The sequence below is a fragment of the Phoxinus phoxinus genome, assembly GCF_949152265.1.
Source record: "Phoxinus phoxinus genome assembly, chromosome: 17".
Classification (NCBI taxonomy): domain Eukaryota; kingdom Metazoa; phylum Chordata; class Actinopteri; order Cypriniformes; family Leuciscidae; genus Phoxinus; species Phoxinus phoxinus.
This window is the reverse complement of record NC_136892.1, coordinates 21,115,339-21,359,746: the sequence shown is the minus strand read 5'-3', so window position 1 is coordinate 21,359,746 and position 244,408 is coordinate 21,115,339. Positions and strand designations below refer to the sequence as shown.

The window sequence follows — 244,408 nt, the reverse complement described above, 5'->3', positions numbered from 1 at the left end:
TTAGTTAGAATTCTTATGAACAGTTTTTAGAAGAACTAGATGTTTTGTGAATAATTACTTAAGCTATTCAATTGCTTCAGAAGACTTAAAATAAAGTTTTCACCCCGCGCCAAGTAGAGTCCAACTGGGGAGGAACGACGGGGATCCTGGAGTGTTGGAAGGTAACAAGCAAGTGTCCCGGTTGGTGCCGGCAGGCTAGGAAGCCTCCAGGGGTGATACCAGCGATACAGGAACCAGAGAGGTACTGGTAGCTCAATGAGCCAGGGGGGCACCCCCTCCAAAATTTTCTTGAGAGGAGCTATCGGGTCGTGAACCAGAGCGGACTCTAGAGCAGGTTCTGGACTTTCAGTCTCTGGAACGGACTCAGGGATTTCCTTCATTGAAACCATTTCTGAGATTTCACTCACTGGAACGGACTCAGGGATTTCACTCACTGGAACGGACTCGGGGATTTCACTCACTGGAATGGAGTCGGGGATTTCACTCACTGGAACGGACTCGGGATTTCACTCACTGGAACGGACTCGGGGATTTCACTCACTGGAACGGACTCGGGGATTTCACTCACTGGAACGGACTCGGGGATTTCACTCACTGGAATGGACTCGGGGATTTCACTCACTGGAATGGACTCAGGGATTTCACTCACTGGAACGGACTCGGGGATTTCACGACTCTGGATGTTGGGACCTGAGAGGGGAAGATTTCTTCAGAGCCAGCCGGATGGAAATAATTGCAGGATCAGCCACCTTTGCTACCAGGTCGGCGCTGTTCAAAACCATCTTCCGGGCTTGAGGGGAGACTGGAGGGATGGGTGAGATCGTGAAGTTGAGATGTGGAGGGTTCGGTAGCAGGCTCGGGGTGAGCTGGAGTGGCAATATGCTCTCTGGATGGGACTGGATGAGCGTGTGTAGTGTCATCTTTAACTTAATCATGAAATCAGAACCATTTAGCCTGAGGATGTAGTTAATATAATTAACTAACGGTAGATAACGTTTAGCTGGAGCAAGAAACTGAAATAAATCATCATCCAGTCCCATCCGAAAGCGTAGAATTGCTCCAGCTCACCAGATGGGAATACTCCAAAAAGTCCTCATACCGCTCTAGAGGCTGACAGTTCTGGCAGATGGTGTAGGAGATGGTCCTCAGCCCTCTTTCTAGCAAGATCCATGCTTGAGTCTTTAGCCATATTCAGACAGGACTAGTTTTCCAGGGGGTTGTTAGAGAAATTCACGTTTCACAGACTTTGCGATTTTAATCCCATCTGAATCTGCCAACTCTGTGTTTTTCCTCACACAACCTCTGTAAAAATTCCAGAGCAAATTACCAACAGTTTTTTGCTCAATGGTCCTCTGAGAAATCTAATCCCATCCGAATGCGAATGTCTGTGATTGCTGATGTTGTATTATTACTGCTTCTCCTCGTGCATTTTTGACCTACCGTTTGTGCAGCAATCTTCAGCATACTTTAATATAGTTTCAATATGGATGCTATCAGATGAAAAAAATAAACATTATATTTGTCTATATTTCTTTGCTTACTTGTGTGGGTTTATTAAAAACAGCCACTTCTATGAACTCGTGAAATTTACTTAAATAGGGTTTTTATAATAAATGTAGGCCTATACGACATATAGGCCTACAGTTGAATGCTTGAATTGGATTAGTTGACACACATGCAATTATTTTCAGGGAAAATTTATATGAACAAATAATAGCCTAAATGAAAAGACATATACGTCATATTGCACAAGCCCAGCAGATGACCTTCTGAAACACCCACATATAGAAAACACACTCACCTCTGTAATAAACACGGTGTTAGAGATGTTAGTCCTGCCTGAAGCAGTACATGAAATGTCACAGACGTCGAGTGATAATTGTAACTCAAAACGTCCTTTAAAAAAACTAGTCCCGTCATTTGTTGGGTCCTGGTCACAGTGGGTGGCTGTAGTGAAGGTGCATGACAATGGAGTAAACTAAATAGTCTTTTAATTGTAAATGGAAACATGCAGGAGATAAACTTGAATACACAGAATAGAACAATCACTTCACCATAGACATAAAACAATCCAGGACAAGGAACAGACTGAAACTGAGGGCTCAATACAGAGGAGCTAACGAGTTAATTAACAAGGAACAGGTGAATGAGCTGAATCAATTAACCCTTAATCACTGTTAGGGGTCAGGCTGACCCCAATGGACTTTTCCTTCATTTTTTAAAAGTGTTACCTTCATCTCAGGGGCATGAAAGTCTGTGACTTTTCCTAAATAATCTATCTAAACATGCACAAAAAACCTGGGTTTGATTTGGTTGTTCTAAAGGTGTGTAAAAAATTTTTTACCGTTTAAGGTGTTTGGGGTCAAAATGACCCCGCATTGAAAATGAATGGGAAAATGAAAAAAAAGACTTTTTTTTTATTTTGTTTGTCAAAAAAATAAAAGTAAATCCATTATAAATCTGAAAATTTCTACAAATAAACCAAGGTCTGGTCCTAGAGCATAAATAAAAAGTAGAACGAACTTTCTATCTTATACACAGACACACACACAAACACACAAATGTATGGGACTGCAACAGAGAGCATTTTTACAGAGGTTGTCAGGAACATAAATGTCATTACACCGAACAGGTCACCTCATACTCACTAGTCCAATTTTACCGCCTTGTGTTCATGATCATGCTTTTTCAAATTATTCCTCAAACATTTGGGTAAAATGTTTAAGTCATGCAAGTGACCGTTCGTTTAGCTTTTTACTTCTGCCGATTGTATTTAGGCTTCAAAATTCATAAAAGTTGTGTTCATTTGTGATTAATGATTAATAAAATGTGTAAGACTCATAATATTTAGTTGGTCACAGAGCTTATTTTCTGCAATAATCCAAAAGCCAATGGAAAATTATATTGTTTGTTTTTTGTCAAAGGAGCCTGCAGGGCGATATTAACTTCCAGGTTGACCTATACACTGCAGCACTCTATTATACAGACTGCTGGAAATTCACCTTTTGTGTTCCACAGAAGAAATAACATCATAAAGGTTTGGAATGGCATGAAGGTAAAATGAAAGTGAAAAAAATTACTGAATTTAAATTTGTGGGTGAACCATGCTTTAAATGTTAAAACTTGGCTGTGTCCTATATCGCATACTCTCTTGATTAGGTACTTATTTTGAATAACTAATTACTTCATGACCACTAAAAAAGTATGTTCTGTATAGTATGAATGTGTGTAGTATGACTATAATCTCATTCGCTATACCTGTCATTATCAGATGACCTTCCAGCATCAGTTCAAATCCTCTCCCGTGGCCTCATGGGATAGTAAAGTGTCCATCGCATGCTCACTTCAGAATCTCTCTGGACATATACTGTAGGTCATCCAGGTACTTTTGCCCACTCTTTTATGGGTGCCGTGAATTCGGACATACTTCTTTCGTCACATACTGGTTTTTGCCTATATAGTAGGGAAGTATGCGATTTTGGAAGCAGCCCTTATCATTTTTAAAAAAGATACACTGCCATCTACAGGACGACATGAGAAGTTATTGTGCATCGCTGGCCAATGGACAGCATAATCGAGGGACAGCTGTAAGTCCATCTGCTTTTTGTCAGCGAGGTGTGGAGAGCTTGACCAGAACTCAAGATTGCTCTTGTAGCAGGTGCCTTGAGTAATTGACCATGCTTTGACCCAGTGAATAGAGATTTGGTCCATTTGGCAGACTCTAAATTGTGTGGTTTAAACGTGGTTCTTTATATTACTCTCAAGGTCTTTTGAACTGATCTTGACATGGTCTTAAAAGTGAATGATGTTTCATTCCTTCTAGTGTGTAAAAGTAGCCTATATGGGATTTGTCAGCATGACTTACACATTTGATATAAGGGCAGTAGACCTTCAAGAGGTGACTGCAGGAGCAAATCCCTTCCACAATAGCAAGTGATCAATACGGTAATGGAGGGTTAAATAAGAAAAGTCAGTGGATTAGGTTATTTGAAATTGCTGTTATTTTTAGTCAATGATGTGAAACAATTTTAACTGGAGTGTGTTTAAGGATGATTTTATATTGAAAAAAGATAAACGAGAAAAAGCAGACAATGCTTAATCGGGATCAAGTGATAATGCTGTCTTATAAATAAATAAATAAGCATTTAAAATACATGTAATATAGCTCTTCTTGTAGGTTAAATATTTTGAGCTCAGATGCACAGTTATAAATAGTTTTGAGGTCTACACTACAGTACTGCTGTTTTAAATTGTCATGGTAACAGCAAAATCTTATGTTGTGCTGAATGAACATAGTCAGAAATGCTGTTTGTCTCAGAGACAGACTAAATATCCTGTTCCTTCACAATTAATAACTTGAAAATACACTATTTCTCATATATTTTTTTAGTCGGAAACCTGAAAAAAAGGGGAGATCTAAAGCAATGGTTCTCAACCAGTGGTCTGGGCCATCCAAAGAGGGCCAACAGATGACTTAAATATTGAATTATTAAAATATTACAATAATTTAATGTAATTCAAATAGCTAAACACCAAAGTGTACACAATGCAGATACCATATTACTTATTTTAATTAAAAACATGCAGTTTTTGAACCTTCTGGTTACACCATGGTCATAATTATTTTAATTGATTGATACGTCTAGTATTACAAAAATTTTAAAACCAATTTTAGAGATTTAATATTTACCAGTGCTTTGATAACTGCTCAAATAACTGGTAAATAATACAAATAATTGAGGTAGGCTATATGTGGCTTGTTTAATATTATAAATAATAATAATAATCTATTACTTAAATGAAGATTTAAATCATCTTAATTTAAAAGATTTAAGTTTGAACTGCGAAGGGTCATAGCACTTACTATACTGTTGTCCTACTGCTAGTTTAATTGCTTCTATTGTTCTCATTTGTAAGTTGCTTTGGATAAAAGCGTCTGCTAAATGATTAATGTGAATGTAAAGATTTCCGTGATTCATTCGAAGTAAATTGCAAATCACAAGCAATTGTTAAGCATGCATACATTTAGTTGTTTTTTTAAGTCTCAGTAGATCTCTTTATGTTTGACTTGTCAAAGGACGGTAATCACTAGCAGGGTAGTCATTTATTCTGAAAATGGCTAAACACAGGGAACAAGGAGAATATGTTTTGTGTAGTGAACCATCAGAGTGCATTTTCAAACACATCCGTCACACTATCACTTAATTACCAGGATGTCAGCTGCAGAGTTGACTTTGTGTCGGAACAGATGGGGATGTATTTAGTTTGCTTCTCATAAAAGCCTTTATAGCCATCATATCCACACAGGAACTTTGTCACGCTGACACTTTGCAAGCATTCACAATTCACATCAAGCTATACTTATTTCATCCAAGGTGCTTTGGTGCTTTTGAGATGACTTGTTTGCTGAAAGCACAGGCTGGGACTGAATGTTCTCTTTGGTCTGAAGTTAACGTAGTCATTTTATAACTACAACTACAACTAATATCTGATTCACATTTTTTTGCTGGTGAACTGTTCAATGGAAGGTGAACAGAACTTGTGGAGCAACAAGGGAACAAGCACAATTTAATATTAGAAAACAACAACAACAGGACATCTGCTATGTCCTAACACTGACTGCTCGAATAAAGCAACATTTTATTTTTTTTAAAGAAAGAGTGTTGTGCTAATATTGCATTTAGTATTTAACGAACACGGGCATCATGTGGTGCGGTGTGAGATGGGTGTTGCTCATTATCTTAATTGGCTCAGATATCATGCTAACACAGCGTGCGGATGAACAACTCATCTGAGTGAGATTTCCTACATGCACAGTTGGCATGCATGAAGACGTACACATTTATTGCCCCTCTTTAGTTTAAATGTCAGTAGTCAGTTATCTTAAACTTACACCATTTATTTTTCTCAGTGTGTAAATGTTGTATGCTGAAATATATGAGATCACATGGTTGTTAGCCTTGAGGCATAGTGTTGAAGTTTAAATATGTGCTTCAGTAATTCTCATTTCCTTTCATTCGCAATTAAAGGAAATAGACTATTACCTGATATACAGTTTTTAATTATTTGTGGACTGGATTGTGAAAGTTGAAATCTTATGTTGGAAAAATGGAATCACGAATCGCTCATAAAGACGGCGATCATCTGTTTTAATCCTGCATGAATCAGTGTTTTGAACCAAATTATGTAAAGATTCACTTATTCACTTATTTTGTTCCTGAATAAATCAGGATTTTTGAACAAATAAATAATTGAGTGATTCAATTATAATTTAAAAAATTATTGACTTGGGATGTCTGTATTTCTATTCTGAAATAATATCAGCATTATAAATATTGTTTTTTCATTAGGCTATTTTTTGGTGCCCCCTCAGCTCTTGGTGCCCTACGCACAGTGCGTGATGCGCTGTGTGAAGGATACACTTAATATATACTTTAAAGGGGTCATCGGATGCCCATTTCCCACAAATTGGTATATTTCTTAGGGTCTTCATGTAAAGTTTGTAACTTACTTAAAAATTACTCAATGGTTGTGTAAAACAACACAGTTTTTACCTCCTCAAAAACAGCTGTGTTCACAGCGACCCGTTTCGGTGCATGTCTCTTTAAATGATAAATAAGCAACTGTTCACCCCACACCTCTCTTCCATGGGGGGTGTCGACACAAGACATAAAGTGCTGCCTTGGCAACCTGCCTTGGTGAACAGTATAAAAATATGCTAATACGGGACAGTTCGTCAGTGGTTGTGGGCGGAGCATGCGCAATATGACACCATATTGCTCAGAGAATACAAAAATGGAGTGAATTAATTTTTTTCATTGTATGGTGGTTGTGTCCACACACTGCAAAGACGCATTTATATGCAAACACCATATAAGATGACCCCTTTTAAACAGGCCGAATGAAGGACGCAAAATGAAGGCTGCCTTTAAAGGATCTAACGCGACTTACTTGACAAAGCTTTGTGACATGGCAGCCAAGATATGCAGTTACCCCCAAAAATTAAAATTATCCCATAATTTACTGACCCTTAAGCCATCGTGTATATGACTTTCTTCTTTCAGTTAAACACAATCTGAGTTATTAAAAAAAATATCCTGGCTCTTCCAAGCTTTATAATGGGAGTGAATAGTACCTTAGATTTAGAAGCCAAAAAAAGCGCATCCATCCATCATAAAAGTAATCCATACGGCCCCAGGGGGTTAATAAAGGCCTTCTGAAGCGAATCCGTGTGATGCAGACGCAGGAGCCGGCCAATAGGCTACTGAGCTGCCGCTTTGACATAGAACCAGGAAGCTCTGCACTGTGTTTACAATGTTAAGAGAAAGAAATGTTTAATAAAGTCGTTATTTTTGTACGTTTTTTCTGCTCACAAAAAGTATTCTCGTCGCTTGATAACATTAAGGTTGAACCACTGCACATGGACTATTTTATCAATGTCTTTACTACCTTTCTGGGCCTTGAAAGTGGTCATGACATTACAGTCTATAGCGGGGTCAGAAAGCTCTCGGATTTCAACTAAAATATCTTAAAGGGGTCATGACATGGTTTTTTTTATTTCATTATTATGTTCCCTTAGGTGCAAATATAGTATTACTATAGTTTTTTTTACAAAAAACTTTTAAAATGTAGTGATTTATGACCTTTTCCCACCCTGTTTCTCATCCTCTGATTCAAACAGTCTGTTTTGGGGGTGTTTCCCCTTTAAGAGTTCAGTGTTAACGCCCACTGTTATGATTGGCTGACGTCAGTGCCTATGCATCAATTATTAACGCCCCCAGCCAGAACATTTGCGGATTCGGCGCAACTGTTTAATAGCGGGTGATGCATGCAAAGCGATGGCTCTTGCAATAATAAAACCTTATTATGTTTGAGCCAGAATCAGAGGAAAATGAACGATCACCACAACAACGAAGACTGGATCAGCCCGTGTCCACATGGAAAGTGAAACTATTTTGAATTAATAAAAAAAAAATAACCCGAGACACTTGAAAACGGATTAGCTAACAGTTTAACATTATTTAACTAATTCCAATGAAATGATAGGGTGTACCACGGACAAAAATGCATGCACAGGCCATATTTGAAGATGCAGAATTGATAAAGGCAACATTTTTAATTTTCTTTCACATGTAGGCCTACTAGAAAGGCGACATATTTTCAAAATTCTCTTATACAAATGTGTTTATATTAGCCATGGTAAAAAGTAAGTTTGCGTCGTCGTTGTTGAGCCCAGAATATTCGGCACGGACTTATCTTTGAGCAACAGTTTTCTGGCAAAGCCAAGCATCATATTGGGATTTTTTCCTCAAAACAGTCATCCTTAAATGTATAGAACAAACGCTTAAACTAACACTGCCGTGACTGGGACGTCCGCAAAAAATAAAGTGCATCCATTTTTTCCCTGACGACTGGATCTTTCAGCGTATTTAAAAAGTAGTTTAAAGTTTTAAATACATTACTTACAGTTTGCGTCGTCGATGTTGAGCCCAGAATAGTAGGCACGGACTTATCTTTGAGCAACAGTTTTCTGGCAAAGCTCAAAACATTCATCCTTCAAATGTACAGAACAAACGCTTAAACTAACACTGCCGTGACTGAGACGTCTGCAAAAAATAAAGTGCATCCATTTTTCCCTGACGTCTGGATCTTTCGCAGCGTATTCAAAGATGTTGTTTGTCCACAGCCAGGAACAGCACATCTGCGGCATCGTAATTTCCCTGTACACAGACCCACTCGCTGTCCGTCGACTGAACACTTGTGAGGCGCGCGGCGCACGGGCGCGACAATGATACGAAATGAGCGTAGTTGCCTTGCGCTTAAAGCGTAGTTGTCTTCTGCTGGAGGCGGTCATTATGCAAACGCTGGTACGTCACTTCGTACCGTGACGTCACTTCTTACCATGGATCCAGAACGAGCTGTATTTAGAGCTTGATTAAATAAATGATTCGTTTATAATGGGGAGGACGTCTTAAGCTATGAAACTTGCAGGACGTTTTAATGGTACAAAGACCTCTTATATACCAAAAGATCAAGGCAAATTTGGTTTCTCATGTCATGACCCCTTTAATTTGTGTTTCCGAAGATGAACAAAGGTCTTACGGGTTTGGATTTACATTAAGGTGAGTAATTAATGACAGAAATTTCATTTTTGGGTGAACTAACCCTTTAAGTCTGATTTTAAGGCCTATATTTCGGAGAAGTTCATAAAAAGTAGAGTGAAAATACTTTCTTATTTTAAGTTTAAAAGAAGTATACTAATAGCACACTTGAATAAACGTATTTTTTATTTTTGTGAGGGTTGCCATCTTTGTGGGGACATTTCGTCCCCATAATAGGCCTATACCTGAACCACACACACATTGAAAGCCCACTCAGTGCCCAAGGATGGGCAAAGATAGTTATAAAATCACATGGCGCAAGTAGGAGAAAGCCATGTGCTGTGGTCACTATTTCCCATGGGCCACTAAGCACTCACTGACCCAACAACCCACATCTATCACGCATTATTGTAAAAAATAAAATAAAAAATAAAACTCACCAGCAAATGAACAGTCTCTCCAGCATCCTCACACATGCTTTGATCTCAGCTCTGTAGGTGCAGATACTAATTGTCCTGTTGGAGGAAGAGAGAAAAGGAAGGATATTTTAGTTCCATTATCTCTCTTTTCATTATGGATGTGTTGTGTGTCTCTAAAGGTTACATGGATTTTGGTCTCTTTTCTTCATTCTGACCTATTTCACACACATTTGTTTTTTTACTTCTTTGTCTTTTTGTCCAGAATGGATGATGTATTCTTCCATACAGATCAAAGGCAGTGCTTTATTCACCATCCTAACCCCTGCTGAACCTGCAGCTCACCTGCATGTAACTAACAGTAGGGAAGATGTTCCTTAACAAGACTTGCTCTAAAATTCTCTATAGACTCTCAATAGTAATTTTTATTGTTGTCTTTCATTTTTAACAAGCTTTCTTTTAACAAAACTTTTTATCTCCTCCAACCAGAATTATCATCACAAATTTTAACCCAATCCAAATAAATGCATGAAATATTTTTTTTAAAAACTGCTCTGCATTTGTCCTGGTACTTCATGTGATCATTTGATTTTATGTTGCTTTTATATGCATACCGCTGCTCACCCCCATCGATGCAGTTAGAGCATTATGCAGCAGTATCACTGAAGTCAAAATGTGTTCAGTAAGACAGAGGCAGTGTGCTCTGAATTTTAAGCATATAGGCGCATGTGAAGGTTCTTTTTTTTTTAAACATCATATTGTTTTTTTATTGTAATGTGACAAGCATTTTAAAGTAATCAGGTGCTATTTAAAATGTCTTCAGTGTTTTGTTGGCTGGTTCACATTATGCACCGACTCAACACTTGTAAACACTATTTTATTGTGTTTTGGTGGTTATTGGGGTATAGTGTCAAAACAGACTGAATTTTTCTCCAATGATAACAAAAATGAGGGATTTTCTTTTTTTTAACCCACTATCTTTAAAAGATAGTGAATTTACATTATTTATAAAAATATAATACATTTTCTACCATTCTTTTCTAAAACTTTCTTAATTAGAATAACTTATTAAAAGTAAATTCTCTATAAACACTTGAAATAAAGGACTGAAATAAATTGAAACAAAGAGCGGGACTGTGAATTGGCACAATCTTTGATCCCTGCGTAATGACTTGTTAACTGTCCAGACAAGATCTTGAAGAATATTAAACACTCTGTTACAGCATGAAACATCACAAATACCAAGCTCATTTGAACATTCCCCTTACTCAAAGTTATGCTCAGATATATTTGACTACAATGGAAGCTTATGACAAAAGATATTTATTTATTTAATATTATATTAATGTGATGTTAAAGTAACATTTCTTAACATTCTCATGTTAGTCAAAAAAAATATTCATGCAAGTTTAAATTATTTAAAAATGGTTTGGTAATAGTTTTATAAATAGTCTAGCCTAATATAGAAAAAATATAGAATAATAATCTATATATTTTTATTTATTTATTTACATATTACAGTATATCCATTACATTTTCATTTTATTCACACCAAATGTATCCATTTGAAGGCATCATGTGGATTTTGCTGTTCAGTAGTTGAAATGTTATAAAGTGACTCATTGTCTCCATATGCTAACAGTATGTAAATTCTTCCACTTTATTCTTTATAAAGTAAGTAGTATTACACATCAAATGGCAGGTGCACAACGTGAGTGAATGAATTCATGGAAGCCTAAATAATATTCTGTGGCATTTTCTCTTAAGCCACTAATGTAAGTTTCTTTCATATAATTGATGGAACTCGTGCAAAGTAAGATCTCCTGCGACTTTAAAATCAATGGAAGGAGCTGTGCATCTTTTGATGGAAAATACATATTTGAGAAAGGCTAGAGTTCATCATTTACATTTATAAAGCAGACTTGTTCCAGAATCTGAGTTGTTGAAATCCTGCTGCTGCTGGGAGGAAGTTTTATCATGAAGATATTTTCAGTTAAAAGCTCTCTGATATGCGAGCAAGATCTGGGAAGATAAAACGAAAATAAAGCCTCAAGGGCCCTCTGCTCAAATAAAGTTTCTTTTGGGTAAATTAAACAGCTCAATAAAAATGTTCCGATTGCTTATCCGGGAACGGTTAGAGTTTGTGAAAGTAGCCTACCCCTCCTCAACCCCCTCCTCACAGGTCTTCTGGAGCGTCTGCGATTTCACATTAATGTCAAGACAACCCAGACGGAATTTGTAAATGTCAGCTACACATTGTTTCCGAAATACAACACTGGCAGATGCCGATCTCCAGATGATTGCAAAGTATTCTTGTTTCAAGTGTGTTTATATTGTAATTTTAACTGTAAAAGACTGTAAATCTGCAACAGTAAGTTTCCATACTATATAGGCTATAAACTGTAATAGATCTAACCTTAAAATATTGTTAAATGTACCATTTTTGAAAGTAAAACATAAACTGACATTTCCAGAATTCCATGTGTGACACTTCACATTCGATAGTATTGATTTTTTTTTTTTTTAAAGATAGGGTTTTATGTTACACCTTATGTTGTTAAAAAAGGTTTATTGAATTATTTTAGTGCCGTGTGTTACCATGACGGTTTTGTATTTGTGTGCATGACATCATGCACATATAGCCCATAGTATAGGCCTACCTCAGCATGTGGAAAATCGTACTCGGTTACTAACGTAACCTCGGTTCTCTCTAGGAGAGGGAACGAGTACTGCGTCGAAAGACATTTCGACCAGAGAATGTCTAATAAGGGCTCTGTTTCGACGCAGTACGAGAGAACTCTACGTAAGAGAACTATGTGTGTCCACGTAACAGTTCCTACAGTATGTGTTTGGACTTTGTATTGTCTTTGTTTTCATCGTCTTCCTGCCTGTGTTCGTTAATTTGTCACTATGGTTACTCATTTAATTTGTTATTGTATTTTATTTATCTCTCTGCTTGTGTCAGTCTTCTGGTGTCTGTTCTCATTAACGTGTGATCTGAGTTTGGTAATGGTTTACATTCTTTTATTAAAGTCTATTTTGAATCCTTCCTCTTTGTCTTGTCGTCTGCCTACACCACGCTTCGCTTAGGTGCGAGACAGTGGACTTTTCTCTTTGCCACTATAGTGTTAATGGTGGATGTCAGCATGTTAAAACAGATTTTAGTAGCAACATGGCCTTGCTAATTCAGCTGGAAAGGGCTATTGAATTTGCCAGTGTAATATTTTTATTTTTTATTTTTATGATGTAAATGTCTACATTTTACTTAATTTTACAGAAATATTCTGGCAATACATCTTGGTTAGACATATGGCTTTTTTTCAAGCAATTTTAGAGTCCAAATTATTGTGTATAAAATAAAGTCAAAAATCACATTTGGTAGGCTACACACCCACTTTACAGTAAATATATTTTTTATTTTTTTTCAATCAGTAGGCCTACTTTCCTACACATTATTGACAATGATTGCCTTTGATTTTCACTTGGATTCAGAGCAAACATACATATAGATTTAAATGTCAAACTTAATAAACTGAAGATGGTGATGCAGTATTTGAATCTTTATGGATTACATTGAAAATGTCACTCCTTATTGTGGAAAAGAACACTTTGTGTTGTTTTTCTTTGTCCTTGCTGTATTACGTGACCAAGTGCTCTGTTCCAAAAAAACAATAAACCTTATTCACAGCAGTGCCATCTTTCATGTTTAATGGGAATGAAAGTGAGGCTGTGAGGGATAGACATGCATCTCTTCAATGGGTTATACTGTTATTTAATGTTTTTGGATTGTTCTACTGATGAAAGACTGCAAGATATCTTTCCGAGAAATTTCAGTAAAACAGAAAAACCCGACAATATGAGCTGTGGAAAATTATAAGTGATCTAGGAGCTTTGTAGCGACTAAGACAAATCAGACACAATTATTTGTTATAGCTAAAATAATATTTAAAACTCACTCTGGGATCTGTGGTCCCATCCGCCGACAAGGGCCAGAAGGGTCTTTGGTTACCATGACTACGATCAGATAAGTTGGTTTTTATTGCTGTTAAAAATGTGGTCAGAACCTCGACCATATGTCCTACAGACATTAAAACAGACTTTCCTGTATTCATTTATTGATGAACTGATCTATAAATGAGCATGCATCCCAGAACATTTTTGTGAATGATTTACTGTCTTATGTAATGTCTTTTAATACTACTATTTTGTTGATGCTGTGTATTTTACAATAGAATCAATGGTCACCTATACCATGTTTGGTCTTTATAAATTGGTACTTTGAAGATCGAAATAATGTGTACATGATATGTCGATCATATTAGTATTACAAGAATCTTTCTTAGTTTCTTCATCAGAAACCAATCCAGCTGCCCATGCAAATGAGCACGCTTAAAACAAGGATTCATACATCAATCACAGAGGAATTTTCCCTCTTGGAAATTCCACCCTTCTCATTGGTCAAGCACCCGGAGAGGTGGGTTTTTTTCGCAGACTTTATTAGAAACAAATTCACAGTGACCGCTCTCTCTTGTTTCTGGCCTTCACTGCTGCTTTCTTGATGTCTGTGGGAACCCCCACCGGGGCCCATGGGCCCCTGCAGGCTGTGACCACAGCCTTGAGGGCTTCACTCTCCCAACAGAGTCAGACTGTATTTTCTTCAATCCAACTCAGAGGAAAACGGCAACTTTTCCATTACTGAATGGGCAGCCATTTACTCCTCCGACTTCCTCACTCCTTGGTTGCATGCGTGGCCTATCCAGCCCAGGGCCGGCAGGTCACAATCTGCATGTGCTCAGCCATGTGCTCATGGAGAAAGAGCAAACCTTCAACCAGAACAGAGCCGAATTAACCATGCAAGTTCATCACCATTTCTTCAGTCAACACCGAAGAAATCGATTGAGACTCATGGAACCATCAAGAATCCTTCTTCAGAAATGTCATGATATGTTTGCTAATTTCAAATGCCATGCAAGTATATACATTTAATGAGGTACTCTGAAAATGATAAGCTGATGGATCTTTTCCATAGTTCCTTCCGATTCTATTCTGTTTCTTACCCTTTTACCCGTGTGTGTGTATGTCTTTAGATTAGTTATGTTTGTGATTTAGTTAATAAAACTTGTGTACAATACGTATTTGGTTCTGATTCTCTGCTTGCAAAGTTTACTTTACGATTCCGATTTTGACTATAGGCTCTCAGTACTGTACAGTAAGAAAAGCATTTCCCTTCCCCGGAAATGAATATTTCTTAGAATTAATAAACAATTAACGCTGAGTGTTCACAGGACGAACAGGTGGGTTTATTGTAATATTAATTTAATTAAGTTAATTATATTAACTGATCCAAATATTATTATTGATTATTAATATTTCAAAGAGTTAATTCATTGAAAACCTGGTAAGTCTATCCCTCACAGCCTCGCTTTCATACCTGTCATGGAATAAGAACAGAGGCAGCATTTGAAGGAATCATAATTGATGTGAAGGCTGTAAGATTTGTGTGACTTGCCTGTGGAGTTGCTGCCAGTAGAGGTTACCAAATTAGGAGGTGACATGATTATTTGGATGATATCTAGGCAGTTAGCAGCAAGGAAGCTCATAATGTTTTGGAACAGCTAATTTCAAAAGGAAACCTTAGTGTTGTAGCATCTGGACCAATCAGACAATAGTGCTGTAAACGATTAATCGCGATTAATTGAATCCAAAATAAAAGTTTGTGTTTGCATAATATATGCGTGTGTATTGTGTATAATTATTTTGTATATATAAATACACACACATGCATGTATACATTTAAGAAAAATGTGTTATTTATATATAAAATAGTTATATTTATTTTATATATAATATAAATCATATAAAAATATATATGCAGTATATAAATGCAAATATTTCTCAAATATATACATGCATGTGTGTGTATTTATATATACAAAATAATTATACACAATACACACACATATATTATGTAAACACAAACTTTTATTTTGGATTCAATTAATCGCAATTAATCGTTTACAGCCCTATCAGACACACACAAATTCTTCATTATATTTAATTAATAATCCAGCAAACTCACTCTCCCAACAAAGGTCTATGAAACTTCCCCTCAAAACGGCAACTAACATCCCAAATGAAGCTAACACTGGCAGAACCAGGTGTCCTGTTACAGACACATTAAGACTGATAAGACTTTTACGACCCAGAAGGAAGTTGCAGAAAGTATCCATATTTCCCCTCTCATGATTTTCTTTGATGGGGTTTGGCCCATTTATTCATTCTCTTTTTTGGATTGATGTTTCACACTTGCATACTATGGTTAACCAAAATCATGTGTAGCATGTTTAGTCTCAATAAACTCCAATCTTCGTCCCCATTTGTTAATTTACATGACATTTTGCTAACTTTGTGACGCATTAGTATTATAAGAATCTTGAAGATTCTTTTCTTAAACACGCAATCAAATGACATATTCAAAGGCCTGCTACAAAGGGTCGTAAAGAAATTCCCTCCAAAGGGAACAACTTCTTATTGGCTCATACACCTCAAGAGGGTGTGACGCTTCAAAAATCAATGATCACAAGATCACGCCTTTTAGTTTCACGCCTCACGCCTTTCGAGAACAGTCACTTCGTATTGCGTAGCTAAACGCAGTGGGGGAAACTCCTTTCCTCAGATTATTAAAGCTTTTATGTAAAACACATTGCAGCTGCACAGCGAGTACAGAGAGTGACTGGCTCACTCATTGGCTGTGCTGCAGCAACTGCACATCCAATGGCGAAGGCGCCTTGGCATGTGCCCCAATCAGCTAACAGCGTGCCAACACACGTTAGAGCCCACAAAATGGGAGTCGCAGAGCCTATAAAATGAGCCCAAATTCGCCATTATAGCAGATTTACTCAACTTCAGCGACAACTTACATCTCTGTGTCCTTGAAGCTATCACCGCAGAAACAAGCTTTATTCTGCTAGAATGAGCCTTCTCACAGCGGACTGAGCCTTTTCAACCTTGGAAGCGATTTCTCCTGTTGCCATTCTCCAGTGGCCATCCGGCGATCTACACATATCCTTTCTGTCTATACTGTTACGTTATACAGTCTGAAAGAGCTAAATGAGTGTTGTTGCAAATCCCTCGTTCAACATGCGCCACGTGCAGATCCCATCTGCGTTTCATGCCTGCGAGGGAAGGCCTGTTTCAGTGTTGCGGACGCAGCTAGCTCTCTCGAAAGATGGCAATGCCGCACCTCCCGCTCTTCCCTTTCCCGCGCTGCTTCTTCCGAGGAAGAAGAAGCGTCTCAGCCAGCGGCAGCCCGAGGGTATGGAAGTGAGCGAGCCCACGCCGGCCACGACCCCGCGTGCCTCGCTTTCTCCTGCTCGAACACCATCCCCGGTCCTGTTCTCGCAGGTGGACCAGTGGACGACAAACACGATGACAGCCTCTCCATCGCGGCTTCTGAGGAGGAGTGGTCGGGCTCCGTCCACCCCACCTTCGTCTCTTCGGTCTGTCCCTAGTGCCCCGTACATTTACGAAGTGCATGGACGTGCCGCTCTCTCCCCTGAGATTTCAGGGAGTGCGCGTGCTGAATTATCTCGATGACTGGCTTGTGCTGGCGCAGTCGAGGACCAAACTTTTAAAACACAGAGATTTGATCCTCGGCCAGGAATGCCTGGGGCTCAAAATCAATTTATCCAAGAGCAAACTAACCCCCAGTCAGAGTGTGATCTTTCTGGGCACAGTTCTCGACTCTACAACTATGAGAGCGTGGCTCACACCATACCGCGCACTCTCTGTACAACAGCTGACAGCCTTTTTCAAAGCAGGCGCATGCACACCCCTCAGGAAGAATCAGAAACTTCTCGGTCTCATGGCAGCCGCATCGCCAGTACTCCGTATGGGATTACTGCGTATGCGTCCGCTCCAGCACTGGCTCAAACGCCGCGTGCCAGCCCATGCATGGCGGCCAGGCAGCCTTCTCATTACGGTGAATCCCGACTGTCTACGGACCCTGATTCCCTGGCGGGCTCAAGACTGGTACCACGAGGGTGTGGCCTTGGGGGTGGCCTCCAGGAGGAAAGTGGTTTTCACAGATGCCTCCAACTTAGGTTAGGGAGAGCTGCACGAGGGCAAACCTGTCTCCGGCCTCTGGTCGAGCACGGAGAAGAGCTTACATATCAACTGTCTGGAAATGAAAGCAGTTTGTTTGGCCCTGAAAGCATTTCTGTCAAACCTCAAAGGGCACCACGTCTTAGTCCGCACGGACAACGTGTCGGTGGTGTCATATATAAATCGCCAGGGCGGTCTCAGGTCGGGCAACCTGTACTCTATGGCGAGAGACCTCCTTCTCTGGGCTCAAGCCATCCTGAGCTCTCTGAGAGCAGCACATATCCCGTGCATTCAGAATATGGGGTGCGGATATGCTTTCTCGAGACAACACTCCCCTAGGCGAGTGGTCTCTAAACCATCAGATGGTTCGTCTGATATGGAGTGTGTTCGGCGAGGCCGAAGTCAACCTTTTTGCCTTGAAAGACAACACTCACTGCGTAGTATTCTTTTCGAAGAGCTGGCCCATGCCTGGCCCAGTCGCCCCCTGTATGCGTTTCCTCCCGTTTCCATGATCCCTCAGGTCATTAAACTGGCTAGGGAGAGCGGATGCCCAGTCCTCCTGGTGGCCCCTCTCTGGAAAACCAGACCGTAGTTCCCAGAACTGGTTAAGATTGTGGACAAAGTCCCATGGCCTGTCCCACTAAGGAAAGATCTCCTCGTACAGGCAAACGGGACGATCTGGCACCCTCGTCCCGACTTATGGGCTCTATACGTGTGGCCCCTCAACGGGTACCCGGGGACCTATTTGGAGTGCTCCGCGTTCTATAGGCAGCTCTTTGTCTGCTTCGGTTGTCGATCCAAAGGGTCTCCAGTCACTAAGCAGAGGCTGTCCAGATGGATAGTGGATGCCATCTCACTGGCATACGCCTCTGTGGGTCAGCCTTGCCCCATAGGCACCAGGGCCCATTAGACTAGACTCATTTTATAGGCACTGTCACGCCCATTTGGCCCGCCAAATGGGGCTTCACCATTGAATGTGCAGTTGCTGCAGCACAGCCAATGAGTGAGCCAGTCACCCTCTGTGTGAGCCAGTCACCCTCTGTGTGAGCCAGTCACCCTCTGTGTGAGCCAGTCACCCTCTGTGCTGCTGCAATGCGTTTTACATAAAAGCTTCAATAATCTGAGGAAAGGAGTTTCCCCCACTGCGTATAGCTATGCATACTCGTTCCCTACTCTCAGGGAACCAAGGTTACAGGACAGTTTAATTGAAATGGGGGAGACATCCAAGTATCACACTTCGTCTCATTATTTGATACATTAAGTATCCTTACCCCTTTTAAAGAAGGGCGTGTTAGAACTAAACTGATGGTTTGCTCAAGGCTGTTGATCTGCTGAATTTAACAAATGCTATAACTTATTGCTTTCCTGTATTCTGCTTCAGTTCTCTTTCCCTGGTAAATTGTATGTATGTATGTACTGTATGTATGTATGTATGTATGTATGTATGTTAGAGCAGTTTAAGTGTTTAGTTAATAAAGTCTTGTTCATATCACATGGAAAGTTGTCCGTGTTTCATGCTCATATACTGGAGTCCCTAATCATGCAGATTTTGACTACTTGCTCTTAGTAGTAGCCTACTGTACAGTAAGAAATACATTTCCCATACCACGGAAATGTGCATTTCTTAGAATTAATAAACAATTGTCTCTGAGTGTTTACGGGACAAACAGGTTAATTGATTGTAATATTAATTATAACAAGGTATGATTAATTATTAATATTAATTTTAAGCAAATTTGCTACAGTGTCTACAATGATAGAGCAAGAATGAATGCCTTGTTGTACTGAATATAAAGCTTTATATCTTTGTGGTAATCTAACAGCTTCTAAGCTCAACTGCTCAAAGAAGATGGAAATTAAGAGAGCATTAGAGATGTCTAAATTTCATTATGAGAAATAAGATAAAAAGCCAAATGACATACAGCGAATTAATTAGATACTTTGTAAAGCAACCCAGCAAGCTATAGCTGTCATTTCATAACTATAGACCAGATATAGTCCAGCTATAACCCATATAGCCAAAATAACCTTGAATTTGGTTACATGTCATTTTTAACAAAAATGTATTTTGAGATGTATGATATTCCATCATGTAAGAAAATGTAACAATGATTACAAGGTATTGTTCTTGGGCTATGGTTTAGACGTCTACATTTTCACTGACAGCCCGAATTTCGCCTTTTAGCCTCTAGACATAAGGGCTGTGTTTGGACAGCTAGACATCTTTTAAACACAAAATTGCTTGCTGGGATCTCATTCCATGAAACATCAGAAATGTCAAACATAAACAGATGCGTTTTGTGTCAAGCAGAAGCCATTGAATTTACCAACTCAAATAAGACTTACATCCGTAAAATGACTGCTGGAGTCTCTTCTGTCCTCAAAGAGGGCACTTCTCGCTTTCATCAGTTCATTAGGCAGCGTCAAGTCATGTCAGTTCCCTTTCATCTGAAGAGCAATCAAATTTCTTTCATGAACCGGCAAGAAATTATAAGCAAAACTAGGCCTTCTCAGTGAGAAGAAGATTTTAATTGCCTTGACACTGTTGGGAGTCTGACAATGAATTCAAAATGACTCTGCAAAGTTACTATCATGTTGCTTTGGCGGCTGTGATTTGAAACTTTATGCATGAAGACGGGAGGTGTTAATTGTGACAATGCCTTCTTAATCATGATGATATCATAAAAGTGCAGAAACACTTCAGACAGGATGATCCAAATAACATCTCTAATTTGATATATGAATTGCACACAGACTAAATGCCAATATGCCATATCACTATGAAAGTGTCATGAAGACATTTGGACTGTTTAGCTGAGAGACAAAGCCAAGTGTTTTCATGTTTGTAGGTTTTATACAGGGCTTTTAATCACAGATACGAAGAAAAGAGAATAAGGCCTGTAAATCTATTTCATGGGATATGTTAGACCAACAACATTTTCCAAATGTTTTCCAACTAGCATTACAGAGTTGTCTGAACATGGCATTTCATGTATGCTGCCGATTGACTCTCTAATTGATAACTACTGTATAAGGAAAATAAAAGGAATGCAGTCCTAAACTAAGTCAAATGGATTTATGTATCTCAAGGTCTTCTAAATGAACATTGAGGAAAGTGCCACTGAGCTTGTTTTTCCTTGAGGCAAGGTCAATTGAGACTGACCTTGCTGCATGAGTGCATGTTTACCCACATAATACAGTAAAAACAGACATCTTAACAATTGTAATTCTTGAACTAAAGCTTATTATTCAATATGTGCTGTGTTCCTGATTTCCTACATACTTTACTTGATATTGTATGCATAAATGTAGCAGTGTTGAGACCATGAATTTGCAGTAGGCTATAGCCCAACGGCCCCAACCCAATATCACAATGGAAAGGTTTTTTTAAATGTGTATTGATTGGATTTTGGTTGGATTGGAGGGGGGGGGGGGGAGAGAGAGAGAGAGAGAGAGAGAGAGAGAGAGAGAGAGAGAGAGAGAGAGAGAGAGAGAGAGAGAGAGAGAGTAGAGAGAGAGAGAGAGAGAGAGAGAGAGAGAGAGATGAGAGAGAGAGAGTGAGAGAGAGAGTGAGAGAGAGAGAGAGAACTGTGAGAGAGAGAAGAGTTAAACTGTATTTTTAAGGTTTAAAACCTTATATTAGACCTTATGTACCTTAATATAATTGTATATTATTTATTTTATATATAATATGTTAATGCTTTGACAACATTGTGATACACAGTCCTGGTAATAAAGCTTCTTTGAAAAATGTATATTGAGAGACTTCAACTACAACGTCCATAATCCTATGCGCACGCACACGACACGTCATAAGCACGCGTCGAGCAGTTTGGTTCGAAGTGCAAATTTTAAACGGTAAGTTGTATGCATTTTATTTAAGAGTCATTTACTAGTGTTTTGTCTGATGTTTTTACGCAAAGGTGGTTAGGACAGAAAACAGTCACATAACGAAATTGTAGCGATATTGCCAGTTTAGCAGTTTGATAATAAGTTGGGAATAGACAACTGGAGTGAACTGTGACCTAACGTTAAATAACAACTGTCATTTGCACGGTGCTTTTTGATAGGATTTTTTCTCGCACATGGTAGGCTATATTGTGCATTAGGCTACATTGTAGCCTACATATATGTTTTAGAGTGTTTCAACCACTCCCAGACTGCATACTAATTTGAATATATTTCTTTCACGTGTAACATTATTATTATTATTTTTTATATATAAACAGGCTCCATTATGGCTCTGACAGGAGTGCGTGTAATTGAGCTGGCAGGACTAGCCCCTGCACCCTTTTGCGGGATGATACTTGCGGACTTCGGCGCAAGGGTGATCCGGGTAGATCGGACAAAGGTGTCAATGACTGTAGACACCCAAGCACGAGGCAAACAATCAGTGGCCTTGAATCTGAAGAGTCCCAAAGCTGTCGCTGTTCTGAAAAGACTGTGTGTCCAGTCAGACGTGGTTCTGGAGCCTTATCGTAAAGGTCAGTGTCTTAATTAAAAGAAGCAAACATGGTTCCACATTTCTTGACACTTTGACTTCCTTTTTGTTGTTGTTGCCAATTAATCCTTTTCTAGCTAGATGGCAGTGTGTATTTCTTCGTCTAATAATTTAGCAGTTTTTTGTTGTTGTTGTACATTTTGTAATGTTAATTATTATGACAGCTCTGATTAACTGTAATTTCAAAATCAACTTAATAATAAGGGTTAAACACATTTAAAAAATAAATTAATTCAGTAATTATGTTCTTAGGTTTTAATGCAAGCTAGCAGGGAATGTTTTTTCAGAATCATTTATTTTTGTTTGCAAATTAATTAACCATTCACTTTTGTCCATATTGTGCCTTTGTCTAAAATAATTTCAGCTGTTTTAATGAAAGCATTGTTGAAAAAATATGTTCTTGATTTAAATGTGTGATTGCCATTTCTTTCCTAGTTTTAAATCCAAACAAGAATAGTTTGCTTTCTAAATCCACATTTATTTACCTTCAAGGTTTTTTTCATTCTGCGCCTCATTATTAAATCTCTCTGGTATAATTAAGGAGTTATGGAGAAGATGGGATTAGGTCCTGAAGACTTGCTCAAAGATAATCCGCGCCTGATCTACGCTCGACTCACCGGGTATGGTCAGAGCGGATCCTACGCCAAGGCTGCTGGGCATGATATCAACTACCTGGCCTTGTCAGGTAAAAATGAGCCTAACAGGTGCACAGGAGTCTGGCTAATTAGCATTCCCAGAATGCCCTAGGCACAGTGGTTTTGAAGCTGAGGAGATTAGAGAGATGGAGCTTTGTGTAGTCCAAAATGTCTTTGGTGGAAACTTGTATAAGAAGAGTTTAACTTTTGTTTCCTCCACATTGAGGAATAGCTGCAAACCAGCACTTGTCTGGTTGCAGACTGAAGCCATGGAGCAGTTTGGGTAGAGCTGCTATATTATGGCAAAAATCATAATCACAATTGTTTTTGGTCACTATGTAATATTATTTAACACAATTAGGAGTGGGTGATATGATCAAAATCTTATGTCATTTTTTTATTACCAATTTCAATACCATAACAAAAACATATAATATGCTAATAAAGTCCTCAAACAATTATTGAAGACAAGTAAACCGTCAGTAATACAATAAAAACAAAGAAGAAAAGTATAAACAATAGAAGAAGAAAAAAGGTTTTTATTAGTCCATCTTGAATAGGGTTTGATGAAATGGGTTACAGCAACACATAGGTGTCAAAAGGGGCAACTGCCTTTCAAAAGAAATCTCTCCCTCTTAATGTTACATTGAAGTGCCCCAATTATGCTATTTTAAAGGTTCCTAATTTTGTTTTGGAGGTTTCCTACAATGGATTTACATGAATCAAAGGTAAAAAAACGCTTCAATCTTTTCTAATAACATGCATCACATCACCTAATTTATCAAAGAGTATAAAAATGGTTAATTTGAAGATTTAGTCTCTGTAAAACCCTCCCTTTTCCTGAGCCTACTCTGCTCTGATTGGTCAGATGACCCAGTCTGTTGATTTACAGTGTTCGAGGGCGGGTCAAAAAGTAGACTATGATCGCGGGCAGCCATTGAAGACCATAGGGTTTGGGTCATTGTCAAAAGAATGAAATTATGCTGTTAATCTTTATTTTTTATTTTTTATATGAATTCTCCCTTTCAATATTTTACTATTTACTTATAGCTCATAATTTTATAAAGTAATATTTTATACAATTAATATTAATAATATTATATAAAATGTTTATATTTTATATTATTTTATTTATGATTTTTACCTATTCACATCTTGTATTCTTTTAACATAAATTAGACATTAGAATTTAAAGTCGGCATGAAACAGAAGTAGTGATATTCTTTTCTTCCCTATTGTGATTTATACTTCTCGAACAAGATAAATGTAGATAGACTTAATTGTATATAGACTTGATTTTGTCTATCTGGAATTGATTGGATGCTTAGATTGTTGTTGTTGTTTGCTATTGCTGTGATCTCATGTGAGTGACAGGTTGTCCTTTTCTCATGCCAACCCCCCCTAGAGGGTAGTTATTTTGATTAAAAAATTATAGGCCTATTCATTTTAAAAATGTATGTGCACAGATCATCCTGGCAGCTGCATTTCAATGTTGCTTTCATGCAAAACAACAGTGCCAGATTTAGATGGTGTCTTGAACCATTGATGTATCAAACTAAATTCTTTTTTACATCAATGAGCATTGCCAGCCACACATGTAGGCTAATTATAAACGTATTGTGCATTTATATTGTGCTTTTTTTTAAATCAACACCAACTTCTGTACATTGCCATGGCAATGCTGTGTTCTTTTCATTCAGGTGCTGATAATGGCTTGTGAAGGTCGTGAATGGTGCAATTGACGGATGTGTAGCACAAAGACCAATTTACTGCACAATGCACAAGTTTGATTATTAATTATTATTATTAAATGTTGACAGGCCTTGTCTGTCTATGTGCTGTGACCTTATGCTAACAGGCAGTACAATACACATTTGTAAGCTAATTATCTGTAATTACAATGCTTTTCTTGGAAATGGCCTTCGGAAAGCGTATGCGTGTTAAATGCATGCTATCACTTAATGCCCGAAGAACAATAATGCCCAATGTTCTTTTATTTTTGTTCATTCTCATCAATTTTCTTAACAACGCTATACAGGCTTAAAGAATAAAACTAGTTTAAAAGCACAGAGGGCAGACACAAATGCTTGCTTGTGATGCAAGAGGCTTAATTGGTGACATTTTTAGCTGACCTTCAACTGTGATTTTAAAAATAACTTTTACAGTAATTATTTAGCCATTCTTCTATTCTCAGCATGTCTCTGTCCTTCTCTCTCTGTAATAGGGTTACTGTCCATGCTAGGTCGTAGCTCAGAGAAACCATACGCTCCATTGAATTTAGTGGCAGACTTTGCTGGAGGAGGTCTCATATGTGCATTTGGGATTGTGTTGGCTCTCCTGGAGAGGAGCCGGTCGGGACAAGGCCAGATCATTGATGCCAGCATGGTGAGATACTGCACCTCATCTTAAAATTGGTTTCTTCTGATTTTTTTTAATTAACTTCTCTTTAAAAAAAACAGTAGAACAATTTTCTGTTTCATACAGTCTCTTTTGAATGGGATTGTTTCCAGGACCGGCTAGCTAAGATGTGTGCTACTTATTTTAAAGTTAACTAACTATTGGAAAAAGAAGCACTTGTGCTGGCTTGCTTTCATTTCAGCCGTGTATTGTTTTTTCCGTTACCTTTTCCTGTTTTTACCAATCACTACATGGAATGAGACAATTTCAAAACCTTGCTTATCTTAGCACGATCGACCCATTTTCTGACCAGCCTGTCAATAGTTTTCTGGAATTTCCAATTATTGCTTGGTTTTCTTTTCAAGGTGCTTATACTGGCACTATCTGTTTTCATTACTACAGCTATGTGTGAATACTGTTAGAGTGGTTATTTTCCAAGTAAGGATATCGTGGTCTTGCCCATTCTCAATTGGGTGCTTGAGAGCCTAAATGTTCCTCCAAATATGTGTACTGTAAATAAATATAATTTTCTAGCTACTTATTCACAGATATTATGCATTTGAATTTAGACCTGTGGTTGAAACCATTAACTATTTGGCTGCAGAAACCCTTGCAAACCACTAAAGTATGAACTTTAAAGCTCAACCATGAGAAATGACATGGACAAGCTGAGGAAAATGTTTCCTTGTGCATATTTTTTACAAAAAGAATATTAATTGACAGTACAGAGGAAATGTAAAGCTGTCAGGGTTTAATAATCAACCACAATGATGGTTTGTTATATATAGTTACCATAAAACTTTAATAATGATTGATTTAGCCTGTATTGTGTTCTTAAGCCAGGGACACACTTAACGACTTTAAGGCCGGTTATGAATGGTATTTTATACTTATGACTGATCAGAGTCAGAGACCTTTGCGTAAAGTCAGTGTTTAAAATCTGCTCCAGTCGTTGGAAACAGTCTGTAAGTGTGTTCAGTTCAGTCTTAGAATGTTTCAGCTAGTCTTTAATTAAGTGTGTCCCCGACATTAGAGTGATTCCATATGAGAGAGTCTCATTGGCTTGTAAAATTCTAAATCCGCTGTATATCCACTGGGGATCAGAAAGAGAATCATGATGTAGCTTTGAATGCTAAAAAAAACATTTATTGGGTCAATATAAAGTTATGTGGTTACTAGTTAATGTCATGTATCAGTTTAGCAGACACAACGAATGTGTTTGGCAGTAATTACAAATTGTGCTCTTATGACCCACAATATTAGCAATATATAAAACAGTATTGTAATATTTATTACATTCCATTTTACTTTTACATTTTATTAGCAGACATTTTTATCCAAAGTGAGTTATTGCATTCAAGGTATACAATTTTATCGAACCCATGAACTTGGTGTTGCTACCGCCAAGCTCTACTGTTTGATCAAAAGGGCTGTAATATTACAATATTTTATTAATAGTTACTCTTATTATTATTATTATTATAAAGGTGTGTTCTCATATTATCACCTGTCTTGTTTTTTAATGTTGAATAGACTAGTACAAATAAAGTCTAATTCTCACTTGTTTTGTTGTACTGAATCTGTGCGTTAAACCTGTTGGTGTTTGTTGGAGCAGTTGGACCAAAAATATTTTAAGGTTTGCTGGCACATTGTTCATTGAAGTGCCCCGTTTTGTTCACGCTGCACTAGATTTTCTCTGCTGGAAGATAATGACGATTAGCAACTGCTACTCTGCTTGTTAATTAAATATGACATTTCACTTAGCCCCAAGTACATTTTTATGCATTAGAAGACCCCAACTAGACAATGGAGCTCTGATTCGACTGAGGTTATGTCATTTGCTCTGACAGTCTGATCTCTGCCACTTTAAGCCCTTAAGGAAATAAACAGTGCAACTATAAAGCTTAATATGTGACAATCCGATATTAAAGAACATTTGGCATTAGACATTCAGACCTGGAGCAAAGCTGCAGTGCTAGTGAAGAGGTTCTCATGGTAGTGTGTGCGGCGTATGTCAATGTGGGAGCTGTGGTAATGATGATTAGATGTTTGCCTGTTAGGCAGTAAAGATATCTCATGCTCCTGTGAGAGTCACCTTGACACTCTTTGATAAGACCTGCCGTTTGATACTGACAGCAGCTTTTGGCGACGTCAGTGTTATTAACCTGTAAGGCAAGCAAATAGTGTTTCTTAGAGACTTGCCTGCCAGTTTGGACGTATTATACCCTGCAAAGTGCAAACATGATGCTTTCAACGTGTTTTTTTTTTACTTATTGGGAAAATTTAGGAGGCAGCCTGTGTGTTTCATTAGCATTACAGACAGTACTGTACACTGTCGGTTAAAATCCCAAATAGTGTTTGACCACTATAATATTTTCATTGACATCCAGTTAACTCATTGTTTTACAAAACCGGAGCTAAATATTCCACATTAATATTTCTCTGAACTATATGAAAAGAAGTGTGAAGAAATGGCTTTTTGAGTCATAACATAACACATTCAGTATTAGGCCATGCGGCAGTGATCATCTGGGAGTGTGACTTCTTGGTGGTCAGGCCAATCATGTGCTCAAATAGAAACCCAGATTGTCAACATCTCTTTGAAGGCTGGGTTCAATGGGAAATATGAAATATATCCATATTGAAGTCAATCTTGCAAGGTCACAGTCTTTGAAATGCATGTATATTTATTTTATGCATCAATTGGGAGGATTTGACCTATAAAAACGTTCCTTTTCATCTGTAAAAATGTTTTTTTAGAAGACTTGCTTCACACCCTTTAACTTCAGCCTGTATGCCAACTTTGTCGATCAAAAGTAATTTATTTTAAGATCTGAGTGCTATTAAAGGGGTCATATCATACATATTTAACTTATTATTATTTGTGTCAGACAGCCATATTCTAGTTTTTCATGGCCATTTTCACCCTTTCTCTTGAAGTAAACAGCCTGGTTTTTGTAGTGCTGCCCCTTTGAGAAAGGTCCCCATTGCATGTGAAATTATTAACAGCATGATTTGCTTTCTCTGCCATGTTTACCTGCCCCTTCCTTTAATAACAGGCTTTGTGAATACTGTACTACATTGTGACTGCTTCACAAAATCAGTGCTGAAATGTGCCACACAAACTCTTTAAATCAGAATGAGAAGCTCAGGAATTATTATTATTTTTTAATAAAAAATTGTTGAAAATCGTGTTTGATTAATTCTGTATAGTGTCACAAAAAAAAAAAAATGTAAATGCTACTTTTGGATTGAGAAGGAAATTTTATTTTTATTGGACATCAAGCTTTATTATGCATAATAGTTCAAATACCATTTTATTACTAATGATAACCCTTTAGAGTCCTGCTGTGCCATAATGTGGAACTCAAACTACTGGTAGGCTGTTTCACTGTGACGTGCTTGTATTACCAAGCTGTTTAAATATTCCCCTGTCGAATCATATTTCCATCTTGCTCAATGCATTCATGCATGTTAATATGTGATTGTCTGCACAGGTTTTTGCATATGAATTTATAACTTAATTACGTGACCTTATGAATATGAATAACTCTTGCATCTCAGCATTCTGTAGCCCTTTGTAAGGTTTCCTCCTCAAGGACCTCTTTGCTTTATGCCAAACATTCTGTTCAATATGAAATAATTATGGGAAATATTATTATAAAAACACCTCTCTGGGTTTATATGCAGGTGGAAGGTGCAGCATATGTCGGCTCCTTCATGTGGAAGTCCCGTAGCCTCGGCCTGTGGAATCGTCCCCGTGGGGAAAACATGCTGGATAGTGGCGCTCCGTTCTATGACACGTACCGTACTTCTGACGGAAAGTACGTGGCAGTGGGGGCGATTGAGCCTCAGTTCTATGAACAGCTTATTCTGGGTTAGTGTCTTATATTTCCTCTCAGTATGGTCTTATACTGTCATTTTCTGGATATTGATGTTCTCATGCTCCGAAATGTGATGTGAATGCATGCTGTGTAATTCAGAATAGATTATGTAATTTTAGTAGTTTTGTTCATTGAAAAAAACAAAAAAAACTAAGTATTAACCCATGTAAGCCTGCTGGCAGCTAAACTTGTTAAAAAAAATCTAGCACTCTTTTTTTTCATTTTTTTTTTTTCATTTGGAAATGTCTTTTGGGTCACCATAGATGCCTTAATAGCGACTGGCATATTTGTAGACAACCTTAGGAAGAGCTTTTGACATCTTACTGAAAAATTGTGCCATGTGGTGTTTATTTCATGCTGCCTGACATGCACCTGGCAACTTCATTGGCTGGAGCACAAAACACACTTAATATTTGCAAAATAACTGCACATTATGTTCATAGTAAAAATGATGTGCAAATAGATCTAAGACATTTTTCCCAGGCTTCAGTTTAGCATTTTATTTATTTTTATTACTACTTATTCTACTTTTAATTATTTTTAATTTGATAAATTATTATTATTTTAGATTTTATTTCATATTCTTTTCAATTTTATTGATTCTCTTTTCATTTCATATTTACCTTGTTTTTTTTATCTATTTTATTTAATATTTTTTTATCTTGTTTTTGCATTTTATTTTATTTTCAATTAGAATTATTCTGTTATGTTTGCATTTTATGGTATTATTATTGTTTATATTATCTTTCTACACCTCTATTGCGTTTTATGCCATTTTTAATTTGTATATATTCTTTTATTTTCTTATTTCTGTTCTTCTTTTTTGCACTTTATCATTTTCTTTTTTTTTTTTACATATAGTATACATCTAGCTGCTTTCAATTCACCTGAAATAAATCTGTAACCTGAAGGATGTCTGAGTACAATTGACATGTTTAACCACAAGATTCCCAGGGTCACATTGGTCTGGCTACATGGTTGTCAATTTTGCCCAGGCATACAAAGATTAGGGAGAAGCCACAGGATGCTTTATTAGTATGTGCACAGGGATTCACCCCACATCCTGATGACCCAAGTGCAAATGCAGCGCACTCAATCTTGCTTTGAAACCACAATGACTCTATTGCTATTCATGTTGACCCTCAAAAGAAGAACATTTTATAAGTCACCAACTGTGGCCAGTGTTGTGTTTAATGGATTCTGGATTCATAGTCCTTCATGATGTCTTTGGTCCTTGTCCTCTAAACTCCTTTATTGATTTCTTTCCTCTTTTTTTTTTTTAAATCTCCTTATTTCTCTTTCACTACAGGTTTGGGCTTGGACGATGCTGACCTGCCCTCACAAATGAGTGTATCTGATTGGCCGCAGCTCAGGCAGACGTTCACCCAGGTATTTGCCACAAAAACGCAGGCCGAGTGGGGTCGGATCTTCGATGGGACAGATGCCTGTGTCACCCTTGTGCTGTCACTGGATGAGGTACTCTCTCATCCCCACAACCAGGCAAGGGGATCATTCTTCAAGGACTCCCAGGGGGAAATTAGCCCCCGACCTGCACCCGTTCTGTCCCGCTCCCCTGCGGAGGCCTGCCGCACCCGTGACCCCTTTATCGGAGAGCACACTCGCACTGTGCTGATGGAGTACGGGTTTGAGCAAGCGCAAATAGAACAGCTCCTGTCTGACGGTATCATAGAGTGTAACGAAGCTAAAGCACGCCTATAAACTGAAGAGTCTGACTGGAGAATCATTCAACTTTGTGGCCAATGATGCGGCGCGGGAATCCGAGCACTTGAACTCCATTTCTGTCTTATTGAGTGAGTGTGAGAGGGCTTTTCAGAACAAAATGACCCTCTTCCTTGTGAATCACTGGGTGCTTCAGTCGAAGTGGACTAAATGATTCTGGGCTTTTAAGTTTATATGTCCAACACATCCAACTCTCATTTGTAATTGCTGCAGGGGAAGTCTAGTGGGATTTAATTAAAGTCTATTGCAAATATTCTGTAATAACCTCAACATCCCTCTTTTTGTTAGCAGCCACATCCCTAATATGTCTTTTAAAAAGCATATTCAATATTGACTTATTTTTTAAGACTGTTTTGAATTATTAACTCAAGAATTGGTGAGGGCATTTTAGTAGTAGTTGATTAAAATGTTCCTCTTTTGGTTGTGAATTGAAAACCTTGACTAATAACTAATAAGTGCCTTTAGCAAGAATAGCTGAGTGTGTCATAGACTACTTAACTGACTGAAATATTTGCCTTTGAATCTTCCTTTATCAAAATGTTAGGCAGAGCTGATGACCTAAGATAATTGTATTGAGATAAAACCAATGAATGACTTGGTTTAAGATGAATATTATCTATTGTCATTATTACATTACTACTGTTACGTTACATGTATACACATTTGGGATCGGTAAAATATTTAAAATGTTTTCGAAAGAAATCTTTTTGTTCACTAAGGCTGCAAGATTGTAAAAACAGTAATATTGTGAAATATTATTACATTTTAAAATGACTGTATTCTATTTTAGTACATTTTACAATTTAATTTGTCTGTGATGGCAAAGCTGAATTTTCAACATCATTATTCCAGTCTTCAGTGTCGCATGATCCTTCAGAAATTATTCTAATATGATAATGTGGTGCTCCAGAAACATTTCTGATTGTTATCAATGCTGAAAACAATTGTGCTGCTTAATGTTTTTGTGGTAACATTGATTAAAAAAAAATTCAAGTTCAAAACAACAGGATTTATTTAAAAATGGCAGTCTTTTGTACAATTATAAAAGTCTTTACTCTCACTTTTGATCCATTTAATGCATTCTTGCTGAATTAAAGAAAAAAAAAATCTTGCTGACCCCAAACTTTTGAATGGTGGTGTATTTTCAAAATCAGAACAGAAATCTTACAGATTAAGGAATGTTTTCTTGTGCTTGAAGATTGTGATGAAATCATAATCAATGTGTAAAACAATTAATAAAACTTTAAAACAGTCTGGCTTCAAACAAAGCATATTCTCTTGATCATCAAAAGATGCATCATCTTTTCTCGAGGCAAATCCTATTAGTAAACCAGAGGAATGAGTTACATAAAAATATTTCCTAACTACTCATTCACATCGAGATATGTGTGGAATGTGGCGTTTTTATGCATGCGGCACCATCTGACCGGTTGCTTGTGATCCACAGCTCGACCTCTGTAGATTAAGTCCAAGAGAGAGTGGATGATGTTCCGTGAGAAGCTCACATGATTGTTGAACAGACTCTCAATGTCTCATGACAGATTTGAGTCAGCAACAGAGGTTAGTCGTGTGAATGGAGAGGGATCATTGCGTAGGGTTGTAAGCTTTGGCTCGTTGACTATAAATACGTTACCTTCTTTTTCCAACCCCGTTGAAGCCGTTGGCAGAGGAATCACATGGTATGTCACTTGATTTACCTAATGGGCAATCCCAGCATCCAAGACCACAAATATCCTTGTTAAAACTACATTTTTCATAACCTTTATATTTCCACAAACACTCTAATGTTCCCTTTATCTGATTGCCATTTGCTATTACGTTAACTGTGTTTTGTTTGTTCTGTCTTGCACTTAACTTCTAACCTCTTGTAACCCAGGAGGAAGAGAAGAACGTATACAGCTCATAATCTTTGTCACGTGCTTACAACCAACTCCACCAGCAGCCTTTGGCAACAAAGACTGGAAAAAAAAAAGCAAGGCTTATTTCCTTCATCCCAACAAGACCACCACCTTCTTTTCTTCTCAGCTCAGCTCACAATGTGAATGCGACTAGTCTTGAGGTTTATCGCTCAGCTATGCAGTAGGAATTAAGATTTTCAACACCGAGAACCATGACTCTCCTAACCGAGGACCAGCCTTGCAGGTTCTCTGCACCGGACAGCCCGGTCACATCAATGGAGCACTACCCGGTGGACTCAGGAAAGAAAGAGGACTATTTGGACAGTATGGAACCGGCTGTGTTTGGAGCGGTGGAGCCTCCCAAGCGCTCAAGAGGAAGGCTTATCATGCATGGCATGGTCATGTTCGGAAGGGAATTCTGCTACGCTGTTGAGGCGGCGTTTGTCACGCCGGTGTTGCTGAGCGTTGGACTTCCCAAACACCTGTACAGCCTGGTGTGGTTCATCAGCCCTATTTTGGGTTTTATCCTACAGCCTGTCATTGGCTCGGCAAGCGACTTCTGTAGGTCCCCATGGGGCCGAAGGCGACCGTACATACTCTTACTGGGGATTATGATGTTAGTGGGCCTGACTTTATTTCTAAATGGAGATGCTGTTACATCAGGTAGGTGTTGCTAAAGTAAACGTGATGGATCTGTCTCTAGATGATCAAATCCGGAGCTACTTGTGTCTAGGCTAGTAGTTATATTTTGCTGTAATATTAGACAAAGTTGATGTAATTTTAAAAACCGTAAGCAAAGTTTATCTGTTTTCGCTTGACCGTTGACTATGTTGTTAGGTTGGAATGTAAAAAGATGAGAATGAACAGAAGAGAAGCAGATATAGGAACTGCAAATGTTTTAAAATGCTTTTTTTTTTAAAGTGACTCGATTTTTCTAGACAGGAATTAGACAGGAAAATAACAGCTGGATATTGCTTTGAAAATGTTGTACAGCGTTAGAGGTGTCTGTTTTTGCTTATTCCCGTTCACAATGTTTCCTATTAAATAATACAGATCTAGATTTCTAATTATTTGTAGTAACGTGCACTTTTTTATTTTACCAAGCACACACATTTAAAATTAAGAAAATAGCTGTTTTCATTAATGCAATGAGGTGTCCTTTAGCTATATGGAAAATTGAAACCGATTCACACTTTTATTTATTTAGTTTATACACTGCAAAATACTAAAAGAATAGGAACATAACTGGTAAAAAAAAAAAAATCTTTTTTTATTGATTTCTTAATCGTCATCATTTTTTAATAATGCATTGGCTCATTTTTGCCTTCTGATTGATGTCCTGACCTTAAGTTTTAAAATCTATATAAGAAGTCATATTTAATTTATTACCATTGAATGCATAAGGAGCTTTTGATGAAACTAAGCTTGATGTTGTTTCTCTCCTCCAGCTATACTAGAGGATAGAAATGTTAAAAGGACATGGGCCATCGTTGTGGTTATGTTTGGAGTGGTGATGTTTGACTTTGCTGCGGACTTCATTGACGGACCCATTAAAGCCTATTTGTTTGATGTGTGTTCTCATCGGGATAAGGAGCGAGGTCTTCATTATCATGCCTTACTCACAGGTAAAGAGTATCAATAAATGCTTTGCTTGGCCTTGCTTTGTACGATAAAAGATCTCTCATTAAACTTTATTGGTGGGTGCATTGAATTAGCATACGTTTTAGAAAGACAAAGACTTGCTTTAACAGCAAAAAATCTAGCTTCTAACGCAAGAAAAATACATCTGTCTCATTAAGAGCAGGTTGTCAAGTTACATTGACATTTCCATAAAGAACACCGCAATATACCTTACTCTTCAGTTGATGCAGAGATGTTCTGAAGCATTGTGAATCATGACATTATGCCAGTTTGAAGTACATATAGCACTTTTTTTTATTAAGTGAGTGCTGTTGTGAAGGACTACTGCGTATATTTGTAGGTTGACTTTCATTTGTGACTTTCCTTGGTTTCATGGTTATTTTCATTATAGATTGCAGTTATATAATGGCATCTAGATGTCATCACTGCAATGGCATTCATATATTTTTAAGATTTTACATAGATGCATACTGCGCATCCTAGTACTTTTTATGGTTTCATGCCATTTTGATCTTGATGAGAAATTAAGACTGGTAAATTACAGATCGTTCTATAATATGAAGCTGACTGACAGCATTTTTCACAGAAGCATTTTTGAAAGCAGATCCTTGTGTGAAATTGGCTGGCACTATGGCAACAGTCTGTTTCCTCTTTCAACATCTTTACTTGGTCGTTTGCGTGCGTTGGCGCCATATTACTGGTGTAACTTTCTTTATGGCAGCAGTAAAGCTTTAACAAAACATAAGAAATGCTGCATGTGTCTTTCTAAACTCCCAGTAAAATCTGTGTTGTTGGTCGAAATCTTAATATCTTTGGAGGAATTTGTTTCTGCATGTTTCATCACTGTCACACATGAACTTGCACGATCTGAAAAGGAAGAAAAGCCGTCTTAGATAACAGTACAAATCTCTTCAGGAAAAAAAGGAAAGCAACATATTAGTCAGGCTACTAGACACGTGTGCTTTCAGTCTTGTGTGGAGAGCATTTACAAGACAAAATATATCTGTCTTTACACTCACTGATTTTTAGGAATTGTGGAATGTAGTGTACACTAAATAATGAATCAAACAAAGTTATTTAATAACCAAGTTGTCTATATAATCGATTGTATGTGTTCTTATACACTAAAATCATCACAGAAAAATAGGTTGTAAGAACGTCATGGGGTCTGTTATCCAGTTATAGTAAAGCCTGGTTGTGTTCGTCAGGCACCAAGGGGTCTGTGTGCACTCAGGGTATCCTAATCCAAACAGGCCCAGTCATGTGCTGAGATCATGGGTTGGAGCTGAGAGCTTCAGAGCCACATGACTGGGTCGTTTCTGTGGCTCAGGGGTGTAATTGCGCATAACCCTGGGTGTTTTTTTCTTTATTTGTGATCTGCTATAACTGATTTTTGAGACAAAATGGCACACAATATGTTCTGCAATGTAACATGACTTTGATTACAAATTGGAACTTTGCTCTTTTAAATGCAATACTTAATTTGCTTTTCTCTGTATTTTACCAAAATGATGTAATTTCATTATCGCTAAAACCACCTGCCCTCAGACTATAATTCAATATTTCATGTTAATTAAAAAAAAAAATCATGTAAAAATCATGTTTTAATATCTATGTATATTTTTGTTATATAGTAGTGTAAATATGTACTATTCTGTTATGTAAAATATGTAAAAATGCTGTCCTTTTGAACTTTCTATTCATCAGAGAATCCTGAAAAAAATAAGCTTTTTTCTTTCCTCAAAAATATCAAGCAGCACAATAATTTTTAACATTGATAATAGAAATGTTTCTTGAGCACCAAATCAGCATATTAGAATGATTTATGAAGGATCATGTGACAGAAGATTGGAGTAATGATGCTGAGAATTAAAGGGATAGTTCACCCAAAAATGAAAATTATGTCAGTAATTACTCACCCTCATGTTGTTCCAACCCCGTAAGACTTTCGTTCATCTTCGAAACACAAATTAAGATATTTTTGATTAAATCTGAGAGCTGTCAGCTGTCGTAGTGTAACAGCGCAGCACTTCTGTGTTGTTGGTCAGAACGTAGGCTCACTATTGGCCAGCATCACACACATGACCAGTGTAGGCCAATAGTGAGCCTACGTTCTGACGTACAACACAGAAGTGGGGCGCTGTTCCACTACGTGAACTCACTCAGAGGCCGACAGAGAAGAAAATGACTAGTTGAATAAAGTCGTTATTTTTGCGCACAAAAAGTATTCTTGGCGCTTGATAAACTTATGGTTGAGCCACTGTAGTCACTTGGACTATTTTAAACATTGTCTTTACTAACTTCATGGGCCGGCAAGTTTCGATCCCATAGAAGCCTATGGAGGAGTGAGACCGCTCTCAGATTTAATCAAAAATATATTAATTTATGTTCCGAAGATGAATTTATGGGGTTAGAACAACATGAGGGTGAGTAATTACTGACAGAATTTTCATTTTTGGGTGAACTAACCCTTTAAGCTTTGCCATCACATGCATTACATTTTTAAATCTATATTAAATAGAAAACATATTGCACAATATTATTGTTTTTACTGCATTTCTGTATTTTTTATATATATTATCAAATAAATGCAGCCTTGGTGAGCATAAGAGACCCCCAAGACTTGAGTAGCCAGTGTAACTTTTGGTAGTGTATCTTTTAAAAGAAAATGACTGCTACGTCCTGGCAGAAGGAAGAGGTTAATTTTGAAAAGTATACATACTTGAAACGATTTACAGCCTATTGTATTTTTATATATATGTAAATATGTGTATTTTTTTTGTCAGTATCATCAGATATTTATAAAACATTACTAAATAAGGGCATTTCAAAGTCAGTCTTTATCAAAATGGTTTTCCTTGCATGTTTCACCAGCTAAACAACGTCTCGTAGGTTCAGATTCTTTTTTTAAAATGACACAGCCATGTTATGTCAACCCTGTCACCCCATAGGTGCTACTAGCAGCACCACCAGAAAAACACAATGGGTCTTGGTTTTAACACCTGAGATATGCAAATGGTTATTTTAGTAACATGGTCAGAATTGCTGTTGATTGAAAAAATGCTGTCAAAGCTTTTAGTTGCTCAGAAAATCGAGTGTGACATTTTTATTTTTATTTTTATTTTTTTATTTTTTTTCCTTCAAAGCAATCTGCTGTGCTTCCTTTCAGGTCTAGGTGGAGCCTTTGGATACCTGATTGGAGCCATGGACTGGGGTCACTCTGCTCTTGGATTTGCACTGGGTTCAGAGTACCAAGTTATCTATTTTTTCTCATCTCTAACCTGGGGCATTTTTCTCACCATGCACCTTTTCAGCATCCCAGAGAAACCATTGATTAAAGATCACGGTTCGGACTCTTGTCCAACCGCTTCCCTGCTCCTGGAAGGCCCGCATCATAATGGCTATGGCGCAGTATCCAAAGAACTGCCACCTCTGCCTGAAATGAGGCAGCGCTCGTTCTCTGCCCTGAGTGAAGCCAATGCAGTCACGCCCAGTGCCAAGCAGCCTAATAGTGAGGTTGGTCATTTGTGCTACTTTTAAATCCTTTTCATGTGGCTTTTACTCTTGGATCAGTCTGCACCCAATTTCCCTTCACATTTTAATGACCCGTTTCAGACCCCGGAGCAACAGCCTTTGTGAGCTGTAATTAGGTTGGGTATTGTTCATGTCCTCACAGAAACAGTTCCTCGTTTAGTTGATAATAAAAATCAGCACATGCTTTTTTTTTTAGTTTATTAAAAATACAACAAGTAATGGCGTATTAAGAGGTCTTTGTGGTGATGTGTTGTACTCATTATGGCCATATGTGTGACTTGATTGTGAAGTTCAAAGATTCCCAGTGGAAAAAAAATGTACACCCTTTTCAAAGTTCTCACTATATTTTATTAGTTCATTAAGTGTTAAACCAGTCTCACGTTTACCATTTAAAATAGTTACATAATATAGCAGGGATTTTAGACATCTGAGTCTCATTATACGGCGAGGTTCAAAATCCTGAGACCACTATAATGCTAATGCAAGTAAAAGATGATGCTTCTTTTTTGCATTTGTATTAGTAAAAAAAAAAACTATTCAGTCTAACAATTACAGCAAAATGTTGAACATTGATTAATCATCTAAAATAGTGCATACTCTTAAATATTTCTTGTTAATTTTATGTAATAACTCATCTCTTTTAAAATATATTTATATATCTGTAAACTTTATTTATGGATGGTAAACCACATATTTTTAGTTTGGTCTCAGGCTTTTGGACCACATATTTCGGATGATCATTAGGGTGTCTCAAATCCTGTTTCAGATCATCATTAGAATGCTCCTTCTGAATCATAAAAATTGGGCATGCTCTTTGTAAAACCTCTGCATGTGAAACTTAACCTAGACTGAAATTTGTCTTGCCAGTGAGTCACACCAAGTGATGCATTAATGCAGCTTATTTTTAGATCTGTAAAATGCTTCCCCAGATTTCTACTATGCACTTTACCACCCAAATGTATGCTTTACTAATGGTATATGTCTGTATAATCAGAATATAGGGTCAAAAATATTGACACTGTGTTGTAGTTTTATACCCATAACAGCAAAGCTCTTTGACCCCAGAGGGTTAATGTTCATATCAAATTGTTAATGGCACTAAAGTGAAAGGAATTGCACATCTCACTAATCCTGTCAGTCTAGACTCCAACTCCGTCAAAATCTCCCAATCATTAACCTGCTACAAACCTCACATATCTGCCATCTGTCCCTGAGAAAGAGTTATATTCCACCAAGCACTGCTCTTGGTCAAAATGTTAGAACATATCGTTTTTGTTAATGTACGGAAGTGATGGGAAGCTTGTTTCACTGGCTGACAGATATAACACTGATAAATGTCTCGAATGAAACACAGAGAGGTATAAGTACCTCAGGGAAATTGTATTGAAATTATGGAAGACATCAGTTGCATTTCATGCATGAGTGTGCAAAATGTTATTTTGGCTCTAGAGATAATAAAAGCCATGAAGGTTTTTGTATATGTATATGTGTGTGTGTATTCATAATAATAATTATAATTGTATATGCGTATGAATAGCGATGCGTTGCTGATTTTAGCCCTTCAGTCTTCATATTCATTACAAGACCAAATCAACAACTCTGTTCATAAGAGAAATCATTTAGTTGTTTCTCCCCATTGGCCAACCAATATATTTTTTCCATCAGCAATTGAGTTTTGGCATCAAAAGGAATTTAAGATTTTTGTATCTCTTGACTAGAGCAACCCTCTGTGTTTATGGAAATCTGTATTACATTCTTAATAACAATTTCTTGAGTAAGTCACACCGATATAAGGGTTTATTCAGCCTATTTTGTCAAAAAATTGGTTAGATTATCTTTCGAAGTGTTAATTAAATTATTTTAGTATTAAAGTACATTCTCATCCCAGTATAAAGTGCAGAGATGACTATAAGATCTTCGTACTGCATAAAGTTGATATGTTTCTTAAATGTTGTCTGGTAAGTGTTGTTGGCTTTGAGCTTTTGAACCTTTCAGAAGACATTATTGACCTGTGTGCATAACTGTGTTTCAGGGACAGAAGAGGTTGAGTCTGAAATCTCTGCTGTCAGCTATGATCAGCATGCCCAGCCATTACCGCTGTCTATGTGTGACTCATCTGTTGGGATGGACAGCCTTCCTGTGCAACATGCTTTTCTTCACTGACTTTATGGGGCAGGTGAGGGAATTAGGCTTTTTTTTCTTTTGATGGAATTTGACTTACCCAGTCGTGCTTAGTTTTGCACATCCCTATCTTTAAAGAGAGGGATCAGTACGGCCGTAAAATACATTATGCTGACACTCCTAATGTTAACGCACTGCAGTCTAGCCTTTAAATGAAACCCCTGGCCTACTGAATGCAGTCAAGCATAAAACTGCTAGACACATAGGCAGAGTTTCACTTTTGTGCTTAGCGGGGCACCTACCGGCAGACGTGGGGTTAACATGTGCACACATTCACTCTTATTAGTATGTCTAATACAGGGGTGGGGAACGTTGGTCCTGGAGAGCCACTGTCCTGTTTAGTTCCAACTCTAATCAAACACACCTGAACCAGCTGATCAATGTCTTTAGGATCACTAAGGCTACAATCTGGTGAGTTTTTTTTCAGGGTTGGAGCTAAACTCTCCAGGACCGACATTCCCCACCCCTGGTCTAATATGTCAAGAAAGCAAACGTTTCTTGTCTCGTCACATTTATTTATGAATCACATGCATATTTTCAATTCAAAACAGCAAAATTTCATATAAAGTTGAGTAGTTTGCATCACTAGGTTGCATCACTATTACTGTCGGTCGCTTGATGTTTCTATCATAAAACAGTTGTCTAATACTTGCATCCACTTACATCTTTTCACAAACTCTCGTTGCATTGTGACAGTAAGGCCCGCCTTCTTTGATTTGATTGGCCAACTCGATCATTTTGACAAGCGCTGATAGATTACTGAGGTAGAGCAGCCTACAAATTTTACTTTTAAAACTTTTTGTCATCCTAATAACAAACAGCTTTAATTATTGTGTAGCTCATTCTACACTAAAATAACATCATACAAATAAAATGAGAAAATGTTAATTGTATTATTATTATTATTTTTTTAAATGTTATTCATAGCTCAGACAAAATCATTGGCTCTGGTCAAACTACCACCACTTCACACATTTGTGGATGTAAAGTTATTTTGGTTTTGTTTTAAAATCACTGATATTCTTGAATTTTTTGTTTGATTTTGTTTGTTTTCACAATTTGAAGAGTAGCTACATTACAGTTCAAAGGTTTGGGGTTGGTAAGATTTTGTAATGTTTTTAAAAGAAGTCTCTTATGCTCACCAAAGCAGCATTTATTTGAGTAAAAATGGTAATACTGTGAAATATTATTACAACTTAATAACTGGTTATGTAATGTATTCATAACATGTGATGGACAAAGCTCTATATTCAGCATCATAGCTATATATTCAGCATCAAATCTTTTGTAGCTGAGTGTGCTGAGGGATAACCAAAAATGTGTTGGAATGTGTGTCCGGATGAATTAATTCACTAAAATGATTAAGTTTATGAAAGAAATGTGAGAGAAATGCTGGAAATAATCCGACAGTAATATATTTTATTAATAGATATTGGTTCTTTTTAATTGTTTTGGTGATATGACTATATTAAATGCTACTAAAATTAAGTAGCTAAGTAGGTTGTCAAAGCAAAAAACAAACAAAAAAAGCTTAATATCTCCTGAGCATTATCATCAAATCTCTAACCAAGTATATATAGCCATCATTTCAGAAGTGAGGGGAACAGAAATGTCAAGTCTAATACCATTTTTTTTCTGACCTTTGTCTAACTGACAGGTTTTATTTTTTCTTATCTCTTACTTTAAACTAGCTAAGAAATCAAATACACTGCTGAACAATATCCAATAACTTTTTTTCTATAATATTACATTTTTTCCCTATATTGTCCTAATGACAATTTTATGATTGGTTTGTATGATTGATTTTATGTAAAACGTTACATTTTTATTATAGAATAAGGCTATAGTTTCTGTACCGTAATAAAGATTGTCTGTTTATTGTCTTCAAGTTCCATCAGTCAAAATGTGTCTGCGAGGACTATCTCCGGCTTTAAGTTTAAATAAAAAACATTACGTGAGTGTTTAACGCTCCATAATGTTCACATCGCCTTTTGGATAAGAATAAAACTTCAGGTCATACATTTAAAATTTAAACCTAGTTTTATTCGCATTGGGCCCATGTAAACACACTTGCCCGAAAAAGTATTCTACGCCCCTCTACGTCTCTATCATTCATCTTTTTTTATTTTCCAAGCCATTAGATTTCAATTTAGCACTCCTGGAAGAGTAGCACCCCACACTGAAAAATAATCAATGATGCTTTGAATTGTGGTTAAAAGGTAGCAGTGTCTTTTTCTTCTTTTCCCTCGCACAGCTAGCTTTATCAGTGTTGAATTGAGATAAATGAGTAAATCTCCTTGTAGGCGGCTGAAGTGTAAAGAAAGTTGTACTGCTGACCTCAACAAAGTGGAAAACATTCAGGGCAATGACAGCTGACGCAGTGAATAGACATTCTTAACAGGATGTGTACTAATATGATTAGATGTGATGGCGGTAACAAAAAGCTTGATAAAACGAAGAAAATGCCTCCATCTTTGAGGCATCTCCAACTAACCCACACAGATCACAGCAGAGCAGAGAATGTTTCAAAAAAATATGTTATTGAGTCCCTTTTATTTGCCATGTCATGTCTAAATGAAAAAAGCCTTGTGATGTGCTGGTTCACTTAAGTAGCGTAATGGAAAAAGAGTCACCTGTGGAGAGGTTCTCTAGCTCTGGATTTAAGTGTTTTTACCCCATTTGACCAATGGCTGATGGATCGCCTAAGATGTGATGATGTCTAACATCTAACATCCCTGGGATCTGTGTATCCATCTTTAGATTGTATATAAGGGGAACCCATATGCTGAACACAATTCCACCTCCTATGCGACGTATGAGAGAGGGGTTGAAGTGGGCTGCTGGGGCCTGTGCATCAACGCCGTCTCCTCTGCACTCTATTCATGTGAGTAATATTAAACCATAACTCAACTGTTCATTCTTCTTGACTTTATTAGAGCTGCAGTCTCTTAATGCATCCAGACAAAAGAAGACTGTTCAATTACAGTCACATAATACATGGCCCTACCAAGTCAGTCTGGGGTTGAAATTGTGATTCTCTCAGAAAAAGTGTATTGTACAGTCCCTTTCAACATCCTGTCATTCTAATTAGTGCTGGAAGTCGTATGTTATTGAAAAGGCCATTTCAGAGGGCTTCATCAGTCGAGACATTTTGTCAGTGATATGAATGAGTCTGATCAGTTAATCTGTCTTTGCTATTCATCCGATTCACCATTTGTTCTATATTAAAGGCCTCCTTAAATGATTTCCATATGTGTCCACCCAGATGTGCAGAGGCTGCTCCTGCCATATATTGGCCTGAAGGGACTGTACTTCCTTGGCTACTTTGTGTTTGGTTTGGGAACCGGTTTAATCGGCCTATTTCCAAACATTGTAGCCACGCTGACACTGTGTAGTGTGTTTGGAGTCATGTCCAGCACTCTCTACACCATCCCATTCAACCTCATCTCAGAGTACCACAAGGCGGAAGAGGTCAGTTTCAGAGTCTTGCATCAGGTCAAAAACAAACAAATCAGCAGTTTTATAAATTCATGAACAAGAAATATAAACTCTTGGGCAAAACAAAATGGGCCCAAGCCAAAAATGGGAAAATATTTGGTGGTCTTTTAACAGGCTTAACCATTTTAATCACAAATCACGGGTCAGGAAGTTAGCAAGAATTGCACAAATGCTGTAGATAAAGTAACTTGGCACCAAATAGTGCAACTTGCAGGGAGAAGAGTCTGTGTTCCACTTAATGTTAATGGCTTCAAACAGTTTGAGTTTAACGGGAGACCAAATATTCACTATAGGGCTCTAACATTCTGGCTTCCCGTTCGCCACCTCAAGAGTCGTACAGCTGCCTTATAAAAATCAGTATCTTTAACGCTTTGAACAACTTAGAACGTCAGTAGAGAAAGGCATATTCTCCATCATAACATTATAATATACATCATATACATAATTCACCCGTTAATTGTTAAATTTACCCGATCTTTCATAACAGCAGAAAAATATTTCTGAAGGATCAAATGTGACACAGAGGAATGGCTGCTGAAAAGCTTTGCCATTACAGGGATAAAGTACTGTACATTTTAAAATATATTTAAATAGACAATAGTCATTTTACAGCGCAATACATTTGTGGTTGTGTCTTTTAAATAAAAAGTCAATTAGTTTTTTGTAATTTCATCTAATGCAAAGTCATTATCACAAAATAAACCTGATTGTAATCAGGACACTTATGTGAAGAGGGTGGGTCATTTATCATCCTCGAGTGGTTTATTTTGTGATTAAAAACCATCTTACTGGACATTAATCTCCTTATTACATAGCTACAAACAAGTAAATGCATACAACTGTATTGATTTAATTTAATTTTGAATAAATGTGTATCAATATCAATTATTTTATGATATTAAACGTACAGCCTTGCCCTAGACAACAGTACATATCTACAAATGCTGCGATTTGACCAATAAGAATCAATACATTGTTCAATAAGTGTTGATGTATAAGGCAGAATTTATCTGTCACTAGCACACACCAAACTGTGTTTTGTATCTAAAAAATATGAGCTGTTGACCAAGAACATTTCTAAATTCAAGATCAAGTTCTTAGTTTAAAACATTGATTTTTCACTTTCCAAATCAAATATGGATTTGTTTAGCCTCTCTCTAAAATCCCCGGGATGTCTGAAGCATTAATGAAGTCACAAGGAAACAGAAAATTGAATTACAAATCGAAATCCCTTCCTGGAACTCAGACTGAATTATCGAGAAATTGATTAAACCCGGTTAAAATGCAACTTTGATTTAGTTTCTTGGCTATTACTTGCACTTGAAATGGTCTCATTGTTATGCGTTTGTTCACAGAGCTCGAAATTGTGCCTATGAACATGCTTTCTTAGAACCGTCAAATAGCAAACACAATGCTCTCTGCAAGGCTTTCTGATCTGTAGATCCACAGTGTTCTGCTCATTACGAATGACTTCAGATCTTCAGATGATCTTCATCCTTTTTGGAATGCTGTGTAGTCATTTTTTGATCTTTAATGTCCGTGTGTAATATTTAGTTAACGATAGCCCTTCTCTCATGCAAAGCCTCTCTCTTGTCATAGGAGCGAAGGAAATTGAGCAGTGATGAACCAGCTCCCGAGAGCCGTGGGACTGGCATGGACTGCGCAGCTCTTACCTGCATGGTGCAGCTCGCTCAGGTCATAGTGGGAGCTGGACTGGGAGCCCTGGTCAATGTAGCAGGCAGTGTGATTGTGGTGGTGATCTCTGCTTCAACGGTATCCCTAATTGGCTGCCTCTTTATTGCGCTCTTTATGTGATGTATAAGCCTCAAATAAACAACCTTTCTCTATTTCATGGTCCGTCTCCTCTGTTCACTGAGCACGAGGAGGAAAAAGAAAAGAAAAAAGTACATTTTGTACTGAGACAGATTCAAGTCAAGTCTTACTCTTTGCACTCCAATTTACACGCCACACTCTCTAATAACAGCCTTCATCAGTGAAGTTGAAAGAAAGATTAGATGTACTTGAATAAGAGTTGACAAAATTGCAAGATGTTGGTGTTTTATGCAATTTAATTATTAGTTTAAGGTCAAATGTTTTCACTTTAAAAAAACAATGAGCATTATCATGTCCATTGTCAAATCCCAATAAATATTCACTTTTTATGCAAAACAATAACTGGATTAAGAAATGCTAACATTTTAGATGATCAATTGTTGACTATTTCGGTGATGATAAATGTATTGCTAGCAGAGAGTTGTACCTCAGATGTAAACTGTTTCGGCTTGTAATTATTTTATGTATGCTGTTTTTATATAAATCTAATTACAAACATTATGGACGTCATTTTTTTTTTAAATCTGATGACAAAGTTGGACAAATCAATAAAATCAAATGCAAATAACACTCAGTTATGATAACACAGCATTCACTGTATCTTTACTCTGCTAAAAACATCAACCAGCGTCAGATAGTTAGCTGGTCTCAGCACAGTCTTCTAACCTGGTCAGGCTAGTATATTGGCTGGTTATGGATGTTTGTTCAGAGGATTTTTTTTTTCTTACCAGCAAACTCAACACATTACTGGTGGATTTAAGGTGTTTATTAGCAGGGTAAAGGTTTGCTTGTTGTCCAAAAGTACATAGTGTGCCATACTGTTAGGTAAATATAAATCGGATATTGTTGACACATTCATGGTAAAAAACAATGCTAATTCATATTTCTTTGTAAACCAACAGATACATTATTGAAGTATATGGATCCACATAGTGTGCTCTGTAGATAAACTAAAGTAGCTATAATAATTCTTTATACAACACTTTTTCTCTTGTTTTCACAGTTCCAGAATAAATCTAAGCAGTGCTGAGAGGAAGTTGAACAGCCCTAGGAAAGGGTTTCTCTTCTCTCAATAGTGAGAGGGGAGTGTGAAATAAAACTCGGATTGGAAGTAGAGCCTGGATCATTTTGAATGGGGGAGGCTCCCCTCCACTTTTAAAAGGTGTTCCAGAACAGTCTGCGCGTTGGTTTCTTTGAGAACGATTTTAGTTAGTTGGCAGAGAAAAAAACCGTACAAGCTAATTCATTAAGTTATTTGCCATTTTGTTTTAATAATGAAAACATAATTTCTCCTTATGTGCTGTTAGGCAGAATGTCGTTTCTGCCGTTATAGATGACCGTTCCCGGAGGATAGAAAATAAGCGCGGGCTCCGCGGGACTGCGAGGAACCACCGCGGGACCGTGTTCATCCTGCTCGGGCTTTGTGGAGGCGGTAAACGGTCTCATGTTCGTCACAGAAGGCGATGCAATTTGCCAAAACAGTTTTTTCAACGCCTTTCTGAATTCCCTTCTCATCAAACAGTACAGAATAGGATTGAGACAGCTGTTTGAATGTGCCAAACAGACTGTGACTGGAAATATATACACCTGTGTGGTGTAATACTCGTAACTGAAGTGCACTACATTGAGTTTTATTAAGATACCCCACGTGGTTAACGCCTGATTCGGCAGCCAGCACAGGAAAAAAGACAAAACGACAATAGTCACAGATTTGGTCACTTTGGATCGCCTCTTAGCGCTGGAAGTGTTCACATTTTTGTTAGTTATGAAGCGCAAGAGGAGCAGGTAACAGATCGTGATTATTCCGAGCGGAATGAGGAACCCCAGAAGTACTTTTTGCGCGTGGTATAAACCTAGCCAAAATTGCGCGTCTCCGCTCCTGTCGGGAAATTTCACCAGACACAGTTCCTCGTTGGATACAGTGGCGGTCGTTGAAAATATCGCGTTTGGCAGAGCGGCACCGACCGCTGCTATCCAGATGATGATAGTCATCCATTGCGCGGAGAAACGCAACCGGCGCCTCCTACTTTTTAACGCCGAAGCCACGGAGCAGTATCTCGCGACGCTCATAGCCGTGAGGAAAAACACGCTGGCGTACATGTTCGTAGCCGTGACATAAGACACTATCTTACACATAGCCTTCCCAAACAGCCAAGTGAAATCCATGGCGTTCTCCACAGCCCAAAAGGGAAGCGTCAAAACAAACTGAAAGTCAGTGACCGCCAAACTGGTCACGAAGAGGTTGATGCAAGACTTCTTCCATGCTTGTTTTGATTTCATGAGATAGAGGACAAGGATGTTTCCGATTAAACCCAGTGCGCACACAACCGAGTAAATGACAGAGATCATTATTCTAAGGACCGCAGATCCATCTCCCATATAGTCGGGTTTATCCAAATCGGCGAGATCCTGAAAGTCACTCCACGAAAGATTAGTCCTGTTGACCATGAAGCTCGCATTGTATTCACTTAACTGGAGACTTCCAGACGCGTACTCTGTGCGCTCGTCTTGCATCTCCGGAGTCTTCTGCATTGCTGTTGTTCAGTGTACTTTTCCCATTCTGTTCGAGTTACTCATCCCTGAATCTTCCAACTTCTCCTCTCTTCACTGTCTTATAGTTTTCCGTACACAACGTCTTTGCGCACACATTGCAACGGTGATATTTAAGATGGGGATATAAAATCGATGTTAATTAAATCGATCTTAGAGGGGGCATTTATCCGCATTTTAGTGATGTTTATCGGACAATTATGTTGTCTGTTCGTAGCTTCACGCGCACTGACAGCTCGCTGCGTTTTTATAGAGCCAAGTGTCAATGGATTGGATGGCGTGCGCTTTTACGCAGCACAGACAGTGGTGTTCCCTGTGATGCGGTGCTCTGAATGGTTCAATAGTGTGGAAATGTATATATTCTGCAATATAAGTTTGCACTTTGCAGTATGTATCTTAAATTTAATTTACCATTTGAATTAGTTAATAATTGATCCACTATACGTTTTTTTTTTTAAGTATTATTTAGCACATAGGGGAGACGGGGCTAGTTGTCACATGGCGAAATTGTCTTTTGAGTACAAAAAAATCAGTTACACAAATGCTTGCTTCTCTAGCAGTGGTTTTGTGTGCTGGTTCAAATTGCTATTATCAGTGCCAGTTGCATAAACGTAACCATTTTTTAGACTGTTTTAGTCTGATCAACTGGCAATAGTCAAGGGGTAATCAGTCTTACTTTTCTGATTCAAATTATACCAATTTACTTTATTTATGTAAGTGACAAAAAGTTATAAACCAGTATGAAATATATTAGATGGCTAAGTCTAAGCAGTGTATACAGCCACTGTTTTTGAATTTTTCGATACCATTTTAGTAAAACACCGGTGATGGCGCAATGGATAAGACACATGCCTTTGGTGTGAGAGACCCAGGTTCGAATCCACTGTGAGACACCAATGTGTCCCTGAGCAAGACACTTACACCTAGTTGCTCCAGAGGCATGCGACCTCTGACATATATAGCAATTGTAGGTCGCTTTGAATAAAAGCGTCAGCTAAATGAATAAATGTAAAACCAATTAATATACATTTTTAAACCGAACTGGATACGTTCAGGAAAGTGTAATGATTGTATGACAAAATTAGGACAAAAGTATTTTTTCATAATTGTCATAATAATTTCATAATACATATTTTAATTTTTTATTTTTTTGTGTCATTTTTTAACATTGTAAATACAACTACTTTTTAAATAAATTTTTGTTTAATTTGTATTTATTTATGACTGTATCTAAATATCTGTTTACCAAAACAATGCTTTTTATATGTTTGATTATTTGTGAATTATGTTGTTTTACAAATGTTTTTTTTTTTTGCTTTTCAATTTCAATGCAGGTTCCCACTGTGACAACATGCCCCACTATGACAAAAAAGTGTGTTCAACAAACTTGCATTCCCCTGGTGAATATTGTGAAATTTTTATTATTATTTGTTTTAAACCAAAAATGAAATGTATACATAGCCCCTTTTTGTTTTTGAAATGATACATTTTAGTGTGATACATAGGTCAGTTGGCTTTTGATTGATAGGCTGATTGTTCTCACTCATTCTCACACTAGTGTAATTTATTTGATTAAACACAAGTTTTATATTCTTCATTAATGGCATATTGATCATATTTGCATTGACAGATGAGAGCCCAGGCTAGCCAAACTTTAAACTTTGACAGGTTTTCTGTGACAGTTCTAGTTTATTAGCACCTGGCTACTTTAAAAGTTTTATCATGTTGCCTTCTGCTATCAAATGCTCGAGGGATGTTTCAGGTCAGCTGCTGTATCAGGACAAATCTAATGAAGGGATCTCTGCCCCTCTCCGAATCCTCATTATCAGCTTGTGATTGTGCACGGAAACAGTGTAATGAAGCTCTGAGGTGCCTGTGGGATTTATGATTTGATCTGGGAATAAATGCAGTAAATGTGTTTGGTTTTGAAAAAGATGATTACTTTAAATCTAAATGTTACTTAACATTTTTTCTTTATAAAAACAATCTTCAAGTAAAAGAATCTGTTTGAAGCAGCATATATTCCAAGGCCAATAGATGGTTAATGCTGACCTGAGATGTTCCACTGCAGTTTGTAATCTCTCATTGCTTACCAGAGTCACTGTCTTTAGTCAGTTTGTGCTCTAGTTATAGGACTCCAACAGCTTTCTAACAGCAGCTCACCTAGCAAAACAGTTTCTTGGCAACCATGTTACGTCAACTATTGTCACAACTTCAAAGGTCACTTCGAATCAGTCTGTTCCTAGAACAGGCTCAATTTCTCACTTTGGTTGTCAGTGGCAGAGCTTGCCTTAGTTGCAAGAAAGAAGTGTTTCTCCAGAAATTGGATCAAATAAATTAAACTGGAACATGGCCCAATATTATTCATTATACATTTATTTATCATAATTATATAATATAATTTGTTATAAATTTTTGTCATTAGTATTTGGCGTATGGGACACGTATGGCACCAATTAAAGCTCCACTGTAGTAGGCAGGTGCTGTAGTTTAGCAGCAAGGATAACCGGTACTGCAGTTATACATTTTAAATATTGTACTAGAGGTTTGTAGGATCAGTCGTTGTCCTGCTTCTACCCTTCTACAAGGTCAGCTAAAACATTTCTTTACTACCAAATGCTTATTATTAGGGGGGTTATTGACTCGAGCAGTCCACAAACAGTGCACTTGACAGGAATTCTATTAATCTGAGTGCATATCTAGAATGTAGAGGCCAGCGATCAATCAATTAAGTCTCCACAGCAGATGTTTTTTTTTTTTTTTTTTGTGCTCATGTAAATAATTCATCAGACCTCCAGACAAGGGAACATGGACATCTGAGGGTGGAGCACAACATTCTTGCTCCCTCAGAGCATTGCCCTCTGTCCTTTTTAATTGTTACTGTACTCACGCGTGGTCCCAGTTCATGTTTTCAAAGTGGAACACAAGCCTATTTCTGTTGTGCTGTGGGTTCAAACCTAGGTCAGACATCTCAGGTGTGAGTCTTGGGAAGTTTCCTGACGTGACTATACAAGAAAGACCCAAACAAACATTTATTAATGAATATCCCGTCCTTCGGATGAGACGTTAAACCGAGGACCGTTAGACCAACAGTGATGGTCCTCTTAGTGCCCTAGGCAAGATAAGACATGACCAAACAAAATGATCTCAAAAGTTTCAAGTGATTTGACGATTTTAGACACTTTTTATGTACATATAAATTTTTAAAATGCACATGTTATGTTTTTGTCACATACAATTGTTCTGAATAATCCCCATTCCACCAACAACAAAAAAAGCCTTGCAGTTTTCAGTTCGAGTTAAATTTGATTTCATGCATTGTCTTAGGGAGTAGTTGGCTTTGTTGTTTGCTTCAGGCTGAGTGATGGATGAGTCACAAACTTGTAGATGTTCCAGTCTGTGCCACATCTACTTTATCATTTAGTCGATTGATTCACCATTCTGTCATTTTATTTCCCAAAGGAAACTTATTCCCAGTTGAAGCAAACAAGGTTTCTACTGGATCTAGCACTTGATCTCAGATTCTTTGCTTAACCAGATTAAATCCAGATTGTTTTTTTAAAGTCTGCACAGCAAAAATCTTCATGAAATCCATGTTGTTGTTTTTTTCCAATTTTGATTCAAAACCCATTTGGAAGTTGGTTTGAAATTTGATTCCAATCAGATTTTTTTCAAATGAGTCTCAGTCTGGACACTCTGCCTGCTCAAATTGCCTTTTGTGACACTCTCAATGCCACACACAATGATAACATCCAAACCTGTTACAAGAAATGCCGGAAGTATTCATACATACTGTACATACCAGTCTCCTCTATCTCTTTTTGGAGAGCAATATGATGCACTTCCATTTTCCCTGTATCCGTTTTGAAAGCTTTGTCACATACGTGGGTGATCGTTGTTGCCAAAGCAACCCATGCAGATACGTTGGTTATGTTTGGACACGCAAATCTTATTTGATCACTTGCAATTAATAGTGCGGACAGTCTGCCTGAAAATATCTGATTTGAGAATAAAATCAGATTTGCCAGGAGTCTGAACGTATAGCCTAACTCTTTGTTCAACAGGTGAGTAAATCAGATTCTACTTGGCATTTCTTTCTTTCATTGCTAGAACAAAAAAACAACTAATTTACTCTTCTTTCCCGTTCTGTTTTATTTCCGAGTAAACATTTCGCCACAAAGTTCTGGTTTGGACACATTGACAGAAATACTTATGTAATAAGTATAAAATGTCAAAAATAAAATGTCTCAGTGTTTTTTGTCCAGACATTCGAATCAACATTTTCTTTGTACGGATAAAAAACTGATAAAACATTCATTAAAATATTTTCTTTTGTGTTCCACAGAAGGAAGAAAGTCATGGAGGTTTGGAATGACATGAGGACGACAGAAGTTTCATTTTTGTCTCAGGAGCCATGAAATGAAAACCTTTTTTTGTCTCTACTAAGGTCAGATCACAGTCACTATAGTCTATTTTCTCAAGCATCCTTTTAAAAAATCACTTTATGTTCAGTAAATTCATATACAAACAAATAAATGCACAAGTTCTTTTTGAGAGATCTCATGGAATAGCCTCTTAAGTAAAGGCTGTCATGCCAAAGATATGAATTAGATAAAGCCTCTCGGATTTCACACATGAATAAATATGCTGAAGGTGCTTGAACTCTGTAATTATGCCTTCAAGCAAAAGAATTCCTTGATGAAAAGGACACCATGGTTTGCATCAAGGGCATTTATTTGAAACTGCCTGTTATCCAGACTGACACTGGAAAAAACAATAAGTAACATTTACTTAATTTTTCTTTGGCAAGTTTTTGAACGAATATTTTTAAAGTAAATTTCACATATGGAATTAAGTAAACTCTACTTAACTAAGTTAAGTGAAAATAAGTAATTTTAACTTAGCTAGTAAAAGGTTGAGTAAGATCCATTTAGTTGAAGCTTCCTTTGCAATACATTTCACTCAGACAATATAACATTGAATTAAACCACACTTTTAGAGAGCCATCTAAATAGTTATTACAATAGATATGGTGTGTGTAACCATATCTACATTTCAGAAGTTCTGGGTGTGGTGAACGCAAAGACCTCAATACTTGACAATACACAATGACGGTAACATTTGATAGATCGTTTTTGTGTTTCAATGTGTCATTTTGAGTAGAAAATTAACTCCAAATGTCTCAAAATGGCAAGTTACTAAACCTAACAACAAAAGCAATGATAAAACAGTGTAAATAGCTGGAAACCAGTGAAAAATCAACCTCATTAATTATTCAAGGCCCAGTGCATGATGGGAACACCCGTATCAGAAAAGTTGAAAATCACTTTAATCAGTGTACTCTGCCAAGACATGCATGCTAAAGGAGTGTGTCCATTCATACAGATCTGAACAAGGAATCATGCTAACAACAGATCTTCCATTCTGATCTCTTCATGACTTCACGAGAAAATCATTAAAAGAGTTTATGAATGGAGAACTCACACAGACGCATTTAAAAATAACACTATATCTACTCAATAAAATTGTGGCAACAGATTCCAAGCAATATTATTTATTAAATTCAACAACACGTGAGAATTGAGTTAGAATGTAATGAGCTCCTTACAAATCAACCATTCAAAATGCGTAACTGCAAACAGCAAAGACTGACGTTTGACAGCTTTGAAGCATAAAGCTCCAAGAGAGTTTTTAATACCTTAAACATAGCCTACTTTGGAGGCCCTGGAAATTCAGTGCATACAGGTCAAACCAAAGAGGACACAGGAACACCGTCTGTCCAATGGGCTGTCACTTGTAAAGCTTCTTTCTTTGGTGTTGAAGCTCCTGTCCTGCTCACAATTACTGCCATCACAAGCCGTTCAGTTCCTGTCTGTTCTTCATTGTCCTGCAACATTAAACAGCAGTGAGATTCCAAACCTAAGAAATATTGATCAAAAGAGAAAATCTGAAACTCAGTTTGTTTGAGCAGTGTTACAGATAAGGCCTCTAGGGGAAGTAACCAACAATTATTTGTATTTAAATTCACACATCTGGTATATTGAAATTAAGATTGCATAGGTTGAATTATTTGATGAGGTCTCCTGCATGCTCCACAAGGAATTATATTTGTTATATGAACAAAACACTGCTCTTCCTAAAATAAATAAAAGATGAATTGATGATATCCTCCTTGTAGAGTTCTCATATACCGTATATTTTTATTTTTTTTATTGAAAATCGTTTTACAATGCTTAGTTTACCATAAACTATTTAATATTTTTTTAATATCCACTTCAGTCATTAATTGGTGTAAAGCACGGTTTCCCATACTTTATGAGCAACACCCAAGTTCAAATGTACAGAGCCAACACGACATGTGGATATACAGTAGGACACAAATTAAGAATCCCTTCAAGAATAAGCCATTCATTCATCAGTCCCTCATCTTATGATGGCATCTGGGCAACACACTTTAGAAATCTGAAAGACACTCATTGATTGTTAGCTTTCTCAACACGAAACCACATGGGAATTCTAGGGAAATCAAGTTCAAGGAAAACACTTATCAGTCAAAGGTCTATAGCGGGTGTTAATCAAGATAAATAATGTTTCCATGAGATTAGAGTCCTATCATTTGGCTCTAATAACCTTTCATCAGTGATGAAAGTTTTTGCAGCTTTTGAAATCCATCCCATCCGATGATCCCTTTGTAATAACTGTTGCCAGCAGGAACATTATGACAGATGGGTAATGTGGCCTGAATAATGTTGACAGCCCCTGAGGATCTCCTGTTACTTTGGAGTTTTAATCATATGCACTAGGATAGGATGGGGGCAGTTGTTGCTTAATGGTTAGAGAGTCAGACTAGTAACTTGAAGGTCATGGGTTCGATCCTCAATACCGGCAAGAAATGACTGAGTTGGCCTTGAGCAAGGCACCAATCACAAATGGCTGCCCACTCCTCCGTGTGAGTGTCCACAGTTTGCAGTGAGTGTGTTCTCTACTCACTGCTCCTAATGTGTGTGCACTATCTTGAATGGGTTAATGCAGAGGACAAATTTCAAGTATGGGTTACCATGGCCTTCACAAACACTTTCACTTTTCACTTGATATCCCCAAACATAACGATAAACTCGATTTAAAATGTATTGATGTTTACATGTAATGTCACACATCAACTGAATTAACTGAAATTTACTCTCCTTTTTTTGTGTACAATAATTTTTTTATTTTCTAAAATAATTTGATTGCAGTCTAACAATCTGTAGTTTGATTTCAAACCTTTTTAGTGCATCCCGAATAAAAAGAAAATGGAAAAATGTAAACCTCAAATTCTTTTCCATGGTATTTCTTATGCATATTTTGCTCTTTATTGTGATCATCAGCAGATGTTCAAAAGGTGTTCATAAATGGTCGCACATCTGGGCAGCGTCGTCTAGAAGAATGAACCAGTGTGTGTTTGTTCCCAAGACAACAACATTTTTAAAAGATGAAAATATGCGCTTAGTTTCCCGTGCTAAAAAAAATCTTACATTTCCCAAAGTTCCACTTCAGGAGTTATGTATTGTTTTTTCTTCCTCCATATTAATGTAACTGTATTATAATCAAAATGATTGCATTATGATATTATAATGATGATGTGAACATCAATGATAGTTAACCACAGCACAGTTTGTTTCTGTTTCAGTCGTCTTGAAATTCTTCACAGCTCTGTATTTGTAAATGTCAAGTTAAAATATTCTCATTTGCAAGTAGCCTAACTCATTTTATAAAAAAAGTTTCATTTTCCCTCCGAAGATCTGTTATTTTCTCTCCTTGACATGAGGTTAGATAAAAACCTCAGGGTCTTCATTTGAATCTCCAGCTGTGATTCACACATCTATAAGGTTGGCGCATCAGGAGACTGCAGCCGTGTGTTTTACTTTGAAGCTTCTGCTTTGCTAAGGTGTGAAAAAACGTTAGTCATTTTAGCTTCATATCAATCTTTCAGTGAGGACTACATGTACCCTGATGAGACTTTTACTTTCAAAACTCATGTCTGAACTCATGTCACAAAGAGCCCCTCTCAGACTTATTTTAATAGGGGAGGAATACAAAAGAATGTAAAAATACTGTGCCTGTTTACTCGAGATGGTGCCATAGTTGGACTCTATACGTTCGATCTACAGCATTGATTAATGGAGAAAATGCGAGCTTGTGTTATAGTTTGTAAAATACAGCACCTTACTAAATAAGTTTTTAGGGATCCAAACAATTGCTGTTCATTGATTGTCCCATAGAGTTTTGTAAAGGCCTTTCTGTCAATGTAAATCGGGTATGGGTTCAAATTATTTTCAGTTTTTTATTTTTTATTTACAGTCGGTAGAGCTTTTTACACCTCGCTCTTATAGCTTTAAAGCACTTTTATTGTTTAAGTTCTGCTCTCCCAACAGCATATAACAGCATTTACAGAAACTGTTATGTCAGTAGATTATAAGGTAATTATTGTTTAATAAGTGAATTTTTCTGTTGGTTTTGGATTCTTCAAACAGAGATGAACTAAATGTCAACTTGTTAAACAGATGCATCACATTGCATGCAAACACTCCCACGTATACACACCTTTTGATTCTGCTCTGACCACAAAGGCACCAAAACGTGCATTGAAAAGCAGTTGTTTCCTCATTGCTCTTACACTTGACATTGTTAGATGTCTGAGGCAACACATTGACTTTTGGCTGAGAGAACGGTCGGCAAGATGGATCTTGGCAGATATTTGATTGTGTATCACTTCCTGGCGTTCACCTTTTTCAAAGTGGCAGGTAATGGATATTTATCACAGAGTTTGATTAGAAAGTTCACAAAACAAATTCATCGGTTGTTTTTTGTTACATCTGTAAATGCCTTTAAACTCTCTATTCCAGCTTGCTCTGAGGTGTCCATTATTGGAGGCAAAGATGTCAAAAAACTTCACCCGTGGATGGTGTCCATTCAGATGGAACAGATCCATGTGTGTGGAGGAATCCTCATTCAAGACCAATGGGTTTTAACTGCAGCACATTGCGAAAAGTAAGGCAACCACTTTGAGCATACAAATGAACTTGCTCTATATGAACTTGATCTATGTGAAGCATAATATAATCTTTCTTTTTTTCAAAATTTTATTATAAAATAATTGTCCAAATTAGAGATACAATTATAATTTAATGAATGTTTATTTATTTATATTTCTCGTTTAAAAATTGTAATTCATTTATTTAGTGATCTATTTGGTCACACTTTAAGTAGAAAAAGCACTTAGCCTAGGCCTACATAAAAAAATGTTTGGTACAATGTATATTGTGTTCCTGTTGTATTTTAAAACACGTTTGCTGCTATTGAGGTGGGTGTAGAGGCCAAAGTACAATTCATAGCAATGTGAATAAGAATGAATGTTAAACAGGTAAATAATTTCTTTTAGTAGTTCATGTAATGGTTACAAAATGTTTAATAATACTTAAAAGGTTAAAAGCATTCTAGAATTCATGTGCTTATAGGATTTGGTAAAATAGTATACTGCCTCTTTAAGAGTATGCATACTCCGGCTACATTATTTTGATTCTCAGAACGCGATTCTGATCTTGAGAGCTGTGGAAGCAAATGGTTTTCTTACCTGATAACTGCTAACTTCTAGCTACTTCTTTTTATTTTCATTAACAATTAGAATAAGTGTATTATTCAGCTCACATTCTCTTTTGTAAATCAGAAACCAAGGAATAAAAACCGGAGATTTTCATCTTTTATTTCAGCAACGTTTCTGAAGTGGATTTATTGAACTGTATTGCTGGGCTGGCAATGAACACTGCAAATGGGACTAGCTGCTTGGAATAATGTTAGATAGTTATTAGTGTAAGCCATTACACATATCAAGATTTCAAACCTCTACAGTGGGATACAGGATTAGGGACATGTTTTGTGGTATGGTTAGGTTTAATGGGTTAAGAAGTAAGGGAAGGATCAACAGTGTAATTGTAGACGTATTAGGCCTACAGAAATTACAGCTATGATTAATTGCAGGTGTAACCTTCAGCTAGGGGTACTTGTTAGAGTGTTAGTAGACAGGGTTAGAGTTTGCATACAAACTCTTAAAGGGATAGTTCACCCAAAAATGAAAATTATTTACCCATGATTTACTCACCCTCAAGCCATCCAAGGTGTACATGTCTTTCTTCTTTCAGACGAACCCAATCGGAGTTATATTAACAAATATATTTGCTCTAAAAATATATATATTAGGGACATTTGACCAATCAGGTATTTTTAAAATCTAAGTATGAACACAATAAGTGCATCATATCAAATGATTCATATAAATGTTAGTATAGAAGGTAAAGACACTTAATAGAATGTGGGGCCATTTATTTAAAGGGATAGTTCACCCAAAAATAAAAAATTATGTCAGTAATTACTCACCCTCATGTTGTTCCAACCCCGTAAGACTTTCGTTCATCTTCGGAATTCCGCAGATACGCAAACTGTTAATCCCTCAGTTTCTTAGCTTAAGGTGCTCACTGTAAAGTATCTGCACCTATGCACATCTAAGTCAGTTTTCTATTTCAGAAAACCCATTTCATCTGTGACAGTCCTCATAGGATCTTTGTCTCTGAGTAAAGGCTCTCAGCGTGTGGGCATCCTCAGTTATGCAAAACCTGCAACATTCAATGCAAGGACTAAACAAGATGACATCATGCTGATTAAAGTAAGGATGAATTGAAAGTGGTTGTTGTTTAGAAACTGTGGCCGTATGATGTTTTTCACAGCGTGCATTTGAGCATTGATTTTTCTTCTGCAGCTAAACCAAAAAGTGAAAGCAAAACCCAAAAAAATCCCTAAAAAGGAAAAAGATGTTCCATCTGGAACAAAATGTGTTGTGACAGGTTGGGGGACTACTCATTTGAAACCCAACGAAGCTTCTGATAAACTGCAAATGTTAGAGGTGACAGTTGTGGACAGAAATCTGTGCAACCGCTTCTACGAGAGCAATCCTGTGATCACCAAAGACATGCTGTGTGCAGGAAACAAGCAGGAAAAGAGAGGCGCCTGTTGGGTATGTCATATTGTTGTCTTTGATTTATGGCTGTTGCAAGCTCTTTGAAAACCTGTCTGAAGGAAAAATAACCTTTTTTTCTTTTTCAGGGAGATTCCGGTGGACCTCTGGAATGTAAGAAAAACGTGGTTGGATTGGTATCGGGGTCGAAGGAATGCGCTGATCCCAAGAAACCAACTGTGTACACATTTCTCTCCAAAAGACACATCTCCTGGATCAATAGCATCCTGAAAAAGCAACTCAACAGCACAGCTTTTTGAGAGCCTAAAGATTTCCAGCATATATATGTTGTGTGTTCAAATGACTGTAACTTTAAAATGTTATGCTTTTGGAATTAGGGTTAATATATATTCACAAAGCAATATCAAACTTTTTTCACATATGTAATTTTTTAAATAAAGAAACAAGTAAAACAGAGCTAAATTAAAATCCTGTAAACATATCTGATATTGCATTAATACATGAAGATTCCCCACTGTGCTCTGTTATTGTTGGACACAAACATGGTTAAACAAACATTGGAAGATCTTTTGTCTGGTGAAATAGGAAATGCATCATGTTCATTTTTGTGATTTGTTTGCCAACCTAAGCTAAAATACATTTTATCCTCAATTTAATGATTACATTTTCTAAACTCCACTAGTTAATGACTGCGGATTTGTTCAATTATAATGTATTCTGTCTTGCTTTTCTTCCGTTACATTGAACACATTTCACATCAACACCAAAGTGCATCAAGTAAACTCCCATTGCTTTATGATATAATTGTATTCAAAACACATATTAACATTTAAAACAATCATAGACATTTTGAGAAGAAAAAAATCGCATGGATGACATTCAATGGCTCATTTTTATAAAATTTACATAACTAGGAACAAAACTCTTATACTATAGCTGGCCTTTTTGCGTCTATACCTGCGGCCAGAAGGAAGGGGAATGAAATACTGATAAATTGGATGGTCTGGAATGGATTATTCAAAATGTTATGTGCCTTTCAGAGCTTATATGAAATGACAGTCTGATAAATTAGGGGTAGGAAAACCAAAAGTGGTGTTAGCATATGAAAGAAACATATTGCACCATATTTAACAACTGGTTCAACAATACTTTGATACAGAAGAAGAAGAAAACTACAGACAGATGTTACGTAAGATGTTAGTAAGTTTATGGATAACTGTGTCTCAGCACTTGTAAATAGTGTACTGATTGAAGTTGAGATATTTATCCAATGTAATGACAAATACTGGAAGGATGGATCAGTGTTTTGGAGGATTCTTTGAAATATTAAGGTGGAGAAAGGTATCATCGCACCATACTAAAATATGCTATGGAGCGTTGATAGTCCAAAAAAATGAAAAGAAGAATAATTCGCAATTTGCAATGTTGTCATTGTGACCTTCCAGCATCAGTTGTGTCACTTCACATTCACAAATCCTCTCCCGTGGCCTCATGGGATAGTAAAGTAACCATCGTGCACACTTCAGAATCTCGCCGGAAGTAGTTGGCCATCCGGGCACATTCTGCCTACTATTTTATGAGTACTGTGAATTCTGACTTCTTTTTTCACATAGCCTACTGTTTTTCAGTCTACTAAGGAAATATTAGATTTTGGATACAGCCAAGGTTTGAAAGTGCATCTGAAAATTTCAGATGAGAAGAGCCCCTCTCAGACTTATTTTAATAGGGGAGGAATACAAAAGAATGTAAAAATACTGTGCCTGTTTACTCGAGATGGTGCCATAGTTGGACTCTATACGTTCGATCTACAGCATTGATTAATGGAGAAAATGCGAGCTTGTGTTATAGTTTGTAAAATACAATACCTAAGTTTTTAGGGATCCAAACAGTTGCTGTTCATTGATTGTCCCATAGAGTTTTCTAAAGGCCTTTCTATCAATGTAAATCGGGTATGGGTTCAAATTATTTTAAGTGTTTTTTATTTTATTTACAGTCGGTAGAGCTTTTTACACCTCACTCTTATAGCTTTAAAGCACTTTTATTGTTTAAGTTCTGCTCTCCCAACAGCATATAACAGCATTTACAGAAACTGTTATGTCAGTAGATTATAAGGTAATTATTGTGTAATAAGTGCATTTTTCTGTTGGTTTTGGATTCTTCAAACAGAGATGAACTAAATGTCAACTTGTTAAACAGATTTTTTTTGCAAAAACAGATGCATCACATTGCATGCAAACACTCCCACGTATACACACCTTTTGATTCTGCTCTGACCACAAAGGCACCAAAACGTGCATTGAAAAGCAGTTGTTTCCTCATTGCTCTTACACTAGACATTGTTGGATGTCTGAGGCAACACGTTGACTTTTGGCTGAGAGAACGGTCGGCAAGATGGATGTTTGCAGATATTTGATTGTGTATCACTTCCTGGCGTTCACCTTTTTCAAAGTGGCAGGTAATGGTTATTTATCTGTCACAGAGTTTGTTTAGAAAGTATACAAAACAAATTCATCGGTTGTTTTTTGTTACATCTGTAAATGCCTTTAAACTCTCTATTCCAGCTTGCTCTGAGGTGTCCATTGTTGGAGGCAAAGATGTCAAAAAACTTCACCCGTGGATGGTGTCCATTCAGATGGACCAGATCCATGTGTGTGGAGGAATCCTCATTCAAGACCAATGGGTTTTAACTTCAGCACATTGCGAAGAGTAAGGCAACCACTTTGAGCATACAAATGAACTTGCTAAATATATGTGAAGCATAATATAATCTTTCTTTTTTTCCTCATTTTTATAATAAGAAATAATTGTCCAAATTCGAGATACAATTATTATTTAATTAATTAATTTATATTTATCGTTTAATTTTTTTTATTTATTTAGTGATCTATTTGGTCATACTTTAAGTAGAAAAAGCACTTACATAAAAAAAAAAATGTTTGGTACAATGTACTTATTGTGTTCCATTTAAACATTTGCTGCTGTTGAGGTTGGAATCGGATACAGGATTAGGGACAGGTTTTGTGGTATGTTTAATGGGTTAAGAAGTAACGGAAGGATCAACAGTGTAATTGTAGAAACAGAAATTAAAAACATGTAATTATATATAACCTAAAGTGTAGTAGGCTGGTATGGGTTAAAGGGATTCACCCAAAAATGAAAATTAACCCATGATTTACTCACCCTCAAGCCATCCAAGGTGTACATGACTTTCTTCTTTCAGACGAACACAATCGCAGTTATATTAAAAACATATCTTTGGTCTTAAAAAATAAATATTAGGGACATTTGACCAGTCAGGTATTTTTTTAAATCTAAGTACAATGTAAAAGCAGGAATGAACACAATAAGTGCATCGTATCAAATTCATATAAATGTTAGTATAGAAGGTAAAGACACTTAATATAAAGTGGGACCATTTATTTAATGCATATATATAGTATAACATTTTTTGCTAATTCACTTGACCAGGACACCTCAGTTTTTGATGCTAATCCCTCAGTTTCTTAGTTTAAGGTGCTCACTAAATGTATCTGCACCTATGCACATCTAACTCATTTTCTATTTCAGAAAACCCATTTCATCTGTGACAGTCCTCATAGGATCTCTGTCTCTGAGTAAAGGCTCTCAGCGTGTGGGCATCCTCAGTTATGCAAAACCTGCAACATTCAATGCAAGGACTAGACAAGATGACATCATGCTGATTAAAGTAAGGATGAATTGAAAGTGGTTGTTGTTAAGAAACTGTGGCCATGATATTTTTCACAGCGTGCATTTGAGCATTGATTTTTCTTCTGCAGCTAAACAAAAAAGTGAAAGCAAAACCCAAAAAAATCCCTAAAAAGGAAAAAGATGTTCCATCTGGAACAAAATGTGTTGTGACAGGTTGGGGAATTACTCATTTGAAAACCAACGAACCTTCTGATAAACTGCAAATGTTGGAGGTGACAGTTGTGGACAGAAATCTGTGCAACCGCTTCTACGAGAGCGATCTTGTGATCACCAAAGACATGCTGTGTGCAGGAAACAAGCAGGAAAAGAGAGGCACCTGTTGGGTATGTCATATTGTTGTCTTTGACTTATGGCTGTTGCAGGCTCTTTGAAAACCTGTCTGAAGGAAAAATAACCTTTTTTTTCTTTTTCAGGGAGATTCCGGTGGACCTCTGGAATGTAAGAAAAACGTGGTTGGATTGGTATCGGGGTCGAGAGGATGCGGTAATCCCAAGAAACCAACTGTGTACACATTTCTCTCCAAAAGACACATCTCCTGGATCAATAGCATCCTGAAAAAGCAACTCAACAGCACAGCTTTTTGAGAACCTAAAGATTTCCAGCATATATATATATATGTTGTGTGTTCAAATGACTGTAACTTTAAAATGTTATGCTTTGGACACAAACATGGTTAAACAAACATTGGAAGATTATCTTTTGTCTGGTGAAATATGAAATGCATCATACTCATTTTTGTGATTTGTTTGCCAACCTAAGCTAAAATAAATTTTATCCTCAATTTAATGATTACATTTTCTAAACTCCACTAGTTAATGACTGCGGATTTGTTCAATTATAATGTATTCTGTCTTGCTTTTCTTCCGTTACATTGAACACATTTCACATTAACACCAAAGTGCATCAAGTAAACTCCCATTGCTTTACGATATAATTGTATTCAAAACACATATTAACATTTAAAACAATCATAGACATTTTGAGGGAAAAGAAATTGCATGGATGACATTCAATGGCTCATTTTTATGAAATGTAACTAGGAACAAAACTCTTATACTATAGCTGGCCTTTTTGCATCCATACCTGCGGCCAGAAGGAAGGGGAATGAAATACTGATAAATTGGATGGTCTGGAATGGATTATTCTAAATTGTATGTGCCTTTCAGAGCTTATATGAAATGACAGTCTGATAAATTAGGGGTAGGAAAACCAAAAGTGCTGTTAGCATATGAAAGAAACATATTGCACCATATTTAACAACTGGTTCAACAATACTTTGATACAGAAGAAGAAGAAAACTACAGACAGATGTTACATAAGATGTTAGTAAGTTTATGGATAACTGTGTCTCAGCACTTGTAAATACCTTGAGTGTGCTGATTGAAGTTGATATATTTATCCAAGTAATGATAATACTGGAAGGATAGATCAGTGTTTTGGAGGAGCTAAAAAAACAGTTCCTTAGTCTTTGAAATATTAAGGTGGAGAAAGGTATCATCGCACCATACTAAAATAGCTATGCTATGGAGCGTTGATAGTCCAAAAAAAAAAGAAAGAAAGAAAAATCATTCGCAATTTGCAATGTTGTCATTGTGACCTTCCAGCATCAGTTGTGTCACTTCACATTCACAAATCCTCTCCCGTGGCCTCACGGGATAGTAAAGTGTCCATCGTATGCACACTTCAGAATCTCGCCGGAAGTAGTTGGCCATCCGGGCACATTCTGCCTACTATTTTATGAGTACTATGAATTCTGACATACTTCTTTTTTGGTTTTTGGTTTCGTTTTTCAGCCTAGTAAGGAAATATTAGATTTTGGATACAGCCAAGGTTTGAAAGTGCATCTGAAAATTTGCGCAACAGTTAGTAGATAGCCTATTTAAATTTAGATATTAAATATTTAAATGCAATGTTGTGTCTGGTTGTAGCTAAACCCCAAAATCAGTAAAAATATAGATTCAGTGGCTAATATGAAATTCTTATGTCATACCATTAAACATAATGTAAAATAGTGTAATTATGCAGCAGCCTATATTTCTTGGGTTGCTAAAATAGTTTTGCTGTGGATGCTGTATTGTGAGGACTTTAATCAGCATAAGTGGAGAAACAAGTCACCCGTCAATATATTCAGAATATTTTGTGTGCTTATGTGTCTGTGCTCACTGCCAGGTTTCAAGGGTCTTTCGTTGAAACCGTATGATGAAAGACCCTCTTCAAATCTGCTCTTATAGCAGAAGGACGAGCGGAGAGAGGATGCCAGAAGGTTTGAGTGAAATTGAGTGGTAGTTATAACAGAACAGTACTACCCCCTCCTGGACAGAGAACTTCAATTATCAAGCATGTACTTAAACTCGTTTTAGAGAAGATTCACTCTGAGAGATGAGTTTAGCTGCAGTGATCCTTGCCTGACACCTAGGATTTCTTTACACTTTTAATTCAGTACAGGAACCATCCGTCAAGCGTAATCCAAGCCCGAGTGTGTAATCACGGATGACCTTGTCTTTCAATGTTGTTTTGTCTTCACATCTTTCATAGCATTTATAATTCATTTTTAATTCTAAACTGTGATCAATGTAGGAGTGATGCATTTCTAGCACTTGAGTTTTTGGCATGCATATAAAAATACTGATTTGCATATGTATGCAATATATTATTCATGATGGGGGAAAGCAGCGAGAATCATAATTACTGACACATTTACTACAACTGACTGCGTGACCAGTGGACACGTTGTCAGCACCAATGGAAATCATGAGCCCATATAGTGGGACCCTTCATGAGATATTTTGAGCCGGAGAAATGTTATGATGAAAAGTTGAGCTTTATCCTATATTTGGTTTGTGACATATAGCTGTTCCCGTACATTGCCAGCTCAGTGGAATCTTCAGTTATTGAAGTGAGGTTAGGGGTGTCACCTCTAAGCCTACCTCCAATCCAAACCTTTATTTAGCCACTGAATGAGGAGATAAACCAGTATATTGGCCACAAGAATGAGTGAGGGGGAAACATGATAAACATCCCTCTGCATAATCTTGTTTCAATGAATATGCAGAAACACATGGCTTTAGTAAAGGTTCTAATTATTCTGTACTGTGTAGGCCATTTGGTATCATTCTGTGTAAGGCTGCACAAATGTTCTTGTCCTTGGTTGTAGGTGACAATGAAGATAAATAAGCAGGAAATGCTGCACCTTTCAATAAGTATGCCTTAAAACCCTATTTATTATAATTCCATTTGCACTACTGTACAGTACTGCCCTGCTAACCACAAACTGTATATTACTTCTGCAAATATACTTCTGCGAAGAGGTTAATATGTGTACTGTGGTTATTGCACTTTCTTTTTACCTAAGTCCTCATACTCTCCGTGTAGTATGTTGTTGTTTACTGCCTGTATTTGTGTCCCATGTATACTATGGCAAGCCGTTTTAACATTTAATCATTTAAGCCTACTAGTATCTATTTTCATGCTACTAGTACTTATTTTTTAGATATCTATTCCATTAAGTACTAGTACTTATTCATTAGATACTAGTGCTTATTCTTTAGGTACTAGTGCCTATACATTAGATACTAGTGCTTATTCTTTAAGTACTAGTACGTTTTTAAAGATACTAGTACTTATTCATTAGATACTAGTACTTATTCAATAGATACTAGTACTTATTCATTAGATACTAGTACTTATTCATTAGATACTAGTACTTATTCATTAGATACTAGTACTTATTCATTAGATACTAGTACTTATTCAATAGATACTAGTACTTATTCATTAGATACTAGTACTTATTTAAATAGTGACTAGTAACTATTTTTTTGTTACTAGTAAAAAAAAATTTTTTTTGCCATTGACTTCTATGGGATCTGTCATTTAGATATCAACTATTCAGTTCTGACTAGTATCTATTCCAATTGTGACTAGTACATATATATTAGATACTAGTACTTATTCATTAGGTACTAGTACTTATTTTTTTAGATACTAGTACCTTTTAATAGATACTAGTACCTATTAAATAGATACTAGTAGCTATTAAATAGATACTAGTACTTATTCATTAGATACTAGTACTTATTCTTTAGATACTAGTGCTTATTATTTAGATACTAGTATCTATTAATTAGATACTAGTACTTATTCATTAGATACTAGTACTTATTCAATAGATACTAGTACATATTTATTAGACACTAGTATCTTTTGTAATTGTTACTAGTAACTATTCTTATTTTACTAGTCACAACTGCTTTTTTACTAGTCTTATGTTATGACTAGTCAGAACGGCCACGGTAGAGTTCAATTAAAAATCTTACTAGTAAAATTTAAAATCTTACTAGTAACATTTGGAATAAATACTAGTATCTAATAAATAGGCACTAGTATCTATTAAATAAGTACTAGTATCTAATGAATAAGTACTAGTATCTAATGAATAAGTACTAGTATCTAAATAATAAGCACTAGTATCTAAATAATAAGCACTAGTATCTAAATAATAAGCACTAGTATCTAAAGAATAAGTACTAGTATCTAATGAATAAGTACTAGTATCTATTTAATAGGTACTAGTATCTATTTAATAGGTACTAGTATCTATTAAAATGTACTAGTATCTAAAAAATAAGTACTAGTACCTAATGAATAAGTACTAGTATCTAATATATATGTACTAGTCACAATTGGAATAGATACTAGTCAGAAGTGAATAGTTGATATCTAGATGACAGATCCCATAGAAGTCAATGGCAAAAAAAGTTTTTTTTTACTAGTAACAAAAAAATAGTTACTAGTCACTATTTAAATAAGTACTAGTATCTAATGAATACGTACTAGTATCTATTAAATAAGTACTAGTATCTAATGAATAAGTACTAGTATCTAATTAATAAGTACTAGTATCTAATGAATAAGTACTAGTATCTAATGAATAAGTACTAGTATCTATTGAATAAGTACTAGTATCTAATGAATAAGTACTAGTATCTATTTATTAGGTACTAGTATCTAATGAATAAGTACTAGTATCTATTGAATAAGTACTAGTACCTAAAGAATAAGCACTAGTATCTAAAGAATAAGCACTAGTATCTAATGAATAAGTACTAGTATCTAATGAATAAGTACTAGTACTTAATGGAATAGATACTAGTATCAAAAAAATAAGTACTAGTATTATGAAAATAGATACTAGTAGGCTTAAATGATTAAATGTTAAAACGGCTTGCCATATGTATTCTGTGTATATTGCAATATGTTTCGTTCATACTCTACCTGTGTCTATTGTGCATGTAGGTTATCCTATACTTGTTATCCATACTGCCATGTAGGCTAGTGGAGATTGCACCAAATAATTGTGAATAAAGTGATTTGATTCGATGTTATTGTAGGGCAGGTTGTCATGTCTTTTAAATATTATACAATTATAAAATGTATTATTACTTTGTGTGTTGGATGAAAAAATAGTTTGATCTTTTTGTATGTTATAACATATTTGTTCATCAATTTCTGTTTCAGTGTGTTTTTTATGTTTCGGTATATATACTGTTGAATAGTTAAACTAGGATTGCGTTCTGAGGTGGTTCTAATGTATCTAGCCTTCCTCTTGGTGTGTCGATCAGAACACAGGAATGGATCAGGACAGTTTGAGGCGATCAAAGGGGTTTATTGTGGTCTGTGTGAGGTATATGTGTGGTTCTACAATAAAACATAAATAAAGAAATAATCAGCATAACATGACTTGACTGTAATATCAAATAAATCACATTATACATCACATAGCATTGCACTATACAATGTTATAATATACATAACTCAACTTTCCATGGACCAATACAATGCAATTTGGCACTATCATTGTTTAAGTAAACATCATCGGCACGTTGAAACCGAAAGTAACCATATTGACAATGAATATCACACAGCACACTATACAGAACTCCCCAACTGAACTTGACAAAGAATTACGTATAATATTATAGTAACATAAATAAACAGGTACGGAACAGGCTGCAGATATCCTCAACTGCGATAATATATTGTAAACACAGCTCGTGAATGCGCCGAACGCGCGAGCTTAATTCTCCTCACACTGTTCATTCTGACTACCCACAGCGGACAAATCCCAAATTGCCTCGAAAATGAATACTAATTAACAAGGATTGTCTGCTGATCAAAACGGGTACTTACAATCAGTAATAGACGCACACTATAGCACACAGATAAGGGTTATTTTTCCCGGTCCCGTGCAAGTGTCTCTCGCTTCATTCTGCGTCGTCCGGGCGATGATTGACAGGTACACTAAGCCCCGCCTTTCCAACATTGCCGCCCCCAAATTTATTTGGAAATTTGCTCCGTTGGAAATGAATTCAGGTTTTCTGCTGGTTGTCTTCGCTGTCCGGATGCTCATCCTCTTCAGGGATTTCGGGAAGCACTATCAGACGAGCTATAGGCCGAGTATATGTTCTGTCTTTTATCTGTATCTCCACTGTTCTGACACGGCCATCGGGTCCTGGAAAGACTTTCAGAATTCTTCCAATTTGCCATAGGGACCGAGGTAGCTGGGGGTCAACTAACATGGCTACAGTGCCAGGCTCAATGTTAGGTGATGGTCTTTGCCACTTTCCTCTCGTCTGCATTGACGGTAGATAGTGCCTTATAAATGCAGACCAGAATCTGTCAGCTAATACCTGGGAGTGCCTCCATCTCCGCTTTGTGAGAAGTTCAGACTCCGCATACACCACCTGGGGTAAGGAACCATCTGGCCGCCCCATCAGTAGGCAATTTGGAGTAACTGCGTCCAGATCAGCCAGATCTGACGAAACATATCCCAAAGGCTTAGAATTTAGGATGGCTTCGATCTCAATCAAAACTGTCTGAAGCACTTCTTCGGACACCGTTTCTGAACCTAGAGTTGCCCGAAGGGCAGCCTTTACCGACCGGATCTCCCTCTCCCATACACCTCCAAAGTGTGGGGAGGCCGGAGGATTGAAGTGGAAACTGATCCTTTGTTTGGCCAGCAGCTGTTGTAGGTCTGGACTGAGTTGGCTGAAAGATTCCCGGAGTTCTGTCTCTCCACCTCGGAAGTTGGTGCCCTGGTCGGAGTACAGTTCCGCAGGCTGACCACGTCGACCAATGAACCTTCTCAGTGCCATTAGGAAGGCATCACTGTTCATTGAGGCAAGCACTTCTATATGCACAGCACGGGTGGTGAGACACTTGAATAGGAGGCCCCACCTCTTCTCTACCCGGCGTCCCAATTTCACCACGCATGGCCCAAAACAGTCCATTCCTGCTGAGTAAAATGCCGGCTTAAACAATCTGAGCCTTGGAGGAGGTAGATCAGCCATCTGCTGTGTTGCTGGCTTTGATCTCCACTTACAACAGTCGTGACATGCCCTTTGATGCTTCCTAATTGCCTCCCTGCCTCTCAGAATCCACACTCTCCTGCGGAGCTCAGCAAACACCCGCTCAGGTCCGGGGTGGTGGAGTCGAGTGTCATAGTCCTTAATCAGTAGCTGAGTGTTAGGATGATGAGAGTCGAGTACGATAGGGTGCACGGTAGCTGGGTCAAGGGCTTCCACTCTCCTCAGTCGTCCTCCGACTCTGATGAGTTGGTTTTCGGAGTCAAATTCCGGAGAGAGACATAGTAACCGACTGGTCAAAGCATTGTATGTGACAGGTCGGTGTTTGAACCCGAGATGGTCCAGCTCACAGTGCCAGCTCAGGCCCAAGGTTGACTCTCGTGGGTCGGCTTTGTCTTGAGAAAGCCACAACTCCAGCTTAGGGGACCTGGCTTCGGGAGGTAGGTGACTGACAACTTCCGCTGCATTACTGGCCCACTGCCGGATGTCGAAACCACCAGAGGCTAAGAGGGCACGTAACTTATCCACTAACAGTCGTGCTTCTTGAACAGAACTCAAACTTTGTAGACAATTGTCCACGTAAAAGCATCTGTCTACCGAGAATCTTACATCCTCGTCAGGCGTACTGTGCAGCGCCACGTGTCGCTGAAGAGCGAAGGATGCACAGCATGGGCTGCACGTAGTCCCAAAAGGAAGTATTTGCCACTCATAAGTATCTGGAGGGTCATCCCGACGTAGGTCACGCCATAAAAAACGTAGGAGTGGTCTGTCCTCAGGCAGTAGCAGGACCTGATGAAACATCCCGCGTATATCCCCACTTATGGCCACACTATGCTCCCTGAACCGCAGGAGAACACCCAGAAGAGATGGGCTCAAGACTGGACCCGGTAGTAAGGAGTTATTTAGGTTCATCCCCTCGTACTCGAAAGAACAGTTAAACACTAGGCGGTTCTTGCCATTGTGAGAGACCATATGGTGTGGGATATACCACTTCTCTCCCGTGCCTTCCTCTCTCTCATTCTCCAGTTTGATGGCAGCCCCAGTCAACTCCAGCTTCTTTATCTCAGACTTATACACCTCCGTCTTCTCTGGTGACCGAAGAAGGCGACGCTCCATACCTCTGAGACTAGGCATCACTGCTTCTTTAGGGGCACAGAAGAAGGGGAAATCCTTCCTGCGCAATAGAGGCGTTGCATAGCGGAGGATGCCGTTAACTTCAACCCGAGTCGTCTTAGTCTCCAAGAGACTGATAGCCTCTTGGTCCTCTTTGGACCGGGTGGCCTGCTTCTCACAGCGGTAAGGTAAGACATCAATCTGCCACAGCCTTTCAACATCCTTCTTCAGCTCTAGTTCAGCAGGGGTGAGGGATAAGAAGAAGCACTGTTGTGGTGACAGCTGATCCTTCAAGAATCTTGCCGGTCCCTGCAAGGTCCATCCAAGCCTTGTCTGAACAGCTGCAGGTCCTCCAGAGGGGCCCAGACGAACAGGTGATATGGGAGTAATGAGGTGCGTATTATCAGCTCCGATCAGTAATAGTGGGCGTACTCCATCAAAAGACTGCAGTGGAAGGTTCTTCAGGTGCTGATACTTCTCAAGGACACTCAGAGGGTAAGAATGGTCCGCTAAACCAAGGCACTCAGCAGTGAAGGCAGCTGAGATTCGAAATATTTTCTGTGGCTGAGTTACTGGAGAAATCTTGAAGGAGACCACGGCACCATTGACAGTTTGAACATCCTGGCGGATAGTACGCAGGGCTAAGCTCTCCATGGGACCGTGGATTCCGAGTTTGGTGGCTGCAGGGGATAGAAGAATCGTCCTCTCCGAACCATCATCCAGGACGGCATAAGTATCCAGGGTTTTGTCGTTGTGACGGAGCAGGACTCTAACAACTTTAAGGAGAACTTTCCTACATCCTGTAGGTTTATCCAGATACAGGGTTTCAGTCGCTGAATTAACCAGACAAGACCCTTCAGTCACTGGTTTGGAGTTCACCTCATGCAGGATTTGCAGGTGTCTGCCTTTACAGATACTGCATGGCTTTTTGAGGGTACACTTAGCCGCTGGGTGTGCACGCCCACAGCGCCAACAACGGTGATTTCTCTGGATCCAATCCGTGATCTGCTGTTTGTTGAAGGACTTGAAGGTATCACACTGACTGAGGTAATGGTCATTTTTGTCACAATACGGACAGAAAGCTTTGGGCTGTGCTTTAGTCATCCCTGAACTGGCTATTGGAATCGGAGCTGGTCCGATAGGTAATTTGACAGGGCTCTCGTCCGATCCATGAAGTACAGTAACTGAACGTCCGGCCGGGTGTGTGGCTCTTCCCCGATCCGTCTTCTGCTCTACTCTCTGCCGGCGATCTGAAGTTTGACTCTCACTGCTCTGACACCACGCTTCATACTGTAACCATTCAGAGAAGTCTAGGAGGTTATACACTGCACCAGGACGACGAAACATATGCCTTCTGAACTCCGACCTCATTTCAGGAGGTAGTTTGCTTAGCAGCCTCTCCACATGCGACCCACACCTCAATTCCGCCTGACCTTCATGGCCCAAAGTCTCCAGCATACCGACAAGGGATCTGATTTGCAAGGCAAACTTGTCAAAGGCTGCTGTATCACCTCGTCGTATATCAGGAGCGTCCATCACTTTAGCTATCCTTCTGAGGGCTAACTTGTAAGGTTGTCCGAACCTCTCAGTCAGAGCTGCCATGGTATCAGTATACGGGAATGGTGAGTTAAGATAGGAGTCAGCTACCAGGCGGGCTTCATCCAATCTCAAATGATCCATCAATATCTGATAGCGGAAGAGCTCAGTCGCATCATGAGGTAAAAGGTTCTCCAGAGCAAGCTTTAGTCTGGTGAACTCACTAGGATCTGCCGTGATGAAGTTTGGGATGGTCGGTGTAGGCCCACGGTAGGTCTTTTCTCTCTCCTCTGGATGCAAGGAGGGAGCTCTGGGCACAGATGTCAGACACCTAGGTCTCCTTTGCTTATAGCTTTCATAAGGTTGAGGCATGTAGGCAGCCCTAACAGGCTCAAACCTCTGCTCTGGATACAAACTTGGATCCTGGGTGTAGGTACTGTACTCATTGAGTGGCGGAGGTAATCTGCGAGAAGTCGGTGGGACAGATTCATCTGGATAGCTGGCAGGAGGGACGCCACAATAATTAGGGGGCTTTACTGACTGTGTGACTTCTTGTCTGGCAGACAATCCAGTTTGCATATGATCTCTCATTACTTGAAGCTCACTAAGCATCTTACCCAGGAAATCTACCATCACATGTTCCCTTAATGGCTCCTCAGCATTCCTCTCTGAGCGGTTAGACAGAACAGAACAATCTCTATAGTCCACGGTCTGCTTCGGGGTCGGAAATGAGCTGGTTTCCCCTCTAAGGGCAGACGAATATGAGTTCACTGGTGCAGCAACTGTGCTGGCCAACCGCATTGACTGCCGGTTGGTAGATGAGTGGGGAAGTGGTGTTGAAAGAGACTCAGAGCACAACTGGTGTTGCGAAGGCCTGCCTGCTGTGTTACAGACAGTTTGTGGAGATAATTGAACCTCAGTTTCTTCCCAAGGCCGATAATATGGTGAAAACTGAGGTTGATTAAAGGGCATGGGAGCTCTCACCTGATGTCTTTCATAGGGATGCTCTCTGTTATGAGCAGCCGGCGACCACTCGTCCACCACGTTCCAGGAATACTGACTCACAGGACTGGAGGCTCTGTCAGAGGGGGAGGGAGAAATACTGGCAGCATCTGATGGATGACCTCCCTGTGACTCCTCTGCAGCATAAGGCATCATTGGCTGTCTAATCGGTCTACGTTGTGCAGCGGTGAGATCGTAATCCTCGAGATAGGCAGGAGTGCGAACATGGCGTTGCGGTCTGCCACCATCTGCATTTACCCCTTCTGGTTGCATATTAGAGCTGATAGATCCACTTTATCCAAGAGCAATGGCCGATATCCGGCTCGAAGGACCAAATTTGTTGAATAGTTAAACTAGGATTGCGTTCTGAGGTGGTTCTAATGTATCTAGCCTTCCTCTTGGTGTGTCGATCAGAACACAGGAATGGATCAGGACAGTTTGAGGCGATCAAAGGGGTTTATTGTGGTCTGTGTGAGGTATATGTGTGGTTCTACAATAAAACATAAATAAAGAAATAATCAGCATAACATGACTTGACTGTAATATCAAATAAATCACATTATACATCACATAGCATTGCACTATACAATGTTATAATATACATAACTCAACTTTCCATGGACCAATACAATGCAATTTGGCACTATCATTGTTTAAGTAAACATCATCGGCACGTTGAAACCGAAAGTAACCATATTGACAATGAATATCACACAGCACACTATACAGAACTCCCCAACTGAACTTGACAAAGAATTACGTATAATATTATAGTAACATAAATAAACAGGTACGGAACAGGCTGCAGATATCCTCAACTGCGATAATATATTGTAAACACAGCTCGTGAATGCGCCGAACGCGCGAGCTTAATTCTCCTCACACTGTTCATTCTGACTACCCACAGCGGACAAATCCCAAATTGCCTCGAAAATGAATACTAATTAACAAGGATTGTCTGCTGATCAAAACGGGTACTTACAATCAGTAATAGACGCACACTATAGCACACAGATAAGGGTTATTTTTCCCGGTCCCGTGCAAGTGTCTCTCGCTTCATTCTGCGTCGTCCGGGCGATGATTGACAGGTACACTAAGCCCCGCCTTTCCAACATATACCTTTCCAAAAGGTTGGTAAGATGTTTTGTTTTTTTGAAATAAGTCTCTAATGCTCACCAATGATAATAAACACAGTAAAAAAAAAACAGTAATATTGTAAAACAAGCAATTTTACAATGTGGTGCTTAAGAAATATTTCTTATTAACAATGTTAAAAACAGTTGTGCTGCTTAGTATTTTTGTGGAAAACATGATATAGGCTATATATTTTTCAGTAGGCCTATTATTTGAAATTTGAATAGAAAGTTCAAAAAACTGAATTTATTTGAAACAGAAGCCTTTTGTCACGAACTGCTCCAAGACACGGTAGGTGGAGAATCCAAATGCAGCTTTTATTAAAGAGTAATCTAAGGAACAGGCAGGGTCAAACACAGGCAGGCAGTCCGTACAAACAAACACACAAAACAGGTAGGGGTCAGAGGCAAAAGAGTAATCCAGGGAACAGGGAAATAAATACAAAACCCAAGCAACATGAAAACCGGGAGAACGCTCAGAATTGCAGTTTGACACTAAACCAAGACTTCGCAGGGAATGAATAAGTGTACATGGTATAAATAGGCTGATACTAACAAGGTAATGAGATACAGGTGAATGCAATCAGTGATGAGTCCGGGCAGTGAGTTCTGGGAAATGTAGTTTGTGAGAATGACAATAGTCCGTGGTGGAGTGCCCTCTGGTGGCTCTCAAGGGCACTCCTGCTGCTAACGTTACACCTTTTTCAACATTATAAAAAAAAAAAATTGCTGAATAATTGCTGAATTTTTTTTGCCTACTTAAAAAAATAATTCTGACCCTAAACATTTGGACAATAGTGTTTATATTTTACTTGTATTTTATTGTATTTTTGTCCGAACGGAAAATAAGCTAAACTTGTATCCTGGGACTGTGTTGCTTGTAATATGATCTTTTCATATTCTCATAATGAATGTTTTTTTATGATATCATTTTTAGGTAACCTAAATAACCCGTTGTTTAAATGTATTGTTGTGTTTATTACTCTGTCGCTTGTGGCAATGGACCACCACCAAGGCACAGACCCACCACTAACCAAAGAGACAAGCGCGGGATTGGTGTTATTTTTTGTTGTGGTGCTGCATCACCACAGATATATTGCAGCAGCTCTGAGGAAATTAAAGGGCGGGCTTCTTGTCAGTCTATTAGTCCTACTGTCAACGCGTTTTATTCATTGAAAGCCAAAACTACATAATGAAGCATGAATGTGCTTGATGTTACAGCAGTGATTCTAAAACAAGCCCTTTATATGTCCCTAGAGGTTTATTTGGAAAGAAACAGCAAAAACTCCTGTCAGCAGCACAATTTTCTTCCCCAATATGAGTTGGCGGGCCACACAGTTCGGTTTGATGCCATGACATGTTATAAACTATTAGCCTATATGGCCATTATTTTGCATGGACTTGGTCTGATTTAGTTTACGGTACAATGGTTGCATTTAGGTACTAAAATCGTTGGACGTGTCCACCTCGCGGCGCCCTTCCCCAGCTCCTCTCCCCGGATAGGTCACTATATCGAATCAGCACGTTTGGCTTTCAGAGTTCAGACCCCGAGGACACTTTTATGGTCCCAATCTCAGAGGAAAGTAGGCTATTGCATATCTACGTTCACAAGTCACAACTAGCGTATTTATAGCCTATATACATCATCATAAAGATCTGCTCTCGAGCGATTACTGACGCTGGTTAAATCCGGAAAGAAATAAACTGGTCTCGTGAACCTTGGTAATTGCTCTGTTACAACAACGGTAAAATAATATTCTTATAAAAATGAGAGTAGCTAGTTTATAGCTTTAAAAATTAAGAATAGATATTTTCCCTATGCTCTTATTATTCGATTTGAATTCACTCATACGCGTTTGATGCGTAATGGTAGGCTACTATGACCTTTGATGACATTTTTTTCAGTAGTTATGGCTACTGAAGGAACACATTTGTTTTTAATTAAAAATTTTCAAATGCTGGCTGGTTTGATAATGACAAATTAAGATAGAACACGATGTAAAAAAACTTTAATTAGTTAAATTAATAAAAAAATCATCTTTAACTAATCTAGCCTAAATTTCCTGGCATTAAAAAAAAGTTTTACATTCATTACAGAGATAAATTTAAAAAGTCTGAGGACATATAGGGAACAGCTTTTTTATTTTATTAAACAGTCACACAGATATTTTGGTGAGCAATATGTCTAGCATGGCAAACATTTTGTGAGGGGAATAAAACATGTCTCGTGAAGTTACTGCCAGTATAGAGTCAAGCTCGGTAGTCACGAGGACACATCGGTGGTGACGTCACTCTATCTGCCCGGGGAACAATCAGAGGCAGCGCGAGCGCCACTTGAATGGATTGTTGTCGGTGAATAACTTTGCTCCTGGTTTCTCCCCTTTAGCCCACCGCTCGTATTTCCCACCTAATATTTACCAAGTCCAAATTGCACTAAATGGTATATGAAGCACTTAACACCACTCGGAAAAGTGTGTTAGCAACAAACCCCTGAGGTCTGTGTGTGCGGCTTAACTTTTGCAAAGTGGGTAAGTGCAGAAATCTAAACACTCTTTTCCCGTGTATTTTTTCCTTCCAATTGTATGCTATTCCAAGTGGAACTCTGCTGAACTTTAGAACGAAACATTTCAGACTTTACGCTGCCGAATAAAATGGTTGTAATTTCGCTTCAATGTTACATGTACATGCCAGTGTTGTTTACAATCATCATTCCTGTCAGCTATAGTTGCACACAATGTTGCCATTGTTCCTCAGTGAAGCGCGCGGTCTGTTTGCTTTTCTTATCTTGTTGGAGTCTTTCTGAACACTCCATCTAAACTTTTCACTTTCCCGTGGAGTATCCTCAGGAAGATCCAAGAATATCAGTGACCCCAGTTTATGTGTATTTATGGAGTTTATAGTGTGTCTGGACGGAAGTGTCTGGAAGGAACGACAAAATACTCTGACATTTTAAAAATTGCATGGTGAACATGCATTAGATTCAGTGCTACTGCCACTGGAGCCACTGTAACTTGATCCACCCTGTTTTGCCTCCAAAAGCTTGGTCCTAGTTTTGCCATTAATAACAGTGCTGCTGACCTGATCCTTAGTTTCCGCCGTATTGAGCAACACATTGCTTTGGAGTATGTGTGTATGACTAACTAAAGTCTGATTTTATTCAGGTGTCTTGGGATCTGTTCAAATCTGAATGGACTAATATGAAGAGCCTGAAGGCAAAGTTTAGGAAGAGTGATGTAAGTATGACCTAGTGTACTTTCAGCTGGTTTGGGAACGGAATGGTGTTGTGCTGGTCTTGAACGCTTGTATTGAGAATCATATTAGTCCCTCCATGAAATAAAACACCAAAATTTAACACAATGTTCTTACGCACGACATTCATGATTGTCTATATTTTCATTCATTTGGATTCTGAGGTAAAGTTTCATAGTCGGCTTCTGTGAATGTTCTAGACTGCATGATGAGTGAATGACTCAGAATCAGACATGTCTGCAGCTTTATTATGATGACTGAGTCATAACTGGGAGTATAATTTTAAGGCAGAGAACTTCTGCACTCCCGAAGAAAGAATGAAAAAACACTCCTCAGAGGAGCTTCCTGCCACCAGATGTGATTCAGCAATCATTTCTAAGCCTATAATAGAACAACATCAGTCTCAGGCTGAAGTATAGGAATGTGCACGAATGAAACGCTATTGCTTATAATTTCATGTTTTTGCTTGCCAAACCATTGCCACTTGGGCTGAGTCAGCGGATAGAGATTACTGTGAAATTCTATGTGATCATCAAACCACAGAACTAAGCTGAGTTTTAATATACTTTCTGCCAGCACATGGTCACAGTGGCATTTTGAACATTTGCAGGGAATGTTGTTAAGAGCAAGCCACATTCACAGCTCATTACATTGATTTTCTCCTTGTATGGAGGCTTAATCACGCTTTAATGTTTTTATCTTTTGTAATTGGTGGGTGTTTGCTTGCACAACAATGTGGTTGCCTAGAAACAATACTTCAACATAGTTTTATAGAGAAATCTACTCACTCAATTCATAGGTAGGTCTTTGTGCAAGATGCGGGAACCATAGTATGGCATTGTATAGTCCAGCCAGTTGGTTGTTACTCGCATATATAGAAAACTATTTTTATTAATGAAAAGTAAAAGGAAACTTCCTCTTTAAGTTTTTGTTTTTGATTCCTTTTAGTTGTATTTTGTCATCACTTCTGCTTGTATCAGTTGTAACCAGAACATTCACCAATCAAAAGTCTTGTTTCAGTGCTTTGCCATACAGGGTGTTTTCTGGAAAAAGAACTAATCAAGAAAGAACAAGAGAAACTAAATCTGCTCCTGGTTCTATTTTGGGTTTTGTGTGTCAGTCCAGAACTGTACAGGAATTTTCATGTAAGGCCAGGCTTTCATTCTTGTGCAAAACAGGAGATCAGAACTGCCAGGATAAATACTTTTACAAGAGTGTCTGATTGCCAAGTTCTTGTAATATGTGATGTTACTCTACCAGCACTTCATGTGTTTGTAGTCCAATTTGAATCATTCTGGTGTACCCATAACATATTGCATAACAAAGAGCGAGATATAGCGCTATTATTACATTTGTTGGTATTTGTGGCATGTTTGAGGGAATCATAAAAAGCGGTTTCTTGCTTCTTGCTCAGAGTTGCATGAAATTCCAGTCCTTATGTGTAAGGCACATGGCATTAAAAACAGCTTGTTGTAGACCAGGTTTATTGCATCTCAGTTGGATAGCGGCACTATTGACTTTAGTCATTCACTTGCAAGAATAGACCTTTTGTGCACACAAATCAATTGCAGGCACATATCTAAATTTGCTATGTTTACATGACGAGAGTTGTCTTTTATCTGCTCATGGGTTGACTCACTTTGAGTCTGCTTAAGTCATTGAGAATTTGGAAAACCTCCACCACTCCTGATTTGGGTTCTTTTCCCATGTGAGCATAGATGTAGGCTAAGTTGATGGTTTGCCGGCTGCTGACATTACTGTATAATCTCTTTATTTATTAGCTTGTCTCTAACAAGCTTTTTAATCAATTTACATTATTATGTAATTCAGTTCATATGGTTCCTGGTTTTCTTATTTAATCTCATTTAGTTGTTAACTTTATTTCAGTGATGCAAGGGAAAAATTGTATCACACATTGGTGGATAACATTTAAGCGCACATGGTGGGCTGAATGCACTTTTAATTGCTTAACAGACTTTTACAATAATTGCATTGTAATTTGCTATCTATTGATGTTATGTGGGCTTGGGCTTTTATCTAGATATATCTAGTTATCCAGAGTATTTTAGATTAAGTTGACACATGACTAAACAGGAAAGGGAACTATGAGGATCCTTATTTAGTGTCATTTTTGCTTTAGATCAGATGAACTTTCAAGTGTTTTTTTTAACCCAGTCTCATGAAAAGTCATGATAATTTGGAGGAGACTGCAAAAGCATTAGAAATCAGAAAGAAACAGTACAAAAAGAAATTGCCCAAACCTAAACCCAACTCCACTCCACCACAACCCAGCCATAATATGTTCTGTGGATCTTTAAATTAAATATTTGGAGAGAGCCAATAGTCACCAAAACTGGTTACCAACAATCTTCAAAACATCATATTTTGTAAAGAAAAAACTGTGCGACAAATAATAGGAGTTTTGGTTTATTTTTGTTCATTTTCAAAGTTCCGGCAGAAAGAGGCATCTTGTTTGTTTCTTTATTTATAGTTAAATCCCTTAATATAGGAAATAGGAAAATGCTATATCTACTAGGGCTGGGAGAAAAAAAAAATTCAGGTTTTTTTACGATTCTTAAAATCTATTTTTTAAAATTCCAGAATCGACATTAATTCAAATTCAATTGCTTTATTTTTGTCCTTGGTTTTAGATGAGGTTGATAGAAGTTAGCCACTTTCATTCCAACAGAGGATGAAATGTGTCGTTATCTATGAGTGTTTAGTGACGTGATATCACTAAACACTAAACAAGAGAAGTGAGACTGAAAGCACTGAAAATCCCTCGCGCTACTCATATGCTGAGAGAGAGATAAGACTATAGAGCTGCACGATTCATCTTTAAAAGACTGTGATCTCTATTCAAACACCCACACAATCTTTCAATTTGTTTGTCTATTAAACTTTGACAAAATCATAACGCAACATTCAAAGCTTTGTTGGCACTGCCGCTGACCCGGAGAGAGTATTATTATATCGTTATATCATTCGTATCATTATTTCTGTGATCCAATAGTTAAAATGATCATAGAAGTACTTGGATTAATATAAACAGTAAACACTGATGTCTACGATATCGATCAAAATCAGCTTTTGATAGAAACTTGGTGCTTAAAATAACGCATTTAACTGATTATATTATTTCGCCACTAGTGGCGACAAGAAACTGTTAAAATATTTTTTTGTTATTGAATCATTTATTCAAGAGAATGTAGTATTGTATGATGCTTCTGAAATAAAAGTCAGAAAGATGTGATGATTTGGTTTTGTAAATATGACTCTTATATATACAGTGAGTCTGTATAAGTGTATGATTGAACTTTTCCCGATGGTCTAGTGTTAATAGAATTGCAATATATTGCAATATCGAATCGCAATACTTGTAGAATCGCAATTCTTAAAAAAAATCGCAATACATATCGTAACGGCACCCAAGTATTGTGATAGTATCGAATCGGGTGTATCGTCCCAGCCCTAATATCTACTGTAAATGCACTCGCTTACTCAATCTCTCACAATACTCTATAAGCTTCAATGAACAATATCAATGAGAACGTGTTTAAATTGCTAAAAGCGGTTGCTAAGGGTGTTGTGTAGTAATACATATAACCTTTGGGTGAAGCGGTCATAGCCGTATTTTATCGTGAACAAAACACAGCTATTGACCAATCAGAATCAAGGACTGGAACTAAACGTTTTATAAAAAAAGTTATGGAATTTAAATATGTAGTACACAATCTGTTGGAGTTTTTTCCTCTTTTCCACCTCGCTTTTAAATTGCTTATGAAAGCCCTGTGGATGTGTGCATTTTATATCGAATTAACAGCAATTGCTTGAATGCTGGGTTCATTATTATTCTTAATGAAAACAACAACAAAACAGTACAATGACAAACTCGCTTGTATTAAACAGAACTTTTATTAACAAAACCAAGAAGACTGCTTTATTAACAAAACGAATAAGCATGGCATACACCATGCTATGCAGGGTACTATTAGCATAATAGTATAACGACGTTATGCTGGTTTAACTTCATAGAGTCCATCATTTTAGCAAACATTATGTTTGGCTCACATTAACGATCAGGTCAAAATGTTAATGTAAAGCTAAACGTGTTAAGAAATATAGTTGTGTTCATTTCTTTTTCTCTACCAAGCCTTTTCCCTTAAGAATGTCAGTTCACGACAAGACTCCCAGCAGACTGGATTTATCTAATCTGGAACATAGTCATGTCCACGGCTCTTAATTAGTGTCCTTACCCTTTTCCTCATTAACTACAACCTTCAACATGATGAAACCCTCAGTGAAATCTATCCTGGACTGTCTGAGGAGATAAGGACTCATTTTACTCTTCCCTTAAAACTTTAGTCAACAGAAAAAATGTGGATTAATGGCATCATAATGTTGCTAATGGTATTTTGGTTTCACCTCAGGTCAGTGCGTCCATTCTGGGAAGAATCCGATGCGTCCAGTGCCGAGGTTAAAGTGGTTGAGGAGGGAGGCAGGATTGTGATAAGGCTAGCTGTTCTTTTGTGGAATTACCTCATCAGTAAGATATGGCTGCCAGGGGATTTAGAAACGGGGTCTCTGCCATGTGAGGGTAAAACACACAACCCTTCATTACGTTGTATAACCTCAAATGGCAAAGACAAACGTCTCCTGTGCAATATTTATTTTGTGGGTTGAATCGGAGTCTACAGTATTTCACAGGCCCTGTAAAAGTATTCGCTTTGTGAACACGCATGTAGCATCCCTTCCCCCTTTCTTCTGTGTTTAACTGTATTTGCTTGGCTGTCGCAGACTGCCCAGACGCTAATTCCTGTCTATCCTCTAGGGCTGAACGATTTTGGAAAATAATCTAATTGCGATTATTTTGACCAATATTGCGATTGCGATTTAATATGCGATTATTTTTTTAAGCTCTTTATCTTTTATATTATTCAACAAACACAAGCAATAAATCATTGTAAAATATGGATGGGAATCTTTAGGCACCTCATGAGCCGATCAACTTTTTTTTATTTATTAATTAATCTCATTAATAAAACTTTTAATATTTATTTAATGACATATGTAATTATAAGTAGGCTACTTTTAAAAATAATTACACATTAAAAAACTAAATTAATACAATTACATGTTAAGAATTTTAAATAGGCTATATAAACGAATAGCTTCAAAACATAAAAGTTATCAATAACAAAGAGGGGAAAAAACATTACAAGCAATAAACAAAGAGTGCTTTCAGTATTTAAGAGTAGGCCTAGTCTGAATGTTTTCCATTCAAGAGCTGTGATTAAGTGATTTTTCTTTCTCAGTTTAGATACGATAAGCTGCTTCACACTTATGCACAGATCTCTTTTGAAATATATGATGTGGTTTGTCCTGTCTGTTTAATAACTTAAGACATAACTGACTGTTTACATTAATTTCGCGTCTTAAAGTAACACTAAGTAGCTTTTCAACCTTCATAATATATTTCCAAGACCCTTGTGATGGTACATCGACTTAAAATAAGTTAAATGACACGTCTGCCATAGCCTGACGTGGTCTGTATCGCTTTTACTGGCACTATGTAACTTCGGGTTTCGGGTCGGAACCCGTGCACAAAAAGAACTACAAAATTCGAGTGCTTTACGGCATACGTCACTCCCCCCACCACTTCCTCAAATTCGGACGCTTTTGTAAGCGTAAATCATGCATCATACTAACAATTTACCTTACACTAAAAGAGTAAGGGAAAAGTACATCACGCAAAACATAAGGTAACGGGTGGATCTGATGTATACTGGGGTGATTACAGACAGAACCCAGCTTATTTTTGGTTAAGAAACCCCTTAAATCAACAAAATAAACAAGCAATCATACATGTATAAACTTAAAATAATTGTACATTAACGAAAAGTTCACAATACTCAGGTTCAACAACGTGTATTGACAGATATATAAGGTTTATACACGTCGGGCAACACAGAGTTATTCAGCGCTGGAGGCGCGGCCGCGCTCCGATATAGGCTACATCAAACAAACATTGCAACTCAATTCCACGCACATTTAAACCCCAGAAACCCAATGTCCCAGCAGATCAAATACTCAGTCAATCAAACATAAATTGTCCGGACTGAACTAGATGTCCTCCGCGAAGAGAAGGGAAAAACAAAACAAAACAAAAAGATACCGGGCGAAGCGTGGCGAGACGCCGCAGTCAACACATTTCCTCCATGAACTCACGCAACCTCACCACAGTCTGTTTAGCCGCCGGGATGCTGTAGTAGTCCATAAAAACCCGCGTATAATCCACAAAAAGTCAGTTGAATTCCTCAGGCCACCTTTACACAGAGCCCGCTAAACAGCCAGGCTGCGGTAGGCTAAATTATTTACGACAGCGCTAATGGACAATTCAGCTTCCAACCAGTAGGGCGACCGCAGAGGAAATGTTACTTGGTGTTACTTTAACGCATTTTGGGATGCAAGTATAGGCTATATTTAACCACGTAGACAGAGTCGCTCACAGCCGCATGTGAGAGCGCTCTTCACAAAGCGGGCGTGAGTATTTGAAATTGAAAGCAGCTTCTGTCGATGGTTTTCATATTTTTATTTTTAATATATAAGCCAACTGCATTCCAAAAGACATATGATGCCTTTATAGAGCATTTGTAAGGAAAATACCGGCGGGCGGGACCGCGCACTACTAAATCAAGCGCGCGTATTTCACAGCGAAGTGCCATCTTCTAGTCAGTGCAATGAAGCCCGCGAATGTCCAACAATTCGCTTCAACTTTTCCGAACTGTAGGCTATGAAAGACTATTTTTCGGAAGGTTCGAATGTGTGTGTGTGTGTGTGTGTGACAGAGGAATTAGAAGCAAGCAGAATATTGTGTATAAAGCACACGCAGCGTCATCACGCATCTGTGTTTAAAGCTCAGACTCGATTCTGAAATTATCTGAATCCATACAGAATCGTTGAAGAGAATCTATAACACAATCACATAAATTAAACAAACTGTTCTTTCCTGTAGCCTAATGCCAGGCCTATGCGTAGCGTGCCAAGTTGATGCTTCATCTGCGGTGCAGACTGCTTTACTATCGCGTGTCAGAGAGCAGAGAGTAATCGCAGCTTCTGCGATTACAAAATCGCGTTTCATCATATCGCGATATTATCGCAAATGCAATTAATCGTTCAGCCCTACTATCCTCTGTCATAGACCGACACCTTTCATACACGCAGTCGTTGCTGCTTAATTCCAACCTTAAAGGGAGTGGATCACGGTCTAGGCTGACCGAGTAACCATCCCGTAGCCTTTCCAAAAGTAGTTTGCCTTATAAATAGCACCTTCTATTGACAGTGCCAGGTGTGTATTCATTTCATATGCCAGCCAAACATTAAAATGACTGCTAAAAACAACATCAGTAAAAGTTGGGTTTATTTTGACTGACTGTACATGTCTGGTCATTGTGTAGTCAAACAACTGACCCGCATACCATCTCTGTTTTCAGTTTATATTTCAATGACCAATCATATGTTTACAGCTCTCATCCTTTTGGTCCAGGACCAATCAGATAACCTCAGAAAAAGCCCCAGATGACCAATCAGAGTGAATCTGGCAGCAGTGCTGTAAAGCGGATGAGAATGGGCACAGCAGGTATCTGCACTAAGAAGAGCCGGGTTTCTGTATTAGCCCAGACCCAGCTGCCCGGCTCTCAGAGATTAACAAATCTAGCCCCAACACCCCCCCTTCCCTTTAACCTCAGCCCTTTTAGTTCACATCCCTTCTGGTCTACATATTACATCCTCTGGCCTAATACATTTATCCCAGACTCCAATTTTCATTTGCCTTGTTTTCCCTGCATGCAATTGTGGTTTGATAAAGTGCAGTCCTGATAGTATAAGATGGACCATCTGTATCTCCTCAGCGACTTAAGACATTCTGTGAGCTTCTGTAGGCATGAGTTATCTCAGTAACAGTTGTTGTGGGGAAGTAATGACAGGCTTTACAGGTTGAGAAATTAGCTGTCAGGATGAATCAAACATGCCTGGCTCCCTAAACTGGTGCATTGAGACTACTCAGGGCCTGAATTTCGTTTGGGAAAATGAGGGAGAAATCTCCCCCTAGGTCAGGCACATTTCTTTTTTAGACAATAAAAAAAAAAAAACTACATTTACCTAAATGTTTGCTCACTTATTGTATTTGTGTTTTTACAATTGGGTAATTCTTTTGTTTAAGAGTTTACACAACAAAATGAAGCTTAATTTCAATTTCTACAGTAGCACAAATAAATACATGAAAAAAAGAAGGCACGGCAATGCTGAATCACTCACGCGGTTTGTGAAATTGCGTCTCGCATAAAGTTTTAAAATGACTGATTTTATAATCTGTGGATAATTTACTCATACAACCTACATGCTAGAGTGAATGAATGTTTGCGGGAATTTCCCGCATTATAAACACAAAGTATTGTCATTCCCTGCTGGAATGATTAAAATGATCCGCAATCCCGCGCTGAAATTCGAGCCCTGTTACTAACTGGAAGCTCATCCCAGATAACAATTTGTTTGTGTTGATTGCTTACAGCAATGCCATTTATTTCAGATATGTGACCCTGGACCACAAAACCAGTCACATGGCTCAATTTTCTGAAATTGAGATTTATACATCATATGAAAGCTGAATAAATAAGCGTTCCATTGATGTATGATTTGTTAGGATATGATATGACAATATTTGGCCGAGATACAACTATTTGAAACTCTGGAATCTGAAGGTGCAAAAAAATCAAAACATTGAGAAAATCGTCTTTAAAGTTTTCCATTTATATTCGCGAGACTTTGCTGCATTCACTCACAAAAATAAACGTTTTATATATTTACGATAGGAAATTTACAACATTTCTAAATGTAGCTTGATCTTTACTTTATATCCTAATGATTTTTAGCATAAAAGAAAAATCGATAATTTTGACCCATACAATGTTTTGTTGGCTATTGCCACAAATATACCCATGCGACTTGTGACTGGTTATGGGATCCAAGGTCACATATGTTTTTTCTTTTATTGTATATTATCTTAATAAGAATAGAATGTGGGTGTCACCTGGTGTAGCTGGTGGAGAAGAAAAGTAGTGCTGGTATTGTAATGTCATTAATTATTTAAAAACATCAATGCAATATCAAATTTGTGCAATTAATCATGTCCACTGAACCATAAATTCGTAATGAAGAGTTATCATACAAAAGTACAACCTTCATGGACAGAATCCAGTGTCATTACTATAGGATGCCAGACTTGGTAGGGAACTAAAGTCAAGAAGATAAAATTATATTCAAAAACAATTATGCTAGAAACATTTACCATTTTAAAATTTACAAAACGCTACCTTCACCATGCAAAATTAATCAATCAAAATTGAATTCCAATTCACTCAAGTACATGCATAACTTTGTTTATTATGGTTGGAGCTAAACTCTGCAGGAAAGCTGTATGTCAATCCAGACTTTCTGAACTTTTCAGAGTCCTCATGCCCTCTAAACTTTCACTTCCATGTTCCAACCCCTTGTTTAATCTCTTTTCAGAGGCAAATTATCTAGAGTTCCTCCAAGAGATTTGGCACGGGACCCAATCCAAGTTCAAGGGATTAAAAAGCACATTCTTTTTGAGCGGATGAGTTTGGAGTTTGGTGGAATGTGAAAATGAGTGTTCAAAGTTAGGTACAGAAGGTCTATTTTAAGTCTTGTTTGCAGAATCTCAAACAAGTCATGTGGTTTCTGTGTTTTAAAATCCTCATATCTAGTATTCAGACTAATATAAACTACCCCACATTCGGCAATTGTTTAAGGAGTTGCAGATGTAGTTTAGTAGAAAAGGTGCATTGTTTTTCAGAAAAGGTTCATGTGGTTGGCGTTAGAAAGTACTGGAAGTCATAACATCGCAATTATTTCACAGAGCTATAGATACTTGCCCCCCATATTACTCAGGTCTGCTTTAGATTGCACCTAGACAACTCTGGTATTTATTTAGAGGTTAGTCCACAGATGGACCCCTTCTATAACAGTTTCTGGCAAAATACATGCAGTTATTACTGAAAACTCTGGACTTCCATAGTACATTCGCTTCTGAACTTTGTTAAACAAAAGGAGGCATTTGTACACAGTGTAGAAGTTTCCCACAAAAAGACTCTTTGCTCTTTATGGAAGAGGCACTCGGTTACTTGAGTAGAGTATGAATGGTTTTAGTGAGTGGGGGGTTGGGGAACGGTTCAAAAACCAGATTTTAAGAACATCTCAATATGTGTGAAAACAAGCTTTAGGGAATAACATAGTGGCCTTAACAGCTGTTGTTTATCTGCACAGACCATTTGCATGAATCTAAACCAAGGGTTTTCTCTCAGAGATCTCAGCAGTTCTATCTGGATGTCTTTTGTACAGACCATGCTAATGGTTAAGCCCTGAATGGATATCCAGAGCCTTCCGTTTCAACCCCTCAAGCTCTTCCTTATTCACTGGGGTTTTATCAATATGCCACATGGCTGAAAATCTAATAATGAGATTAAGAGGGAGATTATGTCTTTAGTGTACTTTCACCCTCCTGAACTGGCATCGCTGGTGCAGGCTGGCTGGCTGGACAAATATTAAAAGCGTCATATTTCTTTCACATCATCTTTCAGGTTTTAGAGCAAGCCGCTTTAATGGTATTTTTGGACTGCATAGGTAGTTTTGAGAAGAAACTTTTCCCCCACTATATGACCTCTGTAGAAAAAGGTTTTTTTTTTGTTAAAATGAAGTCAGTCATTGATTAATATCTCAATATTCTAATAATGTTTTTTTTTTGTTTTTTTGCAGCAATTGCAGAGCTTACAATATTAGAACTCTAGCCAATACAGATAAGCCAATAATATCATTTTATTGCCGATGTTAAAATTTTGTACTATTTTGTCTCTGTACTTTTAAATGCAGTCCATTTTAAAATGCCTTACAAATTTTTTATGTATAGACTCATTATGGGAAAATAGATTTTCTATCATTTCAAGATTCGACAGATTTCATTAAATTATTAGTGCTTTTAATGATTAACTTTTATGCTGTTCTTTTGAACTTCCTATTCTTTTGAACTTTCTATTCATCAATGTTTTCAAAACTGATAATAAGAAATGTTTGAGCAGGAATTCTGCATATTTCTGAAGGATCATGTGACACTAAAGAGAAAGCAGTTATTTTGAATTGTAACAATATTACTGTTGCATGCAGCCTTGGTGAGCATATGAGACTTCTTATCTTAACTTGGTACTGACCTCAAATGTTCGAACGGTAGTGTGTTGTGAGTCCTTAGACCTTTTTGGTATCTGGGTGTAAGCCTGGGCTAAGTGCAAACCTGCAACAAACCACTGCAAATAGGAAAATTGCGATATTTTATTACATTTATGTAGCTAAAGCTAAATATTTTAGCTTTTTATTAAGAATTTGTGGACATTGAAGCTTTTGGATCATGTGATTATCCACAATGTAACAATAATAATAATAAGTAATAGAGTGATTCTGAGGTTTAAACATTCTCACGCAGGAATGTGCTTTTCCGAGCATTCACCAAACTGCTCTGAGCTTATCATCTCAGGAATCCTAGAAAGAGAAGATGTCCAAATTTTAGCAGTGTGAGTGTAATCGGTCAGACTGAGAACACGCCTCGTGCCAGGCTTGAACAGAGACGAGTTTGATAAGAGGTCAGAGTCCAGCCTGTTCTCAAGGTGCTCTGCCGCCGCTTTCCAATTTGAGAAACCATTAGTTTGAAAGTCAATGTCTGGTTCACATGGACGTGGTTTGTAGTGTTTGATCCATTTGATTTGTGTACAGGGTCAGGCAGTAGTTCAAGTTTAAATTTATTTATATAGCACATTTAATAACACCAGGCCCGTTTTCTATTAATATTGTTACGCTTCTTTTGCATGCAAAGCAAAAATATTGTCTCTAAAGTTTGATTTAGCATGAGTGCCCAGTGTGCTGAAAAAAATATTCAGCATGACATGTCAAGTACAATGGTCACAACTTGGCCACATGCCTACATTGTTTTGCCTATGGGAATGAAAGTAAAATGATCTATTTTGTTTATTTTACTTTCGGGAGGTATATCAGTGTATGAGATTATACAATGTCCTATAGAAATATGCTCCTCTATGTTTATTGATTCTCAACGTCTAATTAATGAAATTGCCATCATGATCTGTCCTACTTAGTTTATAAACAGATAACACAAATTCAACATGCGAACCGTTTGATCTGAACCACTTGTCTTGCCTCTGGTTCTAAATATTGCACGACTTAAGAGGACCTTTATCAGATAAAAGTTGAATGCTTACACTGAACGATGGGTGGAGGTAATGTTTGTGCTATGTGTCCCCGTTTTCCACTGGTTATTTAGTCCAACAGGCCCTTTTGAGATAATGTTAAGTGTTTCCTGTTTTTGCAAAGGCCCACCATGACAAAAAGGAGATCTCCAGCCTGTTGCTGGATGTTTATTTTAGAAGTTTGTGTAGATGTTCACATCTTTTTATAGCTGGAAACACTTACCGTATGTTTGTTCTTTCATTCACACTTAACAGTGGATTAAAAGCCTATATCATATTGGTTCTGGCATCAGACTGGCAGTGGTGTTTGTTTTGTGCGGTCCTTTGCAATATTGGTATAATGCCAGTCATGTAACATCCCTTTTTTCTTTTTTGTGCTTGCTATTTTATTCTACGTTATATTCTGATACATGCTATGCATTCTGTTCAAGCATTGGATTATTATTTATTTTTAAATTGTGCACCATTCTATTTCTCTCTCTCTCCAGAAGCTATTTTGTTCTCAGATTAAGGATATTAATCCAAAACATACAAAATAAATCATGTAATCTCTCTACAGAATATCTCCGTAAGATTCTTACAGAAATATCATCGCCATATATAGCACACTGGTTGATACCAGTAATATTTAACATTGTCGTATGCTTCTTTTAGCTTATTTTTAACTTTATTTCAAAAAGCTTTACAACAAAAAGACACACACACACACACACACACACACACACACACACACACACACACACAGTTTGTTCTGGTTCTTGAATCTGATTTGCTGAGAGCCTTTTCCAGCCATGCAATGTTCTACCACGTCTCACCGTTTGTATCACTCCGCTTTCAGAATTTCTCACAGCGAGTATCATGGCAGACGAGCAAACCAACCATCATTTTAGTTGTTGTCACGGAGTGTAGTTTTCAGAGTTTTCTAGGTTAGAATGCAGTTATTTAGACCTCAAATATGCGACTTGTATATAAACATAGTGCCTTTTTGACAATTTGTTCAGACGTTTTCAGAGATGTGAGCTCCAGGCTGTCAGCGATCATGTAGGCTACCCTACCAAGAACAGCTTTATCTCAACCAGTCCTTTGGGAATTTGCCGCTGACTCTAATGTATGGTGTCATTCATATTCGGTATATCAAACGGTCAATCTTTGGTCTTATTAATCTTTTACTTGTTCCAGAGCAAATCGATTTGGCTAAGGGCAAAGTTCATTTTAATAACTTGTATTAAATATGTTTAATTTTTATGTGTTTAATAACAGACTTCTTATACTTTTCTAATGGCTAATATTGTTTATTTAAATATTATTGTTCAATAAATAGTATTTTATATAAATAACAATCGTGTTGAAATTGTTCATGCTTTTATGGTCACAGCTTGCATTGTGTGAGAGGAATTACGAGCCGAGCTGAGTGCATTACGAGCACCTCCCGCTAATTTTCAAACATTTACTAAAAAATTCAGGGAGTCGGCCTGATGTTGACCAGTTTACAGGCTGTCCCCTATTGAAAAATCATACACAACCACGTCATATAGGCCAGATCTATGAATATTTTTATAGCCCAGTGGCTGCAACCCTTAGAGTGCTCATTGTTGAAAGGAATGGCTGTGTTGGTCTCTGCTTTTCACCAAATCAGTTGCCCACTTGTCTTTTTCTTTTCTTTTTCTTTTCTTTCTGAAGCTATAGCAGCAACATTGGAAGCTCCAGTCTCCGTGTTCAGCATAAAAGCTCATGTGATTGCCGCCGACTCACATAGTGCTGTACAGTTGTGCCGTGTACCAGGTGCTTTGACACAATTATTTATCAGGTTAACTGACTCGTAACGTTTGCAATGGCACACGACCTCCCGAGTGTCCGAACTCGCGCAGTGTACGTCCGCCTTTAGTGATTGTGATTTCGACTTTAGTGAAAGTTACATTATTGAGCCATTAGAGTGCAGCAAAGACTGTTTTTACGAGTGAGTCAGTAGCAAAGACTTTCATAGCCTCTTGAGTCCCGGCCATTCATTTTTGGCAATATGCTCTATAGTTAAATCGTCAGCCTGTGAGATCGGCGATACAAGATATTATCGTGTGTGTGGGTCACGTCGCATAGAAATATTTCACCCAAAAGGTAAGCCTGTGGATATCACACAGGCAATTTGCAATCTTTGCGCAAGAGTTACGCCGGTGAAGAAGTCTCAAACCACAGTCAATGCACGTTTACATGCACACTAGTACGCTGAAAACGTAAAAAAAAATTTGCTTATTGAAATAACCCATTGTCCTGGTTTACATGCAAAACAATAACCCGGCTATGCAAGTAAACCGCGCTTACAAGACTTTATTAATAAATCAGGTTATTTCTCGGTAGTGAGGTTAACACACAGCCTAATCATTTGTGCACCTGACTCCCAGTATTCCATTTATGATGGTGATGTTAAAGCTGCAGTCCGTCGTTTTTCCTCTTTGTCGCCATCTCTGTTAGAAATCGCAGTTATTCGCGGAATTATTAACTGTGCGTGGGTAGTAAATCGGCATGAAACAGCGCGGATGAACACAATGTATTGAGGCTGCCGCGTCGCTGTGGATACTGTAACGTTACTGTCATCAGCAATCTCAGAGTACACTTTTTGAAAGTGTCAACATTAGAATTTTCATCGGAAAATGTCATCTGAACAAGTAACGTTAAGTAACATTCACTTTTGTTCTGACCAAATTCGGGGGGTGGGGGGAAGCATTGCAGTAGCTATATCATGCTGATTAAATTTAACGATTGCTTATATCACGTCAAAACGTGAAAAATATATTTTTTCTGTAGCCAGTCTGAAGTCCGAAGTCTTTGGGTTTTACAACTGGTGAATCTCCAGTTGTCACTGGTGATTGTCGCTTTAAACTTTCGGGATCCGCCATACCAAGTGCTAAGCTAAATCTCCACCTCCATCATCCACACACGCTAGCCGGGGACTCCTTCTCTCTGTGTACAGAAGTGACGTAATGACGCAAAGACATGCTCGAAATTCCCGCGGAAATCCACCAGTACCACTGGAATTAAAATCATTATTACAAGCCGTTTTGAATCGAGGTAAGGCAAGCAGATCGTTTTGAACACTGGCTGGTTACGTTTTTTTTCAAAAATGTCTTTTTTGATATTTTTAAACCCAAAAAAGTGCCGGACTGCAGCTTTAAATAAAACATTAAAAACCGATGAGTATTTCTGTCAGAGGGAAACTTACAGACATATAGTATCCGCTCATGCCATTGCAGATGCAGCATTTTGACTGTACTCCTGCACAAGAGGAGATTTTATAATTGAAATGGCTCTGCTCTGTCTGGACACTTTACAGTCATATAGCATATGCACACTCCAATAAGCCCAAAGAAAGCAGGTTAATGTGTTTACATTCCGGGAGGAATTGGGGTAAAGGGCAAAAATCTATCAGTTTATGCTTAAGCCGTTTATGACTTTACTTAATTTATATGTGAAAGTAAAAAATGACCGCGCTTTTGTAGTGGTGGGAGAAAAGCTCGATGCATCGATGCATCGCGATTCGTTATCTAACGATCCAGAATCGATTCTCAAAAATTCTGAATCGATTCTGTGTTCAATTCAAATGCGAGCGCTGTCAAGACTCACGTGACCAAACAAAAAAGACGTTGATGGACGACCGTTCATATGCTGGTGATTGTGGTGAATTAACTTCGTTTAAGATAAAATGGACAAACTACGACCTGCACCATCTCATTTAAAATCGGATGTGTGGCAACATTTTGGATTTTCTGAAGACTCCGAAGGTGTCGTTGATAAAAGCCATACTGTGTGCAAAGTCTGTAGCGCCAAATTCAAATATTTCGGCAACACGACTAACATGAAGAAACATATTACGCGGTTCCACTCAGAGCTGGAGAAACAGCATTCTCTTCCAATCACGAACACTCCCGGTTACATTCAAAGGACCCTGGATCAAGTAGCAAAGCTTCCACCGAATTCTGAAAAGGCAAAACGAATTACCCGATCAGTGGCGGGTTTTATTGCCAAAGATCTGCGCCCGTACTCCGTTGTGGAAAACGTCTCCGGTTACTTTCGTAACCTCGGTTCCCTGAAAGGCAAGGAACGAGACATTACGGATGTCGTATATGGGAACTCCTCTCCTCCTTCACTTCCGCTGAAATCTTATAGGCTAACGCCAGCAAAGCTGGCCAATTGACGCAAATATGCAAATACTGAAACACTGTTGCAGTTATAATGCAAGTGCAGCGTCAATTACATCAGAATCGAACAAACGCTAAAATCAATAGCGAACACGGCGGCGAGCGTAATGTCTCGTTCCTTGCCTTTCAGGGAACCGAGGTTACGAAAGTAACCGGAGACGTTCCCTATCAAGGCTACGGAACTTCGACATTACGGATGTCGTATATGGGAACTGTATAAAATCCCGCCGTGGCAGCATAGCGACCACTACAACAGAACAACAGAACCCAATACCAAGACCGCCCGCCCAGTAAGCGAGCATCTGATAGGCCGAGATTGACCAATAGTGAACCTCAAACCTCTGATTGGTCCAAAGAGACCAATCACAAGCTCACAAAATACTGCCAGAATTTGCATATCCCGAGCAGTTTTAACTAGGGGAAGTTTGCACTGTCGAGCAACAGGGCAACAACAACAGCAATAGAATCAACGCATAGCGGTGACAACTGCAAAACACACACAATAGCACATAGAACAACTCATGAGCAAGCGCAGAGCAGCTCACACATGCTATATAAAATCAACTCACCGAAAGCATCCGAGACGCTACAGAGGGTAAAAATCCAACTTATAAAACCTGGCAAACGTGTTCTGAGAAGACCAGCCAGCTGCAAGACATAAATCCTGAATAGACATACCCTTAGTCCAGGCTTTCACGTAAAGGGGGCATTCCTGCCCCAGGCGATCATAAGCCAAAAACAATAGCGTCCGCAATCCAGTGAGCAAGCCTCTGTGTAGAGACCCCCCGTCCTTTGTTGCACCCACCAAAGCACACAAACAGCTGGTCGGATTGTCGAAAAGCGGCCGAGCGAGAAATGTATTCCCGGAGCGCTCTGACTGGGCAAATAGCACTTTGAGCATCCGAACCCTAAGAGGTTGATGGCTCCGCGGACAGGGCAGGCAGAGAAACGATCTGCGCTCTGAACGGGGTATCGAGCGACTAGGAACGTAACCCGGCCTCGGTCTGAGAGTTACATTACAGTTTCCCGGTCCAAAGCGAATAAAATCTTCACTTACAGAGAAAGCTTGTAAATCCCAAACCCGCTTCGCCGAAGCGAGAGCGAGAAGCAGCGCCGTTAGTCGATAGCTCTTTAATGGTAATCGAGGCTAAGGGCTCGAAAGGCGGTCGTGACAAAGCCTCCAAGACCAAAGCTAAATCCCACGGCGGCACCGAAGGCGGCCGTGCAGGGCATAATCTCCTAGCTCCCTTGAGGAACCGTGTCACCGACGCATGTCTACCGATAGACTGTCCGTCAACATGGGGGTGAAAACGCGGCAATAGCGGCCACATATACCTTCAGAGTGGATGGTAGGCTCCCTTCGTCCATCCTGAACTGAAGGAATCGTAGAATATCCGACACAGAACAGTTCGCTGGGTCTATTCCGATATCCTGACACCATTCTGAGAACACACCCCACTTCAGAGCATACAGGCGCCTGGTGGACGGAGCTCGCGCCTCCGCGATGGTATTCAAAACTCGCGAGTGCAGCGCGTCCCGTCCGCTCAGCGACCTTGCAGCGGCCACACATGGAGGCTCCACAGCCCGGGGCTGGGATGCCAGATCGTTCCGCTCGCCTGGGACAGAAGGTCCTTCCTGAGCGGGATCTCCCATGGCTGTCCTGCTAGTAACTCTACCAAATCCGCGAACCAGGGCTGATTCGGCCAGTTCGGGGCTACCAGAGTCACCGCCGCCTTTTTCTCCCTGATTTTGCACAACACCATGGGCAAAATTTTCACCGGAGGAAAAGCATAGAGACAGACTCTCGGCCATCGCGCAGTCAGCGCGTCCACCTCTGACAATGCGCGTTCTCGCTCGTCGCAAAGAGGTCGACCTCCGCTCCGCCGAAACGATTCCATATCAGCTTAACCATCCCGGGGTGAAGCCTCCACTCCCCATGGGGAATCCCGCTTCTCGAGAGCATATCCGCCCCGCGATTGAGAACACCGGGGATGTGCGCCGCTCTCACCGAGAGGAAAAACCGGTCCGCCCACAGCAGAAGGGATTCCGCCTGCCTGAATAGGGCTCTGGAATGTACACCGCCTTGGCGATTTATGTACGAGACCACGGAAGTGTAGTCGGTCCGATAAGAGATCTGGGTTCCTCCACGGGGCCAGGGCGCGGGCGCATCCGCGGGTGGCCATAATGCGCTTGCGGCCATAATACCACGCACTCGGGGGGACGCGCGCAAACCTCAGGAATCATCTGTGACGCTTCACTATCTGGATAAGAAAGTAAGCGTCCTTTAAATCCACCGAAGCGAACCAATCCCCGGGGCGAATTTGCGCCAGGATTTGCTTCAGTGTAGTCATCCTGAAGGCGCGCTTGTGAAGCGCTCTGTTGACAGGTCTCAGATCCAGAATGGGGTGGCCCTTCTTCGGCACAAAGTAGCGGCTGTAGAACCCGCTCTCCTGCTCGCTCGGGGGAACTGGATCTATAGCCTTCTTTCGAGCAAGCTGCCCACTTCTTGCCTCAGCACATGAGCGGTTTGGGGCAAAGTTAATGACTGAATTACGCCGCGGAAGCGGGGTGGTCTGCATTTGAACTGAAGTGTGTACCCGCGCCGAATTATATTCAACACCCACGGCGAAATTCCCGGAATAGCCTCCCACGCTGCCTGAAAACGACTGAGCGTGGGCTGATCTAAACCTGCGGTCATCGCCGCTATGTGAGTGCTGGGAATAGTTATTGACCGTGACTCTGCGCTGCTCGAAGGCAGGGCGGGAACACAGTGTTTGGTGCAAGAGGAGAAAAAAAGCTCTGTTTGTGAAGTATTGATTTGCTTTATTTCTGAAACATTGACAACATTCACAACACAACTGCACGCGTCGCTCGCAGAACGCTGAGGGACCAAGTGCAATAGAGCGCGCCGCTCGGACGCGGGCCGACCTGGCGCTCTTCTCTTACCTGAGCGGTCAGGACGACTGATTGGGCCTCGCAGGGGACGCGGTGGGGTTTCTGCGCGGGCTCCTCTGCCTCTTGCTACCCTGCCACTGGCCGCTACGGCCTCTACGGGCATCCGGTCTCGGGCGGGGCGCTGTTTGTTGTCTGGCCGCAGCCTGGGGTTGGTGGCCCGAAGCTGAAGACGAACGAGAGCGAGGCTGCTGCGGCGGCGCCCTCCGAGGAATCACGTGGCTCATAGCCTTCGCCTTCTTCTGCGTCTCGGAGTAACGATCGGTGACCTTCTCCACGGCGTCTCCGAACAGGCCTGCAGGGGAGATCGGTGCATTCAGCAGCGTCTTCCTGTCGGCCTCCTGCACGTCCGACAGGGTGAGCCACAGGTGTCTGTGGAGGACCACCAGGAAACCCATCGAACGGCCAATCGCCTGAGCCGAGCGCTTCGTGGCCAGGAGCGCGAGGTCCGTGGCTGAACGGAGATCCCGGATGGCGTCAGCGTCAATAGAGGCGGCGTCATCCAGAGACTTCAGCTGTTTAGCCTGCAGCACTTGGAGAACGGCCATGGCATGCAGCGCAGATACCGCCTCCCCCGCAGCACCGTAGGCCTTGTTAGCCTGGTGGGCCGTAAATCTGCAGGCTCGGGACGGCAGGCTGCGGTCCGAGCCCAGGGCGGGAGCCGACGGGCAGAGGTGTGCGGCGACGGTCTCCTCGACGGGGGGGATGCGGAGGTAGCCGTGGTCCCCCGCCTCGTCCACGGGGGCAAACATGGCCTGGGTGGAAGTGAGGGTGCGCGCCGATTGCGGGGCCACCCACGGCTTCACCACGTGCTCATGCACGTCAGGGAAAAACGGTGTTCCTCTTTTCGAAGCGGCCTGACGGCGGCTCGATTGGAGGAACCACGTATCCAGTTTGCTCTTCGAAGGTTCATCGGGAGCTTTCCACGAGAGGTCCAGTTCCTCGACGGCCTTCGAGAGGATACGGAAGAGCTCGTCCTGCAGGTCCGTCGGGGTGTCTTGCTCCGCGGCCGCCAGCGGCGCGGCCTGCTCCGTACCCCAGTCGTTCTCGGAGGCTGACAGAGACATGGAGTCGTCTTCCTCGCTCGCCCCGAAGGACACGAAGTCAGCGACCTCGCGAGGAGGTTGAAAGGTGGGGTCGGGGAAGCTCACCGGGGGACGGACCTCGACTCTGCGGTTGGGGGGGCCTACCAGCGGCTCGGTGGCGGCGGCAGGCCCAATCCCCGCTGCTGCGCGAGCTTCCTCCCTCCTGGCTTTGAGGGCTCGAAGAGACATGTCCGCGCAGAGGTCGCAGGACCCTCCATCCTTGAGGGCGGACTCAGCATGGGCCAGCCCCATGCACGCGACGCAAAACAGGTGCGTGTCGGGGGGGGCGATGGGGCCCGAGCACAGGTTGCAAGTAGTTGCCATCGGATGCGGGAGACAGTGCAAGTATCTCCGGTGCAACTTCAACGACGGCGAATAATCCAAGAGTTGTAGTATCAGCTTTCTAGCACACGATTTGAGCGTGAAGAGAGAGATTCTGATGTAATTGACGCTGCACTTGCATTATAACTGCAACGGTGTTTCAGTATTTGCATATTTGCGTCAATTGGCCAGCTTTGCTGGCGTTAGCCTATAAGATTTCAGCGGAAGTGAAGGAGGAGAGGAGTTCCCATATACGACATCCGTAATGTCGAAGTTCCGTAGCCTTGATAGGGAACCAAGGATTTCGCACGATGTTACAGGTACTTGAGCCACGATACACTTTGCCCTCGCGTCGTTATTTTAGTGAGACGGCTGTCCCCGCACTCTACAGTGAGTGTAAAGATCACATCTTCGAATCCCTAAGTAATACGGACAGAGTGGCAATAACATGCGATGCATGGACATCAATTACAACAGAATCGTATGTCACTATTACGGCACACTACATTACAGATGAGTGGAAGCTTGCAGCTTGTGTTCTGCAAACGCGTGCTATGAGCGAAAGTCACACAGGGGCGAATATTGCTGAACTACTGCACAATGTTTCAGACGAATGGAAAATTCGGAACAAAGACTTGGTTTTGGTGAGTGACAATGCCTCTAACATGGCTGTTGCAGCACAGCTCGGCAAGTTTGCACATGTGAGATGTTATGCGCACACACTGAATTTGGCTTCCCAACGAGCGCTGAAGTTGCCGTCTGTGTCAAGGTTGTTAGGGAGAGTGAGGCGGATCGCGACTTTTTTCCACCGCAGCGCAATTGCAAACCATCAGTTGAAGGAGAAGCAAAAACAACTAAATCTTCCGTCTCACAAACTGAAATCAGACGTCATCACTAGATGGAACAGCGCATACGAGATGCTTGAAAGATTTCTTGAACAACAGCCGGCTGTCTGTGCTGCGTTACTATCACAGGAGGTGAGAAAAGGAGCGGCTGAAATCTTCACTCTTACGGAATCCGATATTTCATGCAGTGAGGATGTGATAACTGCTCTTAAGCCTATGAAAGATGCCACACTTCTGATGTCAGAGGAGAGCAGCCCCACTGCATGTTTAATTGCCCCATTGCATGCTAAACTGATCCAGGACATGAAAGAAAACACTGAGGAAAAATCAGTGATGATCAGGGAGATAAAGAGGGTCATATGTGAGGACCTCAGCAAAAGGTACACCACTGACCAGGAGACTAGCCTTCTTAACAAATGTGCTTCTCTCGACCCACGCTTTAAGGCACTGCCTTTTCTTTCCAAAGAAAAGAGAGAGGAAACGTACAAAACAGTGATCACTGAAGCTACATCATTACAAGAGGTAATTATTTTATCATCATTGACTAAATGTTTTAGCATGTGACATTAGAGTGCAATATTACGGTCTCAATATTATTAAGGCTTATTTGTGTGATGATTTCATGTCTTTAATTAAATTAATCTCTAATTTCTTTAAATATTTATCAGTGTGTAAATAATAATGTATACTGTGACTTACATTACCTCATTGAATTACTGGAAGAGTTATTTTTTATCTACACTCTGTTTATTTTCTTTTCTTTTAATTGCTTAAAAGCAGGAAGTGCATGACAATCTAGAAGACAGCACTGTGAAAGAAGCCAACATCTCAGTGAGCCCACAGCCTGAAGTCACAGAGTTGCAGGATGACTGTCCTACTACTTCAAAAGGAAGAGCTTCATCTCTGCTTCACAATCTGCTGGGGCAGACCTTCTCTGATGCTTCAGATACACCATATCATCAGTCACCCTCTGCCTTGGTTGAAGAGGAGATGGCCAGGTATTGCAGTACCCCACCACTCCCTCTAACAGAGGACCCCCTCAACTGGTGGCATGTCAACAAGGTGTCATTTCCTGTGCTCTCCAAAATGGCAAAGAGATATTTATGCATTCCAGCAACCAGTGTGTCTGCAGAGAGGGTCTTCTCCACTGCAGGTGATATTGTGACAGCACAGCGAAGCACACTTACTTCTGAACATGTGGACCAACTGCTGTTCCTACACAAAAACTTAGTATTATAGTATTATATAAGATAAACTATGGTAGGCCAGCCTAGATGTTGAATATTTAAGTTTGTATTTAATTTGTTCCCTGACATTTTTCTTCTGCATTAGCCTGTTTTAAAGATTTTTTTGTGTGGCTCTAGACATTTTTTGTTAAAATGTTTAAAATAAACTGACAAATTGTCACACTTTTGTTTTGTCACACAAATTGAGTGTGTTTGAGTGTGCAAATTGATTACACAGTGTGCGTATTGATCACACAAATTTGTTTTGTCACATAAATTGTCATACAAATTGAGAACTGTTTATTCTTAATGATTGTTCATTGCAATTGTATGGCTTACCATTCATTCAGAGTTTGTTAATCCTGAAAATAACTTTGTTAATAAAATAAAAGTATTGAAAAAGAAATATTCATAATCATTTTTAATTTGGAAATACAGTCAAACAGATATTCTAACTATATACAAAAAGCATAGTAACTCCAATTTTGGTTAAAATAAAAAGTTTAGAGTATTTTTTGCACAGCAGGATAATTAATTAAGAATCGTTTTGGGAATCGGATCGTTCCTCCCAAAATCGGAATCGGATCGAATCGTTAAGTGCCTAAAGATTCCCACCTCTACGCTTTTGGCATCTGATGCTGCATTAACAATGCATTCTCTCAGAGACGAGCGATGAATCTACCTCAACTCAACACAAAATAACGGTAGCCTATATTAGCTATCTTAATTTACTGGCTTAATATTTATTTTCTAGACCATACATTGAGAAGAATCAATATTTCTTGGTAAACAAGTTGTGATTAGATTATTGTGATTAGTCTCATTACATTTTTGTTAATGTTCTATGGAAAAAAATAATAATAATGCTGACGAACAACGATGCCATTTCTATTTTGGCTTAAACAACAACTGTATAAGAATGATGGGTCTCTTTCATAACCACTCTTGACAGTTTGTAAATAGATCACCTTGCAATTCAATTTTGATGTGGGATGTAATTTTGTAGTCAGTTTTTAAACATTTTCATTGAGGAGTGCTCAATCATCTATACGCGTGTGTTGGATTCGCAAGCTTGGGTATGTCATTATGAAATTAGAGAAGGCAAATTAATTGTAGGTCCTAATATTGATTTAATAATAATACTAGCCTTATAATAATAATAATAATGATAATTTAATACATTACAATGGGAAAACGAGCCAGTTATCCTGATATCTTCAAAGGCATCAGCCATCCGTGATGTGCCTGACTATTGTATACACTATACTCCATTTACATATTCTCCATATACTCAGAGGTCGACCATGATCGAGAGCCTCCTCTGTGCCATCATCCTTTCTGGGCCAAAAGCAACATGTAGGGTTTTTTAATCAGTGCAAAAATGATTAACCACAAAGAAGTGTTCCAGGAAATATCTTTTTTTTAAACAAAATTAAACAATAAATAATTAAACACACATTCCCAGGATGAGCCAATGCAATTAGGTTCAGGCAACACTTCAGCGTTTTACAGCATTGACTGTGTGCTTTGTCTTTCTCTTAAGGTTCATGCCTGTATTGGAAGCGTGTGTGATTACACGGGATGAATCTGTATTGAGCCGTAGAGACTGGAGCCCACTCCAGTACTTCCAGCAGTTCATTGATGACAAGGTCATTCAGAATATACCAATGTAAAATTGTTCCCAAGTCAGAACATTGAAGTCCAGTTGTCCACTAGAGTGGACATGTTATACAATTTGAATAATTTAGTTTTTATTATTATTATTAATATTTGCAATGTGTTTGTTACCACCCCAACACAGTTGTACGGGGTCAGTACTTTTTTCTTTTTTCTTTTTAATAAATTTTATTCAGCAAGGAAGGATGCTTTAAATTGATCATATGTGACAGACTTTTACATTCTGACAAAAAAAAAATCTATTTCAAATAAATGCTGTTCTTGTGAACTTTCTATTTGTCAAAGTTTCCACACAATTTTTAGGCTGGAGTAAAGGGGGTCGCACACCGGACGAGAAGCCCAGCGCCTTGTATTTAAAATTCGAACACATTATTCAAATTGCTCACTGTTCGGTTTGTGTCATGGTTTTAGGGTCATGGGTTTTCGATACGGTTCGGTATGTGCTATGTTAAGGGGAAAAAGAACTACGGCCAAATAAAAATAAGAACAATTAATCAAACTACAAGCAGTAGCACAAATAAATACAATACAGCAAAGATACAAAAAAAATAAAGGTTTTAATTTTTTTCAGGTAGGTCTTTACTGTAGTTTTCAGGTACAGAAATTGATCAAGGAATCAAATGTAAAATAACACTGCATTTAATCTTCACTATATAAATTAAATAAAGATGAATCCTTATTCAAGTTACAAACATTATTCAGTCAGGAGCAGTGAGGGATTTCTTTGTTTTTTATTAGGGATGCACCGATACCATTTTTTCAGAACCGATCCGATACCAACAATTCTGAGTATCGACCGATACCGATCCGATACCAGCGCAGTTTTTTTTTTTTAAATCAAGTAGAATTTCTATAACTGTGTTGAACTGACAATCACTCTTTTGTGTGTTAAACACAATCTACTTAACACAGACAATTTCATTATAAAGAAAAACAACAAATACAAAAATATATATAATCATTATCTATGACAAACATTGTATTATAAACTAGATTAGTTGATCATTCAGTTGATAAAATTTAGTCTAGAAAAATCACGAGTGCACAATAATTGGATAAAATCTGAACATTTAGTGAAAAAAAAACAATTAGTGGGGAACAAATAAGAGACAATACGTGTAGCACTAAATCTGGTAAAACACATTGCTCTTTGTATTGTTCTAAAATATTGTTTCAATTTGTTATTGAAACAATAACAAATGTATTGTTTCATTAACAATACATTTGTTAATGAAACATTGTATTGTTTCATTAACAAATGTATTGTTAATGAAAAACAAGATTTCAAAAATCAAAAAGAGCAATTATTTTATATTAAGCCTACTATAAAATGAAGACTTTAAAAAAAAATGTATAGTACAGCTGTTTAATGAGGCAGCAACATATGATGATGATAGGACAGAGCAAGAAAGGCTATTAATAATCTTTTATTGCGCAAAAGTATTATGAAATGAAATACTGTAATACAGTACGGCACATTACTGTGTATGTGAAGAACAATTATAGTGCCCTCCTGTGTTGTGATCTAACAGACACCCGGTAGGAAGTAACAGCAATACAGTCCAGCAAGATTGTCCGTTTAAGTGTAAGAATACTTGAAAGCGAAGTCAATTTAGTGTTCTCTCGCTGTCTGAGAAGACTTTCCACGCACACAGAAAACTTTTCACACAGCACGCACAAGTTCTCTTTCGGGTCTTCTTGCGCTTGAATATTTAAATTGGCAAAGCTTAAAACCACACACAGATTATAAACTTTTATGACAATGCAGCACTGGCCAGTTCAGGACAGTGACCCTTTCGTCAACTGTCCCGAGCGTCCCGGGCCATTGGGCAGTCCTTATTGTCGAGCCCTGCCCAGCACTTTCATTATTGTTTCGAGCCTGTTTGAATTCTCACTGAGTGCCTGTTTAAACGCAGAAGGCAGTGTGTGCTGTTCTGTGTGTTCGTTATCAGCTGCACTTGCCGCTATCAACACCTGGGTGACGGCGCAAATGACTGGTCATCAGAGCATGCGGCACTCGCATCGAACAAAGTTTACACAACGTTTTGTCCAACACATGAGTAACAATGATGTTAGCAACAGAATTACAAAATAACAGTTGATTAGCTACTCTCACGTGAAACGCATTCAAAGCACATTTCATCGACAAAAACATACATTAGCGGAACTGTCTGTTTTACACATTGTTTTTTCTTTTCTTCTACAAACCATATTATAGATGCAACGTCAGATTTTAGATTAACCGCGGTGCAAGTGTGTGCCGAACTGTGTGAGGAGAACGGTACGGTTCGGATAATTTTTTTGTTTGTTTGTTTATAACCAAGAACTGTTACACCCCTAGTGTATATAGATTACTTTTTTTTTTTTTGTTAATTCAGTTTGCAAAATGTCATGTGGTTCGAGTCCCCAAAAACTTTGACATTTAATTTTTTTATCTTGTAAAATAGGCCTATATTAAATAAATTGAAACTTTTCTTGAAAATGTATTTTTTTCAAAACCATTTGAGACCAATAGGAATACTAATAGTACATTAATAAGAACAACGCACACACATTTTAAAGTAGATGTTCCTCTTTTCTTTTTTTTTCTTTTTTTTTTGGGAAACACTTTTATATGTCATTGAGTAACCCAGTAATCTAAAACTCTGCATTGGTGTGGCAGTATAGATGCAATGTGTCATGTAAACAGTTTACTGGATTTTCAATTTCTGGTCTGGTTTTTCTGTAATTGTACTTCTTAAATAGAAAATAAAATAGAAAGAACATGTACCTCAGAATAAAATTATCCTGATTTTTCTCCAGCATCAGAGGGAATAGAGACATAATAATATATATTATTATTACTATTATTATTTGTAATGTAATATCAGTACCTCTTTGTTAATTATGATTGAGCACCCTGGGAAGGCCAGGAGGCTAATTCTTTACAAATGTCTAATTATTTTACAAAAGATTTTAAAGATATGACTTTAAATAGCATCAGCTGGTTGCAGATAGTAGGCCAAAGTCAAACAGCTCCCAAAATAGTGCTGGGTTTACTGTGGCTCGTGTAATATTACACTGCATTTTAAAAATAGTGACAGACTTAAGTAGTGACCTCTGTGTTTCCCCGGCTGACCTCTGCGATCTGCTTTCAGCTCACTGCCTAGATTACATTTAGAGCAATTGAATTTTGGTTTGGTTTAGAACTCTTTAACTCTTTAGTGTCTGTGGACTTCTAAGATTGATTTATTTTCTTGCATTGATTATTTCAAAGGGGTCTTCAAACAATTGCTCTGTTTTGCAATGTTCACCAATTGGGCATTGTTTCACTGTTATGCACAGTTACAAAGACACATTTTAACTAGATTTGTCTGCATTTGAATCGGAGTTGTGAATAAGCCCTTGTTAGGAAATCAGTTCCTGTGGTTTCTAAAAGGGTTCAGAAGAACTGGAGGGAAATAATGTGATTCATGCCACAGGCGGTTAATTTTCCTTGAGATGCCTCTAAATTGCAGTTGAAATTCAAGTGACTTTATTCATTGTTTCATATGATTGCTTTCCTTTTGCCTTGACTGATTATGATGGAAATGGCTCCTTTGTATAGATCTGGAATTGTCAGCATATATAATAGGGAGAAAAAAAAGAACAATTAGCACAACAATTCCACAATGCAATGATATAAAGAGTAAATGTCTGGAGCAGCCCATGCAAATGATTTCCAATGCATTTTTCTTGTTATATTTGATGCATTGCCAGCCCTCATTTGAATCAGATGACTTCATTCAGGCACAAAGACTGATCCTGTAGCTTGTGGTTTCATTGCATCATTATTTTTTTTCATGCTCGAAGTTTGAAGGAGGCGTTTCTTTTAGTCCCTCTAGTTATTTTAGTTTGTTTTTCTTTTACTCCGCTTTTAGTCACACTAAGAGCAGCTTCCTGGATTGATCCAAACCCTCTTTCTTCACTCAACCTCTCTTTGAGTATGTAAAAGCTCTCTCAACATGCTCTCTCATTTGTCCAAAGGCTAGTAACTCATGTTCTTTGAGTTTGAATTATAAGTATACATTTTTCAAAGGTCACGGGTGAAGACCAATGGGGAAAGATTGATTGATTGCCATGGTATTCTAAAGAGAGAAAAAAATATGTTGTAACAAGTCCCTTGTTACTGTCATAGTTCAAGTCTTTATCATATAGTCTACATACAGTGGAGCCCAAAAGTCTGCACCAGAAAAATGTTTGTCTTTAAAATGTCATCACAATTAATTAATTTTTTTCTCATTACAAATTATCAGGGCTGGGCTGACAATATAGATTTTTCAGTTTGAATGGATCTTTTAGAAGAACCGAACCAAAAATGATCTTTTAGTCTGTGATGTTTTCTGTTGATGTGTGATCCCAAGGAGAATTTAGTAACTATAGAAACGAGGACTGAACTTGAAGTTCAAAGGAAACATAGGAACATTAACAAAAACACAATGAAAAATAACATAACCCTTTATGGTTTACATTTGAGAAAGATTTTTTCCTTAAGAAAAATGCACATGTACTTTAACATATATATATATATATATATATATATATATCTCCAAATGAATTGATATTGGACTCAAATCAAGAGCGAGTGAATCCGAATCAATGCCCAGCCCTACAAATTATTTTATTAGCAATCAAACATGTCTCAATAATATTTTTTGTCTCCCGTTAATAGCAGACCTTGAGCTCAAGTTTGTTATTACATTTGATTTAGTGACCTAGACCTTAAAATTTATCAAATTCCTAAAACTTTATACACAGGTTTCTTGTATACAAACAATACCGGATGCGCGCGCATCCACGAGGCAAGACCGCTATATGTTATGCCGAGTTCTGTAAAAGAACATTGTAATTAACGTAGATTTCGCATTGTTTGTAAATTCTTGTTGACTTAATAATAAACTGCAATTTCAGAGTTGGATCTGTTTGCTTGTGTTTCATTTGCATATTAATATAACATTATGTAAAACGTTAGTTACTTGACTAGAATGAAATTGTCCAACTAAGTTTGCGAATCATAAAAACCTGACATACCCTATGCATTTAAGCTAGTTTACAGCACAACAGCTCCGCGTCATCTCTGCTTCTGCTGGATATAGCCGTAAAGACTGTTGCTTTCTGCCTCTTAGATGCGCGCGCATCTGTGTGATGACGTTGCACAGAAACCCGTGTATATAGATAATATAATGTGTGTAATAATAATATCTGTTTAGTTTCGTTTCCATGGACTTTTAGTTTGTTTCTCTTCAGTCACATGTTTCCCTTTCTTCTATTTTCCCACCACAATTTGTGACCAAGGACATTCGCTAACAATCACACTCGTTTGTATTCTGTTAATCATTATCCTCTGTATTTAAGTTTTTTTTAAGTTCTCATTCATTGTTCGGTTTTGTTAGTGTATGGTAGTGTACTGGTAAGTTGCTTTTGCTATATTAGAGTTTCCTATTTGCTTTGTTTAACAAACTGAACTTTGATTTATATCTACCTTCGTCATCCTTTGGACCTAAAACTTTACACACATATTGTCAAAAGATTCAATCGTCTTTGTCAAACTGATCTGGCAGTGCTTTATCTGTGAGCTGTTTTTAAATGTTTTCAAATTTCTTTAGGCGCATGAATGGAACAAGAACGATGAGCGTCTCCTCAGTGCAGTGGAGCATGGAGAGGCAGATAAAGTCACCACCCTCCTGTCGAAGAAAGGAGCCTGTCCCACCAAGCTTGACAGTGAGGGCAAATCTGCGTGAGTACTGGACACTGAGGTTGCTCTCATTCCTATTTAATTCAGACTGTTTTCTGCAATCCACTTGAAATGTGCATATACAATTGTTTGCATGAGGGTGTTTATACTCCATCTGAGGGAGAGATTTGAGTTGTGTTTTTTTTGCATCTGGGAGGCACATTTGAACCAACAATGACTGTAAAACCTCCTGTAAAAACTCATGTCAGAGATCAGTTTTTCTGACTTTTCCATTTAACTTTGTGTTGTTATGCTTTAGAAGTCATATAAAGAACACTTAAATATATGTTATACTAGTTCAAAGAAGTTTGAATGCTTTGTTCCGTCGTCTTGGCACAGATATTGTAAATAATTTTTTTTAAATTGAAGCCTGAACCTGAATAATTACATGCTTGTGTCTACATTTTCATGGGTGAAAATATACATGTTTTGAAATGATGTGGACAGATTTGTTGCATTTGTAGGAATAACAGGAAGTTTAATTCCACCATAAAGGATTTAAAAATCTTAACAAAATATTTTAACAACAGTCGTGGTCAAAAGTTTTGCCAGTGAAATAATTTTGGTGTTTCGCAAAAGTTTGTTGTTTCAGTTGTTGTGGTGTTGAGTCACATTGTCTCTAGATTATTTGTATTTGGCTCTGGCACAAAATGTACCAGCATTTCACTAATTATATCATCAGCACATGGCAAGGTGTGAACGAGTACTAGTCATTTATTCATTATTCTATCATTCTGTTTGGATTATAAGAGCAGACCGATTGCTATAAAAGGAGGGAAGAAGTGCTTCCAATCATTGTGTTCTTTCTTGTGTTAACAATGGTTTACTCCAAAGGAAAGTAGGGATGTTAACGATTAATCAACGATTTAGCAGGTTCATGTGCGTACGTGCTGCTCAACCGCGAAACATGTAAAATGAGCACGCCGGAGTTATGTTTGGGATAATTTTACACCTTCATCATGACTAAGTTTGCGTGTGCATTCGCAGCCTTTTCTTTTGTGCAAAAGTAAGTTGTAATATTGTATTTATTTTGTGTAGGATAATCTATTTCTGATTTATCTCGTATAGGATGCATTTTGTTTAGAATTAACGTGTGCGGGATTATCTTCAGCTTCAGCGTGCGCAGCTCAAGCTGCAATGCACAAATAATAATTATATGATTGGGACTGTCATATTACAAAGAGAACAATATTATAATAAAACATTGGGAATTATTTGGGTTTAGTTGCCGTGTTTCATCGCATTGTTCCAGGAAGAGCGTACACATTCTGACAAGCAGGCATCTGAGGCGGCGTTGGTGTCACGTTGTATTAGTCATTATATTTGATTTTTAAATAAGTTATTTAATTAAATTATCAATCACATCAGAACATTTTACAAGCCTACTAGCCCTTTATTTAGATTAAAAACAATTCTCATTCATTTGAGCAGCATTTGCACTCATGCTGTTGGCCATATGCCACTGCAACAGATGCATATTGCAGTATTAACTTAAGTATTATTAATTGCAGACAATTGACATCCCTAAAGGAAAGTAAATGTAAGAAAGACGTGCAGATTCGTCACTTTGCATCAAAATGGCCTCAAATGCAAGGAAATTGCTGCAAAGAATATTGTGCCTGAAAGGACAATTCAGAATCATCAAGAACTTCAAGAAGAGAGGTTTAACTGCAGTGAAGAAGGCTTCAGGACGTCCCAGAGTGTCCAGCAAGCGCCAGTAATGTCTTCTCCTGAGGTGTGCAGAGCTTGCTCAGTATTGCTCAACCAGCTGGTGTCAAGAAGGGCAACCAAAGTGGCCACTTCTCTCCAAGAAAAACATCAAACACCGACTGCAATTCTGCAGGAAGTACGTGGATTGGACCGCAAAAGACTGGTGCAGAGTTGTTAGACCACTTAGATTAGACTGTTTGGGATAACTGGAAAATTAATTGTCCAGAGAAAAAAAGGTGAAAGCTACCATGAGTCCTGTGTCATTCCAACAGTAAAGCATCCTGAGACCATCCATGCGTGGGGTTGCTATTCATCAAGGGAGCAAGCTCTCTCACAATTCTACCCCAAAACGTCCTGTGAAGAGCAACTTCTCCCAATGGTCCAGGAACAAGGCAAGAGCGCTTGGGGGTAAAACAAAGTTTGAAATATGTGTGCAGCGCTATACTGCAAGCGAACATCTTATGCCGCCCACACTGCTAAGAGCAGCTTTTAGATGAATATATAAACATGCTCTGTGCGCTTTCCTCTCAGTAACAAAATAAACACAACAAAATTGATAAAATCCCAAGCCTGTTTTTAACAAAGCATAAGGACTGCATCTGATCATAGCAACATGGATATGTTTGCGACTCAGTAAAGTCATGTCACATTTATTTATATAGCACTTTATTCAATAGATTCCTTAAAATCAAAGCAGCTTTACCATATTAAACTTGAACAGTGTCAGTGTCTCATTTCATCAGAAGTACAACTTAATTTTCTACTATAAAGCTGCTCCACCATTGTGTTCATGTTTTCACTCGTGGACGTCTGACCTCGACTGACTGAACAGGAGAAATCAACCGGAAAAGAATTCCATGTGAAAGAAGACGGAGCCTCCGCGCACACCTACCTATTAAGTAATCCCCACAGATCAATGGTACTACAAAGGTGTTGACTAGCCGTAGCAAACATTTCTGGAAAGTTCGCTTTGGCAAGCAGTTTCAAACTCCCAAAATGAACTCCAAACGAAGTTCGTTTTGGCCAGATTTTGTTCGAGATGACGTCACATCAGTTCTTTCGCCGATTACGCTGGAAGTATATTGGGACCTTTGGATCCATGATGGCCAGGTGGATCTTAATCTCATAGAGAACCTGTGGTCAATCATTAAAAGGCAAGTGGACTAGCAGAAGCTAACAAATTGTGGTCAACTCCAAGCACTAATAAGGCAAGAATGGATCGCCATCCGTCAGGATTTGGCTCAGAAGCTGGTATCCAGCATGCCAGAGCAAATTGCAGTGGTTATGAAAAAGGATCAATGCTGCACATATTACCACTTTGCGTATATTGAATGTTTTTGCCAATAAACACCTTTTTGGTTGGCCATGACTGCTAGGTGGTTGCTAGTGTTTTCTGGATGATTTCTTGCTGGTCTTAGATTTCCTAGAGTGTAATACTTTCTAACAGAATGTGTCATGAAAGGCATGAGAAGAATACTCTCTCTCATGTTGGATGCAGTCAAATGTAATTATAACACATACGCAACCTTAAAAACCTCAGCTATAAAGAAAGTATAGCAACATTCCTTTGAGCAGCACAGCAGAGATAGACAAGTGATGAATGATGAGATGGATGAATGAGCTCCAGTGAATGCAGAGAGATGAGCTTGCTCTCTTCACTCTGCATGTAATGAACTCAGACACTGCCGACCTGAATGAGTCTCTAGTGTCCTGCGTTAGGGCGGCTTGAGCCGAAGTGCTCTCATAGTCTCACAATAAATCCTTATCTTATTTGAGAAGTTCATTGTGTTCGAGTGCTTGCGCTCCAGAGGGTTCACGGGCAAGAGAGGCACATGTAGAACACAAAGCCTCGCTGTATTTCCAAACGGTCACAGTTGCCATGGAGATATAATTTCCTTATAACGAAGGAGTCGGACATGAGTCCAGTGCGATTTGGTAATCATATGCTCTGGTGACCATGTCATTTACCTTGAAAAGCACTGCAAGAGAGCACTTGATAATATTAATTACAAAACACGGGTGAAATGCTGCAGCAAATGTTACCTCTTCTTTCAGGGTTAAAAGAATCTCCCCTGTCTTGTGGAGAATGCAGAGTGACTGAACATTTAATTGACTTTAATTCAATCTAAGGACACCATGTGATTAGGCTTCATAATTCCCTATAATTTAAAACTTTCTTTAGCAAGTTCACTGAGCAATTGTTTAAGTTCACTCAAAAATACATATTTAGTCATAATTTACCCATCTTTTGTTTTTTCAAATCTGTAAGACTTTTAAAAAAAATGTGTCAATACAATAGAAGTCAATGTTAACCAAATTTGTACCAATATTTTTCAAAATATCATCTTTTGTGTTCCGGAGAAGAAAGTCATATAGCCTAGGCCCTAGGTGATGACTTACTTACTTCTGTGGAACACAAAACATGGTGACAGAATTGGCATTGTTAGTGTTAACCATCCCTTTAAATGTTGTGTTACAGACTTAAAAAAATACTATGATGTGTGTTGTTTTAATTCTACCAAAAACAGTGTACCGGTAGTCTTTTTGTGAACTGACCTTTAAATAGCATTAGAGTTATATTCATTGTGCTTAAATTGCCATATTTAAAGTTCTTGGTTTGTTCATTTAAAGGTCAGAACCATGTAGCTGTAACATTATCATCAAAGTAATTATCTGGGCATCTTGCATAGCTTTAGTTTTTAGCTTTATTACTGCCCAAAAGGGAGATCCCAGTGCATCTTGATTCTTATCCTCCAGAAGGGTTTAATCAATTTCATATAGATTAATTTGTGTTTTTGCTGAAGTTTGTCCTCTAAAGAGCCAATTCATTATGAGATGGTAGATATCAAACCAGTGGGGTTCAATGGAAGCTATTTATTAAGGGATAGAGAGCACTGAACTTTTTAATAACATGAACATTTTTAACTTTTCTCCATTATTCTTTGCCCTTAGGTCAGAGATTTCATGACTAATAAAGGATTTAAAGGAATAGTTCACCAAAACATTAGCAATCATTAGCTTGGTTTCCAACCATGTATTTTAATGTGAATTTTGGGATATAATAATACAAATTTAATTAAATTTGGGTCAATATTGGATGGAAACACCAAGATGCAAATAACATCTCCAAAATATGCATAAAAACATACACTTCCGTTAAAAAATTTGGGGTCCTTTTTTTTTTTTTTTTTTTAAGGGGTCATCGGATGCCCATTTTCCACAAATTGGTATGATTCTTCTTTAGGGTCTTCATGTAACGTTTGTAACATTCGTTGGTTCAAATTCCTCAATGGTGTGTAAAACAACACCCTTTTTACCTCCTCAAAAACTGCTGTGTTCACAGCGACCCCCGTTTCGGTGCATGTCTTTTTAAGTGATAATGATCAACTGCTCACCCCAACCTCTCTTTCATTGGGTGGTGTCGACACAAGACACACAAAGTGCTGCCTTGGCGGACAGTATACAAATGGCTGAGGGATAAATATGCTAATACGGGACAGTCAGTCAGTGGTCTAACCCTAACTGCAAAGACACATTTACTGTATATATGGAAACACCATATAAAAGTGAATTTTACATCCGATGACCACATAACCGATCAAAAGTGACACTAAAGACATTTACAATCTTACAAAATGTTCTATTTCTATTAAATATATATTATTTTTTTTCATCAAAGTTTTAAGATGTTTCCAGATCAGCATATTAGAATGATTTCTGAAGGATCATGTGACCTAAGACTGGATCAATAGACTGTTGAAGATTTAGCTTTGCCATCACAGGAATAAATTACTTTTTAAAATAAAAACAGCTATTTTAAATTGTTATATTTTTTATTTTTTAATTGTAATATTTCACAATATTATGGTTTAATATTTCGGTCATAATATATATATATATATATTTATCAAATAAATGCAGTCTTGGTGAGCATTAGGAACATCTTTCTGAAATGTGTGCTTGTGTGATTTGTGCTTGACTTGCTACACAGAATGAAAAGGATTGATCTAGTGTCACTCATTTGCACTAGAGTGCTTTACAATTGCCTTAGGACAAGCATATAAGTAGAGCATGCCATTGACCTACCTTTTAAATTAAAAAGCCCTCTATTTACTGCATATAGGTTACAGGCAAGTTATACATGACATAAAATCTGGCCAAGTGTGAGTGGCATGGCTAATCTGCAACTAAAATGACGTGTTAATGACACTTTTTCCTCCCCCCTTTCTTTCTCAGTCTGCATGTAGCAGCCACACAAGGTCAAGCTGAGTGCCTTGCTGTCATCCTGGCTCACGGGTCTGATGTTTCTCTGCAGGACGCTTCAGGTTGTTTACAACTAGATCAACATGTTTTCTTGCATTACTTATACGTTACGAAAGTAAAGTAACGCATAATTAATACAACTACGTAAATAACAAGCCTTGTTTCCTTCTCTTCACATCAGGGTTTACTGCTTTACACCTTGCTGCCAAAAACAACCATCCTGAGTGTGCCAAAAAGTTGCTTCAGGTAATATTTTCAATTGATTGTATATTACAGACTGAGAGTTTGATGTACACACAGAGATGGAGCGAATGCTAATGGGAATAACAGCCATGTCCGTTGCCATGCTATGTGTGCCAGCTAAACAAAGAGAGCAGATTTTGTACCTGCAGTTTCATAAACTAGCAAATCCCACGGCCTCCCTCGGTGAGCTTGGAGGGTGTTGCTTGTTTGGATTTGTGTGTGGGCAGGTTGGCATGTTCGAAGACCTCGGTCTGCTGAGACACCTTCTCTAGCGTCTCTTTTATCATCATGGGCGACTCATTCTCCACTCCATGTGATTCTACTAGAGCTGCACAGATCTGAAATATCCAGAGCCTGTCAGCTGTGTTCAATAATAGGTGCCAGAATTGGCTTTGCCAGTATGGATTAAGGGTGTACTAACACTAGGCAATCTGAACCATGCTGGAGCACGCTTGACCCCAAAGTCTGGTTCAGTTGACTAGTGTGATCGCTCCATACAATATCCAGGTGCGGTACAACCGTGCCTTGGCCCGCATGAAGATTTGGGCATGGGCGCGGTACGCATGTAGTGTAATCGTGTAAACCGCACCAGAGCACGGAACAGCTGCTACCTTTGTGTGTGCTACTGTCATCATTACGACAATACACATCTTTGATTACTACTAGAATAGTACACTTTTTAATTAATTCAAGTATATATTGGTTTATAAAGGGTCTGGTTTTCACCTTATTGATGAACATGAATTGTAGTTTGCGAGTAAAGCTGCAATTTCCTTCTTTAACTTCAGCTGTCTCCATAATAATCTTGTAAAAATGGATAAAAAAGTCCCTTTTCTAAATGTTCCGATATTGTTTCATTAAAGTTCATAATTATTCTATAAATGTTACAGCTGCACAAAATACCCAGTGTGGTTTGTGATTTATTTTCGAGAATAACATCCCCTCTCTGCTTTTTCACAAACGCACCAATAAAATGATTACGTAAAAAAAATACTGACACAAAATTTTAAATGGAAGTATATTTAAGCATTTTAAACAGTGGAGATGAAAAATACGTCTAATGCAATGACATCTTAAACACCTTAAAAGTCTACTCTAGATACATTTTGGGGCCACCATACTTCTCCACTGTTTAAAATGCTTAAATTATTATTTAGCAAATATGCATAAATAAAATAAATAAAGAGTAAGCACATTTATAATATACAATAATTTACAAAATAAAGCTAAAATAAAAGCTGTTCTTTTGAACTTCTTATTCATCATAAAATCCAAAAATATATACATTGATAATAATTAGAAATGTTTCTTAAGCATGGAATCAGCATATTATAATGATTTCTGAATGACCATGTGATACTGAAGACTGGAGGAATTATGTTGAAAATTCAGCTTGCAAAAATACATTTTACAAAATATTAAAATAGGATGTTCTTTTGAATTGTAATATTTCACAATATTTAATATATTTTTGATCAAATAAATGCAGTATTGTTGTGCATAAGACAGTGTACATATTTCTTTCAAAAGCATTTTATTATACTGACCCAAACTTTTCAGGGGTGTACATTTATTGTTTTGCAACCATTATCCTTCCAACCTTAAATTTGAAAAAATGCCTTGCAAATATATGCATTATATACTCATTAAATATATTAATACATTCCCCTTCACACAGCCAGGCTGGTGTTGAATTAATTGGCCCTTTCCCCTGAAGATCCTGTAAAACAGAAAATTAACTGCTACACAAATGAAAGTGCTTGACAGTAGTAATTTGGTTTCATCCAGAAGTCCTAAACCAAAACTCCTTTCCTGGCTTCCCAAACAAAACAAATGCTCTAATGTGCCTTGAGATTCTGATGAAATGTTCCCTGAAAATGAAAATGAAACTTTCTTGGCTAATTTTCTTGTTGATTAAATGTCTAGTAATTTCTAATGACAAAAAAAAGTAATCGGCCTCTACTAATTAAAATAAGCTTTTGGAGGTTTATCTAGGCATACAAGACAAGTTATTGAAGGATTTAAAAGGGACATATGGAATCTCGTTTACATAATAGTAGCAGAATGAACTTGAGGGTTAATAGCTTGCAGTCAGTAATCACATTTAATTGGACATCCACATTAGGCACATTTTTAGGTCTGATTGGTCTGCAGTCAGGTTTAATATATTACACCTCTCCTCGGATGATACCTGTCAAATAAATGCCTTGTGCCTGTTCGTCCATGAACACTGGCCTGACATGCTGCTAAATGTTTAATAGGAGCGCAAATCATTAACTTGCACCAAAAAAAGCGTAGCAGTTTTGATTGAAAGGTTGTAATTGGTGTTCTAGCAGTGCCTTATGGGAAGAACATGTCATGGTGGTTTTAGTTAATGCGTTTGAAGCAATAATCTTGCGTTTTATTCTACAGACTAAGTGTGTGGTGGACGCACCTGACAGCTCAGGGAAGATGGCTATTCATTACGCAGGTGAGGTGCAAAATGTCCTTGTTTTAAAGATTATTCTGTTTACCGTACTTTAATACTTCTCAACTCAAGAGCCCTTCAAGGCCACACAACAGGCTTTATCTTCAGTAAATCTTGTTTTCTTTTTGCTTATTAATAGTTTGTTCTGAGTGGTGTTTTGGTGCAAATCTTTTTCAACATTAACCCCACGGCACCGTTATTCCACTCCCAAGCACAGAATGACATGTTATTGTGGACCATTTGCTCCAAATTGCCAGGTAGCGAGGGCAAACCCAAAGAAAAGCATGTTTTTATTTGTGGATAGACTTTGTCCACAAAATTGCTCCCTAGCAAATAAATAAAAAAAATTGCTCCCTTGCCCATTTCAGTCTGTATAGAAGACAGTGAGGAAAAAACTGACAGTGTTTGCTGTTAATTGAGCCTTTTTGCCAGCTGTGAGGGTTTGGACCGGGGTGGGATCGGCCTCAAAGAGACAGGAGCTTGCAGCCACCTGGAGGTCAGAAGTCTGCTGGCAGGATGTTTTAAGCAAAACATGGTTTCATACGGACTACAAAGCAGAGAAACTACATTTATGCCAGTCCGCTGCTTGAGAATAATGGCCGTAATTGGTTGAGAAACAGGAGATGGTGTGATTTTTAAATGGGCCGCTAATATTTGTTAGGAAATAAGTGGTGTCACACACTATGAGCCGGGTTTAGGTCTCTGTGGGAAAGCTTGAAGTGTTCATAGTAATTACTCTTTAAAGAGTTTGTTGGCATGCTGTTAAACTCTTGTTTGTGTCTCTGTGGGGATAAAGAACTGCTTCTTATTATCTGCTCTCTCTTTCTCTCTCCCATAGCTGCCAGCGGAAACACTGTGATAGTTCAGCTTCTGTGCGAGCACAAGTGTCACGTCAATCTTGAGGACTCGGTATGTATGAGTCTAATAAGAAATATTTTAACTGCTGTGAAAATGGACTTTGTCTTTCTCTACATGTATCTCAGAGCTGCCTGTGGTCAACCTTAAGCATATGCATTGTCAAGGACAACTCCCCAAGGACTCTCTGTGAGGGTTCTCTGTGGGTTTGAATCCGTGTTCAGCTGCATTTATTTAAATCCCCATGGCACAATTGTGGTCACCGTTACTGGGAGATTGCTTGTCCAAAGTTGTTTTTTTTACTTTCCATTGTACTAGTTTTATTTTGTTCCTTCAAGAGTCTCACAATGCTTCTTTTAAAAAGCTTCTGTCTGGTTGATGACAGGAGCGCTGACTAGCAGTACAAAAATACTACAAATATCTCTGGCATGTTTTGGTATAAGAAACATTTAGATTACAATAAAACATTTATATTGAGGCAGTTTCAATCTATTACAAAAGATCAAAGTGTTTAATAATATTTTTTAAATTATTTATAAATTATGAATATTTAATATATTATAAGTTTCTATTTGTAAACTAAATTACCTCTGGCTCATATTAAATTAAAATTCAAAGTGTGTGAGTCTATGCACATAAAAAATTGTGGTTGGCTAGTGTTAGCATCTGCTATCATCATGTTAACGTTTATCTATCATCCTAGAGATAAATTTGATATAGTGTTAAATAATTTAAAAAAGGCTTAAACTTTAGACAACAGAAGAAAAATATATGCACATCCAAAACCAAAATGTTTTGTTTAAAATGTTTTTGTAAATGATGACTCTACTAATACTCAAGGTTTTTATCCATTGCCCATCACACTGACCTTATTTACTCCTCTGTGTCAGAAATTCATTAATATGCATCTGCATTATCTGGGCATCTTTAAGAAGTAAACTAATTATTCTTATTCAGCATTCATTGGATGGATTGAGCTGTCCCTGCAGTGTCTGTTCTAATTAATCCACAAAGATATAAATCCACAATTATTCACAGTTATCCTTTAATAGTAGTGTTATCTGTTAAGACCCACAGCGCTATTATCCCAGAGATTAGACTGACTGTGGTGAAGGATGAACGACCCTCAAGAGAAACATTTCATTCTAATAATGCATCAAATAGCGGTTTTCTGTCAGGGGAGACCGCTGGAAGAGAGGCAACGGCTAAACAACCTATATTAGGTAGGGCTGTCAAGCGATTACATTTTAAAAATCGAATTAATTAAATGATATGCCAATGAATTAATCGCTAATTAATCGCACATCAAATTTGACTGTGAAATTACCCCCAAAAGATTATTTAATGTCATTATTGTGTTAAATGAGGAAAGCATTAAATAGATATTCCAAAAAGTAGATTTTAGAAGTAAATATTTGATTTGATTCAACACAAAATGTATTACACACAAACTTTTAGGCTACAAGGGCTTTGATTTTTTTATTTTTTTTATCACTTTTTCATTTGTGAAACATTAAAGAATATATAAGTAAATAGTAATTGAATCATTCATTCGTTCAAACAGCTGATTATTTCAATTCAGGAATTAAGTCAATGTGACTCTGGACCACAAAACCAGTCACATGGGTAAAACAAAATTCCATGTTGAATAAATAAGCTTTCCATTGATGTATGGTTTGTTAGGATAGGACAATATTTTGCCGAGATGCAACTATTTGAAAATCTGGAATCTGAGAGTGCAAAAAAATCGAAACATTGAGAAAGTCGCCTTTAAAGTTGTCCATTTATTTTTGCAATTGTGCTGCATTTGTTTTATTTCTTTTCTGTAGGAAATTTACAAAATATCTTCATGGAGCACGATCTTTACTTAATATTCTAATGATTTTTGCCATAAAAGAAAAATCGATAATTTTGACCCATACAATTTGCTATTGCCACAAATATACCCGTGCGACTTGTGACTGGTTTTGTTATTCAGGGTCACAAATGGTTCTCTTTATGAATGGGGCATTGAATCATTGGTTCACCCGATTGATTCGCTCAATACGTTAATTCAATCAGAAAAGAAATGCTGACTTGAAGTGGCGCTGCGCAGACCGATTGGTGTATGACATCAAAGTTCCACAAGAGCGATTCAAAAGCTTACGGAGCCGCCTGCTCTCTAATCGCTCTCGCTCTACTGTGCTTCTCGGAGATGCACAACAGTTCTGCTGTGGCTAATGATTTATAATGAGCTGCCTTGTTATCAAGACAATAGATGCATAACTTGTTTGGAAGTATTTTTATCCATTTTTGCATGTAGCAGAACAGAATTCATAATTTTGCGTTTTGCATAAAAAGATCCCAAACCTCTTTTACGTATATCGAAAGCATGTCTTTTTCATAAACTTTGACTTAACCACTGTGCCTGTCTGCTAGATAAACAGCCTTTGTCTACCATGTGACATTATCACCTATTCTCTAATTCGCACATCTCAATTGTCATAATGTTAGCATGCAGCTCCAATGAAATGAACCGTTTTTTTTCTCTTTTCAAGCTGTATATTACTGAGAGACAGAGGGCCGGTGTGGGAGGCAACGAACCCTCAAGCTGTGGCTCTCTCATTTAAACAACCATGACTAAAGAGCTTCAGCAGTCAGAAATTAGAACGAGAGAGAGAGAGAGAGAGAGAGAGAGAGAGAGAGAGAGAGAGTGAGAGAGAGTCAAAAGTAGATGTGAATCAGAGGCTGCTTCTGCTTACGGTCACTGATTATCCACTGTCGTCATCCTCTAAGGCAAGCTTGGCACATTCATGCCCACTCAGCCCATTGCTTTGAACATGCGGAAATACCCGCTCTCTCATCTAAACTATTAAGCGTATCCCAACTAATGTCGCCTTAGCATTCTGGGCTCAAGCACAAATGATTGAGCTTTGATGCCCACTCAGAAAACACTGGGCCTAATTTTTCGAAAGCTAGGCTGTTAGTAATGAACGAGTCCAGTGATGTGTGCCTTTTTTCTTTTTTCCATTTAAACTCATCTTGGAGTTTGCCTTTGAGCTGGTAAATGGATGGAAATCCTTCATCCACCAACAGCTTAGCAAAAGCCACTCTGTCTAATTTAGAAAACTCACACCTGGTTCTTTCCCTCTTATTTTCCCTTGCAGCATATGGGATGCTCATATCCTCAGGAGCATACGGCATGCAGTTTGTGCACAGATTTTTTATTTACACTGCAAAAATAGGTTTACTTTTTAACAGGATAGTTCAACCAAAAATGACAGTTCTGTTATCATTTACTCTTGCTCATGTCATTGCGAACTCATATGACTTCATTTTTTGAGGACTCTTTTTCATGTGGTTTTTATGAACAGGAACTGATGCACAAAATCACCTCAAAACACATTGTGTGAAAAATTGCCTTGCTTGTTTTGTGTTTCACAGAGGAAAGTCTTACGGGTTTTATCTTCAGGTTTTTTTTTTTTAAATGTCCCTTTGAGGATACTGCCGAAGTGACAAACTGTTGTACCTCCAAAGGTAGCCTATAGTTTTTTGCGTATTTCCTTTTGTGATTTTGCTTGAAGAAATTAATATTGAGGACATTTACAGGCTTTCTTTCAGCAACACCTTATAAAATGGTGTTAGAAACGTTTTCTCAAAACCTGTTTTATGTTAAGACTGATGAATGTATATTCCTCGTTATGTAAACAAACCAATCAATTCTGCTACAATCATGCTAATGTTTCTATTACAGTGACCCGGGCATTGCAAAATTGGCTCAGTTGTGAATGCCCATGAGGTATATGTTGTAAACAGACTTTCACAGCAGCCTTGTGCTGTGTTTATCAGTGCTGAATGCAGTTATAAACTAATTAATTGGGATTGTTGTGGAGATAATTTAACTTAAAGGCCTTGTGAAATTATGTTTTGAACAATTATGTTTTCACCATAATTTGCCTAGAAAATGTCATTTAACTTAAGGTCACTCCCAGAATGTAAAAAAAAAAAAATGTCTTTATAGGATGTGTAATAGGTACACAAAATAGGCAATTATTTCATCACTCATATATCAGGCATAAAGATGTTCCTGTTAGTATAAACTGTAGTTATAACATTCCCTGACCTTCCAGATGTCTGAAATGTTAGCTTGTTAAATTTTAATCTTGTCTTGGCTCTTCGATGCATGCCAGGGAAGAAACCAGCCAGAGCATACAGTAGGATTGCATTTAATAATTTCATTTTCTCCGCTTGATGCCATATGTGCTCAAATCACCCCCTGCACTGCTGTGACTAAGCTTTTGCCAGTTAAGTTGAAAATTGTGAAACATCTAAAGAGGAATTTAAACCTTTTTTTATACCACAAACATGCACAAGCTTTAAGATCTTATGCATAAAGGTTGTGTCTGTACCATAAATTAGCATCAACACAGTCTCAGTTTCCTCACACTTCCCAGGGAAAAACCGCACCATGTTGTGAGCTCCCACCGAAAGTCTAGATCTGCACTTCTTGCTTCCTGAAGAAAAGGAAAAAAATAAAACTTTGATGCTTTTCTCTATAAATGATTCAAATGTATCATAACGTCAGCAGAATTGAAAACACTACTGTATAGTTCACAATGTTTTGCAGGCACAGGCTCTTTTTTGTTGTTTTTGTAGTAGTAGTTGTAACGGAGAAAGCCTAAATGCATTGAAGTGCTGTACAGAGTTGTGGTGTAATTTTCAGGTTGCAGCTCAAATTCAGCCTTGTCATCCTAAATGTGCTTTTGATGAGGTGTCGGGTTCTCTCGCTCTGGAATAATTGGCCGAACCCCCTGTGACCTCTGGGGTCGCTTGCAGGAGGCATTGAGCTCTGTGAGAAGATTGTTTGCCCAAGGATATTAGGAAAAGAAGGGGGGAAAGTTCACCTATGTAGATTTTAATGCATCAGGTTTTACTTCTGTTGATATTAGATGTCTGAAGCTCTATTACATTTGGATGATAATTCAGTGTCTTCACTGTCTCGCTGTTTGGTGCCAGTTCTGTCTAATGAACTGTCTATTCCTATAACGTAGCCTCTTAACATGCAGAGGATGGTATTTGAAGGAAAATGATGTTGTTTTAAAGCTCTTTTTTCCATTTAGGACGGCTTGACGCCCCTGCTTTTGTCAGCTAGACATGCACACACAGAGGTCTGCCGGAGCTTATTGGACTGGGGTGCTGATATCAATGCTAGAGACAAAAATGGCAGGTATGTTTCTGGTTATCAGTCATAATATTGAGAGTCTGCTAAAAAGAAAAGTTTTTCAATTTAAACGTTACACCCTGCTATCATAAAGTGTCAAGTGAGTGGAGTAAACTAAATTGAAATGCTAAAAGCACAACTGAACTGTGCATAACATAATCCATCTTTAGACGGAACACACTACCGTTCAAAAGTTTGGGATCAATATGATTTTTGTTTTGTTTTTTAAAAGTATTTTATGGTCACCAAGGCTGAATTTGTTTTTATGAAAAATATTCCTGTGATGGCAAAGCTGAATTTTCAGCAGCCATTGCTCTCCAGTCTTTCAGAATCTGTCTGAAATCATTCTAATAAGCTGCTTTGGTGCTCAAGAAACATTTCTTAAATTTTTTTCAGGATTCTTTGATTAATGGAATGTCCAAAAATGTTATGTGAAATCGAAATCTTTTGTCTTTGCTCTAAAAGTCTTTACTGTCACTTTTGATCAATTTAATGTGTACTTGCTAAATAAAAGTATTAATAAAAAAAAACAATATTATCCATTCAGAACCGCAGTGATGTTGGCCAGTGAGAGCAGCTGTCCGGCCGCTGTCGAGTTTCTGGTGCAGAGGGGAGCTGACCTGCACATGGTGGACTCGCTCGGCCACAACGTGCTCCATTACGCCAAACTGTCTGGCAGCAGCGAGGTCCGAACCGTTCTCAACAATGCCCTCCACAGACAGCAGTCAGAATCAGGTAATTTAAAAGTGAATATCAGTGTGATGTCAATTTAAACCAAGGGTGGGGAACGTTGGTCCTGGAGGGCAACTCTCTTACAGGGTTTAGTTCCAACCCTAATCAAACACACCTGAACAAGCTAATCAATGTCTTCAGGATCACTAAGGCTATAATCAGGTGAGTTTTTTTTCAGGGTTGGAGCTAAACTCTGCAGGACAGTGACCCTCCAGGACCAATGTTCCCCACCCCTGATTTAAAGGGATAGTTCACTTTGAAATTAATTTTTGATATGTTTTAGCTTACCTCAAGGGCATCCAAGATGTAGGTGTCTTTGTTTCCACAGTATTTTCAATTTTGATATTTTTAGGTCAAACCGTTCTTGTCTGACAGTCATATCATGCAGGTCTATGGGGTCCACCTCAAAGAGCATGCACAGAGAAGTCCAAATTAAACATGATTTAATGACTCATAAATGTAAGTACACATTGATGGCCTAAGACGAAACGAGCAGTTTGTGTGAGAAAACGAACAGTATTTATATCGTTTTTACCTCTTGTAACACAGCCACGTCCAAGTGATCTGAGGGCGCGGGCGCTTCCTTCTGTGTGAAGTGTACGCAGACTGGTGTACGCAGACTGGCATTAAAGACATTCGTTCCAATGAACTGCCGTAGCCAAGGCGACATCTAGTGTATAGATCTATGCACCAGTCTGCGCACACGTCACACACCAGGATGCGCTCGCGCCCTCAGATCACTTGTACGTGGCTGTGTTACAAGAGGTAAAAACTATATAAATACTGTTCGTTTTCTCACACAAACTGCTCATTTCGTGTCTTAGGCCATCAATATGTACTTACATTTACGAGTCATTAAATCATGTTTAATTTGGACTTCTCTGTGCATGCTCTTTGAGGTGGACCCCATAGACCTGCATGATATGACTGTCAGACAAGAACGGTTTGACCTAAAAATATAAAAATTTAAAATACTGTGGAAACAAAGACACCTACATCTTGGATGCCCTTGAGGTAAGCTAAAACATATCAAAAATTAATTTCAAAGTGAACTATCCCTTTAAACAATTTAGCTTTGAAGTTGTCATTTCAGATTATGATTAAAATACCAATGGTCATATCAGGTACATTCTTCTCAATGATGCTTAAAGTCATACATGAAATCAAAATGGACATTTTTGGGGGGGAATATTGCAGTATTTACTATAAATCCGTAGATAGATTTACTATAGATTTACTATAACTATTTACTATGGATCCGTGCACATAATTTTTTGTTTTAAATAATGTGCCCTCATAATCTTTAATCAAAATACCTTCTCCCTCTTGCAATGACACCTTTTCTCTTCGCTGGTGACATGTTTACTGGTGCTATCAACCCTACATTTTTTTCTTTCTTGTTTAAACAGCCCAATACACTCGTCACAATACATCATAATAGGGAATACAAGACTTTAATTCTAGTGCTGAATAATATTAATGAAATGCATGTATTTGACATCTATTCGTTTTGTGGAGCTGCGTATAATTCTGCATAGTTATTGCTATTACGATTACTAGCCTGTAGTTATGTGAATCATGGTCATTATAATGTAAAGTGTTCCTGTTCTATAATAACCAAAAGACCTTCCACTCAAAACTGAAGAACATTAACGGATTTCTTCACATGCTGGTGTTGCAAGAACTGTTGTTTGCTTAAGCAATTTTTCACAAGCTAGAGTGCTGCTGTTCTGAATATCACATCAGTGCAGCTGTGATTTGGCTGTAAGCACGAGGCAGCTGTTGTTGAATGTAAAATATGCACTGGGATACACTGAGGAAAGCTTGAGTGCCGAAATGTCTTTTTTTTTCCCCAATGGCATTTAATAAAAGAAACCAGTTGATAATATTTGTGCGAGTATCATCACCTTAAATGTTAAATTCTGTTTTCTTTTCTGTCCTCAATATACTCACAGCTTATAGGCTCAACATTGCCATCTAGTGACATTTTCTTCTTCTTTTTTAAACTCATTTCACACATCCAACGTTTTGCTAAATTACTCTGATCTGCTGGTGAAATAATGAAAAAAGGAAGGATTAAGACATAATAACTCGTGTTAGCACCAGGCAATGACATGCCATTTTCATTTCCCCCTCATAACCACACTCCATGTTTTCCCCTCCTGTATCTTTGCATGAGCAGATAAGAATTCGACGAGAACCCCTCAGGTAAGCAAGTTAATTTTCATTTCATTCATTTTCATCCCCTCAGACTTTGATGGTTTTCCTCATTTTTTGATTGGCAGAACCTGCAAAGTTTCTCCTTAGAAAATTTAAATTCACATTTTAACTGAATGCTTAGTTCACTTGGAACAGTAGTGTCACCCTCAAGCCAGGAGTTTTGATTGAATATTCCTTTATTTTTACATTTAACAAACATTCCCACAATGCACTTTTAGAAACCTGCACTGGCATTTGCCTCACCCTGTAGTGATAGTCTTCTTTTCCCAAACTAAGTGTGCAGTGTTTATTTCACTAACCACTTAAACACTTTACTTCGTCTTTCTCTCTCTCTCTCTTTTTGCCACTCTCCTTATCACGCACACAATCTCAGCATGGTCAAAAGTTAAATGAGGACAGAAGCTCCACTCCCAAAAAGAGAAAAGCACCTCCTCCTCCCATTAGCCCAATCCAGGTAAAGGCACACAGTGATGAATCTGTAATCGGTAATGATCTCTGCACTTTCTAAAAGCTTTAGACGCAATTCTTTATGTAATTACTTCTGAATATTCATCTGATAACAATTTTTCTGTATTCCATATTGGCTCTTACTATCTCTATGCTTAGCCTCACTTTTTTACGCTCTCCTTTGTCTTATTTTTCAGTCGGCTGGTATCATCTCACCATGTTATTTTACTCCAAGTGATACTCCTTTGTCCAGCAAAAGTGATTCATCCAAAAGATTCAATTACAAGGTAAAACATGGAAAGAGCTTTAAGGGGTATCAGTATTAATAAAAATATATTATGTATGTATAAATCAAGAAAATATTTATTATATTAATTGTAATCATTTATGCCTTATTATTTATTATAATATTGATAACAATAAAAATAAAAATATAGTCGCTTAGTCACTGCCTACCAAATTTTACCAAATAGCATTTGAACATGCCTATAATGCCCAAAATGCTGTCTAGGTAGACAACTTATTAGGTTTTGAAATATTGTCCGTGGTGAAAAAAAACAAACACCTGTGTTAGATAGCTCATCCATAGGCATGTTGCGGTTATATTTTGTTCATTATTTAATGACCTGATTAAATGGGAGTTCTTCACTTCCTGTTTGTTGAGGAGGAGGAGCTGAAAAGTACTGTACTGAAGGATGAGATTGAGAAATTGCATGAGGAAAAGAGCATGCTGCTCGAGACCATTGAAGATCTGAAGCAGATTGTGGAGCAGACTGAGCCCAAGGCGAGTACCGCACAGCCCTTTAATATTCCTTCATGTGGCAGCTGCTTTGATCTTCAGCCACTTTTGCTCTCTGGAACCCATTTTAACAGCTGCATTTTTACTGGCCCTGGCCAGGTAAAGGACCTTGCTTTAGGGGACACAAAAGCAGACTTCTCATCCACACCACCAGTGTTGGCCTCGAACTTGCGGATGAGTTTTGTTTAAGTTTGTGCACTCTGTTTGAATTTCGACTAGTGACGCAAACCCGTGGGTCTTTTTTACATGACCTTACTAGTCTTGAGTAAGCATTGAAAACCTCAAAATCCAGAGACACTGTGTTTTGTGTTCAGTAATGATGTTCTTCAAAACAGCCTCTTATGTTATGGAAATTTTGTGGTGGCCTGGATGACTTCTCTTAGTGTAGTAACAGATTGTAAGGAATCAGTTTGTCGGTCTCAAGCAAGATTTTGATGTCTAAAGCCCAATAAAAAGGATATTGTAAAATAATTGACATCTCTTGATGTCATGTTTTGATACAGATGGAGCAGTCTGGGAATGCAAATTTGTCGTTGATTGCAGCCCTGCAAGCAAAGATAGCCTCTCTCTCCCTGGAAAACCAGCAGCTTGCCCAAATAATAAAGGTAACTCACTGTAAAAAAAAATCACCTTAAAGCTGAAATGTGATTTTTTTTTTTTTTTTTTTTACTTTTTTTTTCCCTGTTACCTTCTTTTTGAGCAAGTATTGCCATGTCGTGCTAGTCATTGCCGTGTATTGCCATGTCAAACAGTCAGTGGCCTGAGTTTGGAGCAGTCTGTTTGGTGGTTGGAAATTGCACAAAGCACTTTTAAGTAATGAGTATTTGGAAATAAAGATGTGCATTGCAAGTCATTATCTTGATTTTCAAGAACATTTATCTTTTCTCACCGAACAGAAACGTCCAGCTCCTCAAGGAGAGGAAGGCCATGGAAATTCCCGTCCAAACAGCATCGAATCCAATGCCTCGTACCACTCCACCCGTGCTGATTTTGAGCTCTCCAGTGACGTGCACATCCACACCGGTGATGAAGAGGATCTTTCAGAGATGTCTGGTCTGGACATTAGCAGTTCCTCAATCAAAAATGACATGGAGGAGGATGTGAGGTTGAGTACAGATAAAGAAATCGGACTACTACAGGATGCACTGGAAAATCTGCAGGCTAAACTTCTTGAGTCCAGAATGGAAAACCACTCCCTTCAGACCAGACTCAACACTGACTTTGAAAAAATTGAAGTTGCGTCTAAAAGCATGGACGAAGATACTCAAAAATACCGAGAATCTTTGCAAGAGTTACAGATGAGGGGAGATTCTGTGAGTCCACAAGAGGACAATGTGGTGCAGAAGTTTCAGTATTTAAAAAGCTGCCTGGAGCAGGAGGTCAAAGAACTGAAGGGAAAGTTGGCCAGGTCACAGGAGGAGCAAAAGCAAGATGCTTGTTTGATAAGGGATCTCCAGGCTCAGCTCAAAAGTGTCAGCCTATCTGAAGTTGAGCGTCAAGAACTAAAGAACACCTACAACGCTTTGGTGGAGAACATCAACCAGGAGAAGACGCTGTTGATTGAGAAGTACAAAGAGTCTCAAGAGGAGATCAAGATGCTCCAGGAGGCCCTTCGTGGCACTGTGCCAGTGGAGGCTGCTGCCAAAGACTTCGAGGAGATGAAGGCAGAGCTCGGCGAGATCATCGATGGGCTGCAGCGGCGGCTTTTGGAGCTCTCAAAGTCGTACAGTGAGGCCAAAAGCGAGCTTAGTGCTGCCCGCAACCAGCTGCAGGCCAAAGAATCAGAGCCTAAGGACAAGGCAGGCGTGGTCTGTGTCACCAAGGAGGAGCATGAGCAGAGAATTCAAGAGCTGACGTTCAAGATGAAGGACATGCAGAACGTTGTGAAGGACACTGAGGCTAAGCATCAAGCGGCGCTAAAAGAAATAGCCCAGGTTAAACAAGATGCCGAAAACCAGGCTCAATCGTCTGTAGCCATTGCAGACCACACACAGGTCATGGCATCCTTGGGGAACGCTATCAAGAACCTAGAGTTGGAAGTTGAAGTCCTCAAAGAGCAGCTCGCCCAGAAGACCTTGCAGGTGGACGCTTTGCAGAACAGACTGACAGTTGAGAAGGATGTTACCCCAGATGATTCATTATCCCGGCTGGAATATGAGCAGATGAGGGAGACGCTGGAGGGTGAGATAAGTGACCTGAACCACCTACTGAAGGATGCTCTCAGGAAACAGGATGAGATGGCCCTGGAGGTGACCGCTGCTTGGCAGGAGGTGAGGGACGGCAGGAATGAGAGGGAGGCGGCGCAGGAGCTGGCGGTTTGCAGGGAGCAAGAGTGCAGTGCATTGAATACCAGGTACAAGGAGGCTCAGGATATCATTGTCCAGCTGAAGAAGCAGGTCGAGAACCATGTCATCTCAGAGAGAGAGAAGAATAAAAAGGTGCTGATTCTCTCACACACAGTTCTGTCTAAATTGATGCAGATGTGTCATATTAAAACCTAATGTGTCATGTTTGTTTATTATCAACAGATTGATGAGCTCTCAAAGGAAATCATGAAGTTGAAGGATGCCCTGAACAGCCTGTCACAGCTGTCGTACACCACTAGCACCCCTAAGAGACAACAGAGCCAGCAGGTGGACTCGCTCCAGCAGCAGATCAAACAACTGCAATATCAGCTTTCTGTATGTTACTAGTCTTGTTCTGCCATAAATTAGCAAGGAATCTAATGCTCTGTTTCATCATAGGAAAGATAGCAACTCAACGGTTCAAAAGTTTGGGGTCGGCAGTTTCTCATGCTCACCAACGCTGAATTATATGACCAAAAATACAGTAAAACTGTAATATTATAAAATATCATTACAATTTAAAACTGTTCTCTATTTTAATATATTTTAAATTTTTATTTATTCCTGTGATGGCAAATATTTTTTTTTTTTTAGCATGTCACGTGAGCCTTCAGAAATCATTCTAACATGTTGATTTGGTCCTCAAGAAACATTTATTATTATCAATGTTGAAAACAGTTGTGCTGCTTAATATTTTTGTGGGAGCTATAATACATTTTTTCAGGATTTTTTGATAAATAGAAAGTTCAAAAGAACAACATTTATGTGAAATAGAATCTTTTGTAACATTATAAATGTCTTTGTCACTGTTGATCAATTTAGATCTAAAAGTATAATTTTTTAAATTAATTTCTGGCCCCAAACATTTGAACGATAGTGTGTAATATAGCAGCAAAATGGTGTTTAGGGCTCAATATAGCTCTTCAAACATATAACACTTATTAGCTTTTTTGTGCTATAGGAGACCAAGAAACGGCATCATGAAATTGTCTCAGTCTACCGGATGCACCTTCTTTATGCTGTCCAGGTCCGTATTGTTTTCCGATCAGTTTTTTATTACAGTGTGTACACTTATATTGACATTCAAATGTTTCCTCTGTTAAAGATACTGCAATGTCAACCAATGTTACAAAAATATAACACTATTTTATTTATTTATTTAATAATATTGCACTTCCCATCCATATATACTGTATTATCTTATGAAATTATTTCAGTTTTTTTTCTCACAGTTCAGAATAGAACTTTTAATCTCTGATACCTTTCCTTTTAGGGCCAGATGGATGAAGATGTGCAAAAGGCTTTGAAACAGATACTTGTAATGTGCAAAATGCCAACCGAGGCCAAGTGAAGGAGCCAGTACTGCAGTTGTTCATGATTTGCCAAAAAACAATGATCAAAGGAAATTCATCTGAGAACTAAAGCCCAGGATCCATCAAATTAGAATGACGCATGTAGTCAAGCAGTGCAATTGAAATCGTCATTGGCTTTCCCCAGATATTTTGGAAACTTACAGCGAACTTGAGTGATTTACGAAGAGGAAGACAATTGATGTGCGCACAATGTCTTAGCTCATGCAGTGCCAGGCAGAAACACAATCTACAGTCAATGATTTTCTGAAATCTATTTTGAAAACAGTTTGTATTTTTGTATATTGTCAAATGAATTTGATCAGTATTTGGTCCTGTTGCAAGGTAATCAGATTTTTTTTGTCAGTTTGCGTTGAGGTAGAATGCAAAAACAAAGCACAATGTATGTTCTAGTATGTTTGCCTGCAAAGCAGTTCATCACAATGCACCTTTTACATTCGTATTTCTTTCTTTTTCAGTTGTAGGATGTGGACTTTCTCAAATTGCATCTACCTGTAGCATCTACGTGCTGTGAAAGTGAAGTGGCTCAGTGCTGTGGAATATTGTGACCTTTTTCAGTAGTTTTTCAGAATTCTCCACTTTTTCAGAGTATGTGCTTTACAAAATGTCTATCCGCCAAATGTCAGTCTTTATTTGATACCAGTATTTACCTGCCATTTCCAGGACACCTGATAGGCTGTGTCCATGTGCCTCTGCTCATCTTTAACGCCCATGGTAGTGTTTTGGAGACCATAACATTTGAAGCTGCACTATATTTCTTGTGCATTCTGCTTGGTTCAACCAGCCTCTGCACTAAAACATTTAAGTTTTACAGTTGAATTTGCCTGCACATCCTAAATATGTACTGTAGTCTGTAATAGTAATGAAGTCATCACACCTTAAACAATTACTGTAGTTAGTTGTAAACTAAAGGCTTCAGTGACTCAGTGAGGGGTGAGTTAGCCCTAGCACTTCAGTGTAGTTGTGGTTTTTACAACAAATAAGGTTTGGAAAAGATGAGATTGTAGTTTGTCAGTTTAAGGATAAACACACTTCCCCAATTTAGGAGTTACTTAAATATGGGTCGTATGAAGGATTTTTTGACACCTAAAGAGTAAACGCGCTTTGTTAGTGATAAGAAATATACAGTAGCACTTGGACACATGCTATTCACCTGTAGAGCATGGTTTAGATGTTATTTTGTCCATGCACTAAAGCCTTGCTCATTACCTGGTTTAGTATAATTGTGTAGCTTTTTGAATGTAATTTGAGGAAAGCATATAAACCTGTTTATAAGGAGTTATTGCTTTCATAGAAAATATAGCAGAGGTTTGTATGACGTGTATGAAGTGTCCATTACCTATAGAAATTGCCATCTTTGCTTTTTGTTTATCTGTTACCTTTCCCGAGAACCTTGAAGTTGCTTGCAGAGTGCAATTGCATTACTAAACGAGTTCATAATATACAAAAACACATTTGTCTTAGATCATATAGCCCCAGTTACATCAGAAAATATTTCACAAGTATCTGCTACTCTCAGTTTCTGAAGTGAAGAGTTTGCATGCAAAAAAAAAAAAAACCCTGCCCTGTTGAATACCCGTGATATTGTCAGTGAGCTCTTATCTGTCATATTTCATGATCAGTTCATTGTCAAGTTGAGTTTTTTTGTCTATTGTATTTGTATTTTTGCTTAGTAATTAACCTTATGAATTGGTTCTTTTTTTTTGTTGTCAAACAAAAAGCATAAAAGATTGTTCCAGACGTTATGCAAGACCTTTTTGTGCACCAAAATTCTTTCGAAATATTGATTCATAATTTGTATTCTACAAATGTGACTACAGCTTGAAATACAGATTCACAGCTGCAGGAAGAGCACAGACCTGGCTTTAATTTCATGGCAAATTGTGATTCTGCATTGAGTTTTTATTGTTATTGTTTGGTTTTATTGTATGGCTGGAACATTGCACCTTGATGCTCATGTGCTTCTTGTGCGTCATCAACAAACTTGCTGGGAATTCTAACTAGTTCTTTGACCATAGGAGTAACACTTTACAATAAGATTTAATATGTTAGCAGCTAATAACATTAACCTACATTAAGTCACAGTTACAGGACTTCTATAGCATTTATTAATCATATGAATCATTTGCTTTAACTAACAAAAATTGAGAAACTAAAAATATATTGCTCATTGTTAATGTTAGCTAATGTTGACAAAAGAGAGGTTATTGTAAAGTGTTCAAATTCGGTAAAGCTGAAGGAATGGCATTGCTGTCATATTTAGAAAGTTGTATAACAATTTGAAAACATTTCCTTGAGCTGCCAAAATAATACAAATCGAGGATTTTAATATTTTACATGCCTCTATTTTGCAAATGTTTCAAAGAGAAAACAAACACAACACCTACACTGGCCAACATGTGAGTTCCATTTCCTGTTGGTAATTTCATGAAAATACTGCTTTGGTGAAGAAGGTCACTGTCAATGTTTTTAGATGCCATTTTGGCAAGAAGAGCAACTGTCAGCGCCTGAAGGCCGAACCAGGGACAATAGACCATCTCCCTCTGAGCACACAATATCAGAATGTTCTTAGATGTCATGCCAACTGAATTCTGGGTAATGTCACCACGGTACCCTGTGGTATGACTCCTTTAAAAAGTTCCTTTATAGGCTTAGACAAGTGGACACCACATTAGAGCACAAGTGCCGGCCATGGTAGAAATACCGGTAGCTTTACTTGGACACAGATTAGTTTTAAGCTATAGCATTATTTTCCTGTCCCAAGAAATGGATTCAAGAGCATCCTGCATGTGCTTTAGGCCCTTAGTGTAGTACACCAAAAGTAATTGTTGTCTCAGCTAGATGGTGCTGTTGACCAATATTACTTAGAAAAGCACTTCAGGCTACATAAGGACAAACCTTTGAAGTAAAAAAAATGCAGCCATTCAAATCATATTCAGAGTTAGAAATAAAAGTTAAAAAAATTAGATCCATTTTATCCTGTTATGTCCATGCTGTATTTTTAAAATATGATATTATGTTAGGCTATGCATTTAAAAGCAAATATAACAGAAAAGCCCATGCAAAAGGAATTTGACCATTTACAAATGTTTAGTGTTTTTATAATCCTCGATCTATATCGATAAAGCCCTGGTGCCTGCGACCCCTCCAGTCGTGAGCACTAGCCTCGAGTATTGCTTTTATAAAACGGTTAACGTTACCACACACATATTAAAGCCAAAAAATATTTATCAATGCAACTTTAATGAAGAAAAATCACTAAAGGCATTCCTTACGCTGAAAAAAAAAGAGTCCTTAGCCGTGAACAGTGCTTATTTCGCCATTAGATGCAACACAAAATACAGTCTTTATGAGTGACTCAGTGTCAGTACAGAAGGCTTTTATATTGAAAGGACTGAAACTTGTGAACACGGCCGGAGAAGCAAAACACCACGTGCAAGGGCACGGGAAACCCCTTAGCCTATATCGCAGCGGACATTCAAACATTTTATTGCGAATAAGTTAGGACTATGACCTGAAGGAAAATGCTATAGGCTATGCAACTCACTTACTCGATCTCTCGCAAATAATCTATAAACTTCTATCAATGGCTTAATGAACATTGAACAATACCAATATGAGAAGAAACATTTGTTTACGTTGCTATGTTGTTAATGCATATTCACGATTTAAAGCACGATGACCTCGTCACCCAAGGTAGGCTACTAACATCGGCACAGATTTTAAGACTGTTTTGAAGTTTGTAGCTATATTCGTATGTTACTGATCGGACTTCGAGTTTTCGTAAAAAACAACGATGAAAGATCTCATACACATTGGCTGTAATACTAATGATGTCCTATAGAGGAGGCCAGAGGATAATACATATTTTACAGCTACTCTTTTACTCTGTTTCTATCAGTTTAAATGGCAATTAAATGCATTCTTCGATCGAGAGCGCTCCAAGTTACATTTGTAAACCATGGATACTCAAAATTGTTTCGAGGGAAAACCCATCACTTATCAACACTTTTCTCAAATCTTTTGTCAATCAGCATAGGTTCACTAAAGTTGTTCAGATAACATAATATTTTACGTTTCTGTTAAATAAACAAATCTCTTTCTTTGTGTCAACTAAAATTTTTAGTTTAAATGAACTCAAAATTCTAAGGCTTTAAGTTAAACCAACATATGTCATGACCATCTATCGATAAACACACACCTTGTCGCTTGTTCTCGGTTTCTGACACTGGCTCTGTGCAGCTGCGGACTTAAGAACATGCTGAATAACCTAAAATCGGACAGGAGGTGCTCTAGGACTGACTCACGGGGTAACCTCGGGTTCACTGCCCCATCAGTCCACACCCCAAAAACCCATTTGTTCGGAAGCTCTAGGAATGGAATCAATCCAGTCCGCACCCCACAGGTCCTTGAGTTTAATTACACATCAAACTCAATACTCCACCATAGACCCAAGTCATCAGCATGGTTTCATCTCTCAAGTTCCCCAATTAAGTAATTTATGTTTGTCTCTTATCCAATTCTCAGTGCCATTTGAGTTCAGTTTAGAATCAAAAGGAGGAATACAGTGCAATCAGTCTGACATACAGTGGATACAGTTATAAAACTAATTAAAAGAGTAATAAGATTATACATAAATAAACTTCTCATCTGGCAAAACACCGGTGTATCGTATTTTGCACAGCTGCTTGTTTTACTGCGAGATTTTCCCCAAAAATCTATTGGACATCTCCAATAGACCCGATTTTTCCCTAAAATTGGACAGGAGGAGCTCTAGGACTGACTCACGGGGTAACCTTGGGGTCACTGTCTCATCAGTCCGCACCACAAAAACCCATTTGTTCGGAAGCTCTAGGAATGGAATCGATCCAGTCCGCACCCCACAGAACCTTGAGTTTAATCAAGTCAAACTCAATACTCCAACACAGACCCAGGCCATCAGCATGGTTTCATCTCTCAATTCTCAGTGCACAAGTACAGTACGGTATGTGTTTTTTTCTGTTATTGATGTAACGGCACTCACACGCTATCGCTCTCTCACTAATGCTTTAAAATAAATGTAATCTTACTATGTCTATTGGGCATTACAATTCTTACAGGTTTCTGCTCGTTCTAAATAAAGTAGCAAAGTAACGAGAGGCTGCTCACTGCAGAGCCAATGGGTGGAACTTGACGTCCAGCTCCCCGTCGCTGGATGTAATGTTCAAATCCAGACTCAAAACACTTCTGTTTAACATTGCATTTACTGAATGAGCACTGTGCCACTGTTCGTCCGACTGTTTGCACTGTATTTTATTTTATTTTATTTTTATTTTTTACTCTAAACTGTTTTAATTATTCTTATTTCTTTTGATTATTTTAATTTCTTCTATGTAAAGCACTTTGAATTACCATTGTGTATGAAATGTGCTATATAAATAAACTTGCCTTGCCTTGCCTTGCCTTACACTTGCCTAATGGGTGAAGCTAGACGGTCCAACCACACCCTAACCCTATCGATAAACATAACTCCACCCATTAGATCCACAAAGGTGGGGCTGGACTGGGACAAACTCCACCCATTACGTCCAGAGAGGGGGAACTGACCGTCTTTTGGCTCTGCAGTGAGCATCACTTGAAAATAACTGATGATTGAAAATTAGCTGGTATGTCAGAGAAATAGCCTTGTACGGGACATGGTGGCCATGGGTGTGAATTGGTGGCCATATGTCGCAGCTGTGCTTCAGACAACTCAAGTTCAAGTCCTGGCTCAAGGTTCAGGCTTCTCAAGCCAACATCAAAGTTTGTTCACAAATTTTAGACGTTTATATGTCATCAAGTTGACAATGCATTTTGCCTTCAGATAGACAAACACGCGTTCTCCAAACCTCCTCGACAGCATCGCCATCAGAATCTGATATGCCTAAATGGAACCATATGTAGTAAATGCATATCAAAACAGGCAGAATCATATTATTAATGACATCATTCCCAGATCCGCTCTCCTTCTCTTTTTTGAACAGACCGCCGAACGCGATGAACTCGTGAGGAACTAGCTTAATGCCGCTCAGGGACTTTCAAGCCTCTGAAGTCTCATTGCCTCTAATGACTGCTTTTATATTCAGTCACACCTGACTCATTGAAAATCAAAGCCTGGAGGCCCCTTTTCACTGTGACTAAAACTAGCAGGAGAATCAACCTGGTGAGAGGGGCGACCGTGTTTGCAGCCAAGTGACAGGGAATTTATGGGAGCACTTAGGCTTCCAGGGAAATAAGTAAGAAAGAGAGAGCGAGTAAAAGAGGCAAACACTTGTCTATGAGTGGCTTATTAAAAAGGTGAGAAGTGAGTGTACTGTCTGGAAGGGGGAATAATTGTGCTCTTAAAAGGGACTTCAAAAGGCCAGTCGTGTCGGTGGAAAACCGTTAGCAACATGTGAAGGAAATGGCTCATGAGGGTCCGCCGCTATTGGCATGTGGTGGATCAAACCGTCTGGGGCGGAGGAACGGCAGACACCATATGTCCTGTCCTCTTGTCCATCTTTTTGTGAAACCACATTTGTCTCCCTGCTGTAATGTTCTATGAAATGGGATAATATGGCACAAAATGGTTGATTATGACCTTCATTGCTGATAAATCAGTCAATGGTTTTCAAGATAAGCTACCCAACAAATACAACACCGTTGTAAATTGTATTTAATATGACAGATGGTGTTTTTTTACGTTAGAAATATTTTTTCCCATAAAGTTGCAGATCTAACTAGCTTATAATGTTGAGCTATGGAACTTGGGTCTGTTTTATTACTGTAGGCTAAACATATTTACTTCTTTTTTTTTACATACCAGGTTTTCACCACGTTTCTAAAACGTTTTACTTTGGTTCTTTTTTTTAGGCTACATGGTTTCTAAAACGTTTTTTTTTTTTAACAAAATGCAGCATTACTTAAATGCAACCAAAATGTGTGTTTTCTATAGCATGGCTAATAATTACAGTCTGCACAGGTTGTAGAGAGTACAGTAATGTTTTGAGCTATTACCAGCAGTTTGTTCTTGATTTCATGGTGATATACAGTTTCAGTTATTGCAGTAAAATATGCTACAAGGTCTGTTCTGCAGAGGCTGGCAAACAACCAAGCCTCCTGCCCTTGCTGGTTCTGCGATGCAGTGGGGATTAGATGTTCTCTGCAAGTTTATTCATGGTATTATAAAATGGTGATGTGGATCCAGTGGCTTACAAATATTCCCTCGGAGGATATTGAAACTAAAGAGACAAGTATTGGGGGTTTAGAAACTTCACTGGATTAAGCAGTGATATCAAAATTATGGCCATTGATTTAAGTCCAACGACTCCATGTGGTTTATGAAATGGCTTTAAAGGGATAGTTCACCCAAACATTACAATTCTTAGATCATTTACTCGCCCTCATGTCATTCCAAACCCGTAAGACTTTCTTCTCTGGGAGAATGCTTTTTGGACCCCATTGACTTTCATTGTAGGCCTATAGGCAAAACTTTTTTTTTTTTTTTAGCTTAAAATAAATAAATTATCTTATTTGGATGAATTATTAATTTAATTTACAAAATGAACAGTGATATATAACCAGTAGGCTATATTATAGGCAAGTCACCCCTATTTAAATAGCACTTTGCAGTAGACTACAGATTGTTTTAAAGCAGCTTCACAATATAATGATCAATGATGCAAACTTTATCAAATATGCGACACATTCAAATTCTTCTATAAAACAGCTCCACAGAAGAAAAGCTCAAGTCAGTTCGGTGTTGGATCAGTTCAGTCCAATAACTGTGTGATGTTGCTAAATTATTAAATGAGTTCAATTCAGCTGCAATCAGGTCTACGGGAGACAATATTATAATTTTCCAGCTCAATTCAGTTCAATAACTATGGAGCCCCTAAAGGGACATAGTGAAGGTATGTTCTGCCTTAGCGTTCTAACAGCGCTCGTCAATGTCAAAATGATTGGGATGGCCAATCAAATCAAAGTATGCGGGGTTTACTGTTCACAGAAGACGAGCGCGAATTCCAGCGCGAACGAAGTCAGTTTAACGTTGAAACTGAAAGAGAGTGAGGTAAGTTGTAGCAAAACATTTAATACATGGAAACTGTTTTGCGATAGAAATGTTAAACGACCTACAGTAACATCCAGGGATGCAATTTTTTTCTCTCAAATATGACCATTTGAAATTGAAAATACGTGATTTATGTAACTTAGCCTAATTCCTGAGTGAGATGAGACAAGACACGTTTTCGTGTGTAGGCTACATTTTTATACAACATATTGTTTGCAAATAGTTCGAAATGATTTGTCTACATTACACAAAGAGCACACTAGAGACATATAGGCCTACAATGTTTGCCTAGTTATAAAATCTCTTGAGCATTAACGTTATCTTCAGAGAGATTACAAATTGTCACTTAGCACCACATCTTGAGTCTTATACTCCCAGTCCCAATGCTTTCTTTTCTCTAGCAGTATTGGTCATTTTTACTGCTAGGCTAGGCCTACTAATTCAACATCTGAAGGCCTTTTTATTTTTTATTAATTGAGGACATGGAGCTCTTGACTCTTTGACAGGGATCTGACAATGATTAGATGGAAACAAATGAATGGTGCTTTTAAGCATGCAAGTAACTTATTTTAGCAACCACCTCTGCAGGCTGGAGCTCTGACCTTTAATAATGGAGCAAAATAAACATTATACATTTGTGTAGTAAGCGTTACTCGTTTTTCCTCATCATTTTGCAAATATCTAAGCTTTTTTTTATGGTCAATATACCTACAAATAATTTACCTAGCTCAAATTTCAACGTCACCGAACCGATACACTTTTGCTGTCTTGCCAAATGCCAAGGCATTTTTTTGAGCTAGCAAATGTTGCCTTGTTTAAGGGTATTTATTTATTAATTTTGTGCAGTCAAACTAAGGCTTGATCCATCACATTGCACGAGGCCCATGTGTTTCTCATGAGTGTGAGTTATTTTGAATCTGGAATCTCAGCCCTTTCAGCTGCAGTTTGCTTTGTCTTGCCTGCCTTTTATCTCTCACTGGAGTGATCCAGAGCAAATATTATTTACAGGTGCAGTAGTATTATTTTTAATCCGTTTAGAGGATTGGAATTTAGGAGTTCTCATTTGTAACTTTAATTGCAGGTTGGTGCAAATTGACTCTTCAGAGAGAGAGAGAGAGAGAGAGAGAGAGAGATTATGGGAGAATGGCAAGACACTGGGAATGTGAGGAGGGATGTAGTGGTCATTGAGGATGAAGTACAGATACTGAAGAGTGGAGTTGAGCAATTATTTTGATGAATTGGCAGTCACTGCTTCTGAGATTTACTGAAGAATACTCAAAACTGAAAAGAGCTTTATGTATCAATGAATTAATTTGTCTGTTTAACATGGTAAGAACTACGAAGTGGTATGTATTCACATGCTTCCATTTTATAAGAAAATGTGTGTCGTTTGTGTGCTGTGAAACCTTATAAAAGAGGGGTTTTTTTTAAATGAATGTCCTTCTGTTGGGACATAGCAGTAATTTCCTGCTTAAAAATTGTGAATGTTGCTAATTTATTTAAGTCATTTAAAGCATATTTTATTGTAATAATATTTTAGATAAATACTGATTCATTTTCTGTTCCACAACCTCAGCAGAACTGCAGCATTTGTCTCATACAATGGGTGGTGACAGTGAAGATGCTTCAATTTTATATATATAATAATTTATGCATTATTATTATTATATTGTTATGTTAAATAATTTTATTATGTAATATTATTTTGTATTAATACTAGATTTTGAGTGAAAAAGAGCATCTTCAATATAGTGTAGTGGCAAGTACATACAAAGGAGTTTCCGTGATAAATGCCACAAGTATATATATATTTTTTTATGTTAATTGGAAACTTTTTAATATCAATCATTTTTTTTCCCTGGATCATTTTTGTGTTGCCTTAAATTATATTTTTACCAAACATGAAATTGTCTATTCCCATACTGTTCCACACAGGTGCTGATGAATGTTCACGAGCAGCCACTGATTTTTGTAGGAAATCCCACATCCTGCTTCCCGTAAGACAAAGGTAAGAACCCCTGATGCGTTCACAAGAGCACACAATAGATAACACATGCTTTGTAATCCACAACCATTTATTCATGTCACTGCTAATGTATTAAGGAATGTTCCTGGTTTCCCGGTATTTGAGAAACAATGTTGATTGCCACGCATAATTATTTTCCCTCATTTGTTTAAAAAAGGGAGAAAAGGAATGAACTCAAAAACGACTGTTGCATGAACATGTTAAAAGCACATGTGCTAACCACTGCACCACACATGTAAAACCAGGCTGGCAGAAGTGTATTATTTGACATTGCTTTATGTTTCCCATTACATTTGGCCTGCTGTTATTAGTAATTTTGTTGGCATTGTCTCTTCATTTTGATTTATGAGTCCCTCTTTTACACATAAAGTTTTTACATTTATTTACTTGGCAAACAGTTTACAAAAAGTCCTGTTTATTACCTGTTAAATAAACCCAGCCCTCACCGTTATAGTTGCAGGCTTCAAATTAATGCATTTAGGGTCGAGCTAAAAAAAAAGAAAAGGAGGATAAAAAAGTCTTAAATATCCAGTGTGATTAAATATGAGCAGATGATGCCACACAGGAGAAATAAACATAGGGAATTATCAAGTCCATTGGACCATGCTCATAATTGAACATGCGAGACACCGCAAAAAACACTCTAACGTCTGAGATCTTGTGCAGCTGAGACCGCAAGCAGAAGTGGAGCTTGGATGTGATGTCTGTTGCAGAAACTCAAGAAGAAGAGAAGTCAAAGCAAGATGACTAATCTGTGGGCCCTGGATGTTTTTGCGCAAAGATAAATCAAGTGAAGCAACGTCAAGTCTCGTTAGTAAATGATGAATCAGGTCGAATATTTTGCAAATACAACCCAGAGCGGTTTCCTGGAAAGTCTTGACATCATTTACACAGCTGCTCATGTAAACGGATCATCCTGAGCCTTTATTACACTTGAGAGCCCTGCGGTGGAGTTTCCTACAAGTGGTCAGGCTTTACCTTAGGATCCGTCAGGGAGGTGAAGACCTCCCACTGGTGTCTGGGTAGAAACGGACCAAAGATAGACAGGACTAAATGTAAGGTGATGTTTTAATGGCATTTCTTAATGTTTTTAACTGCTACGTACGTGTGTTTTTCTCATTAGAATTTAGACAAAGTATGTTTTATTTGACTATTAGACGTCTTAAATTCCACCGTGAGGTTTGTCCATTAGATCGTTCTCATTTGCAAAGTCTATTTGCTCAGTCTAGAAGCGTCTAGCATGTTGACAAGTTGACAAAGAGAGAACTTGGATTAAAACAAGAATGTTTCTGAGCGATCCCAGAGCTCACCGTTGACTTATACCTTAACCTGACAACATATCTCTCTTAGAAAACTGATACGGATGACTCTTCTATCTCTTCTTGCATATTTCACACCCTTCCACTCCACAGCATTAGAGTGTCATGGTCACGACTGACACGGAAAATGTTGACTTTTAAACAATTAAATACCTTCTGAAGGAAGTGTCTGGCAGTGCAGTGATCTGGATGACAGTGGGTGCTACTGACGTCTCATTGTGGGTTATGGGAAGTGAGATAAGTCGAAGGGAAGAATACGGACTGAACACTTCAAAGCGGAACATGCCCACTATGTCATTGTAAATGGGTATACGGCCAAACTACTGGGGGGAAGAAGATAATGCTTCAAAAGTATTTGAAAGTTGGAGATAAGGATCTCATCAGTGCCCAATAAATAACCTTCTGTGGTGTCTGTTCACAGTAAGATGTCACGGATGCAGCATGCAGCTTTGAAGCATTAAAACAAGAGAAGGGTATCACAGTTTACTTGGTTCAGATATCTAGCCCTGGTTTCACATACAAGATTTAAAACTAGTCCCAGATTAAAATGCATGTTTGACTTAAAAAGGAACTTGCACTGACATATTGTCTTAAAATATGTTAAAATCGTGTTAGCGTCTCAAGATGCAATGTAATGTTTTTTTTTTAAACTTACATTTGATTTCTAAGGACTATATACATGTACTTTTTTAAGTAATATGTATAAATAGCTGTATAATTTAAAATGATAATTTAAGTTGTATTTAATAAGGCAGTATATGTTGATATTGTATATTAAAAGTAAAAAAAAAAAGCTAAAATAATGCTTTTTGTAAATACAAGTTCCCTCATAATTTACATTGAAAACAGGACATCCTTGTATTACGTAACACATTTAATTGTTATTTAAATAAATGTGTTTCATCTTTGTCCCTTTCGGTTATGCACATTGTGGTGGTTTATGTTACATTTTATGTTGTTTAGTTCATGTTTATTAGGTCATTTTTAAGTCATGGGTAACACAAACTATTTACGTTCATTAGTCATAGGTCAAGGAAAGGCTTGTTTTAAAAAACTTTAAGTCATCGTTTGGCTTTCTTTTTCCACTTATTTGTTTTATGGCTTCTAGGTTAGTAACATAATATAGGTTAATTAACTCTCATAATGCCTGAAATATGGCCAACATATTATTTAGAGTTACTTTCTGAAAACCACAGCTGCCATTCTTTAAATTAATTGAAAAAAATTACAGTATACTGTATTCTTAATATGTTTCTAAAAAAATAAACATTTTTAAAATACAGAGCGTGACAAAGCTATTTGACAGTGAAGCTGATCAGTAATGCAAATGTCCACTGCTTGCTAGGTTTGTACTATAGCTGTTATTTATTGGAATGATCTGTCTTACAGGCTGTGCTCAGTTCATGTTTTCTGACTGCACATCCAGACTGATGAAATCCAACCTTTATGGCTCTAAAATATTCATGCCGATGCTCAATGTCTTTCCACTCTGTAAGTATGCCATGCTTTGTTCATCTTGTTCCAATTTCCTTTAGTGAACGGCCACCAGTTCTTAAGATAATCAGGCAGTTCATCACTCTTTTCATGCTTTTGGATTATTGGTCATTTTTGTACTTTCAGCTCTGTCCAGGGGTTTGTAAATCATATTACTGTCATCATCATTTTAAACTGTATTATCTGCTGTTCAGGTTTTTTTTTTCCTGTTACAAAATTATTACTGTCATTTTGAAATGCGTATCTGGTTGGACATCTGATCATGGAATTACCCACAATCAGTTGTCCAGCCAAATACTTGTTTCAAAATGACAGTAATCAGTAATCTTCACTGAGAGGGTTTGAGTTTGCTGGTTTCTTGTTTGTGTTTCTCACAGCATGCAGAAGAACCTCACTTTTACGGGGACAAGATATTTATTGCGTGAGAAATCAAAATCACATGAGTGACGTGACAATTAGTTTCGTTTGAAGCAACTGTTTGATTTCACATGTCAAACTGTTGCATATTAAGTTCACCCAAAAATTAGGTTTCTTTAATTATTTACACACCCTCATGTTATTCCAAATAAATAGATTGAAATTGAAGTTGTTCACTGAAAATCTTGGTGGAAGTAAGACATTTTTGGATCAACGTGTGTGTGTATACCCATATATATATATAGTATACTCAATATACAATATACAATATCTTGATGTGGAACCAAATGGAGCAAATAAAAAAAAACTACAAATATGTTATAAATGCTTTAAACTGAGAACAGTAATTTTATTTGTGAGAAATTATTTAAATGACTATACATGTAGGATTATTATATATTATGATATTATAATATTTATTCATATTTTGAATAGGCTTTTTTTATGTGCTTTTGTAATTTTTCTTCTTTTTGTTGTTCTATTTCGGTTTTAGTTTTTCATTGTTTTTCATATAATTATATTCTATTTTATATCTACTTTTTTAAAATTAATGAAAAATATTTTTAAAAGATTAACAATCATTCATTAGTTAACATTAGCAAACTACATTAGATGAACTAACAATGAACAAAAATCCTGCAGTATTTATTCATCTTAGTTAATGTTAATTTCAACATGTACTATTAGGCCTACAGTACATTATTAAAATCAAAAGTTGTGTCTCTTGAGATTAGATAATGCACAGCGTACTAACATGAACAAACAATAAACAATTGTATTTTTATTAACAAACGTTAAAAAAGATGAATAAATGATAACGACACCGGTGTGGTCTCCCACCAGAGAATCTGTGGGGATTTATCAAATTGATGGCCACAGGTCACAAGACCCATAAACCCTAAGCATTGTAAAGTGACAAAACGAAATCATGGTGAGGAGGGTGAGGGTCAGGGAAGGGAGTCACAGAAGAACCTTTCAGTTTGTGGACATCTATCTACAGCTTCTATCTCCTGATGCTCTCGTGCAGTTTCATTACACTTCAGCATATGAGTGGCTGGTTATGCTGTAGGCTCTTCTTTGACAGTACCAGGCAGAGAATGTCAACACTGGGGCGGGATGAGATTCAGGGAGCCTCTTTAGAGTAATGTTCACAGAGCTAGAGGAGTAGAGGCCTGTCTGGATGAGTAACAGTCCTGTCTGTCTGAAACAGTCCAGCAGCCCCTCTATCAACAGCCAGAATGCTGTTTTCTTCCAGAAATAGAGGTCTGTGCTTCACGGATTGTGTAGGTGAGAGCAGCTGGCACTCTCGCCATTTATAGGTCTGAAACCAGCTCTGGCTGTAGTTATGATTACTGATTCTTACAAGTGTTGATTCTGTAATGTAGTTTGTCATAACATCAGACCTTCTCTGGTTTACTGTCAGTTCCTTTCCCATGGCTTTAGATCATGTACTCCAAGGGCTTGAACATTTATTGTCTTTAAAATATATTATTTTTATCGAGACAGCGGGTACAATTGACCGTTCGCAATGACCCCGCCCCCTTTAGTTACTGTTGCTATGTCCGACAAGCTATGTCGCTCTCACACACACCATGTTCTCACGCAGTGAAAAATGCATCGCGGAGCAGAGAGGACACTGACAATGCGCTGACAGACAGGACAGACCAGGCTACTTTTAGGTTACTTTTGATATTAAACAAAGTCTCACCTTTAAAATTTGGTCATTTTTTAAAAGAAATTGTGAACTCTTTAATGTGCCTGACAGATCGATGTAGAGCCTCAGTTAAAGCTGCTCGTGAACCGATCATCGCTTTCTTCTAGTTAATTTATAGCATCAAATAAACATGAATGAACATAAGAAGGAATGTTGTTTTAACCACGGAAAGTACACTCCGTTTTTTCAAGTTCAAATCCTCCCATATAACAGTTTTTCTCAGTCGCTTTGGTACATTTGGTTCAAGGTCGCCTAGTGCCCAGAAAGGCGCCAAATAAATAAAATGTATTATTATTATTATTACATTTCTCGAATCATCCTCGACATTTGCAAAACAGTAAGTGCATTTCTCAAAACAAGTCGTACAAATAGCAAAACACCATGGATTTCCTGCAAAAGCCAGTCTCTTGCTCAAAATCTTTAGTTCATCTCTCAGAAGTAAATATCTGTGTCAATAAAACATGTAAGTGCCATCAGAACGACAAGTCCTTGTGTCATTGTGTACGGATAAGACAGTCAAATTGCTTAGTCATGTTGTCAATATACGGTAACCGTGTACTCTGGAGGAATGTTCTAATGTAAACTATGGCTAAAGTTTTGATGACAGTTACTGTACTGAAATGTACAAAGCTGCGCTTCTTCTGAATGCCATATATCAGTTTAAAAAGTACAAATTTACACACTGTACGACGTATGTTATTGATTGAAAGAGACTGGATAGGATTCAAAGTTACACTTTTAGTGGTCTGACAAAAAAAAAATTAATTGGGGGTAATTGAACATGAATGGGGGAAAGTCTTTCTGGCTTGTTGGATAAAGAAAAGTGAGAGCATTCCATCACGCTATGATTGGTTATTATTGGCTATGATTTGTTCATGCGATAAATCCCACTTCTTGTTTTCGTGCTTGGTTCGCAAATCAGTCTGAAAGAACAAAATAATTGCATTCATGGGAAGACTAATTAAAAAGTACGTAAACAGCTCAGCCACTTAGATATGTGCTAACTTTATTAGCCACTTTATGTCACTTCAAAATCAAACTTAGAGTGCCCTGAAAACCAGCCCGGTGAAATTAAGCATGCATGACTGAAACCAAGCATGACTGATGATCCGAAAAGTAGTTGACTATTAAAAAGAACAACTGAACATCAGTTCACAAATAAAATATATTATAGAATTATTTGGTTTCTTTTTTCTTTTTTTGATGTAATGTAAAGTAATGTTTATTTAACCAGGAAAATATGACAACTTTAAGTGTAACATGAATTTACATTTGATTTATTTATTTCCAATTGAATTCATTTAGTTTTGAACTTTCTATTGATCAAAGAATCTTGAGCTGCTGCTAAATATTTTAGTGCTCTCGGATGGATGGATGGATGGATGGATGGATGGATGGATGGATGGATGGATGGATGGATGGATGGATAGAAATTAAATTTTTTAATGTATTAAAATAGAATACAATTATTTTTAACTGTTTCACATTATTATTGTTTTTACTGTATTTTTATTAAATAAAACAAACTTTTGAATATATTCCAATTGTGCAGCAATACTTTAGACATTAAAATAGAAAAAGAAAACCAAAGGTGTATATAGCAATAATAATAATAATACAAATAATAATATAGCAGGTATGTTTGGGGGATTTTCTGCTATGGGTTGTGATTATCTGGTACAGTTCTTGATCTATTTTTTTTTCAGTTCATCACTATTTTCTACTAATGTTTTTTATGTAGTGATGAATAACGGCAGATTTGTCCCCCACATATTTTATTATTACAAATATTTTTCATTAATATTTTGCGTGTAAAGGCAAACTTCGTAATCTAGCTATTGTGAAAAATGCTTATGGAGAGTTTTTGCTATATGTTTTTATTATTCCAGACAAAAGCAAATCTCCTGAATGCACTGTAAAAGAAACACAGCAGGCATGAGAGGAATCCAGAACAATACTTTGAAATTAATGGTGTGACCAAAGCCAGGAGACATACCCGAGATGATTTCCTTCACTTCTGCTGAATCTGGGACAAGGATTGTTGTAACAGTGCATAACTCATTAAAGGGAGAGTTCACTCAAAAATTACAGTTCTGTCACTGTCATGTTATTGCAAACTTGAATGATTTTCATTCTAAAAATGAGAAAGTTTGAAGACTTTCCAACAGACAGAATTTCCTCTTTTGTGTTTCTTGAAAGAACAATGTCGCACATGTTTTGGAACAACTTGAGGCGTGAGTAATTGATGGCAGAATTTTCATTTTGGAGTAAATTTGTCATTTAATTTCACTTGTTATACACTGTAGGTATAAATCTGAAATCTTTTTCTGAAATCTGATTCAACTAATCAGTAAGAGATTAGTTGTAAGAGTCACATGGTGTTGAATCGTGCTGTACTCTGTGAGAATCATAAAACTTTACAACTGCTTTCATCTTTGTTCACATTCTTTAAGAGTCAAGCATGCTTTGATTCTGGTGACTAAAGGCTCATTTGAGACTGTACTACCTGGATGAGAACATATGACTAAGACGGACCAAACCAAGACATGAGCAAACAGGTTAATTACAGTTTATTAGCAGAATAGTGAGTGTGCTTGTCAAGTATTTCTCCGTTGGTTTGGACGTTTTTTGTGTGTGTTTAAGAAAACAGCAGGGTGCCTCTTGACTCATTGCATAATTAGAGTCATGAAAGTTATAATGCAAAATTAATTAGGATTTTATCAACTTTATGACTTGGTCTTATTGTTTTCTGGTGGCTTGGCTGGATCAACCCCATTCCCACATTACAGAGGAGGAACTTGCTTTAGTAATTAACACGTGTTAATGTCTCCTTCACGCTTATTATGGTTTCATAGAACCGGGCCGGGTTCCCCTCTCAGCTTCAGCCCTGCATGGCTTGTGTCAGTTGGTTCATTCCATAGAAGAGTGACATGTGGCATACGTATGACCATCAAAGGATATTTGCGCCATATGGAGAACTTGTCCTCTTCTTATCTCGCTCATCACGGGAAGATATATTTAGGGGATGATATGTGTGGTATGGTCTAAATCAATATCAAAATATAGCTGCAAGCGAGAATCATTAAGGTCCAAGCAGATTGGAAAAATGTGAAGCCACATTTTTAATGGTGAATTTCAACTTCCTTGATTTCAGCGGCTTAGTTATAGGATACATTTATAGCATACAGCACTATATTTTTACACAAATTTCATGCAATTTTGATGTACAGGTTGAATGTTTTCCAGAAAATTCAAAATGACAGAATTTTGGGTAACACTTTATGTGGCTAAATGTAGAATTCAGAAACCCTTGTTATTAGCGACACCGGTGGCCGTTAAGTGAACTGCAGCCAGCAAATTATTGCTTTTGCTCGCACTCATGCACACGTAATGTACAGGAGACTGTAAATGATTCAATACTCATGGCATAGTTATTTTTAGTTCTTTGCTTAGAAGTAAAAAGTTAGAAATACCTTTTTTTCCCGATATACTGATAACAAACATCCTGACGCTGCTGAGGGCGACGTTTATGAATAAGTAAATATGTGCTGCACGCTCTCCTCTCAATACCAAAATAAACACACCAGAAAAATGTGAGAAAACAGCAGTTAAGAAAGCATCTGATCACATATGGATATGTTTTTTACAAGCTCTGCAATTCACCGGCATCATGTACACTGTGATGTTTGATTATAAATTAATGGGTCACATCCTTTCCATTTTCCTTGCAAAAAATGACCAGTGTCCTTCACATAACACGTTTTTTTATTTATTATTATTATTAGGATTTAACTTATTTTTATTCCAGTTTTAGTCATTTTAGTACTTCACCTTAAACCTATTTTATTTCAGTTAGTTGCTAATGCAACATTTCTCATGTTTGTTTTTAAGTTATCTAATATTTATGTTTTAGTTAACAATAAAGCCACAGGTACACACACTCCGAACCACGGTCACCTGGACTCATCAGCATTTAAGAGTAATTGAAAAAAGAATGCCATTGTAACAGAATATACGGAGTATTGGGTTTCACTTCGGCCGCAGGGTAAACTGGACACACGTTTTCCCTCTGTTGTGCTCTCTGCATGATTACAATGTTCCAGAGCATCTTTCTCTTTCTTTTTGCCTCAATGGACACAGAAACTACTGGGAGACATGTGGTCTGTTCTCTTCACATCATTGCAATGTAATTGCTGATCAAGAGGGGGTTGAGAGTTCAAATTGGTGCAACAGATGGAAGGCACACTTTGATATATTAATGGGGGAAAACAGAGAGAGCGTGTGTGTGTGTGTGTGTGTGTGTGTGTGTGTGTGTGTGTGTGTGTGTGTGTGTGTGTGTGTGTGTGTGTGTGTGTGTGTGTGTGTGTGTGTGTGTGTGTGTGTGTGTGTGTGTGTGTGTGTGTGTGTGTGTGTGTGTGTGTGTGTGTGTGTGTGTGTGTGTGTGTGTGTGTGTGTATACATACATATATATATACACAGCAATATGTGCACTGGACAGGATATGTTTGTTGGACTCGTCTGGTATGAAAACAGTGGAATGTCTGATATTTCGTATGTGGTTTCAGCAGGTGCTTTTGTGAGAGACTCAGGTGATTATAATATGTTAGGTCATTCAGTGTTATTGCAATTGTTACTGCTTGAAAATGTCAAGAATAAAATGTACATTTATGCATTTGGTAACTTAAAGTGCATTCAAGATAGGCATTTAACTGGGTGTTACTTGGGCATCAAACTCATTGCTATTTCTAGTGCAGTTTTTAACCAATTAAGCTAGTAGCTGAAAACTGAGAAAAGATAGTTGATTATACTGAGAGTAAATGTATTATGATGTTTGAAGGGGTTTAATCAAAGCTTCTGGGATTTATTTGTTTTTGGAAAAAGAGGGAACCCTCACCCTCGTTAAACTCATCTGTACATTGTTTATATTTTGGACATTTACAGAATAACAAACTGAACAGGAAAATTAACTGCACTGTGTACTTTATTACGTTTACGCCTCAATTGCTTTATTTTCTTAGACGACTGACAACATTGTGTGAAAGCAAATTGACCAACAGTGTCTCTTGCATCTGTTCTGGTCCCTATTCATTTATTTTAATTTATTAATTGAATTTAAAATATTAATAATAACTACAATATGTAATAATACATATAATATTAAATTGAAATGTACGGATATATATATTTTAAGTAAAGAATAATATAATACAGATAAGATTTTTTACTTAATACGTATTATAATATTTATTCATATAAATCAATATTTTCATTATTATTTCTATTATTCTTATTATTCATTGTTATTTTCAGCACCTGATGCAGAAGTTAAACTTAAGTTTTTTTGTGTTTGGTTTAGTACAAGGGGTCGAACATATGTTTCTGTCTGTAGCAACGCTCAGTAACCTGAGGCAGTCATTGATAGAGTGATCCTGCACACACTGACTCCAGTTCAAGTGTGACATTCAACCTCCACCTCCTGCTTAGGGAGGGCAAAGGTACTTTTGGTGTCATCCTGTCGATTAGCCAGCCGTGTCATTAATTGGCTCTACTTTTTGTGACCTCTGGATGACTGTAGTTTGCTCACCGTCCTCCTACAACTCCTAACAGAATTTTACAAATGTCGGTGTTAACTTTTATTCATTGGCTATACGTGCTAGAAGCAAAACACCCTTTGCAAAACTATAAGAAGTAGATAAAGAATCTAAATTCACTTATACACTCTACTGAGTTTATCAGTCTCAGTTAGGCTTGACTGGAGGGAGATTGCTTTGTCCTAAAGGGCCTGGGAATATTTTTGTCTCCAGTCTCCTCCCACTTCAAGCCACCTGGGCCTCATTTCCTCACTTCCTCTCCTTACACTTCATATCTTTCACTGAGAGTTAAAACACCTGATAAAACGCCCTGCTGACACCTGAGGCCAACTAAAAGATTCATTTATGAATGAAAAAAACCCTGGGGGGCTTTATGAGAGAATGACTTTTTTTGTTGTTTGTTCAAGAAAGATTATCATTTAAATCTTTATTACCTAATTCAGTAATTATTTGTTTACACTGGAAATAATATGTCTGATCGAGCTAGTAGAACAAAACTGTTGACCTGTGCTTCTTTTCTGCACTAATTTTAAATGTTGTACATTCACTTTTTTCCTCAGCGCGACATTTTCTTAAACATTGCATTGTCCGCGTTGAGGAACTTACACCCATGAGCTGCTGCTTGACAGATCCAGTTAGATTGTGTTATCATTTATTCATTCCGCTTCGCTTTCCCTGAAACTAGAACTAATCTAACCAATGTATTATTTACCATTAGTGAATACTTACCTAATGCATATTTCAACACCAGGCAGCTGCGTCTTTGTCTTGGAGGTGCTGATCACTTAGTGCTATTGAATGAGCTTGGAGATTGTGACAGGTCACAGGTTCAAATGCCCAGAGGTCAATGTCACACACATATAAGCACAATGACAATTAAGGGTTTGTCTTGATCCACCCTGTTATAGCCTTTGCAGCAACTTTAACTGTCACTGACCTGGGTATTTTGGTTGGAAATTATACCAATATATATATTCTGAGATTCAGATTAATGTATTATGTAAAACCATATGCATACTGTTACGAATAATAATAATACATCTTACAGAGTCACTAGTTTAATCAAATCTGCTGCACATTTCTGATATGGATTCTGTGGCATAGCACACAAAATATGTCTTGCTGCTTTTTGTTTTGAAAGTGGGAAACGGCTAGGAAATTGGTGCAAATTACCCTCAAATTGAAGGTTGTCAGAGGTGTCAAACAGTTCACATTGTAGCGTCACTTGTGGTAGATGTGAATTGCATGAACTGTGTTGCACAAATAGTGTATTTTTGTAGTGCACACTGTTTAGAAGCATATACTGCATTAGCTTATTGGTACTAAGCTTAGGGGCCCAGTGCCATTCCTGCATAGAAATGCAGGAACGGTATTGGAGTTTCCTCTTAAATATTGTGGTTGGCTTGTAAATTAATCATTAAGAAAATCTTGGATTAAATGAGAGCAAGATAAATGTAGGCTTTGAAACTGGTCAGTATATTTACCCATATTTAGCTTTCAACATAGAACTTAGGAACAAACAGTCCTTTGGAAGTGCGCTGCCTGAAACCCTCTCTTTTAGCTTGCACAGTGACACACCTGAGAGAGAGAGCCCAGGCAAAGGTCCTCGCTGCAAGAAAGGTAGAATTTCACCCCCTTTGAAGTAACAGAGAAGGATTCAGGCCCCTCATTAGCCAGATATAATCTACACTCAGACATGTAAGTTAGCGATTCAAATCTATTGGGACAGATTGAATTCCGTTAAATAGTGCTGTTTTTTAGTTTTCTCAGGCTCTCTTGGCTATCTCTTATGAGGCAGCAAACAATGAGAAACACTGCAGGACATTCAGTGGCAGAGGCTGGCTGGGAAAAATCCTCTGGCTGTCTCATATTCGCTCCTTTCACAAATCCCTCCATAGATAGGTTATCTGCGTAAATGGCAGTCTGTACCCCAGAGTACTTTAATATGATAATGATTATTTTTAAAGAGGACAAGAAAAAGGAAAGTTGGTCAGCAGAATTTTTTTATCAAAATGTTATTTTATTTTAGTTGGCCAATTAAAATAAGTGAAATATTCATGGAATAACTGTAAAAATGCACTAAAGCAGACCACATGCAAAAGTAATCGTACAGTTTTTATGCAAAAGCTTTTAAACTGTACTTGCAATTGTTTTTCTAAATTGTCGTGAATTATCTAGGTTTTGTCCAGTGTTACATGTGCATATATTCTCTTTCTTTTATTTCTGTTAAATGTAAGTTTAATTAAATGTTATTGTTTCTCTATATATTTTTTCCAAATAGGTTAAATCTTGATTATTGAACATGATTTCATATATTATTTATAAATGTACTGTATACTCCCTACTGTATGTCTAAATAGGCAATATATCCCATGAGATACTTAACTGTTACATTTAAATTAGAATTTAAATTTAAATACATTTTAAATACATTTAGCATTAGAAAAGTGTCAGAAAAGACATGAACATATTATTCCGGTGTAATAGAAAATAGCAAATAATGATAATTGTGGAAAATTAAAAGCATTCAAACCATGAAACAGGTTAATCAGCAAATATTAGAATTGGTCAAAAGTCACAGTGTCGTCCGTGCACTTTTATCTTCCATCGGCTAGGGTGGTCCAATATTCACTAGAAACAAAAAGAACATTCAGTTCCTCTTTAAAAATCAATTAAGTGTGTCGCAATAATCAGAGTTCTTTGAGTTCCCATTCTTTTGATTGGTTCCTTGTCCCTAGTGTTGGCAGGAAATGTCTGACAGAGGAAGTGTGTGATAAGACCAAGGTGTTTGCAGGGAGATGTGAGATTAAGTGCTGGACCAACATTTCTGAGGACCCCGGCCACCGGGTTTGACAAGTAATAGGTAGATGGAGCTCTTGAGGGTTAAGGGGAAAGGAAAGACACCTTTGATTGAAAACAGCCATTTATCCTCAAACATGAGCTTTTGAGAGGATTAGTCTAGGGTTTGGGGTTTTCTCCTGTTGTTAAAGTTTGACTCACTAGAGGGACCCAGTGCCAGTACAGTTTTATTTTAACTCCAGACTCAAGAACAAGAACAGCACCCCACATCTTTGCCATTTCAATGACAATATGCAGATAAGAATGCGAGAAATAGTACTTTGAACTTTGTGTTATAGAAAATGATGACAATGATTTGCCGGGAAATGTGTTTTGCAAAACAATATGCCCTACTAAGTAAATGATGAATGAAATTGGCAAAGGTATATCTGCTTCTGTGAGCACAATGGAAACATTTGTTAACAAAACTTTGTATCTGAAGATAACTAAACTTCTTGACATAATATTGACAGAAAATCATACTGTTTTATGAATGCTTTCAAATGCACTAGGCACAGTTTAGTAGTACTAACTCATGTTTCTTTTCCCTCTTTTTTTGCAGCCCTTCCCCCCACCCGTAATGAGTAAACGTCTCCCCCTGGTTAGTGGTTGACTTCCTCGCTTCTTTGCGACTCCAACAGATATTTTGGCACAAGATAAGCCTGGCATGAATGTGAAATGATTATGCAACATGAGAATTTCAATTAATAAGCTTTTCCTTCAGGACACCCCCTCACAGAAATGTCTAGAAACACTCATAATCCCTTAAAGATCTTCTCACACCTTGTTTAGTTAAAGGACTAACTGACTTGGCTCTCAGCTGCGCTACAGGTTGGAATTTAAGACTGAAGATGTGCCCAAATATGATATAAATTATATTTACTTGGCAGAAGTTGAATCTGGCTTGGTTTTTCCACTGAAAAACAGCGAGCGATGTCGAACAAGAGGAGAATAAGCGGAGATACGGATTCTGTCAGGCAATATGAAAAGGAAATTAAACCACACACAAACCAGATTTGAAATAAAGATTGTTTTCAGGGTGAGTTCTGTCCCACAAAAGCATTGATGTCTCATTTTGTTGTAGGAAATGCCCTTTTTAAATGTAGTTTAATGGCTAAGACTTTTATATCGCTATAAAAGTTTCCAAAAGTGTATTTGAGGTACAAACAGTGCAGGTACATCCGAGTCTTGTTTTTTTTTCTCTTACGTAGGACAGAAGACTGATGAGGATGGCGGTAAATGAGGTAAAAGCAGCAATCAGCTCCAGGTGTCTCTGATATGGCTCAAATGCCACGGGGGGGGCTGCAGCAGTTAGCCGGAGGAGACCTGTACGGGCCGATGCATGGGGCTCCCAGCCCAGATGGGAGGGAACGGGGTGGGAGGGGCAGTAAGAGAGAGGGAGACACTGAGAGTGGGTGAGGCAATTGGGAGAAACAGAGTGAGACAGATAGGAGAGGGGCGAGGAAAAATGCCCCTCGTCGCCTCTCATTCTGACGCACACATGCAAGCAAAACATGCACGCGCACACGCGGATCTTCAAAGCCGACTGCTTTCACAGTCTCCCTATTAGCTAAAGAGATTACATCTGGGGCCCTGAACCAAATAAATAAGGTGAGAGGAGTGTCAGAGCTCAGTCTGCTCCACCTCAGGATCCTCTCAGCACTTCAGTGGTGAGCAGAAAGGAAACACACTCTAAATCAGAGGGACATTGAGAGAGCTGGACACAGCAGGGATTACACTTTTTTTCCTACTGTGGATTCCTCTCGTTTCATCAAGAACAGATTCGCTGGCCTGTTGCATTCGGGTCGCTTTGACGTTCTTCTCCAGAACATTTTCGTTGTCTCTTGCTGTCCTTGTTTTCCCCCGTCCGACAGGGGTTCTTCAGTGGATTGTACGTGGGAGAGCAGGAGGAGGTGAAGCAGTTCCCCACGGAGGTGTTTTGAGTTATGGATGTTGACACATTCCTTCTGGACACGAGGGGAACCGGATCCAGCCTGAGCAGCACAAGCAGACGCAACCGCCACGGACGTTTCACGGGGCTGCACCTCCTGGTATCACCCTTTCTCCCGTCCAGCTCTTCAGCATGTACCTTTCTGTGAGGCTCTTCCCAGTCTTCCGAGCTCCAAGACAATGTGCAAATGGAAAGTGACTAAGGGTGCCTCAGCCTGGTTCCGTCTGTCCTGCCTTTCCCTGCCGCTGCTGCTCCTGCTCCTGTGTTCGGCTTTGCCTGTGGCCTGCCATGACTCCCACAGGGCCGTACGCGCCCCGAGGGGCGCCAACTCCTCGTCGTCTGCCGTGGTGGGGCGGCATGTGCGCAGCTACAACCACCTCACGGGGGATGTGCACAGGAGGAAACTCTTCTCCTACCAGAAGTTCTTTCTCAGGATCGATAAGAACGGAAAAGTCAATGGCACCAAAAGCAAGGATGATCCGTACAGTAAGTAATGACCATTTTTCTCCTCTTTCTTTTCACATGTGGGTCCCATAGAAGAAATGGCACTGCTTATTTCCTGCCTCCTTTGATTTCGGAGTCAAACATCCAGCACATAATATAAACCTTACTTGATGTTGGTGGGCGCGAGCTGCTGTGCGTGGAGCTGGGCTTTGCATGCGATGCTAAGAGGTAGTCAGCCCTAATGTTGGTCCTTTGGTTTAAGTGCCCAGATTTATTCATAGCCAGTTTCCTGGAACCAATTTTAAAATACCAGGGTAGCCCTTTTTCTGTAAAATATGCAAAACTTTGGAAGTTACTCCCTGAAAATCACGCAGTACATCAGTTATCTTTATTAGTGCTCCCTTCTTGCTGCAATAAATGGCTTTTTATTAATTTAAAGCTTATGTCAGGCAGTTTTATGTTAAAAGTGTAATCACGTTCAATCATAAATCATCTTTAAATAATCAGAAGAATTTCAACTTTAATTTCACTGTTTGTGGCATGTCCAGACACCCGGCAAGGAGCTCGAAGCACCTGGCCACCACACTTCGAAAACTCCCACTGCACTTTTTTCGTTAGTAGGTTGCACACACATTGCCACTAATAAAAAAAAGCTTTGACATATGGGTCCCATGTGCGTGCTGCTAAGCTTTTTTAGACAAAGGTGTGCTGGAACTCCGCAAGACATGGCTGTGGGTATTTCAATTAGCCTAAATGCCTCTTAAATGTGTTGCACAGAAAGTCTCTTAATAAATCCAAGCCCGAGCTTGAAGAGTTTTCGAAAGCTTTCAACTACCATCAAAGAGTTTGTCCAGAAAGCTGGACAGTGTTAGATGTCCAGTGTTGTAGATGTTGAACATTCACATGATTATCTTTTTGAACATAATTATATGATAAGATTGTCAGCTATTTATTTAAATTAAACATAATACATACATATATATATATATATATATATATAGGATTTTGTACTAATACCAACAGTATGCCTGTGATCTCTGTAACAAAAATTCCTGCCACTTGCTTACCACATGTGAAAATTGCACTGTCCTCATTAGCTCCCACAGTGACCCTTAGGCATGAAACATACTGGTAATAATATTCCAGCCAGATGCACTGGTCGGGATTCACATCTCATTTCAGTGCTGATATATCTGAAGTGTGGATATGGCCTGGAATGTCTGCGGGAGGCATAGCAAAGGGGAACCACTTGTTGGTGAATGGATCATTTCTCCAAAACAGATTGGACCTCTTCCATCCCTCTGCTTTCCCTGCGTTTTTTTGCGGACGCTATAATTGAATTCGAAGGGCCTCTGGTGCCCACAAGGTAGCAGCAGTGCTCCCCGTGTCCCTTTGCTTTAAAACAGCGGCGCAGTGCAATGTTAGTGCTCGGCGTTTACAACAGGCGTGTTTGCTTGATTTATTCTGTAATCAGAGACCATTGTTGTTGCCGCAAATGCCCGTGAAAAGGGCAGAAATGAGTGGCTTGCTATGTTATGTATCATCATGCACTTGAAACATCAAAACATCCTCAAATGATTTTACTCCAGTTGGAGCCACTGGCATTTTAAAAGGAACCAGTCCCTTTGCGGTGTAATATTTCTCTCAAGTTAACAAAAAGAATATTCCCATGAACAGCACGGCATGTTATTGTATATAGTCTGACGTCATGTCGACAATAATCTTTGTGTTTGATGGCCCGGTGTTTGAATGGAGCTAAACTTTACGAAGAGGGAAAAGGCTGTGCACACTATATCTGTGCCTGTCAAACTCATAAAATAAAATAAAAATGTTATATTGGCTTTGCATTCTGTTGAAAGTAATAGTCGAATGAACTGAAGGTCAGGATTTTTCCTGCATGAGCATAACTTCAGCCAGAGTTACAGAATATAAGAAGTATAAGATGTTACCTATTTTGTTTACCAAATTCTGCAGTTTTAATGAGACATTAATAGTCTATTTACCAGCAGTGCACATATAAAATGTCACATCTTGATGTGAAATTTACATTTACACCACCGTAAACACTCGCAGTAAATCAAAAGCCCGTATTTTATGAGAGGGCCAATATTTGTTTTGCATATTTGATGTGGAAAAATATTTGCAGAGAGCCTAAGTATGATAGATTGTTACATTTCCCAGATTCAAACTCCTAGTCAGAGAGTCTCTTTGTCCATGTTTGAGGTTCTCAAGTCCAGCCTTCTTTAGTTTTCAAGTCCACAAAAGACCTGTCTATGTGCTGCTTGAAATCCTATCCCACCCATATTGTTTGATTTTCTTTCAGAATCCATCAGCTCAGTATCACTTTTGTCACATTGTGTCTCCCCCAAGACATTTTTGGAAATGGCACCCCGTGCTGGAACTCGGAGCTGTCCTCGGTGTATTGAGCGAGCCTAACAACAAGCTCACTGTGATGCAAAAGCTCTCACAAGGACCGGCCCGAGTTGAATCTTTCTTTTCCTGTTTTGATCTTGTTTGCCCTCTCTTTCCTCTGCGCAATTGTTTTGTGTTTATCACACGGTCCTCGTGCTGAAGTAAAGTCCGAATCAACACGGGTGCAAAACCTGTGGTGTAGTTCAGCGGCATTGGCATGGCCGGAGGAAATTGTTAATGAGGATCATTAGGCCTTGACAGCTTTGATTGAGGGGATGTGTTCGATCGGAGTTCAACTACTGGTTGAATCTTAAGGTCTAAAGTGCAGGGGTCTTTCCAATCATCGTGTCAGCTCTTGGGCAGCAGATCAAACAAGGGTCAGGCCAGCGGTCATTATACGTCTCACTTCATTTGGGGGCAGTTTAATCTAATAGGGCTCAATTAAGAATACAGATTATTGCTGGTCTAATGAAGTGTTTCCAGGCCAAATTCCATTAGCTTTGCTCGGAGTGGTACTCTTGTTTTTCTTCATGATAGAACATTTATATAAATTGCTAGTTTTAATTCAGGTGTCAAGGTTCAGCCACATGCATACAAAGCAGCTTAACAACAAACCTCTTACTGGATGAAATAGCTTGTTTGCTAAATGATAGTGAACGCTCATAACCTGTCTTTCCGCCTACGTTCAATCAGCTTCTGTCGGTTTACCTCATATAAAAGCTGTTTTGTCATTTTAATGAGAGAGAAAGATGAATAAGCGTATTCTGCCAAGTGTTTCTCAGAAACTAGAGTGCAGGGACACTGGCCTGCTGGGTAGTGTTGCACTGCATTGTTGTTATGACTTCAGAGGGCCTCTCGCTGAGGCTGGTGTGATGTTAAATGCTTCATCAGGAACAGTAACAAGATAACTGCATGCCAGCTGATGCTAGTTAACTCTTTCCTTGTCATTGACTGAATTTTCTAGCTTTCCGTGTTTTCACTATTATACGGTAGGGGGGGCGCTATTATGCGTAATAGAGTAGAGAAACTCCGGATCAAAACACAGACAGATAAAGGAGCAGAAACAAGCGATAAAAGCATTGCTTATGCACGTTGTAGCTGTATTTGTTGCCTATAATGCAGAAATAGATTTCACATCTGGAAGAGAGGCGTACACAAGTTTTTTGTGTTAGCTACGTTCGGGGGTTTTTGTGCATAAGTTTGTTTTCTCTGTATCATATATACGCACATTTGTGAAATGATCTTAAATCAAATGTAGGAGGGATTCTATTTAGCATTTTATAAATGAGGCCCCTGGATTCATTCTCTTATTTATTATTTGCATCAACAACAAATAAACTAAAATTACCCACTTTAACACTGAACCTTCTTTATGAGCATCAGGTGATATTTGTTCTGCATCATTCTGCCACCATGATCAGAATTGAAGTATCCTCATGTAACGTAAAGAGCTGTGCAGGTTAAACATCACTCTCCTGGCCTCAAGAGGCACACTTGCGACTGACGCTTGCGTGCGCCCTTGTTATCGTGCGAGTAGGTGCGAGTAGTACCAGTGTGGGTGCGAGTAGGACCAGTTACACTTGCTGTTATACTGATAGGCCTATACAGTATACTAATTTAAAAGGCTTGGTTAATGCACACAATGTAAATAAGTGTGATTTGGTCATAGTGCTCAACCACTCCAAAAAGCATGTTGCAAACAAGACATTTTGACACAATGATTAATTGCAGCCTTACTAGTTAGTGATAATTTTCATGTGAAATCTGCATGACTGTACGTTTATCATAACATCAGTATATTCAGTCAGCTCCTGCTTCATAGCTCAAATGTAGATGTAAAATTACTCACTAGTGAAAATGAACATATGCAATGTGTACAGTATGTGCTCTCTGTGGTTACGGTGCCCGTTTATAGCTCCCGTGGGAAATCCCAACCACACAAGTAATAAAAGTGATTTATGAGGATTGAGCTGATGTGCAAAAGGTTAGTGCCAGTGTTTCATTCTCTTTGACCTTGATGTCCTCATATACTTTCTCCTTTCTGATTCATAAATAACAGAGCTGTTTTTACAAGACATCTCTACAAGATCCATGGCCCTCAGAAAAAAAATCCAACTTGCTGATAACTTTGACATGTTTCCTTATAAGTTGTCTAAATTTTCTTCCTTCTACTGTATTCTAATGTTCAAAATGTTGGGGTCAGTAAGATTGTTTTTGTTTTGTTTTTAAGAAAAAAGAAAATATTAAGCAACACAACTGTTTTCAACATTGATGATAATAATTAGAAATATTTCTTGAGCACCGAATCAGCATACAGTAGAACGATTTCTGAAGGATCATGTGACACTAAAGACTGTTGATGATGTTGGAAATTCAGCTTTGCCATTACAGGAATAAATTACTGTAGTTCGTTTTTTTTTTTACAATATCACTGTTTTACTGTATTTTCCACAAGTTGTATTCTATAGTTTTACTGTGTAAACTTAGATAAAGTTTTACTTAGATTTTCAAAATGACGAGTCCATTAAACCCACAGCACATGTGTAAATTCTGTAGTTGCAGCTCAACATCTTCATCTAGTTAATGCATCCATTTTTCCCATGCTGAAAGTTCAACCTGGAGGAGTGGAAGACCAGATGTATGCCTAACCTCTGACCCCATTACCTAAAGCAGAGTGCCATTTGTGCCAAGGGGTGTGCAGGAGAGAAACACCACTGTCTCTTTTCTGCTAAGGTCTATCTGATTACCAACAGACAGTGACCGAATGCACACTTGCCGACCGCTGGGACAAAAAAAATGTACGTTCAGGAAACAATCACTGTACAACACTACTGATCATTGAGCAATTTATAGTGTAACACAGATGTAACATCTTAAGCCAGGTACAGGGAGTCTTGATAACTGTACAATCTACTGTACAAATACCCATTGTTCTCTTTATATTTATCGAGCCTTTAACTAGGAAAGGCTGAGGGAACAGGACTTTGCAATGTCTTTCAGTGTCCTATTAATCTGTTAAGTGTTTGACATGCTACAATACTGGACAAATGTATAGCTGAGAGCAGGGTGAAGTTTTCCTCAAACAGATCTTCTCACAAGCTCCAAGGGGAATTCCTAAGCGATGTGTGCTTGAACAGATGGCGGTGGTTGGGGCATCAAAGCACTGAAGTGAGACCAGGGACAGTGTGAGCAGAGATGCATCTGGCCAGTCAAAAAAGTGAGCAGGACGTTTGAGTGGTCTTGCTTTGGTCCCCATTAAGATGGGTGTCTGCTAGGAGGAGGTTGGAATCTGTTTGCAGCCACAGAAGGTCGTCTGAGTGTTTGGTTATCTTATGTGTGTGTTTGGGGATGGTGCATGCATGGTTTCATGTGCTTGTGAGCGCGCAAAGTGTTTCAGTGGTTTCATTGCCCTGGCAATGCAATGAACAGATTTGTCTGTCATCAAAAATTGGTTGAGCAGTTTACATGGTGGTTAACAAATGCCTGGAGAGTTAGTCAAACAAAAACATGATCCTTAAAATCCTCTGATGGCCTTGAATATGTGAAAAGAGTTTTAAACAGATTGTTCACCCAAATATTAAAATTAATATAATAAATAATGTGTGTGTGTGTGTGTGTGTGTATATATATATATATATATATATATATATATATATCCTTACCACTTGTTTCAGTATAATGATAATGAAAGTGAATGAAGTGAAGTCATAAAATCATAAACAAAGATACAAATAAATATTTTGAATCAGATCTTTTCAATGAATCAGTTGATCCAGTGCACAAAATGGGTCTGAATCACAAATCCGACAGGTTATCAAGTTTGATGCTGATGCTGACAGAATTTTTTTTTTTGGGTGAACTAACCGTGCAACAAATAAAAAAAACTAATTTTATACTAAATAATTATTAATAAAAAAAATATATATTTTTATTAATTCGAATACATATAATTTCTCTCAGTTCATATAATCTCAGTCCTCTCTTAAATAAATCTTAAATCAACCCATTATGGGGAAATGAGTATATGGAGCCTATATGCAACTGGAAGAGAGAAAGAAGAATTGTATTGTGACTGTTTTAATGAGTCACATTTTAGCAGATTTATAGCAGGAAAACAGCACTACTGTTTTCACTACTGACCAGTGGCGGGCCGTGCATTTCACACCTAGGCCTTCAGTGATGTCCAACCTGAATTAATAACGAAAAACAGTGAAATTCCTGTTTTTATTTTGCACCGGCAGTTATAGGGTTAATGCGGTGAGTTCGGGAAAGGCTGGGTAGAGAGAAACGAGCGAGTGCGTTCGGCTGGCTACAGTGGTTCTTGCGTTCTGATTATAAATTCAGAAAAGGAAACTCTCTTGTCTTGTCCTTCAATGGTTACAAAAGTATTAATGTTTGAAAAAAGAAGTTGTTTCGATCATAAATTTACAAGAAAAATTAGGAAGAAAATATTATGCACGGACAAAAACGGGGGCAAAAAATGCATTATACTCACCAAAACTACTGCCTATTTTTTTTTTTACACAAAATCCATTCTAATTTATTTCCTCAAAAAGACTTGAATTGGTTGTACAGGTTTGTCTGTGCGTTTCAGTCCCAGCAACCTTTTCTATCGCCATCGAGGTTAATGTGCTGAAAGTCCAGTCTGTCCCGTCGTATTTCTGGCATAAGTTTTAATTGGCTTTAGTGCTGCGAGTGTCTGCTCGACAGAAGCAGTAAACCGGGAAAACACCGCAAAACATGACGATGTGTAACGTTAGAGCCGACACAAGCTCTCACACAGATTTTTGAACGATATCAATTCAAAATCAGCCCTGGCATAACTTTACATTGCAGTCTGTTCTGTTTTTACCCGGACAGATCGATAGAGATCCGTGACTCTGCGTAAGCTGAATAAAGCTGAATAAGGGATTTTTTCCGGTAGGTTTGAACCTGCTGGTGGTCGAGGAAGGAAAGAAACATTAATTTGTGGGTTGAAAAACTATTAAATCTACAGGAATATATTTTAGTTTACACAGTTCGCTACAGATGCGGTTAGCTAGCTCTGACTACCAGTAATAATAGTACACGCTCTGACCATCCAATCAAAGGGCGTGAAAATGCTTACGTTATTGTATGCCTGCTAGATGGCCCCGGTGCATTCAACTCGAAATCTGATTGGCTTATTAAATCTGACTGATTATCTGATTGGTTAAAGCAACAGTTTCATTGCCATTCATTTTAAGCTACAGGCGCCCGCACTATCGATTCTGAAGGCCTCGAGGCAGATATATTTGACCATGGCAACACATGATGGCTGAAATATGATTGGATAAAAGCGCTAAAATAAACATATACTACTGGAAGCAGCGCAACCAAGAGAAAAACTATGACATTACGAGAATGGACTATTGGGAATCATGTAATACTCATTCATAAAATATATATATTAAAGTTCAAGTCAGTGATTCTGATAATGTTTAGGCCAGCAGAGAAGGCCTTGCTGGCCCTGACGGCCCACCACTGCTACTGACCCATTATGTAACATGAAATAACTTCACGTAACTATTTCTTGTGTATTAAGCACAGACCAGGACATGCACATTCAAACCGTATGCCCCTGGGAAATCACATCATCCGTATTTGGATCACACATCAAGTCACAGGCCAGTGGCAAGTCATGTGTTCCTTTTGTTTTTCTTTAGGCCAAGCACACTACAAGACTGAAGTTTGCCTGTGCACATTTAAAGATTCACAAGTTCTTCTACGCACTGTCACAGACTTTCAATTACACTTCTAAACCAAAATACAACATTTGACTTCTGTTTCCCACTGTCACCTTCCTTTTGCCTTCAGTGTTGTAGTGTGTGCTTGGCTTGGCAGGTCATTATTTTTCGGCACAAGATATTGATCTAGAGCCCTGAAGAGAGATATTTAGAGGCAGATGTGCCGTGGTGTTATGTGCTATGAGTTCTCGGAAGATAACTGGTGGATGAGAGGGAGAACAGATTGCCAATAGGTTTGCATTGCTCTCCTCTATTAGCAAGTTTCAGTAGGAAAATCAGCAACCAAAGCCTGTTTATGAGGTGCTGAAAAAACGAAGGAAAAAAATCATCAATCATCACAAAAAGATTTTATGCTCTCAAAAAGTCGTGTTATTCTGAGTCTGTCTGCAGAGTCCACATGCTTTCTGTAAACTATCTTGTGCACTGCAGAAAGGCTCATTTAAAAACAAACGAAAATCCAGATATCCAAGGTACATCAATTTCATTTTTAACATGACAGAGGATGCACAGACATGACCGAGAACATCAGTTTATCGTCATCTGATCTGATGCGTGGCTATTAACATGAAAAATGTTGCATTTCTTCATACAATCCAGCACACTCTGCTAATGAAAAGAGGTGACAAAATCCTACATATCTTATGGCTATTCGTAATTATTTTATGTTTTTGTGAATTGGTGGCTAATTCGTTTGAATTCATGATTTCATTCACACGTTTTCGTACGATCTGCTTACACCCCAGTGTCAGGTTTGTTTAGGGGTGGGTTAAAGAGTTGACCTTCATGCTTCCTTAAAAAAAAAATTTTTTTGTACGATTCACACAATACAAATTAATACGAAATAGCCACCTTGTAACATAGTCCCGTTTTCCTGTAAGAACAGGTTGTAAAATCTTCAAAAGGTCGGCATACAAACACATTCACAGTCCTCCCAGCCAGAGTTCATTCAAAGTCACTCTATTTCAGCAGAACCAGGAGAGTAGGATAATGAGACCGGCCCCCCAGACCCGTCCACTGATCTCCCCGAGCCCAGGAGCCAGGGGCCCGCAGAGCCCAGATCAAAGGTGCAAGTCACTGTCATCAGAAGCCAATGACGGGTCAGCTGCAAAGATGCCTTTTAATGGGGACCCTTTTTCCTTTACGGTCTGTAGAAGGGGGGTTAATTGAAAAGACGTGCGCGTCAGAGGCGTGGCAGTCCAAGGTTCCCAGGACAATTAAGCACCCTGGTGTAATATATGACTTGACTTATACGGACTTTGCACCGGTGTGGAGAGCTGACAAGCAGTTGAGGGTTCCCAAGTGCAAGTATGATTCTTATTTTGACGTCTGGAAACGATCCAATCTGGACGCTGCTAGGGAAAGGTCCGTCTGCCTGATAAAAATTGTTGTTTTCAAACATGTTTGAAGTGGATGGGGGTCTCTTTCACTCTCTCGCAAGCTTTGGTAGTGATGCAGGTCGCACGAGGCTACAAATATGAGGCTGCGGGGTTTTTGTAATTACCACAAGATGCGATAACCTGAGTTCTGTCACTCTGCCAAGAAAACACTGAACGCCGTTAAGCTGGAAGGGGGGCGGCCACCTACAGAGCCTGGGGCAGAAGCCAAGTCTACTGAGGGAAGATCACGCTAGGCTACGGGTGGGACTCTCTGGACCACCGTTGGGCCACGGGCAGTGTAATGTCACAGACACATGGCCGGGTATGGGTAAGGTGGGGCCAGGCTTGTTAAAACGCTAAGGCTTTTAAGTCTTTGTAATCTGAGCCCTAATGGGGAGTAAAACAAGAATACTTGGAGGATTAGGTTGCACCACGAAAGAAAATTCTCTCACATTTTTTTTAAGAGAATGTCTTGGCTAGTGCTTTGAATAATGCAGGCGGTGAAATCGTGTTTGTCAGAATACCGGAGCACCATGATATAGATGTAACAAAACATTGGGTCTGCCAGGAAAACTGTTTAATAGTAATCACGCTCTTATGAGTCAAGGAATTGCTGTCTGTAGAGCAGCGGTTCTCAAACTGTGCTCTGTGAGGGATTCCAAGTGGTTGGCAAGTTGACTAGCGGATAGTAAAATAATAAATATATAAAATATTTATAATTGACAAAAAACACCAAAATTAATTCAAAATGAATTACGTCAGTAAAAAAAACTTATATTATTTTCAATTTGTTATAAAGAGCTTCTGCTACTTTGATAATGTAACTGATAGTTATCAGTTATAGGCTATTTTAAACACAAAGGACAATTTGTATGCCATTTAAAACTAGGTAATTGTTTTAAGTAGTTTGAAGTTTCCCTCAGACTTGGGGTGTTAGGTGGTCTGCCGGTAATGTTAAAGTGGTCCACCATCTGATTAAGTTTGAGAACCACTGCTGTAGAGGTTTGCTCAGTTTTAACTCTTACATGACTGCGCAGACGCACTTTAATGAGCCAAATAAAACTGTAACAGACTTGTTGCACGCACAGCTGTTGTTCTTGGTAATGTCTTAAACATGTTGATTAGATAATATGTGCTTGCGAGCTTACTGCGCTTTCAGACACTGGCCTTAAAACGTTGCTCTGTACTTTTAGGTCAAATCTCACATTAAATAACTGGTACTTGGCAGAAATCTGAAATGAAAGAGAGGCAGATCTTAAATGTTTATGGTGTGGAAGAAGAAAGCATGCAGCGAGACCTGTTGCTTAGATGCCTCAGAGATGTTTTGGTTTTGTAAATCCAGCCCTTTGTTGCAGACCTGCATTTCAGCTTCAATGCAGACAGGGGAAGCACTCTTGGAACGCGTGAGGTAGTCGTATAAAAAAAAAAAAAAAACATCAGCGTGTTTTGGTTTGACAAACCACATCAAATAGCCGAAAGCAAACAGGTGCTTTCTGCCAGAAGATTCAGGCTTTATTTTGACATTGAAAGCTTTAAAGAGCAGCCACCAAATTTAGTGTAGACATGACATGTTGTTTGCCCACATGACATCACTCACACTGTGTCTGCATGTGTACACACAAATGTATGTGTCTGTATAATAGATGTTTGTTATATACTTGAGATTTGTCGTCAAAATGTATATGCGCTTGTGTCATTTTGGGCAGCCGTTCCATTGCTTTTGTCCAGTCTATTGCTCTTTGATCATGGATTATTCCCCCTTAATCCTACCAAGTCTGTGATCCCATCTCTGAGCCCCCTCCTTTTATTCTGTGGCTCTTGTTCATGAACCTGAGGCGAGGGAGGAGAGAGGACAGGAGACGAGGTCTCCTTACATCTTCTCTTGGTGACTGCAACCTGAGCCCATGTGGAAGAACTGCCTTCAGATCCACTTAATCCTCCTGTTGTAGCAGCGCTTGTGTCGCTGATCCACAGGTGTGGGTTCAATCCCTCTGCGTCACAAAACTCAGGGGGGTTTTACATCTGAAATATGCAATATATAGATTTTTTTGCTGCTATAGATCATCTGACTGATGTGTAAAGCAACCGACCACGTTTTTTGTGTGTGCAGGTTTAGGCCAGTTTATTTTAAACTAAAACGCTAAATTAAAACTACTAACTATTGTTTGGTTAACTGCAATAAAGCTGAAATAAAATATAAATTGTAGATCAAAAACTTACAGAAATAAAATTTAAGTTGAAAACTATAGAGCTAGAAATGGGGGCCGATATCGATATATATTGATGCTAAAACGATATATCGTGCAGCCCGAAATTTTTTACTGTACAAACTGTATATTCTATCCCCTAACCCCAACTGATGTATTTTAATAACGGGATCTCATATTTGTATGTACAGTATCTTTTCTACCACACGTAAATTTGCATACATTGCATACTGACAACACTGGTTCGTTTTGGGGATAAGGTTAAGTGACCATATATACCGTGCGTGCGTGCGTGTACGGTATATATATATAATATATATATATATATATATATATATATATATATATATATATATATATATATATATATATATATATATATATATATATATGGTCACACTTTAGATTAGGGTCCAATTCTCAATATTAACCAACTATTAACTATGACTTTTGCCTCAATAAACTCCTAATTACTGCTTATTAAATTAAATAGTTAAAAAGGGTAGTTGTTAAGTTTAGGTTTTGAGTAGGATTAGGGATTATGGTAATCCAGAATAAGGCATTAATATGTGGGTTATAAGTACTAATAAACAGCCAGTATAATATGCATGCTAATAAGCTAGTTAATTGTAAACATTTTAAGGAATAATACACTTAATACTAAAGCAAGTAATGTCCAATAAAGGTTGGTTTAAAGCACTTAATGACATGTTCAGATTTTCCATGACCTAATCTAAAGTGAGAACTATTTACGGTTAATAGGTTGTTAAAGCATTAAAACGGATATTACATATGAGCTAAGTAATAATAGTTGTGTTAATTACAGTGACAATGAATGAAGAACTCGCTATTTGCATATAGCCAATTAACAATGTAGAGACAAAATATAAACTATGCATTAACTATAAATATACAGTACTGTATTACTGTATAATTATTATAAAGTGTTATACTTTTTTTACATTGCTATAATAAATGAAATTATTTGTATTGCTCATTTATTCACTTGCTTTTGAGGCTTGGTTTTATGGTTTTGATGAGTAGTTGCAGATAAAAGCACTGAGTTCACTTAAGCAGCGAGGCAAACTCAACTGCTCGTGTTCGTCAAAGGCCAGAAGCTGCAGGCAAAAGCTCTTTTAACCCCATACACAAACAACATAGGATCACATAGCCCTGTTTGCTACTAGGACATGCTTTGGTCTGGGACTAATCCCATCTAAAGCGTGATGGCTTTATGGGTTTACATAATTGCCTTTTAAAAAGCAAAACCATAATGATTACCACAACTTGGATCCCTAATGGCTGCAAAGCTTTGCCAGTATGCCTTTCAGCTCTGAAAACAATAACAACAAAGAAAGCAAAATATAACTTTTCAGCTTTTGAAGATAAGTACTCCTTTTTGCCTGGGAAGACGGAGCATTTTTGATTCTGGCATTGGGGTTATGAGGTGGATGAGATCTTTTCTGTAATGCCTTTATCTATTTACAGTGCATGTTGATATGTGTTACCTGTTCTATCAAAGCACAAATGTGCCTTCTTTCTATGTTATTATGCAATTACATGTTTCATGCGATACCAGCGGTGCACCATAAGCATTCGCATAATTCCAAAACTCGAAAAACTGCACTGCTTTTATGTGGACGTTATGTAAATGATATGTTTATGTTTGTTTTGTAGGTACACTCGAAATCAAGTCTGTGGATGTGGGCATCGTTGCCATCAAGGGGATTCAAAGCAATTACTACCTTGCAATTAACAAGAAAGGGGTGGTCTACGGGGCGGTGAGCATCATTTTCTCTTCATTTCTCTTTTAATTATAGTTAATGACTGGACTCTACAACAAATAATGATAACGTCTCACGATCCCGTCCAAACCGAAGTCGTCCTTCTTATCGGGAATTTTTAAACAACATTCAGAATTTCTAAACTATTTATAGAAATTCAGCTCTTTACAAGCTTCCAGAAAGATCCGTCAGCCCTCGGGTCCCTCTCAGAGGCTTTGATGTCAGAGAGCCTGCTCTATTTCTCATGTCTCGGGGCACTTAAAAAGCCTGGGGTTGTTTTAAAGGACAGTTCCACTCCATTGCCTGTAAATAATCCCCCGGCAAAAGTCGGCTTGAGCAAAAGAGTTCTGTTATCTTTGAAAAAGTAAGCTGAGAAGGCCCTCTTCCTTACACTGTAGTCTCTCCTCCAATGCTGCTCCATGCATGCGTTCTCCTCCATTCACAATCCAGCCATACAATCCCCAGCTCCCTCTTTGTTCCGAGTTCTCTCCAGCCCCATCGCCTTTCATTCATCCGCTCTCGTGAATGGCAAATGTTACATGAAACGGAAAAATAGCGCCAATAGTTTTCCCAAAAGTGAAATCAACTGAGAGGAAGGGGAAAGTCCTAAAATGTAATCGCCAACACCTCAGGTCTGTTGTCTTCACTGCGGAAGTATTAATCAACATAGTGACGTACGCCACCATTTATTCTATTTACGATCGGAAAAAGGGGGGTAAAATGGGGAATGAAAATAATCCTTATGATGATGCTGCCATTAGTAAAGGTCAAATTGGTGGTGGACACAGGTCATCTTATGACACATATTCATTCTGAAACAAATAATACAATTTGTTTTAAAGTAAGTATTACAAATATGTTCAATATTACTATGTACAGGCTGATCACTTTAATGTGTCAATATTTTATTGATAATAATATAACAATAATTTGTTTATAAGATAAAACATTAAATACAATATATATTTATTTTTTGAAAGCAGTGACAGAAATATTGATGATGTTAAGATGAGCGAATGTGAAAATGGTGGCGGATACAGTTTATCTTATTTCAGAATAGTTACGATAAATGAAATATTTAAAAAAAAAAATATTACACTGCTCTGTGAAATACTTGATTCTGATTGGTCAATCACGCCATCCAGCGGTATGTTATTCCCAGGTAACAACCGCTGAAAACAGATAACAGGCTCATCCGGGTTTACGCTTGCTAGGAACGTTTTTTCTTCGTGGAAGCTAATAAAATATCGAAACTCAGACAAATCAATATTTTGTGTACAGTTATTTAATCATGCGATAGCATGAAATATACTGGATACAGTGTCGTGGACTTGCTCTCTCTTGTTTCATACAAACGCAGCTGCTGCCATTTTGTGACTATTGTTTTGTACACTGTTGAATTATTAGATACAAACAGGTACGATTTTAAAACAGTATAATCTGAAATTAATATCCCTTATCTCCATAATTATTTATGTGGCGAAATGCTGTGTAATAAGTGGCATGACTGTATACCGCATCTGAATTGAATTTGCATTCAATTTATTACATTTTAAATAACTCAACAAATTGAAAAATAGACTTTTACCACATGACCAAAGATAATATCTAGAACTCACTCACACATCTTCTTCTTTCAGAGGGATTTCAGCATTGACTGCAAGCTGATAGAGCGGATCGAGGAGAACAGGTACAACACCTACGCCTCGGCAGAGTGGAGGAACAAGAAGAAGCCCATGTTCGTGGGCTTGAGCGCCAACGGGAGGCCGATGAGAGCCAAAAAGACCCGGAGAAAAAACACAGCCACACACTTTCTCCCCATTCCTATCGTGTAGCTACAACCCCACCAAAGGGAACATTTAACTGCACTGAGGAAAGACTTGGAATTTTTGGACAGTATAAAAGGGAACCGTTTGGAGAAAAGGGCACTATGTAAAGGAACTAAGAGAACACCTTTTCACTGAGTCAGACTGTTATCACATATTTTTTAAGTTATTGGCACCAGGGAAAATGTGGGACATTTTTTTATGCGAAGGAAAGGTTGGACCAAAAACCGACGGAGAGGAATCGAACATTGCAACCTCCCAGAATGAACTGAAGAGACCTTTCACAGAGTGTATTGCTTGTGTGTATTTGTGTGTGTGACCTTTGGATGCAGTTATTTATGCTGTACTAACTCATACGAAACACTCTAACAGACTCTCAAACTCTGTGACTCAGTGGACTGAAAGTTATGCAAACACTTACTGGAAGCACTTGCTCAAGGTGCAAGACTGAGAGGCCGAGACGGAGACCCCGCTTCCTACCATCCGAATTTAGTCAAGCTAGCACCATAGCGTAAAGAACTCTTAATATTATTAACATGCAAAAGCCACTGTATTTGATATCTCCATTCTTTACCTGACTGCTTTGGAATAAATTATTTATTTTATGTAATATTTAAAGAAAAACAAAGACAAAAAAACATGGAATGGACATTTTTTATCATTTATGCTCCTCTTTTAAAAAGCTATTCTATCGGTTACACATGAATAAATAAATATATTTCTCTTTACTTAGCAGAAGTTGCGTCCATGATGCTGAGAAAAGCTCATTTTCTTCTTTTATTCACTTTTCAGATGTGAAATGTATCTGTAAAACAAAAGGAATTTGCTGCACTTAGGTTTTTTGGTTACTATTTTTTTAGGTTACCCACAATTGAAAAATGAAAAAACACTTTATTGTTTCCCAAAAGAAAGAAAAAGATCCCAGTGATAACTATGAGCTCATCTCCAAAAGCATTAAAGAACTCAAAACACATACCGGTACTCTCTTCGGCCGCTGCCTCACTTATTGTCCTAGTGTCAGTCATGGAAGGGACTTTAAGCTCAGTTCACTTGTGCCCAAACAGTCTGAATTGAAACCATTCATACTTGTTTATATATTTCAGCTGTTACGAAAACCACATATAAATCTATATCCACCCTCAATGCCCTTTTGCCTCATTTTCAACTTTAAGCACAACTTTCAATCATCAAACTGTGCTTATTAGCCTGCTCACTTCAAAAGAGTCAATGCGAAGGGCATGTGGTGTGTATGTAAATATTGGCAGTAGATTATGGGCTGATTCTGATTATCTCTTCTGTAGGCCTAATGCTTTCTCTCCCTCTCAAACCTTAGGAGCAGTTCCAGTAATTACTAAGTTAAAAATTGGGTTCAAGTCTCACCTTTTATCATATCCCCTCTTGCGTTTTTGAGTTCACTTGGGAACAGTGACTTTGACTCATGGACTTTCCCAGGCAGTTCCCATTATTTGATGTGTTTGTTTAGAAGTTCTAGGTGGTTCGTAAACAACGTTCCATGTGCAATTACACCGTAAGGCTTGTAAACGAAAACCAGTAAAAAAAATTGAGGGGTACGACGTTCGGTTCGTTAACACGCTTTTGTACGAAGCACCAAACTAAAAATAGTTATTCGACGGCCCCCTTAATTTTTTGAAGGGTATGACGTTCGGTTCGTTAACACTTCTGTAAGGCATCGAACTAAAAATAGTTATTCAACAACACCGCAATGAATCAGTAGCCTATCGCGAGACAGCAGCGCATGTAGGCCTATTTGAGTTGGTCAGGGACACGAGAATTTTTTGTTCATTTACATTAATTAATTTTAAACAATAGTAATTAATTTGTAATAAACACTTTAAGTGGGCTTTTAAAAAAGTGTTAGGACTAATTTTATTTTAGATTGTTTTTAAAAGAGTGTGACGCCATATTGTGTGAGCGTAGAAATAATTCGTCCTCAGCAGCTCAAAAAAAATTTGGTCCGCAACCGCTCAAAAAAAATTTTTTGTCTGCAACCGCTCTACTCCTGAGCGCAAGTCCACCATCAGTGTTGTGTAAGGTAGGCAGGTACTATACGGTTATCCGGACCACACGCCTACCCCTAACCCCGCCCCTAAACCTACCTGTCACTGGGGTTAAGACCAACATTCGATGGCCTACCCCTAACCCCGCCCCTAAACCTACCCGTCACTGGGGTTAAGACCAATCATACGATGCCCTACCCCTAACCCCGCCCCTAAACCTACCTGTCACTGGGGTTAAGACCAATCAGGGATGACTATACGGACTATACGGTACTAAAAGACACAAGTGTGATCCGGATAACCGTATAGTTCCAGTTGGCACAAGGCATGTTTTTTGTGTTCATTTATATTTGCTGTTGCTGTGCAGGCTCTTATATTGTAGCCTATATGACAGTGTATACAGCCCAATAACTTTATTATTTAAAGGCTTAATTTATATCCATTGCATTACGATTGAAAGCAGGGTCAATAATGTCAAAAATGTGATGTGCTGTCAAGTTCAGGTGTGTGTATGCAGTTTAAATGAGTATTCTCACCGATACGCGTTGTGATTCGTGTAGTTTTGACGAGTTTTATAGACTTGATATGGTTTCCTTCATTCAAAAGTGGTGCCCCCCCCCCCCCCCCACTGATGTAGTTATTACCAAAAGCAATTTACCATTCTCATTATTTATATGGTGCATGATCATCAAAGTATACATGTTATGCTCAGAATATAGATTTTCCTACCAAACCAACAAGCAAATTACATTTCGACATGAATAAAGAAGTAAACAAGGAAGATAAATACAAATACCTGTTGTATAAGTCTGTAATCCCCGGTTGACTCATGAAAGAGCCACAGAGTCATTTGGCTCTCGCAGGGAGAGGCTGATTCAGATGCATCATACATATTCAGTGTGCAGCGCTGAAGGAATTCCCATTTGTTGGTTTTAGCTGAAATATATATTGTGACCTTCACAGCTTCACAACTTCACTCTTTCCCCAAAGGAATCTGTGGCTTGTTGACCAAACCACAGGAGCAGCTGTGAATATTTCATTCCAGAAAGGTTGCTTGGAGAGCAGCAATAGACAGGGCTGATTTTAACAGCCCCGAGGGTAGCGGCACCACTGCATATTTTTGGATCTAGATGTGGTGATATTGAGCCAAGCCCAAGGAGTTCCAGTAACAGAGGTGCTCTTCTATCATTAGTGATCAACAGGTCTCCGAAACACGCTAACCTCATGTCAGCTAACACAAAAGAGCGAAAGTGCTAAATATAGTGGCTTTTCAGACTGCACTTACAGCACGTGTTAAACACAAGGCCAGTTCAGACTGAGATTTGGATCTGTTATGATCTCTCGAGGTTTCCAATTTCTGTTCAGCAGGTGTGTCAAACATTTGCCTTGGCTTTGGCTGAGATGAAGCATGTGTTTATCAATTCAGCTCGAGTGAGTGAGAGAAACAGAGAGGCCGAGTGCCTGCCAACTCCAGACAACTCCAAACCTTCAGGAGAACAGAGAACTGAATTTACAAATTAATACGAAGCCATATTCTGCATTTGAATGTAAGTTAATACAACCTAAGCGGCGGAGTATTTTTCTTGCTTTTTTTCATCTGTACTGGGATAAGAGCAACATTACTTGTCAAATGTGATTTGAAAACATGAAAGTATCCAGTTGAGATGACAAGATAGCTCAAGATCTTTCACAGACGGGCCTTTCTTGCCCAAACTAAAGCATGTGTAATGTTCATGTAACTTGGGTTTGGCAAACATGCTGCTAATAAAGTTGGTGTTTATTCGGTCCGTCAACCACATTAATGCATTTATCCAATAACATTGTTTTCTAAAACAGCAAATGAACTTGATTAAAGACAACTGCGATCTGTTTTGAGGTTCTGCTTTAGGCTTGAAAAACATGAGGTTTTATAGCAGCTGAGGCTTAGTGGTTGTAAGTTTGACCATTTCATCTTCTTCCAATATAATCACATTGTTCTAAAGCAAAAAATGCATAAAATAATCTTGTTTTTCAATTTCGTCTCTTCTAAAGTGCCGTGGCCTACAGAGAATTAAGCAGAACTATTAATTGACCTGTGAATCTGGAGCCATCAAACGTTGCCACTGTATGATCAACAGTCGCTTCAGAACCACGGACAGCTCTGGTTTAGTCTTTATGGAACGTTGGGCTGATTTGAATTGACAGCTACAGTATTTACAGTAGACTTAAGACTAGACATTCAAGGATTGTTGACCAACTGCAAGATTACGAAATAGATTTTATGTAACCATCTGTCCTTAAAGTTAGTCAGCACATTCTGATTCAAAGGGTTACATTAAGAACAGTTGCATAACACAGAATATTCAGCTTCTCAATTGAGTTCAATTCACATTTATTTATATACCGTTTCAAGGTACCTTTACAAAAAATGCATTTACGTTACAGTTAACAAAATGAACACAGAAATGTCTTTGCCTCACTGATTAGCAATTGATTTATCAAATCTGAATCATCCTCAGATGGTTATAAATGCAGCTGCCAGACCGATCATATCTCCCCTGTGTTATGCTCTTTGCACTGGCTGCCGGTCTGTTATAGATCTATAAGTAGAAATATATGCTCTGTTATAGAATTGAGTTTGAAATTGAACTGTTTGTTTTTAAAGTTCTGAGTGGATCGGCTCCTAAATATCTCTGTGATCAGTTCAATCCAAATACATCCATTAGATCTCGGAGGTCTACTGAGCAAAGATTGTTGATGGTCCCGAGATCTAGATTAAAGTTGAGGGATGACCGTGCTCTTTCTGTTGTTGGGCCAAAACTGTGGAATAGTCTTACGCCTTAAAATATTTTCACCAGTATGAAAATCCATCACGTTTCAGTGTTTTGATACTCTCCTTCTCATTTCATTGCGGTCTAAATTGTTTATATTAATTTTTTAGCAAGGTTTTGTACAGCACAGTGGTCAACTACTGTTGTTTTTATTGTGCTTTATAAATATATTTTGATTTGATATTCATTCTTTACGCTTAGATATTGAAAGCTTTACCAAATGAAGCATTTGCATCCGTCTTGACAAAGTAACCAAATCAAGGCCTTCCCAACAGCCTCACGGATGCAGACGAACTGAAGCCGTATGGGAGAAGTTTGGCTGTCTGTATGATTTTGATAATGACGGCAAGTTCTTCACCCGCTGGATGAAATTATGTCAGGATCAAGAACCCTTTCATTCGTGGTGAGGAATAATGCATACAATGTGTGAGGCGGGATAGTTCGTAGAAACCCTGAGCCCACCTGCCCTTTCCTCTCCTTCACCATCTGAAAGCATCCAAAAACATGCAATTGGATCAAACATGTCAAGAAGTGTTTAGCCGAACAGACAGAAGGAACACAAACAGATCTGTGGTGTTTTGACACAAATGCTTTTCTTCTTTAGTTTGTTCAAGGAAAGTGAAAATATAACACATTTTCCTTGCAATTTGCTTGATTTGATTGGGTTTTGCTGAAAAAGAGAAAGGAACTTGATACCTTGCGTAACTATTTGCCATATCCAAAAAATGTCAGCGCTCCGTCCACAGCATTCCATCCACATGCATTATTTTGTTTTCCTGTGGGTAATATCTGGGTGGGCTGGCGTGTTGTCACACATGGTGTGTGTGTGTGTGTGTGTGTCTGTGATGAGAAACCTCAGGGATTCTGCCTGCAAGCTTTGGAGGACTCTCAGCGGTGAGAGGTCTGGGAGCTCTCGTCTTCAAGGCCGCATTGCGTCATTACCTAACACTAGCATCTCGCTGGACATCTGGCCTTGACATGAAACTTCCCCTTTATCACCTGCTTATTGGACAGAAGTCTGGTTCCTCTCAAAAGGACACATGTATTACCTGTTATGTAGAATACTTTTTTGTTATTGTTTGTTTGTATAAAATCAGAGACGGATGCCTTTTGAAGCATTTCAACACTTGTCCTCCCTTATGATCGACTATTCGTGGCGCTAGAGGCAGAATTTAAAAGGAATCAACTAGATGTCGAAAGAAGGAACGTTTTAGGGGATAAAGGATAGTTGGAGTTGTTAGGAATACCACAAGTAAAAGAATGGAAAAGAATATGAATTCTTTACTTTTGTTGGATCAGTCACTCATCTTTGGTATTTAGGGACAAGCATATTGTCTTTAGACCGCAAAATGTGAGACATCGCCGATACTTTTTAATGGAGAATATCAGTGATAAAGTGTGTTTAAGCTCGTGTTTCACAGGACGAACGGAAACCCCAGTCACCCTGTTACAATAAAACTTCTGTCACCGTGACTTTTATTCAGAAATCCTGATGTTCTATCAGTCTGCCCACTGAGGCGGATATTGAACAGAGATTCATGTAATTTGAACTTATTCCTGGAGTCTTTCCAGAGCTGTGTGAATAAGACCTGACCTCCCCCAGACTACACACCAAATGCTAATAATCATGGTTTTGAAATGTCACAGCCAATTTAGCGGGTTAATGTGTGATAGTTCAACAATATCAGTTGGACTCGCACAGTCCCGTATAGCGTGACAGCGCAATATCCCAATCCTACGAAATGAAATATCATTTTAATGATTGTGTCTGGCAAACGCTCTGATGTGTTCGCTGAAAAATAAAGCAGGCCCTCCAAACTGGGCGCTTCGCTTGATTTCCTTCGAATTGCAGCTCGGCTAAGGCATGGCAATTACAGGGTTAATATTTCATTTTCATTTTAGGTGGTGTGACTGCCAAACGCCTAAAAATCTGCACCATATGTTGAATGTCCTACAGTTGAGGCTGAACCTATTGAAATTATGAAAACTGTGAAGAAAAATGAAAAAAAGTGTTTTTTGCTAGTATTTGGCAACATCTTTTAAGGGCTGAGAAATGATGAGGTCCATTAATGCAGCTGGAACACGATGTGAATTTTTCATCTATGCCTGATGTGTGGGAAGATCAAACATGCGCTCAGAAAAGCATTCATATGCCGTTCAAAATAAGATTTAAATAGCGCAGATCAGTCTCTCTTATAGATAAATATAAATTTCGAAGAAGAAAAACAAAACAGCAGGTGCTCCCTTTGCGATTTCATATGGCTATACACAAATTTCACATTCTGTAACACATGTATATATAAAGTCTGCGCTCTGTTGAATGTTTGCACATTACATACCCCATATGACATGTAGTGACGCTTTTAATATAATATTATGGTATTTTTTTCTGCTGACTTCGGCGTGACATTTTATAAAGCAATCGCACAACCAGCTGCACATCCAAGAAATACAAAATTTGTGTCAGACTTCTTTAACCTCTTGTCCTGAGACACTTCAGTGGTAAAATTACCCAGAAAGTACACATTTAAAAAGCCTTTTTAGAAAATGTAAAACACATGCTTCCCACATATGCAAGCAATAAACATCTTCTGGCCCTTTGTCCCCAATTTCAGCCATCACAAGTCTAGATAGCTATAAGGAGTGTCCAAAACATTTTTATTACATTTAGTTATATTTTATTTATATTATATAAACACACACACACACACACACACACACACACACACACACAATGTTGATTCTATTTAACTGCAATTTTTCAGTAGTGTGTCATTAGCTGTTTTTTATAATTCATAACAAGCTACATGTTTGTTTTCATCACATTGTCTTGCACACGCGCATTTAAAGCCTCGCGAGCTGATCAAACGATAGCTCTTTCAAATGTTCGTTCAGACGGTTTGTCAATAAACCAGCTCATTCGTTAAAAAAACAGGCAGAGAAATACTGGTTCAATTATAATTTACATTAATTAATACAAAAATGATTTGATGTTTAGTTACTTTATATATGATTTATTTGAATATAAAGATATTGCCTTATAAGATACCACGTTATCTATTATTTTTATATTATATATATGCATACAATTTTGTATGGACATTATATTAAAAGAAATTGCCACTTTAAATAGGTTTTTCCCCACTATTGACGGAATTTTTCCCTGTTATAGGGGGCGCTATTACACATCATCTGAAAGCCTACTGAATCTCCTGATCAAAACACAAGCGAAAAAGACACAAAAACAAGCGATATCATACTGTATGTAATATGCAAATGTAAAATAACGCGATCATCAACATTAAACAGCATGTAAATCAAAAGTGCCTAATCTTACTGAATGAAATGTCGATCCAGGACGAGCTACAGGACTGTGAAGCTTTGGGGGTGTTGATCTGTCTATGGTGTTGATGAACTCGATCTACTCCATAAATGTTGTGATAATCTTTCTGAATCAGATTTGGATGTTGTCTTTGACAAAAAAAAGAAGAAAAAAAGTGATTTTCTCAGCTTTTTGCTTAAAATGTTGATTTTTTTAATGAAACACCCAAATTCATGTGTTGATAACAAAAGTAATGCATTAAATGAGCATTTAGCTTAAGCTAAAATACACGTTTTTCTTTTCTTTTTTTAAGCAGAGGGTTTGTTCTTTATATATATATATATATATATATATATATATATATATATATATATATTATATATATATTTCATGTTAAGATATTCATTCAAAAAAATATTCTGGGGGCCATGAAATTTTTGTGAAAATGGCTGAAACGCTGTACAGGATGTAGTTATAAATACATAAAAAGTGGCGTGGAAAGAGATAAAAATTGTAGCATGTAGTGCTTAAACCTGTAGCTCAACGAGCTACAACATACTTATACAGTAAAGTATACTTAAAGTAAAAAAGAGAAATTGAGAAATTTCCAAGCTAGATCAATGTATTGTTTAGTAGTATTATTTTAACCGTAGTATACTATATTAAATTATAGTAAGAGCCACACTTTTGGTAGAGCACTACAAGTGTACCACATAATTAAGAAAGATTACATACGCTACACTACATTACATACACTAAGCTTCACTTTTTATTTGTCATGTTTATGTCCTCCTACTGCAGAAAAATCAACTAAATTAGAACTAAATTTCCACAAAGGCCTTGTTTTCCTTGTATAAAAAGTTCCTAACCGCAGTGTCACTCCCTCAGTTGTTCACTAGCAGTAGCATTCGTTTTGTGTGGTCATTCTGTGGGAGCCGTATTTCAAGTGGCACGTATTGATCTCTTACAAGCAACTGCAAGCCATTACTCTTTCTTGTCTAGAGGCTTAAAAGGGTGAGTCGAACGACACAGCTTACTCTTATTGTTTCAACATTTTGAAAATCAACCCATCAAAACTTATTGTAAAAAAGTTATGTTTTTCCTGTCCGTCAGTGGGATGGGAGAAAGGACAGTTTGATGAACGGGATGTTTCATAAAGGCCTCCTAAAGACTAGCCTGCAACATGGGTTTGTTTTGAAAGAAAACAAGTGACATGAGACAGAGGAAAAGACCGCTAAGCCGGCTCAGGTCTCTCTCATTGAGTTCAATTTCCTTATCTCTTCTCCTCTGGTTTCTTTCCAATATCCTTCTTCCATTTTTTACGGTGCCTCTCATGCAGGACACAAGTCGTTGCAACAAGCACTTTAAAAACTAACATACTGTCTGGCCAAGGTAACAAATCCCATATGCCTCAGAATTGTAGTGTTTTTTTCCCCGTTTTTTTTTTTAGATTGATCAGTGCAATGTGTCGTCCTGTACTTTTAAGCCTAAATATTTTAGACCCTCCAGCCGTCCATCCTGTACAGTTTAGGCCAATCACATCCAGCATGTGCCTTTCATTAAACATATACCGTAACAAATGTTCTGCCATATTTTGACACAGGTGACATCAAACGTGGAGCATACAGAACTAATCATGCGCAACTTGTATCTCAATCACAAATGTAGTGTTTTGCATTATTACCTTTAGGCCTTGATTATAATAAAGTAGTCTCTTTCCTGCCCTGACATGTGATATATTTATCAAAACTTGAAATCAGATTGCCCACTTTAATGTCTGATCATAAAATTGGCCCTGAACTCACTAGACTGACAAGATCTGTGTTTGTTGACTTAATGCACCAGGAAGGGGATTTTATCTTTTTGCTCTTTGTCAAGCAGTCTTGGGGGTAGCGCACTACAAATGCCACATAAAATAAAATAGATTACATGCAGGTTTTTCATATAACAAATAAAAATGTACAGTATAATAACAAAAAATTTACCATTATGGTCTAAATTGTTAAATTACCTTTCTACAATTGTGATTTCTGTATAAAACACTAATGGTGCATTAAAGGGATAGTTCACTTTGAAATTAATTTTTGATATGTTTTAGCTTACCTCAAGGGCATCCAAGATGTAGGTGTCTTTGTTTCCACAGTATTTTCAATTTTGATATTTGTAGGTCAAACCGTTGTTGTCTGACAGTCATATCATGCAGGTCTATGGGGTCCACCTCAAAGAGCATGCACAGAGAAGTCCAAATTAAACATGACTTAATGACTCGTAAATGTAAGTACACATTGATGGCCTAAGACACGGAACGAGCGGTTTGTGTGAGAAAACGAACAGTATTTATGTAGTTTTTACCTCTTGTAATCACAGTCATGTCCAAGTACTCTGAGGGCGCGGGCGCTTCCTTCTGTGTGAAGTGTACGCAGACTGGTACATAGATATATATACACTAGATGTCGCATTAAAGACATTCTTTCCAATGAACTGCCGTAGCCAAGGCGACAACTAGTGTATACATCTATGCACCAGTCTGCGCCCACGTCACACACCAGGATGCGCTCGCGCCCTCAGATCACTTTGGACGTGGCTGTGTTACAAGAGGTAAAAACGATATAAATATTGTTCGTTTTCTCACACAAACCGCTCGTTTCGTGTCTTAGGCCATCAATATGTACTTACATTTATTTACGAGTCATTAAGTCATGTTTAATTTGGACTTCTCTGTGCATGCTCTTTGAGGTGGACCCCATAGACCTGCATCATGATATGACTGTCACAACAACGGTTTGACCTACAAATATCAAAATTGAAAATACTGTGGAAACAAAGACACCTACATCTTGGATGCCCTTGAGGTAAGCTAAAACATATCAAAAATTAATTTCAAAGTGAACTATCCCTTTAAATAATTCAGGAAAAATTGTGACGCTGATGTATGCTATCTATTTTAGCTGATAAAAACAGCAAAAATAGCACTTGTGAGCCAAGCATAGTGCTTCAATTCTGGAGGAGAAAGAGTCTCAAGGTGCGGTTACATTTATTGTTGTTCAGCAGGGTTTTTTGCGGACAAAATCCAAGTGTGTCACATGGATTCGCTATCTTCAGTCAGTTGATGGTGTGAAAAAGCGACTTAAAAGCAACTTAATGTGTGACTTTTTAAATTAGAAAGTTTCTTTTTATAAGTGGTTTCTCAATAACCCATTACTTTAAAATGTAACGTTCCCCAGCACTCTTGTTCTATCACAACCTTTAAAAGCGTCTTCTACAGCAGGCGGCCTCCCCTCCCTCATCTCCTTGTGAAATGTGGACCCGTGAGCTCTGCTGGTCTGTCTTTTCTCACCTCCACTCATTTGGGCCTTGATAAGAGCTCTCCAGCTGGGGCTCAGCAGGGCTGCGGCGCTTCATCACACAATGTCTTAGTGCGCTGTTCTCATTTACACACGCTCCTATTGGCCCACGGCATCACGCTTGGTTTTTACAAGAAAGGCACTTTTAACCATATGTACACAATACAAATTAAGTTTACCTTGGCCAGCAAGGCTTAAAAGCCAGTGTCCTCAACCCTGCTTTAAAAGAGCTAAATAACTGTGGAGGGTCTGACATCAAACAAGAGAGGAACCCAGGGGGAACGGGAAAGGGGGAACATCTGACCAGACTCGAGCCTTCAATCCGAAAGGAACAGAAGCTGGGTGCCATGTCATTTAATTAGCAAGAGCGTCTACTCTGTAGTTTCCTTGTGAGTTTCAGTCACGGAAGACTTACATCTCCAGGATGTTTTTCATGGTGTTGTTTGCAACTATGGCCCTGCAGGTTGAAATTAAAAGGACATCATTTGCTTATGTTTGTTCATTTAAGGGGCATAATTACCTTCACGCTTCAAATAAACTAACTGACACAAACTAGGGACACGGTGATGATGTTGTTGTTGGTAAGGTTGATGTTTTTAACGCCAGTGCTTCAATTAGTATGCCGACAACACCTCTACAGATGGAAATACTGGATGGAAAGCTTTAGTTGTTGCATACAATTTAGCTGATTTGTCAAGATTTTGAGAGCCTCCTCCAGACGGCATTAAAAACATCCCAAATCCCGAACTTCTGTTGCGCAAAGAATTAATCTTAGGTAAACACAACCAAACAAAATCATTCAATCTAACCAGTTTAAGTTTCCTGGAAATATATTCAGCCCAGGCTCTTGGAAACATAACATAGTATTGTGCAAGGAACTGTGTGAAAAGACTTTTTTATTAATTGATAATATGTGCCTGCAATCATAATTTGTGTGAAAAGGAATACATGTTGTTGGTGTCAGTTCAGATGGAAACTGCATTGAGTTGTATGTATAAGTACGTTGTTGAAGTTAAGGCACATTTTCCAAATATTCTAGGTTGATAATAATAGTTAGGGAGCCCACAGACTAACTGATTTGAAAATATGCACATTTTTAACACAAATGAGTCCTAAGCATTCTTAACAGCAGTATAATAAAGTTCAGTATAATTTTCTCCACCGGAAAACATTGATATCTCTAATATACACCTGAGGGATGATGAAGGCCTCAGCGGTAATAACATCTTGCCCCAGACTAGGAAATCATATGTATCGTCTAGCAAATAGGCTGTATAAAGACGGACATGTGGCAAATGGGGTTAGCATCCACCGGTTTTCCCATCTGCCCCGGCTGTAACCTGTGTGTGTGGGGGGCGGATGGCTGGTTGGTTATGGCATACTGAGTTCCATTTGTAGTCAGCCCCGCCACAGGTCCTCAGGCGGTGGGTTATCTGAACTGCTGCAACTCCCGATCTCTTGTTCCCTAAATTCCCTGGCATTCTATGAAGAGATGAAATCATAATGAGAAAGAAAGAAATGAAAACAGCCAATAACAACAATCTAATTCCACACAATTACTGCAATATTCATGTGCTGAGAGAAGAGTATTACATATTGCATGGATTAGCTATTATTAACTATTATTAATTATACGTTAAAGTAAGTTATGTACGTTTATGTTTCAAAAACTTAATAATAGCTAAATTATTGATGACTCAAGTAGGGATAAATCTGTTTTTGAGGTGAACGATGCACCATATTTATTATAACATGATGAAAAATAATGTGAAAATTTCACATGAACTGGCTCCTATAGATAAATGTACTAAATAATATTTTTTAAATAAAGAATATATAGAGAGAGAGTGTATAGTATATATATATACACGCACGCACGCACGCACGCACGCACGCACGCACGCACGCACACACACACAGTAAGGTATTACATTTTATATAACTTTTTAAAATTTAAAATTGTATATAACTTATTATAACTATATCCTAAATACAGAAACTAAACTATACAGAAATCATCATAATCATTATGGCATTTTATTCACCCATAAAACAGATTACGAGCCAACAAAATGTTTCAATGATAAAATGTGAAAAGAAATATTTTTCACCACATGCATTCAAAAAATATAGAACTTTGTTGAAAATATTCTGCAGATGTTGTGGAAAATCCTGGCAAGAGTGACAGCCATCTGACAACGAAATCCTGTGTGTGTGTGTGTGCTTAGCGCATGAATGACAGACCACCAAACCACTGCCTTCATTGGATGTTTTATCAGCGGCCTAAAGGCTTATTTCTTGATGATGAGTCTCCCAGACCAGGACACGCAGAAGATAGAGCCAGGATGTCCCTTTAATGCCAGATCATAAATGCCAGCACAGTGGTGCTTCTGGTCTGTAGCCATTCCCTAGGTAAACCCACAATGCCACAAGAATCCACATGGCTGGAAGAGTTTAACTAGAAACTGACAGAGTGAAAGGGGAAGTCAACATTGAGCTGAGCTGAACTGTGAACTGGCTGGGGAGGTGTGGAACTCAGCCATAATGTCCCGGGTCAGGATAAGTGTGTTTTCAGAGGAGGGTTTGTTAATAGGACGTGTTTCAACTCCCACTTATAAATGAAAGTGTCATTTACAAGCGGGCATACGCCAAGTAAACCTATATGCTTATTCTTGTGACCTATGAAAATTTTATTTTATTTACATTAAAAAGAAACATAAAACAATGTTCATAAGATGCATTACTATCTGCATGTCATCTGCAAAATAAATATCTGGCAACTAAAAAGTATCAATGTTAATGGCAGTAAAAAAAAAAAAAGGAAAATTAGAAACAACAGAAAGTTGACCAAAGCGTGCCAAGTGTTTCCTTTTAAAGCGGCACTGCTCTTGCTCTGCTGAATCATATTTTATGAGTTGCAAATGTGACATCGCTGTCTGCATTTCATGTGATGAAATTAAAAAAGACTGTGTCCCATAAATGAATAGAAAGAAATGTCTTTCTATTGAGATGTCCTTGTGGGCTGCACTAAAAAAACAACATGGCGTATTCCAACTAACAATTAGTAACAAAAGACAGTGGTTACCGAGTCAACATCCAACTCACTTACTGAACTGCTGTTATATTGTTATTATAATCATGTATCACAATATATGATTTCTTTATCACAATAGTAAATAATGGATATGGGAAAACAAAATAATGTAGGAAACACTGCGCTGAACATAAAATAGATATGAATAAAACTACATTTGATTGGTTTCACAAGCTTGTAAAATGTCTTGGAATTTTTCAGATTTACATTATTTCCAACCCTGGCATTCATCCTAAGAAAGATTCTTAAATTCTCCCCCAGAAACACCCGAGGGGTCAAGTATGCGGGATTAAAGCATCTTTTCAGGTGCTGGCTCTGGTTCTCACATTAGCAGCCTTACATGTCTACTACAACATTACCAATTGAATGCCTTTTACGCATACCTTTTTGACATCTTTGTGAGACTGAAATTCAAGTCAGCGAGGGGGGGGGGGGGGGGGGGATGTTAAATTGGCTATGTGAAAACTATGTGAAAAGAAGAACTCTGCAGTCTCACCGCAGAGAAACAAAAAACCTCTTTAAAATGTAAGTGGATTATGTGCACATGGCATGAGCTTTGCGATAGAACAAGGGTCACCGTTCCTCAGTTGTTCTTTCACTCACTCTCGCCCCTTTCCCTGGAGAGGACCGTTTCTCAAGGCAAACCTGTTTGTAGTTACAGGGTTTGTTGTGCTCCTCTGTTTTGTAGGTCAACATGTCCTCCCCCCCATTAATTGGTGGCTCGGTGTATCACGCAAGGAGAGTCGCAGCTGCTTCGCATTACACAGGGAGAAATGCTGGTGGAAGCTGGTCATCTCTGCTCGGAGCAGGTTCCCTATAATGTACCTCTAATGTAGATTGACTTACCGAGCCCCATCATGGGCTCCTCTAACTGAAAACCACTAGACTTCACCAACTGTGACCAAAGTACAGGTTTTATGTCTATACAAGCAAACAAACACCCTCTAATTTGTATACACAATGAGGTTGGGTACAGTTTTGTATGCTACCTCAGTCGCATGAGCGCGTGGGACTCCAGTGCAGACACATCGGGATGTGGGACAGGTTAATACTGCAGTATAGCTGGCCTCACATGATGAGTGATTTACACGCATTTTCCCTTTAATGCCAGGTGCTTCAGGCATAACAAAGACTAGAGCATAAACAGCACTATTACTGCACTGACAGATGTGCATTAGTACAAAACATGTGCATTTTGATTATTAATAAAATCAGCAACTTCTAATGAGAAACTGTGGTTAAGCAGCATTAGGAGAAAGAGAGTTCCAAACAAAGTCATTTTCACACATTTATTTAATTAATGATTCAATGGCTCAGTCATAAAGACATTCACATGTCTCGTTCTTGAATAAATCAGTGTGATTGATGTGTAATCATTATGTAATGAATCAGTGATCTGCTTTGTTCCTGAATGAATCCGAGTTTGGAATGATTTGGTTGGGTTAATAATTCAATGACTCGCTCATAACAGTGGCTATATCAAAATCGCATACTCTCTGAGTAGTTATAGGTGTTTTTCAATAAGCAATTACTTCATAACCAATATGTTCTATATAGAATAAATGTGTATACAGTAGTATAAATGTATTCCGGACGTACTAGATTTGCCAAGTTGTCATTGTCATGTGACCTACCAGCATCAGCTTCAGAATCTCGGAAGTAGTAGGTCATCAGGGTACTTTTTGTCTGTTGTTTTATAAATACCGTGAATTCGGACACAGTACTCTTTTCACATATAGTTTTTTACCTACTGAACTATACGGTATAAGATGCAGTCAAACACTTGCTTTGTTCCTGAATGAATCACCATTTTTAATTATGATATTCCATGATTCATGAAGACGGTCGCCACTTACAATATAACCTGCAGAATGAGTCACTGAAACACAGACAAGCTGAATGCTGCTTCATCGAATCTCAAAATAAGAGAGTAAATGGGAAAAAAACAGGTCTGGCTTAATGTTTTCTTATGCTTTCTCTTAGTGACAGATTGCTGAAATAACACACACATTGTTAATATGGCAGGTGAGAATTTACTACTCGCCTTAGGGGATAGGCTGTTCGAGGCAAGATCACAGGCACATTAAAATCATTAAACAATATGCAATAATAGCCACACCACACAATACGTCTTCAATAAAGTACACAGCCATCATAGGCCACCTAATACGTACATGTGTAGATCAGTATGTTCGACGGGTACTGTGGCCCTAACAAGCAACAGAACTCAAGGAGAAAACAGATCCTACATCATGCAAGCATCTCTTTTTTTTGTTTTGTTTCTTGAAATAGCTTGTGATTGACCTCACCCTCTCAGCCACCTGATCTTCTCCTGGTCCCGGGCCTCATATTGAGATTTAGCAAACAGAGAAACTTAGTAAACCCCCTCCTTGCTAGTTCTATGCTTAACCTCGGCCACCTACACTGCCACGGGGCGACTCTGGGAGGACCTCGTTCTCAAAAAGGAAATGGGGCAAAACTATCAATTCAAGACACATGTTAGGGAGCATAGCCTTTTCCCTCAAAATAGAATAAACAATTACCAATGCAGGAGTGGAAAATGTGAGGTGAAAAGGGCCAAGGAGAATGTGTTGTTGTTTTTTTCATTGAAATGTATTGCCAATGACAGGCGTTTTCGGCAAACTGACGTCCTCAGCTGTTATCTTAGTTTGCAACCAAAACAAGTCAAAATATTGTAGTGTATTGGTATGAATCAGAAATATACCACACAGCCAAAAGTTTGTAGGGTAAACTAAGGTGACTATAAGGAGACTAAAGAGATTACATGGGTGTATTCTTGATTTTATGCACCTGCTAGTAAATGGGTGTAGTCCCAAACACTTCACTGGCAACTATACTGAGACATTTTAGGCAGAGAAAAGAAAAATCTATTTCATGTAGATCTAAAAAAGAAAAGAAAAAAAAAAGTCACTGATGAAACATCTACAATAATATACTATAATATTTGTGATTTAAAAGAAAAAGAAAAGAAAAAACAAGTATCTTGTCAGAAAAGGAGTCCATAGAATGGACATTATCTACTATTAAAGGCTAAGTTTACCAAGCTATAACAACCCAAACTATTTCTCAAAAAACTATTTGGGCACATAAACAAAAAGGAAATCACATATTATTAACAGTCTCACAATGGAACTACTAACTAACCACAGTAGCATTTGGGGAGAATTTTTTATTAATTTAAAAATGCATTCAAATTCAGCAAGGAAGTGTTAAAATGTATCAAAAGTAACAGTAAATACTTCTATTTCTAAAGATTTCTATTTTAAATAACTGTCATTCTTTTGAACTTTCTATTGAATAATTTTTCACAACTAAAAAAATCATTGATAAGAAATAATGTTTCTTGAGCACCAAATCATCATATTAGAATATTTATTTACCAAGGAATCATGTGACACTGAAGACTGGAGTAATGATGCTGAAAATGTAGATAAATAAAGCCTTGGTGAGCATGATGAGACTTCTTTCAAAATACTCAATTTTGATAATAAAGTACATTTGTGCATGGTTTACTTTCAGTGGCACAAAAGGTAATGGATACATGCACAAAACCACACTGTAAAAAAATATTTTCATGATTTGTTATCACAACTTTTTTATCTCTTGTCAAATCAACTTCGATAACTAATGTGTGAAGATAACATACTATTTTGAGTTTCTGTTTATTAAACCATTCTTCCTCATTGTATTAACGCAACAAGGTAACTTGCTTTTTTAAGTTAAACCAATTTTTTTTTTTTTACAGTGCAGCGCACTGGAATCTTTGATAACCTTACAGAATAACTTTTGTAAAATCTAACATGAACAGATTTTGAGCCAGAGTCATGAGCTTTGCTTTTTGCTGGAGTTTTTGAGGAGGAATGAGAAAAATGGCCTCCCACAAGGCTGAATTTACCCGTTTCACCACAAATTAGTAGCATAACCAACAGAGAAGAAAATTCAGCGCTAAATCAACATCTCCACAGAAAGGGCCAAAAACACAAAGATGAAAAAAAACCAATCAAATTCTTCTCAAAGAACGAGTAGCAAAAACAATCCAAGCGAGTGATATGTTGACTATAAGGTACTTTTCACACAATGAGCTTTTATAATTGTCTAAACACTCCTAGAAATAGAAAGCAGTTGGGATCTATCCGGCAAGTCAACAAATCAAGGTTGCACCTAGAAAAACTAATAATAATAAAACAAAAACACAGATTAAAGTTTTAGTGCCAATATCATGGTGTTAAACCGCAAAAATTGTTTTAGTACACCTTTTACATTCCTTTCTCCCACTTAATCTTGTAATTTTATACAGGTATTCGAATGTGGAGTGGGATGTAAAAGTTGCAAGAAAAGCTAAATGAGCCAACGTCAACCACATACAATGGAATTCTCACAATGCTGCTTCCATTCCAGTAACCTCAGGGGCACGACTGACAGAAATCAGCCGAGAAGAGGAGACGCGGCCGCTCTATGAGCACTTACAAACACATTGAGAAGTTCAGACGAGCAGATACTGTGGGCAATGAGTTGTGGCCTTTTCCCGCCAAGCGAAGGGGGGTATGGCGTGGTGGTCCTGCTTTCCTCTCATTAGGATTCCTAATTATGGTGACTTGTAGGAGTAGGGCGCTCTCCAAACGGCCAGTAACTGGTTATTAGAATATTATTACAAACATGAGAGGTTGGCCCTGGGCGGCTGATTGCCTGCTCACGTGGGAGGTGTAATTTGGCTGGAATGTTCAAGGCAGGGGGGACTTGGAATTGGTTGCCTAGTAATGAGAGCACCATGGCACATTCAGTAATTACCTGGACCAAAGGAAAATGAAGCAGGAGCTCAGATTATATCCCAAATTTGTTTTGATTTCTGTCTCCAATAAGGCGGGGAGAAATTAGCCAAATCCTTAGCCTTAATTTATCCCTCTGATCGCCTTGGTCCTCTAAAATTGGCCACTGCCTCCCTCAGCGCCGTCTATAGAATAGAATAAATAAAAAGATTTGAAATCAAATCAAAATGAAATGGGAGTTTAAAAAACTATTTTCTTCTGTCATTTTTCTTTTATTGACCAAATATGTAACATGCGTGTGTGGTGGCCATCTGAAAAGGGGAAGATTGGTTTAATGTAATGTAATGTAATGTTGTCTTGTGTTGTGTTACAATGTAAAAAATTCTAAGCTCCCCCACTGACTGGTCACATCTACATTTTTCAATTGGCCCAAGTGAAATTCTGCATAATTAATCAAATTAAATTTGCAGAATTTCACTTGGACCAATTGAAAAATTTAGATGTGACCAGTCACTAGAAAATTTTGAGTTGGGGAGATTAGAATTTTTTTACAGTGTATTTTGTTATGTTATGTTATGTTATGTTATGTTATGTTATGTTATGTTTGATATAACATATTTGCATATTTGATATAACAATTAACTGTGGTCATTTAATTTCTGATTTGCGGAAGCTTCAAACACAAATTCAGGGATGGATGGATGGATGGATGGATGGATGGATGGATGGATGGATGGATGGATGGATGGATGGATGGATGGATGGATGGATGGATGGATGGATGGATGGATGGATAGATAGATGCAACCTTCATTGATGCAATGCAATCAAAAATATCATGATTGTGCCACGAGTCCCTCTTTGAACCATCCAGTCCAAATTGTACAACCGCATAGTCCCAAGATATTAAAATCTGCAGAAAACAGACGTACATATTCAAGGTTTCTAGACTCTAATCTGACTTTAATTTGCTGTTGTTTGTACATTTGTGGAACGTGTAAATGATGAAGAAAGCAGGTGGCCCCAATCATCTGATCAGCAGCTGTGTCTTTCTGACTTACTTATTATACCTTGACCAGGCAGCAGAACACCAACACACGCTTAGACACACATATGGCACAGAGCACAGGCTGAAATTGACAGCTGCGTTCTCGGTCTCTCTGTAAAAGTTCGGCAAAGGAGCACCGTCTACAAGATTCCTGTCCTCTAGGATTTAGTTTAAAAAAGGCCAAAAGGGGATTCTCCTTTTTTTTTCTGCATTACTGGAATCCTACTCGCTGCCATTTCTGACAAGACATTGAGCAATTGTTTGACTCACTTACATGCGCTGCAGTTAAATTAATAACAGCTGCAACAAACAATGCTAATTTCACCCAGAAACGGCTAGATCTTAATCTATGCTGGACAATAAAAACAAACAGTGCCGCAAATCTTTTGAATTCATCCTCAGATAACTGTAAAATAAGACCATAAATGCAAATGAAAGCTCTAGCCTCACAGACAGGCCCGTAGCTTGAATTCTTCGACTTTTTTATGGATGGGCCCACACCCATACAGTCTGTAATGTAAAGTTTAGAGGGCCGGGACAATGCCAAAAGATCCTGCACAACAAGTTCTGGAACTGGCATATGGCAGCATACATCTTTCATACACTTAATTCAAAAAGAAAAACAGCAATGACATCACTGGGACACCTGATCATTTGCCAGCAACGTTTGATATTGTTTTCTAGACTTTTCTACCCATCATCCATCATAATTAATAGTGGGAAAGTACAGATAGTTTTACAAAAGTTTGCTAAGCACCCCGAAAAAAAGAAAAGGTTATTGGTGTCACTTTATCTGCTGTGTACAATAGTGGTATACTATAGATTTTAACGTTATGTCAGGAGCTAAGCCTACTTTCATGGCAAGAACTGAGTTACAAAATATACTAAAACTTACAATTATAAAGTAAATAAACTTTAAAACGTATAAATTGTATATTATTTGCTTCTATTTATATTTCGTCTAAGGATTCCTGAACTATACGAAAAAATAAACTGAGCAATAAAATGTTCCTTATGTGCAAGAGGGAAAGAAAAAACCCATTTGTTTGTGAAACTAACAGCTAAGATAACGGCTGCTTCATGAGAATCTCATCGCTGTCATCATCTGAACGTTTCAGATATTGTGATAGTGTTTCCCATTCGCTACGTCTTTAGAGTTTTTACGGGAAAAAGGGGGCGTCAATAAAATGCACTATTAATCGTCCTGTGATGTGACTTCTCAGCCTTGTGCCTCTTGTGCACATTTTCCTGTGTTTTCACTGCTCTGGGGTCTCAGTCTGTTCCCTTTTTTGTTTCGGCCCTTTAAATTTAATTGCACATAAATTCATTCACAGTTCAAATTGCCACTTGTTTGGGTGAGGCAGAACTGGCAGTGCCCTCTCACCACACTAACTCACACACCACTGAATAAACCAACATTTAGACTACAAAGTGCCACCAAAACAAACGTCTGCAATCGAAAATGGGCCTAGTCTCAAGCGCACCACATGATGAGTCGTTACTGAACATTTTTGGGTTTAAGCAGTTTGTTTTCAATTCTGCCACTTTAGACCAGTCTTTTCAACCGGAGTAATCCTTTTGAAATAGATCTGGGGTAAACTTTCAATACAATTAAAGAAAAGGAAATTAGGTTGAAGTGTATATGAAATGATATGCACTCTTAAATCTCTTTGATTTAACTGTAGACATCATAGTGGAACATTACTGGTCATATGCAATAATGGCAAGCAATGTCTTAAGCCTATTTCAAAAGTTAGGATGGACAAACTTTACAGTCTGAAGGATTTCACATTTTTGTTAGAAATGAACAAAACACCATTATCAAGCCGAAAGACTGTGACTGTGGATTAAAACCATATTCTCATTTTACCCGCAGTAACTACGGTAAGCATACAATAGTGATTTAAATGCACAGCTGTCAGATTTGAAATGGTGGGAAATTTTAAGCTTCCGTGACCGTCATTCATTCTTAAGTGTTTGACATCAATTTTATCTTTAAACCAGAGATGTCGATAGAGAGTCCAGAATTGCAGTATGTAGTGTGACTTAAAAAAAATCTATAAAAAGGTTTACCAGATTCTAGTCAAGCTTGGGCACTTAAACTATTAATTATAACTTATTTTAAGTTAGGAACAAGAAAAGGATTCCTATCATGATGGACATAACAGCTAGATAGAGAGTTAGCTTAAAGGACGTTAACCTTAAAGTTCGAAATTGTTCTCAAACGTTTTTGAAATTTGGATATTATCATACTGATTTCTAGTTTTATCGAACACCTGAAATGCTTTACAGTGAAACAAATCAGCTAATAATACCAACAACAAAAAATGCTAATACTCACTGATGTTTGTGTTGTTGTTTTCCCATCAAACTGATGTCACATCCTGGAGGATGATGTCATTAAGGAACTGGCTTTTATAAAGGGATATTGCAAAAGACAGGATGAAAAGTGATACTGAATTTTGGGGGAACTATAAATTGATTTCCAAGAAATTCCAACCATAACAATATTTCCAGAATAACATGTTTTGAAACACACTGATTAGAGAATAAATATGTCTGGAATATTTCTTAATAAATTAAATTTTTTCATCGTAGAAGTTAAGGGTGTGGCAAAAACAGCAACATTCAGTTAAATCAAAATGTAAAAGTTATTTACAATTCACACCTTTGTCCAATTAATGCTGATATTGTGATAAAAGAAAAAAAAATGTGAGTTTAATTTAATTTATTTACAAAAAAAAAAGAAAACTCCATACTAGGCATGACTAGTCAACAGTTGCGGTGGTTCCTTCAGCGGGAAGCACGATCAGTTAAAACAGTCATTATTGGGAGACCAAAATCAAAAGTTCAGCACCTCAGTGAGTTGATGTTCAACATCAGGTCTGCATTCACTCTCTGTATCGACATAACCGCTCACAATGATCTCACTGCAGCCTTTCCTGTGGAATACACCAGTGCCATCCATCACAGGGATAAACACCCATTAATACGCCATATCACTGGCTCTGTGAAATGTTGTATAAGTGACACAGTTTGGAAGAACTAAGTTCATGGAGTTTTGTGTCATGCCATTTCTGGCAGTTTAAATGTGTCTTTATTTTCTCACAGTTTTTGATGAGTTGGAACATGAAGAAAAGCTATAACAAAACAGATCATTTCCATACCATTCAAAATGGCCACTTGCCCTGAAAACCTGATTTAAATGTTATGGTTAAGGACGGTCTGTGGGTATTTTTTTCCATGACAAGATGTGCTATAATACCTTACAATTTGATCTCAAATAGATCTAAGTGCAATAGAATACACTAAGACTTTTGCTCAGATCTTTACTGTAGCAGTTGACAATAGTGCTGAAAATTATAGCCAGTCTGCAGATTTTAAGCAGTCTAAGTTAACAGATTTTATTGAAACTTTTTTTTCTTCAATCATCAGAATGTGATTTCATCTAGTTGGTTAATATCAAAAACATTATTTTCATTTGAAATGAAACCGAGGCGTGTTTCTGCGTGAGCTTGTTGTTTTCTGGAACGACTAAAACGTCTGGTGATCCTCAGTTGTTTATGATGCCGTTTTTCTCTGTAACCCTTCACTGAATTGTGTATGATGCCTAGTGGTGTAACACATTTCAGCCTTAGGTGAACCAGGACCACCAATGGTGCCCCCTCGGAAAAAAATAAAATAAATAGGTGCAGGACACCAGCAAGCTAACTGCTGACCTGGTGTGGTCTATACATCAGTGCATGGCTTATTGGAGACTCTCCATTCACTCTCTCATGCTAGAGCGCTGTAAACATCACTGATGGGATGATCCAGTGTGATTGTGCTGTAAGCTCTTCATGCTGCCTTAAACACTCTGATGTCCTCGGAACCTTTTAACAGCCTCATCGCTTCTCATTTTATATCTTCCAAAACCTTTGATATCATATTATATGATTAATCTACCCATATAACAAACAGCATAGATAAAAACGTAAACGAAGCATGATCTAGCGGCTAACGTGGACTTGTTATGCGTTTTAAACTCTTTCTTCCCCCTCACGAGTAGTAATCTATTGCTGAAATGTTAACTCAATTTGTCAGTGTTATCTTCATGTCAACAGTTTCCCTTAAATATTTATAATAGGCTCAGAGCTCTGAGAACCAGCAAGCACAGGATGAATTTGAGAATGTTAACATGCAGTGCATTTTTTCCACAGACTCTCAAACTTGGGAAATGTGAAATGTCTCAAGCAACCTGGTGAAGAGAAAGCATAATCCCGAAGGTGAATCCATCAAGCCCTCTCTCATTAGTGCCTTTCCCCATGACTCATCCTAGCTTTTCCTCCCTTCATTGCTCAAGTGCGAATTCACTTTTCCAGACGTGTGGATATTAGGATATTTAGGATCAGCCACAAAACTGTGAGCACTTTATAAACTTTAAACACCAATTCAGGGTTAGCATTAAAGCTCGTCTGGCACATGATGCGCAACCCAAGAAATATTGGATTTGAAATCTGCCATCTTCACTTCATGGGCAATAAGTTCTGTTCACAATTATTTGTGAGTCATTTAGCTGAGTTGTAAATGACTAATCGCCCGAAAACACATCATACTGACATGGGTACCACATTTACAATAATGAATTATGGCGTACTGTATGTTGCTTGCAATAACATATTTCATAATCATAATACAGACTCATTTTAAAGTGCCATCAATGGAGAAATACGCTTTTTGAACCGAATGATGAAGCTACCGTCATGCTAACCATGATCATCTTGGTTGTTTCCAAAAGCACAACTGTTAAACAGGATGTGACGAGAGGGGTATGATTTTTCTTAGTATAACTAAATCCAGAGAGCACAGACTACGCCACCCTGGGAATTGCACCCAAGGAAATATAAAAAGGACCCAGGTTCGGTGGTGCAGAGAAAAGACAGAGTCGCTTCATCCAATAAATTAATGGTTTTATTTAAAGGGAAAAATATCCCACTAGCACCATTTGTTTGTAATATAAATAACTGGCAAGTTTATTATAACAATACACAATATATCAAATGTTAAAAGAACATTCCTCCAGACATCGCTGATTTTCAAGCACGGAGTAACATTAAACCAAACAAAACAAACAAAAATGTATGTACCGTCCCCACAAAATAAAACAAACAAGAAAAATAATTACTACAAAAAGAATGTAACGGCAAGGCTAAAGCTTACGTTAGGGGTGGCAAGCTAGCTGTAAACAATTGTGCTCTCAACCATTTATGTGTGCACGGCAAACTACATATGAAGAGGTGCTCAAACCCTGGTGCTCCAACCTCACAGCAAATGTGTTCACCCAGGTGACTAGCCTCCCCCTCGGCGCACTCAGCCTTGACTCGAAACAAAGAAAAAGAAACAAAAAAGAAAGATTAGTAGGGAAGATACACATACAAAATAATCACAACAATCACATCAGACACAATTATGATGATTGACCAGATCAGGTGGTGCACAGGTGATAAATAATCTGTCCAACCTCATTGGCAGTGAGGACCCCAAAATACTCAATGGATGACCGTTAGATAGACACTAATATAACACCACACGGCACTACGGCCCAAATCACACTGATCAGTCCAACTCAATTATAGAAATAGCAATAACCCAAACCATCAAATTAAATCAAAAACACACAGCGACTATTAAAGTCATGAAAACCTAACAAAATAATTGTTCACGAAGGACAAAAGAATAATCTAGTCATAGAAAAACAGCAGCACGACCTGAATTAAATCACGTGGTACGCGGAAGACTGCAAAACAAAACATAACAATCAGACAAGGATCTGCTCCAATCATCAATACAAAACATTACTAAATCATACGTACCACACAAGAAATCACACACACATCACGGATCACACATCACGATGTCAGGATGCACTCGCGAAATGTTCCACTAAAACACACAATAACCCCCATTAAACTTGACTAACCCCATACAACCCACATCACAACAGATCGTGATCGCCGTCATACCTCAAAGCTTTCTATGAGTGCTCGACGCAACTCCCAGGGTACGCAGACGAAACGGTTACAGCGATCCTTCAAAAATAAAAACACAGTCTAAACATTTTAAAACCACACGAAGCCGTGCATAACCTCCGTCGCTTACCTGGACTATAGTGAAACCGGAAGAGGGGTGGGTGTGACCAAGCCTACATTCTAGGGCTTCCTGTCTAAACATTTAAATACGCTGGCCCTGATTACCTCATCCACCCATTCCCATATAAGGGCAATGACGAAAAGAAACAGGAAAGGGGAAATCCCCTACTGCTACATTCCACCCCCCCCCTTCTTTTATCGGCGCCCCGACGATAAGAACTCAAATATGAACATTAGAGACAGACTACGACGCAATGCCACCAGGCTAATGCCAGGGCCTAAACAAAGCCGGAACAGCCTGAGACACAACCCTAGAAGAGCAAACAGTCCCACCAGCGACCCCCTGTGCAGTCTGCGGAAGATGGTACAAATTGGAGTGTTGCCCGGCAGTCGAACGAGCCGTCCGTCGTAAAGATGGTCGAGTCTCCTCCGACAATGTTGGACCTAGATGATCAATCAGGGCAGTCGGAGGGGTCAACGGCCTTGCCTCCTGGGCATCTGGAGTAACCAGAGGCGACCTGGCAACCTCTTGTACTGTTGAAGGAGTACGGGAATATCTCGTAGGGTCAGCAGACTCAGCACTTGAACTGGGACCAACCGAACTGGTAGGTACTACAAGCCACAAATCATCATTAAACTCTTCTTCGGGTGGCCCAACTGTCACTGATGGTCGATCCTGGGGGATGTCCTGGGGCTCTGGCTGCAATTGAGCTTTCAGCATCGTCCGATGTACATGTCGTACCTTCCCCAGATCGTTCACAGGTGCAATGGAGTACACCACTCCCTTCTCTTTGGGTGCCTTCAATACCTGATAAACAACAGAGCTCCAAAGGTCTTGAATTTTGTTACGTCCCCTTACACCCACGTTACGCAGGTAAACTCGCTGACCCTCAGACAGTGGCATTTCCTTCACCCTCTTATCATGATAGTCCTTGCGGCGTGCAGCAGCAGTTGCTAGTCTCCCTCTAGCACCCTCAAAGGCGACCTGCAGTCGGGCCTCATGTTCTCGAACCCAGTCATGTACCGTACCAGCCTCTGACTCCCGCACTCTGCCCAACAAGAAGTCTACTGGTAGTTGGGGATCTTGACCAAACATCAAAAAGTGTGGGGACTCACCAGTCGACTGATGTGGGGTGGTGTTGTAACAGAAGACTAACTGCGGAAGGCAGGAGGCCCAGTCTCTCTTTCTTGAGGCAGGTAGGGTGCGCAGCAAATTATGCATTGTCCTGTTGAAACGCTCGCATTGACCGTTGCCAGCAGGATGGTAAGGTGTGGTACGTGATCGGGTAATCCCATAAAGACAGCAAAGCTGTTGAATCAGGTTGCCCTCGAAACTACGACCCTGATCGGAGTGGAGACGACTAGGCACCCCAAACTTGCAGAACCACTCCGTCACGAGAACCTGGGTCCTTTTTATATTTCCTTGGGTGCAATTCCCAGGGTGGCGTAGTCTGTGCTCTCTGGATTTAGTTATACTAAGAAAAATCATACCCCTCTCGTCACAAACTGGCGTAGTCGGCAGGGTGGTTGCATTGTAAAAGCAGAGACGTGGATTCTGTACTCTCATATTGATCATTTTGTTTGAAGTTATTTCCTTGTTTTCTTTTTTTTGAGTATTGAAAAACAGCAGCACGACCTGAATTAAATCACGTGGTACGCGGAAGACTGCAAAACAAAACATAACAATCAGACAAGGATCTGCTCCAATCATCAATACAAAACATTACTAAATCATACGTACCACACAAGAAATCACACACACATCACGGATCACACATCACGATGTCAGGATGCACTCGCGAAATGTTCCACTAAAACACACAATAACCCCCATTAAACTTGACTAACCCCATACAACCCACATCACAACAGATCGTGATCGCCGTCATACCTCAAAGCTTTCTATGAGTGCTCGACGCAACTCCCAGGGTACGCAGACGAAACGGTTACAGCGATCCTTCAAAAATAAAAACACAGTCTAAACATTTTAAAACCACACGAAGCCGTGCATAACCTCCGTCGCTTACCTGGACTATAGTGAAACCGGAAGAGGGGTGGGTGTGACCAAGCCTACATTCTAGGGCTTCCTGTCTAAACATTTAAATACGCTGGCCCTGATTACCTCATCCACCCATTCCCATATAAGGGCAATGACGAAAAGAAACAGGAAAGGGGAAATCCCCTACTGCTACAAGGAGTAGCACTATGATCATTTTCTGTATTATTTAGAGATGTCAGGATGTTTATGTTTGCATGTGGACATTGTAAAGGAAAAGTTTTGCTTTAGTTTGCACTTTTGCAGATTTTCACCACTCTGGAATTTGAAATAATGTGAACTACCTCAATAAATCACCATGAAATCAAAATGGATAATATAGATAACTTCAAATTTTTAAATAATCCATGCATTTTTTCATTTTCCAGAAACAATTTCACTCGGATATATGTCACAATAGGGAATACAAGACTATCTCAACTTCTGTTTGTGCCTACTTTAATGTTAATGTTTGATTGTAACATGCACATGTTGGGATGTAGTACTGAGTGTTTGTATAAAAAAACACATAAAGTAGGAAAATATTCAGTATATTCAATGTTTGTTTATGTTTGAGTGACTAAGTTATTGATTTCATGTATATTACGCTTATTTCATACATCTTGCACTGGTCTACTACCAATAATTAAGCAATGAACAAAAAAGCAAAATATAGGGTGTCCCGACTCCCGACCCAAATCTACATCCATGATGATAGATCTAATCGAATGACCCAAAACGGTCTAAACATTAAGAATTGTGTTACTAGTGACCAGCACTCACCTGTCATATACCAGTCCAGCAGGCTGTGTCAACAATGACTCTAAGCTGGTAATCCCCATTACACTGGTGTGGTGTCTCATTGTACCTAATGCATGTCAAATGTATCTTTTATCTGCGAAGTCCTTGAGCAGTAGCAGACAGCCACAAGCTTTGGCCCAAAGAAGCCAGACGTGTAAACACAGTAGTGTTCTACTGCGGCAGTGCATTCGCCATCATCCTGTGACTCACTCCCGAGACCTCTGACAAACAATTTATCAGACAAACTGATAAACAATTAGCGGAATGTTAAGTTTATTTGATGGTTCTTTCGTCTATCTGTGGGCTGCTTGTTGGAGTTTGAACTCAAATTGTGTTTGTTTTGGAATTTGGCTTTGCTGTGTCACAGGAATATGTAATGCTTAACCATTTTTGGAAACGGCAGGTTTCACTTTTTCTTGTTGTGACCTTTAAGTGCATTTCCTGAAAAAAGAAAGATAGAGGACCTCATAAAAAGCAGAAAGGTTTATGACTCAGACTCAACAACATGCATATAATTATGGTCACCTATAACAGAGGTGGGCCGTAACAAAGTACATTTACTTGAGTACTGTACTTAAGTACATTTTTTGAGTATCTGTACCTTATTGAGTATTATTTTTTCTGGAAACTTTTTACTTTAACTTCACTATATTTTAAAGACAAATATCGTACTTTTTACTCTACTACATTTCTGTCAAGTAGAAAGTAGACAAGTAGAAAGTTGTACAAGTAGAAAGTTGCAACGTCAGTCAGGGGATGAATTTGGTTGGAAATGAAAGTCGGGTTGACATCAGAACCCAATGTCAGATTGACATCAACATCCATTGTCGGAGAGACGTTGGATATTTGGTTGGAAATGAAAGTCGGGTTGACGTCAGAACACGACTGATGTTGGTTTCTGACGTCAACCCGATTTTCATTTTCAACCACAATACAATGTCTGTCCAACGTTGGAGATTGACATCAATCTGGCGTTGGATTTTGACATCAACCTGATTTTATTTTTCAACGTTGGGTTTGGTCTTCTAAATGCGAATTTTGTCATTGTTTTGGAGCACACTTGCTTATAGATAACAGTAAGGCTAGCATATTCATACTAAAAGCCAAGACTGTTAGATAGGGCACTATTAGAGGGAACAGCCAGCCATGGGTGTCCGAAAGCATTGTGGAGGTTATTGAGTGGACTTATTCAATCCCACTACTGGAACAGTGTTCTAGAAATAAATTTGATTTGATATTGATATGAGGGTACAGGGGCGATGTCTTCTCGACTAGATGTCACCCCTTCTCTTTACTTTGTAGGATGTTACAAATGGATTTATCCTATTTTAAAAGAACACACAAGGCATACAGTATATGAACATTCTTTAAATAATATAACAGCAACAATAACACTGTATATAGCGTCCCTATACTAACACAAACAAACTTGTATAAAAGTATGTGCAAAAGTATAAGCATAATGTGAATATTAGAGGCACCGACACATGGACATTTCATACCAATCTGATTACAGCAACCTGGAGTTCAGTTTTAGTCGTTATTCAATCTTAGCCTTTAGATCCATTTATGTTACCTGCACTGCTAATCATCGCCTCATAGACTTGGATTGCATTTCAAAACAGGATCAGGGCTGGGGTCAGTTCAAGGTATGAGCTGCCCATATATGGTCAACACAATGAACGGAGACATAAAATGAGCAAGATACTGTAGTCAAACTGAAAGAAGAACGAGAAAATGAGTATAGGAAGGGTGGTGATTTGGAATGAAGCGAAGTAATCTATCTTGTCTATTACCTAAGGTCATGATCCTTTTAATAATGCAGTTGTATAATAAAAATCAGAGGCTAAAATACGCAAAAAGTGCCAGCACATGACTGATGCAGCATATCCATTTTCATCCTCACTCTTTACCTTTTATCATTGTATTATTTTCCCCTTAGAGCAAATGCCTCATTCGCATTTCACTTTAGAGTATCTTAATGACACTCTTGATAAATGACCCATTTGCCCAGATAAAATCCTTAACGTTGCACCACTTGATGAGAAATAGGATCAATTTCAAAGGTAGTCCTGGTCATTAGCTTCACCTATGAAAGGAGACCTTAAGAGCACCACATGTTGAAATACTAACTTATAGCGCAGTTTGCCTTTCTTTTGATATGTCTATTGTGTTGCATGACAGAAATTACGCTTGTGAGTGATATTCATATCAATCATCTGTATCAGTACAGAGGGGCCGCCCGCACAAAAATATTCGAATGATACAATACATTAACCATGTTATAAAAGTTAGTCTCTGGAGCATCTCCATAATTCATACTGCAATGACGCCTCAGCTGTTGCGGCGTTGCATGTGAGAGAGAAACAGCTCGAACGATTATCTTTGATTGGAAACGTGAAACTAATTATGCAACATTTGTGTTTGATTGATTCAAACGATGTTTGTGTGATTGATTGTGATTGGTGCTGGTATTTCTGCTCATGTTACACACATTTGATTCAGCGATTAATCAAACCGAAATTTTAGATCAGTACAGGCTTCCAAGACACTGACACAATTAGCAAGTGAATCAGGTTGTTTAAGTAATAGCCTCATTTGGGGTTACTTATACATTAAACAGATCACATTAATCAGTCATTCGGTGTTTAGCTACTTGCGACTGACAACATTAGGTCACAAACCCTTTAACCGCTGTATTTCCTATGTGAAATTAGAGTTTGTTTAGTAATCTGCTATACTGTAAAAAAAGAAAAGAAACGGGCGGATTAGAAACGAAAACATCTGCACTTTGAGAGAACTGACGTTGAAATAAATTTTTGGGACAAGTGGCAAACATAAATCTTCAGTGTTTTTGGCCACTGATGTTTGATTTGACTCAGTGCCTATAAATACGAATTCCAAACTGTATAATCTGTCAGTCGGTCTGATTTAGGTAAGATCATGGACAGATCGCTTTTTGTATGAAATGCATGATGTTTTTAGCGATTTGTGATGTTGGAATGGATCATTGCTCCCCGCAGTCTCCTCCCACAGCACAGCTGAGGAATATCTAACACTGTCTCCAGCCGTCAGGAATGCCGACCCTCTCGGGTTATGACCCGTAATTAATTGTTTTGAGGGTCTGGCTCCATGTTCTTGGCGTTTGGAGTTGCAGTATGGGAAGGGTATAGCCTTCTCTCAAATATCTAAATTAGATTTGTACTGTTGTTCCAGCGGTCACCGGGCAAATTGAGAGAATCCCCCTCCGGCCTTGAAACCGGTCGATAACTTAAACGAAACGTCTAGCTATGACACGCAAACATCTGACATGCTTTTCAAGTGAATGTAAAACACACTGTCTGATGGACAGCCCAAGCTCATGAGTGATAAAGCACAGGCCGGGGGTTTTGGAGTTGTGTTTTTCTATTTATTTTCAAAGGTGGGCAGCCAAGACAAATGTTCTAAATGCAATTCAATCTTAAAAATTCAAGGGAGCTTTTGCTTGGACCATCCGAAGCAAACCGTAGAAGCCTCGGGCCAAAATGTAAATCTCTCTCTGACAAATGTTAAGTGAGTCATCGTTTCTCAGCACATAGTTAGCGAAGGTTTTGATTGGCAAACGCATAATTGTAGTCATTTAAATGTTTCCTACTAACAGAAGGCTGAGAAGTTGGCCCTCTGATTTAGTTTCTCTAAACGAAGATGGATGCATTACATCCATGTCCACATATTCTCCTCTTAGATTAGCACTCAAAATTGCATAATTCTATTTTCGAATCCTATTTTAGCCCTGCGTCTGACTTATATGCTGGTATGGCATGACTTTCGGCAGAAACTGTCTGATTAGCTCTTGTGTTGTGGTTACAATCAGCCATTTGCAACAGAGCATCGTAAACAAACAAATTAGACCTATTATGATTCCCATTGGCGTGCATATGTGTTGTGTATATGTGTGTCTATGTTAATACAGTCTTGGATGAGGTGGAGATCTCATTCCTTTGTGCTGCGTTCATGAACCAAGCCTTGCATGCTCAGGGAGGGACCCAGAATCCTACACTCCTCTTCTCATGGCACGAAAGCCTATTGTCTGTCCCCCACCTCTGAAAGAGGCAGACAGATAACCTCCGCGCACACAAAAGACATGCGCTATGAGGGCAACACAAGCCCGCCGTGATTCCAAGCTTGCCTCTGCGCTGCTTCAGCCACCCGCGAACACAAAGGCGGCTCAGCTGTGATAAAAGCGTTGAGAAGTGTTGTTTTGGTTTTGGTTTTTTGGCGGCCACCCTTACTGATTCATCCTTGACCCTTGACTCACCAAAAAACGGCCCTTTCAATTAAAAGCGACACAAATGGCTCCAATCACTCACTATAGTGGCCGTTTCAGAGAATACCAACAGTGAAAATTCCTCTAGTGGTGTTGCACCATGACCCGCATAAGGGGGCCGAGTTCTTTCACTGCCTGTGAACAAAACAGACGGAGAATGATGTTTTCCTTTTCATGCCCAGGCTCTGAAACCCCATCCCTCTTTTCTGGTGTCAGTCGTTCTTTTGTGTCGGCCAGCGGTGGCTCCCTTTGACACGGCGGAGGTTATCCTCTTGATACCTGATTCCAAAGAGAGTCTGCTCACTCGGCCATTTGTTCTCCCATCACCTTTACTCCAGCCTGTATGATAGCCAGGCTCAGTGACCCCCGTCCACCTGCCTGTTGGAAAAGTAGGTAGAAGTCAGCTAATGGCCAGTTTAGACCAATTAATAACCAGTGTAAACCACTTAAAATCAGTTTGGACCAGTTAATGGCTACCTTGGGCCAACCAATAACCAGCCTGGAACTTGCACCAGCTAGAAACCAGCTTTTACAAAAGACAGCTACAGTACAAGTTTAAGCTGGATTTCCCAGACGTTACAGAAGTAAAAACAAGAAAGAGTATGTATTCGTTGTTTGTGTTCAAAGCGCTCACAAACAACAAGACAGAATGGAGATCACGTCATCTGTTCCACTTTATTCTTCAAATCCACCGTCTCACACAGACATACCTGAAGAACAGACACAAAGGGTGCTCCCCAGGCCTCCCAGATACAGGATACCTCTGGCAGATAAATCCTCTGGGATTTCGACTCCATTCCAAGGCTTCTTTTCAAGCATTTCTTAAGGGATTCTCACGGAAATCTTCTGAACTCGGCAGATAAGAGGCACCTCTCCTGACAATCCAAAGTGGCTGCCATGTCACGGAATGAGATAAGGACAGTGGAGATGTTGCTGAGGGACAGTGTTGAGTGATGGCATTGACTGGAAAGAGCTAAACACTTCACACAACTCTTTAAACCACAAGACCAGCATTTCGACTGATTTTCACAATGAGCACATTGTCAAAGAATGTCTATCATAATTCATCTCTCACAATGTACAAGCAAACATTCAAGAATGTCAAAATATAACAACAAAAATTAGGGTTGAGTTTCTCTGGAATTATCTGAAGAATCTACTATTAAAACCATCATAAAATTACATATATCAACATCTAAACCCAACCTAAACAGGACAAGGGCCTGATGGAATTTTAACAGTATGTTTAAGACACTATTACACTCGATTCTAAATAAAGCCATTCTCTACAAGCTGTGAAGAAACTCTCCGTTTATCTTGACCACATCTGGAGCAAGATGCTATCACAATACTAATGCCATGACATTCCTACAATTCACTATTGTTATTTCTGTTCATTTAGTCTTTGAGGCAACAAATCAAGCTTGCCAATTCCCGAAAAGATCCATTAATCCTTAATACACTTTTCGTATGAGTTGTTTTACGGAGTCTGGAGCTGGTTCAAACAGCTGTGTGGTTAGCTACGGCCCGTGTAAAACACCCTGGCCAGCGTCGATCAACTCCTCACTACTGTACAGATCCAAAAACACAGGCCTGAATGTAAGGAAACAATGTACTGAGAAAAACGAAGCAGCGTATGTTTCCTCACATCTCAGCCACACTTCAAAAAAGCTTTCAAATGCCGAGATGTAAAGTTGTCTTCATGAATTACCCTATTTGTTTCCCTCATGATGTACATTAGCTTCTTGACTTCAACAAAAAAAGAGGGGTTTAACTATTGTCGAAAGACATGGATGTGTGGGTTCGTTGTGTCAACACAGACATGGTTGGATTGCATCATTGACAGTGTATCTGCCGTATGAGAGTATTCAAAGTCCTTCACCCGAGTCCAATTGGATTTTGGAGTCAAATATGGATCTACAAGGCTTCTCATGTACAGTTTAAGGAACATTCGTGACTGATGTTTGATTCAAGACACTGTAGGAAGTCTATTATTTCGCTGGAAATGTGACTTATTTAAGGAGGTGCTGAAGAATTTCTTTATGATCTATAATCTTCATCAGAACCTTTATTTACTGCTATAATTTTGCCATCCAGAAACATCTTTAAGGGTCTACTTTAACCATGACTCCTGCTAAAAAATAAATAGCTAAAAAATATGAATAATGCAGCAATCTGATTTTGTTACTAATAGAGCAAAAGCATGTAAAGAGGTAAAAGACAGTCAATGAAAAAGTCATCTGAGGAGAAAAAGTTACAGCTCAGAAATAGCACTGCCTACTGGTGAAGACTCAAAATAACCAATTGTCTGTTCTCACAAAAGTGAGATTGTAAGTTTAGTGACATTATCATGCTATTCTTCAGAACAACAACAACAAAAAAAGCACACTTTTATAGTAATGTGGCATAGATGTGTCAGGTTTGTGTGAAGGTCAGTCAGGGATGCTCTCTGCACTAACATCAAAATGTGGTTCCAAGTTTAGAACAACTCTAACCATACTGGTGTAAATATTTTGTCCCTGGCTAATACTGCACAAACACTTTCAAGTCCACATTTACTTTATAGTCCCGATCCAAACTTTACAAACAACAAAACACTTCAGCTGTGAACATCCAGCTATATGTAGCTACATAAACACAGCTCCTGTATATATTAATAGATTACTATTCTAAAGTTTGGGGTCCGTTTTTTAAATTCAGTAATTGATAATTTTATTCAGCAAAGGAGCATAAATTGATCAAAAGCTAGAAGAAAAGACTTTTGCATTTTCGGCAAAATTTTTTATAATGTTTATTGGCCACCAAATCAGCATATTAGAATAATTTCTGAAGGTTCATGTGACACTGAAGACTGGAGAATTGATGCTGAAAATTCAGCTTTGCCATAAATTACATTTTAAAATAGTGATTTTATATTTGAATTTGTATTTCACAATATTACTGTTTTTAGTTTTTTTTCATGAATACATGAAATTATATTTGGTTTGCCCCCTTTTCAAGCTGCAAGCTTGCCCTGTGCATGAACAAGTTTGTATAAAACCTGATGGTCATGTGGTCCAGAATTATTAGATGATCCAATTAAAAAGCATCTTGAGCAACAATGGAAGCAAAATCTGACCTTTTTTTTGTTTAAAGGAATTCACTTAAACAACGTTACAATTTTGCTTATTTGATTAGAGACCATCAAATAGTGCAGAGTTTTCAATATTTCATATTTTACAGCACATTTGTTTAAAAATGTTAAAACTCAAAATACATTTAGACTCCCAGATTTTCAACACAGCTTGTGGCATGAAATTCAACAGCACCACTTGGGTTAGTTCAAATAGACTGTCCTTATAGCACCTTTGCATTTATCTTTAGCTTATATACATACAGTATAGGATAAGTACAAAGCATTTACATCAATAAAACGGTCTACAATTAAATGACGATCTGCTATCAGACAACATGCACTCATAGTAACATGTAATATCCTCTCCACTTCTAATATACAAAGTCACATACACCCTATTGCTGATAACAGCGCTGCCAAATCCATGTGCGCTGTTTACTAAAAGCTCCCTCTGTACAGCAGGCCAGAACTCCTCTGCAAAACCTCAAAAGAATAAAAAAATAAAACGCTCTACATCTTTGACATTAACCGCTCCATTTTAACCAAAGCTTCACATTCAGGGAATTTAGACAATAAAAGCATCTTAAAAGGACACTTGAACTGTTTGTGTTTCTTAAATGTCAGGCCTAATAGCCAGGATATGGTACGACGAGGGTTGTAGCTTGTCAACATTTATCTTTATTTTAAGAGTGATATGGCTTGGACGAATGCTTTTAAGAGCATCTGCGCAGCAGCTTAGAAGAGGACTTTGGAGATACTGTTTGTGCACAGTTATCCCCTGTGTTTTAAATCAGAGTAATGTTCAGCCGGCCGAATGATGAAAGGGATTTGCATTCGCTGCATCTGCTGCTCTGTGTACTTAAACTGTTAAAAGAGCTGAACAGGTGGAACAGGTGGGCACGATGCAGGACATATAGAGAGATGATCAACTGAGACGTCCCTTTTATCTGCAGTCACAGCTTCCTTTGGGGATTAAGATAAGATGCCACCATACAAACCAATAGATTGTGTGCAGGCATGAAACTTTTTAAGTAGTGCTTGCCAAGACAAGTGTCACAGGTTACTGCTCATATTTTAGGCTGAAGTATCATCACGTACATGACCAATACCCTATGTGGCTTGTTTGAGATGAGATGTGCTTTTAACTTCACAGCCAAATTAAAATCCCATTGACTAATACTTAATTTTTGATTAGTATTGATATTTTGTTTTTAATTCCGCAATTTGTAAATTTTTTGGGGGGGCCCTACAAAAACGATGCATGTGAATCCAGTGAATACATACCAAATGGAAGTAAATGGAGCACAGTCTAGTGTGCGCAGTAATCTGACGGAATTGGATCCGATTCTATCTGGAATAGAGATGTAGGTCCATGGAACGGAGCGTCAGTGATGATCTCCAGGAATGTAGACTGAGTAACAGTCCAGCAGAGGGAGAAGCCACATCCTTTGACATCACTGAGACAAACCACACCGTAATTTTCACATTTGCGGTTAAAGAACACAGTGTGCCTAGCTAGCTCCAATCATATTTCATCTGGTGTTGTTCAGCACTTTCAGCAGTGGAGATAACTTGTAGGGTAATGAAACAGTCATGAAGACCCATTTAAACTGCTTTCAGAAAGTTGCAGAGAACGAGCGAGGAGAAACATCAGGCCAGAAACCTATTAGCGTGGCCACAAGCATCTACAAGAGCCTCCAGGACATTGGAAGGGCTGGAATTAAGAGAGATAAAGCCCATACAATGCTGAAACTGATAGATGGACCAAACATGGAGAACCAAAATAAAAATGAATGAACTATTAATGGCTGGAATGTGTTTTGCCCCCTATGTAACAAATGTCCCATACCTTGACTCAAAATAAATAAATAAAAGCTTGTTTGAAGCTTTCTATAACTCTTTAAAGCACTTTCCCCAAAAATCCCTCACCTTTTAAGAGAGATTGGGAGAAGGAGCATGGAGATACCATCATGTCTGAGTGCCACTTGTTGCAAAGGTGAAAGAACCCACATGGAATTGATATCAGAGCAGCGATCTCAACCCTTAATTCTAGACATAAACGGGAGGAAAAACCTCAGGTAACCATGAAACCGACAATGGGTAATCACGGCCACTTGTGCACAGATATTCACTCATCAGAAGATGCAAGTGGCTTCTTCAACAGCCCAATCTAGGCATTGTGGTGCCCGCAACATTGAAGGCATGCGAAAATGAGAAATGAATGATCGTTCGTGCCATCGGTTCTCTTATCAGGATGTTTATTAAGAGGGATGTTCTGTGATACAGTGAAGAGAGAAAAAAACATTTTCACAGTATGACATTATTTCCTCACCATGGCACAATAAAACATATGAAGACCGTCTTCCCTCCCATGTATTGCGTCAAAGTAGAATTCTCAAAGCATCATTTCTACGCAAGAACCCGTCTACACAAACATATCCTGAAGAAGTGGGAGGGAACGCTAAACTCTGTATTAACCCAAATGATGTTCGATAAATACTTCCTTTCCCTTGCAGCAATCGATTCCCTTACTTTTCACATACTCAAACATTCCAGAATCAGATGATATTCGCATCTAAGCTGCAGCTTATTTGCAAAGAATGATGTACCTTCCTACATCCACAAAACCTACATCGAGGAACAAACTACGTGCCCAATGCAGCCCAGCTAGAGGTGAACATTAGCGGAGGAGTGTGAGATCGGGGAGGTGAGGGATTGTTTTGGTCGAGTTGAAACTGTGGAGAGGTAGGGTCGTTGTAAAGGTCTGGTTCCTGCATCTCATAGGATCCGTTCCATTAAATCCCAGTAGGTAAATTACAGTACAGCTGTTCAAATCCCTGTCTGCATAGGATTACTGCTGGGAACAAATTTGCGAGGACAACAGGGCAGATATACAGTAACTACTCATACTAACATCACCACTACAGTGACATTCACTTGAATTAAGAGTGGTTGGGGAACACAAATCATCTCATGGATGAGCCATAGGTGTTTGGGATTCTGTGCATAAATCGTTAGGTGATATTAGCAAGGACTTCACTTCATCTCAGCAGCGCTCCTTCAAAGATTTGTGTGGGGAAATGTTGGGAGATTGTCCTCTGAAGCTGCATCTAAAAAGGTTGAATGCTTGGAACACCACCAGCTGGCCACTTAATGCACATGGTAAGTTCACAAGATATAAACAATTAAGCAAGAAAAAGGGAAAAAAAGCATATAGTTTGGAGTAGTCTATGGCTTTCAAAAAATTAGTGTATGCCAACACGTATGCATGTATGTAACGTATGCTAACACTACCACCCTGTTTCTAAAAAACGATTGCTATGCTATATAAAATGTTTACTATAATGCATACAAAACCAGATGAGAACTGGTTGGCTTTATTTATTAATGCTAATTAATGTGATGCTGCAATGCTTTTTTTCCCTTTAAACTTTAAATGGGGGACCAAAAAAAAAAGACATTCAATGAAAAGGAAAAATAAACAGAAGTTCTGTAAATACAGAATAACCTACATATCTACAGTTTAATAATGAAAATGGGCAAAGAGTGTAATTAAGAGCTTGATTCTATTAGTGCTATATCTAAGGGTTTATTGGGTTTGTTCGATCTTCTCATCTCTGTGACTCATCTGGTGCAAAGCAAGGTCGGATCTTCTCTTTTCCCTCTAGCCCTCACGGACCTTGGCAGACAGAGCATCGCAAGTCTTCTTGGCATCTCCCAAAAGCATGGATGTGTTTGGTTTGTAGAAGATAGGGTTGTCCACAGCGGCATAGCCAACTCCCAGAGATCTTTTCATCACAACGATCTGGAAGGATGAAAACAGAGGTTGATGCATTTTGTCTTATTGGGGAACAAAGAATGGTACAAGCTACAAATTTCACATGAAATAAAATCCTGCATGTCTGTATGTTGCCTTTAAGATTATCAATGGCATTTTCCTTTAAATTGAGCCAGCTAATACGATCCGTTTCAACATTATATCTGTAAAAATATTGTATGCACCTGCACATGAAGTGGCAGGGAGAATGGCTTTAGGATTTGTACAAGAGGGCGCAAAAAGAGCCCAAGCTTCCAACATGTAATGGCTATTTAAGTATCTGCCATTTGCAAAATTAAGGAGTCATTAGTGTCACAAAAACCAGTTTTTAGGCTGAGCCGTTTCTGGGAAAATCGTAGAGAGCAGTGCTTTGATTGGGAGCATCTGTTTGGGAAGGAGGAACACTTGGTAATTGAATAAGTAAAACCAGAGAGGAGAGCCCTTGCCGCTGGTCTAGCTTTAGTGTTATTCAATACACAAAGATATTTGGAACGAATTGACCCTCATCTTGAGACTTCAAAATCAGCATGTGGATCCTTGTAATATCATCATCTGTCCCTCAAACGCCCTGCAGATGTTCGATGCCAGGCAGGTGATCGGGACGGCGTTCAAACAAACCCAACCGCTCTTCTCAGAGTCATGTGACCACTTTACCCAGGCTCAGCATCCCCCAGGACAGGACAACATCCTTTTGTTAAATTATTCATAGGGCAGCTGGTTTCATTTGGGAATGAGGTTACACATGAAGGTCTCTAACAAGGCTGGGAGCAATCAGCAGGGGTGGATGTTGCACGAGATTGAGTATAACAAAACCAACGTAGACGATCGACAGGGAAACTTCATATTCTGCTGTGCTCTCGTGTCATCAAGAGCGTCACTAGGTTCTAAGTTGGTCGAGTGCTCTTGTTGAGGCTACACATCCAAGTTGCTACAAATAAGGAAGGCTTTAGTTCAAAGCTCTAGTGTTTGTAAATTCCATACGGAATTATGGAACAGGTTAACAAGCTACACGCAATTATTCGTGGGAGAAGATCTACGGATTTACACATTTGCAAACGTCAAGCCCCAGTACTCCAAGTGATTTCCCCAGAGAAGGTCTGGCTACAATGGACCTGTCATGTGGTGAGGCACACCAGCCCAGCATTTTAGGGAAAGTATCGGTCGGATGCTCTGAAATGTCATCATTCCAGCGAGTCAGGGCTAATGAAAGCAGCGTGAGGCTGTCTTGCTGAAGATACACCTGGACTGTAGCGCGGTTACAGTGGGAACCAGCTGTGGGGATGGGATGGAGATTTTCATATCGCTCTGGGTGGGAAAATGAGGGATGGTCTGTGTTACAAAACCTGAGGGCAATTCCTGCAATCTTGGCTTTTATTCCAGCTAGGCCATAAAAGTAAAGCCTGATACAAATGGAGTATAAAGTATATCATGTACACCTAAATTATTTTAAGTGTCTTATTTTAAATAAGTCTCTTATGCTCACCATGGCTCCATTTATTTGAGCAAATGCTGTAAAAACATAATATTGTGAAATATTCTAATTTAAAATCATTTTTAAATGTAATTTATTCCTGTGATGACAAAGCTGATTTTTCAACAGCGATCACTCCAGTCACATGATCCTTCAGAAAACATTCTAAAATTCTGATTTGTAATTAACATTTCTAATTATCATCCGTGTTGGAACCAGTTGTGCCATTTATTCTTTGGATTCTTTGATAAATTGAAAGTTAAAAAGAACAGCATTTGTTTAAAATTGTTTAACATTATAAATGCTGTTACTGTCACTTTTGAACAATTCAATGCACCCTTGCTGAATAACAGAATTATTTTATTTCAACCCCACGCTTTTTAACAGTAGAGTATATCATGTGAAATCAGCAAAAAAGGTGATTTTATAAGACTAATTATATTTTAAGGTTGCCAGATTTTAACAACTAATAATATGCTCACCTGCTTGGACTTCCAGACCTCCAAAACAGGCATGCCAGCAATGATCGAGTTGGGGTCCTCCTGGGCTGCTGAGTTAACCGTGTCATTGGCTCCAATCACCAAAACCAGATCAGTTTCTGAAAAATAGATAATGAAAAGCAAGATGAATTTTACATCCAATTTTACATTGCCCAAAAAAGGACAAAAACCACTAAAAATGGATATCATACCAGGGAAGTCTTCATTGATTTCATCCATCTCCAGCACAATATCATATGGCACACCAGCTTCAGCCAGCAGTACGTTCAGTTGGCCCGGCATACGACCAGCCACAGGGTGGATTCCAAACCTGAAAACACAACAAACTCATGATATAGATCACGTGACCTTTTGGATCGCCTGATACACATATGGCATCCAAATTAAGCTCTTTCCGGCAGTGCAGGTCAGGATGACTTTTCATACACCATGAGCAGGAGTCTTTGAACACAGTTAAGTAGACGTACTTTGGGGTCAGGCTGTTTGCAAGAGGTTAACAGAGAAGGAAATAAGCAGTGTATCTTTTTAATGCCAGGTAGTAAAGTGCATGAGCTCAGGGGAAATGGCTTGAGGAAGATGAGTGGACCCTCAGGGCACGTGGCCAGCTTTACAACTCCACTGTAAAAACAGATCACAGCCAACTGGCTTAGGAGAGAGACAGGAAGTGATGTTCCTGCATTTGTTCCTGCTTTTTTAACTGGTGTAAATTTGTGTTCCATTTCTATTTGATGTTTACACTGCAGTTACATATGCTTTTAAACCAAAAAGAAACCAATATTACTATTTTCATGTTTAACTTTAACAAAGCCAAGTTACCTCAAAATCTTTTTTTTATATAAATAACTTTTTCACTGTTTCCAAAATAAACAATACCGGTAGGTTCTTTATCCAAACAGCTTTGGACCGCACAGATATAGTTAAGAAGTAAAAAAGAAAAAGAAAATATCAACCTCCAGACCCAAGTGTGTGAAATGTAAAGTTTTGGGAGAGTTTCACTTTTAAATCACTTACGGTGCGCATCTACTGGCATGGAGCAGAGCGAGCATTTTCAGTTCTTTCCTATGGAAGTTTAGCTTCACGCTCAGTTGAAAACACAAACTTGTAACTAATAATAATAATAATAATAATATATATATATATATATATATAATTTTATATAGATTGGCGTAACATTATTTAAAAGCAAGCAAAATAAAAACATTTAAACAATAGAGATAACTTGGTAAACAATTAAATAATTACACAATTAAAAAACAGCCACACAGATATCATTAACATATTCAATCATTTTAATAAAAAAATTAAGTAAAACATAAATAAATAGAGTAACCATTTAAAAAAAATAGTCTTTAGAAATAGGCCTATACTTTTCCGAGCCTCCTTTGTATTTATTTGATATAAAACACCCACATGGATTCCATTAAATAACTAAATAGTAGAATAATCACAAGGGTAATGATCGCAAGCATGAATGAGCACCTTTAACCAATTTACCTCACCAGTCACTAAAACTAGCTCACTTCACTTCTGACCTTGTTCAAATTAACATGTCTGAGTTGTTTACTTAGTAATTAGTAAATTTCCAGAGCATTCAGGCCAATTAGCATGACATATATACACACTATTTGATCTCATATTAGTTTTATTTTACACTATTGTCAATTATTTTCTCTTCGAAATTAAGCCAGCACTACCTCATTGAACAAGACACTTTTTCAGAAACATTTTCTGCAGATGAAGGTGGCTGTTTTTCCAACAAGATGTGCCGTGACCACTTGCAAAACAAAGACCACATTATTCTTGCAGTTGCTTCCCATCAAATCCGACATCTGTTCATCAGTTTCCTTCAAGTAAACTTATTTATCAAATAGGAAATGAGGAAAAAAGGTTCAATAATAAACAAAACAGAAATATACTTTAGTGGACAGGCCTCAAAACTTTCGAGACATGGGGTTTGTCCGTCAGCTCTGACGCTGGCTTACATAAGCTGCAGCTGCAGTGGGCGCGCAAAACAGTCTGGGCAGACAATGAGTCCAAGCTCAGCCATCCCATCCAAACCAGCCCGATTGTCCTGCTATTCCCATCACCATCACGCTGTGTTTCACCACGCTGAACCAACACACGCTCTGAAAATATCTTGCGGCCCAAAGGAAATTTAGACTGCTGTGCTTTCATGCCCAAACTTACGACTACTTTCAACCAAATCTTTCCAACTCTACACTGCAGCAAAAACAAATGTAATGACATTTATGGAGAGATAGACAGAAACATAATGGGAATGATAAGGAGACAGTTTACACGATGTCAGTTCTACCTAAAGTCCTCTCAACAGGGCGACACCCATAGCCAATTATCCTGAAGAAAGCGAGGGGGAGAGCGGCGGGTGCGCTACCTAATCTGTCCACTATTTGGCCACCCATCTCCCCTTCTAATCAACTGCAAATGCTCTAATTGGCAGCAGCTGTTGGGCTCTCAGATCAAACAAATGAACGAAAATTACACAAGCTTCCGGTCTGCATCTCTCCTCCACAATCACACAGTGCCCGCAGCTCTAGAGAGAGAGAAAATGGGAATCTAGCATTTGTGACAAACAGTCAAGTTGAAGTTGTCAATTTGTTTCATTCAGATGCCACCTTGTCAGATCTAAGTATCCCATGAACTGCATTATGGGAAATGGTATTGAAGCTTGTGATAAAATGGCAGGGAACAATAATCTGATGATGGACGCAACAGTCTACATCAACGGCTATGCACTTTTGAGCAAAACTGCACTGCTGACCAACTGTGGCCAGTACTTCATCTTTTAAGTGTACAAGATGGGTTGGCAGCACATCATGACATTCTGGTTAAAACGAGTTTGTGTGTGTGTCCCTTCGTTAAAAAAAATGCTGAGGGAACCTTCAAGTCACAGATGATGCCATAATTGGCTTCTCTGACTGCCAAGAGTGTGGTGAAACCAGGCTAGTGCTGACAACCACTATCTAGTGGGAACAGGGCAACAAAAGCATTGACACCATCTAGTGAGAGACAAATAGAGAGAGGGCCACAGTGGTTAGCTGTAGCCATACAAAGAGTACATTCAAATCAGATGCCCATTTATAAAGTATTGGCCACATCTCTAATTTGGCATTTTTGCTGCTTTTATGGAGAGAGACTAGGAGAACATGGGGACAGAAAAAAAGAAAGGTTTTCTGAAATGTCACAAGCCGGAACTTGAACTTGTGTTGTCCGTATGAGAACTACAGTTCAATATGTGTTACTATATTTTATACTACGCTGTTGAATGCTTGATTCTGACTGGTTTGATAAACATATCACTTCACCAAATTATTTCAGTTATTTCAAATGTTCTTACAGCAAAAAAAAAAAAAAAAAACATATACATATATGAGCCAAACATATCACCTTCCTCCAAATGCTGCCAAAACGACACAGATTCACCAAGGCATTGACTCCATGAAGGTGTCCTGTGGTATCTGACACCAAGACATTAATTAGCAGGAAGTTTTGGAGGTTGTGGGGTGGAGACAACTTTTTGGTCCAACACATCCCAACAGATGTTCAATTGGATTGGTATTTCATCATCTCAAGGGATATTCCAATCCGAAGCAGGTGTGTTTGTATAAATTAAGTGAATTTTGGCCTGCTATAGGTTGAGCTGGTCACAAAGTAAACTTTATAAGGTTGAGCTGGAAAGTGATTGACGGATCGGACCGATCTAAATACTTTGAAGGAATGGCATACTAACAATAGTGAATGGACTAGTGTTGTCAAAAATATCGATATTTCGATAAATATCGATACTGAAATATCTGAACGGTACCAATACTAATTTCCCGAAGTATCGATACTAGCCGAGCGGTCACTTTCACTTTCACTCTCCAAAGGCGCGTTGACAAACACCACACGTGACGCACTCGTCTCATTCGCTCTGGTTAAATAGCAAAAGTGAAGTGAATGGAAAGATGGCGAGGGCGGCGCCCCCGCGACCGGCTTTGGTTGATTGATAAAGAACACCGCGAGCGGGCATGTCGGAGAATAGCGCGGACAAGCGTAAAAACACACCGCGAGCGGGCATATCGGAGTCGGAGAATAGCGTGGACACGCGCTTCACACTGCGAGCGGGTATGTCAGAGAATAGCGCAGACACGCGCTTCACTCTGCGAGCGGGCTCCGGGCACCCAAAAGATTGTTTGACAATCAATAATCCCTCACATCACTCATTTTTTAAAATTATTTTATAGGTGAAAACAGACTTAAGGAACAGGCTCCAGATGTACCATTTAGCAAGCATAGGCTACGCTCAGCATCAGGGGTGTTGTTGTTTGGACAGACCTTTCCTCACTGCTAAAAAAATCCTAAAGGAAACACTGTAACTCTTCTCATTTTAACTTTTCTGAAACATTAACCAAGATGGCCTAGTATTGTTGTTGATATGAGTGTTGTCTCGTTTTTTCACCGTAATTCTTAAAGTTAACATAATCTGACTGAGGAATCTTAGACAAGTAAATATTTTAACTGTGGTCAAATGTAAATTAACTTGTGCCTATTTAACTTTATTCAGAAAATTATTATTTAATTCTGCAATTTGCCTTCATTAGCGATTATCATCAATTTGATTACACAGATATTAATTAAACTAAAAAGCTAGACAATGGCATCTCTGAATTCAATAATGAAATGCCTTTAACTGAAAATTTAATGTTTAATCTTATTATTATAAATTACTGACACTCTATCCTCCAATTTGATACTGTTACGTGCTTTTTTGTTACAGTAGGCTATATTTTAATCTTTGATAACAGTAGGTTATAAAAATTACAACGGGTAATGTTAGCCCTGGTCCAATTAAAAAATATTAACAGATAGAACTCAGGACATTTTTGTTCATGTAAAATATACCTCATTGTCATGTTCTAGACTTATATTTAGCTTTAAATAAAAATAAAAAAACCCCTTAATATTGTGGCAGTTTTTTTCTCTGTGGTATCGAAAATCGATATTTTTCAAGGTATCGTATCGAAGTTAGAAATTCTAGTATCGTGACAACACTAGAATGGACAATAAACTGCGTTAAGAGAATTTTCTTTAACATAAAAAAAATCAATAAAAACTTACATATATTTCACCTTTTAAAAAAAACTAACATTTAAATACACATACTATAATTAAAGTTTGGTATTTATGCGTCTTAACAGGCTCTTAAAATTGTGACTTGATGTACTACCATTACAACAACAAAAAAAAAAGCTAATGGATCTCTCTCCAGGTATTACAGACCACCTTGGTGGAGCTTAAGTGTGTCCGACCAAGGTTCGAATCTGGCTTCCCTTTCCACCAATCATGTCCTGTCACTTCTTTACAGTCCCATCTTAAAAAAAAAAAAAAAAAAAAAAAAAAAAGCATGGTTGTTGAAGCATCTCTAGGGTCAGGCTCAGTCTTTCCACGCCCTGCAACCTGAGAGGCATCATTGGGACTGTGGAAAGTATTACGTAGCCCGCACCTATCGCTCTGCTCTTCACCGGCTCTTTCACAGCACTGGGAGGCCTGGGGTACACTGCGCTCTCAGATCACAGGGCATTACACATACACTGGAGAGGCAACAAAAGCCCCAGACAATAGAGCAACTGAATGACGATACTCAAAAGCACTCTTTGAAATGGAGGAGTCCGACATGCAGAGAGAAGGCTGCCGTTCAGAGGTTTACCAGACTGACCTGCAACTAGTAGTGAGCCATTTAAACACTCATCCAGCCGTACTGACAAGACTAAGACCCCCTCAGAGAGACTAAAACTCACAGAAAAAAACACTATTTTTGGCTTAACTTTGGACTTAAAGAGACAGGGTAGAAAAACATCAGACAGAAAGAACATTAATAGAACACAAAAGAACATTAATAAATAACTATTATTATTGTTTATAATATATAATAATGGCTTCAAAATCTTTTACGGATAACGTGTATTATGGATTAGAAGATAGCACTTTAAAATAACACTTTAAAGTTACTCTGAATGAAAATAAGCCTGGGAGAGTGAGGAATTGGACAAAGAAAGGAGAGATTCCCAGTGTCATCCAAGTTCAATAATTCATTAAACATTATTTACTAATAAGGATCTGAGATCAATGGGAAATGTTAACGGATAGCTTTCTTCTGGTATCACAGATCTCGTGGTGCACACGTGGCTTATTCATGGTGTCAAATCACAGTTAAACAGTAAAGATTTCAAAATGACTGAAGATGCTTGAATGTTTCTTACCTGATTTTCTTGCCCTGCTCAGACAGTGACTTGACAAGATCAGCAATAGGATACTGAGCTTTCGCTGCACACAGACCATAACCTGAAGTAAAAAACACACCAATTAAATAAGGGACACACCTAAACATGCATTACAAAATTACCATGCAGGCAAAAAAAAACAAAAAAACAGCTGCTACTATTATTTGAAGCCTTGGAAACTCCCACTGGAAAAGTAATGAACTCTGCATGATCCCTACAAATCATTTTTATACTTTTAGCAATCATACCTCATCTTTCACAATAGTCATGCGAATTGACTTTGGCCTAATAAATAATCCCGATTTATAAACAAAAGGACAAATCTGTTTTGAAAGTAAAGCAAGCGACCTGCTCCCACTCATTTACAATTCAAAGATGAAGTAATTAAAACTGGAATGACCTGCAGGATTATAAACAAACAGAAAAGAGAAAATTGCTTCCTGTTGAAATGCATCTTTGATGAATCTACAGCACCAGAATTCATAATATTTCACAAGTGTTTATTTGTACACCTTTAGTGCACTTTGAAAGCAGCACAGAATAAGTTGAACTGGGATCAGAAAGAGTAATGTACACTATGCAACAATTTAAAAAGACTTATCAATCTTTCATCAATAAACAAATTTAGCACTACGGTGCGGAAAACGAATATAAATTCCACACGTCAGTCAGTTTCAAGCCTTCTACAACAACAACCTTCAAATACTCCCATTTAAACAAGCATGTCACGGTGCATGTTGACTAACCCTCCTCACTCCTAATGATTTTTTGCAGCTTTTCTTTTTTTTTTAAATGAAAGACATTTCACCCTGGGAAAACAGCCATGGTTGGCAAACTTCAAGCTTAAACAGAAAAGTCTTAAATGTTTTCACAGCTGTCAATCACCAAAAGTGACTATGACTACTTAAATTATACAAAAATGTGGAAATGGAAACAAGGCCACTGCTTACTCATGGTAAGGACTGAGCAGTGAAGGAAACCCCACTAAAAATATGACAAAAAAAGGACAACGCAATGACGGCTGATGGATGGATTTAGCGGTCAATGAGGGGAGAAAACTTAAGTGGGTTTAATTATATGTCATTTAGCAATCCAGGGCTCAATAATAAGGATGGTCTGATCGGCCAGGACCAGTGTAGTGTAGCTACCATATTTAAACATTTGGGAAGGGCTACACAATACTGGAAAAAAATGACATTACAAAATTTAGTTTTTCTGTGATATATATTGCGATATGTAAACCATTTCACAAGATGACTATTAGCTCTATTTGGAAAGAATCAATCATTTAAGGATGATTGCGGTGATTTTGTAGGAAGTGAATCTGCATAGAAAATAAATCAACAAATTACAAGCTTAAATAAATACCTGAAAAACAAAGCACTGTTTGTTTTTATTGTAAGTCTACCAGAACAGGTACAGAAATCGAAGACTATGCAGTGTTATTTTCCATTTGATTATTCAATGTATAAATTAAATAGAATTAATCTTTGTTAAAGCTACAGTACCATGACATTATTTTGTCTTTGTATTTTGTTGTTTGATTAACACTAATGACAGACGGCAGCAGGAATATATTAAGCTGCTGTCACCAAGACAGAGCCCACGGATTCAATAGAATGATTACTATCCATTTTCTCCCTCTATTTACGTAATTTACGTCCCTCTATAAACTTTCGTTCTACGATGGTTAAACTATACAATTCATCTGAGAATGCGTTTCGAACCGTGGTACCTGGTCCGTACTGATCATACAATCCCTATACTGGACATCACACATACTGCGTGAGGACTATTGTGGATGTGCACATCGCGATATCGATAATCGAGGCCCTAATTTGGATCTTGACAATGTAAAGTTAACCTTATCTAGCTGGCCAGAATCACTTTTAATTGTCTTCACGGTGGCCAGGCCTGTGTTGTCCATGAGCACAGGGCTCTCTCAGACATCTTGGCAGTGGCTTACCAGGCAATGGTCAAGAGGGGAAATTTGGATGCCTCAGAGCCTGTTGGACAGCCATTTGTTTTAAATAAAAGGGGCCGTCTCTGTTGTGCTTGGCCCTGCAGTCTTGTTTACTCTGGACTGCGCTGTTTATCATCATTTCTCCTTTTCTTTCGGTTCCTATTCCCACATCTAATCGCTCCTCTTTTCCACTGTCCTGTCGCCTCCAAGGTCTTGATGTTCTCGACCTGCTGTCAGACCATAAAACGCGACTATAAAACAGTCTGTTGCGAAGAACAAAGCAGCGTGAGAGTCGCTGCCGTTGCTGGAGGCCATTACGGAGGCCCCTGCTAAGGAACCAGCCATAGAAAAATATTCACTTCAGATATACGAGTCCAACTAAATTATTTGCCAACTGAACTTGTATCAAAGGAAAACACAGTTAAAGTTCATCTGACACATCTTGCTTGATCAGTCAGCTCTTGCTGGGCAAAAGAAACGTGCCATAAGAGATAAACCTGACATCACCCACCACAGCTCAGCTCACATGAACAATGCCACAGGAGGCCAACCGCGCCGTTCCACAACACACACCAAAGAGTCGAACCCAAATAGACAGATAAAAACTGGCCCCCCAAAAAACATGTGAGAATTCAAGACCACCTCAAAACAAGTCCCGGCATGCCTCAGGGCGCTCTCTAGGGGGTTTATCCCGCACAGGAGGGGGTCAGAAAATTACCAGTGATGTAATGGAGGTGAACCAAGGTTGCTTTAACAGACATAACATAAAGGATCGTTTGAAGTCATTGACAGGATACTCCAGATCTAGTTTAAACCAAGGAGTTTCAGATGTGCAAGGCTACAAAGGGCCTCCATTACCTGGAACAATGATGATATTATGAGCATCCTTGATCAACTCCACCGTCTGTTCCACGTTGACCTCCGTGTGGGTACCTGTGATCTCCATGGGCTTGCCTGTGCCAGTGGATGAGGTGCCGTAACCACCCAGAATAACGTTTGCCAGGGAGCGGTTCATGGCCTAGCGAGGAAAAGACACCCAGAGATTGGAAATCAGATTGCAGAGTATGAAGTCCGCCTCTCAGCGGAAAAAAAAAGAAAGATTGTGTCAAGAAAATGTGTGTGTCCTTATGACATTTAGACATTATTAACAGGATATTAAGAAGCCTGCCAGACAGCCAAAATGACTCAAGAGGAATTTGCATGTGAGAGAAGAATAAACCGCGGGTACAAAATAATACAATCCGTCCATCCTAAAAGAAAACCATGGTGTTGAATTCCCAAATCCCAGAGAGGTACAAGCCATGGGAGTCATTATAACAGGAACATCCAGTCTTTGTGATCAAGGTTTTTAGACTCGCACACATGTGTTTTATAACCAATTATTAATTAGGTTTTCCACAAATTATTTAACATGACCTTTTAACACTGATAAGTCTGTGTGATGAATTGATTTGCAATTGGATACAATTAGAAAAAACTAAAAATCAAGTAAACAACAATTTCAATAAGAATAAAGTTTGCATGACGACAACCTTTGCTTTAGATTTAAGTTTTTTGCTTTGAGAACCAAGGCTGGGTTCCAAACAGACCTAAAATAATATTATACATTTAAATACATTATACATTGATGTTTAATATTGAGGTTCTTTCACATTAAAGGGATAGTTCATCCAACAATGTGCATTTGGTCATTTACTGACCCTCATGTTGTTACAAATCTCTAGGAGTTTCTTTATTCTGTTGAACACAAAATATGATATTCAAAAGAATGTTGGTAATCAAAGTTGACGGTAGCCATACAAAAAAAAAAAAATACAAATAAAAACAACACTATGGAAGTCAATGGCTACCATCAAAAAAAAAAAAATACAAATAAAAACAACACTATGGAAGTCAATGGCTACCATCAACTGTCATCAGGTTACCAACATCCTTTAAAATATATTTTGTGTTCAACAGAAGAAAGAAACTCACAGGTTTAGAACAACTTGAAGCTGAGTAAATGATGACAGAACTTTTATTTTGGGGTGAACTATCCCTTTAAGAACGGATGCATTAAATTGATCAAAAGTGACCGCAAATGCATTTATATTGTTACTAAAGTTATTTATATTAAATAAACACTTTTTCAGGATTCTTTTGAAAATAATGTAAAATAAAAAAAAGAGCATATCAGTTTCCACGTTTCCAACGTAACAGTAACAATAATAATTGTTACTTGGGCACAAAATCATATTAGAATGATTTCTGAAGGATCATGTGACACTGAAGACTAGAGTAATGATGCTGAAAATTCAGCTGTCACAGGAAATGCAGTCTTGATACTTTTTCAAAAAATAAAAATAAATCTTACTAATGCACATTTAAATATTTATATACTAGTATTTAAATATAAGATATAATATAACTAATAGATCTATACATATTTAAACATTTACATACAAATATTTTGTATTTTAAATACTTAGTGGCAATGTTTTCTACAGCCCACAAGCTCTGTCACTTTCCACGAACAACCACAATGTCCATTCAGACAATCATATTAAGCCACAAACTACTTCATTAAAACAAAATCAAACATGGAGTGAACTGAACTTACCACACACATGATGTAGGACAGGATGGCTCCAGAAGAGCCAATGAGGGCACCCACAATGGTCAGCAAGTTGTTGTTGAGCAGGAATCCTTCAGCGCACAGGGCCCAGCCAGAATAGCTGTTTAGCACAGTGATCACCACGGGCATGTCGGCCCCTCCGATGGCGGCTGTCAGGGTCAGGCCCTACAAAGAACAAGAAAAGAGGGGTCAGGGAGAGGAAAAAGGGTGCAGATCAAAGGTTATGGTGATGACAAGTGAGCAAAGCACAACAGTAACTCGATTCCATCGTTTAAACAAAAAGGAAGTCCACCAAAAGAAAAACCACAAGCCCGAGGTATGAGCATTGTACATGCGGTTCGTTTCTATAAAACAAGTCTGTTTGTTTACACACTGTGTGATGATGCAAATAGGAAATGCGATATAGATCACGCCAGAGCAACACATTACACACAGATTTAGTTGCAATGGGCTTCAATTAAGGCATGAGATGTTTGTCAAAACACAGTATTCATTCCTCTCGTCCATGATATCGACCTGTATTATCAAACAATGTAGTTTCCTCAGGGAACAGGCTTGAACAAAGCCAGCTACCACACATCATGTAAAAAAATACATTCAAACAAGCAAAAAGATGGAGACTTGAAGAATGTCGCTGTAAAAAGAGCCAGACACCATACTGCCGGTGATTGATTCTCTTTACAGAGGTAAAAGGAACTGTATAAAAATGTCAGCTTCTTAATTATTGACGAATGATGAAAACCTCATGAGGCCAATGTTTACTGAGACTCAGAGCGCTCTTTCGAAATGTCATGATTGTGGTTTAATTGTATCTGTCATAATATGCTGGTGTACACTTATGGATTATATAAAACAAATAAAACTAAAGGGAGAGAGGGTGTCATGAGCTGAGAGGTTTACGTGTGGCCCGCCGTTCTGAAGCGCATAAGTTGTATATAGTGTACTCAAAATCTTAATCTCTACATCCTCATATCATGACTAACCAAATGAGCAATTTTATAAATGACTCTCTACTTAAGCCAGCAGAAGGCCAATATATTGGCCGATTGATCAGGTTATATTTGGGCATTTTAACAGACTGATTTTCAGAGTTCCACCTCATGTCTTCCAAAACGACAGTCTTGTCAATGGACAGCATATTTTCTGTCGTTTAGTGAATTTACAGTAAATACTGTTTAATTACGCACTTTATTTCTTCTTTTATTTAATGGTAGCCAGTAAAATGTACACAATTTTATATATATATATATATATATATATATATATATATATATATATATATATATATATATATATATATATATATATATATATATATATATATATATATATATATATATATACACACACACACACAGATATACACATGCATGCATATGCACAAAAAAAAACAAAAAAAAAAACATCCACATCTGAACTCCCTAACAACACTAATAAAGAATTATAATATAATTTCTTCTTGAAAGACAATTGTATAAAAGACAACCTGGCAAAAAGATTTTAGAAAGCTGTGAATCCCTTACCATGACGGCAGAGAGTGCAGACACAGACCCCAGGCAGGTCAGGCCAGTGGTGTAGCTGGGATCAAGAATGTAGGGGATCATGCCGCCCACACTGGCAGCCATGAGGGTGGCGTTCAGCGCATGACGACCAGGAAGCATAAGGGGAGCTGAGTTCAGAAAACCTGCACGAGGAGGAAGCGAAGTGAGAAGAGCAAAACAATTTGAGTCTTAGCAAAAAAAGTGGGTTAGACGATGGACTCGACGTGCTGTTTGGGAACGTGATGAGTGAAAGGAAATTAGGAGGAGAAGTTCTTGGAAACGAGAAGCTTGTTTGAGTTGAACTTTAAACAAAGGTACACAACTGCATGTCATGTTGTTAAGTGCACTTTAAGCATCTGCTAGTGCTCTGTAAACTATAATAATATGTGCGAGACATATCATCAGCACAAGATAAAGTATGTGAATGGAGGAAAAACTCAGTAGGAGACGAATAAATTACACTAACCGAATTACCGAATCAGTTACACACGTAAAAAGTTAGCAATACAATTGGATTGGGTGATTATGTACAGCATTCTACCCCCCTTTTACACTGAAAGAAAACTCGAGGATAAAAATGAGACTTCTAATCGATTTTATCAGTGCAAGCCTGTAGGCTTCAGAGTGGTGGAGGAATGGGAAAGCTCCTGAATATAATGCGTCCCAGCTTTGAGGGACAAGTGGAAAATGACTGGGGGGGCGGAGGGACTAATTAGTGCCAAATTTTGAGAGGTTCCGCCTGGCCAAGCTTTAAACATGAGGCATGTGTGGCACCGGTGGGATGGTGAGTTAACAAACAAAGCCACAACAGACAATAAGGACTTAGACCCATGACAACACGATTAATACAACTAAAAAGGAATTTCTATTTGGTTAAGGGCGATAATCAAATCACAAAGGCTCTGATTTCATTAACCAGCATGTTTAAGAGTGAAGTGTGCCACTGTATATGCGAGCAGCTCATGATCCCGTGTTTTCATTGTGTGTAGCATCATTTTATTATGAACCAAGACAAACACATTTGAGTCGCTTATAATGTGCATTTAGAAAGGTACTTGTAACTTTTTTCTTTCTTTTTTCTCTTTTAAAAAAAATAAATAATAATTATTATTACTATTATTATAAATTCATATTGATTTGCCAATTTTTGGGGGGTGAAATTGTGCAGCCATAAAAAAATCTGGATAAAGAAAAAAAGGAAAAAGAAAGTAAAAAGACTGGAGGGGGGACGGGACAGAACAGAAACACCAAACAGAAGTGGGTCACCCACAAATGAAATCATCTACTCCCTCTTATGTTGTTCCAAAACTGAATGACTTTCTTTGAAAATGTCTCCGTGTTTGTTTGGGACCCCACTGATTCTCATTGTATGGATAAAAACTGTTCTTCAAAATCTTTTTTTGCGTTCCACAGAAGAAAGTCATTCAGGTTTTGAAGGACATGAGGGCAGCTGAATTATGACAAAACTGGTCACTTTTGTGTGAACTATCCCTTTAAGTGTTAGTTATCTAACTAAACAAGCAGGACCTTGAAGTTTGCCGTAAGCAACCAGAGATCCACTGAAGGTGACTCCTCCAATAAAGGTCCCCAGGTAGGCCACAATCTTGGTAAAGTTGGCTGCAGGGTCAGTTGCGAAGTGGGGGTACTCCACCATGTACTCGGCCACGCAGGTGAGCACGGCCGCCAGACCCACCAGACTGTGGAAAGCGGCGACGAGCTGTGGCAGGTCCGAGATCTGGATCTTCTTAGCGATGGTCAAACCTGTAAAGGTGGAGCAAACAAGAAAAGGGGAATTCAGGGCTGCTGGTAAGCGGGTCACATCCGATGAAGCGGTGTGTGTGTGTGTTGATGTGAATCTGGAGTGCAGGTTGGGGGAAGGGTGTGTAGAGGGCATTTTTTGGGCGGGCTGAGACCTCAGGAAGGAAGCATCTGGAATCAAGCAGACTTCTGGTTTGAGCTGGGGCTGGTCGGGACGGTTTAAACTACGTTCCAGCAGGTTTCCAGGAATAATTAGCAATTTAGATTAGACATGACTGGCTACAAAGAATGATACCGCGCTGTGTGACTCATATGACCTGATGACCATTACCTGGGGTTGCGGGGAAAAATCACAAGGCCACTTCCAATTTACTTACACACACTAGGTTCAAAGGCTGCTGACTAAAGAAGAAATGCACACAGACACAAGCACACACACGTACTCACCAGCAGTGCCACCCACCGCCATGGCCGCACTCATTTGAGCCATGAGCTCAGGGGAAGGTTTCAACGCTCCGAAAGTAGCAGCAATGCCACCAGCCACTCCGATCATGCCCAGGGCGTTACCGAGACGGGCTGTGGATTGTTTAGACAGACCCGCCAGAGCCCCCACGCAGCACAAGCCGGAGCCCAAGTACATCATCTGCACACAAGAAGGTTCACAGGAAGTGAGTAAATGGACTCCAGAATCCATTTCTCTTTTGCATTACTACAACAACTAGATTTTTGCTATATTAAAGGGTAAGTTCGGTATTTTACACTTAAAGCCCTGTTTACAGATCGTATCTGATGAAATAGAACGGTTAAGATTAAAATTTGGACACATGCTCCTGTCCCGAGAATTTTAGGTTTAGTTCGCTTCCCCCCCACACCCCCACAATGGTTGTCTATGTGCACTGGAAGATTCCTTCCTAAAACACATTAAACTTTCGTTTACAAAGACGTGAAACTCACCGAGTGGTCAGGGGTGTTCACTGGTATGTGCACTCAAAAATCGCTGAAAAAGATGCATTCCAACAGGTTTTATCGTAGTTTTTGTCCAACTCCATTAAGTTGTATTGGATTCGCTGTGTGAGGTAACGTTACGGTATTACTCCGCCGCGGGAAACGGAAATGGGGTTGTTTGTATGCTTTTTGTAGTCTTATGCAGTCGCGGACGCGGTATCGTAGGCTAAGCTATCTAAACATTTTTACAAGATCGAAGCTATCTGTGTCAACTTAGAAATGGATTCCGAGACATTTATATGGGAGGATGACGGTTTTGAGATCGATTTTGATGGACAGGGTTATAGGTTTGAGCCTGAATATTCAGAGGAGGAATTTCTGCAAAGAAAGCCAGAGTTTGAACGGCAGTTGACAACGGAGTCCAGTGTTACGCCTGTTGCCGAAGCTGCTGCTGTCTCAAGGCTTACAGCCACTTGGTGGTGTTCCTTTTGCCACGAATCTTCCCGCAATTCGGAACTGCACAAATTCGCCACATTATTAGCTGTCTGTTTGTAATGCTTTCAATGAAGACAGCGATCTTCTGCTTCTTCTGTGTATATGCCCGTGGTTTGCTTGCAATTGGCAAAGGTGTATTATCGCCACCAACTGGGCTGGAGTGTCTATTATTCAAGCTCTCAACGGAAGAATCACGGGTGTGACGCGTTTGGCAAAATAGGTCCACAAAAGCTAAATAAACCTAAAATTCTCAAGACAGCAGCATGTGTCCAAATTTTAATCTTAACCGTTCTATTTCATCAGATACGATCTGTAAACAGGGCTTTAAGTGTAAAATACCGAACTTGTCCTTTAAGTTGTTTTATGTGGTGGCCAGGAAGTTGCTATTGTATTCTGAGTGGAAATTTAGCATGTTGTTTAGCATATTTCTATTTAGCTTTAACTCTACTTTTATCAGTTAGTTGCCAAAACAACACTTCTAAACTTAATGTAAATATTAGATGAAAACTTAAATGATGTAATTTTAGCTTTATTTTGAAATTATTTTTAATAGTTTGAACATTTTATGCAACTTTTGATAAGCTGGTCACTAGATTGTGTTCCCTTCCTTCAACCATTGTTATTTTAGTACTATTTATATACTATTGTAGTATTTATAAATATACGGAATTTGCTTTTATTTTTATAGTATCAAATTTTCGTTTTAGCAATTTTCTTATGCTTGTCTTTTTTTTTATGTTCATTTTATTTCAGATTTACTTTTTAGTACATATTCTAGTTAGTTGGCAAACTATCTGATTTTCGTTTAAGTTTTTCCATCGATTGCCAATAATTTGGCAATTGAAAAAGTTAGTTTTAGTTAACAAGAATGCCTTCAACACAGACGTTTACATCTTTTATCATCTGCCATGTTGAAAAGTGTAAGTTTGAACCCAAGTAACTCAACTGAAACTCTTAAAATCATGCAGCAATACAACCTTACCTGTTCAACATTGTAGCCACTTTGAAGAGCCACCCCATAACCTCCAACAAAGACACCAGCAGGAAGAAGATACAAGTAGTTGTACTCTTGGGGATCAGTGGGCCGCTTGAACATGTCCAACATCCTCTGAGTAACCAAGAAACCACCTGATCAAACAAACAGATTATACAAACAGTTATATACACAATCTTAAGTTGACTTCATCCTAAGCATGCATATTTATTTTTTAATTAATTATATAAAATTAATAACAAAATTTCATAAATCATAACATTAAAAAAAGGGTCTATAATCGGGCTGCAGAAGGATGCCACGGAGACTGACGGGAGTCACTCATCTGCTGCTCATTAGTGAAGTATTTTTAAACTGCCATATGATTGCATTTACATTCATTTTCCTGGCTTACGCCGCCCTAGCAAAGCAACTTACTAGGAAGATTACCAAACCAAAGCTTTTCATTTTAAACTCAGACAGATATCCAGTTTCACTCAAACCTTAGTGACCCGCTCCTCTGAGGATCCCGGTAAAATATTTAAAAAGTAAATGCACTCAGACGGTTGAACACAATGTATATACAGCATTAGAAAATTTCCCACAATTAAATGTGAAGGATATCCAGACATTACAGCAGGGGCCAAAGAATAAAATATGTTTTCATTCCTGTCATTAATGGAGCAGGTTCACCATAAATTCCTTGTCTTTTATTGAAATTAAATTGGAAAGGGCAATTGTTATTTTTTCCCTGCATGCACTTGTAACAATAAAAATGGTCGAAAAAACTAAGGGATAGGAAAAAACGACCAGAATGTCCATATTTCTAACTTCCAAAGGTTTATGGTTAATGTGACTGCGGGATGAAACATCATGTATGAGGAATGGAAATAACAAAAAAAAAAAACATCTTTCAACTGAAATTAAACACCTGCCTTCTGAGAAGATAAATATATAAAATTCAGACACTATGCGCTGGAGCACATATCAAAAAGTTGTTATTGTAGCATGATGAAAAATGTCTGTAAAAAGCCTAATAGCATGCCATTAAATCACTAACACACCCCCTGACCTGGACTGGCGTCTTGGCCTACCATACCAAGTCTCAGGATGAAGGGGTCACTGGTTTCAGGATGGCATTTTGGCCACCTGCCCACTTCAAGACATTTTTTTCCTTTTCCTCCTTAATGGCACTATTGGTTGCTTTTGAGCAGAGCCTGATTTATGACATGGCCGAGGCTCTTTGAAGCAAAACTGCCGCGCTGACATTTCCTGTTTCAGGTGTGAGGTTTGACGGACTAAACTATTCCACCTGGAAGGAACGGAATACGCCACTCTTCTCACGAACACAAGATGCAGGGCAGCCAGAGGGCAGCAGTCGGCCCGAGTGCAGGGCCCTCACCTGCTCGCAACTGTAATCTTACTCGACTTTCAGCCTCTGACATTCTAGCGATGTGTTGGTAGGTATGGTATCGTGTGTTCAGTGCACTCACCGGCGATGTTGACAGAGGAGATGAAAGCAGCCAGTACGGCCAGGGCATCGGCCGTGCTGTTAGGGAGATATCCACCACCCATGAGGGAGAGGCCACCAACCGCAGTCAAACCTAAAAACAGAGCATCCATGTTATTTTTTTTACAAACAATTAAAAAAATTATTTAAACTGGAATTGAATATTTTACTTAGAAATAAAACAAATATTTTAAAACATTTTCTTGAAATAAAAAATATTTTAAAACATTTTCTTGAAGAAAAGCTTAATGCATTTATTTTTTTAATAGTTACATTTTTAAAAATAGTTAAATTAGAAGAAAAATAAAATAAAAAATTTGAATACAAAAAATATTAATGAGTGCTGCTATTACAGCTATTAACTATTGGTGACGTGAATTGCACCACTAATTTTGAATGGCTAAAATAAATCAAATGGATTAAATAAATATTAAACGAAAAACAAATCATTTCTTTGGGCGCTGATAACAGCTACTTCCCTTACAATGAAATTAGTGACATGTCGATTGCAAAAATTAGCATTCCCTCAGAATACGTCACTAATATTAAATGGCTATGAGGCAATTGAGAGATCTTTGAAGGCATCTAAGCCGATTTTAATGGAATTTGCCTTGGTTTCCAGATTTGCTTCTAAATTGTGAATATTTCAAGTGAGAAAAACAAGACAACTGTCCCAGCCATTTCCCCCCCTCCACTAGAAGAAGTCTTGTAAAACATTGTACGTTTGACACTGGCACAGCACTCAAAACAAGCCGTTTGTTACTCATTTTTACCGGGAATTAACGAGGACAACACTGGCATCCCAGAGGGAAATCTGATAACATCACCTCTTTAATCGTTTTCAAATGCTTCCACAGCATTAAATCGACTGATCAAACCTGAGGTGGCCTTGTTGGTTAGCGGTATCTTAAGTCAATGAAGTGTGTAACTGTTGGTAAGCATTTCCTCTCACTTTGTAATTCTGAAGTAACAATTGATCACAGACCAGCTTGCAGGCCAAGAGCACGCTACCACAACACTGCAGGAAACGCAACAGACAATTTGTAAACCTACACAGGCACGAACCGCCACACACGCACCCAGACATTCAGAGGTCTGGATATCTGTAAAATAAAACTCTTGGATGAAAATGAAAGATGTCGGAGCCAGCTTGAAAATCCACAAAAGGATTGCTCTTGTTCTAATGGCTGGATAATATTACCGACTTTCTGTGATCACGGAGGATAAAGCGATGAGGTATTTGGAAAGATGGGTTGTTTTAGGCAAATGACACATCCATTAGGTCACATCAGCAAATTGTACCCAAAACTAATATCTAGTAGACTTGGATCAGGCGATGTTCAAACAGTCATATCAAGAGATGTGGAGTCATTCTGATTCACCAGTTTCGGGTAGATTAAAGAACGAGAGAGGAACTTTACTCCACCGGGAGCAAAAGAGTAACTTTATGCTTCTGGAAAAGTACTCCCACACTTTCAATGAGAATGAGAAATTCCACATTAGTGGCTTAACGTCTCGGTCACTTTTGAGAAAGCTTCATTACTTTTGGCACTGAAATAAGCTAATTCCAACTCGCTCACGTTTCCAGACCTGTGAAAGACAGTCCAATAAGTGTCAAATATGTATTACCTAATACGCAAATAAGACAAAGAAAAGCAAGAGACTGTCTCTACAAGACTAATAAACTAATGCACAGGAAGTGTGGAGCAGGTCGAGGGAAACTAATTGCTTCAGATGATTCCCCACACTCTCGATGTGAAGTTTACAGCTTTCTTGACATAAAGGACTCTTTAATGCAGACCACCAAGGACTTGTTAAAAACAATGAAACGTTTCCTGGTTTCTCAGCCTGCTGAGAGAAATGAATAAAAGCTTAATGAAGCACAGAAGTATCCTTGATCTGCCTGGCTGATGATTACGTCTAGACTAATGAAGAGCCGAATTCGCCGCCTAACGGGTGGCCTATGCCGGTCCATGACAGATACTAACTCAAGGGTAGAAGAAAAATAAATAAATTAGGTGACATTCTGCCCATTAAAGCAAGTAAGTAATTCACACCCACTTGAGAGCCCCCGTAGCTAAAGGGTGACCACTTGGATGACCTGTGCATGAGAGACATTTCACATTTGAACTTGCCTCAGATCACTTTTCACAACCAGCTATATATTTGCAGGGCTTGACATTCACTTTTTTGCTCACCAGCCACTGTGGCCAGTGGTTTTCCAAAGTTACTAGCCACTCAGCATTTTCACTGGCCACAATTTTGACATTGATACCATGGGGGAAACAGGCCATATAGATATTTTTTAATATAATATCATAATTTGGCAGCAGGCATATTAGGCTGCAGTCACTTTAAGACCTGACACACAGATCCACTATACTGTTACACATACGTATATTATGTTCACTTAAAGGGATAGTTCACCCAAAAATGAAAAATACCAAAATGATTTACTCGCCCTCAAGCCATCCTAAGTGTATATGACTTTCTTCTTTCAGACGAAAACAATCGGAGATAAAATAAACAATGTCCTGGCTCTTCCAAGCTTTATATGTCAGTGAATGGAGGATGAAATTGATGCCCAAAAAGGCACATCCATCCTAAAAGTAATTCACACCGCTCCGGGGGGTTAATAAAGGCCTAAAGTGAAGCCATGCATTTGTGTAAGAAAAATATCCATATTTAAAAAAACTTTACAAACTAAAATAACTTCAGGCATACTGCCTACACAAGTCGACTTACACCAATAGAGTTCCCCCTGACATGATGTATGACGTCGGATGTAGGCATTGTGTAAGCTCTGACGTCTCTCGCGGTTCAAACAAACAGGGCAACAAACTCAAGCTCCTCTTCACTTATATCGAAATCCTCCAACATTTCTCTTTAAAATTCTCATTTCAGACTTCTAATTCATGACCAGTGTTTTGTTTTGCTCTATACTCTGTGCTTCCGCGTTCGTCAATACGTCATGCATCGGGTCAGGGGTTACTCTTTCGCCAGAAATCGATGCGTACAACCGCCTGTCAGAAGCTAGTTATTTTAGCTTATAAAGTTTTAAATGTGGATATTTTTCTTACACAAAAGCATTGCTTCGCTTCAGAGGGCCTTTATTAAACCCCAGAGCAAAGTGGATATCTTTTATGATGATGGATGCACTTTTTTTGGCTTCAAAATCTCATCCTCTATTCACTGCTATTATAAAGCTTGGAAGAAGAATTTCTTAATATAACTCCGATTGTATTCGTCTGAAAGAAGAAAAGCATATACACCTAGGATGGCTTGAGGGTGAGAAAATCATGGGGACAATTTAGGTTATCCCTTTAAAACATAACTGACTGTTTATGTGAATATTCGACAAGACTGGGATTTTGACATTATTTTGTGTATTTGACATGCATTTGCAGGGTTAATATTACGCCGTGTGTGTGTAATATATATATATATATATATATATATATATATATATATATATACACGAATTTCATGCGTTAATTTTTTTTTTTAAATAAACATTTCATTTAGCAATCACCAAGCAAATTATATATTAAAAGATATATACATTTTATTTACTAACTTACCAGAAATGGCATTTGTAACAGACATAAGTGGGGAGTGAAGAGCAGGACTGACGCCCCATACGGTGTGGTATCCCACGATTCCTGCCAGGCCAAAGGTTGTAACTATCTGAGTGAAAGCAGCATTGGGAGCTATCAGCCCAAGACCGATCGCCGATGTCAGACCTAAGTAGACAAAACAAGATGCAAAACATTGTTACCCAGTAAGGATGTAAGTTTTGGTCATTTTGAGTGTTTGACTATTTAACAGAGAAATGAGTCTAGTGCCAGCAATGTGTCCTGCTTATACATCCCATAATCCTCTCAAAACAGCAATATTGCTGTGGGTCACACAGCAAGCCTACCAAATATTAGAGTCAAGTGTATGACAAAAATTTTTCCCAACTTTTTAGTTTGTAATTTGCTTTATAAGCATTCATGGTAAATGGTAAATGGATGGACTGCATTTATATAGCGCTTTCACAGACCCAATGGCCACCAGAGCGCTTTACATGTTGCCTCACATTCACCCATTCATACACCGACAGCGGTGTCAGCCGCTAGTTTCATTCATAGTTTTATAAATAAATAAATGCATACATACATACATGAATAAAAAATTAACAGTGGTATAAGCTTTTGCAGTTATAAAAAATAATAATAATAATATCCATCTTTAATATTATTATTAGTTATATTATTATTACACAGGTATTGACTGGCATTATGGTATTGCCAACCATTGGACCAGCCATTGGCCATGCGGGTAAGAAAAACTCTTCTCCACAACAGACATACACAGCAGGAGGGCAGAACCCCCCCCCTCACCACCACCATTTTATCATCCTAGTTTCCTGGCATTCAGATGCCAGAAGGTACCAAGGTGATGTGGAAAATAAAACAGCTTGTGTCGCAATTAGGTGACCAATCACAATTTCAAAAGGAAGTGATTTCGGCCTTCCGAGCAAGCCAGGATTCCCTGTACCTAGACTCATACAGATACAGCAAACCATGAAAGGGCAGGAAGATCTCATTTGCATGTTTGTTTATCAGTCGGTGTTTATTTACGTGCAAGTTTGTGTGGCTTGTCTTAGTGAGGAAGTGAGCGCTTTGATGTGAAGCCAACATTGCCTCTCCTCACACGAGTGTTCCTCGGGCGTCTGCAACCAATAGAATTCATTTGTGCGCCGTTTGGTTTAGCAGGGCTTTGGAGTCTAATCACATCTTAGACTCAAGCGGACAAAAGCGGGCATACAGGGGAGCAGCTATTTTTGGGAATTTCTGAGCAATGCAGATTGCTAAAGTAGATAAAAGGAAGAAAATAAAAATCGGATTAATCTCAAAAGCTATAAAGTGGGGGCGTTTGAAATGTAAACGACAGCCTTATTAACATAGTTCAGTGTCAGAGACCACCAATGCAGCGGTCTCTTCCTCTTAAAATGCATGGGGAGCCGCTTTCATATTAACCCCGGGGGACCCGCGGAGATCCGGTGGGAAGAGGGAGGCAGAGAGGGCAGCCGGACTGTGATTTACCTCCGGTGTAAAGCCCAGCCGTGTTGAGGGTGGCTCTGAAGGGTGTGATGGCAGATGCCCTTTCCTTCTCCAGCTCCTGGACACCCTTTTGTTTTGGAGGCGCTGCCACTGGGACGTTGTTAGGTTGTGGTGCAGGGAAAAGCACTTCTCCGTCCTGCAGACAACAGATAAAGTGAAAGCCAGAATTAAAACAACACCATCACTCAACTCCTTGAAAGCTAAATGAGCGCCAGAGTGATATTGAGTCTCAGCTCACATCCTTGAACTCATTTGAGGTCAGTGGTCAGATTGGATAAAACATCATTTCGTTCTGGCCAAATTATGTTTGTTAAATCATAGTATTCATGGAGAGTGAATGCATAGAATGCATGCTTATTTCACCAATATGATGGTATAACAAATTCACCCTTTACATTACTTACACTGACCAACATACACAATTGACGAACAATATTATTATTATTATTATTATTATTATTATTATAACAATTTACAATAGGGTTCCATTAGTTAAAGTTAGTTAATGCATTAACTTACATTAACAAAGATTCATTTTTAAAAAAATTGAGTATGTCCTCATTGTTAAATGATAAGGTTATTTAGGTTAATACAACTGTTCATTGTTAGTTCACATTTGCTCAGATCCATTAAATAATATTAACAGATATAACTTTTGATTTTAATAATATATTAGTAACTGTTTAAATTAACATCTAAGACTATAAATGCTTTGAAAGTACTTTTCATTGTCATATGTTAACTAATGGTAAAGGAATAGTCCACCCAAAAATGTTGCGTGTAATTGAAAGAAAGGTTCTACCACTTTAAGGTGCAAGCTGTAGCCTGCAGCACACAATAAAGGATTTAGCTGTCCTCCTGTAGCTAAGAACATAGTATGAAAAAAGGTTTACCTTCATAACTACTGAACCTCGGATGACGTGGTCCATTGTGCCATAATCAAAGTCGTTTTTGACATCAAAGTAAAAAACTTCCTTGTCCGGGCTGATGGCACGGAGGAGTTTGATGATGTTGTTCGAATATAATGTGCTGGCCTGAGTGGGGAGGCGACTGGGAATATCAGTATAGCCAACGTGGATCACACCCTATCGGAAAGAACAAGCATATTTTATGAAAGAAGTTAATCTTCTCGACCTGTGAAAAAACAAAACAAATTAAAACAGAAATATTGTGAAAAAACATTACCATTTGGCATTATGCTACATTCACGCAATATCAGGATTACCTAAATTTCTAGATGACAACATGTGACAGACATTTATTTAGTCCTCAGAATTATGCGTTTCTATGATAACACTATCAACACCTAAATTAATCTGCAGTGGTCAGGTGGTATAGCAATCACGCAGTACAAGTCCGAGCGCTCCTAGTTTACAAGTTGTAATTACGAGTTCTAGTAGGATGTGAGGGCACCTTTACTCAAGTCTTCACTGTCACACGATTATTCAGAATATGCAGATTTGGTGCTCAAAAAACATTTCTTAATATCAATGTTGAAAACCGTTGTGCTGCTTAATATGCTTGTGGAAACCATGATGCATTTTGTTCAGGATTCTTTGATGAACAAATAAAAAAAGTAACATTTACATTTATTTTAAACAGAAATCTTTTGTAACGTCATACAAGTCTTTACAGTCATTTTTGATCAATGTATTGCATCCTTACTGAATAGAACTAATACATTTATTTAAAAAAAAACTCTTACTGACTCCAAGTGGTAGTGTACCTGAACCTTCCTGACAAACCCATGAAGCTCATGTAGGCTGCAGTTGTAGTGTACTCACTTTGTGAACAGACAGGTCTCCAGGGACCGTGGTCTCGATGTTTCCCCCAGCCTCAGCGGCCAGATCCACCACCACTGAACCATCTTTCATGGTCTCCACCATTTCCTTAGTAATCAGCACAGGGGCCTTCCGACCTGCATAATAATTTCAGCACAGTGAGACTAGTAAACCAAAACCATGACTGATATGCATTTAATAAGACTCCTCTGATGTGCCTTTTACCCGTGCAACCTAATATACTGATAAGCTGCTTTGCGGCTTGTTGGTTTTAAAAGAAAAACGCTATTCAGATAAAAGTGGAACAGATTGCATGCGTTTTACTAATCGGAGCGTGCTAAAAACAGCCAGGTATGCAGTTTGTTTAGGAATTAAGTTCTAAAAGTCCAACCGGTGGCTCCATAGCTTCAGGGATGGAAATAAAATAACATTGGAGTGACACCAGGAGTGTGCATGAGCATGCAAAAGTCACAGGAACTGACTTTGAATGCCAGCGGTACTGAAAAATCAACATAGAGTGGAAAGACAACTCTCTGCCAACCTAAAGCAAGAGCGACCCAAAGCAACTCTTATGACACTTTGTAAACATTTTCTGTTATGGACATGGCCTGATTTTTATTAGCTTTCAGTCATGGAGATTAGGACAACACATGCTTCAAATGAACAACGCACATCTGCAGCCACAGAGCTGTTAAATTGGTAATTGTGCTGTGCATAATTAGCTTTTCTGGTTAATCTGTTTCTCTTTTCAAATGCCAATGATAGTCATACGAGTATTAACTTAAGGATGACGAGTTAAGCCAGGATCAAAGTTAAAGGAATAGTTCATACGGAAACTTAAAATTGACATCATTTACCCCCCCTTCATGTTGTTCAAATAAGTATGTCATTATTTTTTTCCATGAACCGCAAAAAATAAAATGACTGAGAAAAAGAGCTCAAAAGATATTCAGAATTTCTCAAATATAATATTAAAATTAAGCCATTATGCAATGATAACATTCACCTTTTAAATCAACTGTAGCACCTATGATGCAGGTTGGACATCGATAAATAACATCAAGATGGCTTATTTTATTTAAGAGCCACAGTAAAGTGAAAGAAATGTCAAATAATGGCTTAAAATTGTAATTATAATTGTAATAATTGACTTAAAAGCTTTCATACAGCTTCAGAAGACCTATAACATAGCAAATATAGAGTCATATAGACTGCTCCAAAAAAGCACCATAAAATAAAGTGGACAGCCTGTGATCACTATGACAAAAATTATATATTATGCATGGAAAAATCTGTATGAAGAAGAAAAAAATAACAGCAACAGGGTTTGTAATGACATCAGGGAGAGTAAATAAAGAGAAAATCAATTTCTGGATGAACTATTCCTTTTAAAGTCAAATGATGGAGAAATAAGAACATGAGCAAACAAGATCACTCATTACGTGCAAGAGTGCATGCCTTAGAGGGCATGTGATGGAAAAAGAGGAGATGGAAAGGGAGTAAATGTTGCAGGTGTGCGTACCGGGGATAAGCGCGGTAGTGATAATGATGTCAACATCCAAACACTGCTTGGCAAACAGCTTCATCTCTGCCTCGATGAACTCCTTGGACATCTCTTTAGCGTAACCGCCCTGGCCTTCTCCTGACTCCTTCACATCCAACACCTCTAAAGGTTCGGCACCCAGGGACTTAAACTGCTCCAGTGCAGCCGCTCTGGAAGAAGAGGACAAGACTCCGTGAATAAAACAACACTGCCACCGAGAGGACACTTGCTGGAACTTGATGGAATCAGTCAAGCAGACAAAGTTTAAAGTCACCATGAAATAGAAATGGACAATTCCTATTTTTAATGGAATATCAAAGTCTTAAATGACTTATTCGTGCACATCTTTTTTAAATTAATGTGCCCATGTAATCTTTAAAGGGTTAGTTCACCCAAAAATGTCATTAATTAATCACTTCCAAACCCAAACCCATAAGACTTTCTTTATCCTTCGGAACACAAATAAAATATATTTGAGATGAAATCTGAGAGCTTTCTGTCCCTCCATTGACAGCTACGGAACTAGCACTTTGACGCTTCAAAAAGTTCATAAAGAGTTCGTAAAACGAATCCATATGAATAGAGTGGTTTAGTCCAAATTTTCTTAAGAGACACGATCGGTTTATATTGTGAACAGATTGAATTTAGGCTTTTATTCACATTTAAACATTGATCGATGAACAAACTTCTGCTCAACCAAACCTCATTGGTACTTGTGGAAGCTCAAATGTGCTTCATTAAAAAGATCTTAATTTGTGTTCCAAAGATAAACGAAAGTCTTACGGTTTGGAATGACATGAGGATGACTAAATGATGACAGAATTGTTTGGGTGAATTAACCCTTTAATCAGAATAACCTCCCCTTCCCTCTGATGACGTGTTTACTAGCATGAGGACAGGACAACCTGTCACTCACATGAGATCACAGCAATAGCAAACCACAATGATCCAATCAATTCCCATTGTACAAAATCAAGTCCATATTCACCCTATATTTGTTCTTGTTAGAGAAGCAGTTTCACACATACATACACGTCACAATAGGGAAGACTATCACAAACTTCCATTTCATGCCGACAGTTTGTTGTCAGTGTAATGCACAAAAACCAACGAGGTCTGTTCTAGCGCATCACATACATGCACTTGATGCACACCTTTGTAACGAATCACACGAAAATCATTTATGGTTTTGACACAGATTGGCATTCTGAAACCGCGAGCTTCAAGCTTTAATAAGTTAAATTTACTTGAAGTGTGCAATATACAAGTATCGAATCAGGACTCAGTATCGAAAGATATTTAATATTTAATTACTCATAACGGATCGGGGGCACAAAAAAACTTGATGAGGACATCACTATTTTAAGTTTTGTTCCAAAGCACAGAAAGGATTTGAACTTAATATGAACCTAAATACACTGAGCTTGGTTCTAAAGATGTAAGTTCACACTTATTAGTAAAATAAAGCTTTTGAAAATATGTACATTTCAAACCATTTTAGCAGGATTAGCACTGACATCATTGTTTTTTTGCAAAAGGTCTTTTTATGTTCTTGTTTTTGGGAAAGCGAAACAGATTAAAGAAACATCATAAATCCAAAGAAGAGCAGAACGATGACTCAACTTAAATTTATAAATGCTGACAAGAACAGGAAATAACAGAGCATCTATCAAGATTTAAAAAGGGGGGGATGGATTTAGAAGGGTCAATCATTAGGGTCAAAGTAGGCACAAAAAAAAGAGAATTATCCACAGGGTCCGTTATAATTCACATTTGGCAAGCTGTAAACTAACTTGCATGCTAAATTTCATGTTAATGGGACAAAAGACCTACAGTGGGTTAGAGTCTGAAAAGTTTCTGAACAATCAAAAAGGCAGGAAAAGAAAATCCACTTGATTAAGAAAAAAGAAAAAAAAAAGTTTACCACATTTAATGTGTCGTGGAGATGTTGGTAAAACTTTTTATATTATAGCACCACCTAGTGTTTGATAGATGACTGTGCAATCTTGATTTCATGTTAGACAAAAATAAAACATGATCAAATATTGTAAAATATTATAATTCACTTAAAGTAAGGTTTAAATTTTAACATTTTAAACAATTTATCTGATGGCAAAGCTCAATTTTCAGCATCATTACTTCAGTCTTAAGTGTCACATGATCCTTCAGAAATCATTCTAATATGCTGATTTGGAAATCAAGATTTTTTTGTTTTGAAGTGTTGAAAACAGTTGAGCAGCTTCATTTTTGGAAGCAGTGATAATTAATATATATTTAGATTCAAAAGAACAGAATTTGAAATGGAAATCTTTTGTAGCTGTCACTTTTGATCAATTTAAGGCGAGACACTACAGGTGAATAGGGTAAAGCTTTTAACTAGCAGATATCACCATGAAACGTTCCCAGTTGATTACTACATTAAGATGAGAAAAAAAATTACTACAAGTTTTCTGTAATTTAATGTTTAAATATACAAATTAGGTATTATGTAATTAAAAATGCGCTAATTTGCATATATTTTAAAGGGCACCTATTATGGAATTTTGAAAATTACCTTTCATGTAGTGTGTAACAGATCTACGTGAACAAAAACATCCTGCAAAGTTTGAAATATGAAATTGCACCGTATATAAATTTATTGTCTTTCAAAAGTAAGAGTCGACTCGGAGTCATTTTTATGAATCGTTAGAAGACCGAAGCTTTTTCTCTGACTAGATGACGTCAACTTGTCAAGTCATTTGAATACGATCCGCCCACTTATTGCGCTCCAAGGCCAGGGAAAACTTGAAAACATCATGGCGACGAGACGCTGTGTTCTGAAGTGCGACTCAAAAGCCAACTTTTTTCATCTGCCCAAGGAGGAGCATTTGAAGACTAAGTGGCTACAATTCATATACAACTATACCACAGAAGTATAGTCCGAGCCTTGTGCTTTGTTCGCGCCATTTTGAAGACGATTGCTTTACCAACTTAAATGCACTCAAACTTGGATTC

The 244,408-nt window shown here is 38.4% G+C and overlaps 9 protein-coding genes and 1 long non-coding RNA gene across 28 annotated transcripts in view; 7 read left to right on the top strand and 3 right to left on the bottom strand.

Annotated features, from left to right (window-relative positions):
* The first annotated feature begins 21,385 nt into the window (after nt 1-21,385).
* amacr (alpha-methylacyl-CoA racemase) lies at nt 21,386-31,622 on the top strand. Its single transcript, XM_079585908.1, has 6 exons — nt 21,386-21,478; nt 21,850-22,104; nt 22,663-22,806; nt 24,981-25,141; nt 28,844-29,030; nt 30,347-31,622. The coding sequence occupies exons 2-6, from the start codon at nt 21,858-21,860 to the stop codon at nt 30,754-30,756; spliced, it is 1,149 nt and encodes a 382-aa protein (XP_079442034.1). The 5' UTR covers nt 21,386-21,478; nt 21,850-21,857; the 3' UTR covers nt 30,757-31,622.
* Nucleotides 31,623-32,316: 694 nt separating this feature from the next.
* Nucleotides 32,317-45,602, top strand: slc45a2 (solute carrier family 45 member 2). The gene is made up of 8 exons (XM_079585906.1): nt 32,317-32,456; nt 32,654-33,338; nt 34,124-34,300; nt 37,486-37,832; nt 39,883-40,026; nt 42,792-42,915; nt 43,297-43,502; nt 45,129-45,602. Exons 2-8 carry the CDS (start codon nt 32,888-32,890, stop codon nt 45,342-45,344), a joined length of 1,665 nt encoding a protein of 554 aa, XP_079442032.1. The 5' UTR covers nt 32,317-32,456; nt 32,654-32,887; the 3' UTR covers nt 45,345-45,602.
* Nucleotides 45,603-45,782: 180 nt separating this feature from the next.
* rxfp3 (relaxin family peptide receptor 3) lies at nt 45,783-47,907 on the bottom strand. Its single transcript, XM_079585907.1, has one exon. The coding sequence runs from the start codon at nt 47,892-47,894 to the stop codon at nt 46,656-46,658; it is 1,239 nt and encodes a 412-aa protein (XP_079442033.1). The 5' UTR covers nt 47,895-47,907; the 3' UTR covers nt 45,783-46,655.
* An 8,649-nt stretch (nt 47,908-56,556) lies between these two features.
* Nucleotides 56,557-63,348, top strand: gzmk (granzyme K). The gene is made up of 9 exons (XM_079586007.1): nt 56,557-56,695; nt 56,798-56,942; nt 58,473-58,611; nt 58,705-58,959; nt 59,049-59,214; nt 61,482-61,626; nt 62,488-62,626; nt 62,718-62,972; nt 63,063-63,348. Exons 1-9 carry the CDS (start codon nt 56,632-56,634, stop codon nt 63,231-63,233), a joined length of 1,479 nt encoding a protein of 492 aa, XP_079442133.1. The 5' UTR covers nt 56,557-56,631; the 3' UTR covers nt 63,234-63,348.
* A 13,719-nt stretch (nt 63,349-77,067) lies between these two features.
* On the top strand, nt 77,068-132,819 carry rai14 (retinoic acid induced 14). 11 transcript variants are annotated; one of them, XM_079586259.1, is made up of 19 exons: nt 77,130-77,325; nt 77,959-78,030; nt 102,538-102,643; nt 108,296-108,426; nt 114,370-114,458; nt 114,578-114,642; nt 117,052-117,109; nt 117,945-118,015; nt 123,061-123,167; nt 123,709-123,896; nt 126,076-126,101; nt 126,487-126,567; nt 126,758-126,847; nt 127,228-127,344; nt 127,863-127,964; nt 128,256-129,797; nt 129,888-130,040; nt 130,666-130,731; nt 130,978-132,819. In XM_079586259.1, coding segments are annotated over exons 2-19 (3,072 nt in total). In that variant the 5' UTR covers nt 77,130-77,325; nt 77,959-78,028; the 3' UTR covers nt 131,056-132,819. The 11 variants fall into 11 exon arrangements, with proteins under 11 accessions (XP_079442386.1, XP_079442389.1, XP_079442392.1 ...); XM_079586256.1 differs by having other exon boundaries at nt 127,225-127,344; XM_079586260.1 differs by lacking the exon at nt 102,538-102,643 and having other exon boundaries at nt 77,068-77,325; nt 127,225-127,344.
* LOC306984705 (E3 SUMO-protein ligase ZBED1-like) lies at nt 99,226-101,614 on the top strand. Its single transcript, XM_079586267.1, has 2 exons — nt 99,226-100,290; nt 100,546-101,614. Exons 1-2 carry the CDS (start codon nt 99,235-99,237, stop codon nt 101,005-101,007), a joined length of 1,518 nt encoding a protein of 505 aa, XP_079442393.1. The 5' UTR covers nt 99,226-99,234; the 3' UTR covers nt 101,008-101,614.
* Nucleotides 132,820-134,634: 1,815 nt separating the features above from the next.
* LOC306984709 lies at nt 134,635-155,568 on the top strand. 3 transcript variants are annotated; one of them, XR_013794600.1, is made up of 5 exons: nt 134,635-134,770; nt 141,078-141,150; nt 143,877-143,978; nt 155,104-155,142; nt 155,432-155,568. It is a non-coding gene; the product is annotated as an uncharacterized lncRNA (long non-coding RNA). The 3 variants fall into 3 exon arrangements; XR_013794601.1 differs by lacking the exon at nt 134,635-134,770 and adding an exon at nt 135,934-136,058; XR_013794602.1 differs by lacking the exon at nt 134,635-134,770 and adding an exon at nt 139,031-139,142.
* Nucleotides 155,569-155,967: 399 nt separating this feature from the next.
* Nucleotides 155,968-173,040, top strand: fgf10a (fibroblast growth factor 10a). The gene is made up of 3 exons (XM_079586271.1): nt 155,968-156,978; nt 170,374-170,477; nt 172,121-173,040. The coding sequence occupies exons 1-3, from the start codon at nt 156,672-156,674 to the stop codon at nt 172,313-172,315; spliced, it is 606 nt and encodes a 201-aa protein (XP_079442397.1). The 5' UTR covers nt 155,968-156,671; the 3' UTR covers nt 172,316-173,040.
* A 24,483-nt stretch (nt 173,041-197,523) lies between these two features.
* LOC306984859 (uncharacterized protein) lies at nt 197,524-200,989 on the bottom strand. Of its 7 annotated transcripts, none has more exons than XR_013794670.1 (3): nt 198,732-200,989; nt 198,582-198,651; nt 197,524-198,083 (listed from the first exon to the last, which is right to left on the bottom strand). XR_013794670.1 is itself a non-coding variant. In XM_079586563.1 (3 exons), the coding sequence occupies exon 3, from the start codon at nt 200,566-200,568 to the stop codon at nt 199,123-199,125; it is 1,446 nt and encodes a 481-aa protein (XP_079442689.1). In that variant the 5' UTR covers nt 200,569-200,668; nt 200,749-200,814; nt 200,885-200,969; the 3' UTR covers nt 197,524-199,122. The 7 variants fall into 7 exon arrangements, 2 of the variants coding, with proteins under 2 accessions (XP_079442689.1, XP_079442688.1); XR_013794672.1 differs by having other exon boundaries at nt 197,524-198,651; nt 198,732-198,797; nt 198,868-200,989; XM_079586563.1 differs by having other exon boundaries at nt 197,524-200,668; nt 200,749-200,814; nt 200,885-200,969.
* A 10,366-nt stretch (nt 200,990-211,355) lies between these two features.
* The window catches only part of nnt (nicotinamide nucleotide transhydrogenase), a 43,115-nt gene continuing 10,062 nt past the window's right edge, over nt 211,356-244,408 (bottom strand). Inside the window, exons 7-22 of the mRNA XM_079587131.1 lie at nt 241,394-241,584; nt 239,875-240,008; nt 238,984-239,175; nt 238,073-238,226; nt 236,564-236,725; nt 232,966-233,076; nt 231,482-231,627; nt 229,507-229,702; nt 228,829-229,062; nt 227,284-227,444; nt 225,746-225,925; nt 224,005-224,164; nt 221,163-221,244; nt 215,094-215,212; nt 214,885-215,000; nt 211,356-212,919 (exon numbers count right to left, since the gene is read on the bottom strand). Coding sequence (XP_079443257.1) covers nt 212,779-212,919; nt 214,885-215,000; nt 215,094-215,212; nt 221,163-221,244; nt 224,005-224,164; nt 225,746-225,925; nt 227,284-227,444; nt 228,829-229,062; nt 229,507-229,702; nt 231,482-231,627; nt 232,966-233,076; nt 236,564-236,725; nt 238,073-238,226; nt 238,984-239,175; nt 239,875-240,008; nt 241,394-241,584 — 2,479 coding nt within the window. The 3' untranslated portion in view covers nt 211,356-212,778. The remainder of the gene's footprint in view (nt 212,920-214,884; nt 215,001-215,093; nt 215,213-221,162; nt 221,245-224,004; nt 224,165-225,745; nt 225,926-227,283; nt 227,445-228,828; nt 229,063-229,506; nt 229,703-231,481; nt 231,628-232,965; nt 233,077-236,563; nt 236,726-238,072; nt 238,227-238,983; nt 239,176-239,874; nt 240,009-241,393; nt 241,585-244,408) is intronic.

Bases quoted from the DNA above. Each gene is read 5' to 3' on its own strand.
- amacr (XM_079585908.1), top strand. From the start codon at position 21,858: ATGGCTCTGACAGGAGTGCGTGTAATTGAGCTGGCAGGACTAGCCCCT. The intron at 22,807-24,980 runs GTAAAAATGAGC...TCTCTGTAATAG, and splicing joins CAACTACCTGGCCTTGTCAG to GGTTACTGTCCATGCTAGGT. The intron at 25,142-28,843 runs GTGAGATACTGC...GTTTATATGCAG, and splicing joins AGATCATTGATGCCAGCATG to GTGGAAGGTGCAGCATATGT.
- gzmk (XM_079586007.1), top strand. From the start codon at position 56,632: ATGGATCTTGGCAGATATTTGATTGTGTATCACTTCCTGGCGTTCACC. The intron at 58,960-59,048 runs GTATGTCATATT...TTTCTTTTTCAG, and splicing joins AAAAGAGAGGCGCCTGTTGG to GGAGATTCCGGTGGACCTCT. The intron at 62,627-62,717 runs GTAAGGATGAAT...TTTCTTCTGCAG, and splicing joins ATGACATCATGCTGATTAAA to CTAAACAAAAAAGTGAAAGC.
- rai14 (XM_079586256.1), top strand. The intron at 114,459-114,577 runs GTTGTTTACAAC...TCTTCACATCAG, and splicing joins TTCTCTGCAGGACGCTTCAG to GGTTTACTGCTTTACACCTT. The intron at 130,041-130,665 runs GTATGTTACTAG...TTTGTGCTATAG, and splicing joins AACTGCAATATCAGCTTTCT to GAGACCAAGAAACGGCATCA.
- rxfp3 (XM_079585907.1), bottom strand. From the start codon at position 47,894: ATGCAGAAGACTCCGGAGATGCAAGACGAGCGCACAGAGTACGCGTCT.
- LOC306984859 (XM_079586562.1), bottom strand. From the start codon at position 200,568: ATGATTGGAGCAGATCCTTGTCTGATTGTTATGTTTTGTTTTGCAGTC.
- LOC306984705 (XM_079586267.1), top strand. From the start codon at position 99,235: ATGTTACAGGTACTTGAGCCACGATACACTTTGCCCTCGCGTCGTTAT. The intron at 100,291-100,545 runs GTAATTATTTTA...ATTGCTTAAAAG, and splicing joins AAGCTACATCATTACAAGAG to CAGGAAGTGCATGACAATCT.
- slc45a2 (XM_079585906.1), top strand. From the start codon at position 32,888: ATGACTCTCCTAACCGAGGACCAGCCTTGCAGGTTCTCTGCACCGGAC. The intron at 33,339-34,123 runs GTAGGTGTTGCT...TCTCTCCTCCAG, and splicing joins TGGAGATGCTGTTACATCAG to CTATACTAGAGGATAGAAAT. The intron at 43,503-45,128 runs GTCAGTTTCAGA...CTCTTGTCATAG, and splicing joins AGTACCACAAGGCGGAAGAG to GAGCGAAGGAAATTGAGCAG.
- fgf10a (XM_079586271.1), top strand. From the start codon at position 156,672: ATGTGCAAATGGAAAGTGACTAAGGGTGCCTCAGCCTGGTTCCGTCTG. The intron at 156,979-170,373 runs GTAAGTAATGAC...TTTGTTTTGTAG, and splicing joins AAGCAAGGATGATCCGTACA to GTACACTCGAAATCAAGTCT. The intron at 170,478-172,120 runs GTGAGCATCATT...TTCTTCTTTCAG, and splicing joins AAGGGGTGGTCTACGGGGCG to AGGGATTTCAGCATTGACTG.